Source organism: Podarcis pityusensis (genome assembly GCF_964106645.2).
Source record: "Podarcis pityusensis genome assembly, chromosome: 6".
NCBI lineage: Eukaryota > Metazoa > Chordata > Lepidosauria > Squamata > Lacertidae > Podarcis > Podarcis pityusensis.
The window spans coordinates 47,704,322-47,928,645 of NC_138030.1; the positions used below are offsets into that span (position 1 = coordinate 47,704,322).

The window sequence follows — 224,324 nt, forward strand, 5'->3', positions numbered from 1 at the left end:
CTTTTATAGGTTGACTGTTTCTTACGCCAGAGCAGTCTGCAATGACTTTGCAAGTGACAATTCCATTAAAGGCTCCCTAAATTCCATCATAGTAGAATCTGCATGTGGTCCAGTCTGGAAGGAGTATACTTCAATCATTTAGAAAGGGTATGACTTAAACATTGAAAGGATTATGGCCCAGAGTAGCTGGATTTTCCTCGTCTGTTTGTATAGCGATGACTTATGGAGAAATGCTGTGCAGTCTTGCATCTTGTTTGTTGACCTTTAGTTTTAAAACAATAAGGGAATCATTTATCCCTGTGCTGACTTTCTCCAATACTTGAAAACTCTGATCCTAGGATATTGGGGCAGGGGGTGTTATTTTTTATGTGACTTCAGAATTACCATCCAGGAAAATGTGTGCCTATTGTCCATGCCCCATTAGAACACTTTCCTTTGGAGAAGCAAAAGTATAATACTTTACACAATATCAAGAATCAGGCGGATCTTCCAGCACAATTATCCTGCATGAACACCAAAAGAATTAATACTTACTTCTTTTCAAGTTATATGAATTACAGGTGCTAGATCTGTGGCTGTGATTATCAAGTATGCCATGGCAAATAGAGACCGGAGAATTACAGTCAATCATTTCCCTGTCAGGCCCAAGGATGAGTGGAAAAGCTTTTAGAAAAAAAGCTCTCGACCATGAATTACAGAATTCAGCTTAAAGCAAATCCAGCTCCTCAACTTTCACTGGGGAAATAGGTAACATGTTTATCATTTTATGCCATTTCCTTGCCTGATCTTTATCCAGAAATATCCCTTCCTACCCCTGCACAGCCCTCTGTTGCTGTTTTTTGACAATTCTTCCTCATGTAATTTTGTGCAGGCCTAGGCATGCAGATTTTTTATTTGGCAAATAGTGAAGAAATAATTAGGTTTTGGTTTTAATAGCCAGTGTTATATCCAAACACAGCCACTGAATACATTACAAATGGCTGCTCCTGAATTCAGTCAACATTACTGACAACTGCCAAGCCAATGTTGACTGATTTCATCTCTCTGTTTGTTTTGGCAGGTTAAAATAGCCTTTAGTATAAAGCACTTCAATGAAGAAAAATACAGAAACCCAGCTCCTCCTTTCAGTCATTCAGTTTTAATTCCAATGACATTACTCTTAATTCTGCTTTCAGTAACTTTCTCAATTTCCACACACTCTACTTTTCTATCTATATTGTACAAGTGTTCAACAACAACAACAACAACTTACCTTTAGAGCAGCTGGGAGGAATTCGTACAACTGCAGGTAAGGAGGGCTAACCTTGGCTTAGGTTGACTTTAGTTTATTGGGATTTGTAATTCTGTTGCTGTTCCTTCAGGAGAAGAAATTAAAGATGGCGGTGGGCAGTATTATAGGTTATGGGAAATGGAGTAATTGAGGAGCTGCCATATATGGTGGATGGGCTGCATTTTATTTGGTGAGTTACCCTGCGGAGGCTTGTGGATGTTTTTCCCCTTAGCATAATGCTGCTTACATCAACAGTGAAATGTCACCGTACCATAAACTTTGATATATGTCCATGTAGCTTTTCTACGGTCAGATTTCAGGCTATTCCTTGGAAGAGGAGTAGATTTATTTCTTCACCAGTGAATCCTGTGACTATGAAACCAATCCAGCAGCTAGCTTTTCCTAGTGCTAAATGCCACTGCTACCTGTTTTCAATCAGAAGGAAAATAGATTTATTTTACTTGGAAAGTACTCCAAAGCTATGGCCTAAGGAAGCCTGAGATGCTCATCAGAGGATGAGAAAACTGACCTCAAGAGACACGAAAGAGAAACTGGCCCTTTTTAATATATTGACACATCTGAAAAATCTCTGGGCTCTGGTTCCATCGTTTTACACAAGAAAGATATATTCAGGGACAGCCAGGAATAGTTAAACTACTACTGTGGAAAGTGGCACCCTGTTGTCAAGACCCAGGATAGGGGAGAGGAGCTAGGGTAATAAGCTGTTGATAAATTGCCAGTGGTGAAGAAGGTGTTGATGGATAGCTTCCCCATTGCTTACGACAATTAGGAAGAAAGGTTAAGAGAAACTCAGGGCTGTTTCCAAAATAAGTTCTTATGCAAACAGAACCAGAAGCACAGAGCTAGCACTAGGCAGAAAGAATACCATAAAGAGATGTGTAAACCAAGTCCAGAGTTTATTGCAGAGGTCAGCTTACCTAAGCATCTCACATCAAGCTGAAAAAGCTTATTTTCACCTTCTGCTGTTTATGCTAAAGAGAAGAAACAAAAGCAGCAACAAATCCTTTGGGATGATTCTGCGGCTTTGTTAACACATAGACTTAATGTTTGTATGTCTGTCATTTGTTCAGTAGTGTAAGGGGGGGGGGAGAGAGAGAGAGACAAGGGGGAGGGGCACTTGCACCAGCCACAATCTAGATAGGGTGCAAAGTAGACCTTAAAGATCAGGAAACATTTTCTTAAGAATGTAAGTGGTGCAAAAAACCCCCCACAAAATCTTTGGTTTGGAAAATTAGATGTTTTGTCAGAGTGGTAAAGGCAACAATTCACTTGGTTGGGCATGCAAACATAAGAGCAGCCCTGCTGGGTCAAACCAAAGGCCCATCTCCTCCAGCTTCATGTTCTCATCATGGCCAAACTATAGGCTTCCAGGAAGCCTGCAAGCAGGACCTAAGCACAGCAACAACAGTTGTTTCCCAGCAACACACAGCATCTGACAGTGGAGGTGGGACATGGAGAGCAACTGGGCATCCAGAATACTACATTTGCAACTTTTCCTTGGTTCTGTCCTGCAACATCACCTAGTCAAACACATTCAACCACTTCATACCATTGGGGCTGATGCAACAGGGAGTGGAGAAGAGAATCTTATGGTCAGGCAGTGGGTATTTTGTACCCCAACTTTTGAATAAATTCACGGTTGAGCAGTAAGCAGGAGGTGCAGCGAGGATGTGGAGTTTTAGCAGCAACACCTTTAAAAGATTCAGTGCCATTCTCACCCCAGATTGTATTACTTGCTCCCCAAAGGGGGCTAATCCAAGAGTAATGCTTGTTTTTATTTGTTTAACTCCTATACTTATTATTGAGGGTAGGAAGTATCCAGACTTTCTGACCTGTGCCATTTATATGAGTTTACAGCAGTGGCCCTTCTCTGGACTTGCTCTTAAATTTAATTCAGAGCATCAAGTGAAATCAGAAGGGTACTTTTGACGATTTCATAGAATCACTGCTTCTGTTTTTGTATGAAGTTGTGATTTATTATTCTGGCTTTTTGTCTTTGCTATATTTTGTATATGCTTGAAACTATTTATGGATTAAACCAATATCTGTAAGATTTGATTGACATACCAGATATGTTGTTGTCCTAGCAGCAATCTTCAAGGACTTTCATTGTTTGTGTGGACTAGGTTATAAGTGCTATTCAGGGACTACAATATGATACCTTTCTTACATGGATGACAATGATTTTTTGCAACTCTGTATGTTACAGAATTGATTGGATTATATTTATATAACTGTGTTTTTTCAGCTTTGTGACGATAAACTGCAGGTTAACTTGCTCTGTATGCAAAATGGGCTGGGTTCCTTTTATATATGATTTTAATAGAATTTAATAGTTTCTAGAGGCAAGAATTGCATGTACATTTTTGGGGTTAAAAACAATAACACTTCTGAACTCGTCTGATCTCTCTTGCTTGGAGTGACATAAGGGAGATGAAGTAAAGGTGCAGAACTCTCACTATTGCATCATTTATAACAATTAAACAGCATAAAAATTAAATATGATCTGCTTTACATCAAGATGTATTACCCATCTAGCTCAATTTTAATGGGTCTGCTATTGATTTAAATGGGTCTACAATTGAGTATCTCTGGCTGTGCTAACTGGCAGCATGTTGTGGAATCTTAATTTTTTTCTGGCCCATCTATGTGAGATTGTGTTTAATGGGAAATACTGTAGTGTGTTTTGAAGCTGGGACACTATTCTTATAAACCACATGCTCTGCCACTGTGTTATGGTCCCACCAAAAGATGCATCTATACTGCCAGTCCTTAAATGCCTCCTTTCTCTGTATTGTTAGTTCTGTTGGTCTCACAGAATAAGAAACGTTTAAGTGAAACAAACAAACACAAAAAAGCATGGGGCATGAATTTGCTTAACCATTGCTTTTACAAGTGTGCTGTGTATTAGTATGCACCTTAAAGCTGAAGGGTCTTGAAATATTCTCCTTTTAGACTATTATGAATTTGGTCATGATAATAGGCACTCTGGCAGAACACACAAAAGCAACCAACAGGCCTCTTCTCATTGAAACCCACTCTGAACTTGCAACTTGGTTTTATTAGAAACGTGAGAAGCTGTATTGTACCCAGTCAGGCCAATGTTCAACTGAGTTCAGTACTGTCTACATGGATTGGCAGTGGGCTCAAGCACTGCCCAAAGGAAGTCTTCTGCAGCCCTACTGAAAATACCAGGGATTGATATCTCTCCCCCTTTACATGCCAAGCAACTAACATTTAACCCACTGGTTTATTATGTATACAATACTCAACATCATTATTGGAAATAGCTTTGAAGGTAGGTCTTCTATTTATACAAGTGGAAACAAGACCTTGTAACAGTTAATGGTTTGAGATATGGAAGAGAATTGTTTCATTGTGCACATCCAATAAAACAGTCAGGTCCTCTAGATAAAAAAAAGGGTCAAGAGCAATTAGCTTAAATTCTAGAACTGTTCTTTTTTATTAATGTTTGCCTGTGGCTTGCAGAACCATTAGGCTTCATAAAAGGCTGCTTTTTCAATGCTGTTGTGATTGTGGATGTTGTGCATGCTACCATTTTACCTTTTTAAAAAATTAAACACATGTAGCACTTCTTGCTTTAGCAACAACCAAAGCTGCAAGTTGTACAAATTCAAAACAGTTGCAAGGCATTTGTAGCATCTTGAGACATGTCCTAAATGGAGAGCTGACAACCTGATGACTTTGGGCCCTTTTGGAAGGAAAGGCGGGATCACTGAGCTCCATGAGATTGCAGTAAACCTAGTAATGCTGTCCCTGAAACAGGGAGTGCAAGTATTATTAAAACAACTGTTGTCCATCCAGGCCAGCTATGTGTTGGAAAGCATAGGATCAGATTATCGTTATTTATTTCATAGAATTGTAGAATTGAAAGGGATCCTAAGGGTTATCTAGTTGAATCCCCTCCAATGCAGGATCATACCTGACAAATGGCCACCCAGCATCTGCTTAAAAACCTGAAAGGAAGGAGAGTTTTCCCTTGAGTGCTAGAGACTAACAGTGTCTTTCTAACAGATGTATTTACCCAATAGGGACCGGGACATGGTGGTGCTGTGGTCTAAACCAGTGGTTCTGAATTAGCTAATTACTGATGACCCCTTATTTTTAAAAAGCCAAGTTATGGACCCCCTACTTTTGAAAAATTTGATAACTATGGTAGTTACCTGTGCAAAGCAATTTTTTTGAAGAAAATGTGGGGCAGCCCCTAATAAGCAAATAATTTTAGGTATACTAAAAAAAACAAAACACAGGACCATAAAATTTGTGCTCTTACTACAAATTGCCTATCCCCAGACAGTGGGTAAAACTTGTCTTTATTGCTCCACTACAACTGAATAATGGAATTGTGTCCCTAACTTGCTCGCTGACTCACAGTGCTCAAACCAGCCAGCTAGGGGTTCCCAAGTCCTCACTGGGCTCTTACCTTCACATAGCTGTCAACGTTTCCCTTTTTCAAAGGGAAATTCCCTTATTCCGAATAGGATTCCTCGCAAGAAAAGGGGAAAGTTGACAGCTATGTATCTTCAGCGTTAGCAATTGCTGCTGCAGTACAATGTTACCCAGCCCGCCCTCGAGCTCTCCTTTACTCTCTTTCTCTTCTGCGCTGTACGCTAGTCTTGCTTTGTAACCCTGACGAACCCACACTGAGCACGGAAGCCTGCAAGGCTGCTCCTGTCCGGACCATCCCAGCTCCACACTGCAGAGGACCCGCAGCCCGCCTGAGCATGCGCCACGCTTAGCGCGTGCCCTCCGGGGGGCGCTCTAAACACCCAACGCCCGCCCTGCGCGAGGCTCCTCCTCCTTTACGTGGGAATCTTCTGCGCACGCGCAGCGCCTTTCCCACGCCCCTCCGCGCTCGCAGTGCGCACGCGTGGCCTCGCCGGGCTCTCCTCCTGTCGCTTTGCGCCGGGCGGGCTAGCTGTCTGTCGAGCGTCTTCCTCCGTCCTGAGCCGGCGCCGCTCCTCGGCTTCCAGTCGCTGCCCTCCGGCGCCATGGTGCTCGACCTGGACCTCTTCCGCGCCGACAAAGGCGGAGACCCTGAGCTGGTGCGGGAGACGCAGCGGAAGCGCTTCAAGGACCCGGCGCTGGTGGACGCGCTGGTGGCCGCCGACGGGGCCTGGCGGAGATGTACGTGGGGCGATGGGTGGGGTGTCGGATAAGGCTGTAGGGGTGTCGTTAGGAAAGGGGGAGAAGAGAAGGAGCGACGCCCCAGCAGGCAGCCTAAGGGGGCCTTTGCGACCCCGACACGTGTCTCCCCATCCTCACGTTTCTTCCTTGAACCTCTTTCACGCTGTCTCTGTGAGGAGCCGCGTTTGAACCCCTCGCCTCGGTGGCGTCCGGCGTGGGATGAGGGGTGAGGCCCGTGAGAAGAAAGGGGCTCCTCACGGCCGTCTCTTCCTTCCCCGCCGTCGTGTGAATGGGCACACAGACCTCTCATTCTCACTCCCCGCTCCCCGGCCATGAGATCCAACGGGGGGGGGGGGGTTATTTGCTGCTGCTGCTTTATTTCTAGGCCCCGGTCGAAGGGCAGGTTTGGAGTGGCTCTTTTGAGACATCGGGGGGAAGTCATCCCTTCAGAGGGCTTCAGGGCGCTCCCATCTGTCTTCTGGACACCCCCCCCCCCCAAAAAGTGTAGGGTGTTGTTGTTTTAATTGTATTTCCCAATTAGGGTTTTTCTCTTCGCCGTCTTCTCTGGTGTTTCACAGCTGCATTGCCCTTTAAATGGACGGGCTTGCGATTTGGCAGGACGCTGTTCAGGCATTGGTGCTGCCTAGTCTGATGCAATCCTGCTGTAACCAGCATCATAGAAAGTGACTGGCACGCTAGAGCTCGTATCGGCCGCAGCACTGCTTCATTTTCTGTGGGCATGTTTCCTTGCCAGCGATTTTGATAACTTGTGTTAAATGCCTTTTACATTGTGCTTTACATTGTGACAAAGCGTTGGTAATATTGCCTGCGGTGAAAGATGTGCTTTATTACCTCTAACCAGAAAATGAGTGGGGGAAAATGGAATGGGCCTGTCACGTCAGGTGCCTGAGACCACTGCTACTCATTTAGAATCAGATGGAGGTTCACCATATGATCCTATGCCCCAAATCATCTCTCCTAGACTTCATTTTCAATATCTCCAGTATGCGGGTGGTGAAGAGTCTATGAAATGATATAGAATTCAAATTGTAATACAATAAAATACAAAATGTAATAAGTAAAAGAATCCATCAAAATAGAATTAAAAGTTATACAGCATCTAGCAGAGTGTGTTTTAGTTGCTGTAATGAGCAGAAAAATCATTAAGTGATTTGCCAAGACCTTTAACAATTTTCAAGTAAAGCATTGCCATCAAGTACAGCGTTGCCTGCTGTCTGTATATGGAAATTTTGGAAGTAGGATGAGGAATACTTTGAAATATATATATCCAGCAACAATAACAGCTAAAATAAAAATGAGATATTCAATTTATGCTAAACTTCATTTTACTGTACCATGCAAAAATCATAATGAGTGTTCAGAATCGGAAGCTGCTTCCTTTGGTAGTGGGAGTGTTCTGTATTTGCAGCCTCTGAATTGCATCTTCTTGCTGAGATTAAATGAGAAAAAGCATATGCCATCACTTCCCATAATACTTTACAAACTACTATCCTTTCTCAGAGGTTGCCTGGGTATTGTAACTTTTGCGCAGTATCATGCATAATATAAGATAAAATCTCCAGTTTAACAGAATGAACGTATTTTAATCTGTGCTACACCCATAGTAGCAGCAGCAGCAGCAGCAGCCAGATAGTTCAATAGACTTATGATTTTGTGTAGAAACTTATCCTTTAAATGTAGACGCCTCTTAGCATTTTTTCAAATGTTTTCCTTCCAGGCAGATTCCGTGCAGACAATCTGAACAAACTGAAGAACCTTTGCAGCAAAACTATAGGCGAGAAAATGAAGGTGCGATTTATTGGAATCACAGCTTCTGATTGGTTACCAAAACCGCTATGATGTATGCCATTTTGTTTTGTGATTAACTGTGCTAGAAAACATGTAGAGTTCAATCAGTGGCATGAAAAACGCCATTAGGGAAATAAAAGGATTGACAGATTGGGAGCTGTCCAGAAGAAAAGTGGTATGTCTGAGAGGATGATGATGAGGCAGCATGCTCAACTATACTATTAATTTAATAAAGGTAAAGGGACCCCTGATCATTAGGTCCAGTCATGACCGACTCTGGGGTTGCGGCGTTCATCTCGCTTTATTGGCCGAGGGAGCCGGCATACAGCTTCCGGGTCATGTGGCCAGCATGACTTAAGCCGCTTCTGGCGAACCAGAGCAGCGCACAGAAACACCGTTTCCCTTCCTGCCGGAGCGGTACCTATTTATCTACTTGCACTTTGATGTGCTTTCGAACTGCTAGGTTGGCAGGAGCTGGGACCAAGCAACGGGAGCTCACCCCGTTGCGGGGATTCGAACCGCCGACCTTCTGATCAGCAAGCCCTAGGCTCTGTGGTTTAACCCATAGTGCCACCCACGGCCCATTTTAATATTATGGAACGCTAAAGCACAAAGAAGTTGTCAAGCTGAATTGAGCCCACTATCATCTTAGGATCACAGTCTGATTCCCTCCCACCAAGCAATGAGACAGAATCGCTTAGAACTGGGTGAGGGGAAAGTGAGTTTTAATTATTGACTGGCCTTTCAAACTGCCTTTCATACACAGAATCTGAGGGGAGTGTACAAAATATGTAAAAATACAATAAAATGACAAACCTATGGGCCCTCAGTAGCAGTTGTAAAATACAGATACCAAGACTTTAATCCTTGCAGCTAAATCCCTGAGAAAAGAATTGCATTTTAAGTAAAGAGTGGGATAACATTGCCTCTAATGAGAAGGAGTTCCACAAATGGGCATGTAATGACAGTGAGGGCCCACACGTGTTGGCAGGATCAGGAGACAGGCCTTCTCTTTTGCTTATGAAGTGGATTTAGTATCTCCAAATTATTAATTTAACACTTCTGAAAGAGTACTGTTTCAGATGTTTTTCCAATTGATACTGTGTTGAAAAAATAAAGGGTGATACCAGATTTGTTTGTTTACTGCAGGGGTGGCTACCCTCTTCTGCCCAAAGGCTGCATTACCTTTTGACCATGCCTGCAAGGTCAGCATGGCCAAAGTAAAAGTGGGTGTGGCTAAAATGAACATGTACACCATCATCCTTGCACAGGCATGCAGGGCACACATACGCCACACACAGAGACCAATAACATCCATTGGAACTATTTATTTCCTCCCCCACCCCCAGTTTTACTCCTCAAGCTTGCAGGGCTTTAGAATGGAAATGATGGCATCAGAGACTGCCTCTACACAAAGTCCTTTGCACTGCCATGAAGAGCAGATTGTAATATTCCACCTGTTTCAGAGCACTCTGATGGTGACAAAAGTGGAATTGTGTATATGAAGGGGGGCTTACTTGCACAGAGCCCTTAGTTTAGTCATGACCAAGTGGAACTTTGAAGGGGTCATTCTGTTCTCCTCACCCACATTAGAGCACTCCAGGAATTGCTGAGAGAGAACATGGGGATGATATGTATGATGGATATTTTATAATCTTTACTAGGAAATGGAAACCAGTGATCTAGGCAGGTCTGCATTTGTACAATATTTGTGTAGGTATTTGTACAAATACAAGGTGCATTTGTAGAATATTTTTGTTCTATCGCTTTTTTATTTGCCAATTGATTGCTTTTTTTTATTTCTACATATATAGAAAAAAGAGCCAGTAGGAAATGATGACCACATACCAGAAAATGCACAAAATCTCGATGAACTTACAGCAGACATCTTAGCAGTAAGTTATTTTCAACTAGTTTCTTACTTGACCATTCACTGGTTTACAGTGTATTGTATCTGTGAAATATACTCTGGTGTTTGCTTTTCGCCTCACACATTTCACTTGAGCAGCTTCAGATTGGGTGAGGAGCATGTGTGAACAAGAAAATATGTTAATTGCATTCTGATTCTTTTGTTCCCTTGCGCTATATTAATTGTTCAGTTACCCACTGGTCTCTAATGTTGGAGCTGTGGTAATTCTCTCCCTATGCAGGTTAGCTTGTGGTTTTTAAAGTGTGTTTTTTCACCTCTCTTATACTCTTAGCTGAAATACAATTTTGTGAGGAGGGGTTTGATCTATAATTTGCCCCTCACTCTGCTAGTTCATCCTTTTCTCATGGGCAAGAGAACTGTGAGGCTTACCTGTTGTCCACTGCTCAGTCAAGCGGCTATGGATGCTGGGGTTTAGGAAGCTCCTCATCTCCCCTTCCTGCTGTAGAACAGAGGGGAGTGGCATGGCTGGTTCAGCTCTGTGTGGACCATTTGGCTTGGCAGCATTGGAGCCAAACTATTCCCAGCGTTCCTCCAAGTCTTGGAGCTAAGGAAGGGGTGGATTTGCTGCATAACTGCTGGGATGACCCCCACATGTCAACCTGTGAATAAAACTCGGGTCACTATACTTGCCAACAGTGACAGCTAATTTACCCTAGCATAGTGAGTGAAAATGTAGGAGCCTATGTTAGAGAAAGGACCAAACTAGATAAGATGTCAGGAGATCTGCAGTCGGGTCTCCTGATGCATTTTTTTTTATCAAAGGAGTCTGTGGAAGGAATTTGATTGTGGAAACAATGCTAAAGGAAATTGTTTAACCATTTCCCTCTGCACCCTTTCCTAACTAAATTCTCGCTCTCCTCCCCAAAGCTCCTATTTGCCCCAGGATGCAAAGTATATAGGATCCCTGTATGAGTGTATGCACATACACCAGGAGCTTTGAATCTGTAGGAAAAAAGATAAAGAATTTTGGTTTTATTAATTGGCCCAGAAAAGTTTGTATTAATAGCTATATTGATGAATAACAAATTGTTTATTCAGGACAGTTGTTTGCTATTGTAGTTTAAAGAGAAGTATTGTGTCTTCCTTAAGTCGTCTAGGATTTGGCCCATTAAGGTTTTATTATGTATCAGAATGTTTGTATAGATGATAATTAAGTTGTAATAAATAAGTTTATAATAAAAAAATTAAGGATTTTTGGAACATATTTATTCCTTAACTTTGTTTCTGACTGATTGAGGACTGAATCTGTTGTGTATACTATACTTCTGCTTCCATATATAGCTAGACACATTTTGTTGAACTGTTAACCTGTATTCAGTACAGTTGTTATGCTGGTGGTCCAGAGAAACCTAAAAATGTTTTTCTGGGTGCCTCAAATTAATTCTAAAATTACATTGGGAAGATGTTGGATTATATTCGACTGTCATGTGAAAAGCACTTAAAGTGTGAGCACTGAGCTAAAAACAATAAGTCCTCTTATGCTACTGAAACAATTCATAGTGGGGTGACTTTGGGCCACCACTATCTCACAGTATAACCTATTTCATAGGGTTGTTTTGAATATAAAATGGTGAAGGAGAAACATGTACACCACCTGGTGGTCCTTAGAGAAAAGCTGGATATGTGTAACAATATTTTTTTTAAAGGATGTGTGTTTACTATCGAGCAATAGATCATCACAGAGATTTCATACTTGCAGCTGCTTCTCTGGATATAGAATAAGCCAATGCAGAGATTCAGTAGGAAGCACAGCTTGCACTGTCTGTGCAGCTGTAGTAAAAAAAAGAATAAGAAGCTAAGCCTCCTGCCTTGCACAATCGTTTGTCCAGGCACCAGCTGCTGGGCATACATCTTCTGCCATTTTGATAACTCCACAAGTCACAGAATTTCTCCCTCACACTGCAGCCTTGCAGCTGCTACTACAGATACTATAAAAGCTGTATATCCGAGAGCAGTTAATTTACCATCTATTGTATGTTCAGCTCTACTATACTGTGATAGCGGACCTCTGCCCTAGAACTTGCTTCCTCATTTTATTCCTTTCAGCAACAAGCCAAAGTATTTTATACCTCTGGTTTTTTTTATAGGGTTGTTGTTTTGGATTGTTGTTTTTCTGCTGATATTCGTTGGTTACGTCATTTTAATTATTGCTTTATTTTGTGTTTGACTAGTAAGCCACCCTGACAATAGGAATAAAATGTGTTGGTAGAGGAATTTAATAAGTAAACTATTTGCCATGCTTCTTGTTGCATTACTCATTTTGCCATAAAAGCAGAAAAATGGTGAAGAAGATAGGTAGAGGGCTTCGTATGCCAATTGGCACCTTTTGTTAGCAAGCACACTCTGAAGTGAGAAAGATCCTGTATATACTAATAGCAAACATGCTTTCTGAGTGTAGGTACTTATACAGCCAAAACAGCATTGTCCATGCACAAGAGAGAAGCATCAGCAGGCTTTGGAAAACACCAAGGTTTCCAGATGTCTCAAAAAGTGAGGGCAGGACGGGATGTATGGGAAGGAACCCCAGAGCATCCCAGTGCGGACCAAGCTTGTTCGGTGGGCACAAAATGCTGACAGTTAGCAGGGTGGCAGTGGAATGGAGTATCTTGGAAAAAGACATGGCTGGCTTACTGTGGTCCTGAACAGAAGCCCTCCACCGTATGGTATTTTATTGCGGAGCCCAATCTTCTGTTATGATAATAAAAACTGAGCAGTAGCACAAAGCATTCTTGCACAGGATACTGTGCTGACATGAGTTTTGGATCAGAAACTTCATCAATCAACCATTGTCTTGTCCTTTGGCCCCTAATTTGTGCCACTCTAAGAATTACATGTCTGTAATGTATAATGCAAAGCTAGTCCTTGATGAGGCTTTCTATGTGTGAGCCAAAGATCTTATCTGAGCTTCTGCTGGTAGTAAACCAGGTATTGCCTTTTACCCTGAGTCCCATAGAACCAACATTGGTTCTTGGTGATGCTAGACCACCGGCTGAAATGCGAAACTGTAGTTGATAGAATTACGGTTTCCAAAAAATGGATGTGTCTATTTTCACAAGATATTATTCTTTTCTTATAATTCTTATATTAGGCCCACTTTTGTGTTTCAGGGTCTTCAAGTAAGCCAAATAAAGAAAGTTCGTCTTCTAATTGATGAAGCAATACTGAACTGTGATGAGGAGCGCTTGAAGCTGGAGGCAGAGCGGTTTGAAAACCTCAGAGAAATTGGAAATCTCCTTCATCCCTCTGTGCCAATCAGTAATGATGAGGTAGGAGCAAATTCCACACTTTTATATAAATGTGCATGAAAGACAGTGTGTGGTTTGGTTGTTACAGCCTTGTGCATCACTATTAAACTGTCCTGCTGGTAGAGTGGGGAGACGGCAAGCTGAAGATATAAAGTCCTGAGGGTGTGAGACAGTACATCCTAGGTGAGGAGGTTGAGAAGTTTATGCAATTTGTATTCTAAAACAGTGTTCCCCATAGAAAAGAAAGTCACAAACGGAAAAAAATCCCAAATAAGCACAAAACCCTGATCTTGTTTAGGAAATGTATGGGAAACAGACTTAGGCTGGAATTCAACATCATGGTATTACAAATGTCGCATCTGTGCAAGCATATCAACCTGCCAGGTGGAACAGTCTCCCCTCCCCCGTGTGCTATTCTGGTGGTTCTCCCGACACCCATCCACCCCCTGAGACAATTTCGGGGGGTGCAGGTCTCATGCAACAGGAAGGCCCGTTGTGCAAGTGAAAGTCCCTGCATTGGGCTTCCACTGGCAGGGCCCCTTAGGTGAATCCTACCCATGATGTGTGGCTTGGAACCAACCATTTGTCCAACAAGACAATATTTTGTTTAATAATACTATTAAGTGAGTCTGATACAATACTGGGCTGGTTGGATTTTGCATTGGAATAATTGCCTAAGAGTGTTGCTATGGAGACGTCATACTCATTCCAGTTGTTGGCAAGTAGTAATTTTGAAAGCACTTAAGAGAGTTGCTGGGTGCTTCTGTGACAGCTCTGCAGGAGACTAAAAGACCATCAGATCTATTCCTTGCTTCCTCTGCATCTCAGCCCCTTCTCCAGGGCAGAGCAAACCCACACACCACCTTCTCTTCAGTCAGCCTATAGGATGCAGATGGCAGCATGCCACAAGTAGAGAGCAAATGCAGTGCAGGAAGCTTCTGGCAATTGTAAGTGCTACTGTGCAAGCAAATACTAGCCAGGATTGTGCATGTGAACACATACAATTAAATCATGGATGAGATAATCAGATAATTGGATTGATATTGTTTCTATTGGGATGTTCAAAGGCCTAGAACAAAACTTTCTCCCTTTTTATCACATGGGTAGGATGCAGATAACAAAGTGGAGAGGCTATGGGGAGACTGCACAGTGAGGAAGAAGTATTCTCATGTGGACTTGGTTGTCATGGTGGATGGCTATGAGGGAGAAAAGGGAGCCATTGTTGCAGGAAGCAGAGGATACTTTCTAAAGGTGAGAACTTAACTTCTTAATCATTGCTATTTATAGGACTGGGAGAATTGGGATCCCAGAAGAAAACTTATTTTGAAAATTGTACCTTGCTTTTCAAAGCCAAAACACCACCTTCACAAAGTGGTTTGTTTAATATCTAAGCTGTAGAAGACTGTCAGAATACAACGTTCCTGCCAGTGCCGTTTCAAAATGTGGGTTCTCGGGAGCAGAATATTCACTTACCTACTTTCTTCTTTGTTGTTCTATAGGGTGCCCTGGTTTTTCTAGAGCAAGCTCTCATCCAGTATGCCCTGCAGACACTGCTTAGCAAAGGTTACACCCCTGTTTATACCCCTTTCTTCATGAGAAAAGAGGTGATGCAGGAAGTGGCCCAGCTAAGCCAGTTTGATGAAGAGCTCTACAAGGTAAGGTGGGAAGGGTAAAATTACTGTTTTAGTAGCAAACTATAGAAGCTTCTAGGAAAGTTTTGTGTTGCTTCCCTTAATGTGTAATCACATTGTCCCTGGAGCCATGTGGAATTTTTCAAATACTGCTGGTAAACTTTCAGTCAGATAATTGACTATTTCAATATTTGTCCTTCATTTCAAATTGCTGCACGCTTCTTTAGGAAGCGTTTCTACCATCAGCCACAGTCAGTGCTAATAATTTATGATAATGAAAAGCAATGTTGGGTTGATAGGTTAAAGGTTTTGTTAACATTGTTTCTAATCATCACAGGCATTGTGCCATGTCTTCCCCATTTTCTGATCCACAAGTACTTAACTGTTTGTCATTGGGGGGTCAGAATGGTTAGTGATGTTTCCATATGAAAGGTACCGTATTTTTCGCTCTATAAGATGCACCCCCCCTCCAAAAATTAAGGGGAAATGTGTGTGCGTCTTATGGAGCGAATGCAGGCTCCTTGGCTTCAGCGATAGCAACGCGAAGCCTCCAAAGTGCAGAGGGAGTGCTCCCTCCGCGCACCGGAGGCTTCGGTTTGCTTTCGCTGAAGCCAGGAGAGCAAGACTCTCCTGGCTTCAGCGAAAGGAACCTGAAGCCTCCAGGCTTCAGGGATAGCCACCTGAAACCGGAGGCTTTGGGTTGCTTCGCTGAAACCAGGAGAGCAAGAGGGATTGGTGCGCACCGATCCCTCTTGCTCTCCTGGCTTCGCTTCGCTGGAGAGGCGTTGCATAGCTTTCCCTCCGCGCAGCACCCCTTCAGCGAAGCGGGAGGAGAAATGGAAGGGGCTTCGTTTCCCCTGCCGCTTTGCTGAAGGGGCGCTGAGCAGAGAGGGGGAGATTTTTTTTCTTGTTCTCCCCCTCTGAATCAAGGTGTGTCCTATGGTCAGGTGTGTCCTATAGAGCGAAAAATACGGTAATTAATGTAGCTAAGTTGTAGCTAAGCAACAATTTAGAAAAACAATCATAGAAGAAATTATATGATTCAGTGAACCAGTAATTTAGGCCACAAGGGCTTTCATTGGAATGGTCCACTGAAGCTTTGTCTATGTACATGACATCTTGCTACACTGGTCTAATGGACTAACTTTTTCTACTTCTCAGGTACTTGGCAAAGGCAGTGAGAAGAGCGATGATAACACTATTGATGAGAAATACCTGATTGCTACATCTGAACAGCCAATTGCAGCATTGCACAGGGATGAATGGCTGAAGCCAGAGGACCTGCCCATCAAATACGCTGGGCTGTCTACCTGCTTCCGCCAGGAAGTTGGTTCACATGGCCGTGATACCAGAGGCATTTTCCGTGTTCACCAATTTGAAAAGGTATTGCAGTTGCAAAAGTTATTAATCCAGGGTTGTATTACTCATTTCACAAACGAGACAATTTCTGTTCACACAACAGAACTTCCCCTTCTTCTCTTCCTCCCCCAACCCCCGCTCCCCTCCAGATCAGATTTGAGGGTGGGGAAGGAGAAGGGAGGAAAGTTAAGTTGCCTGAACAGAAGTTGTTGCACTCACTCAATGACTTAGTTTGAGTCAGTCCCCAGATAGTGTGTGTTTTTCAGTGATGTGCCGTTGAAGAAGTTTGCATTGTTGAAATGTATTGGGCAATTGAAATGAAACTGGTGTTCCTCTGTAACAGTTTATGGCAACTGAAAGTGTTGTTTGTATTCAGTAGGAGGCCGATAGCTATTTTTCTCTGTCTCAGTAGTACTTAGAAGCTGGTTTATGTTTGGGAACTGAAAGTTGTGTTTGGTTGCATTAGGCTGTTGAGTTACATTCACCTCCATTTTATGATTGTGTTCAGTTTTATTTCATTGTTTTTTCTTGGTAAGGTTATCTTTAGTAAAATTTGCAGGGTTTCCCTCCCCCTGACTTTTCATGCTGTCAAAAGCTTGGGAATCCAGCATTGTTCCCAAAGGAACTGATTTTAGGGGTTGATGTTAAGTCACAGAAGACACAGAACAGTAAAATTATTATATTCTGGGATTCAAATTCCTCTTCGTGTCTATGCAGGATTGCTACTTTCTTTTGTTTTTTGTTTCTAGCTCTGATGTTTCTGCTTTTGACCCTTTCCAGATTGAGCAATTTGTCTATGCATCACCTCATGATAACAAGTCTTGGGAGATGTTTGATGAGATGATTGCAACTGCTGAAGAGTTCTATCAATCTCTGGGCATCCCTTACCATATTGTGAATATTGTCTCAGGTATGTATTTACCCCCCGAATAATTTGCAGCCTAATCTATGTTTGGTTTCTCAAAGTTAAATCTTTCAGTGTTCAGTGTGGCCTGCACCCTAGAAAGTGTGCAAACAATTGCACCTGGCAGGCGGTAATCTCTGGTCGTTTGTATCAGGATTTATTTGCTTTAATTGTAAGACCTGTAGTATCTCAGCATGCAGCCAGGTACTCATGTTTATTGTCCAGACTAGCACACATTCTAATTGAGGGAAATGACCATAGATCTCCTTGTTACTCTTGGTTTCATTCTGTATCTCCAAAACTATGAGAGGGGTGAGAAAGGCACATCTTTCAATTCCCATTATTAGAACACTGAATCACTACCTAAATGCCACCTCATGTTGTTACAGGTTCCTTGAATCATGCTGCCAGTAAGAAGTTGGACTTGGAGGCGTGGTTCCCAGGTTCAGGAGCTTTCCGTGAACTTGTTTCTTGTTCGAACTGCACTGACTACCAGGCACGTCGGCTGCGGATCCGTTATGGACAAACCAAGAAGATGATGGACAAAGTAGGCTGCTTTGTATATTTTACATATACAATTCTCCCAGTGCATCATTTACAATATACTGGTGTTCTAGTTAAATAATTATTTGGGTTCTTAAGAAGGTGCTGCTGTTTACCCATGTAGCCTTCAGGAAAACATCTGCCTTTTTGCTTTAGTCTGATAAGTTTTTTCTATTCACCATCTGAGTTGATTGTCCCAATAGGTTGCAACTTTGAGTCCTTGCTAGGGAGACAAGTTGGCAGTAATGTTGATTCTGGAGATCTAGCAAAAGTTGGAAAGGCCCTGTTAATTTCCATAATTTCCCATAAAGATCCAGGTTTTCTGCCTGTCATTTTGTCTCACTACTTCTTCTGTGATGCTACCATGGAAGTGACCAGTTTGAGAATGGTCCACTTGCCAGTTGAGAATTAACTGACTGCTACCAAAGAGCCCTAGGATTGCTTTCTTGAAAAAAGTAAAAAATGTAATCCCTTAAAATTATGAAGAGTGTAGAAATGGAAACCTGAAGAATGAATAATCATTGGGCTTTCCTTTTCTTTTTTAGATTTTTTTTTTAATTTGAAAGACAGAGGTTGTATCCAGTGAAGTCAAACAACCCCTAATAGTTACTTGGTGTTCAGATATTGGACATTAGTAAACAAACCAACATTCATACAAACACATTTAAAGGCAAAGCTCAGTTATTTTCATTCTCACAATTATCACAGAAAAGGAGGATGTTATCTAGTTCAACTAACAGTGCAATCTACCTTGCTGCTTCTAAAATGTTTAGATAAGGAAGTCTGTTGCAAAGTGATTGGTTAAGCTAAGCTAGAAAATGTTAGTTGTAGTGTTCCTAAATTGGAACAACTATTTATTAGACTGAAGGCTCTGCCTTTTCAGATGACTGAGTAACAGAATGACAGATTAGGTTTATTGGAATGGTTATTTTGGAGATGGTATTTATCCTCTTCAAAAATGTGTTTTCTTGCTGCTGCTTTTACTTGCTTTTACTTACTGAGAACATGAAATGTTCTGCCCTCAAAGGTGGAGTTTGTGCATATGCTCAATGCCACGATGTGTGCTACAACACGTGCTATATGTGCCATCCTTGAGAATTACCAGACAGAGGAAGGAATCATTGTACCAGAGAAATTAAGGGACTTCATGCCGCCAGGTAATAAAAAGAAAATGCTTGTTGCCCTCCCCATAGCCATCCATAATTATGTATTTTATACCATCTAATCGTCCTTGTTGTCTGAGCCTAATAACTCTTCTCAACTCATAAAACAATTGTGACAATTTCCTCCTGTCTAGAATAAAGGGTTATATCTAAACAAAGAGAATTCATTACAGTTGCTATTTTTACTGACCCATAACATTTCAAAAGGAGCAGTATGTAAGAGGATGCAGGTGGGTCTCTCTGGTCCTTGGCTGGAAAAGGGTGGGCAAGCTCAGATGTGCTGTCCCGAACACTGTCTACTTTACTTTGTTCAAGGACATGGGGTAAATTAATCAAGGTGACTTGGTGTGTAAGATTGGTGTGATGTGTGAGAACAGACGGAGGATTCTTGTTGATACTTCCTTTGTAGAAGTTTGGCCCTGGTGTGTTCACTCTGTTGTCTTGCTCTGCCTTCTTCCTCCTTTTAGGCTTGAAAGAAATGATAAAATTTGTAAAACCTGCTCCTATTGATCAGGAACTTTCCAAGAAGCAGAAGAAACAGCATGAGGGAAGCAAAAAGAAATCGGCTGGTGGGGACTGTGCACTGGAAGGAAAGATGCAGAACATGGATGTGAACAGTCCCTAAAAGGGATCTATGTGTTACTTTTTCTGAGATTGCACAGTTTAGTGCATAAAGTTGCAGGGGGTCCTGGATATGAATTCCTGCTTTGTCTCATCCCTCCTGTCACCATGGGCAAGTTCCTTTTTTCCATCTCGGCTTCCACCCTCTGTAGCCTGGGAAGATGCTCCTTCCCATGCTGGCTCTGAGGATCCACTGGTGTTTGTTTTCACATTGAATGTGGAAAGCACTAGAGGTGCTGACCAGTCCCCCAGAAGTCTGTATGTCTTATATTATGTTAATTATCCATGGAAACAGTTTCTATTCAAACCCCTAGATGCAAATCCAAGCAGAGGGAACAAACTGCTATATCATGTTTATTTGCTGAAAATCTCTGCTGAGCAGAAGCAACACTGGGATAAAGCAAAGATCAAAAGGGAAAATAAGTATAGGCATGTGGCGTTTTACTGTAAAGACAGTCTTTGCTTAGTCATAGGATTTTACCTGATATGGTGGCACTCGGTGAATAAAGCAAGCATTGAAAAACATGATGCTTTTCTCAGTTGTATTTTATGACTTCTGTATTTCTTGGATTCCTTTAACAACATTGCTTGTATCTGCTCACATATGAAGCGGACTGTTTTACACAGATGTGTAAGTGGCCATAGTTTGCAGATATGAAATGCAGGTTAACAGAACCCAACTTTTTGTTTTGTGTTAGTACTGGCCTATTAGCAGTATGCCTTCAAATACATTTGTGCAGTACTTTCATGGCAGCATAATAACTTGGCCTGTATCTTCCATTTACCTCAGTTATCTGTAATTTTCTGGATATTCAATTCATTCAAATTGTAATATTTAATAATATCTGTGGAATTTGCATAGCAAAAAGGAGTCCCATATCAGATGAAAGATAGAAATTGAGAGTGCATGTCACCAAGCTTTTAGCACCCTAAGATGCAATTAATCTGGTTCTGAAGATTTGAAGTCATCTAACATAGATGAGTATTTCCTGGCCAGCTCTTTATCAGTCTGGAATTTCAATCCTACCCTCGTAACTGTTCAGGTTACCTATATGAGATTGCACAGGGTTCCTCTTTGGAGAGAAGACACAAAGGTAAATAGGAGTTGAGCAATTAGCTGACCAAACACTAAGCAGTTATCTGGAGAAGGTGGAATGTCCAGGCATCTTCCATTCATATCAGAGGTGAAGAAACAGCATTTTACAAGCTTCAAACAGCAATTTCCTTGCTGGGAAAATTTCCTACCATCTCCAAACTTCCATTCCTTTTTTATGTATCTTTGGGTTGTGTTGACCTATCCATATCTGACATCACTGGTGACCAACAAAACACTCCTTCCACTCCAGTGCACTTAAAAAAATCATCAAGGATTTTCTTTCCTTTAATGTAGCCTTTTCAATAACCTGAAAGAAGTTATCAGATCAGCAGTAGGAGGGACCTTTTTGAGCTACCCAGGGGAAATTTGGTCCATTAATCCAATTACATCTACTCTTGAGTATCTGAAGAAGTGTGCATGGACACAAAAGCTTAAACCCAGAACAAACTTAGTTGATCTCGTAAGGTGCTACTGGACAATTTTTTTCGACTGCATTAGACCAACACGGCTACCTACCTAAGCAGAACATTGTTGGAGACAACCCATGTCTTTTTAGGGAAGAGGCTGCAAAAGGGCCAGAATTTTCCCCTATAAGTAAGTTTGAGAGGCATGCTTTCGTCTTACCAGCTGGTGGCAATAGAGACACGATTTCTCCATCATTGGTGCTTTCCCTTTCGTACAAAAGGCAAAGAAATCCCTGTTGGTTGATAAGGAGGGGAAGCCTAGAGTCAGACGTCAGATGTTTATCAGGACCAACCAGTATGTCACAATATAGCTAGCTCTCCAATAACACTCTAATAGATGAGCTGTTAAACTCGTGCAGTGGGAGGGGAAAGGGTACCCTGATTGATGTACCCACAAAGTCTGCATTTAGTCATGGTCTTAAGATTAAGGTAAGAGGAAATACCAAAGTTGCAGTTTACTTGCTAAGTCCAACTTAATTCAATAGGATTTCCTCCCAGCTAAATCAGTGTAGGATGCAGCCTGTTCGTGCCTAGTCATGCTGCTGATGAGCAGAAAAAATACAGTTTCTTAAATAGTTTCCTAGATTGAAAAAACAGAAGAGAAATAGTGGAATCATAGAATTTTAGAGTTGGAAGGTGTCCCAAGAGTCATCTAGTCCAACTCCCTGCTATGCAGGAACCTCAACTAAAGCATCCATGACAAATGGCCATCCAGCCTTTGCTTCAAAATCTCCAAGGAAGGAGAGTCCACAACCTCTTGAGGGAGACTGTTCCACTGTCAAACAGCTCTTAACTGTCAGAAAGTTTTTCCTGACGTTTAGTTGGAATCTCCTCTCTTGTAACTTGAATCCATTGGTTTGAGTCCTGTCATTCAAAGCAGGAGAAAACAAACTTGTTCCCTCTTCCATATGACAGCCCTCAAGATGGCTATAGATGTTGGGAAAGATTGAGGGCACAAGGAGAAGGGGATGACGGAGGACGAGATGGTTGGGCAGTGTTCTTGAGGCTACTAACATGAGTTTGACCAAACTGGGAGGCAGTAGAAGACACGAGTGCCTGGCATGCTCTGGTCCATGGGGTCACGAAGAGTCGGACACGACTAAATGATTAAACAACAACAATAGCGAAATATCCCATTTCAGCAAAGAAATTTAGCTGGAGAAGTGCAGCAGTTTTCCAAGCACAGTAGCATGCAGGTATATACCGTATGTTTGTATAATAACGTCTCTAAAGTAAGTGAGAGGTAGAGTGGAGCCTCTCTTGCGTGGGTTTATATAAAAGAATGGATAGTATATTTGACTGCAGTTAGTGAATGGAGTGCTGGAGTGTTGCTTAACAGCAATATGAAATAGTTTGTGGAATTTGCAAAGAACTCTATAGCAGAGATTGTTATATGCATATATGAGAGTGATTATAGTGCCTCATTGCGCCTATATTTATACCCAGTCTTTCTGGTTTTTCACCCTGGCTTATTATTTTGTTTTATGGCATTTCTTACTGTAGTTGCTTCATACTGTTTTATTGTTGGCTTTTATTTTTTTATATACTGCTGTTTCACTACATGCATAAGCTGTCATGAACTATATAAGGAAAGGTGGGGGTGAATATTTTGAATAGCACTCACTATTTCTACTTTCTGGAAACAAATCAAAGATTTTTTTGTTTTGAGAAGCCTTTTCAGCTGGATGAATTTTTCTTTTTCTTTTTTTTTTAAAAAGATACCTGTTAGAGCATTACTCTAGAACTGAATGTCCCCTTCTGCCATAGCTCCTACCCTCTGGGTACTTATAACTCTGCATTTGTTGCCTTACACCACAAGCAAGAAAGCTGAAGTGAATTTGGATTACGGGTTACAATGGTGTGTCATTTTCTCATTATGTAAATATTTCTGGCTCCTCTACCTGGTTAGTATTTACCTGGGAAAGCCTCCTAAACAAATCTGCAAAGTATTACATTTAATTAAAAGAAAGATTCAGCCTGGCCTACAAGAAGGAGAAGCCCGTAGAGGATTTCTTACAAAGTTTCTTAAATGCTCATGTTCCTCAAAGTATTGATCTTATTAAATCTATAGCTGGTTTTGAACCCCTCCCTCTCCCCCCCCCAATGGACTTTTTTTTGCACATGAAAGAGCAGCTGGTACCCAGAGAGGCAGGAGCAGTCTTTCAATGGCCATGGGCCTTCCATCCATCTGACTGGGAGCACTTGCTCCCTGGCTTCCTTTGATCAGCCACACTGGAGAATAATACTAAATAGAAAGAGGAACAAAAGGAGCAGCTTGGAGAGGCTCCAATTTGTAATTCAAAAAAGGGGGTTGGAAATTCACATTCCTGCTTGCTGCAGCCCTGAGGGGGAGGGGAGGGTAGGAGGGGTGGGGGACTTGATTTCATCACCCCTGATGATTGCGTGTTGTTTTCTGGCTGCTGCCACAGTCCTAGTGCAATAAGATGGGGGTTTAGGGGAGAGAGACTCAGACAAAATCTACCCAATCATGGTAGACAAATTCCTTCTGTTTAATTCTGGAAGGTGGGTGGTGGTCTTTTAAACTGGCCCAGCCCAGCAAAACCAAGAATGAAAATCCAGACGGCTTAGGTGGGTTAATCCAACACACTCTGCAGTGGGGTCCCAGTTAATCCAAACTTGGTAAATGTACCAGAGTTAACAGCAGTTTGCAAACAACATACCGCCCGAAAGTGAGAAAAAATAGAGCTGAGTGTGCTAAGATAACCAAGCATGTGTTTCTTGCATAGCGTTTGTTCAGTGCTGGGTGAGTTGCAAGGCACAGAGGCAGGCAGCCCAGAGGTTCCTTTTCTCCTACTATGGAAAGAGCAACCCTGCTGACAGCTTCAGAGTTCTCATCCAAATGTCATGAAGATGCATGTAAAGCCTAAGGTTGGACTGAGAAAGAAGAAGGAACAGAACCATAGTTTCAAACTATTGCTCTCACCACCTGGTCATCGTATACCCATCAGATCTTGGCTTGCCTTTCGTTGGTTCCGTGACCTGCGGCCCTATCAATGGCAGCAAACCCCGTGATCAAAAGTGTCGTGTTTGAAGGATTGATGCAACAAGTCATAATTTTGATCTGACTTGTGAGATTACTCCCAATGGCTGTGCTAAAGGTGAACTTGCCCCCATCTGCAGTTGGTCCACAGTGGGAGAAATTTGTGAAAACTTCGCATGTATCAGCATACAGTTGGGGTGATTCTGAGCCAATTAACTGTTTTGAAATAAGAGCAGCTGCAGTTCACTGTTCCACCCCCATTCTTCTCTAAACATGACAGCACTTGTATAGTTCTGCCTTCCCAGGTGTATGCATGCACACATGTGACCCTATCTTCAGATACGTGGATTGACTTCTGGCACATAACCTCCCCCTCCCCCCCAGAACAGATCAAGGAATGTATCACTACCGCATGCATTTGATAAGTTGGGAAAAGGAACTACAGAGGCTGTCTTGATTGCATCAAGAAGACAGGTGTGATGCAGTAAATGCAGTGTGGGCATTCACTATGTGAGACTTAAATCCCTACCGAAACAAGTCATTTGGACAAGCTGCTTTGGACAAACCTGAACTATCTCAAAGTCCTGGTTTAAGAATAAGCAAGATAAAAAAATATATGTGAGTGGTCCATTGGAATATGCTTTCTAGACCAGAATGCCAACAGGAGTAGAATCCAGAGGTCAATTAAAGATGTCTGCTTTAGACATGAGACTGCTATACTGTACAGGAGGTGGTGAGAAATATCATATTTTTCCATCTATAAGACACCCCCTATTTTGGGGGACTCAGATTTAAGAAAATGGGGGGAGAGGTATCCGTGTATAAGACGCCCCCTAATTTTTGACATTATTTGTTAGGGGAAAAACCTAGTCACAGAAAAACCTAGTCACAGAAAAATATGGTATATGGTGGTTGTCTTTTATAGTGAAACTTGGTAGAGTGATGATCTGACTGGCTCAACCATGCAATCCCCCCCCCCCCGCCACTTGAAATCGGAAGCTCCTCCTCTCCTGTACCTTTTAATGCTCTGGATGCACAGCGCCAGCTCAGCTTCCCTTTAAAAGTCACCAGTAAAATGAAGCTACTCATTAAGTTCAAAGGATGAAGCAAGCACAGGACAGATGTTTCTTTTGGCCCCTGGGTGGGGAGGCAGCCACCTAAACCCTCCAGGTGCCAAGGGTCGATTCACGTAATGCCGTCTCTGCCCACGCAACCATCCCCAGCGGGTACAATGAGAGATAAACAAAGGTGGTGACTTCCCAGCTGCAACAATTACAGGAGCGGTTGCTGGCTCGGTCTGTAATTACTCTGTGCATGCATTGCATTTGTCCGCATGAGCTGTGTGAGTAGAAACCATACAGTGAACCAGCCACAACCCTCTGGGGCCTCTTGCTATATGAAGGCCAGTCACCCCCTGGAGCCTGGAGCGTTGCCCACCAGCTCCATGCCTCCAGTTCAGTGGTGGTTGCTGCCCATTGGGGCAGGTAGGGCCCAACAGTCAGTGACACCACAGAGAATGCCAGGCAGAGCCAACTACTTCTAATGTTGCCCCCATCCTCCTCCCTGCTGACTTGTGCAATGGCAGCGCCTGAGACTAAGGAGTAGGAAACTGATGGTAAGGCCCACCTCCTGGACTGGTTGTAAACGAGGAAGGCAGGCAGGTGGGGGCAGGATGAGGTTGGTGGGGCAGCAAAGGAACATGCCAGCAGGCCACAGGGAAGGAAGGGTGCTTGAGAGTCTGCCTAGCACCCCAGACTCCTGTCTAGGAGGAGGCCAGCTAGTAGCTGGCCAGGGTGCTATCACCATTTCCTTCCTGAGGTTCTCAACCGATCACATCCCCCTTCCTCCCACTAGGCGGTGCCATTTTCCCTTCTTTGTCTTCCCTCCAGAACAGAGTCCACAATACAGCAGGGTTCCCTTTATTGTCAATGTGATGATTTGGCAGTTCCCTGGGGGCCACACCCGGCCACTCTTGACATCGCCTCTTTTCCAATACTTGTTTGACTTGTTCTCTATCTGTGTGCTTCACTTGTTGCCTTAGGGCTATGCTCTGTTCGTTTGTACAAAGTGGGGGGGGGGGGGGGGAGAGAGAGAGGAATCCAGGTCTTTCCCCAAGAAGTCGGAGCTGCTGCTGAGATGTCTTCACGTCAACAGTAAAAGAATATATGAAGAGGCAGGACTGCAAGCTTGGCCTGTGAGCAGCACCAGCTTCCTCAGCTGTGCAGCAGCCGCTTGGACTCCCCCATTAAATCCTGGTCAATATCTTCCTGCCCTGGTGCCTCTGAACCCGTTTCTCAGATCAGTGGCTCAGGCAACAAGCCCAGATGCATGCAGCCGTCTCCTGCATCACCCCCCATAACCAATCAATTGGCAATGCGGAGCTGCTGAATTAACAGTTCCTCATCTCCTCCAGGACTAGCATTCACAGGGACCCAAATTCCCCATTAAATGTGTGTTCTCCTTACTTCCTCTGGATGGCCTGATCCAGGTGGACCAGGCACAGAGCAATCATTTCCATTATCATCACTCTCCAGAGCAGTTTAATTCATGCTGCTCTTTGTGGCTGCAACTGCCAGTTCTTCCAAGTGCTCAAATGCTAAATAATAGACTTCTCAGGAAGATAATAAGCCCTGATTTACAGATCTTCTGAAATTAATCACTTAGCTAGCAGAACCCACACAACTCTTTGGGGTCCTTGCAGCAAGGGTCTTTTGTTCCATGCTTAAAGCACATTGGCAGCATTTGTATGTCACACAGTAAAGCCTAGCTAATGGTTTGCCATGACTGTACAGATGGTTCCCACGCAGCTCCTCTCCTCGTATGTGGGAGCAACAACCCACATTCCCCATCTTAGTGTTACATCCAAACCAGCAATCCCTAATAATTGGTTAGGCAATATTTTCTTAAGTGAAGTGAAGCCTAATCCTTGGGTCAGGAAGAATTCTAAACCAAGAATTATGGTTTGCTGCTCCTGTTCACCAAAATGGGAGCCATCTTTGTGTTCACAGGAAGCCATTAACAATGGTGTGCTGTAATGTACGAACTGGGCCAATTATTTTGTGATTTCTGCCACGTTACCATAATGGTGGTGTTGCCATGAGGATACCTGAGTCTGCAAGAAGGAGATTCTCACCTAGAACAATCTGAAGTGGTTCCATTGCTCACTGAATGTACAGTATTTTCCCAATTGATACCATTCTATTTTACAGGTTCATACAATCTGTAGCTAAAAGCCATTACACAACCTTGACCATCTTTGATAACAGCCATAAAATCCTGTATTCTGCTTTTGCTTTGCAAAAGGCTTTCCCTCAAATCCTGAATGAAAAGTGGTTGAATAAAATATCCCCTAAACTTTTTAGACTGAGGTTATCATAATAGATCTAGTTGTTGCACACAATTGAGAGAATAGGGTATTCTCAACTTGGATTCAAATTGATTTAAAAAGACATTAAAATGATGTAAGCCTTTAATTCCTTGCTGCTATTTTTTAAAGATATATAGCCAGTTTCCAATTCCTAGTAATTTTATTTTTACTGTTTCCATGGCAAAGACCCATCCAAATAGCATGGAGAAATCAGCCCTCTGGGGATCCAGCTCATTGCAGAAGCCTACTTGAGTATTCATGAAATAATGAATGAACAATTACAAATAAGTACAGCTCACCCATTTACTCCCGGTGCCATCCTAGACAGAGTGCTGGAAACTAGCCTCTCCTCACAACTCTTTCTCTACTTCTGAATTCATAGCAGAAACAGCTGGAGTCTAGCAAGCCTGAGTTTTCCTTATGGGCAGAACCTCAGATCTGCCACCAAATCAAGTCAAATGTGCTAGACATCCTGCAGACATCATGTGTGTGTTCAAAAGAGAAAATAACCCGTGTGTGATGGTTGCATGTTACAGTGCGCTTGCTTGTTTCCTATTCCTTCCCACACAGATGTGCCCTTGCACATGGCTTTTGTAACTTGCAGTGCAGTCCTCCCTCACACAGTGGCCATCAGCCAGCACCACACCTCCCTCCCTGCCCCATTTTTCTGCATTCCTTTCTTATCAGAGTGCATGCATCAATAACGCTCATATCCCAAGGTGCTTTTGGAGACTTCACAATGGGTATCTGAGTTCGATTCCAACCTTATTCGGCTCTTGTCCTGGATGGTGTTGGGCTCCTTCGCATGGCTCGCAGGAAGGGTCCTAAATCCAGGGTGTAATTAATTGATGGCCATTCTCCTCCTGAATGGCACTGTCTAACTTGTTTGTTTTCACTCAGTAGGCTAGGAGGAGAGGCAACATTCCTCCCTGTATCCTTGGGAGCCATTGGTCGCTCCAGCCTGTCTGCCTGCCTGCCTGATTGGCTTGCAGCTAGAGAACTGCTTGGCCCTTAGCAGCAGAGACAGGAGTTTAAGAGAAACTTGGCCTAATTTGCCTCCAGTTATGCCATGTCAATGTACAGGGAGCTGTGTGTTCCAGTTTAGCATCTTTGATGCTGGGTTTTCTGCACCTGCTTTGTTCTAGGCTGGTTGGTTGTCTACATCCAGTTCAAAACAAGTTATCTATTGCTAAGGAGTTTGTCTTGGCAGAGCAGAGAGGTTTTCTTTTGTTATTATAAGTCAGGATGCAGATAGTCACCCAAAGGATGATGGGTGCTGTTGAATAGACTTGGGCTGCAGTCCTGTACTGATTAATCTGGAAGTAAGCCCCATTGAACTCAGCAAGCCTTACTTCTGAGTAGGTGTGTATAGGATTTTGTGCTACAAAAAATGATGAAAAGGCATAATTTTTATATTTTATTGGCTCAGCCATTTTGCAAGTTTTCCAGCCACCAGCGATCCATCATCAGCCATAGGTTTACACAGCAGAACATTAAAATAGATTTGGTCATTTGCCCAGGGTGATGGTGCTTGGCTACTCTGCTCTGAGGACAAAAGAAAAACCCTTTGTTCTCAGGGTAAAATGCCCAGGTAGAGAACCATTTTCTTGGAGCTCCTGCCAGTGAATACATTTTAGATCTATTGTTGTTGTTGTTGTGAACAAGCACCTGTACAATATACCTGTGCAGCCCCCTGACGAGTTGAAGAGGCAACAATGTTAACTGTCTTAAAAAAAACAAAATCCTAGTTATTTCAACCATGGCCCACCAGCATGCATTGCTTCTGTTTAACTTCAATTCATTTCAGTTGGGTTTGAATGGAGTCCCCATTCATAATCCAAGGATGTACAGCTGTGGTTTCTGTCAAATTACTTCCTTTATATTCTGAGCTGAGGGAGTAATAGTCTATTCAAGGGATTAGTAGTACGATCCGAGACATCCATCCGTTTTAGATTTTCCTCCAGATGTGAACCCACAAGGTGCATCTCGCTGGCGCTTACCTCTCAGCTCCCGCATCTGCAATAGCAGGGTGGAGACATACATTATGGGCCTATTGTGTAACAAGTATTTGGATAATGTATAGGAAGTGCTTCTAAATTGCTATATCAATGCAAATTATTATTATTGATTCACTTACGGCTGTAGTATTTAAATGCTAATGCTTTCCGTTATGCAACTGTTTAAAAACAGAAATACATAACAGACACGTCCAGTCTCTGAGAGTGCAATCCTAGGCATGTCTGTTAAAAAGTGATTCCCAGTGAGTTCAGTAAGACTAACTCCCAAGTAACTCTGTACAGGATTGCAGCCTGATGTACATAAACTCTTTCTCCCCCCCCCCCTCCAGTTTCCTTTTGTGTATCTAATAGCATAAAAGTGTATTGCTGTTGTTGTTTTCATTGGAAAGAGGATCTGAATTTGTGTATGTGAGTCATAATGAGTTCCAAATCAAAGAACTGAAGTTCTGATTACATAGTGGGCACTACCTAAGTGGGGAATACAGCAGCACCACTAGCAGTTTTATTATTATTATGAATCAGTCCAAAGAAAGGGACGTGTTTGAGGTTCTGTGCACCTGCAGTGAGTGAGGCTGTGAGAAAGCTGGAGGCATTGCCCTTTTAAGAAGCACCATTCCTGGAGCGGCAAGCCTTGCGCAAGCAGGTTCCTTGTACATGCAAAAACGTACACAAGCAAAATGTGCTGCAAAAGTTGGTGTAAAAGGAAAGGAGGTGGAAGGGAAAGAAAGCACCAGGCTCCAGCCTGTGAATGATTGGCACTGGCCCACCCATTGGAGAAGTCAAATGGGGGCGGGGGGGGGGGGAGAGGTTTCAGCCAGGGTATCTGGCCCAGGCTGCTGTCCAGCGTAGCCTAGGCAGTTCTGCTTGTCTGACTAGCACAGGCTTCTTCCTTCAGTTCATCACAACGAAGATTTGCACTGATTGAACAGTCACCCCACCCCACTCCACCCATGGTCGTCTTGTAAACTGGCTCTAAGAAGAGATGGAACCCCAATTTCTTTCTTTTACAAAATATTTCACAGGCTACAGAAGTCCTGAATTCTGCTCTTAGGAACATAGGGAACTGTCTTACACTGAATCTGAACATTGACCCATGTGATCCATAATCGTCTATATCGACTGGCAGCAGCTTATCCCAGGTTGCAGCCCTAACTGGAGATGACAAGAATTGGGAACCTCTGTGTGCAAGGCAAACGCTCCAGTCCTTCCCCATTTTACAAACAAGAGGCTACCTAGTCCAGCATCCTGTCTTACAGTGGCTGACTAGATGCCGGTGGGAAACCCACAAGCAGGATTCAAGCACAGGAGCCCCCTCCCCTCCTGCGGTTTCCAGCAACTAGTATTCAGAAACATACTCTCTCTGAGCATGGAGGCAGAGCATAGCCATCATGGCTAGTGGACCCTGCTTGCCTTATCCTCCACAAATGCATTTAATCCTTTTTTTAAAGCCATCCAAATTGGTGGCCACCACTGCCTCTTGTGGCAGTGCGTTCTACAGTCAAGGATAGGTGAGAAATCTAATAAATAAATAGATTAAGGACGCCTGCCTGAAACCTTGCCAATCATTGCGGACAGCAGTGAGCTAGATGGACTAACGGTCTGACCCGGTACGAGGCAGCCTCTTATCAATTCCTGTCCACACTTGTTATTGAAATTCAACACAGAGTTTGGCTGCTTAATTCCCACTTTGAGTGGGAGTTGAACTGCTTCTGTGCAGAAATCCATCCAGAATGTTTGCCTACACAGTCGGCGTTTTTGTGCATGTTTATACAAGGACAGCATACAAGTAGTATTTCTGTGGTGTCACTTTCTCAATAGACTGCGTAACAGCAAAATGAAAATTATGGGCATTTGAACAGCTGCTGAGAATGAATAGCATGCCATGGCAAAAAAACAGAAGCACTCTTCTTTCAGCTCCCAAAACCTTGGTACTAGCCATTATAGCCACATCAACTTTGTGTTGTAGTTTAAAAATAAAAATAAAAATGCAGAATGGGTCTACGCATCCAAATGCACCAGGCACAGAAGTTGCATTGTGTGTATTTACAATACATTATAAATTGGCTTTTTAAAAGGATTTAACTGTTGGGGTTTTCCCAAATGGAATTTCTCATGTTGCGAGAGAACCCCAGTGTTCAGGACACCAGAAGCCGTTCCTCCAGTCCCAGATATATGGAAGCTGGCTGCAATTCCCCAAGAGAGGTACAGCCAGTGTGGTTTCTTCCTGGTGTTGTTGGATTGCAACTCCCATGGATGCTTGCCAACATGGCCAAGGATGTGTGGGATGAGAGTTGTAGTCCAGCAACATTTGAAGGGCACTATGTGGGCAACTCCTGCTCTAAGATGTGAAGAAAAAGGTACTCTGTGCATGCTCATTACTGGTTCATTTCTTTCAGGGCTAAGCTTTGGCACTGAACATTAAGCCCCAGAGAGCCCTGATCACAGTTTACAAATTCTCTGGGAGGGATGCCTTGCAATAGTAATAATAGTAATAGTAATAGTAATAGTAATGAGAGCCATTGTGGTGCAATGGTTCAGAGAGTTGGGACTAGGACCTGGGAGACCAGGATATGAATCCCTACTCAGCCACGAAGCTCACTGGATGACCTTGGGCCAGCCACCTTCTCTTAGTACCTCACAAGGTTGTTGCAGTGATGAAATGGGGGTGGGCAGGAGAGCCATAGTCAGTAAACTCTTCATCTCAACGCCATGGGTTTGAGCCCCACATTGGACAAACGATATCCGCACTGCAGGGGGCTGGTCTAGATCATGAAATCATAGAGTTGTAGAGTTGTAAGGGACCCCAAGGGTCATCTTGCAATGCAGGAATTTCACTAAAGCATCCACGACCCTTCCTGTTCCCTTCCAATTCTATGCTTCATGTACACCCCTAGAAGAAAAGACGGCATATAAACGTCAGAAATAAATAAATAACAGCCAGTCCAGATGGGCAGAGGCTGCCTGCGGACATGAGCAAGCCGAGGCCCTGCTGCACTCTGTACACGCTCAGTGCCACCACCTGTTATTCCCGGGTTTCTCCTAAGGCCCGGCCATCGGCCAACAGGAGCCCGGCGGACCTCTCTAGCAGCCCTGCCGCCGCCGCCGCTGGGGGAGAAAGTGGCGGTATAACGCCGGGGAGGGCCCCACCGCGCGGCTGCCTCTCCTCTCCAGCAGCCGGGGCTGCCGCGGCTCCTTTAAGAGCCGCAGGTCTATGGAAATGAGCGTCGGCGAGCTGCTGCCGCAGCGGAGCCTTGCCGGGCTGGTTGGCAGGCGGAGAGACCTTCGCGGGCTGCGAGCAAGAGCGCACGCGGCGGCGGCGGCGGACCTGCTGGGGCTGATCGGCGGAGCCGGCGGGCGCCTCGGCCCGGATCCTCCGCTGGGCATGAAGCGCAGCTGCTGAGCGACGCGCGGACGGACGGAGCGAGAGGAAGCCGGAGTGCGGGCGGCGGCGGGAGATGGGCGGCGGCTGCGGCTGCTGCGCCCCCGGCCGGGCTGTGCTGCTGCTGCTGGCGGCGCTGGGGATCCCCCGCTCGGCCGCAGCCCGGAGCCCCCCGGGGCCGCCCTGCGCCCCCTTCAGCGGACCGGCCTGGCCGCCGCCGGAGCCGGAGCTGCTCCCCGCTTGCGCCGCGCCGCCGCTCTCGTGGCGCTGCCCGGCCGCGCGTCCTGCCCGCGGCCTCTGGGCGCACCTGCTCGGGCCGCGCTGCGGCGGCGGCGACGCGGCTGAGGACGGCGACTTGGTGCTGCTGAGCCGGCTCCTGCTGGCCCCGGAGCCGGGCCCGCGGTTCCGCAGGGGGCGCAGGCGGGCGCTGTGCATGGAGCCGGGCGCGCGCGTCCCCCTGCCGCCGGCCAGCTCGCGGGGAGGCTGCCGGCTGCGCTGCCGGTTGCGAGGCGACAGCGGCGGGAGCGAGCCGTCGGACCACCTCCAGGAGGACTTGATGCTGCCCCCTCGGGCCAGGTGCCTCCGCTCCGGGCACCCGCTGCGCCTGGAGCTCCTGTGCAGTCTCTGTGAGGAGGAGGAGGGAGAGACCTTTGTCCTGTGGAGCCTCGGCCTGGGCTCTTCTCAACAGCAGATGGAGAAGCTGTGGCAATCCGAGGGGGCCCCCCGAGGTGGCGCGGGGAGCAGCCGCTCCAAGAGGAACGTCAACGCCAGCCCTCAGTTTCAGATGCCAGCTTACCAGGCTTCAGTGCCGGAGAACAGGCCGGCAGGGACCCCCGTGATCATGCTGCGGGCCCTGGACCCCGATGAGGGCGAGTGGGGCCGCTTGGACTACTCCATGGATGCCCTCTACGACAGCCGCTCCAACAGCTTCTTTGCCATCGATGCCCAGACGGGGGCCGTGACAACGGCTGAGGAGCTGGACCGGGAGACCAAGAGCACCCACGTGTTCCGCGTGACGGCCACGGACCACGGCGTGCCACGCCGCACCGCCCTGGCCACCCTCATGATCACGGTGAGCGACACCAATGACCACGACCCGGTCTTTGAGCAGCAGGAGTACAAGGAGAGCATGCGGGAGAACCTGGAGGTGGGCTACGAAGTGCTGACGGTGAGGGCCACGGATGGGGATGCCAGCCCCAACGCCAACATCCTCTACCGCATCCTGAACGGGAACGGCTCCAACCGGATCTTTGAGATTGACCCCAAGTCCGGCGTCATTCGCACCAACGGCCTGGTGGACCGGGAAGCGGTTGAGGCCTACCAGCTGATGGTGGAGGCCAACGACCAAGGCAAAGACCCGGGCCCACGCAGCACCACAGCCACGATCCACATCACGGTGGAGGATGATAACGACAACTCGCCGCAGTTCAGCGAGAAACGCTACGTGGTGCAGGTGGCCGAGAACGTGGCCTCCAACACTCACATCCTGCGGGTCAATGCGACTGACCGGGACAAAGGTAGCAATGCTCTGGTGCATTACAGCATCATGAGTGGCAACACCCGCGGCCAGTTCTACATCGATGCCCAGACAGGTAACATTGATGTGGTCAGCCAGCTTGACTATGAGATGAACAAGGAATACACCCTCCGCATTAGGGCCCAGGATGGAGGAAGACCCCCTCTTTCCAACATCAGTGGGCTGGTGACCATCCAGGTGTTGGATGTCAATGACAACGCCCCCATATTTGTCAGCACCCCTTTTCAGTCCACGGTGCTGGAGAATGTCCCTGTGGGCTACTCTGTCATCCACATCCAAGCCATTGATGCGGATTCTGGGGAGAACGCTCGGCTGGAGTATGCTCTGGTTGACACGAGCTCTGATTTCCCCTTCACCATCAATAACAACACAGGCTGGATTGTGGTGGCCTCTGAATTGGACCGTGAAGCTGTGGACTTCTACAACTTTGGTGTTGAGGCCCGAGACCACGGTAGCCCCCCCATGACCTCCTCGGCCAGCGTCAGCATCACTGTCCTGGACGTCAATGATAACAATCCTGAGTTTACTCAAAAGGAATATACCATGAGGCTCAATGAAGACGCTGCTGTGGGCACCAGTGTCCTTACAGTCTCTGCCATCGACCGGGATGTCAACAGCGTCATCACCTACCAGATCACTAATGGGAACACCCGCAATCGCTTCTCCATAACCAGCCAGAGTGGTGGGGGTCTCATCACCCTGGCCCTACCCTTGGATTACAAATTAGAGCGTCAGTACCTGCTTACCATTACTGCTTCTGATGGCACACGACTTGACACGGCCCAGGTTTTTGTGAATGTGACAGATGCCAACACACACCGACCAGTCTTCCAAAGCTCCCACTACACCGTGAACATCAATGAGGACAGGCCAGTGGGTACCACTGTAGTTATTATTAGTGCTACGGATGAGGACACGGGGGAGAATGCCCGCATTACTTACTTCATGGAAGACAGTATCCCTCAGTTCAAGATAGATATGGATACTGGTGCTGTCACCACTCAGATGGAGCTGGACTATGAGGATCAGGTGTCCTACACATTGGCAATTACAGCCCGGGACAATGGTATCCCCCAGAAATCAGATACTACCTACCTGGAGATCCTAGTCAACGATGTAAATGACAACGCACCTCAGTTCTTAAGGGATAACTACCAGGGTTCTGTATATGAGGATGTGCCAGCTTTCACGAGTGTCCTGCAGGTTTCCGCCACCGACAGAGACTCTGGGCTGAATGGGAGGGTGTTCTATACCTTCCAGGGTGGGGACGATGGGGATGGAGATTTCATAATTGAATCCACATCGGGCATTGTTAGGACACTGCGCAGGCTGGACAGGGAGAATGTCCCATTGTATGAGCTTAGGGCTTATGCCGTCGATAAGGGCATGCCAGCCATGAGGACCCCTATTGATGTCTATATCACTGTTCTTGACGTCAACGACAACCCCCCTGTCTTTGAACAGGATGAGTTTGACATTTTTGTTGAGGAGAACAGCCCCATTGGTTTAGTGGTGGCCCGGATCACTGCCAGCGACCCAGATGAGGGCACCAATGCCCAGATCATGTATCAGATAGTGGAAGGCAACATTCCCGAGGTCTTTCAACTTGACATCTTCTCCGGAGAGCTGACGGCACTGATGGATTTGGATTATGAGGCCAAGTCTGAGTATGTCATTGTGGTCCAGGCTACTTCAGCCCCACTCGTCAGCCGGGCCACTGTGCACGTCCGTCTGCTGGATAAGAACGACAACATCCCTGTCTTGAAGAATTTTGAGATCCTCTTCAATAACTATATCACCAACAAGTCCAGCAGTTTCCCCACGGGTGTGATTGGCAGAATCCCGGCCTATGACCCGGATGTCTCCGATACGCTTACCTACAGCTTTGAGCAAGGCAACGAACTGAGGCTGGTGCTCCTGAACCACAGCACTGGAGAGCTACGTCTGAGCAGGGCCTTGGATAACAACAGGCCTTTGGAAGCGATCATGAGAGTATCTGTGTCAGGTAAGGTGGCAAATGCATTCCTGTGCATGTTGGTTTGGATCTCAAGTTTTGGGGGAAAGAGAGGCTTTTGGAGCAATCTAGTTGCTCCAAAACTCTGCATTCCTACCTCATGCTCTCCTAACCTTGTGACTAATCTCAAATGGGAAGGGACCCAAGGGTCATCTAGTCCAACCCCCTGCAATGCAGGAATCTCAGCTAAAGCATCCATGACAGATGGCCATCCAACCTCTGCTTAAAAACATCCAAGGAAGCTTTTAAAGAAAGGGCGTCTGATCCCACCCAGAAAACTTTTGCTAAATAACCATTCTGAATATGTGGTATATGGCCACACTGTTTTCCCCCAGCCTGGTGCCCTGGACTGCAACTCCCACCATCCCTGAATTTTGGCCATGCTGGCTTGGGCTTCTGGGAGTTGTAGTCCAAAACATCTTTACACTTGCTTTTGACACTTGAGATGTACGTTTTTAGGACCTACCTCATTTCTACGATTGTTAGTTGTTTTAATCTGTTTTTAATATTGTGTTTGAACTGTTGTAACCCACCCTGGGACCTTAGGGTAATGGGTGGGTAATTAATAATAATAATAATAATAATAATAATAATCTGCAGAGCACCAGGTCAGGGGAGGCTGGCTTAATCTGTTGTTTGCAATTAGGAAGCATTTAGCTGATCATTGCAAAGGTGCAGCAGCAGCAGCAAAGTAGAACTGCTTTTTTGGAATTGGTGGAGGTTGCATAACAGCCAAATGGCGATCCAGGATTCCGTGCGCTGCTCCAGTTGGCTGCCCCAGTCTTTGCTCTGAGACAACAGCCAAAACTGCAGAGTTTCTCTCCCCCATCTCTTCCACAGGCTCCCAGTATCCCAGCCAAAGAATCTTCTTCCTCCTGCCCTTCCTTTCTATTCCCTTTGAATGGAACCAACCACTTGGGGCTAATTCCATATAAAATTGGCTTTCCTTGCATGTGAGCTGAATGCATGATGATTTGATGCCACCAATAATGGCTTTTGGTGTTTGGGGCAGTGCGGATGAGGCAGGAGGAGTGCAAGATGGGTCTGTTCTGTGATCATTCATTCGGAAGATGGAGCTGATCTTCCTCTGAGCTCTGAGATTCTGTTATCAGTGCCTGGAAGACGAGGGAGAATGCTGGGAGATTTTTGGCTGTCCTATAAGGAAACCTTTAGTATGTCAGTGTCATTGCTACCAGACATGGTCCCACAACAAACATGGGCTCTTTTCTCCCAGAGCTTATACTCCTGTATGTTTGTTATTCCTCAAGATGCCACGGTACTTTTTGGGTGGTATGCCGCTAAGTTTTACACAGACCTACTGAAATTGATGACCTCCATTCTTTGCAGTAGGTCTGCTCTCAGTGAAACGTAGTCAAATTCCACCGCTTGTTGCATTTTTGCTGTAACCGAGAAATGAACGCAGCTACTCTTCTGCAACACAGACGTGGAATTTGTGTGCCTGAGATGGGTGCAGCATGTGGGGAAATGTGTCACTGGCATAGAATAGCTGTTTTGTTCCAGGAGAAGGATGCAGTCCCTTTAATTAGCCAGATAGTCTCCTTTTCCTACACTGCCACTTTATTACAATGCCTGGTGTCTGTGCTTTGCAATTACATTAAATTAAATGCCACTGTCCCAGTGCAGAACTTTGCAGGGTAAACAGAGAGGCAAGCATCAGCAGAGACGGTTGTTGTTTGTAGGTTATAAACTGATACAGGGATGGGGAACCTGTGGCCTTGCAAAGGTTGCTGAGCTACAACTCCCATCATTCCTGAACATCAGTCATACTGGCTGGGGGGGATAGGAGTTGATTTATTGATTTATTAAAATTTGTATAGCGACCTTCATCCAAAGAGGGCAGGGTACTCCAGCATCACCTGGAGGGTCACAGGCATCCCATCCCTGAGTTAATGTTAAAGCTACAGCTAACTCATCTTCAGGGTGTCAAGGGCTTACAGAAGGACCAGTGCCAAAATCTCAGCATAGAGGTACCACAGGTACCAAGGCGAAATGGTAACTTATGGCAAGCATAAGAAGAGCCATCAGGCTAAAGCTCGAGCTAGTCCAGCATTCTGTTCTCATATCAGCTAACCAGATGCCTGTGGGAAGCCTGCATGCAGGACCCAAGTTCAACAAGGGTCTCCCAACTCCCTGCTCCCCTCCGAATAGTGGGGGATTTACAAAAAGTTGACTGTGAACTGCATAATTTGAATTTGCTTTAGTCTCTTGGAACAGGGCTGCAGAGCCTGTGGACCTCGTAATGTTGCTGGACTCCAACTCCCATCTGCCTCAGCCTGCATGCCAACAGCCAGGGATGCTGGGAGCTGTAGTTCAACAGCATATGGAAGTCTACAGGTTCCCTTTCCTTTTTCCGGAATTATGGTGACCTCAGGAAGAGAGAGGTCCTGATCAGGAATGGCTTAGTCATCCAAGGCTTACTTACATGTAGCCTCATCCACAAGGCAGTTCCTGATCCCAAAGTGTGTGTTTCTGACCATTTCCAGCAACTTTTAAAAGAGACTATGGCTATGCCATAATGTCAGTGGGTTGTATTCAGTGCTTTGCCAACAGGGTTCCATGGGCACAATGTTTTCTCTCCTACTCCCATTCTAGATGGTCCCCCCCAACCTTCTAGAGCCGATTTTGAGGGCACATGGAAGGGTGGAGGGGGAAAGAAGTTCCATTGAGTACCCAGAAGACCCATCCACCGATGGAGCTGCAGCTATTGCCCTGCTATCTTCAAATATGCTACTGAAAATGGCTGGAGAACACATTTTTCAGATGGGCTCTTGTGTTTCATTGGTGGGCGAGCATCGTCAATATATAATGTTGTAGACTAGTGTGTGCTGAACACATGTCTGAATGGATAGATGAACTAAGGCTGGCAGGGTATATACGGCTTACTAAGGATTTTCCTATGGAGAAGACCCCGCCGCACCTTCACAACTTGTTCCGGGTTCAAGGGGCTCTGGGCAAAGTGTCCTTTAGTGGGCTTCCTCCTCTGTCGACATTCTATGGTGGGCTTACTGAGTCGACCGCGTTCTCAGAGCTGTGTCTGTTTGCAATTTGATTTCCCACAATGTCTCTGGTGTAGCATTGCTTTTGGGCGTTGTGGGAAATACCCACCTATCTGGCACTGCTTAGAGTGCCAGATCAGATTTGTTTAGAAAGGGGCAGAGGTGGGTCCTTCCCAGTTGCCAGGGCTATGGACTCTGGCCAAGAACAGCAGGGGCTGATCCTGGCTCTAATGACTGCCCTTCTCCCCACTCTGGCCGCAAAGGACTGGGCTGTGAGTGAGGAACATGTGGTGGTCGTGGGCGTAGTTGGAGGAAGGGAGAGAAGCCACTTGGGCAAACAGGATAGAGCTTACACGCCTTACATCCCCCCCCCCCCGCATTCATGTTAAATCTCATGAATCAGGATGTTGTTGACTCACTTCTGCAAAGCCTCCCACTCTGTGCTGGAGCGAATTCAACCTGGCAGATGCTCCTTTTCCTAACTTAGATCTGGTGGCTTGATAGCACACATCCCTCTTTTATCCGGAGTTCGAGGCCTGCACCCTATTTGTCCAGCAGCAATTGGAGGCTTTGGAGAGGATGGGCTATGACTACAAAACTTTGGGCTCCTCACTTCTTCGCAACCCAGCCTCTTTGCCTCTATAGGCAGTAATTTCCTCAAGGCAAAATCACGCCAGGTGTGGTTGGTGCCTCGCCTGCACCTGATCCTTAGTGAAACTGAATCATTGCGTGTGCGAATCTGGCAACTTTCATTGGCCCTAGAGTCATCCCTACCAAGGATGGGAAGTATCTACTGCTGGAACTCCTTGGAGTAACGTAGCCTGGCCTAGCCTGGCCAGCATCTACAATTGCTCTCCTCCTTCAAGTAACTAGTTATTACTTGCCTATTACTCTCCTGGGTCTTTGTAGCAGCACCTGTTCGACAAGGTTTTTGTCAGGAATTAGAGCTGAATTTATGGTCCAAATTCTGCTTGTGATGCAGTTGGCATCTGCCTTCAGGGAGGGCTAATAACAGATTGTTACAGCACGCACAAAGTGAAGTGAAACCTGCCAACTGCCATTGGCAATTTGACTAGGCTGCTTTCACAGGGCGACGGGGCAGGAGATTTTTGTGGTGGGGTAGGAATGGGTGGTAGATGCATCTGAGTTCTGGGGAAAGGCCAGATCTTAGTGATAGAGCATCTGTCTTACCTGTGGGGGGTCCTGGGTTCAGCCCCTAGCATCTCCCAGTTGGAACAGGAATACACCAATCTGAAACTCTGGAGAGTTATTTCTAGTCAGTGTAGACAATACTGAACTACATGGACCAAGTCTGATTCAGTATAAGCTATATTTCAAGTTGGCAGGGGCATCAAAGATCATGTAGTCCAAATCCTTACCACAGCTAGTGTTTTCTCTACCTAAACAGCAGAAATAAATGTTAACATGTCCTCTTTAAAACAACAATGACCAAAACTTCAAAGGGGGATGATTTCATGAGATCCTAGGCAAATAATTTTGTTGCTCAGTTGCTGTTGCAGCCAAGTTCTTCCTATTTTGTAGAATGACTGTTGTTTACCTGCAAGTTAAACCCCACAGACTCCTGTCCTCCTTTTAGTGGCAAAAGAAATTGCTTGCTTTCAGTTTGATTTATGGCAAGGCCATATATAAGTTACTTAGCTGTCTTTTCTGTCAGCTGCATAATTCCCTGGTCGTCACTCTTTCTTCACATCATAATCTTGCATTTTAATCCCTGCATTTTCTTTTCTTTTCTTCCTCTGCACCGATGGCATTCTTGGGCTTGTGTATATATTCTCTTTCATGTATGGCGTCCACATTGGGCACGACACATCCTGCTAAAGCCAACCCCAAATCGTTATTGATTAAAAATGGCACCATCATTATCATGTGAGCATTGGGTATCTCCCCATGCAGACTTTAAAAAAAACAACCAACCAAAACCAAAACCTTTTTTTGTGGTGAAGCTGCTGAGGTTGGAGTTCTGGCAAAATACACAGTCTCTGATGCTGTCTGCTGTCAGAGATTTGACACGCCAAGTCAGGACTTGCAAAGTCGTTAATGTTTTTAGTCTATCCCTTCCTAAGAGGGATGGCATACTTTTCTCCCATCCCAGCTCACAAGTTCAGTATTCCGGATGATCACAAACATTGTCAAAAAGCTAAGGGGAGAGATTGTGTTTGTATGTGTAGAAGGTCCCAGGAGCATCGCTGAACATTACCCCCTTATTAATGCTGCCCTCCATAGCATGGAAGACGATGGCAGGCCTTCCTGCCGGAGACCAATTTGGAGATGCCTAAGAGCAGCTGTCCCTGAGTCTCGGCAATTAAACTCTCAGCATGGTGGCTGCCGGTCGCACCTGCTCTGTGGGGATAGGAATACAGGGACTGGGGAATACTGTACAGTGGATAGATTGGAGTGCCGATAATACACAGAGCCCCTGGCTGTCATTGGAGCCCCACTGAATGGTATTCCTGGCTTCTGATGCAGGGGGAATCCAAGCCGCTGGGGTTTATTGGGAAATTGCTGCAGCTGGCACTCCAGAGCTGGGGACTGCAGAATTAGAGGGAGGGTTTTGTCCTGGTGTGGCCAGTCAAAGCAAGAGAACAAATGCCCAGTTGTATTTCCAGCTGGTGGGTAGATGGTAATAATTTATTTCATAAAGAATTAAATTCCGCTTGATTGACAGAAAGAATAGGACAATGAAATTGTCGGTAAAAATAGTAAGAAACAACTATTTAAATATTCAGAAATAATTAAAATCAACAATAAGCTAAAAACCCACTTAAAACACATGTAAACATTCTACATATCTGGGTAGGCTGGCCTAAACAAAAAGTTTTTAGCAGGTACAGTCGTACCTTGGAAGTCAAACGCCTTGCATGTCAAATGTTTTGGCTCCTGAACACCGCAAACCTGGAAGTGAGTGTTCCGGTTTGCAAACATTTTTTGGAACTGAACGTCCAATGCTGCTTCCACGGCTTCCGATTGGCTGCAGGAGCTTCCTGCAGCCAATCGGAAGCTGTGCCTTGGTTTCCAAACATTTTGGAAGTCAAACGGACTTCTGGAATGGATTCCGTTCGACTTCCAAGGTATGACTGTGCAGTGAAGGTGTCTGCCAGTAGTCAGGGGGTTCCAAACTGTGGGTGCTGCTGCACTAAAAGAGTGATTTATTGCAGATGAGGAATGAGTATTATGTGGCACCTGTAACCGTGCCAGTTCTGCAGATTTGCTGTGACTATGTTCTTCTGCAATGAATCCCCCCAAAGGCTTTGAAGTAGAGTCAGGACCTGTGTCACTGGGGGCCATACTACACAATGCATGCAAGTGGACATCATGGTAGTCCAGCAGCTTCTTTTGTAGTCCAGCTCCAGAGGAGGTGGCTGGGAATGGAAGAATGGCAAGAGTCACCATTGCTTGTGCCAAAGCCTTCATGGAAAAAGTGTATGTGAAGAGACTCTTCCTAACTCAGGCAGGGAGATGAGATGCTTATGTAAAATATTTGTACAGTATTGAGTGCAAGAACACTTATATAGTGCCATCCACATACACCCTGCTTAAAAAGAATGAGAGAATATTTTGGGGGAAAGACCCCGGCCCATCTCACGCAGCATTCCCAGTTGGTTAGAGTATGTTGCTGATATTGCCAAGGTTGCAGGTTCAATCCCTGTATGGGACAGCTGCATATTCCAGTATTGCAGGGGGTTGGACTAGATAGTACCCATGGTCCCTTCCAACTCTACAGTTCTATGATTTTAATTGGTTAACCAGATGCCTATGGGAAGTCCGTAAACAGGACATGAGCACAATAGCCCTCTCCCATTCTCAGTGCCCAGCAACTGGCATTTGGAGACATATTGCTAGAAGTACATGGCTGGCTGTGTTTGGACATAATGCCAAATATAACCATGGTGTGGCTTTATGGGAACAAGCCGCAGTGAGCCTTGGGCTTGCACATTCCTCCCTTCCTGCTTCTGGTGCAACTGCGAGGAAATTGGAGCCTTCCACTTCTGTTTTAGGCTACTCATGATTTAGTGTGCCATCGGAACCTTAAACCGTGGTTAAGCTTAACTGTGGTTTGTTGAAACAATCCAGCTTCGAAATCATTTGAAATTGGCTTGTTTGAGCAAGCTGTAGGTAAGATTACTCATAATTTGTCTAGGGTCAGATGTTATGACAAGCTGTGATTAATCTCTAAAATGAAAGTGGAGGAGCGCATGAGCCGATGGCTTGCAGTGGTCCTTTCTCATAACACTAAACCATGATTTAGCTGCACACCTGAATGCAGCCATTGCGTCAGATGTTGAGAATTGCTGCCCTCCCTCCTCGCCTTGGCAAAAAAAGAGACTGTGAGGAGTGCAAAGCGCAACACAGCTGCATAGCAAGATGTGAATCTTTCCTTGCTGGAGATGGCCTGACAGCAGACTTGCTCCTACTGATGGACTCTAGGCCTGCAAAAAGACTAATTACAAATAACACATGACAAAGATGCCCCAGGGGCAGGAAAATTGTTCAGAACATTCGCTTTCCCCAATGACTTATGCTTTTTCAGACCAATAATGTTATTCATCAGAGCTTGCTGTTCACACCTAGAGAAGGGCTTTTATGTAAATGCATTTCTAGATACTGCCAACGGCATGTGTAGATAGCAGGGATGGCAGGGAGAATAACAGGCCATGATTAGAGCAATGTGTTTGTGGTCAAGCACTACCAAAGATATTATTCATTAAGTTTTCTGTTGTCCATTTATACAAGGTTGGTAGGCAAAGATCCCTAAGGAATCTGATTAGCAGCAGCCTTTGGCTATCGGACTCTGAAAAGATGTCCCCTCCCCCCAACACCTTCCATTTAGCCAGATTATGTGTGTTGTATACAACTGCAATGTTTGCAATAGCTTCTGGAAAAAATCCGCAAGCTACATTTTTCCTGCCACTGATTGGAGGATGCAATATTTTCCTGGTGAAACAAGGTCTCACGATTATAGTCATGCTTTTTATTAATTTCAGGAAATGTGTATCTTTTAAAATGTGTACAGATGATACATCTGAAAACATGTATACTACTAGCTGAATTTGGCTACCGTTTGATAATGAATGTCCTCTTGGTGGCAAATAGTGACTTATCTCAAAGGGTCAGTGTAGTATAGTGGTTAGAGTGCTGGACTAGGACCTGGGAGACCAGAGTTTGAATCCCTGCTCACCTATAAAGCTCATTGGATGACCTTGGTCCAGTCACTCTATCTTAGCCTAGTCTACCTCACAGGGTTGTTTTGAGGATTAAATGGGAGGTGGGAAACCATGTATGCCTCAATGAGTTCCTTGGAGGACAGGTAGATGATGATGATAATGATAATGATGTGTGAAATGGCCCCAAGTGTATGGAGTCTGGTGAGGTAGCTGTGGTTTCTCTGCAGTTCTTTCTGGCAGGCCAGAAAGAATTAAGACTTGCTATTAGTAACCTTCCTGCATCTTCCACTACACACAACTTTTGTCCTGATTCCCATTGCGCTTCTTCTGCTTGCATGGGGTTTATATAATTTATTTTCATTTATTTTGTTGATTGAATTCCTACACCACCCTTCACCCAAGGATCACAGGATGGGTTCCATTATAAAAACACAAAGATGTGCAACATAATAACAAACAGAAAGAATACCTCTCCCATTTTTTGCCTGGTGACTAAATGGTGAATGATGAACAACTCAGTATATGGGAGTTTTCTCTTAATTAGCTCTAGATTAGGTCTCCTGATCATGTGAGTTTGGTAGTACAGATTTAAGGGATCCGCTGCGAAAACCCTGGAATCCCACTAAAACCACTTGCATTAGTGACTTGAAGGTAAACCAAGACCCTACGTGGCTTCCCCCAAATTGTGGAGAAAATATGCTGCAGATGCTGAAAAACAACCAGTCCTGAACTATGTTGAACTGGGCTTGTTACATTTTTACTTGGTTTGTTTATAAAAACATTTATATTTCCATTTAAAAGAAAATGCTTAGATTGGCTAACAGCACAGCATCAAAACACAGCACTATTAAATACACAATATATACCTAACAAAAGTAACAGGAAACAAGAAACTAAACAAAGCACATAGACAAATCACGGCAAAACAGTTGATCAACACCTGATATGGCACATGAATTTGCCCATTCCAAGGGATCAGTCATATACTTCCAACTCTGTGGGGTAAAAGCCTGATGAAAAAGGAAGATGTTGAGCAAGCAGTGGACAGGTCATGTCAACGCCATCTCCTTCTGTTTGTGTCCCAGTTCAGTCCGTAACTGCAGCTGCCTTCAGTTGTCTCCCTGCTCATCACTCAAACGCTGATAGGCGTCACGTTCTGAAGGCTGGGGAGAAAGATTTCCAGCTATCATGGGACATAATTCTTTCATTAAATCCCTCACCAGGCAAAAAAAACCCAAAACCAAAAACACCCCTGGCACAAGGCCCATTCATGCTAATCAAGATAGGCCAACCTCCTAACACCCATGGTTAAAGATTGAAAGGTGGAAGAGAGGCTAGGCAGGGACATTTCATCAAGCTTGTTATGGTTATGAGCAGGGGAAGAAAAATGTTTCAAAAGTGTGCAGGGACTCAAGCTTGATAGGAGGTTGAAACCTTGTGTATAACAAACCGTGGTGTGTGGGGCTTCCGCTGGAAGCTAAAGTTGAAGCAGTAGAAATGGTCATTTCTGTTGGCAACCTTTGCACCAATCCTGCTTAATGCCAGCTGATAGCTGCCACATAAGAAGGGTCTGCTGGATCAGGCCAATAGCCTATCTGGTCCAGCATCCTGTTCTTACAGTGGCGCCACCCATATCTGTCTGGGGAAAACATGCAAGCAGAACCTTAGCCCAAGAACACCTTGCCCTCCTGTGGTTTCCTGCAACAGGTATTCCTGCAACTAGCATCCTTTCTCATTCCTGGATGGATCTTCTCATTCACTGGTACATCATCCCCCAGAGGGGTTTTTCTTCCTGTTCTTCCAGTTCCCCACAATCCTGACTTACAGCCTTCTGCTTTGAATTGCCACCCACCTGTGTAAGACAAGGTGTTCTGAGCCGTGAAGCTGAGTCTTCCAGGGTTAACGTCAGGAGGAGTCTAGCTATCTTGGCGGGAGTGAAAATCCCAGAGCAGGCTGGGCAGCTGCTAAGATCCTTCCATTGCAGGGCAACCTAGGATAGTGTGGAGGTGGGGGCTGACTGCAGATAATGCACTCAAGCCATCTGCTCCATCCTTGGACCTTTGAGAGCAGGCTCCCTTTGATCTGGGCTCTGTGGGAGAGCCTACCCTTTTAACATTTCATGCAGCCCCTCAACTGTGTCTGTGATGTTTAGCATGGAGGATGATGCTGATTTAAAGGTACAGAGATGTGATGGATTGGGGGTGGGTTTAGAAGCCAAGGGATTAAGCATTCCTTACTACAAGGGGATTAGGGTGGTGGGATAGCGGAGGCGGATGAGATGAGACACAAAATGGGAAGGAGCAGATCATTGGCAGTAAGCTGTTGGGGAGACATTAACTAGGTCAGAGGCTCCGAGGGCAGCAGGTCCTCTTGAGCTTTATGCTCTAGAATAGGGATGGAGAACCTGTGGCCCTCCAGATGTTGTTGAATTATTATTATCCATTATTAACTTGGTTTCTTACTTGCCCTTCACCACAGGGTCCCAGGGCAGGTTACAGCAATCCAGAAGACTGTATTGAAACCAGTTTAAAACAAATACAATGGAAAAGAACAGGATTGGTCTTAAAAATAAGTATCTCAGGTGTCAAAGGTCAGGGTAAAGAGGTACGGTACATCTTCAGCATATGATCTTGCAGACATGACACCTCTGTGGGGAGGATATTCTGTAACTTAGGTCTGCCGTAGAGAATGTCTTCTTCTGAGCTGCCACACCCTGAATATCTGAGGGTGGTGGAGCTTCCAAGAGGGCCTCCTCTGTTGATCAGAACATAGGAGATCCATGGGAAAGGAGGCAGTCTTTCAGATATTTGGGGCCTAAGTTGTTTAGGGATTTAAATACTAATGTGAGCACCTTGAATCAGACCTGGAAATCAATGGGCAACAAGTGTGACTGTTTTGAAACAGGGGCCTTATGAGCTCTAAACAGAACCCTATCTGCCTGCTGCATTTTGGACAAGTTGAAGTTTCAGAGTCGTCTTCAAGGTTAGCCCCACGTTGGAAAAGTACATTGTAATAATCAAGCCTGGAAGTTACAATAGCATGGAGTACGGTGTCCAAGTCATTTCTGAGAGCCAGTGTGGTGTAGTGATTAAGAGCGATAGACTCGCAATCTGGGGAACCACTCCTCCGCTCCGCTCACACAGCTGCTGTGTGACCTTGGGCTAGTCACACTTCTCTGAAGTCTCTCAGCCCCACTCACCTCACAGAGTGTTTGTTGTGGGGGAGGAAGGGAAAGGAGAATGTCAGCTGCTTTGAGACTCCCTAGGGTAGTGATAAAGCGGGATATCAAATCCAAACTCTTCTTCTTCTTCTGTCCAAAGGTAGCTGTAGCTTCAAAATGCAGCTCTCATCTTGCCTGGGTGTTGGCCAAGCTGGCTGTGGTTGGTGAGAGTTGGAGTCCAACAGCATCTAGAGGACCACAGCTTTCCTGTCCATCGTCTAGGAAAACAGAAGCATTCTCCATGCAGGCGGATTGGAGTGATACATGAAAAACCCCTATGGGTTTTTTTGGGTGCAGATGCCAGAGCACAAGATACACTTACCTCACATCAGTTGTGGGTTGTTCACGTGCACTTAAATGGCTTCATTTCTTGGAAACATACACAGAAGTAGAAAGCTGATGGTTTCCCAGCCAACACTTCGGTGCGTTTTGCCGAGGAAAAGTCTGTATTGTTGAACTTGGATATATGTTCTTGATTGCAAAAAAGCATAGAAGAAATGGCTTCTAGCCAGTCTCTGAGCCATGTTTTGCCCCCTTGCAGAAAAAACTTTTGACCTAAAATTCCAAGGGCACGTTCCAGAAGTGGGATAGTCTGCAGTCCTCCATTCTGTGCTTAGCTCCTTTGCTCTTTTCAGGCACATTTGCATAGCAGGACTATGCTGATGGTCACACATTAAAGGCATGCAGCTCTTATTAAGGGGATTGGATGCGATGCTGGATGTGGTCCCAGTTTAACACATGTGCACCATATTTCAGCCAGCACTTATCCTCCTGCAGCCCACATGGCTGATGAGGACCACTGTGGGCTGTGCACTTTGCACTTTTCAACTTTGGCTGCCTGCTTCTACTCAATATGCCATGTCTTATGTTCCGACATGGTTGCCTAGTAATTAAAAAGTACATTCAGAGTGGTTGATGCCAATGAAGACTCAGATGTCTAACTGGCTGTTGCAGTCAATGAGAAGGGCGTCCCATGGAAAAAGGACCTTTCTTTTCCAGAGACCTGTCACATACTTCTGCTTGGATGACTCTCTGAGAGTGCAGATAAACAGCTTGGTTTCTTGTATCCCAGGTAGATACATGTTTAAACAACTGCTTTAGGGGTAATTTGCGCAAACAAATTGCTAGGCCGAGTGTGTGGCATGGGTGCATTGAGTTCAGCACATGTTGAAATTGGCATGTTACTGTTTTGCCATGCACTCTGCTCACAATTCGATCCATGTTTCCTATGCCACCTACCTCTGCCAAATCTGACATGGCATGACAAATTTGGTTAGGTTGTAAGCTGCGCATGGTGATGACAGCTTTGTCTCATTCTAACGTCTCCATCTATGGTTTGCTCATTTTGTATGTGTCTATTGGCCCTTTGTCCCAAACAGTTCCAAACAGTCTTGCTTATACACCTTAATCAATGGCACTGGCCAAATAATTGATTTTTTTCTATCCTTTAAAAAGAGATTTTGCCCAACTTGAGGTAGATATCGTATCTGCCCTGCCCTTGAAGGTGTGCTGCAAATAAATTTGATATATATATTGTAGTATCTTTAATAGCTCTCTTTATCCCACTGCCTCCGAATGACTCATTTTCCCTAAAGCTTTCTACTGCTAGGCTTTGAGTTACTGGTCAGCTGTCTTTTGCTATTTGTTCTGCTGTTTCTTCATAAGCTCTACATGAACTGTTGTAAGTCATGTTCCCGTCTGCTGATTTCCCATGTCCTGTATTTGACAGTTAGCCATCTCTTGGGGCCAATTCTCACTGTTGCTTCCTCTCTCCTCCCCAGGAGAGTACAATAACTGTGTGGAAAAGAGTACTGTATGCAAAATATAAGGCGAAAATGGTGGCATGAGTACAGTGGTACCTTGGGTTACAGACACTTCAGGTTACAGATGCTTCAGGTTACAGACTCCGCTAACCCAGAAATATTACCTTGGGTTAAGAACTTTGCTTCAGGATGAGAATAGAAATCGTGCGGCGGTGGCGCAGTGGCAGCAGGAGGCCCCATTAACTAAAGTGGTACCTCAGGTTAAGAACAGTTTCAGGTTAAGAATGGACCTCCAGAACGAATTAAGTTCTTAACCCGAGGTACCACTGTAATTCATTTCTTCTTCTTCTCCACACTTGTGCTAGGGAGCTGATACAGTAGATTCCCTAGATCTGAGTCACGCGTACAGAGAGGAGAAAATGGACTTGATGGTGGTCATTCGCCTATTAGGTTTTATTTGCTGCTTCCTCTATTTATACAGATTAATCTGTGTTGGGAAAACTTTAGCTTCCTATTTGGGAAAGTGAAGCAAGCAGAGGGTATCACTTGCAGGTTCTCGTCTTCTGAATCTGAGCAGTTGCTTTTCTCACTTCAGGGCAGTGCAAGCAATGTTGTGACAGGTTCAAAAGGGTCCAAGAGCGGCTGGTTGCCTTTCCCTGCACTTGAGCGCTTTTCTTTATGTCTTTCGGGCAGCTCATAAAACATGGACTGGATTCTTGGATTTCTTTTCTTCTTTTAAGACCCTCCTTTCCAGTAATGACTCCCACTTATTTTGTTGCAAAGCTTCTCTCCTTTGTGGTCCTTTTGATTACAGAGCTGGCTAAGATGCTGTCAAAGGTGCAGGCCCTGTTTCATGAAGAGATTGTGAAAATGCAAATCTCCTTTTCCATCACTGTCCTCATTTACAAGCCCAGTTTTGTATCCAACAAAGTTATACGCAGAGCAGGCTCCTTGGCATTGATGAACCGTACCTTAGTCACGTCCATTAATTTCAGCAAGTCTACTTTGCATCTGACTGACTTGGCTACAACCTCCAGACTCCCCCCAGTTTGAGCCCTTTGGAGATAATCAGAATCTGTGGTTATTTTGTAGACATTCGCTTTGGGACTGGCAAAGAGGACTCAGCCTGGCTCATTGGCTGCCTCATACTGCAAACTCAGACCCTCCAAGTGTCCCTATTTTCCAGGGACGTCCCTGATTTAGAGAAGCTGTCCTTGTTTCTGATTTGATCCAGGAATGTCCCACTTTTCCTTACGATGTCCCTATTTTCATTGGAGAAATGTTGGAGGGTATGGAGTTATCCAACCCCTGAGTGGTCTGAAGGCAATCCTGTACAGTGCTACCTCCGTATAAGTCCGCCCCGTCCAGCGTCCATTTCGGTGGACGTCCGCAGCAAACCCAGAAGTACCGAAATGGGTTACTTCCGGGTTTGCTGCTCATGCATGCGCAGAAGCGCAAACTGCTCCGCATGTGTGCGCAGAGCGGTGCTTTGTTGAGCATTCTTTTTGTCCAGCGTCCGGGGCTCTGGAACAGATCGTGGACTCAAAACAAGGTATCACTGTATAGGGAAGTTTTTTAAAAAGTTTAATGTTTATTATGTATTTATATATGCTGGAAACTTCCCTGAATGGCTGGGGCAACGCAACAGTTAGATGTGTGAAGTATAAATAGTAAAATTATCGTTATGGAATGGGACACCCCTGTTTTCATCACTGAAATGTTGGACGGTATGCAAACTTTTATTGTGCCCTTTATTCAAATAAGAAGCAAATTAACCCTTAGGAATGGGACCTGGAACACATTTGCAAACTCTTAAAGTGCAGTTATAAGGTTTCTGCTGTGCATGGTGTCACATTCTGTGTGGGGAAAAAAATAATTGTGTGAAGATCATCTAGTGTTCTGGGAAGGAGCTCTCAGAGTCAAACTAAACATGAGTTAAGCACAGGTTGGAATTGTTTCTCTTTACAAAAAGCAGCCACAGCAGGGGCCCTGGTCTGGATCAGGACCATGGAGCCATTTTCCTGCTAGAACTCCCCCTTGAAGCTATTTGCCCTTATTTAATTCCCGCCCCACCCCCAGTTGGAGTAAATAGCAGCTGGGGGTGATTTCTCTGCAGGAAAATGGTGCAGGAGGTTAAGTCCCTTTCTCCCATGTCGTGTTACTGATTCCAATGGGTGGGGAGCATTTTAGAGAAAGGAATATGGTCAATTTCAACCACCTACCTTAAAGAGAGGCTTAAAGTCACCTCTAGTGTGAGCCCTAACTGCGTCCATGCCTAAAAGAGAGGAGGTAAACGTTTGAGCTTGCCTACTTGCTTTCTGTTTTCTGCCATATGCACATAAGATGGAGCCATCTATGTTTGCAGACAGAAGATGGCATGCAGGGAAACCGATTCTACCCCTGCCATCCTCTGTCAGCTGGCTGACCCTGTGTGTTGGTTGTTCATCCATCCTGTTGCTCTTGTGCTCCTTTCTTGGTTGGCTCACAATGAAGCTTTCGTGCTTTTTGGGGGGAGGTCAGAGTACCTGCTCTGCCTCCTAGAAGTTCCTGCCCTTTGTGCTGACCTCCTAGAGATAGGAAGCCAGGGAAGAGTCGGAGCCATCTGTGACTTAGAAAGAGAAGCAGTGTGGATGTTCACTCTCTGTGGCAAGCTGCACAGTTGTTCCTTGTAGCTATTTCTCTGCGACAGTTGACCTAGTGCTAAGTCCTTAGCCCTCTTGCCCCCACCCCCAATTCTAATTCAGTCCACTGCTGAAATCTGTCTGGATAGCAGTAAGAAAACTCAATGCCGAAGGGATTTGCACGTTGCGTTGTTTCTACCATATGTTTGTATTCGCTTAATGCGATGTGGGATTGGCCATGCACCCCTTCCCCAGAGCGGGGAGTTAAGCTGCTCAGACAGTACCGTTCCATTGGGGCTGCCCCACTCTTTGTCACCCAGGAGTTGCCAGTGAGGCAGCTTCCCTCTGCCCAGCTTCTTTGCTTCATGGAGTCAAATGATTCCACAGCAAATAAGTTGCTCCAGTTCAATTTGCACAGTGGCAAGATCCTGCCAGTCAATGGTTTGCGCAAATAAAGCCGGCTTCCCATCCATTGCTGTGTTTGCCATGTACCTAATAACTTCCTGCCATTTCACTCTTACCCATTCCATCCCTATAGCTTTCTAGGAACTCCTTAGTTAATGCTCTATTGAAAATTTGTCCCATTTTTTTTAATAAAAAAAATTCTACATCAGTTATTGAGAAAAGGAAATGCGTTTGCAAATTAACAGAAAGGAGAGAAATGTTTGGTGCAACAATATATTAAGCTGAAAACCCTGCAGCCACTGAAATTCTAAAGACATTCTCAAGTGACCTGAGAGAGAGGCAGAACGGAAGCCTCTTAAGCAGGAGAAGAAAACTTTCAAAGAACTGGAGGGCAGGTTTTGGCAAGGGCAAGGGCTGCAGAAGAACGAGGCCAATGGAAAGCAAAGCTCCTCAATTCTCACCAGAAGAAGAACTCTGCCACTGATTTCCTGCGGGTAGTTTTGGCAAGTTTCAGTAGCTTACCTCTCCTCCAACCCTGCTTAAAAATAAAATAAAAAGGGCTTTGAGACAATGTTATCCAAACACTGATGCCTGGAAAGTCACCAAAGACTGACAGTGATGCCAGTTTAGGATTCCAGGCACCTCACGTATGCCTTCAGTGTTGGATGAATGTAGGGAGGGTGTGGGTGTGCATGGGGCCAGAGAGCTGGACTTGCAAGGCAGTAGAATTGTACATGATGGGCCTCCTGCATACTATTAATCGGGGGATTTTTGCAGTGTGTAATTTCTTCCCACCAGCCCTGCACTGTTGGAAGAAGCCCCACCTCTCCAAATGTTTTCCTTTGCAGCAATCACACAGAATTGCTCTTGTGGCACAGAATTGTTGTTGTGTATTGATTATTTCAATCTTCCTAAGTAATCAAAAACTATTCTCCGCCCTCTGAGACATGGCTGTTGTTTTGCCATCTGAAGGATCGCTCAGACAGATTTGTCTCCCCATGTATGTGCTTCTGCCATTTTTGCTTGTACAGACCCCATTTGTGGACTAATCTTAATTGCTTCTGCTGACTCCCTTTGAACCTAGATCCCTAATTAACCCATGTCTGTGCCGGGACGCATCTTGCAAATTCTGCAACCCTCTATCTCCCTGGATTTCATGCTTTGCTCTTCTAATGGGATTCTGCCTCCCCCGCACCCAGTAGCAAATCCCCTTGATTTTCCCACAGTTTCTCCAGACAATTACAGGGTAGCATCTGGGGAAGCTGGCTTATCAACAGTGCCTTAGTGGCATGCAGTTTTCTCGGTGTCGTGGCACGGAAAGAGTCCAGCAGCACACCAGAGTCATGGAACATGAATAGAGAAGGCTCTCAGTCAGTTGTGGCATGGGCTCTAGGGCTCATCTATCTTTGGTCCCGTATGTGAGGCCTATGTTTTCTGGGCAGCTCCAGACCTCCCCCTCAGAGTTATAGGGGTAAGGAAGAAGAGGGTTGCTCTCAGAACATAGTGCATCTCATCAGTGACGCTGATCTGGATTCAGGAGGCCAAATGGCAACTGGGGGAAGGCATTCAGGATTGCCATGGGCTTGATGGAAGGACTGGAATTGGTGCCCTATGTATGCTGTGATGAGGTGATTGATAGATTACAAACATAATAGATAGAATGTCTTGAATGTGTTAGGACAACGTTCTGGGACTTTTGGGCTGGATTCAACTCATGAAGGACTTCTGCTAGCACAGTGGAGTCACTGGGGGAGGAAGGGGTGTGTGGTGGGTGCGGTCCGCCCTGGGTGTCATCCCTGGGGTGTGTGTGTGACATCGCTGCCCTGCCCCCCTGGGACGCTCGCCGTTCACCCTGCCCCCGTGGGTGGCTAGCCCCACCCCTGGGTGCACAGCAGCTAGCTCCTTCTCTATCCTCCCCCAGATCTGCTGTGGAGGGTCAGGAAAACTCTCACAACAGATTGGTGGGAAGAGCTGGGAGTTGGTTCCACCCAGCAAGCAGAAATACTTACAATAGCAGAACTATCGCCTTAGTGTGATGTCGAATTCCACCCTCATTTTTCCACTATCCTGGTATTGACTCCTGTCCACCACAGCCACCCTCCAACCATCTCTCTGATTCTTCCTTTACTTAGCTGTAAGTTTGGCGTGAAAGGCTTTCCTTCTTCCAACAAGGTGCAGCCTTTTGGCAGAAAGGAACCGGAAAAGAGAGAACAAGGTTGCTAGAATCTCAGCTAAGGCCCAAGAGCTGCTGGAGAGCCTCTTCTCCTGGCTTGGAATGTGTTTTAGGTGGGCAGCTGAAGGTCTCTCTCCTGAAGGAAAGCATCGCCCAGGACCTCTGCCAAAGAGCATGGCTTTTCCTTCATGCCTGACAGGCAAGCTGGGCTCCAGCCGTTGCCATGGCAGCTACTACCCTTCACCAAACAATGTGGGGAAACCACATGTAGATTTTCTGCTGGAGCTTTGACTGCAGCCAGGCAGATGGCTGGGGGTCTCTTGGGCGGATGCCACCCAAACCCACATCGCAGCTACATTGACACTTTGGCCTTGGGCTTCCTGTATATATTCCCACCCTCCCTCAGAAGTGCAGCTCCTGAGCTCTCTTCCCTCACACCTCTCACCCCTCTAATCCTCTGTGTTTCGGTTCATTTTCTCCTGGCAGCTTGAACAAGGCAGAGCGTAAGGGGCACAAAAGTTTCCCGTCGAAAGAGAAGGGATTATCAGCCACTCCTGTCTCGAGTATTTGAGGCACGCATTCTCCAGCTCCTCGAGAGCCCTTTAGCTGTTACAAGAACAGCACTCCTGAGCCCGCTGTTTGCAGATATTCATGGTCCTTTGCAGTATCAAGAGGATGGGGAGCAAAAAAGGGGGTCCTGCAGGTTGATTTAAAGGTATAGTGTGTGTGTGTGTGTGTGTGTGTGTGTGTGTGAGAGAGAGAGAGAGAGAGAGAGAGAGAGAGAGAGGTGGCGGCAGTAGTAAGGGAGCTATCAGAGGTGAGCTAAGAGCCGAGTGCCTAAAGGCTCCTTCAGACTGGTGTTTTTTGTGGGTGGGTGAATGTGCCCTAAAAGCTCATCCAAACATACTTCCTTTTTCTGCTCATTTCTAGGCATAGGTCTGTGCTTTGAAGCTCTCGTGGGGGTGTTCATTGATGTAAAAATTGTGCATTAGTGAGGGGATTTATACTGGACTGCCCACACATCACTCTAGTTAGTTCTGTGATGCTTCACCAATACTATTCCATTATTGATGTCTGGGGAAGGGGGCACTCTTGCACTTAGTTGTTGTTGTTTTTAGTCGTGTCCGACTCTTCGTGCCCCATGGACTGGAGCACGCCAGGCAACAAAAGTGGGACAAAAAATATAAAAAGCTTAAGGATTTCAGCGGGAAGTTACAGGATGTCCACTGACCGGTAACAAAGCAGCATGACTGTCCTGAAACTTTTGCAGGTGCAAACAGTATTGAAAGTGAGGCCTTGATACCTTCATGACCATAGATTACAATGACTTCACAGTCAAAAGGACATTGGGAGGGACCCTAAACCAGGAAATCAGAGCTGAGTGGTGTATCAGAGCCAGGAAGATTTTGTGGCTCAGGAAATGCCTCAGTCCAGAGAAGGAAGCTCCTGTCCAGGAGAACCCGTTTACCAGTTTGGATAACTGAGATCTGGCCACAGCCTGCGAATATTTCACTGCCTGTAAAGTTTTCCGATTCCACAGTTCTGATAGCTCACCATGCAGGGCTTCTGCACAAAGAACCAAATGTTCCTGGTTTGACCCCCCCCCCAAACAAATCTCTTCCACACTTCCTCTTGTCCTGCTGCTTTACCCTGGGGAAAATCACTCTTTAGCGCTCAATCAGAGCAAATGGCAATTCGGGTTTCTTGCGGATTACTGTTTGTTTCAGTTTAGAGCTAAAGAGCAAGTTTTTCCTGGGAAAGGCGCAGGGCAGGGGAGAAACCACTTTGACCCATGCTTTCTAAGCACAGGACAATTAGAAGTATGAATGAGCCCTAATGGCTCATAGACACTTACCTTTGCTCCTCATTTGTAGGCACAGGTCTGCATTTTAACACTCCTTGTCTGAGTGCTTTTTTTTTTTTTACCCCCAGCGCTTTCTCCACGAAAACCTGCTCTTTACCTCTAAATCAGAGCAAATGGCAGTCTGCAGGAAACCTGAATTACCGTTTGTTCCGATTCAGTATTAAAGAATAGGTTTTCCTGTGGCATTTTTTATTTTTTAAAAAGTGCCCGGACCCTGACTGGGAAAACGCATACCTGTGCCTAGAAAGCTTGAGTAGGTGTGGATGAGCAGAACCATATTTATGATTCTTTGAAAGTGACTTTCCAAAACACGAGCCAAATGCCATTGAAAAGAATTTTGGCTTGCATTCTCTAATCTTGGCAGAATTTGTATATCACGTACCAGATAAATGGGTATCTGTTCTGGATACTGATTTTCATGCCATACTCTACAATTCTATGATTTCCCCCCCTGCAGATATGGTGCTGAGGCTCTTGTCCTCTTCCTAGCCTAGCTGGCATCCTGCACAGATGGGGAGCTAGCCTGATAAGCATCTAGGATGTCATGAGACAATGGAGGGATGTAGCGGTGGCTCATCATCCTCCACTTTCCTTGGTTGCCCTCACCTTTGTCTCTCGCCCCTGACAGCATCCGATATGCATTTAGGTTCAGCTGCCATGTGATGGCCGGGGTGGGTGGGTTCAACTTAGTGTTGGCAAGGGTGGGGAAACTCAGGCCCAGAGGCTTGACTATTGCCTCCTGCCAGCCTATCTGGCACTTGGGATTCACCATAGGCATCCCAATCCTATATCCTCCTCAAGAGCTTCTGCCTATCCAGAACGTTTCCTTGATTAGTGGCAATGCCTCTTGCTTGTCTGGACAGAGGTGTGGGGAACCGCTGTAGCTCAGTGGTAGGGCATCTGTCTTGCATTCAGAAGGTCCCAAGTTCCATCCCTGACATCCCCAGGTAGGGCTGGGAGAAGACTCCCTGCCTGAAACCCTGGAGAGCCATTGCTAGCAGTGTAGACAGTACTGAGAAAGTTACAGATAGGTAGCCGTGTTGGTCTGCCATAATCAAAATAAAAAAAATCCTTCCAGTAGCACCTTTAAGACCAACTAAGTTAGTTCTTGGTATGAGCTTTCGTGTGCAAGCACACTTCTTCAGATAAGGTATCTGAAGAAGTGTGCTTGCACACGAAAGCTCATACCAAGAACTAACTTAGTTGGTCTTAAAGGTGCTACTGGAAGGATTTTTTTTAGTACTGAGAAAGGTGAACCAATGGTCTCATGTAGCATAAAGCATCTTCCTCTCTCTGTGTGTGTATGTGTGATTTGTTGTATGTCTGGAATGTAAAAAGGTAAAAAAAGAAGAAGGTAAGGGTAGTCTCTGTTGCCCTGCCCACTTTTGCCCTTGGAGCCCCAGAAGGTTGCCCATGAGGGAATGTGACCCTTGGGCTGCAAAATGTGTCCCAGGGTCACCTTTAGAGTTGGAAGGGACCCCAAGGGTCATCTAGTCCAACCCCCTGCAATGCAGGAATATTCCACCCAGTTTGGGGCTCGAACCCACAACCCTGAGATTAGGAGTCCCATGCTCTACCACCTGAGCTATCTATGGTCCTACTTCGGATTTAGGGAAATGGATTGCTTAGATTCATAATCTGTTTTTTTTAAGGGGAGAGCTGTGTCACTGGTGATGTTGGCAACTTCGGAGCTTGTGGTTCTGTCCAATTTTAGTTGTTCTCAGGATACTGAGAGTATTAATTACGGTATTGAAATAAATGCACATGACGAATATAGGCCCATCAATTTCAAAGGGTCTGTGTTGAGTAAGGCATAGTTGGAAACAACCCCATGCCATCACAGGAGCTGGAGTAAACCAAGTGTTTGAAACAAAACCAGGATTTCCCTTTTTAAAGAAAAATATAGCAGAGTGCTTTTAAGAAGGTTCAGTTTCCTTTGAGTAAATGAACTCTGCTGTGAACAACTCTCATGACTCAAATAATTCACAGTTAATCATTCAAGAATCTATAACTCATTAATTTGTTAATGTGCAATTAATTCACCGCGTTTGAATTTGTAATGCAGAACTCCTTTCACTTCAATGCAGCCTTTAATGTCTTTGAGTCCTTTGCATTGGGAAGTCATGAATTACGAACGAGTAGCTTACAAAACGCTCTGCGGGCACCTTTCCCACTGTGTACCTGCCCTTTGCTTGTGACATACTATGTTCTCAATTGCATTGCCCATCTTGCAGATGCAGGTACGTAGGTGGGGGAACTTTACTTTGGGGGCAGGACCTTTGGGGTCTGTGGCCTTTTGGCTCCCGTCATCTCTGTTTCTGTGAAATAAATTTATCAGTTGTATGCTGCTTGACACACCCTATAGAATATGAGCTTGAATATCTCAAAATGTGTGGTGCTTTGATGCTTATGTTGTGGAGGGAACATATGCCCTAGTGAGTCAGGACATTGTGTTGTTTACTCATGAACAGAGCTACCTCCATCCATGTATTTTTAGCTCAGTACACAAGGGGATTCAGATCTTTAAGGGCTCTGCTCCCTTCTAGTAACCAAGTACCTTAGGTGTGAGCAGCCAGCCCACAGGGGAGACTGTGCGCAGGCAAAGCTCTTTCATCCATTTCAGGTTTGGAATTCAAGATATTTATTAATTGATTCAAGGCAGATCAGCAATTGCATAAAAATAAATTAAATGGCAATTTTTAGCTAGTTCTAACTCTGATACATTTCCGAGGTTTGTTGCAGCAACTTACCGGTAAATAGTGAGGAGTATCATGGAACATAAAGTATGAATGCATGGGACCCATCACCTTGAACAGGGATGGGGAACTACAACTGCCATCATCTCTGATCATTGGCCATTTGGTTGAGGCTGATGGAAGTTGTGTTTCAGCACCATGTTTGCTACCCTTCCTCTGGGCAAGTGAAGTTTTAGAAAAAGACTGAGCAAGGAGGGACATGATAGAGGTGTTTAAAATTATACCTGATGTAAAGAAAATAGATCTCTCTCTCTCTCTCTCTCTCTCTCTCTCTCTCTCTCTCTCTCTGTGTCATAATACTAGGACCCAGGGGCATCTAGTGATACTGAAAGTTGGAAAATCCAGGGCAAACAAAAGGAAACTCCCCCCCCCCCAGCACAGAATTAAACTATGCTATTTGCTCCAGAAGATGGAGTGATGGCCCCCAACTTGGACAGCTTTAAAAGAGGATTAGACACATTCATATCAATGGCTACTAGTCATGAGATACTTTCAGTGGCTCATACTTGTCAGATGGGCTCAGAAAATACTTCTGGTGCATCTGAATAGCACTAAGATAAACGCTGGTGTGAATTAAGAGCTCCCAGTAAGTTCTAAATGCATTAATTCCATCAAACACATTGCTGTCTTCTGTTTTGCATCAAGGTTTTAAGGAGCCAATTGCCTTTGACTTGCTGTCATCACTTTGCCTCTCTTCATTTTCTCCCATTTGTCTCTGATCTCATGGATATGTTTTTGAATTGGATTCCTTGCATTTATCAAATAGGAAATGTTCCTTAAGTTTGTAGTGGAGAGCCAGTGACCCTCCATATATTGTTGGACTCCAAATCTCATCAGCCCCAGCCAGCATTGCCAGTTGTCAGGAATGATGGGAATTGGAGTCCAACAATAGCTCTGTGTCTGATAGAGTAGTCACCCCTCATTTATAGAGCTGAAGCGTTCACAGTCCTAGGCAGGGTGTAATGACTTGAGACAAAGTAGTTAAGAGTGGCAATTCAATGATCCTCATTAGTCTTCAGAGCGACATCACTGAGTTAGAATAAGTCCCATTAAACACAGCTAGCCTTGCTTTCAAGATAACATACATAGGATTGCACTCTTAGACACATAATACTGTGCATTGGATCTGAAGTGTTAAATAACTTGTGACTAGGCTGCTGTGTTTTTGTAGCTTAAATATTTGATGTGTTATTTTACTTAAGCTGAGGACCAGCAACCTGTTCATTCCGCTTGATAGCAAAGAAAGTTTGCTGCCAGAAGTCAGTCTGGCGAAAGACATCACCTTGTCTCTCCCCCCCCCCTCTTATTCTTGAAGATGACAACTAGCTTCTTAAAACAATGCTTATAATCATAGCTGTCAACGTTTCCCCTTTTTTAAGGGAAATTCCCTTATTCTGAATAGGATTCCTTGCAAGAAAAGGGAAAAGTTGACCGCTATGCTTATAATGGAAGAGAAGTAATAGTTCATGGTGTAGTGTAGTGGGAATGCAGGCAAGAGACGGGCAAGAATGTGCAGCTCTGAGACTTTTCTCAGAGCAGGAGTGATGCTGCCATCTGCCAGGGTGATTCATAGGTCCTCCTGGCTCTGGGAAGCAACTGAGGTGATAATGAGGCTTTCAAGTTTTGCTGTTGTTTGTGACAGTTTAGCATAGGCTCTGTCATAGAGGAAGTTGGAGAATGATGAAAATAATCAGACAGATGCTGCCTACTTCTTTCCTACTTCATGCTAGCAGTTAAATTTTTTCTCTGAAAGCTTGTTTGCATTTCTAATTGAAAGCCGAAGGCTGTATTTGAGCCAGCTGCAGACCTTTTGTTACAGCTCAGTGTACAAATTTAACTTGTGCAACTAGAAGTGTTCAGTGGTGCTTATTCCAGGTTCACTGTGCATAGGATTGCAGACATGCCACATGGCTGATTGGAGGTATGAAACCAGGTCTCCCAGCCAAATTCCAACACACTAAATCACAACACCACCCTTTGCTAGGTCACTATTCTATACACTTCAACCCCCAGCTTCCCAGGACTGACCCATTCTCCTCAATGGAAGCAGCAGCATGAGAATAGTCAAATAACTGGACTAACAAGCATACTGCAAAGAAGAAAGAACATTGGGTATTGCAGTAACTGATACAAATAACGTATGTTGTTTTGTATTTTCAGTACAGTATTGTTTCTAGAGGGGTAGCTGTGTTGGTCTCTTGCAGCAAAAACAACAAATATATTATGTCAGCAGCTTTTGTGGACTACAGTTCACTTCTTCAGATGCATGGAGTGAGATCCTTTTGTATTATCCAGTGCAGCTTTAAGTAACGGTTCTGTTGGTCCAATGATTTCCATTTGTGCCACGGGACTTTTTCTCCTCTCGCTATGCATGCCTTTTGCCTTCTTCAAGTTGGCTCTGGAGGATTTTGGGAACCCCTGGAACAAATTTAAGGGGTGTGCAAGAGGAAGGGGCTGGGAATCTCGTTGCACAAGTGGACACCCTTGCACTGATGGGACGGTTATTTAGTGTTGCGTTAGACAAAAGCCTTAGTTGTCAGATATATAATGTGAAAGGGCTGAATTGCAATACATGAAGAGGTTCAGTGTGAGCACTTGTGGACTGAACTGAGACAAATGCTCTTTCTTTGCACATTATATGTGTTAATTGGCTTACCAGTTCCAGGATGCCTGTTTTTTTGGGAATTATGTAATTATCACAGTCTGTACTTTCCTGTCTTTTATTTCCCCCTGACCTCAGTGTTTACATCCCGCCCCCTCCAGCCCAGCTGAACCATGTATATACCTGAACTGAGGACCTCACTACATGCATCTGATGATGTATTCCATGAAAATTTAAGCCATAATAAAATCACTAGTCCTTAAGGTGTCACAAGAGCCTTTGCTGTTTTCATTATTACTGTCACCGTGTTTGGTGTTTATTTGTTTGTTCAGTCACAAAATGCAATTTTAAAAAGAAGAGGAAGCTCTTACGTAGCCCTGTTGTCAGCTGACAGGTAAGCTACAGTGTCCCTTGCCCTCTCTGAGCTGGGAACATCATCTTTGTCAGGGGAGGTGCTGAGTGTAGCATTGCCAAGTCTGCCTCTTTCCCTTTCTGTGTCTCAAGGAAAAAGTCCAGCCCCTCTAGATGCTTTGTTTAGTAGTTGTTGCCATGGAGACCCTGAAGCTATGGTGAAGCAGCCATCTTTTCCTGGAAGGTGGGCGGGCTGCGGGGCTGCAGGAAGAAGCGTAGTGGGAGAGAATTCAACTTCACCTTTGTTCTCTGACAGGAGGGTCTCAGTTTACATGACAATTCAGCAAAGGCGAATATTGTGGACTGTCAGCAGAAGAGTCCTCCCATGTTCGGACAACTGTGAGGGGACAGTGGCTCAGAGTGGTTTGCCGTGAGGCTGTTTTGAGATATTCCTAGGGTGAGGAAAGCAGAAAGCTCATTTTTGCATCCAAGTGGAAATCTGTCCTTGGAGGTCATAGATGCCTTATGCTAGGTAGTTTGATTAGCTGTCATGTAGATCTTAGGAAGTATCATGGGACTGTCTCTCTGGATGGCCTGCCTGCAGTTGAAGGAATTGAAGCACAAAAACTCCAGGAAATGGATAGTGTCGTATTAATTCTTGTCTGCCTAACAATTCTTAAGTCTTGTTTAGATGAGATATGAGCCAAGAAGAAATCTCTGGACAGTTTAAGAACTACCATAAATCATCCATGGTTGATCAGGCCACACATAGGATAGGTAAAGCCACCCCACACATCAGTAGGGAGGGTATTATAGAGCCTCCTGTGTATCAAGGAAGGGGGTGTCTGTGAGGCAGGGAGCTCCCAGGAGCACTCAAGTGTATAGTTAGCATTAAGCAATCACAAAAACCATTCTTCCTGAGGATCTAGGGCAGGGGTAGGGAACCTATGGACTGCCCCATGTTGCTGAACTACAACTCCCATCATCCCTGACCATCGGCCATGCAGGCTAGGGCTGATGGAAGTTGGATGCTAAGACCATTTGGAGTGCCATAGGTTCTGGACCCCAATCCAAACTACTGCTTTTTTGCATGTCCCAGGAGGCCAAGGGAATCACCCATTTCACTGAAAGGATGCAATCTGGCTTTCCAGTGTAGGTTGTGAAATAGGCAATCTAGGAGTTGCTGGAGAATGAGGGGAGTTTCTCATTTCCGCCCAGTTTTACATTTTCTGAACTGGATGGGAAATAGACTCCTTATCTGCTTAGCAGGACTATTCACTAAACACCACAAGGAGGCTGTTTTCAGAGGGAAATAGAGCTTAATTACTGTTGGTGTTGTAGTTATTATTATAATTAACTCCAGTTGACTCAGCATAGTCATTACACTGTTAAGTATTTATGCACCAACCAAAATTCCCTGGTGGTGGTCTCTTATTACTGGGGTGTTGGTCATATGTCTACAGTTGCAAGGTGAGGGGAGCAGAGATTCAGGTGCTGCCTGCACAAGGCATTGCTTCCAGAGAGGAAGGCTGAGGCCCTATGCATGGAGCAAACAGAACCAAAGTACAGAACAGCCATGCACCAGGTCTAGGATGAGGCAGTTTGAGGGTTGGTCATTGAAAATGACTATATTCCAGTGTGATCTAAGGGTGGGTTAGAGGGATTAATCTTGCTTTAGAGCAGGAGTGGGCAACCTGTGGCTTTCCAGATGTTCTTGAATGACAACCCCCATCATTCCTGACCATTGGCCATGTTGGCCGGGGCTGATGGAGTTCTGCAAGCTGTGGAGGGGCACAGATCCCACGTCTGCCGCGGGTTCTATTCCTTTTATCGGTTTCAAGGAAAGACTCCTGAATCAATCAGAGATGTGTTCATAGATAGAAAGAACACAGCAGTCCTTTACTCTTGTGGGGTGTGCCACCTCATTTGAATTGATCAGTGCTCACTTTCCAATGGGGTGTCCTAGACAAACTATTTAATTCCTCTTTCCTCCATACACCCTGACCTGTAGGTCCTTGCCATGGCTTGTCATTTGCGCCAAGTGAGTTCCTTCACTTTGCTGGCTATCAGGCTGTGGCTTTCTGCCGGAGAGCCTTTGCTCCCTCCCTCGCCCGTCCCTCAGCATTTCTGTGAATTCCAAGTTGTGATCCCCCCCCCCCCGATGCAAATGTATTTCTTTGTATATAATGTATGACTTACTGAGCGCTGTCCCTGCAAAGTGCTGCCCCAGGCAGCTGTTCAGATGCATCTTATCATAATGCTGAATCTAGACTAGACTCTTAACAGCCCAGGGCCCTCTCAGCATTGGGCTTGTTAATCCTAGTGACCCACAGTTCTAGCCCATTCTGACATCTTATCCCACCCCACTCCTACAAATATATCTTTTCATTTTTGTCATGGAAGCTTGTTAGCTTCTTTTAATTTTCCTTTTCCTTTTGACATTTTGAAGTGCCTTCAACTGTCATGATGATGACAAATATCCTTTAAAAAACAACAGCACCCATCCCTGATAGTCTCATCTCCAGAAGCCTAAAATCAGGAAGGAAACATTACAGAATTGGCAGTTAACTAGAGTGCAGTACCAACATTAGGAGAGGTTTGGGGTGGAAGAGAGCAAGCAGTACATAGTCATTCCAATTTTCTTGGAAGTGCCTTGATATCATTCCAGTAGCTGACTCAAGAGAAGTAATATTAGTGTAAGAAAGGCATACATAGATGGATAGATATCCTAAGGTCCAGGGCAGTAGCCATGTTGTCTGTCTCAGTGAAAACAACAAAGAGTCTTGTGACACCTTTAAGACTAACAGATTTATTGTATTATAAACTTTCATGGGCTAGAGCCCATTTCTTCAGATGCAGGAAGGTATTGTGCAACAGATAGAAACTTGGACCTTTCCTGGATTATAAAGCTTTACAGAACTGTTTGGAACTGCCTTACCAGCCAGTTACTGTCTCCCTTGCCAAGTAGCAGCTCTCCGTGGTTTCAAGGAGTCAGTGTGGCATAGTTCTTGGAGACCAGAGTTCAAATCCCCACTCAGCCATGAAGCCCACTGGATGATTTTGGGCCAGTCACTACCTCTCAGCTTAACGTGTGGGTGAACTGGATTTCTAATGCCCTTCCTCTGTAGAGAACCCCATGCTTAAGGAGGCTTGTGCGACATCCTTTGTTGTCTTCCAAAACAGATTTTAAAAGTTTCTAAACTCCAAATCCCCTAACTCCCCTCCCCAGATTGCAGTGCTACAAGCAGCAACCATCTGGAGGTTAGTTCCCACAGAGGAAATTGAATCAGTTTTGAGACAGACAGGAACACATGAATTTCAGCAGGAAATCAGAGATGAGAGACGATGCCACTTCTGAAATGCACGAAAGCATTCAAGAAGGACAGCCTTGTCAGTTGGCACTTTGCAACACATATGGGTGTGTAACGAAAAACAGGCTTATCTCTCGTAGATGGTTCTTCCTGAGTTCTGCAGCTTCAGTGGCAGAGCTCTGTGTTTAAACCTTGATTTGCCACAAGGAGAAGCCGGGATGTCTGTGTGCCCCCCGTCCCCAGCGAAAAGGGCACACGAATGAGTGCAGAACCCTCTGCAGCTTGCTTCTGCTTCTGACAGCTGGGGTCATTTCCAGTATCAGAGCCTGGCTATCAAGACACGGCCTGGGGGAGTTTGATGCCCCTCACCCCACCCACTTCCGTATTAAAATGAGACCCTTTAACCTTCATTCTATGCAATTGTGGCAGACCTTGGTTTATACACACGTGTCTGCTTCTGCCACATATTGTTTGGCCCTCCACCCCCTTCCCTCCTGGAATTTTGTTAGCAGCATGTAGCTAAATAATTGCAGGGTTTCATCCACATTCAGTTTGTAAGGCAGAAGCTGGTGGAATGGGCCTCAGCATCCTTAAGATTCATTTGATGGATGGCATTAAGCAGTTGCCAGGTAGAGGCTGCCAGCCGGCAGGATTCTGAAGCTTCTGCCTTGACAGATTCTTCCATCTTTTCTCTTGGACTAAATACCGTATTTTTTGCACCATAACACTCACTTTTTTCCTCCTAGAAAGTAAGGGGAAATGTCTGTGCGTGTTATGGAGGGAATGCCTATGGGTGGCATGCCTACGGATTTTCCTCCTCTAAAAACTAGGTGCATGTTATGGTCGGGGGCGTGTTATAGAACGAAAAATACGGTAGCTGGATTCTTTTCGTTCTGCGGATCTTCATTTCCTTGTTGGAAACATTTTTTAACAGAAAAAGTTATCTTTCTCCTCCTTTCCAGAAGTTCTGGCTCCAAGACCCTTGGTCTTCCTCCCCCAAAGGTAAAGCAGTAGTATTATTTTCATCTGTGGATCAGTAGTTTAGGCAAGAGGTGGGCAAACCTCAGGCTCGCCTGCTTTTCCTATAACCCAAAGATCTACCAACTAGAGCCAGGTGCAGCACTTAAAATTAGAAAACCCCCAAAATAGAAATTAGAAAAAACGAAACGAGGTGCTAGGAAATGGTTTCCAATACCAGAACTGGACTGATCCCATAGTCCTTTCGCACAAAAGCCCACCCCTGATTCTCTTTCTTCATTTCAGCAGTGTAATTAAGATGGGGAAAGTCATTTTGTTATTCCTCCCGAGAGCTGGAAGTCCTTGTTGATCCACTGCAAATCGCCCAGACATCTACCAGTAGATCCCAATCTACCTTCTGACCACCCTACTGGAAATGGGATCAGCATCTTAACCCCAGGCTACAGTGCTGTAGTGAGACACTTGGGAGCAAGTCTTATTGAGCTCAGTGGGACTTCTGAGTAAACATGTATGGAATTGTGCTGCAAAAGTGCCTCAGGTGTGGATATTTTCCTGGATCTAAAAAGCCCACATCATGAGCACTCGCTGCAAAGAATGCTCAGTGCAGAGACTGTTTCCCTTCCCACAGCACAGTTCTGCCGCAGCTTCGCTATATCTCTAGCCCAGGCTTTGAGAGCTGCTGCTCTGGGCTCCTCTTCACTTTGTGCCATGCACAGTAAAATCTGAAATACAACTGAAGTGTCTCTAATCGAAACCGAATGGGGGTTGAGACACTTTCCCAAGGGAATTCTTCAGTGTGTGTGCAGGGGAGGCAGGTTTCCAGGGATAGTTATAGCTCCTGGCATCTACTCAACCAGTGGATTCCTGCCATAGCTGAGATTAAAGCAGTTAATTATTGACAGTATTTGATTAAACTGGAGGGCTGGACAGACCAACTGCATCCTGCTTTGAAAGCGAGAAGGGAGGGAGAAGCCTTTCTACTAGGGTCTAGGCCAATATCCTGATTTTTCTCTCACCTGCTGCAGGGCAGGAAGCAGTGGTAGCTACCTGGTTTTACCTGGGCATTTCCTCTCCTTGTTTCTGGCAGGCAGCTGGTCTCCAGCGATCTTTGCTTTTGGTTTCATATGCTAGGAGGTGGAATGGATTGAACAGATGAGATGGGAGACATCCCCCCCACACACCCGTGGCATCTGTATGTGTGAGAGAGGGGAGACATTGCATTCATTACTGCTTAATTGGGCATGGGAATTGATAGTCCTGAAATTGTGTGTCTTCTGGAGAAACAGCTTTATGCCATCTTGTACTCACCATGTCTTTGATTTGATAGTGGGTAGTCATTGCTATTGTTGTTATAATTATTTTGTGTTTTATTTCCCCCCCAACGTCATCTATGTGCTTAGCACTTTACAAAATTGCATAAGCGAAAAAAGAGAAAGGCCCCAGCTATATGTGTGTGGTTAGGGTGGTGTTGTACCTAAGTGTGTGGAATGTTGTTACCTGGTGACTTGCCAGTTCAGTGCAGTATCACAGAACACCTTCAGTTCCCAGTTGTGGTTGCCAGGTGGCTCCAGCCCTTTGGCTAACAACAGGATGGCCTGAGTTTCCTCCCCTGCTTCCTGACCAGGCAGCTCATTTGTTTTTCCTCCCCTCCCTTTGTTTCCCTTTGCTTGAGCCAAGCACTGGAGGGACAGAAACAAGGATCATCCTTCCTGCTGTTTTGTTTGCTCTGGGCTACCTGTTCCACTCTTATGAAGGATGCATCATTTTCCCAGATACAAGCCCACTTTTTCCGCTGTAGAACAGCAAACTCCCTTCTATTTAGACACACTGGAGGGATATGGACTTCATTCATACTAGAGATGGATCTGGAACACAGAAGGACAAAACATTAGTAGAGGGATGATATAGCCATGTCCCTCTCAGAGAAGGATAAGAAAACTTTCACTATATTTTACTGTAGTATTTTGTCTCTACAGGCAGAGCTTGCTGTGATTATCTTACAATGGTCATCCATTTATATCTTTTTGTATTCCTAAGAGTTTGTGCATCTTTTTATTAGTATCCTGTTCGATACACCTAGTATTAGAGATTCAAATATGCAAACCCAGTCCTATAAGAAGAGAATGTGAACCTGTTCAGAATAGGTTGAATAGGTTCCTAGACTGGACCACCAACCAACCGCTCTGTCTTGTTGGGAGTGAGTTTCAGTTTAGCTTCCTGCATCCAGCCCCCTGTTGCTTCTGAGCACCATTCCATAGTTGAGTCCAGTGCTTTTTTTCCTTAAAAAATGTTTAGGGGTACTCTCATTTTGACTCAAGAAAATCACCATTTTATAGTTCAAATTGGGAAAAATAAATACAGTAAATGGACAAAAGTACAAAGATTCACAAAATGTTTAGGGGTATGCGTCCCCTTGCGTCCCCCCAGAAAAAAAGCACTGGCTGAGTCAGTATCATCAGCATTCCTTCCCCAAACCCTTGAAATAATCTCCTCTATGGATCTTATGCACACAAAAAGTATGGGGGATGAGATGGCACCATGTGGCACTCCACAGGCATCTCCTGCAAGGTGGGGCAGTAAACCCCCAGCACTGTTTTGTGCCGTCTCACTACTGGGCAGGCCAAGCAGTGGCCCCAATACCCATCACTGACAGGAGACTATGATTGATAGATGTAAATGCAGCCAATAGGTTCAGGAGAAAGATTCGGGGCTCGTCCATACTTCCACTCACCCTGTGGCTAGAAAGCATGGGGCCAAGTGATTTCCCCCTTGCCCCTCTCCCTTCGCAGGGAGAACCATTCTTTAGCTCTAAATCGGAACAAACAGCAATCCACGGAAAACCCGATTGCTGTTTGCTCCAATTGAATGCTAAAGAGTGGTTTTCCCCAGGGAAAAGAGGAAGTGTGGATAAACCCTCACTCTATCCACCCAGTAAAAATTTATGCAGATGCATGACCAAGGCCATTTCTGATCCTCAGGTGGGTCTGTAACTTGACTTGACTTTAAAAGCAGATCTTTCAGGACAAGTTAAGAAGGTTCTAGCCATGAATGGAGAAACCATGCCTAGATCTTTCCTCTCGGCAGAGAAGCTCTGAGAGAAAACCTCTGCTCCTAACCTCAGTGCCCTGTTAATGACTCTGACCTCTTGCAGAGGGTAGGGGGCCCTCTGCTCCTCTAGCAGGAGGAGTTTCATTAATGAGATGGCAGTTGGATAATGGAAGCAGGTCACAACATCAGGAATTGTGGAGCGAGGAGGGTCTTTAAAGGGATGGGAGGAGTGGGAGACGATATCTGCTTGCAGACATAATTTACTGCAATGTCACATCTAGCCCAGTGTGGTTGTAAATAGTAAATACTGACTGCAATAATTAGAAAGGACTTCTTGGATAATTTGGTGTATTTTGATTTTTTTATGCTGGTTTTCTGAGAGTTGCTTCATGCTGCGTTACGACTAAAGGTGGGCCCCCACATTTCTGCCTATCGGCATTTCTCGAGTGTTCCTCTCAGAAAGATGGCGCCACATGTTTAATAATTTTAGACAAGTATTCATTTGTGTAAAAATATGTCGCACCATGCTCCTGAGAGGAATGGCTGCCTGGGGCTTCTGGGAACTCGCTTCAAAATAAACTCTGCTCTGATTTTTGGGCAAAGCCCTGTTTCCTGGATGTTTTCGGATATTTGGTGCCCTTCCAGTGCCTACAGAAGAATCCCAGGGTAGAAGCTTGTTTGTCACCTTCCCTGTTTGGAACAGGTGAAGTGCCTCTGAGGGTAGAAGCGGATGCGAAATGTGTCTTGCTCCCTTGTAAGATCAGGTACAACATTATGTGTGACATTACATCATTGCTTTCTCTCTTTCCACTACCAGCAGCTGACGATGAAGCACAAAAGTGTGATGGGATCACATCACACATCATATTTGGTCCTGGTCTGCACATGCAGCCAAATGAGGTGATAATGAGCTGGAGGAGTCCTGAGGTGGTGGAACAGACTTGAGGGAGTCCTGACATTTTTTAGTGCTTCCCTTTAAAAAAATAAAATAACTTATCAGGGATGGTATAGTAGTGGTTTTCCTCTATTGGCAGGGGATTGGAAGGTTTGGTTTTTATTTGCAAGAAACTTGGTACATGGGAAACAATTCAATATTACAAGGTCTCTCCCCCCCCCCCATGGCAATCTGAAGTAGAACAGTTGATTTTGTTACCTCAGGAAAAACCATCTGATTCTGCTGCATTCTCTCGCAAAAAGAGAGCTTTTTTGGTGGTGGTTCTCCCACAGATGGGATGCTTTTTGGGGGGAAGCTTGGCTGGCACCCACATTGTTGTCTTTTTGGCACAAGGTTAAGGCTTTTCTGTTCTCCTAGGTCTTTTAAGATCTGGATTTACATCCTTACAGTATGGATGGTGGTTTTAGTGTATTTATTTGATGGCTGTTTTAGTTCTGTCTTGTATAGTATATCCTATCATGCAGGTTTTGTATATTTATATACAGTACATACTGGCTGGTTTTATATTTGTATTTCCCCCCCTCTGGTTGTGTCTGTGGTTTTATTGTAGTATGTTTTTATCGTGTTTCCTTTTTATGCTATATGACACCTAGATAATTTATTTTATGAGGCACCTCATAAACGTAAGAAATAAATGAAACAGACAGTGGCATTGTAACTGGACATCCTCTGTAAGAGGGGAGAAAGTAATATGCAAACTCCGTGAGCTCGAGGTTTCTTTGAAATGTTGTTTCTGCCTTAAGAATCTAGATTGTTTTTTATTTTATTTACATTCTGCTTTTTTTCCATGATGAAATCCAAGATGGCATACATGCGATTTGGCCATGCCTGAAATGCCCCTGAATGTAGCTAATGGGTGTCTGATCTGACACTGGTAGTTATCAGGTAGTGATAGCTAGAAAGGAAAATGCAGGCACTCCTGGAATTCCATAAGGGACTGAAAATATTCCTTCAGGCCGCTGTTCAGGTGAATGTAATGGACAGCTGAAAGGAGGCGGTTTTTCAAATATCCTGAACTTGATCTCTTTAAGGCTTTACTGGTGTATTTTTTTAAACAAACAAACAAACAAACAAACAAACAAACAAACAAACACAACAACCCGTAGCGCATTAAGTTGCACCCAGAAATAAACAGACTATAAGCCAGTGTAGAAAAAACAAAATTGGATCGTAGAAACATAAATTGGATCATAAAAACATAAAGTTGGGAGGGACCTCAAAGCCTCCCCCAATGCAGCACCCCATGGCCTCCAGGGGGTTGGGAGACACCCCCCCCCCAAACAGTGTGCTGTGGAAGGAGAAATTGTTTCATAAGACAAGCAAAAATGCTTTCATTGAGAACAGAGCAGTCTCCTTAGCGCTATGTTGAAGTCCACCCTTGGTCTCCAGTGGCCATCCAGACATTGGTCTCTTCCTCTTCCTCTTCCTTGCTGATGAGGGTAGAGCCAATTCCTTGATGGACCAGAGTAGCCAGGTTGAAGCCATGAGACTTATCCTATACAGAAGGAGCAGAGCAGTCTGCGTTGTGCTCTTTGTTATGGCAATGGTGAGTGCCAGAACTCCTCTGTCTCCACTCCTGTCACACGACGCGAACTGGTTTCTCTGCTTGAACCCTCTGCACCTTCCTCTGTGCTGAACAAGCAGCATTAACTCTTTCCTCTTCTCGCTTTCCTACAGATGGGATCCACAGTGTGGCAGCCCAGTGCACTCTCCAGGTGACCATCATCACCGACGAGATGCTGACCAACAGCATCACTCTGCGGTTGGAAAACATGTCCCAGGAGCGCTTCCTCTCCCCGCTGCTGGCCCTCTTCCTGGAAGGGGTGGCGGCCGTGCTGTCTGCTTCCCGCGACCACGTCGTCCTTTTCAACATCCAGAACGACACGGATGTGCAGGCCACCCAAATCCTTAACGTCAGCCTCTCCGTGCTGCTGCCGGACGGGGCCCACGGCGGGCGCTACATCCCCTCCGAGGACCTGCAGGAGCGGCTGTACCTCAACCGCACACTCCTGGCCGCCATCTCGGAGCAACGAGTCCTGCCCTTTGACGACAACATTTGCCTGCGGGAGCCCTGCGAGAATTACATGCGCTGCGTCTCGGTGCTAAAGTTTGACAGCTCGGCGCCCTTCATTGCCTCTGACACCATTCTTTTCCGTCCCATCCACCCAGTCAACGGCCTTCGCTGCCGCTGCCCGCTTGGCTTTACCGGCGACTACTGTGAGACCGAGATTGACCTCTGCTATTCCAACCCCTGTGGTAGCAACGGGCACTGCCGGAGCCGCGAGGGAGGATATACCTGCGAGTGCCAAGAGGGCTACACAGGTGAGTGTTGGCTGTGCTTTTCTCATGCAGTATAAACAATCTGTCCCATTGCACAATTTATTGCTTCCTTCGCTCTTTCATCTTCTGGTTTTTCCTTCTGTTCTCTGCTTATTTATTTATTTTCTTTCTTTTTTGTGTATGCAATCACTGTTCGAATTAGGGAAAAAAGAGAAAAAGAAAGATCAGTACCACAGTACAGTGGTACCTCTGGATGCGAACGGGATCCATTCCGGAGCCCCGTTCGCATCCTGAAGCGAACGCAACCTGCGTCCGTGCGTCTGAGTGTGCACGGGTCACGATTCGCTGCTTCCGCGCATCCGCGTGACATCATTTTGAGCGTCTGCGCATGCATGAGTGGCGAAACCTGGAAATAACACGCTCCATTACTTCCGGGTCGCCACGGAGCACAACCCAAAAATATTCATCCCGAAGCTACTTCAACCCGAAGTATGACTGTAACTTAAATTCTGCTCTTAGAAAACCTGGATTTTCCAGACTGTGTCAGTTTAGTAAATTGAGCCCTGCTGCTCCTCTTTAATAGCATTGCGTAGCTTATTCTATTCCTCTTAAGTGCTAGGAGCTGGGTTCACACTCCTGTTTACTGAGCACTCACTGCTTTTCAGGTTTTTAATGTGTGTTCATACGACCCGTGTTATTCAAAATGCTTTATTATCCCGCACTTTGTTATAAATTATTCCTGTTTGATGCCAGCTTCACACTGATAGGAGTCCTTGAGATGCTTTAATTAGACTTTAGGCAAGGTGAGAAAACGTTTGCATAGGGAAAAGACATCCCTGGCCTGTTGATGGTGTGCCTGTTGATGTGTGTAGCGACACCTGTGTAGCGTACACAAACAGGAACGAATTTAAGCTGTGCTCATGTGAACAGCTGGCAGGAAAGAGCTGTGTGAAACATACCAGAAAATGAAACAGAAACCCAACTTCTAAGGCAGTAATGGGAGCGCTCCCTTCATCTCCTGGCCACTATTGATGCCACTCAACCTTACCTCACCTGACTTCTAAGATCTCACCAGGTATTCGACCTAAGTTTTCAAACCTGCCTTTGCAGCTCTAACACCCCAGTAGAGATGCTGACTTCTGCCCCTGCCGAACTGTGTGTGCTTATGTGGAATGGTAGAACTCAAAGAAATCTCCCTTTGCTTTTCTCTCTTCATATGCCTTGATTCTTGCGGAGTCCATTGCCTTACTGCACTTTGCTTGGGAGCAGCTATTTGTTGTCTGGAGCTGGGCTATATTAGGAACACATTTTGGGGGTGGGGAGGGCAGCAAAGTTTCCCTGAGATGGTTCTCTGCTTTAGATCACAGGAAGATGACCTCACCGTGATGGCGTAATGGTAGCTGGGATGGACCTTTTCCTTTCTGGGGCCGGCCTGCTTAACATAGTGGGGGCCTGCCTTGGCCCCGGGGTGTCGCTCCTATTTGCATTCCTGCTGCTCTGTTGTGTTTGTGATACAACAGATGCAGCGGCTGGGATATGAATGGCCCCTTGTTTGTGCCCCAGTTCAGCCGGATTTCTTTGCACAAAGGGCTGGACAATGGCAGGCTGGCTACAGATTCCCCGATAGCTTTCCCAGTATGGACAATGAGCAGTTCTCCTCTCCTGACCCCTTGCATATTGCTGAGAGATAAAAGCAATAGGAAACGAGTCTTGTGTGGGTGTGCATGTGTTTGCCTGTCTGTGTGTGCCTCTCGATCACTTGGCCGGCATGCTTGGTATGCTCAGAACTTGTGATTCCCATTACCTATCGGTATTGCAGCTTCTCCCAGTTAAATAGTCTGTTTAAGAAATGGGCCTGCCTGCCTCCAGTCTATAATGTATCTCAGTCTATAATACAGTGGTACCTCGGGTTAAGTACTTAATTCGTTCCGGAGGTCCATTCTTAACCTGAAATTGTTCTTAACCTGAAACACCACTTTAGCTAATGGGGCCTCCTGCTGCCGCTGCTGCATGATTTCTGTTCTCATCCTGAAACAAAGTTCTTAACCTGAAGCACTATTTCTGGGTTAGTGGAGTCTGTAACCTGAAGCGTATGTAACCCGAGGTACCACTGTATATACAAAATTAACTTCATGCCGCATCAGGGAATTATCCAAATTTAATCCATTCCCCCCCCCTTTCTGTTGGGGCTACAGCACATGGGGAAATTTAACCAACCCCTCTCCAGCTAGGACTTCGATTGCCATCTGGCGTTTCCCCCCAAAGTGCAGCGTGTGGGTGCTGGGGGTGGGGGTGTTGGCAGGTCTGGGGAGGCTCATAGGTTCACAAGAGATGCATCGCCTCTCTTCCTACCTGCAGTTGCAGTGGCCCTATTCTGCTTCCATGCCCTCAGAGGCGGATTTAGGGGAGTGTGACTAGTTCGGTCTCACTGGGTGCCAAGCCTCAAGGGCGCTGCAGGGCACACTACAACTATGATTTAGAATGGAGCGTGAGAAGCGGTGGGTGGGCATCTAAATTTGGCATTGCACAGGGTTCCGCTGAAATTGGAGACTCCAAGGTCTGCCACTGAAGGCAGAAAGGGGGAAGAGAGCATCTTTTTACATGGCTCCGCATAGCAGGAGCCTTAGAGGTCTGAGGGCAAAGCCTAGCTGAAAATATTGGAGACAGGGAGGTGCATTGTTTTGGATCTGTTGCTGCAAGCGGTGATCCAGGAAAGGGGTTTCTGGTACTACAGGTGCCCCCTCCCATGCCACAAAGAGGACGTCTGTGTGACTTTGGTGGCCTGCTGCCTGCCATTGGGTTAGCCCAAGGATATGAACACAGCCTGAATTCTCAAGTACCAATGTCAAGTGATCAGCTTGGTTCTGTGCTGTGGTATGTTTATTTTGCAAGTCAAATGGGAAGGGCTTGGTTCACAACTTGCAGTGTGTGTGTGTGGTTGTTGCACCCACAACTATGAAGAATGCAGCAGAAAGGGAAGGAGAGTTACTGCTGCGAGTTTGGCTAGGTCCCCAGCACCAATAGAAGCCCCAGCTTTGGCGCTAATCCTCTGCATGATGTGTGTCTAAAAATCCCAAGTCCACCCCCTTGTCTGTGCTAATTGCCTAGAGTGAAATCTTCTCCCACGCCTGCTCCTACAGATCATCTGGCCCACCCACTCAAATTGCTTGGCCTTCCCTGGGATCCTTGCAGGCTTCTTCTCAGAGTCTCTGTCCAGTCATCTCAGGTCTTGCATCATTTCTCTGGGATGATCTGATCCGCTTTTTTTGAAAGGCCTCCAAATTCTGTGCCACCCTTTGCCTTGACTGGGATTTGGGCCTGACCATCTGCTTAGCGGTTCTCACCACTGGGGGAAGTGAAGCTTGCCTGCTGTCCATTACTTTTTCCATCTTCACGTTCCAGGCCACAAGGAAACATGTGTTTTGTTTACTGTTGATTATTAACTTGTTCTGTTTATTTAAACCACCTCTAGGAATTGGAATCCTTCAATTAAATAAATGCACTATCCCACCCTAACAGCAAGGTAGATGGGCTGGTTGGGGTGGGGTCAGGGGCTGATTTGGAATGTTGACTTTGAATAACAAGGCTGAGAAACTTATATGGGAAGGATTCACCTAAAGAGCCACTGCAGCAGAAACACCGCACAAGCACTCCCGCTTGCACAATGCCCCCTGTCCCGTTTGCACCCCCAAAATTGGCTTGAGGGGAGGGGTCAGGAGAAACCCCAGAGCAGCATTCAGGGAGGAGAGGGGGGTGATTCTGTCTAGAAAGCATAGGTTCTTGTGCAGACGGAACATTAATCATAGTGTGATGCTGAATTCCATCCTTAATCTCGATTATGGAAATAAATCTTAGATGCATATTTAGTAATACCACTACATTAATTCAACAAAGCATAAATAAAATAAATACAGATGATATATATATCATTTCCTCACATTCAAAGACGGACGTAGCTTTTGCATCTGGCATAAGGATGAGCAGCTTAAACGCTTTTGTTCTGAATGCAGCCGAGTCCACTTGCCTCCCAGCTATGATACAGAGTTGGAAAAATCTTTCTTTTATTATTGTTGTTGCTTTGTATACCTGCACGTGGTGAAATGTTTGCATTTCTTTTTCAACAGTTATAGTTGATGCATTAAAGTATGCCCTCTGGATCACATCTTTATCTCTTGTTCTCTTGACACCTACACAGCAGCAGTTGTCTGCGTAAAACTAGGAACGGTACGCTGTCGTCAACTTCCCCCAATCTTGGTTCCAAAACCCAAAACCAACCAGAGAAGCTGAAAACAGTAGTGGTGGTGGCATGTTTGACCCTTTCCTTTCTGTCCATTCTCTTGTTTGAAATCTCACCCTGGCTGCTTTTCTCCCCATAAGCGAAAAGTTATAAGCACCTGTATACTATCCCCCATGGGATGAAAAGTATCAGATAAGTTAACCAGGAGTTATTAGTAGCACGAAAGGATAGTAGCTGGTGTGACTAGAGGACTGAGTTCCTGTTAACATCCCACTGAGCAATATATTCCACAGAATGCCATTGCAACTAATGTTAACCAGAACTCACTTTTAGGTCCCCAGGGTTTTAATAGCAGCCAGCTGCTGCCCTCATTCTATTTGAGTCTTCCCCAAACTGGTGTCATCCAGATGTTTCTGACTACAACCCACCTCCAGCCCCAGCCAACATGGCTGGCTGGCAGCATCTGCAGGGTACCAGGTTGGGGCAGGTTTCTCTATTTATTGTGGAGAATCATTATGCAAAAATAGTTGTAGTATTAGCCACACTGAAAATGCATGTAATGTAATGGAATCCAGTGTTATTGCCCATGCTGATCAGAGCAACAGGGCATGACCCCTGCTTCCTGTGTTACAAACCAAAGCTCCTCAACCCATTTCCTTTTGTCCCTGAGCAGTGGTGGCTGGTAGTCCCTGGACCTGGTTAGGGAGCCTATGGCCAAAGGGGCTAATAAGGTCACATGGTCAGGGCCAAGTTGTTCTGGTTTTCTTTCCAATCTCCCTTGCATAAGCATTGCAGTTTTGTAAGTGCTCAGTGGTTAACTAAACTGAAAAGTGTCTCACCTTGGTTTAGAAGGGGTCTCTGCCATCACAATTGCTAGCGTGGATTAATGTCACAATAACCATGCGTTACTTAGAAGTAATCCCCAATAATTTACATGGCGATAGCTTCCAGCTTGGTTTGGAGCCGGAATTGTTTATGTAGTCTTAAATGCCACACAGTTAACAAGGTCTCCCCTCCCCCCCAACTTTCAGCCCTATGGAAAAAGATTCGCCCCACCCCACCTTTTCCCACTTCTTTTCCTTCTTTCCAGAATGTGGAGGGATATTGAACGGACTAGGATGCAGGAGACCAGGGTTAAAATTGGCGCTCCTCTGTGAAGCTCCCTGGGTGACCTTGGGCTATTCACTGTCATCCCATGTCTGAAGTTTGTGAGGATAAAAATGTGGAAGAGGAGAATCATGAAGGCCACCATAGGTGGGACAGAACCAAAGTGTTCTATTCAGAGGAGATATGTACCCAAATAATTTAGAAGAAATTACAAGCTGGACACCAACAATTAAAGCGTTGCCTTGTCATAAACCATTGGTCCGTCTAACTCAGTGTTGTCTGCACTGACTGGCAGGGGCTCTTCAGGACTCAGGCAGGGTTCTCTCCCAGCCCTACCTGGACAGCCTGGGACCTTCTGCATGCACAGCAGACGCCCCACCACTGAGCCTTTCCTCTAAAAGCCAGCATGACATCAAGGGCCCAGGGAGATGGGCTCTCCATAGAGAGGCTAGTTAAATTCTTTCCCAAAAGAATCTCTTGTTCCTGAAGGGTCTCCAGGAAAGGCAAATTCCCTTGTCCATGCAAACGCCCAGTAGGGGTGATGTTTCTCTGCCCAATGTGTATGAAGGACCCTGAATAGATTGGCCGGGCAGAGAGGGAACTGGGATTCTCATTGGATGGCTGCATGCCCCCAACCACCATTCCCTGATGTTGCTCTTTATTTCTGCTGTGGTTGTTCCTTGCATTGATGCTGACTCTCCCTCTGCAGGTGGAGGGGGGAGAGGGAGGCAGACAGCGGTGGGGGGGGAGGGGGAACAGGGGCTTTGTCTGCTCAAGATTGGGAAGGGGCGCTGTGGGAGAAGGTTGGTTTCCTTGGCAACCAAAGCTGGTCACTAGGGTGAGGGAACCAGAAAGAGGCTGGGAATAAATCTTCTATTCAGAAAACCCTTACAGGGTTGGAGATGGGGGGGGGGAGAGGAGATGCTTGTCAAGGGTGTGAGGAAGGGGCTGGGGGAGTAGGGGGAGGGGCAGAGCAGAGAAAGGAAAAGCTTTGATTAGAGAATGGGATGCGACAGAAGAATGAACCCTATGAAAGGGAAGGAAGTGTAGTCATGCCTTTACTCTGGAGGCTTTTGGAGTGGGTGGGGTTTGGGGGAGGTACAGTGAAGTTAAAATGTCCTGTACCAATTGTACCTCGGACAGTCCCAGCACTTTCTATGACAAGCAGTGATGCAACACAGAGTTTCCAAAACCTTGTAGTAATATTATTATTATTTTACTTGTACCCTGCCCATCTGGCTGGTCTGCCCCAGCCACTCTGGGAGGCTTCCAGCAGAGTATAAAAAACAACACACAACGAAACACCAGACATTTTAAAGCTTCCCTTCAGATGTTCTGCAGCCAAGGGCAATGGTAATCTTATTAACCTGCTTATTGCATTTATGTACCGCCTTTTTTGCCAAGGCATCTCACCAAAAGCTTGTGAGTGACCCTGAAGTGATCCACCCTGTTAGTAAAAATTGCTTGTTGCCAGTCACAGCTTCCGTTCCTAGGCTGAGTGGCAGCTTTGCCAGATGATTTTCAGTGGGGCCATGGTGCAGGCTAAGTGTATGTGAGAGAAAAGATCAACTCCTTTCCTATGTACTGCAGTTTTGCTTCTGATCAGGCTCTCCCGGGGCTAGAACAAAGTACGTGAATTACAATCATGCATTTTGTGCTTCGTCAAAGTTTGGCTGGGGTGGGTATGCATCTCAAAAAAAAAAAAAAAAAATGCATTATCCCATCCCAAAGCCAAAAGAGGGTGCATGCCTGCATATAATTTGTATAGATGCAAATATAGAAAAATTTACTACAATTTAATAGAAATGCAGGATATCTCATCATAGTGAAGATTAGGTCCTGGTGACCTTTGTGCCTTCCCCAGTCTGCTGTCCAGGTGCTGAGTTTTGATGGGCATCTTAAAAGCTCTTGCTCTCTCTAATTATGTTTATTTTTATTTTTAAAAAAATGTTTAAATTGCTTTGGAGAAGAGAAGACTTCAAACTGAATCAGGGCACATGGCCACCTTCACTTTGGCCCTTACTCTGTTGCCAAAGTGTATATTTGGCTCAAGTCCTGTGGCTTCTATGATTCCAACAAGCGTCTGCTTCTTGCTTTGGCTGGAGTGTATTAATAGCAGGGAGATCTCTGTGCCCATGCTCTGTCTCTTTTCCATGCTTTGGTTTCCTGTATTTAACATGAAGAAAAGGGCACAGAATATCATCTCAGAAGCACGTACATTGCATGAGAAATCTTTTAACTAATGCTTCAAAAAAGGGGGGCTTCTAAATTATTGCTGCAGGTAAGCGGCAGGAAAAGGTGTGAACAACTTGGATGGGCTTTTTCAGCCTCACTTCATGGGTAACTATCCACCATGGACAAGGTAATGTCAGAGGTTGTCCTCTCTGGTAGTCACCATGACTCCTGAATCCCTATGCACAAGTCTTTGATGCCTGGCATTGGAGAGGTTTGTAGCACTGCTGCCTTTAGCCACGCACTACTGGGGGGAACTTTCCCAGCTTAGCTCCTTTTGCAGCAAATGCTTCTTTTGATAAAAAGTCATGTTTATTACTTGCAAAAACAGCATTCAGGAGGGAGGGTGGAGAGCAGATCTACAAGTAATGTTGTAAACCCTGTCCTCCACACACTTTCTTTGCATCTCAGGTAGCAACAAGGGGGCCAGTTAATATACCTTGTAGGACTGGATTTGGCCAGGAGGCCTCCAGTTGCTGATCCCTCTCCTTTAACATGACTGGAAGCTGTTGCTCCGCTTAGTGTAGATTTTTGTAGCAACTCCTTTTCTTTTTCCTAGGCAGCAATTTGACCCCTTCCTTTCTTGCAAAATGCCCATGCAGCTTAACAATGTGCCTTTGGGATGGAACAGCAGGATCTCCAAGTTTCTATTAAATTATCCCCGCAAGCCAGCCTGGGGTTTTGCAGACCAGCAACAAGATGCTGCGTCTGCAGTCTGCCAGTCTGTTGCGTCACATAACCAGAAACCTTCAGAAGAGCTCCTAGAATCTCCCTTTAAGGCTTGCTTCCACTTCAGGTGCTTCCTGTTCATTTTGCACTTCAAGGAGATTTCATAACTTTTATCTGGAGGCCTGAGCGCATGTACGCATGAGTATGTTCCAGTGATTTCATCAGGACCAAGTGATGATACTGCATTTTCTAGATCTCAGCCAAAATTATTCATTATGTACATGCTGTGCGTCTCTGGACGTACTGCAGCCATAGAAGATACATTTGCAGGTCTCCCAGTGTTTGGGTGGAACATTTGCTCTCTTTGCCCAACCCAGGTGAGGTGTGTAGCTTCTTCAACAAAGGCATGGAACTTGCCAATCTCTGAAACAATGCAATGAATTTTGAAAGCTCTGCTCCATAGTGTGTGCATAATGAAGCTGGGTTCCTGTGACCTCTCCCAAATTGGTAATTCATCACTAACTGTAGATAGCACTGCACTCACCCTCAGCAATGTTTGGATGATCTTATCTCAGTTTATTAAGCTCAGATGTGCACAAGATCCTTGCTTATGCAAGCAGCATCTTTGATCCTCCCTTTGGCAGGAGGGCAGATTAAACCTGGAAGTCTTTAATTAACCACAGTTTCCTATTTCATCCAAACAGGGATACTGTGGTTTACCAGCTTCACAGCAAATCTGGATATTATACCACGGTGTAAAGTTATTTTAATATAATAGCTTGATACTCTAACCCTAGTTCTCCACTTTGAACAAAATGGGAAACTATGATTAATTAAAGGCTTCCTGTATTAATTGTAATGCACAAACAAGCAAAAGGCTCATGCATGCTTTGACTTAATAAGCCAAGATAAGATTGAAGCAGTTCATTGTAGTCCACAGATCATGCTGATTTACTCATATATTCTCTTAGGGGCATTGGCTATTACCTACAGTGGGTTGCACCCTGATGTAAGGTGGGTTGCACCAGTAGCATCATCACTGGGGTTTTTTTGTGTGTGTGTATGCAAGTTTTCTTTTTAAAAGAGAAAGTTGATAAGGAGAGATCAGAGGCCAATGGGGAGAGAGCTCATTTCACTTTAACAGGCATTGAGGAAAAGGAATACCGGTAGTTGTTTGCTACAGCTTGCAATATAGCAATGAGAGAAGCTGCAACACTCAAAATCCTCTCTTCTATGCATCAGTTAAAGATGCAAGAGCTCTGTCCTTCTTTGGATCTGATCACAAATAGAGGGGAAATTTGGACATATAAATTAAAAAAACAAACGATGGTCCCAGGTTGGTCCGATGACATCTGATAGAGGATTTTGGAGTGTGACAGAAGCCTAGTGACAAAAGGTGGGATGTTGGCATGGGGATTCCCTTACCACTGCAGTATTACAATGTCTCTTGGGAATCTTGCCTAAATTGCAAACCCGTATTAAAGCATGTAATCCTAGGCACACTGATTTGGGAATATATCCCAAGTCCCCATTCAGCTGAGTGGAACTTAAAGCCAAGTATATATGCATAGGCTCAGACTAAAACACAGGACTTTAAGACCTGTGCAAACATGTCCTTCTTGATGGGAGTCAGTGGGAAACCTCCATTCAGAAGAACCCAGCTTCTCGTCATTCCTCCCTCACTTGTTGGAGTCATCTTCTCTGGTCTGAACACAGCAGTAAAAGAGAGGGAAAGGGAGATGTTGACAAACTGGAAGGGATTTAAAAGAAAGCTTTGAAGATTACAGAGAGTCTTAACAGGCAAATCATATTTAAAGAGACGGCTGAAGGGAAGGGTGTACCCTCAGGAGAAACAAATGATTAGCAGAAAGCATGTTGGAATTTTCAGATATTGTAAAAAAAGGATCCAAGAAGGAAGAGTGGGAGAACAAATGCTCTCTAGACTTGCTGTGGATGTGACAAAGAACAATGGGTGCGGATGATAGGAAATGATAATTAAGTTATCATTTAGGAAGTGGTGGAGCTGAGTCTATTTTGCGATGCCACACTATTCAGCATTCGGGGTGGGGTGGGGGACGACTTAACCTTACTTAGAAGAAAAAGTGGGGGGAGAGTTTCAGCCCTTATGGCTACATAGCTAGGCTTGACAGTGTGTGGGCAATGCCTAATGAAATCCCAGAAGCTGGAGGAGGGGGCTCAATTTCAGATTTTGTCTACAGGCTTTGGTGCCAGGCTCAGCTGCCTGTTCCCCCACCTCCGCTTGTAGAAGCAGAATGAACTATGCAAATTAAACAAAGATATGCAAAGTGGCTTAATCTATACAGACTAATCTGAATTGTGGTTACTGTTATGGCTTATGTGGCAGTGGCAAATCAATGAATACAAAAGTATGAATGCCTGCTATCTATGTGCAGAATCTTCTGATTCCTCCTCCTCTTCCACACACTCTTGGGAAAAACCTTTTTAAGATTTGTGGTTTGCAAATTATAAGTTTGGCTTGCTTGGCACTATACCATGAAAGTCTGTCCCCTTCTAATTTCAGCTTTTGCCCTCTTCTGCTGCCAGGCCTTGCTTTTTAACCCCATGGTCTCCTGCAGTATCCCTTGCCCTGGGAACCTGGAAATGAGTGTAAACCACATTAAAATAAGAAGCTGCCTAATATATCAGTCCTCTTTATTGCCAGCAACACAGGGGAAGAGGGTTTTCTTTCCAATAACACATGATTTGGAAGTGAGCATTGTGTCTTTGAAGATGTGATCCCACTGTTAAGCAGTTTCCATGATTATCAAAGCAGGCTGCATGCGTGCTTGTGGGGCATCTTTGTTCTTTTCAATCAGAGCCTGCTACATTTGCAAACCTTTTGACTAGTCAACTTTTTCACCAAAGCAGGCGGGATTTTCCAGAACTCTGGGAAATTAGACTGAGCGGTGCTAACTCAGCTTGCTGTCCAAGGCTTACACTCTTAAAATTCAGCCCCAAACCTGAATTTGTGGACAAAGTGAGGTCAGAAAAGGACAGTTTCGTTTATAAAATTATTTTTATAACCCCTTTCATTCCTAAGAATGGCTCCCAAGAAAGGAGGTGAAGAAAATAAAACATTTAAAAATACTTCCTATAATATGTATGCATGTGAATATATGTGTGTTTGCACACAGAACACTTTGTCAAAAGGCAGGGACTATATATTTCTGTCCAGAAGCAGTACCTGAGATTATGCTATGGTGTTAAGATGAGCTTCTAATTAGTATGCTAATTTTTCATTTTGCTTTAGTGATAAGTTCCAGCCACAACCAAACTCAGGTTAGCCTCTGGGATAAAGTATAAACTGATATCAAAACTGTTAACTTCAAGAATCATAGAGTTGTAGAGTTGGAAGGGAATGTGAGGGTCGTCTAGTCCAACTCCCTGCAATGCAGGAATCTTTTGCCCAACAGGGCACTCGAACCCACAACCCTGAGATTAAGAGTTCCAAGCTCTACTGACTGAGCTAGTTCTTAAGATCTTTGATACTGTCCTAAAGAACTCCAGCCCTTGGGCTCACAAGCCCTTGTATGATTTTAGCCATTCTGGCTATAGAGAAGAGTTAAATAATGCAAAAGAGTATAGTGTTGTGGTTTGAGTGTTGAATTATTTCCTGGGAGACCAGAGTTCAAATCCCCCTCAGCTGTGAAGCTCTTTGGGTGTAGAGACCCAGTGTGGTGTAGTGATTAAGAGCGGTAGTCTCGTAATCTGGGGAACCGGGTTCGCGTCTCTGCTCCTCCACATTCTTTGAAGTCTCTCAGCCCCACTCACCTCACAGAGTGTTTGTTGTGGGGGAGGAAGGGAAAGAAGAATGTTAGCCGCTTTGAGACTCCTTCAGGCAGTGATAAAGCGGGATATCGAATCCAAACTCTTCTTCTTCTTCTTCTTTGGGTGACCTCTCTCTCTCTCTTTTTATAAGATATTTATTAAGATTTTCAAAATATTACAAAATAAAAATAAAAAAGAAGAAAATACAGAATAAAAATGGTTAAAAGCAACTCAATCTTTCCATTACTTATTTTTCATTAGCTTGTTTCCCGGACCTCCTCACGCCTCCCTTTTTTGTATTCCAGTTCGGTTTGTTGGTTCAGCAAATCCTTACCCTCTTTGTTTATCCTAGTCTTTAATCTTAAAATATTGTAACGTTAAATTTTTACCTATTAATAATCCATTTTTCATATTCCCTTATAGTATTACAGCTGAATTTCTATCCAACATCATTCTAACATTCATTAATTTTACAATATTTCTGTAGATAGTCTTTAAATTTCTTCCAATCTTCTTCCACCGACTCTTCTCCCTGGTCTCGGATTCTGCCAGTCATTTCCGCCAGTTCCATATAGTCCATCACCTTCATCTGCCATTCTTCCAGAGTGGGTAGGTCTTGTGTCTTCCAATACTTCGCGATGAGTATTCTTGCTGCTGTTGTTGCATACATAAAAAAGGTTCTATCCTTCTTTGGCACCAATTGGCCGACTATACCCAGGAGGAAGGCCTCTGGTTTCTTCAAGAAGGTATATTTAAATACCTTTTTCAATTCATTATAGATCATCTCCCAGAAAGCCTTAATCCTTGGGCACGTTCACCAAAGGTGAAAGAATGTACCTTCAGTTTCTTTACATTTCCAACATTTATTATCGGGCAAATGATAGATTTTTGCAAGCTTGACTGGTGTCGTGTACCACCTGTATATCATTTTCATAATATTCTCTCTTAAGGCATTGCATGCCGTAAACTTCATACCTGTGGTCCATAACTGTTCCCAGTCAGCCATCATTATGTTATGTCCAACATCTTGTGCCCACTTAATCATAGCAGATTTCACCGTTTCATCCTGAGTATTCCATTTCAACAGCAAGTTATACATTCTTGACAAATTCTTAGTTTTGGGTTCTAACAGTTCTGTTTCCAATTTTGATTTTTCCACCTGGAAGCCAATTTTCCTGTCCAAATTATATGCCTCCATTATCTGATCAGCCAAGTCTCTCTCAGCTTGACCTACCTCACAGGGCTGTTGTGTTAAAATTGGAGTGTGGGAAGAGCCATGTATGTTGCTTTTGCTAACTTGGAGAAAAGTTGGGACATCCATGCAATAGTAAAACAAAATAGCAAAATAAATATGTCAGCACTGGATAGCTCTGTAGGTTAGAGAATGGTGATGATAATGCCAAGGTTGCAAGTTTGATCCCCATATGGGACAGCTGCATATTCCTGCATTGCTGGGGGTTTGACTGGATGATACAATTCTATGATTTCATGTTAACATTTGTCATTAGAGTAACCAACTTCACTAACAACACAGAGAAGGTGGGAGAAGGAGATGGGGGTGCTAGCATTGCCCTGTCTCCCTCCTTGAGTTCAGGTGGGAAGCACCTGCAGTGGGGAGCCTGCTCCATTTGTTTCATGTTCCTGTGCATTGCCCCACCCCCAACTTGTGAAGGGCAGTGGGGGGCAGAGCTAGCACACTTCTCTCAAACTTTCCCATTGTGTGCTGCTTTAACCAGGAAGATAGATGCCTCAATAGGGCTATGAATGATGTACACATCCACATTTTGTGATGGCTTCATCCTGAGGCCAATACCTATTGTTTTGCTGATTTGAACCACAGATCTGAGGACAGGACCATGGCCTTGAGCTTTTGGGGGGCCTCCTTGCATAATTGCTGTATTAAAAGCTTTGGCAGGTGAATTAATTAAAAAGAAAGAATACACCAGCTGAGCGTCTGGCTGTCATCTCCCATCAGCCCATGAGCATCTTTGTTGCAACACCAAAGCTGTTGCATCTCAGATTATTTTTTATTGCCAGCAGTTGAAAGGTTTGATCTGGTTCTTGGCAATTGCTCCTTATAGGGACAAACCCCTCAACTTACCATATTTCTTTCCCTATCTCCAAAGGAACGGTTAAACACCCAGTTGCCTGTATTAGACAACCCCAGTGATACCAGAAGCTTATTGTATTGAAGGTTTCAAAATCATACATACCGTGATTCAGTGATATGTGTCCTATTTCACAGTTACTTTCTAGCAAATCCCTACTCCTGGTTTTCTCTTTCTCTTCAACCTTCTCTTATGTAAAAAATGCTGCCTCCTGCAGTGTCTGGGGAAACTTTTCCTCCCTCCCAAAGCTTTATTAACTATGAACCCCCAAAATTTGGGATCCCTCCCATTTAGCAGACATGACATCAGGAAACCCATGACCGTTTCCTTCTGGAATAGGACTGGGCGATATCTGGTTTTCAACATTGTGATATATCACCAGCTAAACATTGCAATTTACGATATATCACAATGTCTGAAATAAGGATGGAGCCATGTAGAGGCATTGGCTGGCTTCATGGTTTTCCTGCATCGTGATTTTTGCTCTTATGATTCGCTGTCCCTGCAGGAGGCAGGGAAGAGCAGAGCTGGCAGAATTAACAGGGGCTGCAGGAATCGAGAGAAGCATTGGACGTATTCACGGTTTTCTTAATTGTGATTTTTGCATCGCTCACCCGCACCCACATCATGATTTGTGATATATTGCCAGGGCAAAAATTATGAAACCGATATCATGATATGGACTTCAAAACGGTTTTGGGTGATATATCAATATTTTGGCCAGCCCTGTTCTGGGGCAAACAGTGGCTGGAGAGGTGGTGGCGAGGAGGGATAATGTATTTCCCAGTGATGCACTCGGATGCAGAGCATAATCCTGAGCATCTTGACTGAGAAATGAGCCCCAGCAAGTTCAGTGGGATTTGCTTCATAGCAAGTCCAGTTAAGAGTGCAGCTCTAGAAGGCAACCCTAAGCATTCTTACTTAGAAGTCAGTCCCCCTGCTTTCAGTGCTGCGTAGGATAACACCATTAAACACTTCCTGGTCATGCTCTCGCTGAGTCTCTTCCCTGCTGCTCCTTATTTCTGTCTGGATGCTTCTGCTGCCCCCTTTGTCCAGCTCTGCCTGCTGCCTCTGCTGCTCATCTTGCAAGTTGGTGGAGCATTTGGTGGACTGGCCCTCTGGAGACGGCCGGCTTCAAATCCCTGCTCAGCCATGAAATGCATTGATTGGCCTTTGGGAACTTATCCTCTTAGTCTCTTAGTTCCCAGTATGTGAAATGGGAATATTAATGATCCATCCCACAGGGCTCTGGTGACGATGAATAAAGATAAGGTTTTAAAGCACTTTGCACTTCAGCAGTTTTTTATGAGTTACCTAGCAAGGGTCTGTCCGTAGGCAGCCTGCGAGTGTCAACGCACATCCTTCTAGAAGGCCCTGCACTGCATCCCTCAATTTTGGTTGGCCTGGAGCTGCTTTGAACTGTTTCCCTTCCTGACCAATGAGAAGGTTGGGGCTTGCGTGGTGAAGCTCCTGTATATTTGTGTTGAAGCTACTAATGGCTGCTCTCTGCTTCTGCTGCAGGGGAGAACTGTGAGGTGAACTCCCGCCTGGGTCGCTGCACCCCGGGGGTCTGCAAGAACGGCGGCACCTGTGTCAATCTCCTGGTGGGCGGGTTCAAGTGTGACTGCCTGTCAGGAGACTATGAGAAGCCCTACTGCCAGATGAGCACCCGCAGCTTCCCAGCCCACTCCTTCCTCACCTTCAAGGGACTGCGGCAGCGATTCCATTTCACCATCGCCCTCACGTAAGTAGCACTTGGCTTTGGGCCCGGGGGGGGGGGCGGCGGAGTCCAGGGCAGAAGCTGCCATGTACCCAAACATCATTTTGCTCTTTGTAGCATTCTGGATTAGGAGGCATTGGGACACCTCTGCTGCATTTATTGCTACCATTTTATTTTTTTAAAATCTATTTTATTTTGACATTTAGAAACCCACACATGTCACATAGTGTAGGCATAACTACACAGGGAGTAACTTGACTCACATCACCTACTGAGTGAGATCGTGGCAGAGGCAAGATTCAAATGGGATTTCCTGATTTGCGTCTCTGTTTGCCACTATTCTATGCAAGTTTCTTTTTCTTCTTCTTTAAAAAAGCAAAACTAAAATAAATGTATTCAGGAAAATCCCAGGGAACAGACTGGGGGCTCAACTACACTTTTACTTGACCTGTATTTTGATTGAACCATGTACCGATTAATTCCTCCGGGTCTGAGAGCTTTTCTTATTGTTCTGTGGCTGCGCCTTGCAAAAATCTTATCCTACCCCCTGAATCAGCTCTTATCAGATGCACAGAAAATCTGAAGAGGGATTTTGCTTAACTGAACTTCAGTTCAGTGGGTAAGATTAGATTTTTACAAGGAATACCACAGAACAAAGAAAAAAGCTCGCAGACCTGGGGAACAAATCAGTACACAGTATGATCAAAATACAGATTAAGTGAAAGTGTGGATGCTCGTTAAGGCTGTGTGTACATTAGCAGCTTAAAACACTTCTAGCTTGTTCACCACCGCGCTGCATTTGAAATCTCATTTGGACATCATTGTACATAGCAATATGGCTGGATGTGTCCCCAAGTCTGCAGCTGTCTGTCCACGCCAGTGGGAAGAGGAGGCATGGATGTCTTCATATGGCTTATGTTTTCAGATGGGATTGAAGCCGGTTGATTGACTGATTATTGATTATTTAATTTCCATGCCGCTTAAAATATAAGACATACCTCTAATCAGGGTACAAAAAAACTGAAACAGACAACTTAAACATAATATTTCAAAAATGCAGAGTTACATATAAAAGGGTTACATTAATACAAAGTTACTAATATATAAAAATCAATAACAATTCATTTCCCTTCTGATGTACCCTTCCCTCTCTGCCTCCGGGTTCTCACCCAGGGTCCAACAAACTCCCAGGTCACCCACAAAAGTCCCACAATGGGAAGAGCCCCTGGACATCAACCCAGGCCCCCACCCCAGGCATGCCCCTCATGGGCAAGCCCAAAACGGATGACATTTCCTCAGGCTGCCCACAGCTGTGTCCCACCCAGCCACAACCTCCACACCCATCTCCAGGCACAATAGGTTTGTTGAGTTTCCCAGGGGGCCCAAAGAATGGGGAAAGGGCTCCTCTCCACTCGCAGCTCCTTCTTCACCCTCTGCCCTCTCCTCCTCCAGCTCCAGAGTATGGATGGTTTAGGGCAAAATGCATCAAACAGCAGCATTTCTCAAGAAACTACAGGATAGGTCTGGAATGTGGCTGACACTGCTTCACAAACCAGTGGTGGGAGTGCACTAGATTCAGAGTAAAGGGGAGTGTGTGTGCACAGCCTAAGAGTAAGAAGACCCACTGCCACTGCCAGGTATCTTCAGAGCTCCTAATCATTGTAGGAAGAGGATTGCTTCCTCTTGGGTGTGCATGCAAACAGTTTCCCTTTTCTGGGAAATTGATAATTTAAAAGGCTCCCACCCTACCTGTAATTCATATTTCTCTGCTGAAGCCGAAAAGTACCTTTAATTAATATTTATCTGCTGAAGCTGGAAAGTAATCTCAAGGGTCTGTTTTCTGGCGACAAGTCAGACAAAAATCTGACAAGGCAAGCCATCCATCACCAAGTCTGAATTCTGCCAAACAGTTCTTTGAATAAATAGCCTGTGGTGAAACAGGTTGTATGTTTCAGTTTTGCCCGGTGAGGGCAATTCCAGTCAGGTTCAAATTTCAAGTTGCTAGGTCTCAATGAGAAAAACATTCCCACTCCTTCTCTCATCTGACAACTAAAAATACCAGTATTCTCACTGCTGCCAGCATGGAACAATTAACCTGCTCTCTATGGAGACAGCAGAATCTCCTCTGGCCCCAGGCTTCTCCCTCAGAAAAAAACTTCCCCATTTGATTATGAACCAGATGTTCTGACTCCTCTAAGCTGAAAATAATAACACAGAAGGTTTTTCCCTCCATCCTTTTTACTGTACAGCAGTGCAGTATGTGGGTATTACTGAATGAAGAAAAATTAAATCGCACAAGCTGGATTTTTCTTTAAAAAGAATAATTGATGCTTCCAAATCTACAAAAAACAAGCAGGCAAGAGTTCTCTTTTGCATACCATGAACAAGGGTGGAAAAGGAGATTTTTCAATAACGCTCCATCTGTCCCTTTGCTATATGTATCCCAGATCATGGGGAGGATAGGCTTCCATAGAATTGTAAAGTTGGAAGTGACCGTGAGTTGGTCATCTAGTCCAACCCTCTGCAGTGCTCAGTAATCTTTTGCCCAATGTTGGACACAAACTCACAGTCCTTAGTCTCATGCTTTACCAACTGAACTATCCCAGCTTTGGGTTAAGGTAAAGAACTATGTAATCAGGCAAGCCATCATGAACCCTAGTCCAACCCCCTGCAATGCAGGGATATGCAGCTGTCTCGAACCTGCAACCTTGGCGTGGTCAGTACCACATGCTAACCAACTGAGCTATCCAGCTCTTCCTTAAAGTTGCAGTTAGAGCCCTTATGAAGGCATCTCTTGGACAGAGGCTGAAGGGGCTGAAGAGAGGCCTCCTTGTTCACCTCCATGCTCTTGCTTCTCTTCAGTGTCTCAGGAGGTGACGTGGGTAGAGCCAGAAGCAAGAGAGGCAAAGAGATAGATAGATAGATAGATAGATAGATAGATAGATAGATTGAAAACCCAAGGATTTAGGTGAGGTAGCCATTGCTTATGTGACGTCTGTTGTGTAAGCAGGGAAAGATAGTAACCAAGACTGCTATTATTATTATTATTATTATTATTATTATTTGAAGAGGTACACTGATTGTGTTCAGACTATGTGTTGACCTCACTGAAACTGACCTTGGAATGTCCTTTCAGATAAGCTAGCTCCAGAGTGTAGACAGAATGCAAATCCAAGGCTTGTGAGCAGCAGAATGAAAGTGTCTCACATTTGTTTATGGGGTGTGACATTAAATCCCTCCCAATAAGTACAGTGGTACCTCGGGTCAAGAACTTAATTCGTTCTGGAGGTCCGTTCTTAACCTGAAACTGTTCTTAAACTGAGGTACCACTTTAGCTAATGGGGCCTCCTGCTGCCGCTGCTGCACGATTTCTGTTCTCACCCTGAAGCAAAGTTCTTAACCCGAGGTACTATTTCTGGGTTAGCGGAGTCTGTAACCTGAAGCGTTTGTAACCTGAAGCGTCTGTAACCCAAGGTACCACTGTAATTAAAATCAACAAAGGACTCATCCTTGCAGTGCTTATTCTCCAACTCTTCACCTTGCTCAGAAATTTTAATAATGGTTTACTCTTAACTTTAATTTTTTGTCCTAAACATACACCTTCCCCACTATTCTGATTCTTTTCAACATTGGATGTTGGCCTTGTTCTGTTGCATCCAGTGCTTTTTTTCTGGGGGGGACGCAGGGGGATGCATACCCCTAAACATTTTGTGAATCTAAGATTGGCTTCATTGAGGGGCAGTATTTCAATATGAGTAGGAAAATGAGAGTACCCCTAAACATATTTTTTAGGGGGGGAAAAGCACTGGTTGCATCTATTTTAGATTCAGTATTGGTCACATGATCTTTTGATTTATTTTTTTAATCAGAAACTTCTAATTTCTGCTTAGTACTTTGCTCCAGAGGTTTAATCTCAGGAAGAAAAATATCTTTCCATTTTGCGAGAGACAAAGATGGAATATCCTCCGCCTGATTGTTATTATCACCTCCTACAGCCAAATTATTTGTGGCTTCTGTGAGACATGGTATGGTGCTGCTCCTTCTTATTTTCTTTTCCCCCTCCCATGCTATTATGCAATTAGTGCTAATTGTTAATTAGAATGGGAGGAAAAAGAAGATGAAGAAGCTGTATTGTACAATATTATAGAGAGTATAAAGCAAAAATAATTCCAGTGATTACAAAATAATTACACAACAAATAACTTACCTACATTGAACGGAGAACCAAACCTATTCCATAGGAAGTCACTGGGAGCAGCATTAGGTGATTTGAGGCATAGTGTCATCAGGATGCTGTTGACATCCAGCTGTACTTCCTTCTTGCTTCTGAAGCAGGAGAGCCTGTGACTTTTTTCAACCAGTGCCTGGATGCATTGGTGATCTGGACAAGAGTAAGATAGAGACTGTGGGTGAGTGGTTCTCAGTTCCAGGAGTTGGGGAATTCATCAGTTCTTGAGAGGAGTGCACTCCTTCTGAAGGAACAGACACATACTGTACTTGGGGGCCATTCCTAGATCCATCTTTGTCACTTGAGGCTCAGGTAACCTCTGTGGTGAGGAACAGCTGTTGTCAGCTGAGGTTGGTACACCAACGGCATCCTTTTCCTGGCCACTGAGATTCATGAATTGGTTACCTCACAATTGGACTACAGCCATGTGCTCTGTATGGAGCTTTTTTGGGGAATGATCTAGATCAAGCTTCCTCAACCTCAGCCCTCCAGATGTTTTGAGACTACAGTTCCCACCATCCCTGACCACTGGTCCTGCTAGCTAGGGATCATGGGTGTTGTAGGCCAAAAACATCTGGAGGGCTGAGGTTGAGGAAGCCTGATCTAGAATGCTGCATCATATTATACCTGTGCAGAAGGCACTGCTCTGGCTGCTGATCAGCTACGATTGTTCCAGATCATGTTTAACATATAATGACCTGAATAACCCAGGACCAGGTTCCTTGAAAAACCACGTGGCCCTGTATAGACCTGTAGGACCACTTAGATCACCTGGGATAATTCTGCCTGTGGCACTGCACCCTACAGAATACCATAGGGCAGAGAACAGAGACCCCTGCCTACCCTTGATCCCACCCTGGGATGCCTGCAGTCTGCCCCCTTTTTGCCTTTACCACCGCTGGAGCTCTGACATTGGTCGGGGTCAGGAGAACTCAAGAACCGTGTGCAGGGGAAGGAGAGGGATGGCTTGTTCTGTCTGGCAAGTGGAAGTGCTTGTGCTGTGACAGAACAATTGCTCTAGCTCCATGTTGAATTCCTCCCACCATCTTTAACAATGGAGAGTCAAATTAAAAGTTTCTTTCCATTGTTCATGCAGAGAGCAGATTTAAAAAGAAACAGGTTGAAGTTCCAATTCAAACATGGAGCTAGCAATAATAATCTGGAATACCTCTGGGCACAAGGTGTGCAAAACCTGTCACTTTATTTCTGTAGAGTTTTCCATTATGCTTCTCCATGAAAAGTCCGTAGAGTTTCTTTGATCTTGTTTTTCCAAATAACTGCTGATCACGTGGGGTTCCTGTCCCTCTGCTCCTGCAGTGGAAACACTTGCAACAAACTGATGTGAACTATGGCTGGCTGTATCACAATTTTGATTTTATATTGCCTAGCTCTTTTTTCAGTTTTGTTTAGTTTCATATTTCTGTGCTGCTTTTCTGCTAAGATTATCAAAGTGGCGTATGGCGCAAAACGAAGTGCACCAGAGTACAAATCAATTATATCAGTAAAACAGCGGCAGTGAAAATATGGTAAAGACAGCAGTACAAAACTCCAGCAGTTTGCATTAAAAGTTTTTTAAATTCATTTAAAGTTGGCTGGAATTTTTAAAAAGTCTTTTAAACTTTTAACACCAGTGGCAATGCATGCGCAACTGTACATCAGAGTGCTCATTCCATTGAGACTATGCATCATGCTAGCAGATGCCCCCACACTGAGAGGTATGTTCCTGCATGCAATGCAGCCCCTGCTTCCCCTCCACATCCGCCACCCAACTTGTACAAGGATTTGCACACCTAGTTGCCATTCCCCGCCCTCCGATGGAATGTAAATTTGACAATCTAACAAAAGCCAGGAGGAGATAATTGTCTGCACCAGCTAAACAACTGTATCTGTGTCAAGAGCTGAACCTGGCAGATTGCCATGGCATCCCTTCTTCCTGGGAAGCATGTGCCCTTGAATGGAAGAGCAGGGAGAAGAGTTGTTTCCCAGTATTATTTGAGGGAGGGCATGCATGTTTGGCGCTGTGGGTTAAACCACAGAGCCTAGGACCTGCCGATCAGAAGGTCGGCGGTTCGAATCCCCGCAACGGGGTGAGCTCCTGTTGCTTGGTCCCTGCTGCCAACCTAGCAGTTCAAAAGCACGTCAAGTGCAAGTAGATAAATAGGTACCGCTCTGGCGGGAAGGTAAACAGTGTTTCTGTGCGCTGCTCTGGTTCGCCAGAAGCGGCTTAGTCATGCTGGCCACATGACCCGGAAGCTGTACGCCGGCTCCCTCGGCCAGTAAAGCGAGATGAGCACCGCAACCCCAGAGCCGGCCACGACTGGACCTAATGGTCAGGGGTCCCTTTACCTTTACTATGCATGTTAACACACGTGTGCCTGCCTCACTGTGAAAGCGTATCAAAGGGACTAGGATGAAAGAATGGAAGAGAGGAGACCTGTTCCTCAGGGACATCTCATACATACAAGAGTCATTTCCTGATGTTAAATTTCTTGATGTTACATTACGTAGGGCATATATGGGATGCATGGCACCTTACCTTAGGCTCTTACCTATCCACACGAAAGTGGTTATATTGCCCATAGTTGTGGAACTGTTTGCACAGCCAGCCTCAGAATGACAGTGAAGGGCAGGTCTGGCCTCTGTAAAAAGGTAGCTACTTTCCCCAGGATTAGTCTAGCTTTGTGATAAAGTGCTGACCTGGGGAGCTGCCACACATCTTTTATTTGCTGCCAGGGGTTGTGGGGATCCCACCGCTCACTTTCCAGCACCTGATCACTTTAGAACTTTTCCAGACCTCTAGTTCAGGCTGGAAACAAGGGACATAGCAGTCAATGCCCAGTGTTTTCCTCTCCTATCATCAACATATCTCTGCTAACAACACCCGGAAAGGAACCTCCTCCAGGGGGAAGCCCAGCAAAGGTTTTATCATTGGTAAGCCTCATTTCCCATTCTTTTTTCCATAGATAGGATGTTTCTTGGCAAAGGGTGTTATCCAGACAGCATGCACTTGGGTTATGCTGATGGTAACACAGAGCGTTCCCTCCTTTTTCACAGCTTTGCCCAGTCCATAATCCCCGCAGCTCCATCCCTATTGTTAGCCAAGCACAAAAGAGCCAGCCAGCCAAGGCCTCTTTGTCCCTGGACAAGGGTTAGTTGGAGCTCCCCGATTTGCTCTGCATACTTGTCACACTACTGTGATGGGGGACGGGGGGGGGGGGGGGAGCTGCCAAGTGCTGACAGCCTATAATGAAATCAGCCCACAAGAGCAACACAGAGTATAGTCACCAGGGAGGGGAAGGCCTGCCGTGCTCAGACAAGAAGCCAATTTTGCGACCCTGATAAGGAGCAGTGGCCAATGGCCCTATCATTTAAGAGAAAAGAGGCGGCGTAGTAGAAATTTATAAAATTATTCATGGCATAGAGAATGTGGATAGAGAAGAAAGTTTTTCTCCTTCTCTCGTAACATTAGAACTCATGGAAATCCTATGAAACTGAATGTCAGAAGATTCAGGACAGATAAAAGAAAATGCTTCGTCACACAGTTAATGTATAGAACTTGCTCTCCCAGGAGGTAGTGAAGTCCCCAACTTTGATAGCTTCAAAAGAGAATTGGGCAAATTCATGGACGACAGGGCTGTCAATGGCTGATAGCCACGGTGGCCATGCTCTGCCTCACACAGTTGGCGGCAGAAATGCTTCCGAATACCAGAGGCTGGAAACCACAGGAGGGGAGAGGGCTTGTGACTGAATCCTGCTTGCGGATTCCCACAGGCATCTAGTCTTGTTACTGTGAGAACAGGGTGCTGGACTAGGTGGGCCATTGGTCTGATCCAGTGGGCTATTCTTGGGTTCTTATTCCCCACCTAGTTTCTTGACTTGCACCGAATTCAGTTATGTTCAAATATAGATTATTGGCAAGATGGAGGTAAGCATATAAGAAGATGCTTGCTGGGTTGGGCCTGCTCCCACAGTGGCCCCTCTTTCCTCACAGCTGCTGCCACAGGAGCATCTGAAGTGCCGCCATCTTGCCCTGAATGGGAAGAAGTGAGAAGAAACTGTGGCAGCTTTTTCTAAACAAACAAGTTGTCTTTTCCGTACTGTAGTAACTTAAAAAAACCCTACAATTATGCCTTTTGCTATAATAATCTTATGTAAACTGCTTTGTGAGGTCTGCCTGAAAAATGGTGTACAGGAAAAAGAAAAAAAAATGGCACAAAAATAATGAATGAATAAATAAATAAATAAATAAATAAATAAATCTAGGTTAGGTAAGGTTCATTGAATGTGTGAATCACTTCCTACAACAAAAAGTCCCGGAGCAATTTCAAGAACAAGACTAAAATACAGCAATAAAAATACATAAAAACAACATCTAATTATTGGTGCTGCCCAAATGCCCGGGAAAACATCCATTTCTTGCTGCCTTTCCTCCTAGGGGAGCTGCTCCATCATTTTAGTTGCCTCTTTCTGACCCTTTTCCAGGAAGCACCAGAGTTCCCAAAATATGAGGGAAGATGACACAATTTCCCTTTAGCAATTTGGCAGCAGAAAGAGGATGGAGCTGTGTGGCACCTACGAATGGGATCAGGCTTGTTTATCAAGACCTTTTAATTCTCCCATTCCATTTTCCCATCGCTCTCCATTCCTGACCTGAAGACATGAAGCTATATAGCACAATACCAGCAACCGCATTACTTTTTCTCCACCAGGAAGGATGGCAGGAAGCTAGAAGGAAAGGAAGCTCTGGCTGCAGAGAATCAGTATGTCAGGTTGTAGTCCTTCAGTTAAAGGAACGTAGGACTGAGCTTAGCTCTGCTGCAACTGAAAATAAATTTCTGAGTTGAGCATGTGCTCAGAGGTGCCCTGTTCCTTAGTTCTGTGTTCCACCAGCCTTGTTTTGGTTGGTGGAACTCGGGTTCTAGGGGGGAGGGAACAAAGCAGACCCTGCAAGTCCAAAGTCTGCCCACCCCTGCGCTACAACTTGTGAGTCTTGAATTTGTGTTTTGGGAGGCGTTGATGGAGTCCTTGTAATTATGTGCAGCCTCCCATCATCTGACAACAGCGGCTATTTGAAATTCCACACGGGCATCTTCCTGATGGGTCTATAGAGCCTGCACGGTGGAAGAACTGCTTTTGTATGCTCAGCCTCCACACTTAGCCCCTTGCTCTCGTCCCTGGCTCTGTTTACTCACAGAGCCACATGCAGCCAAAAGGAATGAATGGAGGGTTGAGGAGGGGGAAGGGTGCCAGGATGAATCACGGTTGAGCCAGCCTACTTGGGCGCTCCTTTGTGTGAGGGAGCCGCACACCTAATCACAAAGGAATGCCTTTGTTAGGCTAGGCTTACTTGCTTGGGGAAATCATTGGCAACCTAGCAACACACAGCTCAGGGTCAGGGTGACTTCACACATGGCAGATTCCTTCACCAGGTATTCCATGTGCAATTCCCGCATGTTGCTTGTCACACTCAGGTCTGTTTACAGCAGCACGCACACATGCAGGAAGAGCTCCCAGCTGCTTGGTGCCTATGACCTGCCTCTGTGTGTGAATGCATGCAGAGGATAAAAGTTTAGGGTCCCAAGATCCAGTTCCTCATGTCATATATACAGCTGTGCTGTGTGCGAGTCTGAAGGAATCAAAAGGTCTTTGCTTTCCTAAACTCTCCCCCTCACAATCCATAAAGAATCTTGTGTTACCTTAAAGATTGACAGATTTATCAAGGCATACACTTTCATGGGGACTTCATCAGATGCAGGATGTATTACTCTGAATTGGCATGCATGGTTACAGATAAGGTGGTTGAGAATGCAAACAATAAAGTCAGAAGGCAATGAAATACAAAAAGTACTGAGACAGTGATCATTACATGATTAACAGTGGCCATTGACAAAGCACTTGATGTTAGCACAGACACCCTACCAGTGGCAAGTCAATAGTGTGATAAAAATCCATTGTCCTGATTCAGTCCATGACTGCTAACATTGAACATCTTGATGAATTGTAATCCAGCAGTTTCACATTGCAGTCTCCCTCTGAAGTTCCTTTGTTCAAATATAGACACACTAAAGTCAATTGCAGAGTGTCCGGGAGGTTGAAAACTCCCCCCCCCTAGGTTTTTCCCCCCCAGTTTATGATGTTAGATTTGCATCCATTAATTTTAGAGAGACTGGACAGTTAGTCCTATGTAGAATGCAGAAGGCCATCACAGACTAGATGATGGCATATGCCAGGGGTGGAAGGACATCTGGCCTGTGTGCTAAACTTGGCTCGCTGGGGGTTCAGAGTTGACCCACAAGGCCGTTTATCCCAAACCACACCATATGTAGCTTCAGGTGTGGGGCAGATAGAGACATGGCTTCCAGCGCACAATTGGGAGCCTTGATTGTTCATTCGCAAGGGAAAGCAGGCCTTGCTTAGCTCTACTGCCCATCCACTGATGTGTGGTAGAGCTGAAGCCTTCTGGATTGGGTGTGTGTGGTGGCACCTGATGTCATTGTAGTGTCAGGTGAATGACAGATAGGCAACCCCACCCACTTGCCAAATTCAGCCTGCAAGGCTAGATCCCGATAAGGAACTGGCCTGCTGAGCCAAAAACATATCCTCCAAAATGTTGGGTCCCAAAGCTGGGATGTGCATCTTCCCGTCTGTGCTCCCGCACAAGATCACAGAGCCTAAAAGATGTACTGGGGGGTGGGGTGGGGCTGTGCACCGGAAAAAAATGTGTTTGTGCTGCTGAAAATTGGATGTCCAGTTTTTCTGGGACACTATGCAAAAAAGTTCTCCACCCATGGCCTATAGATTCTGTCCAGACAGGCATTATATTTGTTGCCATCCTGTCAATCACCTGAGCTCTGTCTACTGCCTTGTCTTGAGATGCTGGATCCTGGGTACAGGGGCTCACCATTCTCTTCTGTTTGGCAGGTTTGCCACTAAGGAACGGGATGGGCTGCTCCTCTACAACGGGCGCTTCAATGAACGACATGATTTCGTCGCCCTGGAGATTGTACAGGAGCAAGTTCAGCTGACTTTTTCAGCAGGTATGGTTTCTCTCCAACCCCCTTGGCTTTTCTGCTTCTGCTCATCCCACCTCACATCCTAGCAGTGTTGAAATTCCCTTGCCAGGCCTTGTTTTCCTAACCCATCAGCCTCTGCCTCTTACCCCATTATCTCCAAGCCTTCCTATCTCTTCCCCACCTCTGCTGCAGGATTTTACCTGCCCCAGTGCCGCCACTGTTAGCTTAGGTGCTCCTCCTTCAGAGCCTCTTATGGGAAATGATGGCAAGGAGAGGCATTCTCTTCTCAAGAGTCTTTCCTCCCTCTCTGAGTTGTGTTTCATCTCTCCCTCAGGAGAGTCAACAAGCACGGTAGCCCCGTTCATCCCTGGGGGCGTGAGTGATGGGCAGTGGCACACCGTCCACCTGCACTACTACAACAAGGTAAGTCTCACTGGATAGCTCAGTCGGTAGAGCATGAGACTCTTAATCTCAGGGCTGTGGGTTCGAGCACCATGTTGGGCAAAAGATTCCTGCATTTGCAAGGGGTTGAACTAGAGGACCCTCGTAGTTCCTTCCAACTCTACAATTCTATGATTATAAAACTCTTTCATCCTGAACAGGCCTGCTGGAGCTGTGCCCAGCTCATCTGCCCCCTCATTTTTAATTCAGGGTCATCTGCATACATGGCGCTTTACAGAGAAGAGGGTTGACAGGTCCCTGCCCCAAGGCACTTACAACCAAACATGGGCGCACTGGAGGAAGCATGTGGCAGGCAGTGGAATCATGAGCAGGCAGAGAGGAATATGTGATTATTTCAAGCCCATGTACTTTGATTATTACAATAAGGAGCAGGGACCAGGCCAAGCATGGGGAGCCTTTGGCCCTCCAGATGTTGCCAAACTGCAATGCTCATCAGCCCTAGCAAGTGTAGCCAATGGCCAGGAATGATGGGAGCTACATCTGGAGGGCCAAAGGGTCCCCATGCCTGTACTAGGGAAATGATCCAATGGCTTCCTGAAAAAGGTGAGGTTTGAGGAGGGAGATGGTTTCATGGAGGCATTCCAAGAAGCAGTTTCAGGGACAACAAGGGGAAATGAGCAGAGTCATTTTAAGGTTCAGGGGACCTTTGGATGGTGAGGGTGGTGGAGCTGATCGAGCAAAGGTCACAGGAAGGGATGTGCCGGGAAATAAGCACAGAGAGAGGATGGAAGGGCAGGGTCTCTGGGTACCAGAAGCTTGTGAGGGATCTGAGAGTAGGCATGAAGCCAAGGTAGGGGTTTAAAGATGGAAGTCACATGGTCAGAGCAGCAACAGAAGTGAATATTTTTGGCAGCAGAGGTCTGGATGCATGTGAGTGGGAGAAGGTGAGACAATGGAACACCAGTGAGATGATTCCTAGTGTTGTGCCAAAAATGTCTTCTGCTTCTTTTTACTGTTTTTCAGCAATGAATCAGAAAATAAGTTGCATTTGAAAATTATCACAGGGGAGGGAAAATATCAGCAAAATATGCAGGGTTGTTTTTTTTACACTTCTTGTTTTCAAGGTGGCCCATGGATGTGTGTGAGTGTCCTTTTTTTTCATTCTACAAATCATCTCTTTGATGGGCTGCCTTCTGCAGCCTTCTTGGGTACCCAGTGTGGTGTAGTGGTTAAGAGCGGTAGTCTCGTAATCTGGGGAACCGGGTTCGCGTCTCCGCTCCTCCACATGCAGCTGCTGGATGACCTTGGGCCAGTCACACTTCTTTGAAGTCTCTCAGCCCCACTCACCTCACAGAGTGTTTGTTGTGGGGGAGGAAGGGAAAGGAGAATGTTAGCCGCTTTGAGACTCCTGAAGGGGAGTGAAAGGCGGGATATCAAATCCAAACTCTTCTGAAAGCCCCATAATATCCTCAGCTGGACTTTCTAGCAACCACAGGAACATAGGGAAGCTGCCTGTTGATGACAGCTGTTCATCTTTTCCAAGTTTAAAGAAATTGGCATGGAAATGTTTTTAAAAGCTAACTGAAAGAACTTCCCTTAAAAACAAAACAAGCAAATATGCCAATCTCAGGCTCTTGGTGGTTAGCCTCCCCAGCTCAGGGGAAGCAGTGACTTATCCTTCAGGGCTTTTTCAGATCAGAAAGTGCAGGCAGCCGGAGAGGCTGGGAAATGCTGGAAAAATGTTGAATGGAGCTAAAACAGGTTTTCACTGAAGGGACAGACAGCCGGGTCTGTATTTTTGTAATATTGTATTACAATATTACAAAATTGTAATATTGAAGTGACATGCAGTGGAGGATGATCCACTAGGTCAAATGGGGTGCTTCAGTAGTAACCTAATTCTGGCCTCCGCCAGCCTCTGCCAGCCTGCTTTATATCTCACAGCCAGTCCAGGGTGTGGCACTGCCTGTCCCCTTCCTCCTCCTTAATCCCACTATTGCTCTTTTAAAACTCAGCAGGGGATAAAACCAGAATTAGCTGCCTCTGGCTCCCCCTACTGTTGGCCTCCTTGCCATCTGCCCTACCAGGCCCGACTGATGTTGTGACTTAAAGGCATTCAGTTTGTCCTGAACAACAGGGCAGATGGTGACATTGTCAGCACCAGCCCATGACAGCCTGTAGAGGATTCCTGCCAGCTTTCCCCACTGGCACCCCATGTCTAGAGAGATGGGCAATTTCTGTTGTTCCCTGCAGTAAGAGACCTTCCCTGCTTTATAGGGTGAGGGTGGCTTCTGGGGCCATGAAATATTCAAAGACCAGCAGGAGCTTTTGGTAACGGGGTTGCTGCCACCAATTCCTGGCTCCTTTGGGCTCGAGAAGATCCCCGCCATTAGCATTCATAGTGCCCTCAGCGCAGGGACTTTTGTGTGGGGTGAGGAGGAGGACGGAGTGTTGGTGGTCCCAGCATGATGAAGTCCCAAAAAGCTAGTCTCTAATGAGGAGGCTGCTGACAGGGGGCAGGAGGAAGTGAGCAGCTGGCGCAATTGTCGCAAAGCAGCTGCTTGCTTCAGTTAATAAGCTTGGGGCAGCCCAGGGGACTGGAACGGCGCAGGGGTCAGGAGTTGCTGTCTCACCGATTTGGAGGTGGGGAACAAGGCGGTGGCCAGAAATTGCCATGCAACCTCTCACGAGAAGCCCTTTCCTGCCGTGCCCACTTGCTGTGCCCTTGTGTGCTTGCCTAGTCTTCCGTTCCGGGGGGGGGGGGGGGAATTATGGCTCATTTGGTTTCCCGTTCCATTTTCTTCCTCCCAAACTCTGAAGGAGCTTAGCCTGACAAAGAGCCTCCCGGCCTGGATCCACAGTCAGTCCTCTGAACAGCTAGCCTAGACCACCAGCAGCCCCACTTGATATAAGGAATCACTTCATAGGCACCAAAGTGCAGTACTGCTGGGTTTATCATTGTCTCCTGGGCAGAGAAACTTAACCAAAGTTGTACATAGAAAGATGGTGAACTGAGGTCCCACCTTTCTGGGACTCAAACAGGGCCCCAGTCTTCCAATCCTTCCCTGAGAACTCTGTCAGGCCAATCAGTGGGTCATCTGGTTACCACATGATTAAAATTTTGGGTACTGTACTAGTGTCCTTCTTTGAGGTACGCAGTAATGACCACACAAGGCTGGGCTGCCCAGGAACTGGATGTACACACAAGGGAATCAGATAACTAGAGCTTAACACATTTAGCACCAGCACTGTGTTACACTCAGAGGTGAGGAACCACAGGAATGCAAGCCAAATTTGGCCTGGCTCAGGTGCTTCTACTTACCACACCCACTGGCCCCACGCCTGACAACCTTGTGACAAAATGTGGAGCATGTAGAGATGCAGCTGGGTTGGCTTGTGAGGAACTTGATTATGCAGCTGATTTCCTCAGAAAGCCAGTTTGAAGTCACTTCCCAGCTGCTGAGGGATGGTGAGTTCAGGCCTGCTGGATTGGTGACACGGTTGAGTTGCCTATCGAGAACCCTGTTGTGCAGCCAATCCCTGCAGAAATCAGCTTTACCAGCCTTGTCCTCAATGTTTTGCAGAGCACAGGACTGGCAAAGCCCCCCACACTACAGTTGCCATGAGCTATAGTTCCCATGAGCTACAGTTCCCAAGCACTTGGCACCCAGGGCTTGGAAAGCACTGCGCTGGAGACTTTGACAGGTGGGCAGGACGACCCATCTGCCAATCACTCACCGTGGGGTGAGGACAGATAAGGATCTGGCCCGCTGGGCCCAAAAGGTTCCCCACCCCTGTATTAGACAGATGATAAATGTGAGGCTGCACAATTAGTCTCCTGTTCCTTCAAGTTGCCAACTCCTTTCCCCCACTAATTAGAGGGAGTTAATGAGTGGGAGGGAGAGAGAGAGAGAGAGAGCCCTGTGCTGGGGGTGTGCATCCCTGAGCAGCTGGGCCAGAGCCCCCTGCAGGAGTCCAGGGGAGTCCAGCTGCTTGCTCCCGCTTGACAGCCCTTTAGGTGGGACAGGGTGTTGGCCCTCCCACTCCTGGGAATGTTCCTGGAGACTGGCGTCAGTACCGATGAGTTGGATTGCCTGCAGCAGCTTCACCCAGTCACTCTGCCTCTGTGCCAGCAGACAGTTTACCTCCTGCTAGCTCACGTGGCGGGGGGCCAGATTCCTGGTGCCTCCAGCCAGTGCTGCACATAGACAGCTCCTGACCCCAGAGCTCTTCATCCTGCTGCTTTCAATGGGGTAGGCGCCCCACAAGCAACCAAGGGACAAATGTGGGTATCAGGCCTCTCACATAGCTTGCACGTGCATAGAGTGCCAAGGAAGAATAAGTTAAACGCAACAGAATCGGTGGCCGGTGATCACAGGAAAGGAAATAAGAAGAAAAGACTGTAAACTCTTTCAATATGAGTTACGGCAGCTAGAATCTTGTTGGCCCAGAAATGGAAACAAGAGGAAATACCAACGATAGAAGAATGGAGAATGAAACTGACAGACTATGCGGAATTGGACAAACTGACTGGGAAAATTAGATACATCAGAGACCAAAAGTTCATCGAAGACTGGGGAAAGTTTGTAGATTATCTGAAAAATGTGTGTGATGTGAAAACAACGCTAGTGGGATTTCAGGAGGCACTGTAAAAACAAAGAAGTATTGTTAATATGAAATAAAAGGAGAAGGGAAGCTTAATGGCAATACGAATGAAGGGAATGCGTATTAAGGATATAAATATGGATGATCAAAAAGAGATGATTTGTTAACATTCGGTTAAAAATGTATAATTGTATGGAAAACTAATAAAAATTTATTGGCAAAAAAAAAAGAAATGCTGTGGCCGGTTTGGTGGCCTGGAGGGCAGGATCCTGAGCTGGAACTCCAGGGCAAGAAGGAAGATGTGGCACCACCATGCCACACACAGAACTGTGTCCCTCCAAGTTGCACCCACACTAGCCCTCACCTGAGTTCATTATTCCCACAGACTTTCTTTCCCTGCTGAACAGAGGCTATCCTGGTAATTAAGACTAGCTAAGTTTTACTCCAAATACACCCATTGAAGCTAACGGGCCTATTTATTTATTTAAATTGTAGACCACCTTGCCTCTGAGGATCGCAGGGCGGTTTACAATATGGTTCCGGCATGCGAGCTACAGCCCATCCACTCCTAGGTCAGGCAGGGACGGAGAGGAGGACAGGCGGAGGCAGTGTTGCTGCGCCTCTCCTCCACTGGGCTGTGGCACACAAGGGCCTGAGTGTGCCCTTGAAGCAGTGGCTGGGCACCTCCCTGCACTGCCCATCCCCAGATGCTCCACTGCTGTTTATGCCCCTTTAGGTTCTAGGTAAGGCAAGCAGTCTCTGGGTTTCGTTCCCTCTCTGTTGTTCATATCGGAGAAATAAGCGCAGCACATAAAAACCAACGTGAATCCCTGTCGAGGCATGTGAGGGCCTGCCTAGCCCCTGAGGGTGCCTTGCCTCCTCCGCTGAACTGCAGGAGCTGGGATGCCTGGGAAGTGAGGTCTTTCTTTCCACAAATGGGCTGCTTCTTCATGGAGGAAGAGCAGCGTGCTGCTTCCTCCAACTGTCCCCATTAAATGATGGTAGGGGAGCACATGGTTTGCCTGAGGCCAGCTCAGTTCCCTTGATCCCACTTGGGGAATTTCCAGGCGTTCTAGCACATCTCATTCCATGCAGCCAGTTGGATGGAACTGAGCACATGTACATGGGAGGTAAAAGTTGCAGAGGCCGCTGTGGTGGAAAGACACAGTGGGGTTGGGGGTGGTGAGCGGAAGCAGAACGATTCACATCCTGCCCTTCAAAAGCAGGATAGCCATGTGTAGAATAGTGGGTAGACATAGCAGACGACGCAGCGATTTCTCCAAAGCAGCTCTTTATTTGTAAGCTGGAACAGAACTGAACTGAACAACAAACAGCTCAGCCGGCCTGCTTTTATAGGCAGCCGGCTGTCAACATTGTAGCAACAACAACCCAGGGTTTCCCACCTAAAGTAACTGATGTGGACCTGAGTGAAAACTACATACACGATACTCCTTTTGGCCAGGGTGAGAACTTCAATACATAATACCATGAGATTCACCAGGAACTGGCAAGGGGATTATTCAAGCTGGGGCTGCATTGTTGGAGTGAGAAACAGAAAGGCAGAGGCAGCCAAGCCCATTGGCTGCACTGTGGTCAGAAGTGCTGGCCAACACAGCGGCTAGTAATATTGGGCTTGAAATGGGGAAATCCAGGTCCAAATGTCCGCTCAGCTGTGAATTTCTCAACCCAAAGGTTCATCCTCCCTCAGTGATGCTAACCTGAGAGTACAGAAGGGCAAGGTACAGATGTAGCAGACATTGCAGCTATGGTTCCATGACAGGCATGTGCTTTGAGATGGGGTGTGGAGTCTCTCTGAGCAGGGCTGTGGCTAGGAGCCTGTGTAGTGTGGGATCTGTTTAGGCACTGGAAGGAGTTGCTGCAGCAGCCTGGACCGAGGGCACAGCGAAGGATGGCCCTGGTGAACAGGAGCATTTCTCTAAATTAAATGTGACGTTAAATGCATTTAATGGGCATGGTGCTTTAAAATGCAAATAACCACAGCAGTGGGACTTGAATAGGATTAGGACTGTTGCAGGCAGGGAGGGAGAGTTTAGCTCTTTCTCCCCCCACTCCTGCCTTGATCCTGATGAAAATCGCCAGCTCTTCCAGTGCTGTTATTTTGCATTAGGTGGAAAATTCCACTTAGCTCTTCCCAAAGATGGAGAGTATTAATCAGGATCTAAGCATGTGGGGAAGGGTTAAGCTCCACATCGTCACCTTATGCAAAATGCATAAGACAATGCAAAAAGCACATTTAAAGTCACATTTCATTTGGCCCTTAGCTGCCCAGTGGGAGTAGGGGAGATGAACTGATATTTGAAGCCAGTTTTTATCCCTGGCTAAAGTTCCACAGTATGCCCATTGATTCATCTTGAAGTTTGTCCTGTTTCACCCAACCAAACATGAGCTTTGTGCAGTCATGGTTCACACAAACAAGGGCAAAACTGCCCTTCTGCAATCCTGGATCTTCGCCGTTAACTTTGTGTTGTTGAATTTTCCTGGGGTCTGAGCTGCGCTCTGATTACAAGTAGCGATGGAAAGTGAGGCTTCTTCCAGACTGGTGTTTCTGCGGGCTTGTTTTGTGGGTGTGGGTATACTCTGTAACATGTCATTGATGCAATAACAGTGCATTAGTGGGTGGTTTATATTGGATCATCCACACTTCATAAGTCATTCTACATTGCTTCTGCAATGTTGCCACATTATTGCCAACCGGAAGGGCTCTGTTGCACTATAGCAATGAAAATTTACAGGATTTTATGGGGCATGCCCCTATTGTGAGTGAAGCAGTATGACACCCCAAAAACATTTGAATGCTCAAGAGGTATTGAAGGCTTGATTGCATATAACTTCCCTGGTTATATTATGGCCACAAATAATGATGAATGCTCAATAAAATGAATGCTCAATAAAAAGAAGAATAGTTTTGGAGGGATCCTAAGAGCAGCATTTCTCTGTCCTGCTTGGCTTCAAAGAAAAAAGAGAAAGGGTGTGTCTTGTGACTTCTTTGGTGGTGAGTTTACCTGAGGACATGTCACTCTGCTACAAAACTGGCTGTCTGGCTAGAAGGGGGAAGTTCATTTCCACGGCTTGTAAGTCCTTAGATTTCAGGCCATTTCTGGCATAAACTTATTCCAGGCTTGTAAATAACTGAGGATCAATGGGCTGGCTGCGAAGTTGATGGAAAAAAGAAAAACGCACCTCAGAAGCCTTTCGACTTCCGAGGTGCGTTGGAAAACAAAAGCAATTACTTCTGGGTTTTCGGCATTCGGCTTCCAAATTGTCCAGCTTCCCGGACACTCAAAAACTGAGGTACCACAGTATTTTGCATGGTGCTTGCAGTTTTTGTGCAAAAGAGAGAGACCTTAATCCTTTCTCAGGCCACCCTCGCCACTCACCCTGTACCAAGTTCCGTGCAGTAACATGAAAAGTATTCCAGCTCTGGGGAACTTTCCTGACTGATCCTGGTGCTGAGGCAAGGGCTGTGTTTTGAGCTGTTTCCTCCCCCCCCCCATTTGTTTTACATGTTCTGAGAAAGGAGTGGCACAAAAGCTGAGGGAAGGCTTGGGCTGCCTGCCAGTCCCTTGGTGCTGTGCTGTGACCTGTTGCCATGGCCACACCCTCCCCTTCTTCTCCCCCAGCTGCATTTCCTTTTGTTTGGAGCTGTCATGTTTCCTTGCCACAGCCTTTGAATCACTCTCGAGATTCTACGGTCCAGCCCCGCACGCCAAAAAAGAGAGTCACCAATGACCTGTGATTTTCTCCCGCCAGGCGTGGGGTTGGGGGGCTTAGGCTGAACGCCAGCCCAGTGGGCAAACACAAAAGAGGTCCAGGACAGAAGCTCACACTCTCTGTCACTTGCTGGCTAAAGTGACATGCAGTTATCTTCGTAGAGAGTTTCACAAAATTCACAGAGGTATATAATCACGTTATTTCAAAAAGCTCCCCACAAATAAATATTCCAACCACTGCCACCAGTGAAAAGCCAGTGGAACATAGACGTGCTTATTTAAATAAGCACTCATATACCTTTTGTGCCTGATGAAATGGAAAAGAAACAGCAGTAGGAGAATCACAAAAGGGAACAACATGTGGCCAAATGTGAGGTTAATTTTGGGATTATCCTTTAATAGGCACCTGCACACAGATATAATCTCCAGTGGAACATATTTTTTCATCTGATTGTGCACACTCTTCACCAGTTCCCACCCCCCAAGAGAGACCCCTCTTAAGCTTTGATTACTTTCTCGCCTGATTTTGCACATGCTTGCTTATTTCACACTAGCAGTTTCTTTCGTGATATGGCTTGGGATTTCTATGAAATCAAGAAATCAATGCCGTTTTGAACTCTGCGGTTAAAACCAGTGCAGTTTTGAAAGGTTCAGTCTACCACTACCTTGCTTCAAAATGGTGTCCCGTTGTATCCAAACATAGACAGAAACCTGCTCCTTGATATCGGGGACCATCATGCAAAAGTTGTTTACAATATCTTAAGAAGTGTCAAAACTCGTAGCCATCAGACAAACAACTTTCCAAAATTTATGGTAGATTCTCCTCCAGTTTTCCCCTTGCTCAATTTTTGTGTATAAAAGGGGAGAAGCTATTGACAGATATTTGCACTTTGTTCCTCATTTAGCAAAATACGTTAAGTCAATACGAATGAATGTGTCATCTGTACAACGCTCTCTGCACATTGGCAGCTCTGTGGAAATCTGTAAAATCTAATGCTGTTAATTGCTTTGGGGACTCTTTCCTGCAATGGTTGGGGAACCTGTGGCCCTCCAGATGCTGCTGGACTACAACTCCCTTCATCCCTGATCATTGGCTAGGCTGACTAAGGACTAATAGGAGCAGGAGTCCAACAACATCCTTTGGGGCACATGTTCCCCAACTCTTGCCTTACTATAACTAATATGATGTGGTGTACATTTTCTGCTGTATTTATTTCCTTAATCTCTTCAGTGGGGCTGGGAAATTATGAAAGTGTGAACTATGGTCAAACTATTCAGTAGGTCAATAAATTGATTTTTTTTAAAAAGGAATCTGACTTTGGTTGCCTATGCATTTGGCGTAAGTCAAAAAGATTAAAACAACACTGCCCTCGGAATGCAACAAGTGACCTCGTTCACGTGGGAGAGAGTGAAGTAGGTGTGCACTAAATGTGTGCTTGTGTGTGTGCGCGCGCGCAAGCACGCACGCACAAACATTACATATATGCAAACTGCTTGGGAACAGTAAGAACAATATACAAGAAAAGAAAGTGTTGCATTTAAAATGCACTGGTACAGATAGAGGCACTGCCTAAGATCAAAGGTCCATCACTCCTCTGTAGTCTTTTGCAAGATAATTCCTCTCCTTTGTGTTGTGATTACATAGTGCTTTTTAAAACAGGGATCACGTGTGTGTTTCTGTGTGTTCTGTGGCAGAATTAGGCATCACAAGAATCTCAGGTCTCCCTTTCTTCACAGTTAGCCTTTTCATCCTTCTTGCTGCTGAGAGATACTTATTGGAAGCAGCTGGGCATTGTCTGCTGCTAGATCAATATGGGACACTGTATTTGTGTCCTGGATCTGTACCTATAGATCAGATTGTTCAGCTCTCCTCAGGGGAGCATACACACAGAGAAGCGTCTTTTATGGTAGATTCATTAATCTAGAGCAAATTCTGGCCCCCGGTTCTCTCCCTACAACTGTTAAATGCCGGGTGATAATAGGGTGGAATTTTGCCCTGTGAAGTTTTACGGCATGTTTACATGTGAAACAATGAGTCTAATATGCTATGTTAGAATCACTCCTTCACACATAAACATGAGGTGAAACTGCAAGGGGAAGAATTCCACTCACTTGTTGAGTGCTCAGCATCCCAGATGCGTGGAGGGCTTTGCAAGTGTCTGCCCCAGACATTCAGCTCCTTGAAGATCCTTCCAGAACTGCTGCCCACATGGCTGCTTTTCCATTGGCCTGCCTTGGTCTAAGGCAGCTTCCTCTCCTCCTACGTTTAGTTCAAGAGATACTGGGAGAGAGCTTTTACCTGCTCTGGCATCTCTTAGACTAGAGATGGGGAACCTGTGGCCCTCCAGGTGTTGTTGGAGTCCAGTTCCCATCAGCCCCAGCCAGCACAGCCAATAGATGATGGGAGTTACAGTCCCACAGCACGTGTCTAGACAATACCTTGCTCTTCCTGGCTTGCCCTTTGATTGTGCTGCCATGGCCATTACTTGGCTGCATCAGGATTCTGCTTTTTCTCCACAGCCCATCGTGGGGATGTCTGGAGTTCCTCAGGGGCCCTCTGACCAGAAGGTAGCTGTGGTGACAGTGGATGACTGTGACACTTCCGTGGCCTTGAAGTTTGGTTCCATGCTGGGAAACTATTCTTGCTCAGCTCAAGGGACACAGTCAGGCACCAAGAAGTAAGAATTTTATGTGCGCTATAAACACAACTAATGAGCCTGGAGAAATGAAGAACGAGCAGACATAGCTAGAGCCAGGCTGGCTCCACTGTGCTTATTGTTCCCTGGGGAAATTCCTATTAGGATCATGCCCTGTGGGATAGCGTTCACCTGTTCTAGCTTTCACAATCCAGCTTCATCCTGCAGTTGGAGGTCTCAGTAGAGCAATTGGGGAAGTTTGACCTCTGCACTTAATGACCTTTCAGCTGATGGAGTGGAGATTGAAGATTGGGGACTAAAAGTGAAGGATGGGGAGACTAGTGAAGGCTAGTCAGCCATGTGATATTGACTGATCAGTGGTCCTGCCCAGCTTATACATTTGGCCCTAGAGGCTGATCTTGATAAGGATCCTGGTCCTGGAGCCAAAAAGGTTCACCACTCTGATCTCAAGGGTCAAATAATTGCTGTACAGTCGTACCTTGGAAGTCAAATGGAATCCATTCCAGAAGTCCGTTCGACTTCCAAAATGTTCAGAAACCAAGGCGTGGTTTCCGATTGGCTGCAGGAAGGTCCCACGGAACCTGCATTGGATGTTCGGGTTCCAAAGAACGTTCACAAACCAGAACATTCACTTCTGGGTTTGCGGTGTTTGGGAGCCAAAACGTTCAACTTGCAAGGTGTTCGAGTTCCCAGGTACTACTGTATTCTGGGCAGCACTATTTTTCACTGTTGAGCTATTGGACATCTTAGTCTTCACCAGCTACCTTCTGCTACTACAACTTTACACAGAGACAAGTCTAGGCTAAAAGCTTTGCTACCCCATTGTGGGACTCTTCAAAGCTCCTGGCATATCCAGGTACCTATAGCTCTGATGATGTCAATAGCTTGACCTGAAAGACCACAATGATGCCAGCCATGATTGGGTCAGAAGATGTATTTTAATCTGCCATTCCCTCGGTTGAGCTTGACCTCCTGAGTTACTCCTGTCTTGGCTTCCCAGGTCCCTGGATTTGACAGGTCCACTGTTGTTAGGTGGCGTTCCTGACCTGCCCGAGAGCTTCCCAGTACGGAACCGGCACTTTGTAGGCTGTATTCGGGACTTCCTGATTGATAACCGAGAGGTGGACATGGCTGACTTCATTGCCAACAATGGGACGGTGCCAGGTATGGCTTATGTTATATCTAGTGGATGGATCCAATTGATACAAGGGATGCAAAACTGGCAAGAAAAGTACAGTACTGACTGTTTTAAAAATATTGCTGGGTGTGCCATTGTGCGCGCGTGTGTGTGTTGTGGTGTAGTGATGGGTCTTTGTAAAAGGGCTTCAGTCCTGTCCCTGATTACTCTCAACAGTTGCCTCCTCTCTTGCCTGCCTTGACACTCCATTCCTAACCCCTGGAGCATCTTCTGCTGCCTATATCCTTTCCAATGCCGTCTCACTTTTCTCCTCTAGGCTGTTCAGCCAAGAAGAACGTTTGTGACAGCAACACTTGCCACAATGGCGGCACGTGTGTCAACCAGTGGAACACCTTCAGCTGCGAATGTCCCCTGGGTTTTGGAGGCAAGGACTGCAAGCAAGGTAAAGAAGGGAGGCTATGGGGACATGGTAGCTCTGATAAGGCAGCTTGAATGGTCCCTGGGAGATGGAAGGCCAAATTACATATATAATTGATCACGTATTTTGAGCGCAGAATTTCCCCTTGCAGAAATAGTGAGTGGGGTTGGCCATGATCCAGATTGGGACCCCAGTGTAGGGGTGGGGCGGGCAGGGGGCTTCTTATTCTCCTCAGTGGTGGTCCCAATCCAGAGCCATCCCCATCTCCAGTGCCTGTAATTTGCATGGGGGGAAGTTTCTGAACAACTGGGCTGCGCTCAAGAGTAAACCACATGATTCATGTTGCATATAGTTGGGCAGCAAGGATGTTGGGGCTTTTTGCTGCCTTTTTCTTCTGAGGATAAGGGGTGGAATGTTAACAGACTATCTCTGTCCAGTCTCAATCCCTGTGTGTGGGGCTGGGGTAGCAGGGAGGACATAACACCCATTTAAGTTAATGAGCTTCAGAAGATTTTGCTGCCACTGTCAACATAATCCAACAGTAGTCCAGAAAATGTTGGATGCTGGGTTGTAGTGATAATAACTTCTGGGTGTCAGAGTGAGAGGTAGCTCACACGCTCCTGTTAAGGCCTGGGAGTGTAAGTAAACAGGAGCTGTTTACTCAGCTGCGTAGGACACGGTTGCCTCAAATGCCATTGTGCTGAAGGTGGTGTCTAGTCCTACAGTATAAGCAGGCAAAGATCAAGGGGGTGGTGTCTAGGCCAGTGATGGGGAACCTCTAACTCAGCCTTTCTCAACCTGTGGGTCCCCAGATGTTGTTGAACTACAACTCCCATCACCCCTACCTAGCAAGGCCAGAGCTCAGGAATGATGGGAGTTGTAGTCCAACAACATCTGGGGACCCACAGGTTGAGAAGCACTTCACCTGTCAGATATTGTAGAGCTTCAACTCCCAACAGTTCCAGCCAGCCATCCTGGCCAATGGTCAGGGGTGAAGGGAGCAGAAGTCCAATAGCCTCTGCAGGGCCACAGGTTCCCCATGCCTGGGACAGGCCCTGCTTTAGGGATGGAGGCAAACCAGGCATAGGCAAACTCGGCCCTCCAGATGTTTTGGGATTAGCTAGCAGGACCAATGGTCAGGGATGATGGGAGCTGTAGTCCCAAAACATCTGGAGGGCCGAGTTTGCCTTTGCCTGTCCCAAACCCATAGAATGCCTGGCAATAAGATGGGGGGGGGGTTCAGACCCCACCTGCTAGCATTCCCCTCATCCCCTCCCCTTCCTATACTGTTTATCCCACAGTGTTCCACTGGAAGGGTCAGGAGATGGATTAATACAACTCTAGTATGTTTGTCCTTACACTTGTGGCAGTCTAGTGACCGCTTCCACTGGTTCCATCATTCACTAAGGGTTGAGCATATCACCTTTTCTCTCATTCCCTCTCATTTACACACACACACATACACACACACACACACAGAGAGAGAGAGAGAGAGAGAGAGAGAGAGAGAGGATTAACAAAGGCCTTCTGCTGTACCCATAAGTTTCATCCCTGCCTCAGATGCACTCATTTGACATGCATTTGACATGCCAGTCAGATGATGCACTGCTTAAGCTGTGTAGACATTGTTTACTCCTATGGCCACCTCCTTGGAAGGAAAAAAGCACTCTGTGTTTGGTGCCAATGCAGAGTTTCTCCTCCACATTGCTCCCCGCCCCCCAATTTCTCCTCTGCTTCTGAATTGTCACCAGAACATTATTCTAGGCCCAGGAGGGGAGCTACAGCATAAATGCACATTTAGTACTCCATTGTGGCCCGGAGAGAAAAGTAATAGGATCTTATAACTTGCTGTCTTACTCCATGAGAATGATTTCAAAAGGCCGTAATAATATGTCTGCATCAAGAGGAAAGTTCACCCTGCAATGATTGTTCTGAGTTGCATAAAAAGAAAAGAAGGTTGTATGTATCAGCCTGCCATATTTCCAAGCCTTTCTGTAACCCTGAAGGCTAGAACCTTATTTTATTACTGTTTTTTTTTAAGCAAAAGTGGAGCTGGGAGTTCCAGAGTTGCACAAGTATGCCTCAGGAGGCGCAGACAGCCTTTCAGACTTGTTGTAGGGTGTGACTGGAAATCTGTGGCTTACATGCATGCAGGACCCATATTCCGGCGACTGCTCTGCTGTATAGCAATGCCTGCTTTTGCTGACTTGTGTCTCCCACCATGCAGAAATGGCAAACCCCCAGCGCTTCCTGGGCAACAGCATGGTCATCTGGAACAACTTGGCCTTGGTCATCACCCTTCCATGGCACATTGGACTCATGTTCCGTACTCGGCAGAGCAACGGCGTCCTCCTGCATGCGGCAGCCGGGCAGCATTCTACCATCACCTTGTGGGTAAGTCTCCAAGCCAGGGCAGGAGCACCCTGTGGATCGGTGGCCTGGAGAAGACCGCCTTCACCTACAAGCAAGAAGTAGAGAGGTTGGAGGGGATGCGGGTTCTTTGCTCCACAAGGTTATCAGGAGCAGGCGCAATTGATGCACTGCTCTCAACAGTGAGAATGCCAGCTCACCCGCTTCTTACCTCTTTCTCAGCTGAGCGAAGGGAACGTGCTGATGACTGTGTACCGTGCCAACAGCCGGGTCTCCGCCCTGCGGCTGCACCAGGTGAAGGTGAACGATGGGGACTGGCATCACATGCAACTGGAGCTGCGCAGCAGCAGGGACAACCCAGAAGCCCAGTGCTTAGCCACAATGGCCTTTGACTACGGCTTGCATCAGGTATGGGGAGTGAGTTGACTTCACCCTCAGAAGTGCACTCCGTTCTTTCTCGACAACAGCTGCCGGCTTTGTGACTTCTCTCCCAAGCTGTTCTATAACACTGGACTCGCTTTCCCATAAGCTCTGCTCATGTCCCTCCCTGCTCCAAATCAACCAACATGCACTGTTGTTTTAGTTCCAGCCCCTTCCTACCTTCCAACGGCCTGCACCCCTGACTTCTACCCAATGCTGTTTTTCTAGAAAAAGAGGTGCTGCCACCCACCACTCCCTTGTTCTTTTAGAATGGCAATGGCACCCACCTGAGAGGTGCCTGAACCCACCTGAGAGGTGCTGGAACTGAATTCCCCTGAGTTCCTGCTGAAAAAAAGCCCTGCCTCTATTCCCTTTCCCCCTCAAGTGTTGTGGCCTCTTCAAAATATTAGGGGAAAGCAATGCCAGATGGCTGCTTTGTCTCTTACCTGTCCTCCAGGTGGCAATCAACATCAGCAGCGAGCTGCACGGACTCAAAATGCGGAACCTGAGCGTTGGCGGCATTCCTGGGGAGCAGGGTGAAGTGCAGCAAGGCTTCCGTGGCTGCATGCAGGTAAGCAGGGCGAGGAGCCAGCATCAGTGGCCCCATTCTGGGCTGCAGGTAATGCCCAGGTCCACGTTGAGCCAGGTGCAGGCACTGCCTCTTCTCCCATTAACTTTTCTCCCAGGGCCATATTTCTCAGGGCTAATTAGCCCAAGCAGATTTTTGTGTGTCATGTGTTCTCTGTGTATCTGTGTGTCTGGTGGTGCATGCCTGTCTGTCTGGCTGCATCTCTCTCTCTCTCTCCGTGTGTGTGTGTGTGAGTGTGTGTGTGTGTGTGTGTGTGTGTATGCACAAAGTTCGAAGCTGCCACATATCCCCACCTGGAAAATTGCAGTCAGGACAACCATCATTGCAGGGGGTTGGAATAGATGACCTGTTGGGTATCTTCCAGCTGTACAATTCAATAATCATTTGATTATATGCTCTCACCCTCCAACCCTATGTGGTTGGAACTGTGTGGCTGAAGCAGTCCTGCTGATTGGTTGTAGATTGCATTTGTATAATACATTTGTCACTCTCTTTTTGTTGTCAGGAGGAAAGGAGGGTGTAACTGACGGTCCCTTTTAAAATAAGATCACCAGCAATCTCAGAGCAGCACTATTTTTTATTGCTCCCCACTTTTTTGGACGCCCACATTTGGTTTTGCCTGCCATGCAGATGGATATGGGTCGAGTGTGTGGTACCTCAGATAAGATGCATGTTGGAACAAATCGAATCGCTATCAGATTTGTGCAACTCTCCCAAGTGCAAACTCTGACCTTACTCATTCTGTGCACCTTTATTGCAGGGAGCACAGTGCCATCTAGGGGCTGCAGTTCTCCAGTGGTTCATGCCTAACTTACTTATTTCTGTTACAGATAGGTAGCCGTGTTGGTCTGCCATAGTCAAAATAAAAAAAATCCTTCCAGTAGCACCTTTAAGACCAACTAAGTTAGTTCTTGGTATGAGCTTTCGTGTGCAAGCACACTTCTTCAGATACAGATAGGTGTATCTGAAGAAGTGTGCTTGCACACGAAAGCTCATACCAAGAACTAACTTAGTTGGTCTTAAAGGTGCTACTGGAAGGATTTTTTTTATTTTTACTTATTTCTGGGGTGTGTTTTTTTTGCTCCCAGTAAGGGGGCAATTTAGGCTGCTTCCAGACAACCTGTTTATAACGTGCATTTGGACCAATTTGTCTGCAGAGAGATTAGGTGCCACCAACTATTTAATGAGTATTTGTAGACAATGTTGCGCCAAGTCAATGTTATCCATTACTTTCCTGTTTGCAAAAAGTCTGATATTTTGGAGAAGTCAATTTGCTTTGCAGGAGCTTATCCAACTCAGCTTTAATTGCACAGCCTGATTTTGCTGGGATGCGATCGAATCCCACTCAGAAATAGTGCCAGTCTGAAAGTGCCCTTAGTTTGCACACAACAGCCAGCAAATTCTGAGCAGGAAATGCAAGTGTGTAGGTGTCTGCCCTTCTAAGAGCTGGATCTCTGTGGTGCTGCAACCTGACCCCCCCCCCGTGTTCTCTTTATTCCCAGGGTGTAAGGATGGGTGAGACATCAGCCAGTGCTGTGGCTCTGAATGTGAACCAGGCTGAGAAGGTGAACGTGGAACGTGGCTGCAGTATCCCGGATCCCTGTGACTCCAACCCCTGCCCTGTCAACAGTTACTGCAATGACGATTGGGACAGCTACTCCTGCAGCTGTGACCCAGGTCAGTTGGGGGGTGGGCAGAGACGGGGCGACGGAAGAGCTGTTGCTGCTGCTCTTCCCCAAGAAGTACTGGAGAGATTCCACACTGGTACCCTCCAAAGTTTAGCCCTGTGTAATACAGGATGAGCTAAGCCATTAGGGTTAACTAGGTACACAGGGTGCCTGTACAAAACAAAATAAAAAAATTCCTTCCAGTAGCACCTTAGAGACCAACTAAGTTTGTTATTGGTATGAGCTTTTGTGTGCATGCACACTTCTTCAGATACTGCAGAGATGGAGCCTCGTTTTCATTGTATCAGAGCTAGCTGTGATTCCACCTGAACTTCTGAACAACAACACCCTGGCCATTGGCTATACATGCTGGAGATGATGGGAGTTGTACTTCAGGCATATCTGGAGGTCCGCATGTTCCCCACCTCTAATGACCTCAGAGACCGTGCAATCCAGGCTTAGGGATGAATCCCAGCCTGCTTCCCCTCTCTCCAGCCATCCCTCTCATCTGCAGCTGTTACTCTTTGCTGCACCTTGATGGGTGGTGTCAGGCATCAGGGAATCCGCCCTCTGCCCCCACAGCAGGCTGCCAGGAATAGATAGACAAGGAAGCTCTTACCATTGTCTTTTGTTCAATATCCACACAGAGAGGCTTAGAAATGTTGCCTCTTGGAGTAATGGCATTGCTCTGAGTAATCTCCACCCCCTTTCTCTCCTCAATCGTCAACACACCACCCACCTTACGGTGGCTGCTTAAGGCCATTTGCTTCCTAGCTCTTTGCTCTCCTACTTTCAATGCTTGCCGGGTTATGGGAGAAGGGGGGTCTGGAATGCTTTCTAGTGATGACGTGTCAGCCAGCTGCTCCGGCTCTGCTTCCCCCTCCTCTTCTTCTTCCATTATTTCCCAACTTTGTCCCTTATCTACCTCTGAGCCGTGACCTTCTGCAAACCACTGTTGTAAAACTATACTGTCTTCCTCTTCTCTGGAAGGTTCAGGAGGAGGGGAAGGAGGTCTCCACCATCCCTCCTCAGTCCAGTCCCTGACAGGTGGTTCCCTTCCTTCTGTGTCCAGCCGCAAACTCTTGTTTGGGGTGTCCTCCATTCAACCTTATGCTGGAGTTTCTGGCCAGAGTTACACGGGTGAGGATGACATAGGGCTCAAGGTTTTCCCCTTGCTGCTTCAGGCTACTACGGTGACAGTTGTGCCAATGTCTGCTCGCTCAACCCTTGTGAGCATCAAGCCGTATGCGCCCGCAAGCCCAGCTCCTCCCATGGCTACACCTGCGAGTGTCCGGACAACTACTTTGGGCCATACTGCGAGAACAAGTGAGTTGCCTCCTGCTGCTCTGCGAAAGGGCATCTGGTGGGTGTGCATGGGTGGGTGTGCGACTGTTTTGATAGGTGTGTACAACTCCCAGCGTGCATGTAGAAATGGATCCTTGAAGAGCTGCAGGTGTGTGGGGGAGGATATTGATACATGTCTCTGTACCTGAAAGTGCTGTGAATAAGCAGTTGTAGTGGGAGGGGACATATTTCTAAATTAGTCTGTGCCAACGGGTTTCCCTGAAAGATCAACCCAATGGGGAGTCTTTTTAAAAGAACTGTTTTTGTTGAATTTTTGAGAAATCAACAAACACATTTAACAAAATGCAACTAGATGGTTGTTCCATTGACAGGGAAAAGTCATAAAGCATAACAAATCAATGATTTCACTCTCGTTAAGTCTCTCCAAAGATTGTGATTGCAGTGGTCTTCGAGTTTGGTTGTCCTTATGTATGTACAAGATAAAAGGTTGCCAGGTTACAAAGAACGATAATGGGTCCAGTTTCCCTTTGGCACCACGAAGTTGACACATCAATTTTTCCCACTAACCCAACAATCCATACACACATATACCAGGAGTCAAGTGTCAGCCCCACACCTAATTTCCAACATTTTGCTATTTCCATTGGTGCTGCTACCGGTAGAGAGTGCACCCACGGTTATTGTGTATATTTGCTTCTATGTTCTCAGTCTGGGAAGGTAGTAGATGCAGTAAGGGCTTTGTGGGTATGAAAGGAGGAGACCGTCTTGCCATGCGTTTAGGTGGTGAGTGCAGAAGGTACGCATAGCTGACAGTGCAATTTGTGCGTCTATGCAAGACAGGGAGGTTGCTTTGCATAGTATGATGCAACAACAAAACACTCTATATAAGCAAATATGTTGAAATCCTACATACGTTGAGCCATAAACTCTTCATCAACGGCTTGAAAAGCACAACTGTCGTCATCCACATGGGAGCAGAAGATTTAAAGAACTGTGCCTGAAAGAGGCAACACTACGCATTGTAACCCCCTGAAGTCTGTCCCTCAAAGCACAATTAGTATCCAAAACTTTTCTCAAAGTAGGCTTTTCAGTAGAAGAAGAAGAAGAAGAAGAGTTTGGATTTGATATCCCACCTTTCACTCCCTTTAAGGAGTCTCAAAGCGGCTCACATTCTCCTTTCCCTTCCTCCCCCACAACAAACACTCTGTGAGGTGAGTGGGGCTGAGAGACTTCAAAGAAGTGTGACTGGCCCAAGGTCACCCAGCAGCTGCATGTGGAGGAGCGGAGACGTGAACCCGGTTCACCAGATTACGAGTCTACCACTCTTAACCACTACACCACACTGGCTCTATTGGATGCATATTGTTTTTTGTTGTTGTCATCTCTCTCTCTCTCTCTCTCTCTCTCTCTCTCTCTCGTCTGTTCTCCCCCACATATATGGTGCTGCTGCCTGGACTTGTTCTTATTTTTGTTGTGTGATTGTAACAGGCCCTGTGCTCTCTCTGTGACAGGCTTGCTCAGCCCTGCCCACGGGGGTGGTGGGGGCACCCTATATGCGGACCCTGCAATTGTGATGTCGGCAAAGGATTTGACCCTGACTGCAACAAAACCAATGGAGAGTGTCGCTGCAAGGTGGGCCTTGCCTAATTTGATGGTCCCAGTTGGGGTTAGAGCTGCAAGCAGGGGTTTAAGGAGGACTGAAGAGGGATCTTAGCTGTTGGCAGGGCAGTTGTTCCACCCATGGGCAGATAATGACTATTTAGTTAGGAAAGTGGCTTTTCAATATTCTTCCTTCAGAAATCTTTCCAAATAAACTTGTCTGCTGAGGAACTCCAGCATATTGCACAAGATTCTGGCACACAATATGTGGGCTTCAGGCAATGTTTTTTGGGCCTCAGGTATTAGCATTCTTGAATTGAGAGAGTTTGACTTAGAAGACACCCAACTTCCCCCTACAATTGCACGCTGTAGGACAGAAGGGATGAGGAACCTGTGGCTCTCCAGGTGTTGTTGAACTACAACTCCCTTCACCATTGGCCATACTGGTTGGAGCTGATGGAAGTTAGATTTCAACAACATATGGAGACCACAGGTTCCCCATCTCTGCTGAAGGGGATGAGCAGTTGTGGTGACCCAGTTGTCTTGCATGGATCATTGCCCAGCACGACTGGCAATTCTAACTGAGAAATCCTGATAATCTTCCAAGCTCCTCTGGAGTTCCCTTGAATGTGGTATGAAAACCACTAAATTAAGAGATAGGGCACAGGCGCTGGTTCCTGCTTCAAGAAGCTCATTCTGTGGTCTTAGGTAAATCACTCCCCCCCCCTTTTTTTTCTCTCTCGTTCCCTGTCAGACTAACATAATTTTTTTTAAAAAAAAAAAGATATTTATTGAGATTTTCAAAATGTTACAAAAAATAAAAAAATAAAATAGAAGCAGAAGAGAGTACAGAGAATAAAAATAATTAACAAAGTAGATGAAAAAGAAAGAAAGAAAAAAAAACCAACCCCTTCCCACCATATAAGAAAAAATTCCAAATGAGAAAAAAATGACAGAAAAAAAGAAAAAAAGAAGAATGCAAAAATCACAAAACTTTAAAAACATTTAAAAACAAATTCATTATTTTCAAATCCTTAACTGTCATTACCTTCTTTCTCAGACCTCCTCCTCCTCCCTTTCTTTGTATCCTAGTTATTAATTATCCCAGCAAATCCTTGACCTTATCTTTCTATAATAAAATAAACCTTAACACTTAAAACTTAAATCTTATCCTTACCAACTTCTCATAATCATAATATTCTTTCATAATTCTTTAAACATCTTTGCTAAAGCCAAGTAATTTCATTCCAACATTTTCCTATCATTCATCGATTTTATAAAACAGTTCTAATAGTAGAAAAAAGAGGTATAAACAGATCCAATCTTCATCCAGCATCCCTTCCTCCTGGTTCCGGGTTTTGTCAGTCCTTATTCCCGTCAATCTAGCCCATTAACCTGGCAACCTTATGTCCGAGGCCCTCAAGTCTCTTCCATGACCCTTCCGCGGCTCTTCTTCATATTTGTAACTGTATTTTCCCTTGTCTCTTGCTCGTGGTAACTCCAGCTTGACAATGTTTTTAACCCTTCTCAACAGACAGCCCCTTTTCCATGTTCAACAATTAATTCCATGTAGTATTTAAAAGCATGTTTCAAAAGCCCTCCACAATTGAGAGCCCCCACAGTCCCAAGCATCTCACGGCCCGTTGCCATATTTGAAAAGTCCAAACATCCCAGCATAGGGGGGTCAATCCAGCCCCCCATTTCCAAACCAAGCCAAACTTTTCCTTTCCAGATATGGCTTTTTCCAAGTTCATTTGTCAAATCCAAAAAATCATATTCCTGTTGGGCCTGTTCTGTCAAAACACACTCCTGATTTAATGTCAAAAACTCCTGTTCTGTCAAGACACACTCCTGATTTAAATCCTGAGTGGGCTCCACATATTTTCCCACTGTCTGTTCAAAGTTTCCCACTGCCTGTTCAAAATTTCTAGTTGAAGTCGCCATCCAGTTCACCTTCTTGTGTAATTGTTCCAGTAGATCGTTTGTTTTATAGAGAGCATACAACAAGGCTTCTGAATACATTGTCCCACAAGGTCAGATACTTGTTCCCACGGTTGTAATCTGTAACAGCTGTCGACTCCCTGGAGTTAGTTACAGTTTCACAGTTACAATTTCACAGACTCCCCCTAGGGGGAAGACTTCTATTTATTCTTGCAACAAATTTTCCTTTTTTAAGATACTTTGTCCATATATAATCCTTTAAAATGCGAAAGGGAACAGTGGAATCACTAGGTTTCTCTTCTTTTAGCCATCTGTCAAAAACACTTGTCTTTGGTTAATGAACTTCACACGTCAGTCCTGACAGCCCGCTCCAGGATCAGGACGGAGGAAAGTTACTTCACTTTAAAGTCACTTTAAACAGTCCAAAAAGATCCCCCCCTTCTCCTGCTGTCGAAGGGGGGTTCCACAATTTTAAATGGTGAAATCCAATCTTTTAAAAGCGATTTTCTGAGCTCTAGTTTAAGTTGCCTTTGCTTTATTCTGTTTACAAAAGAACGGAAGGATGACTTCCTGTTTAGACCTTACCGTTCCGTACCAAATTCAAGTAAATTTTTAAAGTCTGATTCTTTCCTACTCGCAAGTCCTTATTTGATGTCCAATTGTTCAATGTCTAAGTACTCACGGGTGCTTATTTTAAAGTCCAAATTGTCCCAGGGAAAAGGCAGCGCTCTCCGGCAACAGCTATGCGGCTTCGCTCCACGGAAATAGCAGTTGACTCACAGCACCGCGCCACTTCCCCCTCTTCACTTCGGAGCCCGTTAGTGGGTTCCTTAGCGGGTTGGGGGGGCGCTAAAGGTGCCCGCCGAGTCCCATGGTCACAGGCTTCATCCGCCTGTGATTTTTAAGTGGGGCTCCGCTTCGCCGTAGCGGAGAAGACCCGTTTTCTGCGGAGCTAGTCCCTCCAGTTCAGAGGGAGTCCGCCATTGCCGGTGGTGCCACCCCGGAAGTCCTCCAGACTAACATAGCTCACAGAATTGTTAGGAGGGTGAGTTAGATTAGAAATGACTGGTAGCAGTGCTTTATTCTAAAAAAAATGTTTAGGGATACTCTCATTTTGACTCAAGAAAATCACCATTTTATAGTTCAAATCGGGGAAAATAAATACAGTAAATGGACAAAGTACAAAGATTCACAAAATGTTTAGGGGTATGCATCCCCCTGCACCCCCCCCCAAAAGTGCTGACTAGTAGTAATCATAATAGTACCTTGGGAATTTCCATCCTTGGTGAGTGTATGTGAATTGTGTTACTGAACTGTGCTTTAATGGAAAGCAACATTTATTACAGGAAGTACTTGGAGAATAATTAACTTCAGCTTATATGTTTTCAAAAAAGAAGAAGTGGTTACCTTTGTTTTTAAAGTTTTATTGGGCTTATCTTCATTTGCTTTTTAATTGGTTTGTAGATTTTAGCTGTATTCTGTCTGCAGTTTTATTTGTACACTGCTTTGATCCAGTGGTTTATAAATCTCTTAAATAAAATAAAATAAACTGCTGTTGACTTTAAAGAGGTTTTGGGAGAGGGATTAGGTGCTGGGTTAGCCAGGAGATTTGTAGACTGCTCTTGAGCTACAGAGAATCTTCCATCCTGCTCCTTGGGACTTACATGCCTTCCTGTTGTTCCGTAGGAGAACCACTATCGACCAGGGGACAGTGGCATGTGCTTGCTCTGTGAATGCTATGCCACAGGCTCTCTCTCTCGCACTTGTGACGCTGAGACTGGGCAGTGCTCCTGCAAACCGGGCGTGATTGGGCGCCGATGTGACCGCTGCGACAACCCCTTTGCAGAAGTCTCCACCAATGGCTGTGAAGGTAAGCAGTAACTCCTTGGGCATGGGCTGAGTAGAACGGAATTCTGTTGCTGAGCTGAAGCAGGGAAGAGGTTGCTAAGTCAAATCTCTGGCCATGTTGTGGGACTGGATAAGTGATGTTACTGATCAGTCTGCCTTCCGTGAAAGGTGTTCCCTGGCTGGTGTTCACTGAGTGACTGGGGCAATGAGGGGAACCTGTGATCATCCACTCCTAAATGTTATTGGACTCCAGCTTCCATCAGCCCCAGGCAGCACTGCCAGTGGTCAGCAATGGTGGAAGATGCAATCCAAGAATACCTGGAGGGCTACAGGTTAGCCACCCCTTCAGCTAAGGGCTGCCTGGATGAAGTAAGGAGATGGATTCAGCTCTAGTTCTACAAGGTCATTGTCATTTTTCATTGCCTCCAGTTTTCATCATCATCATCACATTCTGTCCTAATCTTCTCTTGATGCACTCAGATTCAATACAAACAAACAATTAGCTCTAAACATGACAATTCATTGATACAGTAAAGAATCGCAGCACAATCAATTATCTCAGAAGCAGGTTGTTATTTCCTTGATGACCCAGGATTCCTCGTTGCTCATGCTTCTCTGCCCCAAACATATGAGCACACCAAACATTTGCAAGAGTATGACGTCCAGACTATCTCCTACATGCTTCATTGAAGAGCCACAGTGAGTTTGCATGGAAAGGAAATCCCTGCTCACAAATTATCGCTTTCCCCCTTTGCAGTGAATTATGATAGCTGCCCACGTGCCATCGAAGCAAACATTTGGTGGCCACGCACCCGCTTTGGCTTGCCTGCAGCTGCACCTTGCCCCAGAGGATCTGTCGGTAATGAAGCACCTTTGATACGTATATTGTGTGGATGTGGGGTGGGCAATTTGAGTTCCGCATAAGCCTTGCATGAACCAAGCACCCTTTGGCACCAAGGAGGTCTGTGTTGCTTCTGGTCAAGGGTTCCCCATGTGCCACATGCTTAGCTTAAAAAAGAAAGAAAGAAAGAACCAGCCTGTCTGCTTAGATACAAAGTAGTGTTTGCAAATTTCAGAGGTGTAGCTGCGTTTGTCTATAGTAACAAAGCAACAGCAAAGAGTTGATGGCCCCTTAGATGCAAACAAATGTATTGTGACATGTGGGCCAAAGTTCTCTGTGTCGGATGCGCACAACTCACCCTTTCCTCCTGCTGCCCCATAGGCACGGCTGTGCGCCACTGCGATGAACACAAGGGCTGGCTGGCACCCAACCTCTTCAACTGCACCTCGCTGACTTTTGCAGCTCTCAAGGGTTTTGTAAGTGCTCTTTCCTCACTCTACATTTTCTTTGCTTTCGCAACCACCAGAATTGCATATGCTCTGCAGGCAAATGCACCCACCCACTATCTAAACTGTACCAAGCTAACCCATATCTGAGGCCTGAGCAAATTAAGCAAGGTAACCCACTGTAACATGTTTTCCCACAGTGCAAAAAGCTATAGCAAAATTTACATCTTTGGCATAACTGTTTCTAATTTTCTTCGATTTTGTGAAGGATTAGGACCTATGTAGAGCAGTGATGCTCCAACTCCTGACCACAGCAAGCCCCTTCTAGCTTTGGAGGTTTCACCCTGCATCACCCTCTAATTTCCATGCTTATCTTACAGCCAAAAGAGCTAAAATCTTGAAAGCACAGGTTTCTGGGATGCTGAATGGTGTGACAAGCACTTCATTCAGTGCTTGGAGTGACACAGTGTCAGCCCAGCCTGGACAACCACCCTGCAGGGTTATGGTTCTCACTATCTCTTGCAGTTAGGAGCTGAGATTGAAGTAGCCTGGGAACTGCATTTGGTCTGTGATCTGGTTTCCGAGTGCCTTTCTCTTCCTTGCTGAGTAGGCTGAGAGGTTGTGGCGGAACGAGTCCATCTTGGACACGGAGCAGTCTCAGCGGGTGGCTCTCCAGCTTCGCAACGCCACGCAGAACACGGCCAGCTTCTTTGGCAGTGACATCAAGGTGGCCTATCAACTCTCAGCTCAGCTCCTGAAGCATGAAAGCACCCAAGAAGGCTTTGGCTTGGCTGCAACACAGGACGTGCACTTCACAGAGGTAAGCCCATAGGCTCAAGTTCCCACTAGGCTATAACTGTGAAAGTCACAGCAAAGGGACACGCAAGATCGGAAAGGACAGGCAAAACACGGAATAGGTTTTGTTGTAGTTGCTGCAGTGCCAGAAAGGTGCTGTGATGGTGCCTGCCTGGTCTATCAAGGGCATCTAGGCAGGATGGCTGTGCCCTGCCTTCATGGCTGGAGTCAGTGATGCTTCTAAGTACCAGTTTCTGCAATCTGCAGGAGGGGAAAGTGCTCTTGTGCTCATGTCCTGCTCGCAGGCTTCCCACAGGCCTCTGGGTGGCCACTGTGAATGAACAGGACGCTGGACTAGATGGGCCATTGGCCTGATCCAGCAGGCTCTTCTTGAGAAGGGGCTCCCAAACAAGCGGGCAGCAGATGACGAGCATCCTGCTGCACCTTTGGGAGAACCAAGTTGCTCAGTGTTGCACTTGGGAAATGCTGGAGAAGGTCAGTTCAGCTCGCATCATTCGGGTTTAGAGCAACCTGCTCTGACCCATGGCCCCCTTGGCTTTCATATCTCATAATCAAGACCGAGAATTACACTGGCCTGGATCTCATCTGGCAAGGGGTACAATATGGGGCAATCCCAAACAGATCCAGTTGCAAAGCCAAATCCTCAGGTGAGCAGGGGAGGCTGATGCTTTAGGGCAATTGAGGTACCGTTCCACCAAACTCACTAGCACCCACCCACCTACCTGCCTTCTTATTTTTTACCAGTCCATGGGATGACACTGGCTGTCCTCCTCGGTCTTTGTGTTGCCTTTATAGAACTCAGCAGGATAAAGGTTGAGGACAAAGCTGGAATCATTTGACTCTGCTTGCCATTGGCTCTGTCTGTCATTAGCTTCTGGCTTCACTGAGTGTTGACTTCCCTGTTTTATGCCCTACCAGTCCCAGTGGGCATCAGCTGCCACTGCGGGTGAAGATCACTTTCATGGTTCCACTAGGCTCTCAAAGGCCACAAACATTGTGAGCACCAAGACAGCTGCTTGTCCCTTTGCATAGGAATCCCAGGAACGGGCAAGCTGTCCTGTGATTGTGCTCTTGCAGCTGCTTGGCCGCAGTCAGTCCTCCGTTCTGCCCTCTGAAGGAACTACATGCCACTTTTGCAGCTCTCATTGTGCTTTCCTTTGGCCCTGCAGAACCTGCTCAAGGTGGGCAGCACCCTGCTGGACAATGGCAACAAGCGCCACTGGGAGCTGATCCAGCAGTCAGAGGGTGGCACGGCACAGCTGCTCAAGAATTTTGAAGATTACGCCAGCACTCTGGCCCAGAACATGCGCAAGACGTACCTGAACCCCTTCACCATAATCACACCCAACATCGGTGAGAGCATAATAGCCATTAGGGCTGTTTCCCAATGAAAGGAATCTTTGCGAATCGACTAATTGTGTGCATTTCAGTTGATGAGGCCATCCGTTAAGTATACATACATTTGCAGGTGAATAAGGAAGTGCTATTGAAGGAGAAATAATTGTAAAGTACTTGTGATGATGTTTGCATGTGGCAGGCAGACTTTTAGAAGAGGCATTTCCCTCTGTGTGAGAGAGGGAATGCTTACTTTAAGACAGAGATGTGGCACCTGTGCCATCGACCAACAACTCCCACCATCCCTAACCATTGGGCATGCTGTTTGGGGCGGATGAGTTGTTGCTGTCCATCACCAGCAGAAAGGCCACAAGCTCCCCATCTCTCTTGTAAGAAGATACTTGCTTGTCACCATTTCTGTGCATTCTTCTATTGAAAAAGCCGATCATTATTATTATTTTTAAGATGTTTCCTGGTGAATCAAGGATACCTTTTTTTTTTAATCAATTCACCTAATCAGTGAATCAACTAAATATTGTGACCCTAACAACAATGCAAATATGCAACAGACTTTGAGCCAAACAGGTTTTTGTAAACATTAATTCAAAATGAGGTCACAGTAAGTAAAACAACGTAACTGTAACAGCTCTAATCTCCACCTGTTCCAGCTGCCAGCTACACAGCTTGGCCTCCTAGCTCCCTTATACATTCATTTAACATGTGAGGTGGTTTCAGAGAGAGCCCTGTTGTTAGCCACTGTTACTATGAACAGACACTCTGATTATGTGCTTTACTTCTTGTCTTGTGGTTTGAAATCTTATGATTTTTTTGGCCCAAAGTCATGGGAAAATTTGTTGGGGCTCATGGGAAATGTTGGGAGTAATAGGTCAGTAGTCATCAATTTAGGGTTGCACCTCCAGACCAAGCTGCAAATTGACATTCAGTTGGCTTGCCTAATGATAAGAAGCTTTTGCATTTATTTATTTTTTGGCCAGTTATTTCTGTGGTGAGGCTGGAGAAAATGAACTTTGCTGGTGCCAAGCTGCCTCACTATGAGGCACTCCGAGGTGAGAAGCCTGCAGACCTAGAGACTACCGTCATCCTGCCTGAAAGTGTCTTCAAAGCTCCAGAGAGCAAACGTAAGTCTTGGCTTTCTAGAAAGGGTTGGGGACAGTGGGCCATTTGTAGGGCTTTCTTTAACAGGACATCCCTTTTCGACAGGCGGTGGTGAGTCCAGTAAGTCCATGGAAGATTCCCCTCAAGATAACTAGAGCTCTGCTTTGGGGGATTTTGTGCAGAAAAGCAGTCTATAAATTCTGGAAATAAAATATAGAGGATCCAGCCTGACTTGGCCTGCTTCTGAGGCAAAGTAATATCTCACTCAATGTCTCATGCTCACTTTCCAGAACCTTCTGTGGCCAATGCCAAGCATCTCCCTGGTGAGGAAGAAGAACCTGCCCTGATGACAAGACAGAAAAGGCACCCAGATCTGAACGAGGGACAGGCCATTGCCAGTGTGATCATCTATCGCACACTGGCTGGTCTGCTTCCAGAGCAGTATGACACAGATAAACGGAGCCTGAGGTAACATATACCTGCCCCCACCCCAAATATACACACATACTCAGAAGTAGAGGGTGTAGGGACTCCTCAGATACTGGAGATTATACACAATGCCGGCAGAATCCGAGACCAGGGAGAAGAGTCGGTGGAAGAAGATTGGAAGAAATTTAAAGACTATCTACAGAAATATTGTAAAATTAATGAATGTTAGAATGATGTTGGATAGAAATTAAGTGGCTTTCAGCTGTAATATTTTAAGGGAATATGAAAAATGGATTATTTATAGGTAAAAATTTAACGTTATAATATTTTAAGATTAAAGACTAGGATAAATAAAGAGGGTAAGGATTTGCTGAACCAACAAACTGAACTGGAATACAAAAAAGGGAGGCGTGAGGAGGTCCGGGAAACAAGCTAATGAAAAATAAGTAATGGAAAGATTGTGCTGTTTTTAACCATTTTTATTTTGTATTTTTTTCTTTTTTCTTTTTATTTTGTAATATTTTGAAAATCTTAATAAATATCTTATAAAAAAAAAGAGATTATACACAATGCCCATACTTAGGGGAGGTCAGTTCAGAGACCTCAAAAATCCATTGCAAAGGGGTCCGTTCATGTCATTCTCACCCCCCCCCCCCATATGCTGGAGGATTTGGGCTCCATTCTCTGTTGTTAAAGCGTCATCAGCTTCTATATGGCTTCCTGGTCCCCTGCCAACTAAGCACGAAGGTGGGAAACCTCAGTCCCAGGGGTCAAATGTGGCCCTCCAGGCCACTCTCTTGGGCCCTTGGGACTCTCTTCAGGGCACACCTTCTCCTCAACCATGCCCACTCTTGCTAGGCCAGACGCCCTCGCTGGCCCTGCATCACACTCTCTCTGAGTGTTTTTGCCTGACTGAAATGTGTCACTGAACTCTGATAATGCCTCTTACTTGCATGGATGGAGGGTAGATGGATTTCTGTGATTTTTCTCTCTCTCCGGCCCCCAGAAGGTTGTCTGGATGAGAATGCAACCCTCAGTCTGACAAAGGTCTCACACCTCTGACCAAGCAGATGATTTCCAGTGCCCCATGGTTTAAATAGGGAGCAGGGCTCTCACATTGTTTTTGTTGTTATTTTGTATTAGTGTGTGGTGCTAGCAGTTGTCAGGAAGCAGCGTGATGGGCCACTTCACAGGCCCATGTAGGAAACGGGGATGTGGTTCAATGTGTGCCATGTGTCCTCACAGAGTCCCCAAGCGGCCCATCATCAACACCCCAGTGGTGAGCATCAGCATCCATGACAACGATGCCCTGATGCAGCGAGCGCTTGAGAAGCCCATCACGGTGCAGTTCCGGCTGCTGGAAACTGAGGAGCGGACCAAACCTATCTGCGTCTTCTGGAACCACTCCATTCTGTGAGTCCCACTGCCCAGACAACAAGGCCTGGGTGATGAAGGATGTCGGGCTGGGGGTGGGGGTTGAGGGAGAGGCACTCAGTGACACCCTAAGGCTGTTGGCTTGACCCTGACTTTGCTGTTTTCCCAGGGTCAGTGGGACTGGTGGCTGGTCAGCCAAAGGCTGTGAGGTTGTCTTCAGGAACGAGACCCATGTCAGCTGCCAGTGTAACCACATGACCAGCTTTGCTGTGCTGATGGACATTTCTCGCAGAGAGGTGAGAGAGACAATCATGGGCTCATCTCCAGGAGATGACCTGAAGGGAGAGGGGTGGGATTGTGATGGGGATAAGGCTCCTGCCTCACAAGGGTGGTAGAACATGATCTCATTGCTAAATCATCTTTCTTATGTGTCCATTGATACTCTCTCCCTCTCTCTCTTCCCCCCAGAATGGTGAGATCCTGCCCCTGAAGACCATAACCTATGCCTCCATTGCTGTGACGTTGGGCAGCCTCTTGCTCACGTTCCTCTTCCTGGCTGGCCTGCGGTCCCTGCGATCCAACCAGCAAAGCATTCGCAAGAACCTTGTGGTGGCCCTGTTCCTCTCTGAGCTCATCTTCCTGCTGGGCATCAATCAGGCTGACCTGCCAGTGAGCTCCCGGGGTGGGGTGGGGTGGGAAGCTGTGGGGGCAAGAAGAAGCTCAGCTCAATAGGCCAGAGCCATGATTCCGGTCACTGCCATAGGTGTGATCTCCGTCATGGGTGGGGAGCCCACTTTTAATGGCTGCTGGTGCCAACCTGGTGTCTCCTAACCGCTTCCCCTTCTCTCGTTCCTTGCCAGTTTGCCTGCACAGTCATTGCCATCCTGCTGCACTTCTTGTACATGTGCACCTTTGCCTGGGCGCTGCTGGAAGCGCTGCACATCTACCGCATGCTGAGCGAGGTGCGCGATATCAACTATGGCCCCATGCGCTTCTACTACATGGTCGGATGGGGTGTGCCAGCATTCATCACAGGTGGGGCCCAAACCAGACACAACATCTCCTAGCTCAGGGCCATCCTGACCACTCCAAGGCCTCAGCATCCCTTTGTGAAGCCTTAGTTTGGAAAGCAGGAGGTGGGGGCAAGTGGCTCTGCCCTGCCTGCTCTGCGGTGAGCATCTGAGGCCAGACCATAGCCAGAGAAGCCTGGCCTAAAACAAGGATAGGGCTGAGATGGACTGGCTGCAGGCCTAGCTGTATTGGTGCATTTCAGTTCTAGTTCCTGCTATTTTGGCCGTGAGCTACTTATCTGACTGTGATTAAATGCTTCCTCTTACTCTTCTGGTGGTTCTGCATGTCATCCTTGCTTAGGACTTGCTGTGGGCCTGGACCCTGAAGGCTATGGGAACCCAGACTTCTGCTGGCTCTCCATCTATGATACACTGATTTGGAGCTTCGCTGGACCCATTGTTTTTGCTGTTGCGGTGAGTAGAGATACAAGGGGCTGGTGGAGGGAAAAGCAAATGTAAATATACCATCAAAGAGAAGTTGCCTGACCTTATGGGGGCAAGTATAGGACCATGTTGATGCTCTGGGAAAAGCACTAAATCACCGTTGCAGAACCTGTGGACCCTAACTTGGCTAATTAGGGAGGGTTGTAAATTGGCCCACTTTTCCCAAGCCTCTCCCACCCAATGCCCCACACCTAATGTCAGATGTGGCGTCAAATGTGGGGGCAGTTATAGACCTGGCTGCACAGGAATGGTTTTGAGTGTGTTCCTGGTTGCTCCTTGACCAGCTTGCATTTGGTGCTTTGTAAATGTGGAATTGAATGCAAGCCCCTACTGGGATTGGTTCCACTCAGGGACTCCCAGCTGAGTTCCACACTGGAGCTGATCCCTGCCCATAGCTAAGTTTTGCAGGCACCTCCAATCAGCTGACCAGCAGTACCTGCTTCAAACTCTGTTTGGGAAGGGCACTTCCTTTGCTGTCTAGCTTCGTAACAGCAGGTGACTGACAGGTGGACGGTGCTCAGCTGTCAGTGTCTGGCTTGCCAGCCACATACTGTTCCCCACACCTCCTGTAAATAGAGAAAAAGAGGAGCCGGAGAAGGTGGGATCCAGATCCTCCAATCTGTGCTTAGTTTTGCCCCAACCATGGGTAGAGAGGCTGTCTAGTTTTATAATCCTCTTTCCCCATTGGAGATGTCTGGGAGATGCTTGGGAAAGAAAAGCATCCCGTTGCATCACCTGCAGCAGTGGAACTGGAAAGAAGCACCTTCCTCAATCACAGCTCCCCCCTCTCCCTTGTGGCAGGGGCCTCCAGGTTCCCCCCACCCCACCCCCAGCACCGCCATACAGGGAGAGAGCTAATCTTTGCAAAACGGGGAAGCCCAGAGCATTCTAAAGAAATGGAGCTGATCCTGATTCTAATGGCATGGGAATAGTCCGGGTTTGAGGGAGGACCTTGGATTGGCTGGAAAGAGAGCTGGTGCTAACCTTTCCCCTCTCTCTCCTCACAGATGAGTGTCTTCCTCTACATTCTGGCCACCAAGGCCACTTGTGCTGCTCAGCGACAGGGTTTTGAGAAGAAGGGGACAGTGTGAGTCTTAGCACTGCTCTTGCTCCACCACAATAAAGGCACATCACCATCTTCCTGTGTGTCTCCTGCGCTGCCTTGCCACTTGATTCCATTGCTTGGTCATCTCTGCTGCTTCTGCTGCCATGTGCTTTCCCCCCCACTGCTGTGCCATGTACGCTGCTGCCTTCGCCCACTTCTTTCTCCCAGCTGCAAAATCCCGTTCCCCCTTCCTCATCCTCTGCTCTTTTCTGCGTACAGAACTTTGTGCCGCCCTTTCACTTCCTGCCAAACTTTGGCCAAGTCGTTTTCCCCTTTGTTGACAGCCACCTAGTGTCACACCCAACCCAGCCTTGATACTTCCAGTATTCTTGAGAGCACTGCATAATCCTTCTCCATAAAGCCTAGAACTGATATGGCAAAGCCAAGAGTGCCCCACAACTTTTGGCACATGGGATCCCTGTGGAGAGCATGTTGCTGGGGACCAGGGATGGCATGTGCCCGTGGACATAGTCCCATGGGGGCTGTGTGGGAGAGACCCCACTGACTGTGCTCCTTCTTCATTGCAGCTCCGGCCTGCGCTCAGGCTTTGTCTCCCTGCTGCTGATCAGCATCACCTGGCTGCTGGCCCTGCTGTCTGTCAACAGCGATGCCATCCTTTTCCACTACCTCTTTGCTGGCTTCAACTGCCTCCAGGTATGGTGGGCACCAGGCAGAGGCTCGGGGGGTGGGGAGGAGCTGGTGGGAAATCTCCCAAGATCAGTCATGTTGGTCCAGTGGTATTACTAGATTCCACGCACACACTAGAAATCACTTCTGTTGTGCTTAAGTCATGAGGAAGATGCTAGTTTGGAATATGTACTTTCACCCAAAGGACTGATCTCTAGCTTTGCTTAAAGTAGAATTATTATTTTTTCGCATTTCCCCCTCCAAGCTAACACATGAATTATATAAATGAGGTGCTATTTAAGAAAAACAGCAATAATTATCCGTATAGAAATTGTTTACATCTGTATTGATTCATCCATATCGGCCTAATGAAACCCTGACTGGATTTTGTGGCGTCCAGTGCAAACTTTGGATATCATGCTTTTGAGCATGTTTTTGAAGGAAAGTGCTACTCTTTGCTTTTGTGAGTCAGAAGAAACAGGTGGGAAGAGAACAGCGATGCCATTTGGGATGGAAGGTGGGAATAAGTGACGGGCTTCCCTTTGATGCTGTTGATGTTTGCCTGAATGCAGGCTGGGATATTCCAGGATAAGACAGTCAAGACTTGTGATCTGTTTGGTTTCTTCCACAGGGGCCCTTAATCTTCATCCTCTGTGTCCTCTTGTGCAAAGAAGTGAGGAAGGCTCTCAAATCTAGTTGTGGCAAGAAGCATGGCACAGACCCCACATTCACCACCAAATCTACCTTGACAGCGGTGAGTGTTTGAGGAAGTGGCAACCCAGTAGCTGTTTAAGCAAGGAACAGTGAAAGTCAGTATGTATGACCAGGCAGTGGTCTATAGCATGCATTTGGACATCATAATAAACTGTGGTTTAGCTTGATGGGAGGAATCCTAGGCAAACCTCAGGCTTACACACTTATCCCCTCTTCTCCTCTAGTACATCCACAAGGAGCAAATTTGAAGCTTTCATTTACAGTTTGAATTAATCATTGACTAACCCTAAATTTTGACTAATCTTAGTTCATGGCTGATTTGTTTTAAACAAACCAAAGTTAAGATAGCTGGTTTGTTGGGTTTGGAAGAAGCCACAAACTACAGAAGTAAACACTTTGTCATTCCTCATTGTGGCTGTACTGAAGAAGGAGAGGGCAGAATGCATAGGCCCAGGGTGGGAGGGCACTAGGCTTATTATTCCTATCATGATCAAACCACGGTTTATCATACCAGGCAAATGCAGCCATGCTAGTTTTGTGTTCTGTTATTAAAAGAAAAAGTGAATCAGATTCCAATTCTATGCCAAGAAAAGAAGCTGGATTTGGCAACCTGCATGAATCAATGCAATTAAGCAAATGTGAAGGTATTTGCTTGCTTTGCCGGATTTATTCTGCTATTGTTAGCCATGTAGAAGAAGTGTGAGTGATATACGGCACTGCCACTGGAAATTGTATGCAACCTCCAGTCCACAGACTTCTGAGGTTTTCACCAGGCATCACCTATACCCTTTCATCCCTGTCTTCACAGTTTTAAGGGTTGGCCCTTTTAAGAGCTGACACCTGAAGCAGAAATCCTCACATGGGCCTCTTCCCTTCCCTGGCAGCAAGCATACTATTCAAAAGCAACAATGTGCTGGCCTTTCAGCTGCCTGCGGTGGCCACCTCACTCTGCCCAATGATAGGGGCAGCACAGGTGGGGGGAAAGACTCCCAGCTCTGGAATGCATTTGCTGAGAAGAAAGGAGAATATATACAAGGGGAGGCAGTTCCTGCCTCTCTGCTGCTCTTAGGGTTTTCTCTCCTCTGATCACACTGTTCTCTCACCAGGCTTATAACTGCAACAACACCTATGTTGATGGGCAGCTGTACCACACACCCTTTGGAGACTCCACTGGTTCCTTGCACAGCACTGTCCGCTCCGGCAAGAGTCAGCACAGCTACATCCCTTTTGTGCTCAGGTAATTCCAGTTCCAGGGCCCTTCATTGCACAATGGATATGTGAAAATAGGGTGGGAAGAATTAATATTGGGCAGAGGCAGTAGGTAGTATGCCTGTTGCCATTTCAGAGCAACAGTTCATGAGATGTTACCTTCCTAGAACTACTCACTCAACTGAATTCTTATGACCTCAAGGAGAGTTTCTGCTGAGGCTTGCCTCTTCCTTTGTCTTTTGAGGCTTGCCTCTCTGTCTCTCTTTTTGCTGTACTAAGGATTTTAGTTTGAGGCTGTTTCTTGATGTTGATCACTCAGGGGAGAACAGAGCAAATAGTGTTCCTTCTGGATTGCTGAAGTCAGAATAAGGGACAGCCACTTGAGAACTCCTTTTCTGAACCGCTTGTCACTGACATGAGCAAAGGCATGCCTCGAGGGCCTTTTGCTTTTTTATAATGTTGATGATGCAAGTCTTTCTTGCCCTCAAGGTGAATATGCTCAACACTCACAGGAACATGGTGTACAGAGAATTTATAACAACTTTCCTGCCTGGCATAAGGCTTGCCCCTCTGCACTCTAGGAGCTCCGAGCAGCTATAATCTCTCCTGCATTATGCTTACAGGGAGGAATCTGGCTTGAACAACAGCCAGGTGCACATTGGGCCTCCAGATCCCAGTTCACTTTTCCTGGAAGCTAAGGATCCGAGCAACGGTAAGGAAATGAGAACTGGGCAACTTCTAAGCAAAACTGCAGAACTGTATGAATCTGTATTCAAAAATAGCCTTTAAAACTATGGCATGTGCTGTGATACAGTTCTTAATGTCACAGGAGATTTTCAAGATGAAGGGGAAGGGAGGGTGAGGGAGATGACTGGAATTGTTGTTGTGTCTCAGTGCTTTTTTCACAGTGTGGATATCTTGCTGAGGATCTGTGTCATTCATGGATAGACAAAGATTTTAAATGTTTTGTTTCCAATAAGGCTTTTAAACTAAAACTGACTGGGGAAGTTGGCTACTTAATAATGGACAATTGGTAATAGTCACAGTACTCTGTAAATAGTGAAAAATGTAGGAATATAATTATATCTGTTATGTAAGAGGTGATCATGCCATTTTCAGGAGGACTGAACACAGTAGTGTTGTTTCCATAAATCGCCATACTGGGCTGAGAGAAAACAAATTTAATGAAAGGCAAATTGCGATGGACAGAATTTGAGCAATGATAACATGATCAAAGACAAACAGGTACAAAACAGTGAGCTTCATTTCTCGTGCTTGGTGGTCCCTGGACTAAACAACATTGGACAATCCAAGATGCATGTGTTTAGACCCTTTACATCAAGTCACACATAACTTGGATGTCCAATATTGTTTAGTTTCTGTAGAAGTAATGTGGGGGCTGTTTTTACTTTTAAAACAGGCACAAGAAGCTCATGCTTTGATGATTATAGCAGTGTTGTGGAAGGGGGTGCTTAACCCTTTCTGCTCACACAGTTTCCCTGATCTCTCCCCCTCCCCCACTTTCTCCTGGATGCTGATAAGAACTTGGGGGAGGGGTGGCATAGGAGGGAGAGGTTAAAACCACCTCTCCTAGTTCTGCTGATATCAAATTTTGTGCCTGTTTGATGGTTTATTAAAAAGTCATGTGATCCATTTACAGATCTCCTGCATTGCATGTAGTTTGGACCCCCAAAACACAGACACCACTAGAATTTGTTTTTCTTCCTATAAAATTATCCAAATATTTATCAGAGGTATTTCACACAATCAAACTGACAGAGACTGTGAGAGAGGAATAGATTCTGAGCTAAGACGGGCACTTGCTGAAGCAGTTGTGTGATTGCCAAGAGGAATGCCACATACATGCACAGCTCAAAACTCCTCGTTTATGCTGTCACCAGAATGTCGCTTTGATGGAAGCGTAATAAATGTAGGTCACTGTGAACTGAGCCTTCAGGGAAGTGAATGCACAAAAGAATTGCTTCCACACATGTCGAAAATCAGCTGATTTGGTTCGTAAGGACTGCTCCAATTCACCATCAGGACCCTTGCAAATTTGAGATTAAAACCAACTTGAGTTAGGAATACCAGGCGTTTGTGTGTGGCACCAGTTGGGAGAAGACTGGATGCAACAGGGATGGTTCTTAGACTGAAAGCCCCCTCCACCTAGGTACAGTGATGAACACACTCTCTCTAACCACCCTCCTCCTTTGGACACAGAGCGTGACACTGACTCAGACAGCGACCTCTCCCTGGAGGATGACCAGAGTGGCTCGTACGCTTCCACCCATTCCTCTGACAGTGAGGAGGATGAAGAATTTCCTAGGGAGCCCTGCTGGGAAAACTTGCTGTGCCCCAACAATGAGAAGCTGCCAGCACACAGCACTCCAAAGGGTAATGCTGGGGACGGCTTATTATCATTATTTATTTATTTTATTCATTTATATAGACCCTGACCCACCTGCCAACCATAAGCTCTTTGGGTTCTCTACAACATAAAAACAATAGAAACTATTGGGGGGGAAAGCAGATTTAAAACACAGCTTCTGGCAGCTCCAGGGATATCTGAGCCCTCCTACCTGTGGACTGGTGGGATGGGGTCAGAATTTGCAGACCTTGATTTGTTTTGTTTTTTAAATGATATTTATTAAAATTTCAAAAACAAAAAATTACATAGTTAAAGAGAGAAGAAACAAGGGAAAATATATTAAAAAAGAGAGAAAACATACAAAATACAAAGTACAGAGAAAAAACAAAAAAAAAAACACTTAAAAACAAATTAATCCTTCCGTATCTTACATTTCATTTCCTTGCTTCCCTGACCTCCTCTCACTTCCCTTTTTTGTATTCCAGTTCAATTGGTTAATTCAGCAATTCCTTTCCCTCTTTGTTTATGTCTTAGTCCTTTAACTTAATATATTATAACTTTAGATTCTCACCTATTAACCATCCATTTTTACATACACCTTTATGACATTGCTACTAGAACCACTTAATTTCATTCTAACATCATTCTAACATTCATTAATTTTACAATATTTCTGTAAATAGTCTTTAAATTTCTTCCAATCTTCTTCCACCGACTCTTCTCCCTGGTCTCGGATCCTGCCAGTCATTTCCGCCAATTCCATGTAGTCCATCACCTTCATCTGCCAGAATTTGCAGACCTTGTGTTCAAACCTAGGTTTATTTTCTCTCTTTCCCCCAGTGGACAACCTCACTGGCCCTGGGAAACCTTACTGGCCAGGTGACTTTGTGACCACCGCTAGCGAGAGCGATGGGCATGTTGGCTCAGAGAAGCTGCGCGTGGAGCCCATGGGAAAGAACGACCGGCTGGGGCCCACAGAGGAGATGCCCAGAGAGAATGGAGAGACACAGACCAGGGACAGCATCTTGGGCTCGCTGCCTCACCCCACAGCCCAGCCCCAGAAAGGTAAGGTTTGACTGTGGGAGACCCCAACGCCCACTCACCTGCTCACCCATGAAATCTTAGAAGGGACCCCCTCCATCTGAGGTACCTTGCAGAATTGCGTCCTGGAATCCCAGTCCTATTCATCATATCAGTTGCAGAATTCAGCATCCTAAAGCCTCAGCCCAGAAACAGGATTCAAAGCAGTTAGTTACCTGGTGAAATTTCATGGGGGTGAATATGATTTGTGGGGCTCAGGGTGTGGTCAGTACACTGCATAGCTCCTTGCCCCTTGGCGTGACTGGAAGCTGCTCACATCCTTCTTCTTGATTGACATCATAAATGTGGGTGGCAGAAGCACTTTTTTATGTGGTGCAGAATAGGGACCCTGTGTCTGGAGTGCTGAGCATACTGAACCCTCATGCCAGGACTGTGGAACCTGTGGCCCTCCAGATATTGTTTGACAGCTAATGGTGCAGCAATAAAACTGCTAGCACATTTGCAAAGCTAAGCAGCGTCTGGTTTGGTTTCAAATTGGATGGGGGACCACGTGCTGAGATTCCTGCATTGCAGGGGGTTGGACTAGATGCCCCTTGGGATCCCTTCAATTCTGTGATTCTACAACTCCAACTTCCACCAGCCCCCGTTGATGTGGCCAATGGTCAGGAATGATGGGGAATGTTCTCCCGCAACATCGATTCCCCGCCCCTCCATTGCCCATACCCGGCTCCAGAAAGCCAGGATTGGCCAATTCCCCGTTCCATATTGGCAACCTTGCTACCTGGTGAGAACATTTCCCTTGACCCCAGAACCTTGTGCCCTCCTCAGGCATCCTCAAGAAGAAGTGCTTGCCGCCCATCAGTGAGAAGAACAGCATCCAGCGGATCCACAACAAGCTCTCCAGCTGCCGCTCAGGGATGGTGTCATCGCACGGCTCTTCGGGGAGCGACGGCAGCCGTGGGGGAGGGCCCCCGCGCCCCCGCCAGACGCTACAGGAGCAGCTCAATGGCCTTACGCCCATCACCATGAGCATAAAGACTGGCACAGTGGATGAGGACTCTTCGGGCTCCGAGTGAGTATGGCTGAGCCTTCTCCCTGGGGGGCGATGCCCTCCACAGCCCACTCGCCTGAGCCCGCCGCCTCTGTGGAGCCCCCTCGCCCACACCATGCCTGGTGCATCGGATCCTCCGGGCTGCGACTCTGCTGTGTCTCACCTGTCCCCAGGCTGTGCCTCTCTCAAAACGTCTCCCTGTCTGCTGCCTTGTAGCTCCTTAGATCCTTTGTAGCTTTCGCTAAACGTTCTTGCCGTTCCACTGGACCTTATTTTCACACGGGCTTGCTAAGAATCTCTACTTCTATTTCCTTTGCCTTTTCCACTCATGGGCTAGATCCTGACCTGGCACATGGCCAGGAGTGTACCTGTTTCTTCAGGAGCCACCCCATGCCCCACATCCCAATTTGGAAAAGGTGTCAAGGCAGCCTTAAAAAACAGGCTGTGTCAGCCGTCCCTTTGCCGCCCCTTGTAGGCTGGGAGGGGGGAGATTTATTGGAATGTGTGGGGAGCATGGGAACCAGTTTGCCCAGTGGGATATTGGGAGAAGATAGCATCCCGGGGCTGAGGCTAGAAGCTATAGATGAGGCATCCTTTCCTCTGGGCAATGGGCTCTGATCCTCTCAAATGCCATATCTTTTCCTGTGTTCTTGTAAGATGCTCAGGGACTGGGCACAAGCCTGCCTTGCAGATCCTGACTTGAGCAAGTGGGTTGGGCTAGGAGCCATCCTGACCCTCGGCAAGGCTGGGTGGATGTGGGGGGGACGGGGACGCTGTCCTATTCTAACTACTTCCTCAGCTCTCTGGCACTAACCCAGCCTCTCCTCCCTTCTCTGTCTTTCTCTCGTTCTCTCCCCTCTCGCTTCAATCTCGCCCAGATTTCTGTTTTTTAATTTCCTCCATTAACACGCGAGCCCCAGGGGGGGTGCTTTGCTCAAACCTGCTCACGACCATGCTCATGTGTTTGTGTTTCCCCCCCCCCGTCCCCCCGTCTCGCTTTGTGTTTGATCACTGAGCAGGAGCGATGAAACCTCAATCTGACGCCAACGCCTGCACCAGGCTCTGTTTCCCTTGTGCTTTGGCCAGTCCGGGAGCCAGGATTGCTCTCAAACCGCAGCGAGGAATGTTGTCTCCTTCAGCCCAGCCCGGCCCAGGGAGCCGGACCCACCATACCTAGTGCCAAATGAAAACCGAGCTGCCGCCCCGGCACCTGGGGGGGGGAGGGGAACAGCAGGTCCCAGGAGGCGGACCTGCTTGAACCGATGCACTTTGGATCATTGTGAAAACAGACAAACAAGAAACACAAACTCAACCACCTCCACGTCTTCAGGGATTTTCATGCTTTGTTGCCCAGTCTGGAACTGCTGTGTGTCTGGAATATTTTTCTCTCTTTCTTATCTATCAGAATTGGGCTGGGGGAGCCTCAGCGGTAACCACGTGCCCAGGCTTCTTGGAAATGCATTACCTGTGAAGATGCTTGCATATCTGACAATGGGGATGAGCTAGGAGCCTGTGCACTTGAAGATGGCTGCCGCCAGGGGGCACTGAAAACCGTAGGTTTTAGCATGAGAGGCAAATGTAGATGGCATCTTCCTCCTCAAATGGTAACTTGGAATTAAAGCCTGAGGGCGTGACAGACTTGGCCATGCGGGAGGGACCTGCATGAGACCTATGCTACCTGCCGCTTGGAGAAAGTAGGCAAGCTTTGCATTGAAGCTGACTCCTTCGGAGGCTCTAAGACCTCAGTTGCATATAAACAAAACCAGGAGAGAGCCCTCATCCCCCTGCTCTGCAGTGTGTGTGTGTATCATAATCATGCTTTTTATGACCCAGTAGCATGGGCTTAAGCACACCTCCCAAGGTGCAACTAAGGCATGGTAAAACAATGTGCAGGTCAGTCTCTGGCTATTTGGCACATAGGAAAGTTTGGAGCCCGAGATCTTGGTTGTGCCGTGCCAATCAACCATAGAACTGAGAAGGAAAAGATCGTCCAAATAGCTTTCCCTGGACTCTGTAGACATACACTAGCGCTCCCTGCAGGTGCGCAGTACCACCTCATCTCAAGGAAAATAAAAGGCTTTTCCTGATCTTACAGTTTTAACAGAGTGGTTGGATTGTTACAGAAACCCAGAGCCATTGTCGCAGGACGCGAATCGCCATGATGCTACCTACAGCCGTGGACTGGACAGACTTGCTGGGTCTGCTGTGGATCTAGCCCCTTCCCTGGGCCAGCCTCAGTGCCCCAGACTGCGCAGTGGGACCAGGGGCTTAGGACCTCCCCAGTGGGCCACTGTTGGCATCCGTGGAAATGCTCCATCCTGGACCAGGGCTAACATCCTTTTCAACCGTTTTTTGGTTGCGACAGCCACTCCTCTCCAAGCTCAGCCTGCCAATCCAGTGACTCGGCCCCGTGGGGATGCTCTGAGAGGCAGCCCACCAAGGTGCTGAGCGCCGTGGGTGTGGCCTGCTGAGCCGTCAGCCCATGCTGCAATTATTTTCGTAGACAATGACAAAAAGAAAAAAGTCCCACCTCCCTGCTCCTCTCAGCCAATCAGCACCTGGTCCACGTGCTGCCAGGCTGGAGCCGGGATGCTGCCTTGATGTCTCTCAATAGCGCCTGGCTCTCATGCCAACAGGGTGCTGCCTTTCTGCCTCAGAAGCCTTCATTTTTCTACACTCAGCCAAGCCTGATGCCTGCTCATAATGGGGATTTTCATGCTGGGTCCTTTTGGAAAGTACTTTTTTATAACGTTCCTTGGGGTGGGGGTGGGGGGAGAAGAGAGATTTTTCTGATAAGGGAGTTGGGGGAAGAGGGGGAGGGCGGCCGGGGGAAGAGGGGTGAAGGCACTGTTTATTTTGATGTTGTGGGTTTTTTTTAAAAAAAAAAATTGACCACTGCTGAAGGATGTTCTAATTTAAAAGAGATGGAAAGCCCCTTAGGGGGCTACATCTTTAGATTCGTAGCAATGTTAAGTCTCATTAGCCGGGGCGCAAGATATGATGCGCTTGAACTGACTTGGTCGAGGTTTGCACAATGAGGAGTTAATTGAGACTTGACCATTGCTATGGTCTGGCTTGTCAAAGGATATGGTTCCAAAAAACACCCCCCAAGGCTTCTGTGTTTGTCGCCTCTAGGAATCTTGGCCATTGCCGTCAGGCCTTTTTAGTGGCCTCTGTCCTTGCCAATTCCTATCCTTTTCTTGGAATGTTTTAACATGGATGTGATTCTCATGAACCTGTGTAATGTCAGCCTGGCACTTTAGCAGCAGCCGCCCACAGCGCTAAGCAGACAAGGGGCTCAGTTCCAGCCTCTTTAATACATGGATTAGCCAGAGAGAGTCTTGCTTCCAACTAGTGTCCCCGGTAAGCCCATTTAAGTGAAAGGAGAAACTGGTGTTTCCCTCGCTTCTCTATCCAAAACAATAGTATCTGACTAATTTCCACCTGCAAGTCTATGCTGTCTTTGACATCCAGCCCCACTTGGGACAATTTATTCTCATATCTAAAGCAAAGTGGAGACCTATATTGAAATAAGGGTGGTCCAGACAGGCAAGGGCCCACAATTCCCCTTGTGTGATGCTATCTGATGGGTATTCCAGCACTAAACACAGATCAAGCAATCTCTGGACTTCCTGTCTCCTCCCGTAGGTGACCGAGGCTTCTGAGCACAGGGAACTGGGTGCAGCCCTTGGTCCTTGCTGGTCTACCAAATCATCTAGAACAAAAGCTGCATGTGCTGATCAACTTTAGACACACGGAATTATCAGAACCAATTCAGAAGTGGACTAGGAGAGGCAACAAGAGGCGCTTACCCTCTCAGACTTTGCATTGCTAACTCCAAGCGAGAGCAAGCAACGTCCCGGATCTCTAGACTCCAGTGAAGTATCTGCAGAAGTCGAGGAATACCTTCTGTGGTGCTGAATTATGGCTTGGAGGGAAGACCAACAGTTACTGTTACCATGTCTTCCATAACACCGCCCCCTCCCACAGGAAAAGCTGGATGCATCTCTTCCTGCCAGCATTTGCCAAATATTTTCTCTTTCAAGGTTACATGACAAGCAGCTAGCTAGCAGGTGCAGCCATTCCTATTACTGAAGCTGCATGCTAGGAAAAGCTTCACCTGCTACCTTTTTCGCTTGCCACGAGACCAGGAAAGACACAGGAGTTGTACTAGGGGGGAGATTTCAACCTGCTCCCCACCCCAATCCCTACAGTACCTCTAACCTAAGGTTTTAGTCTGCAACCCCCGTGCACAGAATAGTCTACCGTACCTTCCTATGCAAGCTCTTTCTCACGTGGAGAAAGCGCTAACTGAACAGATCTGAAAAGCAGTATTGAGGAAAGAATTATTCAGCACAAGCTCTCTCGAAGCAGCTGTTAACTTCTAGAACAAACTGTCTTCTGCCCCATTACTCTGTCCAAGACGGGGCAGAATTGGAGCGGCGAGGGCATGTCCCTCCATTTGTGACCAAGTGTTAATGAAACCTTTAAAAGCACCAGAGATTGAGGAGGCAGCAGCTCCTAGACGAAGCACCATGCAAGAACTCAGCTTCTGCTCCATTACTGCAATTTGCAAAATCTTAAACCTGCCGTCCGCAGAGAACCTGTTTCGCCCATCTATAGAATTTATGTGTTTGGCGTGTCTGCATTTTAATTTATTTTTTTTTTACTGTTATCTTTTTGATGTGTATTCTTATATTTACTGGCAACTATCTGCCTGCTGCTGTGCCATCCTAGGGGAAGGGCTGGGACAAATTAGAGAGTCAAGGGGGTGAGAGGGGGTGGAGAGAATACCACCACCTTCCTTCGAACCAGAAGTGTTAAGTTAAAAGGTATGTGAAGTCGGGAAACGTCTAGGGAAGTGCATGGAGAAGCAGCAGCCTACTCCTGGTTAATCATCTTAAGCTGCATCCTATAGAAGGCACAGCCCGCCACATGGATCTTCCACCTGGGAGGTTAGGTAGATTGGCTGACCCTGTGGCACTCAGTCGGGGGGGATGGGGAACCAGTGACTCTACAGATGCCACTGGACTCTGCCTCATCCCTTACCATTGGCCATGCTGGCTGGGGCTGGTGGGAGCTGGAGCCCAGCAACATCCCTGTTCCTGCACTAAATGGACCATATAATAGGAGTCGAGAGTCTGAATGAACTGGCACCTGCAGTGAAGTTGCATTTGCTGCAGACTTTGGCTCTGCTCCTTTGCACAGCTCACCACATCCTTCACTTCACAGCCACCACCGTCCCCACCTGAGCACATGTCCTTGTGGACTCAGTGTGTCAGTATTAGCTCCAAAGCAGCCGACTTGTCAATCCACCACCTTCCTCTGCAATAGCCAATGGGGTCATTTTCAGCAGAGCTCAACCAGAGCCAGATACAGTTGCCTCCTTTTGCTGGTAGGGCACCAGTGCCTTGGATTGCTGCACGACAGACAGCAATTCAACAGACGTCTTTTCTGTTATTGTATCTTCAGGCTGGAAGAAGGGAATGCTACACCTGTTGGATTTCTGCCTGCCAGGTAGCTATTGAAGGTGCTGAAGCGTTACCAGGAAAGAATGGCAACTCTACTTTTCCCTAAGAAGCCTAGCTCTTCTCCCTTTTAGCAAGCCAGGGTGTAGGGGGGAGATCAGAGGGGGGAAATGTGGTGGTTTCATGGTTTCACCTTTTGGAGGAACAAAATGTTTTAACGACTGCTGTGATACTGGCTCTTCCCTGGAAACAAAATAGTTGAAGTGTACAGGTAGGGTTGTTAATGTAAATACTGTAGGGTTCATTCCCCTTACCTACTAAACAATAAAACCATAGTTCTGTGCAGGTGACTTCATTTCAGTTCCACACCCACACCTTGTGCTAGAGACCAATAAGCAAGATTTGGCAGAGCTGAAGCTCTTGAGTTTTCTCACTGCTTGGGTGGATGGGGAGGAGGCAGACCAATACTGGTCTAATCTTCCAGGAGGAAACGCTGCAACACACTTTAAATATTGGGAGGCCATTGCCAAGCTCTGATGCTAGCATGACCACTGGTAACTCACAAGAAATTCTTCAGCTCCTTGGCAACACGGCAGGTTCCTTAACTGAGCCAGTTTGTCCAGTAGGCTCCATCTGCAAAACCCACCAGTTCCAGGAAAGGCTGTATGGAGGTTCATCCATACACTCACACCCAGAGGAAGGAGGCAGCTGTTGTTACCTAGACAACAATAATATACATTCTCACCTCCCAGCACATTGCTTGACTAAGGCGGTAATAGATTTTCTGTTCCATTACTTGTGTCTCAGATCCACACATTAGTCTGATAGCTATTCACATTACAGTATTCCATGTTCAGACTAGGTTTCCTCATTGGTTTTATTTTTAAAAAGCTTATTTTGTTTTATTAGAAAAGTATATATTTTAACAAACATAAGCACAGTACAGACAGACATACCTAATCATATAGCAGAGGTTCTACAAGGCTGACCTGTAGTCCCTCCAGGTAATCGTTTTGACTCCCAATTCCCACCAGCCCTCAGCCAGTGATCATGGAGGTGTGGTTCTCTCTGTCAGCAAAGCCTTGGCCAAGTCTCCCAGGCCGCAGCTCCTCCTTCACCATGCAAGTTTGGGCCATACGTTAACAGCACCCAGGAATGTCGTTAAAAGGGAAAGAGCAGGCAATGCTCCGTGGTTTCACACTCATCCAGCCCCAGATCTGTTCACCGCAAGGCTGAAACATAACAAAAAACAAAAACATGAACCCAGGCCCTGACAGTGATGGAGGAGATCTATGGTAGAAGCCCAGCAGGTATAAGCAGCCTCTGAAAAGAGCCTCACCTCGACTTGCCAGAGGTTGCCTTCTTGGGCAGTCGCAGCCTGCTGTTCTGGGAAGTGCCAGAAGGGACTGTCTGTTGAAATGCAGGCGCTTTAAGGGGGGAGAGAAATTCAAGAGATCGGCATGTAGGAGGTCAGAACAACTGTGATGCTTTGGAAAAGGCCCATGTCCCAATAGTAGAACTACTGCATGCAAAAGGTCCCAGGTTGAATCTCCAGCATCTACAGGTAGGACTGGGAAGGACCTCTGTCTGAAACTCATCCCCAGTGCAGGCGGTTCTGAGTTAAATGGGCCAATAGGCAGTTCCTAAAAGAAGTGGGACGCGGGTGGCACTGTGGGTTAAACCACAGAGCCTAGGACTTGCCAATCAGAAGGTCGGCGGTTCAAATCCCCGTGACGGGGTGAGCTCCCGTTGTTTGGTCCCTGCTCCTGCCAACCTACCAGTTCGAAAGCACGTCAAAGTGCAAGTAGATAAATAGGTACCGCTCTGGCGGGAAAGTAAATGGCGTTTCCGTGCGCTGCTCTGGTTCGCCAGAAGCGGCTTAGTCATGCTGGCCACATGACCCGGAAGCTGTACGCCGGCTCCCTCGGCCAATAAAGCGAGATGAGCGCTGCAACCCCAGAGTCGGCCACAACTGGACCTAATGGTCAGGGGTCCCTTTACCTTTACCTTTTGAAAGAAGTGTGCACTTGCCAGGACAATTTTAGTTCAGCCATTTCACTCTGTGTTTCCCGGCTTGGTTTGGGGGTTTGTTCATGGTTTCCAGGGATGGAAACAGCTTGGAACAAAGTTGGAAATTGCAGCTGAAGTTGTTTAGTTGAAACCTGAATGATCTGAAGGTGTGTACACACCCACACACCAAGTGATGGCACCTTGAGAGCCAGTCGTAAATAAATATGCAAATAATGGGAGGAAGGGAACACAGTCCAGAGGCAGAGCAGTGTACTGATGCAGGTCATGCTAATGGACCTATATCCGATTGAGCACCAGCATTTGCTCCACAGGAGTCCAGCCATATCATTCACAGCTGAGGGACGCTTGGGTGTCCTGCCTTCCTAGAAGCACCTTTGCAAACAGGACCACTAGGAAAGGGCCACAGCAGAGCATCTACCTTGCATGCAGGTTGCCCCAGGTTCAATCCCTGTCACATCCAGGTAGCCTTGGGAAAGATGCCTGGAATCCTAGAGAGCTGCTTCTAGGCTGTACTGAGCTAGAAGGACCAGCAGTCTGACTACATGAGGCAGGTTCCTATGTTCCCACCAGCTTCCTTCAAAACCCTCTCAGTGTTTTCTTCCCTTTCCTCCCAGAAGATCCTTCCTGCCAGATCCCACTCCCAAACCCAGTGACTTAAGCTGCCTGGGTCATTCTGGAACTGCATGCTTACTGTTAGAGTTTAACACCGGCAGTCTGCTTGCCAGCCCAGACTTGGCCGTGTTCCTGGTTCGAATCTCACAACAACTGCTGTGAGGCTTGTAGCTGGCCTGCAATTGTGGGGCGCTGCCACCCATACTTGTCACCTGACCTGCAGAGAAAAAGAGAAAGCAGGCATAAACAGATATGTTGATAAGGAGCGACCAGCAGAGGTTGGGCACTTAGCAGTTGTGGGAGAAGAGACAGAAGCTGTCTTACGGCACACATGGACTTTCTGAACAAGCATGAAACAAAAGTCAGACAGTTTTCACAGCAGGGGCAAACAAGCTATGGGAGCCCTCTAAGAATCTGCACAGGGACCAAATCACACATTTCCAAATAAGTTAAATAGTATCTTCTGCTGCAGACACAAAGCCTTCAAGACCAGACGTTTAAGTACTAAGCACCTGGTAAATAATGGGTGTGCCAGGTTAAGAACTGAATTTTATAATTTTACCGCACGTTCCTATACATATATACTCAGAAGTCAGTCCTATTGGGCCTCATTTAAGTGACGAAGTTCCACTAGGAGAAGCTAAAACAACAGGGTTCCCCCCTGTGCCTCCCAAAATTGGCTGGCAGCTTTGGGGAAACCCCAGAACAGCACATGGTGGGGGCGGACCATTCTGCCCAGCAAGCTGAAAAGCTTGCACTGGCAGAATTATTGCCATAGCACTACTTTGAATCGAATTCCTCCCAATGGGTTCAATGGGACTTACTGCCAGGTAAGGGTGAATAGGATTGCAAGCTCAGTCTGCATCAGCAAGGCAACTCTTACGCCCAATTCTGTGCTCTGGTGTCTTCATACTGGGCACTGACCTTTCATGGGAGTGGGAGGGAGAAGAAGACTAAATCCAAATGATGCACCGTCTACCACAACTTACTTGCATTTGCCTTTGGGAGATGCGCCACCTTTTCTGGAGCAACAGAGGCCTTCTTCACAGGACCAGTCTTCAGCGGATCCAGCCTGGGGCCCAGCCTTGCTTTTGCATATGGTACTGGTTTTTTACCTTTGCTAGGTGGATCCTGAAGGCCAAGCTAATGCAGCAAGATTTTTAAAAGAAGAGCAAGCTATGTCAAAAGCAGCCACCACTATGGTTATTTCTCCCTAGTCAAGTGGGGAGAATGCAAAAAAGCAACTATCTCTTGGGAATGGCTGCTTAACATTAATAGCAGTTGCACTGGAGTACATCAGGCCTCGCTGCAATGGCTGCATGTGTGTGGACAAACTGAGTTGCACAAGTAACATGCAGGAGTTCCATCTCCAGAATGTACATTCACATTAACAAAGGTAAACAGTGCTAGGCACGCCTGTAGAGGTTAGTTTAGGGAACCTATATTCTGCATACTGTTAAAGAACATAAGAACCCTCCTAGATGAGGCCAATGGCCCACCTAGTCCAGCATCCTGCTCTCATCACAGCCAACTTGTGGGAAGACACAAAGCAGGACCTGAGCACAACAGCGCCCTCCCTGCCTGCGATTCCCAACCACTGACATGCAGAGACCAGTGTTTGAAACTCCCATTGTTCCAGGCGCATTTTGCAACAGGGAATTTCATTAGCATGAGCAGTTTCTGAGCTCTGGGTGCAGTACTGAGCCTAAGATTTCAGATTAAAACTGCAAAGTAGAAGGAAAGGAGGACCTTTTTCTACCTCCCCACTTCCAGGTAGTCTCTGAAGACTGGAGAAGAGACCCTCTCAAGAATATTAGGGGGGTGGACAGGGGAAGGACTAGAGCATGTGAAAAATGAACTCTGGCTGCAGTTCATTCATTTTCAGCTTTGTATTCTTGTTATAAAAAAGCACGCCTAGACATTCCGTTGTTGCGCCCCTAACCTAGATATAAGGAGCCATTTTGCTCCTAGCTTTCATATCTCGGTTTCATTGGAGGTGGAATCCTAGCCATTGTGGTTAGCAGCCATTAACAGTCCCACCCCTCCACTAATTTGTTAAAGACATCCAAGCAGGTGGTGACCACTACCTCGTGTGGGAGTGAATAGTTCAACTATGCACAGTGTGAAGAAGTGCTCTGTCCTGAATATTTTTGCACTCAAAGATATGCCTAATTCTACCCTGCCCGCTGTGTGTGCCCCTCCTTGGTACCACCCATCAGAAATACCTGGGATCCCTCCGAAGAAGAGGCCTTGCCAGAAGATTTCTCTGTTTCCCTCCAAGGTCCCTGCCTGTTGGTTTGAAGGGGAGGCCTCAGACTTGGCAGGGGCTTCTTATTTTGCGTGGGAAGGGTGGGTGGAGTTGATCTTTCCTTCCTGCTGGACCTGGTAATTGTCTGCGACAAAAGACACAAGAAACAGGCTGGAGCTTTGGAAAAGAAGTGGGAACAAGCTATACACCTCTGAGAGGGACAACTTGGAACCCTGGAGCCTTCTGCGTGAAGGTGCACTTTTACATTCCTCTGGGCCCAGGCTGTTTCTCAGCCCTGGGAAATTACTCAACAGAACGTGGGTTGGAGATCAGATTCAAGAGAAGATCCCTCATCAAATGCAAGTGTAAACAGCATGATTCATAGGGCATTTGCAGCTACAGAAACTGACTGTGTGTCTTATTAGAAACAAGTCCCATTTAGTTCAGTAGGATTATGCCAAGCTAAGTGGGCACAGAGTTGCAGACTGAGTCACAGCTAAGAGTAATTGGCACATGCAAGCTCAGGAAGAGAATCGGGATCAAAGCCAGGGATTCCCTGAGCACATACTTTGTGCTCCAAATGAAATTTGCATAGATCCCGCTCCTGCCACTGTACCTTTTTAATGTCCAGAGATTTTGTTGCTGCCAGTGACTTGAGTGGCTGATTGGGCCGGGATTTCTTGGGGAGCTGGGTGTTGGGGATGCAGGCATTTGATTTATTCTGGCGTCTTTTGGGAACAGGTGGGTCTGCAACACATGAAGTAGGACTTCCCATGTCTGGAAGCGGAGCTTTGGGGGAACCTACAGAACAGCAGCTTTCGGGTCCCACGGTTGGCAGCAGGGCTTGCAGAGGGCTGTTGCTCACGTTGAATGTCCTTCGTCTGGGGGCCCTTGAGTCCTTCCTCACCGCATGCAAAGATTCAATGGAGGGCAAAGGTTCAAAATCTGGAACCATCTCAAGCCTCGTCTCAGAGCTGCCGTTCTCCTTCTCCAGCAGCTCACACCCCTCCATCAGTGCAGCCAGCCTGTTGGCTTCGCTCATCATCTCCTCTAGCTTTTCGGGACTCAGAGGGCTCCACAACAAGGCCTTGCCTTCACTCTCCCCCCCAAAAAAGTTCGTGTCAATTGACCTTTCACTGGATTCTGTGGGGCAAATGCCAGAGACGACCTCCTCCTCCTCTTGTCTGAAGCAAGAAAGTCAAAAATCAACAGGGAACCGCATTGGGCAAAATATACAAGCACTGTGCAAAAAGGAATGCAATGAGAGAGGCTTCCCATCCCACAGAAGAATTCAAAGTATTGGTTTTGGGATAAAATCTGAATAAAGCTTGTGAACGCTAGTGCTTTTTCTTTCTTTCTTTTTATCCATTTTTATTAAATTTTCCACTTTAACAATCCAATCAAATCACATTAAATATTCCAGATTATACATATACATATCAAATAATCTGAATATTCTGTCAAATTACACATTTTTAATAGGACTTCCCATGCTTCAAGTTCGGAGGGTTCTGATCATCTCATACTTCTGAACGCTAGTGCTTCAAATGACTAGTCTTTGATTTCTGATTAGAAATGTATTATTTTATTAACACAGCAATCTGCAGGGGGTTGGACTAGATGACCCTCGGGTCCCTTCCAACTCTACAATTCTATGATTCTATGGCATTGGAAGGTTTGGATGGGGCCGGGGTGTCCTTCTGCCTAGCCTCAGCCTCTGCTGCTGGGAGAAGCCCCATCCAAGTGGGGAAGAGAAGCTGCCACCAGCTGCACCCCCAAAGCCAGCACAAATCCCCAAAGCAGGGAGTTTCTGGAGAGGGCTGGGCTGGCACAGGGTCTGCTGGTACCTGTTGGCAATGGACCTGATCCAGCCTCTTTGCTGAGTCAGCTGGCACAGCAAGAAGGCATTCTCTCCCCTCCCTTGCACCCTGGCTGGCGTTAGCAGCAGGGCTGTGGAAGTGGCAATGACTGAGTCACTCCATCAAGCCCCACCGCTGTGGGCCAGGATCTTGGAGTGGCCCCTTATTGAGAAACAAAACTTATAGACTGCCCTTCACTTCGAAGTAATCACAGGGTGGTTTCCAACCAGGGTGGATAAAAATCAATGATTTTTAAAAAATAAAAAAATAAAAATCAGATTTTTAAAATATTTAAATCAGATTTTTTTAAAAAATCAGATTTTAAAAATAAAATGCTTTTGGGCGAAAAATCTTTCTAAAGATAGTTTTCTATTTAAGTTACATTATAGTCCAAAAGCTATTCATCAGGAAATAAGGATTTGTTTTAAGTTTTTCATGTGTGCTAAAACTCAGTCTAAGTTTTTATATATATAAAAAAAATGTTTAAATACATCAGTTAACAAACATCGATACATATCCTATAATGTTATTGCTTTAGTTAAATAAATTGTTTAAATTGTTATTAAGGAAATGATTATTTTTCTCCTTCCAATAAAGTACAGCAAACAAGTTGTCCAAATATAAACAGTTAACTTATTAAACCTCACAATAATTTCATAATTATCTGTCTATGTATTTCTAATAGTATAACCAAATCAGTAATTTATGATATAACTGTAAAAACTACTCTGGAAATTTATTATTCCAAAAATGAAACCTTCCTCTTGTTGTAAATATTAAGATTATACCAGCAAGAATGAGTCTTTCTGTAAAAAGAAAAGAAAAGATTTAAATCAAGTCTTAGTGACTAGTGATTTAAATCAAGTCTTACTGACTAGTGATTTAAATCGATTTGATTTAAATCAAATCCACTCTGTTTCCAACATAGTGGGAAAGATTCAGCGACATGCTATTCAAAGCTTCCCCGCATTCCTCCCCATGATCTGGGGGTTCTCCCAATCTGGAGGAGTGGATTTGGGCGAGTTGTGGGGCCGTGGGGAGAAAGGCCTCACTGTGCTGGTGGGAGCCATTGGAGTTGCTTCTGCAAGCACATTGGGTGGATCTGGCCCAGTAACTAAAATCATAATACCAATAAATTAACCCATACTAAAATACCCTTATATTACAGATAAAACAGCAGCATATCAAACAGACTAAGACTTTAGGTACCAGCTAGTACCAGAGTGACTTAAGTATCTCTAAAACCTTGCAGGAATAAGTATCTTTCAACCAGGCATTGCAAGCTTCTCCAGGGAGAAGAGTGTTCTAAAGCAGGAAAGTGACTACAGTGATACCATGGTTCCCAAACAGCTTGGCTCCTGAACAAATCAGCTCCCGAACGCCACAAACCCAGAAGTGTTGTTCTGGCTTGCGAACGTTTTTGGGAAGCCAAACATCTGTTTTGGCTATCAGGATTGTTTCCAGGGCCAATCAGAAGCAACACCTTGGTTTGCAAACGTTTTGGAAGTCGAACGGAGTTCCAGAACGGATTGAGTTCGGGAACCAAGGTACCACTGCACAGCAAAAGGATGCTGCACATTACATTTGGACCTGCAGAAATTGTTTCCATCAGAACCTGCTTACAGCTGCGACACGTCATTCTGTTCCAGTGTCTCTCTACAAAAGGAAAGGGGCAGGTCTTTCTACGCAGGCGATTGATCCATTGATACATACTAGCAGTGCAGACACACTTTAGGCAAGCACTGCAGCCTTGCTACAGATTCTGACAGACCTGCTTAATGAAGCCTTACAGTAGCTATTTACAGATTTGGGGGTGGGACAGGAGAAGTCGCCTGTGTACTGCCACATACCCCAATTTATATCACCAGGGATTAGATTTGTCAATGAACCTTACCCGTCAAAAGAAGAAGACTGACTAAAATCCAGTCTCTCATCAATAATAAATTTTATATCTGGAGAAAAAGAATAAATCATTATTATTACAAGTACTCACTGAGCCCTGACTACCTACCTGCTCATATTACCAACTTTATGCAGGAATCACCACAATTGCCACCTCCATACAAGCCGGAATCCTCCCAGAGAAAGGTAATTCCTGGCTTGCAGTAGAACTGAGATTTTCTCAGTTAAAATGCTTGGGTATTGAAGATGCCATTCCCAAAACTGTGTGGGGAATATTTTGCAGAACAGGAAATTAAAACACGTGTATATTCTTGATCCACTTCCCATGAATATGTACTGAGAATGGTAGAAAGTCACAATACCGATGCTAAGGGACGCTGAACTTGTACAACTAACAGCCTGGCCCTATGCAGAATTAGATGCACCCAAGTTAACTGAAATCACTGGATTAGGTGCACCTAGTTCTATAGAAGATCTGGCAGCAAGATGTGCTCTAAATATCGCATGACATAAAAATAATAAAACTCCACTTCCTCAAAATATTTCAGTTTACATGCAGCCCCTGTGTGCATAATATATATATATATATATATATATATATATATATTCTGAATTTTATATCAACAATCTTCTCCCTACCCCAATATATATATATATTGGGGTAGGGAGAAGATTGTTGATATAAAATTCAGAAATGAGTTGCTTTGGACCTAAGTAGTATACACTGAACTAGTCAGAAACCAAAATCAATGCATCCAGTTAGAAAGTTGTGAGTAGCAATTCACACACACACACACACACACACACACACACACACAAACAAACACTAGGCCAAACCATGACTTAGCATGAATGAGCAAACATGAGCTGTTCCTTCAGTTCTGCTGCTCTGGGCTAAACCATACTTTGGCTTAGCATTACATTCAAACCTTGAACAAAAGTTATAGCTCATGCTTTGTCTGGAGTGATACAAACTATGAGCTTGGATTCATACCTAGTGTTAAGCCAAACCATAGCTTAGCCCTAAATTGGTGGCAGCAGCAGGACCAGGGAAGAGGTGAAGCAGCTGTGATCTTTGCTACAGGAACCCACACATTTGCTTGTTTGTAGTAAGTCATGGTTTGCCTTAATGTTACATATGAATCATGTCATAGAGTGCAACGGATATTCCAGTGCTCACCTTCGTTTGGCCACTCCATGTTTTTCAGGAACCATCCTACATGAAAATAGCATGAATTTGGGTTTGGTTTGATAAGTTTTGGGTTTGATTTGGTTTGTGAAATTTATGCTGCGAATTGGTTACCAGAAAGTGTTGACAAACAGTGAAAGAAAGACAAATACAACATTTTGCTGTAGTTCATTACTAGAAACCTAATTTGGTACATTTTTTTAGTAGAAGCTGCAGATTTGTATTTTTCTCTCTGCATTTTCTCACCTGCTGTTCCTCTCCCTCCACTCCCCCTACTTCCCATATCCTATTTCCATTTGTAACCTACTTAGAAACAGCTTTCTGAATTGTAGCTAGGCTAGCCGGCTTAGCAGCAATAACGGTCCTTATGGGATATAAGGTAGCTGTACCTCCGATACGCCTCTCTCCTCCGTCTCGAATCACCAGTGGCTTTTCTGGTTTTAAAGGGAGAGCAATCACCGGGCGTTCACTCCAACATTAAGTATGCAAAAGCACCTCCCATTGCCGCTGCAAATAAAGCCTTTTCCGGTCCTCTCTCCCCGCGGGTTTGCTTTTTTGTGAGAAGTCTTAAAAAGATGAATTCCAAAGCATGCTCACTGTATGGTGGCTTTGAAGCTGGTCGTAATTAAAGGTATCCTGGATCCTTCCCGCCCCAACTGAATAAAATGCAGATAGCAGTGTTGACATGAGGCCGGACGGGGCAACCAGCAATATCCGCTCATTTTTCCTTCTCCATTAATTCTGCAATGCAGCCCCATTGCCCGTGAGTCTAAGGTAGACGCCAGCATCCAGACTAACCAGACTTGTTTTAGAAGTGCATTCCTCACTTATCTGCCCTAAGTTTCGTAGCGAGGGATGTTTGGGGCTTCTCCCGCTCATTGCCATAATGTTTATAAACACTGGCAAATGCTTCTGTGTCGGGACCGATGTCTCTGATCTTCTCTCTTGCCTTAGTCAAACCACTGACGGGAGTTTGCTTTCTCCAAGGCACGCTTCATGGAAAGGTGCAAGGCGCTGCTGGCATTGCGCCGATGACTAAAGATGTTTTTCTTTGCTCAGAGGATTTAGGAGCCTCTGCTATTTGAATACCCGGTTTTACTGCTTCGTGAATGTTAGCATGACATTTGGGTTGCTTTATTCTGTCGTGCACAGCATTCCTATCGTTTTAAGTAAAGGAGTCGAACGTTTTCTCTAAATAAGCCCCTCTGCGTTCAGTGAGGACTTCAGCTCCCAGATAAACGTGCACCGGATAGCAGCCCTAACTCCTGAGTAAAGTAAACATGCTTTTAGGACTGGGCTGTTAGGGGGGAAAGAAAAACGACGCAGCTGCTGATGGGCGTGTTAGTTTTGCCCGAAACCGGTTACAGGCAAGAATTCCGAATTGCGAGTCCTCCCCGCCCCCCTCCACGCTCCGGCCCCAGGGAAATCCAGAACCCATTCACGTGCGGGCCCAGCCACCATGCGACATGCAACCCCTTCCCGCAGGCGCGGGCATTTCCTCCCGCTCGCTCTCACCGCGAAGCTCCGGCGCTTTGGCAAGCGTACAGAAGAGGAGAAGCATAAACAAATTCGAATTTCCCCTCCCGCTTCGACGTCACAAAGACCCGCTTCGTTCCTGCGCGGTGATTGGCCCAAGGCTTGCGGGAACTTGTCCGCCGCGCCTCGGCCTTCGTTTCCCCGAGAGCGAGGGGACGGCATACGCAGCTGCACCGGAAGTGTGCTCTGCCAGCTTGGTTCCCCCGGCGGGAAGGTGTGTCCGGCGTGGGGGAAGCATGGCTGCGGTGCCCCCCGATACGTGGCAGCCGCCCACTGTTTCTTTGGAGACTACGTGAGTGAGGGAAGGGCCCGGCCCAGTGGTAAAGTAACGTCGCCCGGTAGGGCTGGGGAAGAGTCTGGGACCCCGGAAGGCCAGTTAGCACAGATGACGCTGAGTCGGAGGGACCAATGGTCTGACCCGGCACGAGGCAAGGCTGGTGTTTACATCAGCTGTCAAAAAGCTCATTTGCCTTCAGTTGATTTTTTTCCCCGGCCCGCCACTGAGAACTGATTTCCACATTGGCTAATTATATACTAGCTACAAAATTCTGTTTAATTTCTGCTTTCTCTCTCTCCATAAACCTGTGTGTGTTTCAACAAAGGGAAAATCAATTACAAATATGTATTTAAAAAGGGATGGCGGCAAAGCTGGGTGAACAGCCAGTTCTTGTGCTTGGAGAGATACAGAAACATATTGTTATGCTTCTTATTCCCCGCATATGTACAAATCTCATCATCTCTCATCACTGGCCAGGTAGCCATGGGGCCGATAGGAGTTGGAATCCAGTGTCTGGAGACTTATAGGCTCCCTATTCCTCCTTTTTATGCTCCTCTGCCTTTAGTATCTTTATGATGGGCAGAAGCTCAACATATGCAGATTTGCCTATTATGAAGATGCAGTAATATAATATGTTGTGAAACACACAAGGATGGAGGTGAGATGGGATAGGTAGGATGTCAGTTCACACAGAGGAGGAGGAACAGGACTACATGGATTGTTTCTGCCAGAGGGCCCTACTGTCCCTATCAAAAGTGCAGTTCCTGTGTCATCTAGGGTGTGGCTGGTGGATACCAATAGTGGCAGCTGACCTGTATTTTTTTCTCCTGAATAGGGTGATCTTAGTGCCCTCCTTGATATCATTTCAGTACTATGCAAAGACCTCCCACTTTCACAGTTTTTAAAAAATCTAAGCTGTTTATCTTCATCAGGTTTTAAAGCTGCTATTCTTAATGTTTTGCATCTTGATTTGAAAACAAACCTGATAAAATTGATAGATTGTAATATGAAGTGGTTTTTCACCTCGATGTCACTGAATCAATGTGATGTAACAAATGTGTTTGGAATCCTCCTCTGCCTGTGTTTTGCAGAATGGGCGTCATTGTTGTGGAGCTATACTGGAAACATGCACCAAAAACTTGTAAAAATTTTGCTGAACTGGCCAGACGAGGTTACTACAATGGCACAAAGTTTCATCGGATAATCAAGGACTTCATGATTCAAGGGGGTGATCCAACAGGAACTGGTAAGAATATATTCAAAGTACCTGCTTCAGATACTGTGTTAATCAGTGCTGATGCAAACTAATGTGAATAGTAAAGGTGATGTTAGGATAGTAGATCTTGCAATCATCACCATCATCATCATCCCCCCAAATCCTGCATAGTGCTCTTGTTATGTTCTGCAAGAATGGGAGAACACATTTATCACACTTGGTGAGGCCAAATGACCCCCTGCTGTAAGATTACATAAAGATTTCTGACTTAACCGATGGCTACTCTCCCTTTACTCAGAAGCATTATGATGATATCCATTGATAGTCAGCACTTCCTCTCTTACCAGTAAAATAAAAGGAGATCTTGGTGGTCTGGTACTGCACATTCACAAGGAACTTTCAGTATACCTTTGTCCCAACTGTGACTTTGCAAATTGATTTACCTAGTCTTGTTCTGTGACAGGAAGAGGAGGAGCATCCATTTATGGCAAGCAGTTCGAAGATGAACTCCATCCAGAACTAAAGTTTACAGGTAGGTAATCTTTTGAGAGGTGCTTCGAGTTCTTCAGGCCAAGTCTGTCACCACCTGAATATGGCAGTTTCCAAGCTTACAGATGTAAAGTTGCTTTCTGTGCAAGAGCTTCAGGGTCATGGTGGTTGGCAGAATGAATCATAGAATCATAGAGTTGGAAGAGACCACAAGGGCCATTGAGTCCAACCCCCTATTCTCTAGCCCCCTTCCTACACTCCCATAATCTGCTCTGGAAGATTGGGGGAGTGCAGGAGACTTGAGTGGGGAGGAGAGGAATAGAGAGTGCTCTTGTGCAAGCAGAAATCTACTTGCAGTGTTAGATATTGCCCTCTGGAGCCATAAGCCTGGCTTGAATCTTAAGTCAGTAAAACTTGGCATCTAAATTTGTTAACTGCTTATGCTATATAATCATGTATCATTAGGTTTCCACTTTGCATATGAAAAATCATTTTTCAAAAAAAAATCATTTAGTTATTGGTTAGTTTGCAGGAGCAGGAAGGAGATTAAACTGTCCTCATCACAGAGTATAGCTTACATTCTTTTCCCATATTGTTGTTGTAAGAAATGGGCTTCTATGTTCAAGTTTATACACCTTACACACACACCACATACATTTCCTAGCAGCCTTAGTTTAGAAGTGAAAACTTCATCCAAATGGATTTTCCAAAGAAAGTGAATAGGTGGACAGCGGTGTGTATGTTGGGGCAGGGGAGACAGGAACCATCTGAGCCAGCTGGGATGCATGAGCAGTCTTGCATTCACTATAGAGAAGTTCCATTGATCTCATAGAGTAGAGGTGGCTAACCTATGGCACTCCAGATGTTGTTGGATCATCTTCCATTAGTCCTAGCCAGCATGGCCAGTGCTCAGGCATGCTAGAAGTTGCAGTACAGCAATACCAGGAGGTGTGGAGGTTAGGCACCTCTGTCACAAAGTCCTGATCACTTCTAAGGACTGGTGTAGCATTTAAAAAACCAAGGTTTTCCCTTTTACTTTGTCTGTATTTAGGTACCTTTAGACTCCCAAGCCAATTTTAACATAAGATTTTCTTCTCTAGGTGCAGGAATTCTTGCTATGGCAAATGCAGGCCCTGACACCAACGGAAGCCAATTCTTTATCACGTTAGCACCAACTCAATGGCTTGATGGGAAGCACACTATATTTGGACGTATTTGCCAAGGAATTGGCATAGTCAACAGAGTGGGCATGGTGGAAACCAATGCACAAGATCGTCCAGTAGATGATGTCAAGCTCTTGAAGGTTTTCCCATCAGGCTAAACAAGATTTGAGAAATTTGTGTTGAATCTAATGGTGTTCCATTGTGTTTGGTCTCTTAAGATGATAATTGTTTTGTTCTGAAAGATACTTGCTAGTTTTTTAGGTGCAGGATACTCCTGTATTAAAATGTGTCTTCTAAAATTACCGTTAACATTTCTTTAAAAATGTGAAGCTAAATTTATCAAGAAATGATTTGACAGGGCCTGTACCACCAAATTACAGTGCTGTTGCTTTCTAAGCTTTATTCTGTCTTTCTCCGCCCCCCCCCCCCCACGTCCACTTGGAGTGCAGCAAGCCATCTGTATTGTAAACAAACCACCTTAAATGCACCAGAAATAAGACAATATCTAGTATTTTGTAAGTCATCAGAATTGCATATTGGGTCATGGGTGTCTGTGTGGGTCTCAAGGCAGTGCTGCCATATACTTCCAAGTATACCTTTTACAAGTTGCATAATTGAAAATCTGTACCTAAACAAATAACCCCCCTCATCCGCATGACAATTAAAGTATAAGCACTCTAATCTTGAAAAGCCACCTTTTCCTATTATAGTGTTTGAACTTCATTAACTACAAATCCCAAAATTTGGGATCCCCTCCAAACCGGTGCCAAAGTTTTGCAGTCATGTTGCATCACAAACCCCATTTGTGGAAGCGCCTCCCAAACTGAGTAATTGATACATCAAACTGGGGTTCCTTGCAAAACAACTGCACCAGTTTGGAGGGAACCCAACACTTCAGGGTTAGTGTTTGTTCTCAAGATAATACTGAGGGCAGAATCCAGCACTGCTTGTGTGGACTTTCACGGGTGTAGATGGACTTCAGCTTTTCTTCCTGCCATGCAACCCCAAAATCTGCTCTTTCCAGAGCCAAATTTGAGGGTGTAGGGAACTGCAGGGGGAGAAGAGTAAGGTGGAGTCCTGCTGTATGAGTAGAAGTCTCTTCCATTTGTGCACGGACAACATTAGATACAACCTAACCAAATCTTTCAATTTATTCTGGCAAAAGGTAGCTCCAAGTAGTGCATTTTCTAGCATAGATTTGCGGCAGTGAAGTTCCGACTTCAAATCATACTTGGCACCGTCAGTTTCCACAGGCACAAAATTGTTTTTCCAAAGTTATAACAGCTATGTAGAGGGCAATGCTAACTGATTCTAAAGTATTGCTCTATATAATGATGATACTTTAGGAAACCTTACTCTCCTTTCTCAGCACCTAGCAATTGTATGCAGCTCCCTGAATATGCTCTCAATTCCTCAAGAGCTCCACGGTTGGTGTCTTCTCTCATTTCTGCAGAAAACTTTTATTTAGAAGCTTCACATAGGGAATCTTTCGCATGGGCCTGTTGATCCAGGAATTCTGTTCAGCATGGAAGAATCCCAGCTTGGGGGTGAGATTGATGGTTGCGGCTCTCCCATATCCAGTCAGTTGCCAGGAGAGAAAACAGATACATTCCCTTTACATTCCGAATGAAGGCGATTTTTTTCCCCTTCAGGCTAGGAAGATCAAAGTAATCCATGGAGCTCAGTTCCTCCCTGGAGCTGGATTAGCCCATGTCAGCACACAGTTTCTGTGGCACCCTGTTGCCTTCAAAGGCAGAAGGTTCTGGGTTACATCTGCCTGTGTTTCTTTAATGAGAGCTTGGGAGTATGATTTAGCATTTTATGATCTGCACACAAATTAACTCTGTTCAAGGGCAGCAACATGAACTTAGGGTAGGACAAAAGGATGCAAACAGCCCCACCAATATAACTTCCATGATTCCAGCTGCTCTGGCATTATGAGTAGGGCGCATTCCTTTGGCTGCTAGCAGCCCTTTTTCTGGAGCCCATGGCTTCCTACTTAATTGGCACTGTCAGAGCTGCTTTTGAACATAACCTTGTTTTCAGGCATTGGGTTTCTTTGGCCCAGTTCTAGGTGGCTAGATGCAGTTGTATGCCCTTGATCTTGGCATGTGAGCAATTTTCACACGGTAGACAACATCAATCAACTTCAAGAGCCAGAGTCGCTATGTGATTGGAATAGTAGTGTAATGAGGCATATAGCTTACTTAGTTTTCTGAGAATGGGGCATAACAGAACACTTAACCCATGGCTGTTGCGGCTGCTCAGGGCACAAAGAGTCGGCTAGTGAGGGGGTGGGATTTTGTCTATGAAAGCCCCATAATATATGCAAGAATGCCATGCCAAACACTATCACGTGTTAGGCAACTGAGTTGCTGTTGTTCTGTTACATGGCCCCTCCCAAAATAATTTCAGCAGATCACATAACCATTATATACCCATGTTCAAAACACAGAAGGCTGTAAATGGTCATTCTTTTCCTAGTAATCAGATTCCCAGGAATCAGATTCACATCGCTGGCAATCATTTATGGTTTGAAAAATACCATAAAATTGTTTCTCAAAAAGGGCAAGATTTCATGCCTTATGGAAGAGTGCAGTGGTTATGTTTCATCGTTGATCTGGGAAGCAGACTTTCATGAGCAATATTAATGAACTGATTAATACTGCCTTCAGTGCATCTCTTGATCTAAACAAGGTATGCCTTGTTTAAATGTTTTGTGTCCTACACAATAAATTTGATCCCTGCCAGTTCTTTAGGGGCTGCTTCTGGCAACTCAAGTGTTACTTGAATGCATTTTTATAACCAAATAAAATATTTTGTAAGTATTTATACATCCATCTCAGTTCTGTTTTTTTTATTATCATTATTTTAAAGTGCAATTGTTAATCTATATTTGAGTGGGGATTTGAACCCTGGTCTCCCAGGTCCTAGCCCAACTCTCTAACCACTACACCACACAGGCTCTCTGTAGCACCCCCTTTCCCAGAGGTTTCATGCTCCCCAGCTCCCCATGTACCTTGGTTACATTTTCTAGAATTCTACTTCCTCTCCTCTCTCTACATGTATATAATAAATGCTAATTATTAGTAATTGGTGGGACATTATGTATAATCTCTGCAGCTTTCTTCTCAATCATCTCCGGTATTCTTCTGAAGATTATGAGAATCTTCTTACGGCTTCTGCCTGAGAAGGCTAAACATTTCACGATGCTGGTTGAACTTTTCCCACCCGGCAGCAACATGAGCTTGGTGGCTCATGAACTTCACTGTCAGATTAAGCAGACCAGTTGGCACAATTTCAGGCAAGCCAGCTTGGGTGCCCTGCGCTCAGTTTCCAAGTCAGTATCGGAGTTAGGCTGTATTAAGTTTGCTTGCTGCTGCTAGGTGCTGTTAACTTCCCTGAGGCCCTGGGATTGATATCCTTCAATAGAAAAAATAATTGGGTTTCATGGTAGTGCCTGTGGTGGCAAGCAGCAGGGGTCAGGGGGAACACTCTGGGCAAAGATCCCCTACCCCACATCAGGTTCCCAGAGAAAGAGGGGACCTTCCACCCCACTAAGCACTTTCATCTGTTACTCAGCTACAATCTCTGCTTCGAAACACACATACGTTTGTTCACCTACCTTACATCACTTAGGTTGGGATGGGAGAAGTCACCATCAGTGCTCTTCCAGCCTACCTATGAGATAATCTCTGTAGGGGAAACCTATTGCTGAAGAATGTTGCCTGTTGAGCAGACGGGTCAATTGGTTTGTATGATTCTTCCTCCTTGCTTATTGGCACATCCTCAAGGGTATTGCATTCTCAAGGGCTTTTGGTTTGCTTTCATGTCTTGATTTGCTGTTTGTGCTTCAGGGATGAATGCTAGCAGGCTGTGGGAGGATCTGCTTTTGGGCTGGCTGAAAGCTGAGTGCTTGCCAGCAGTAGGACAGCAAGATTAATTAACTATACTAGCCCCGTCTGTCAGCTTAAGGTCACCTGGCAGGTGATGTACCATCCCTCACACTACCACAGCAATTGCTTCTAGAACAGGTGTGAGACATTTGGATACCAGGCCAGTCAGGACTAAGGGTCTAAGGTACATAAATCTCTCTGATGGATCTGACTTTTGAGCTTCAACAGCAACCCAGACCAGGAGCCTGCTCTCATTCCCTGGAGCTCCTGATAACTGAAGGGGCGAGTATTTTATCTTGTTTATACTATGTTATTCTGCTTAAAGACAGCTTTTCATTCTGCGTTCAAGCCTGATACTTATAAAAGTACTGAACTTCTCTCCACTAGGGTTATTAATGCAACAGAATCCAAAAGAACTATTGCATTTTGCAAAAAAATCTCTAGCTATTTCCCAACCATTAGCTTCCATTAATGAAATGTATACCAGTCTTGGCTATTAACAATCTTGCTTTAGAAGGGGCGGGTTGCCCAATAACTGCAATAGTATTTTGTGCTTATTTTAACAGTATGTTGTGTTTAGTTCCCGTCGTTCTGCATTGGTGATATGTAGAAGAAACTCCCCACCATACCTATCCTGGTGTTGCGACATCTTTAGCCGGCCCCTAGGCGGCAGTGTTATTCCACAGCTATTCTTCCAAATGGACTGGCAAGATAATGCTGGATATTTTACTAGTGGCCGTCATGTGGAGCTAGAACTATGCAAGCAGGTGCTCAGGAAGGAGGAAATGCAAGCAGATTCACTGAATTGTTCAGGGCTGAAGCGGTTAAAGGTTTAAATTGGACTGCCTTGGCATTGCAAAATGTATATAGGCAGGGCCGACCCAAGACATGGTGGCACTTGAGGTGAACCACAAAATGGCACACGCCCTCCCCACCAGGGAAGGAGGAATGAGTGAAGATCTGCATCAGGCATAAGATCTGCATTGGCATCTGATGCCCCTGTGGAATCTGCTGCCCAAGCTGGTCGCCTCACCTTGCCTCCTGTGTGAGCTGGCCCTGGGTATAGGCAGAACCTCTCCAGAATTTAATTTACAGTACTTTTAAAAAAACTGATGTGAGGTGTATCAGCACTGCCTGGTAATCAAAGGCTTTTCACATTATGTCTTCACATTATGCACCTGAAAATCTCCAATTACTCCCCCCCCCCAAAAAAAATTTAATCTCAGATTTAAAGGTTAAAATCTTCATAATTCATTACACAGAAGTGCAGCATCTCTTTCAGGTCATTCCTGGGTTTCACATATGCATCAGTGGACTGATTCAAAATGCTCTAATTTCCCAGATCATACACCTACACCCATGACTAGGGACGACGGAGAAATTCCATTTTGTTTGCATTTTAATGAGAAACTATCTAATTCACGCTTCTTGAAACAGTATGCCAACCGAAACTCAATTATCCTTAGGAATGTGCACTTCTCCGAATTTTGTGATGCAGTTTTCCAACCAACCAGGGATCGTTCCATCAGGGAAAGGGTCTTGGCTTGTCAGATGAAGCCAACCCTCCCCTCTTTCCCCCACATTCTGTTCTGGAGGTTCCCATGGGCCTCCAATGCAGAAGAGAAAATCCTTCTGAAGGGCTTCCGCTGACAGGACTCATTAGTTGGATCATACGCAATGTGTGTGGAAATAATATATGAGGGGAAATGTGTGTACAAAAATGCATGTTAGTGAAAATATTAAAATCTGCATCATATTAGGAAGAAAAGCTTGCAGATATTGGGAGAAATTTGCACTAAAATGATATTCTTGTCTTAAAAAAAGCTTCACAAAATGCAGAAAAACAAATGTGGAAAAATGAGAAATGGAAAGAAACCAAAATTGGCAGACTGAATTTGATGACAGTATATTATTATTTTATTATATTTAATTATCACATTTATATCCCACTTTTTTCTCCAAGGAGCTTGGGGGTGGTATAAAACGTTCTCCCTCTCCTTATTTAATCCCTATAGCACTGCTGTGAGGTAGGTTAGACTGACTGCTCCAAAGTCACCCAGTGACTTCATAGCCGAGAGGATTTGAACCCTCATCTACCAAGTCCTGCTCCTGCCACTATATCACATTGGCTTGGTTCTTTGGGATGAATTGTGAAGTCAGGGTGGGGGGGGGGGGAGAGCTTAATAGAGAGAACAAGAGGGAAAATAAAGCTTTCTGAAAATCGTGTTTCATTTTTCTCAAGTTACCCCTTCACTCTCCCAGATGTTTTATTACATTCTTCAGTGTGATGAGCTGGGAGGAAACGTTATTTTTTATCACGGTTTGTTTTCTCCTTCCCTAAGAAAAGCTTTTGAGGGGCTGCACTGATCTTTTCAGATAATCAATCTGCAATCGGTTTAAAAGAAAAAAGCAATCTTAAAGTTTACCTGAAAGCAGCTTGGTTAGTGTATGGATGGAGCTGGCTGCCTAGTAACTGTGGGGTTACTGTGGCTTTGTTTTCCTGGTGCATAAGGCATACTGTAACTTAAGAGAACTCAAGGGAGCTGCCTCTTTTGACTACTTAAGTTTTCCAGGATTGACTGATCACAAACGGGCAACTTCTCCACCCTTATTCGCTGTGGGATGAAATAAGGTTCACCTCATTTTGCCACCTGAAGCAAAACAGGAAGGTGTCCCCACCCCACCCCCCGTGAAGGAAAGGAAATAAACATCTATCTGACTTTTAGTCATCTGTACAGGGAGTTTTTAATGTTTGAGGTTTTATTGTGTTTTTCATATTTTGTTGGGAACCACCCAGAGTGGCTGGGGCAACCCAGTCAGGTGGGCAGCAATAATAAAATTGTTGTTGTTGAGATCTCACTGGACCCCAGAACCCGCTACTCCTTCTACTAGTTTCTCTGATAGGGCTGGGTGGGGGCACAAGGGGCACCTGTGGGGCACCACCCTATGGATTCCCACCGCCCCAGGAGGCTGTCTCAGTCTACCTTATAGGTAGGCTGTCCCTGCTTTGCTTCAGCAGGTTTGGTGGAAGACAGTTTAAGATTCCTCAGGGACTCTGGGAAATGTAGCACTGATCTAAGCAACAGGAGGGGATATATAATGCCAGCTCCTGGACTGATATAGCCATAGGCCTGTTTGGAAGCTGTGGGGTGGGTGATGCTCATCAAAGAAAGAACATAAGATTTAGGGGATCGCAACTGGTTCATTCGCACTGGGCGTGGAGGGGGGGGACTATTATTTACAATGGAGCATGAGAGGCGGAGGGTTGCTGAATTTTGGCGTCGCATTGGGGCACCACTGAAATTTGAGACCCCAAGATCCTTCTCTGAGGAGAGAGAAGGCTTAGGGTCTTGTGCATGCGTTAGCATTCCTGGAATACCAACTGTTTTTGTTTGTTTTTGGCCCACTGCTGGCGGAGCCCCTCTGCACCAGGAAAGCCTCCAGGGACAGATCTTTTGCTCCACTGGCAGAGAGAGAGGTCTTCCGTATCAAATGCCCCTTCAGCTTCTCCCTTACTGATATCTTCAGATGGTCCATGTTGTTCTTAAGGCAATTGATTGAGGAACCTTTAAAGATCAATTTGATTGTTGGACCTTTTTTTTAAGGATTAGATTTTAGTGTATTTTCTTAACACACTGCTGCATTCCATGCAAACAGGACTTAATTGCTGTTTTTACTTCGACTGAGAGCAAATAATATATATGCACACCATCTGAAAATAGTTTTGCTTAGACATTTCCTGCCTTATTTTCCAAATCAGTTGCTTGCTGAATGCATTTGTCGTGTCATCCCTTGCACCATATAATAGTAACTCGTTTCGGAAACGATTGTGTATCCCCTCACAATAAATCCCAGTGCTAAAATCACCTTATCCTGGTCTTATCAAGCTGACTCAAATTAAATGCAAAAGAATTCCAGAAGCCCACTTCTACCGCCACACAATAGTTATTAATTTATTTTTTTATTTTTAAACTGTCTCCGTCTCCAGTGCTGATTCCTCTCACTCCCCATGGCTGCTTCTTGTTACAAAGGTCTTCATCATGTTTACTTAATGTAATGTGCAGTTTGGTCCATACTGCTAAACCCCATTTAACTCGGTGGGTCCTACTTTTGAATTAATGAGCCCACAATCAGACTGTGAATCTCGGACGAGTAATATAATATTTTCCTTGCATGCTGGATGCGCTATAATCAGTGTCCTTATAATGTAACACAGGAGCTTACCAATAGCTTTTGAACTGAGTGCAAATTACACTATAATTATAATTGCCTCTTATTGGCTTCACAGTGACAATGTCTTACAGGAAATGTAATCAGCATCTAATTGCCAATTAACCAGAGAAACGCAGCGTCCCCAGCCCAGCAAACACTTACTAGCCATACAGCTCCAGAAAGCAGCTAACATGTTACGAACAAGGACTTCTTGATGGGGGCTGGGGAGAACCCTGCAATTCCGATATTCATTCCTCAAGACTATCAGTAGAGCTTATATTTCATTATCTTACATTTATCAACTTCCCCCGAGGGTTTTCAGCTACTCTGTACAGAAGTGAGATTGCTGTTGTTAATGGGAGGGTGGTAAGATTTATGGCTGAAATGACACAATTCGAGTGTCAGCATCTCAAAGATGTTTCCTGACACTTGTCAGCTTGTACAGAGGTATATATAGGAGTGGGCATGTGTGGCGACAAGATGGGCATTGATTGGCATTGTGGGCGGTTGTTACTGCCCATGCAGATATTTCTGAGGAAAGAAGGCACTTTGAAGGAGGAAAGAGGAGGAAGGGAAAAGTGTGCAAAGGAATATGGAAGATTGTGTGCGGCGGTGGCTCTGGGTTGGATCCAGACTAAGACATTTGCAGTTTAAAATACAGCAATGTCACTTTTCTCTGCTGCATTGCAAGTCACATGTTTACATTGTTGTACACCATAGAGAGGGGACAGAGATATCTTCAGCTGATCTGCATTGCAGGATTTGTTTCTCTGCGCCGGCAACATCCACAAACTCCTCTTCACTGAAGTTGTCGTCTGCACATGTGCAACAGCTATCTCAAAGGTACACACCTCAGCTTAACTGGTGCTGAGGCTGGTTTGAGGGAAAGCACCTTGAACAGCAGTATTTCTCGGGAAGCGACAGGGTGTGCAGGGACTGTGGTCAATGTCATGTGTGCTTGACTTTGTACACTAAAGGTGGGAGTGCCCTGGAGGCAGAGTAAACAGTAATATGTACACAGCCCGAATTAGTTGAACTTGGGTCCACATGAAATCGGTGGGATTAAAGTCAATTTATGCTTAACTTGTCAGATAACTTGGGATACAACCTGATACGTTCTGAGGTGTTCCTAGGCCAAAAATGGAGAACCTGTGCCCCGGCAGATGTTTCTGGACTCCCACCAGCCCCAGCCAGCATGGGCAGTAGTCAGGGATGGGGGGGGTATTACTCCAGTACCATCTGAGTCAGGAGGGTAGGCACAGATTTTACAAACCTATCCTAGAAACAAGGGTGCATTAAGGGTGCCTCTAAAGACTGCCATTGCCATTGTTGGGGCTGCCCAACAATGTGGGCAGTGTGGTGTAGTGGTTAAGAGCAGTAGTCTCGTAATCTGGGGAACCGGGTTCACTTCTCCGCCCCTCCACATGCAGCTGCTGGGTGACCTTGGGCTAGTCACACTTCTCTGAAGTCTCTCAGCCCCATTCACCCCACAGAGTGTTTGTTGTGGGGGAGGAAGGGAAAGGAGATTGTTAGCCGCTTTGAGACTCCTTCGGGTAGTGATAAAGCGGGATAGCAAATCCAAACTCCTCCTCCTCCTCCTACTCTTCTTCTTCTTCTTCTTCTTCTTCTTCTTCTTCTTCTTCTTCTTCTTCTTCTTCTTCTGTTCTCAAATGGCCACACTCTGGGGTAGTGTATCAATTTGCAGTGAGCTTTTATTTTCAGAAGAAACCCTTTTCAGGGGCAAAAAATATGCAATGAATCTTGATTTCGTGTGGATGACATAGACAAAGATATTAATTGTTAGTCTCCATTGATTCTACGATAAAATGCCACGTGTATGCAATCAATGACATCTTACTACACAATTCCACATTCTCTTCCCATATGTTGTTTGAAGAGATTATGCAAGTCAGGTGTATATAACAGATGCTTCAAATCAGCACTTGTGGTAAACAGCAAACACAGATGTGCCCTTACAATGTCCCTGTGCCTAAATCCTCATATACACATGCAATTATATAAATTTATAAGCCAGGTAATTTCAGGTCTGCTGTGCAGATTGGAGCTCTGGGGAACAGTTTTATAGAGCCACCTCTGCCCTGCGTCTCTTGGGATATCGAAGTTAAGCTTTGTTGCCTTTCAATATGCAAAAGTTACATCTTGGCTCCATCCAAGTCAGCGGCAAAGCTCTCATTAAGTGTGATGGAAGCAAGACTATTTTTGCAAAGATAGCAAAGGGCTGTGATTTAATTTTTTTAGGATTTTTTGCCACCTTAGAAAGCCAGAATTATTCCATTCTTGCTTTGCTATCTTGTGCTCACTGCCTGCTTTTGAACTGTTTGGGTTTGAAGAGACTGTCAGATTGTCACTTGGCTCACTGGCAACAGACCAAGGCTCAGTTCAGAATAATATATCGCCAGAACTATCAATGAGTGTGTGCATTTTGGCTCAGCTTTGATAAGCCAATGAAGATGAACAAAAGCGTGTTCCGTTGGAGCGGCTGTATGTCTGAGTGTGAACAGAAAAGGAACAGAACACACAATTTGCCTTGAAACATCATTTTCCATCAATGCCGCAACACTGGCCATCGTGCAAAATGCAGGGGCAACAGCAGCACAGGGCTGCCTCCGCTCCCTAACCCCAATTTAATCATCATTTTGCTGGCAGAATATGTCAGGCGCAATAGGCAGGCAGTGACAGGGAGTGATGCCCTGCATAGAAATGAATCAGGCCTTGCTTATTCAGCAGCGCTGGCTGGCTGGCTGGCTTGGGGGGGGGGGAGAGAGCGCTTCTACCTGTAAGGTAATTAGGACTGAGAGGGAAACTCAGAATTGGAAAGAGGCAAAAAAAGGACACCTTTGAAAGGGATGCAGCGCAAGCCAATATTTCGTATCTAACTTGAGCAGCCGAAGAAACCTGTCTTGACGTGAGTTATTTAGGGAGGCAGATGTGAGGTGTTGTTACTTTGAAAAATGGGGCATTTGTGGCCATTTGGAAGCCTTGAGACTGCCTAGGCTAAACATAAAGAAACAGTGCATTGCTAATGAAGAACAGTGAATTGGGGTGTAGAAGAAGAAGAAGAAGAGTTTGCATTTGATATCCCACCTTTCACTCCCCTTCAGGAGTCTCAAAGCGGCTAACATTCTCCTTTCCCTTCCTCCCCCACAACAAACACTCTGTGAGGTGAGTGGGGCTGAGAGACTTCAAAGAAGTGTGACTGGCCCAAGGTCACCCAGCAGCTGCATGTGGAGGAGCGGAGACGCGAACCCGGTTCCCCAGATTACGAGACTACCGCTCTTAACCACTACACCACACTGGCTCCCACAGTCTGGCTTTAACTCTTTTGTAAAGAAGGGAGAGCGGGGAACCCCTTCTAAATAGCCACAGTTCTCATTGGTGTTGTCAGGGGTTCAGGGACAGAGGCACAGGGTAGGCAGGAGATGGAGAGCGATGGGGATGAATCCCAGGACAGCGAGGAAGAGGATGACAATGACTCTAGAGATTCCATGAGTCTTTCCAGCGAATCAGAGGATTCCCAGAAGGGGGCGCCGGTGGTCAAGGCCAGGGGAGCCCCAGGGGGGACGTGTCAGGAGCAGGGGGCCAGCGGGGGATCCCAAAGTGGCAGCTGGGCGTCAGGACCAGCCTCCCCGCCAGAGTGCAGCGAAGGGGGTGGAGGTTCCAGTGTATCAGGGGAGGCGGCTCCGGCAGTAGAGAAAGGAGGGAGGTCGGAGCAAGCCACCCTCCCGGAAGGGGAGGGGAGTAGTGAAGGGAGTAGCATAGCTGTCAAAAGGAAAGTTAGAGGTTGGGCGCGCGCGCCAAGTTCAAATGTAGAGGCGCGCGGAAGTACAGGGAGCCCGGAGGAGGGGCCAGGTCCCAAAGCCCGCAGGAGGGGGCAAGAGCAGTCTGATTCCGCGTCGGAGGAATCCAGGAGGGGCGAAACCCCAGCGGGCAGAAAGACCCTGCGGAAAAGGAAAGAGAGAAAGAGGTGGAGCAGCGCAAGCCTCTTAAACTGGTGCAGGGGAGGGACGGATTCAGAAGGGACTTCAGCGGTCTAAGCCTAGCAGACGTAGGGCTGCGCGCCTCGGATCTGAAGCAAACAATGAACTGCAATAAACACTTTTGTATATAAGAAAAGATAGGCGTTGGTCTTTTGTGAGCTGAGACTTGAGGCAGCCCTGACAGGTGTGCTCTTGGTTCTGAAGGCATGGTTCATTGGAGCCAATGGAAGTGTCATTCTGGTGTCTTATAGTAGGGATGTGTTGAGAGATTTTCATCAGGACTGCAGATCCTCCAAGTTTTCCTATTTTCCAGGGAAATTCCTGGATTTACAGAAGTCTTCCTGTTTTCTGGTTTGATCCCAGAATACCCTGCTTTTCCTTAGGGCATCCCTCTTTTCACTGGAGAAATGTTGCAGGGTAGACAGTTATCTGACACCCAAACCATCTGATGGCAGCCCTGTATAGGGAAGTCTTTAAATGTTTAATATTTTATTATGTTTTTATATATGTTGGAAGCTTCCCAGAGTAGCTAGGGCAACCCAGTCAGATGGGCAGGGTATTATTATTATTATTATTTATTATTATTATTGAATAGGCTGTCCCTATTTTCATCGGAGAAATGTTGGAGGGTATGGGATTGCAGTGAGGGGAAAGGGTTAACATCACCTCCCTGGACACCATGAGCTAGGTACTCAAAGGGGACCCCTGCAGTGGTGGCATTCACACCATTAACATAATGTGGGGCTTGACCCTTAGACTTGATGCTCCTAATGTAAAATGCTCTTAATGTAAAAGACCCCCCCCCCATCTTCTTCCCAGCAGCAAAAAATGCCCACATTGACACCTACTGATTTAGATAGCTGCTGATGCACCTGCTGCATGTCACTCAAACACATTCAGATTGTTTGATATTCAGTGCAGGTTTTTGGGGAAATAAAACATAATAACCATCATCTGTAATTGACCGTTGCTCTTGCAGGCTTTGCAAACACACTGAGTCCTCTGCACAGCTCTCTTTGGTATATAGCTCTTGTATTGTGCTCTGTCTTTGTGAATGTTGATAAGGCAGCATGTTAATTTCAAGCCCCGCTACAAACAGGGGATAGGGACACCAGCAGCCATCCGTATTTGCCCAGCTGAAAATGGCCAGGAATTTCAGGTGCTTGAAAGGCGTACCCCACACCTCCAATTAGTTAGATTTAGTATCTGGCACATGATGAGCTTCTTCATGGCCAATGGCAATAATGATGATTTCAGAAGCTTGCACAGGATAGAGAAAGTGGGCCAGGATTTTTGAACCAGCTGGATTGTTAAAGCAGAAATCATCTATGTAAGCTAAATATAACAGCTAGTACCTCTTTGTAAATAATAAATTGAGCAGTCTCATCCACCTCTTTCTGCTCCACCACAGCAACCATGCTGGGAATCTCCACTCTGATCAAATGGTAAGTGCAAGCAGTGCTGAATTTCTAAAAAGGAAAAGAGAGGGAGCTGAGGACTCTATGCTGGGCCAGTCCTACCGTTAGATAGGATAAGGCAGCCTGCTTCAGGTGGCAAATCTGGGATGGAAGAGACGACCTATTATTGAAGGCAGAACCCAGTGTTGCCTTCCATTCACGCAGAGGGCCTTTACCTTCCTCTCTTCCCCTTATACCCCTTCACAATCCCCCCCCCCACTCTGGAACATATTTTTAAGGGCATATGGGAAGCTGGCGGAGAAGCAAAAAACCAGACTATTTGCGGTAAGGAAAGTGATGGGGAAAACACACTTCCCCACAAACAAATCAGAGTGAATGTTCATTAAATAGCCAGCATCATCTAATCTCCTCACAAACAAAACAGGCTGAATTCTCAATAAACAGGTTGTCTGGAAGTGCCTTGATTCTCAAGTTGCCCGGTCCTAACTGCAATTCACTTGAATGCTATCTATGTATATGATGAGAGCAATGTTAAACATAATGCCTTCATGTTAAACATAATGGCATTTATCATTTGCTTTAGCTTCTTTCTGGTTTAAAATTAGCCTTTAGCATCTTTGATTCCAGGGATGCTTCTCTTCTGCTCTGCAATTCCACTCCAGGTCCTCCAAGGACATGTGCTTTTCTCTTGCTTTGCATTTTTATTGGATGCCATATATGACAAATGTAAATAATCAAGTATATAAAGAGAGAGAAGGGAGGCCTTTTCTATGGAACAGCCAGCTCTTTTTAAATTTTAATGTAGGCACAACCAAGAAGATAAGAAGGATTTCCAAAATCTGTCTTGTGGCCGGCAGTCTCATCAATAGGCTATGCTCCTAGTGAGGAAATAAGTCCCATTGACTTCAAAATGAATTCCAAGCGCGCACACACTTAGGATCAGGCTGTAAAAAAATCTCAGCACTAATTTAAAATGCTAACCTTTCTTTTATACACACACACACTTTAGTTTGTCTGTGCATGCTGAGTGCTTTTTAGTTTTTAATGCATCCAGAGTCATGAAGATGAAATCACCCCAAACTTTTAATGCACGCTCATAAAGTGGGTTTTCAAATCCATGTTAGTTTAGGGTGGTTGCAGCTATTCTGCATTGACTAAAACAGGGTCATGACTGTATTTCAGGAACAGCAAGAATGTGGAGCCTTTCCCCTTATTACCAGAGTACTGGAGGGCTTGTGTATTGCTTGTTGGCAGCATAGGCGTAGCCAGGGTTTATGTTGGGAGGGGAGGTGCAGAGCCTCAGTTACAATATAATCTGTTCCTACTGATTACAAAAAAAAAATCAGTGGCCAAAGGTGCCACGAACCCCCACCCTTAGTGGCTGGATGAAAGAATTGACCCCTTCAGCAAGTCATGGCAAGGTTGAGAAGGTTCCAGCTTTTGGTTCCTTGTGAACTGTTTCTGGGGAGAAGGCATTTTTAGATAAACTAGCCTGGGTTTAAAACATGCTTCCTGCTCCTGAATAATTGACTGAAATTATCAAGACAAAAATATTCTGCTCCGAGTGAGCTTGACTTTCTGCAGCTCCACGCCAAATGCTCTTTACTTTGCTGGGAAGGTGCAGAGATGCTGCAGAATTAGATAACGTGCCCTACTTTTAACATCTTTGCCATGGAAGAGAATAATTGCCCTATTAATAAACACACTGTATGTATCATTAACAGTTCATTATTATGTAATATTTTATATTTGTTTTAAGCCCCCATTGCTTTTTAAACTGTGTGGAGCTTTTAAGGGTAACTACTGTTTGGTGTTCTTCACTGCAGATCCTGACTAATAAGGCACTTGGAGAAAAGGAGAAAGAGACTAGCTGTGTATGTAACTTGGATGCATGCTCTCCCTGCAGCATCCTGCTGTATTAAATTTACTGAAGCTATTATTTTCATTGAGGGAAAGGGGTGGTGGTACCACCACCACCACCCCCTTTTAAATTAGGGACTAATTGAGGTGAGACAGTTTCACAGGTGCTCTGGAGACCAGCAGACTCCTTTGTTTCCCTGAAACGTCATCCTTCCCTGTAGAAGAGATAAGCAAAGAGGGTTGTAAAATATGGTTACCAGATTTTGTCAATGAATCAGGGGACATTTTTTATTTTTATTTTTGAAGCTGAGTAGCAACAGTGAGCTAGTAGTGGGCACGGTGAGGCAAAAGACCCTGGGCCCAAGCACACATGCATATTGTATAAAGGTGCAAAGCCCTTCTTTCACACCCTGTGAAACATAAATGCGCAGAGTTTTTAAAAAACTGGGCAACGGCACGCCACCCACCTGTGACTCCCAAGCCTCCCCCAATCAGTCAAAACAAAAGGGGGAAGGGGGCAGGAGATTGGGGAAGGCTTGGGAGCCACGGGCAGGAGGCACGACATTGCCCAGGAGGGGTGCAAGGTGCACTGTTTCTCTGCTGGGCTAGGTGCAAAGTCCTTCCTTTGGACCCTATGAAACATAAATGTGCAAAGTTTTTAAAAAATGGCAATGGCGCACCACCCGCCTGTGATTCCCAAGCCTCCCCTGATCTCCTTCCCCCTTCCCCCTTTGTTTTGACTGATTGGCGGAGGCTCAGGAGTCGCAGCCGGTCAGCCGTTGCCCAGTTTTTCAAAACTCTGCGCATTTATGTTTCACAGGGTGCAAAAGAAGGGCTTTGCACCTTACGTAGCAGAGAAACCATGCGCCTTGCGCCCTCCTGGACAATGGCCACCCACCCGCAACTCCCGAGCCTCCCCTGATCTGTCAAAACAAAGGGGGAAGGAGGCAGGAGATCTGTACCGCCGGACGTCCCCGATTCCCCTTCGGCAGTGGCAGCGAGCAACTCCGGAAGCCAGCCAGAGCCAACTGCGCTACCAGGCTGGCTCTGGGCTGCTGAGGCTGCCACTGCCACATTTCCCGGGAACAGATTTGCAAATCCGGGGACTGTCCCTGGGTACCGGGGACGTCTGGTAACCCTGTTGTAAAAAGAATCAAATGTTGTCTGGATGCCAGTCCACCTGAGATGGACATCAGGTCTACCCACAGGAAAAGAAAAAAGAAAACAGTGGAGGGGTAGACCTGGCATACAAGTTTCTCAGGCCAGGTCTACCCAGGTCTTGCTATCATTCAGGAACCAGAATCTAGTAAAGGCATGTACTTTGTTGAAATTTCAGCCTTCACGACATAGGAAAACGGCCAAGTAAACAGCTATCTTTGTGGAGGAGGGTCAATATATTAACTGATATGCATGAAATTTCATATGTACAGTAGCTATATAATCCCTAGTGTAGTAAGATAAGACCTTTGGAGCAGGCATTTTTCAAAAAAAAAAAGTTTTTTATGAACCGCCCTAGTAGGGCAGTAATTGTTCCTTGATAATTTGTACCCCCCCCCCATGATGGCACCTGGGACAGACCGCCCCCGCCCCCCCTTTCCTACGCCCCTGGACAGAGCAACGGCAGCTCACCCTGTTGTGTGGATTTGAACCGCCGACCTTCTGATCAGCAAGCCCAAGAGGCTCAGTGGTTTAGACCACAGCGCCACCAGCCAATAAGATGTGTAATGACATCAGTCTAAGCATTAAAGTACTGGGGGACCTCCTCCTTTGTTGTTTTAAACTGTCTCCAAGGAAATGATCCCAGGGCTTTGATGTCACTGAATAGGCAGTTGTGTATTATGACTGTATATGGAAAGAAAATTAGGAAGTTCATCTGAATGTGACTCAGTGGGCTATTTTTAGGAAGTCATATTAAAAGACATTATAATCCATACTTAAACAGATCATTTTAATTAGTGTGCATTTGTTCATTTCTGGGGGTGGGGTGGGGGAAAAGCACCTTAATGATAGTGAACATATTCATGTACATAATAAATGATAATGTAAAATGAAAAGGCAGAGCATATTGTCATTATGCAGAAACATTGGTGGAGACTACAATGCAGCACTTCATTAAAAGAATCCTGTCCTATTTTCTAAACCCAGTAGCATAAAAAGTATTTTAAAAAAGAAAAGAAAAATGTCACAAGTTTCAAAATGTCTTTATATTATAAAAAACGAGGAAAGGTTAAAATGAAAGTTTACTTTCCTTGGCGTTCCACACCCCCCACCTCCACAACCCCGCATTGCACAACTTTCTCCAAGCTTACAGGCAACGCTGTTGGCTTCCTGGGTGCAAGACCAGGACCAAGCCCACAATGATCTATGTCAGTGCCAGGTAATTGGGGGGAAAAATGTATAGGTTGCTGGTTAAAAAATAGTTGCCAATTAGGAGCTGACTGTTTTAGTGACAGGAGATTGAGTGGAATTGAACTGACTGACTTGGTTTGGTTAGAGATCCTGGCTGGGACAGCCAGCCTACCTGAGAGCATTCTGATTCTCACACAACTATCTCAGAGTTTATACACACAACGCTTCAGTGCATTTTCACCACTGTTCTTTGAATCTGTGTACACATGACATTGCACACAATTACCCACAATCCCCTGGTTTCTTCTGAAATATTCTGCATTTTGACTTCCAGGGTGGCGCCATCGGTAATGGCGGACTCCCTCTGATCCGGAGGGACTGGTTCCACGGAAAACGGGTCTGTTCCACTACGGTGAAGCGGGGACCCTTCAAATAATCACAGGCGGAGGAAGCCTGTGACCATGGGACTCGGCGGGCACCTTTTGCGCCCCCCCCAATCTGTAAAGGAACCCAACTACCGGTTCCGGAGCGAAGAGGGGTTAGTGGCGTGGTGCTGAGAGTCAACTGCTTCTTCCGTGGAGCGAAGCCGCACAGCCGTTGCTGAAGAGCGCTACCTTTTTCCTGGGACAATTTGGTTACAAAAACAACTACCCGTGAGCAGATCAAACTTGGACAATTGGACTTTAAACAACGATCTGTGAGCAGAAGGGAAAATTGGATTAGAAATTCTTCTTAATTTGGCACTGAAGTGGGAAGGTTTAAACAGGAAGTCAGCCTTCCGTTTCTTGTAGATAGATTAAAGCAAAGACATGGCAAACTAGAGTTCAGAAAATCATTTGTAAAGGATCAACTTTCATCATCTAAAACTACTGAACCCCCTTCGGAAGCAGGAGAAGAGGGGGGATTTTTTCCGGATGGTTTAAACTTGCAGGAGAGAGTGTAAAGAAAAGTAATTTCCCACCGTCTTGAACCTGGGAGCGGGATGTCAGGACAGACGTTTTTAGGAAGTTCATTGACTATAGACAAATGTTTTTGACAGATAGTTAAAAGAAGAGAAACATAGTGATTCCATTGTTTTCTTTCGCATTTTAAAGGAACAAATACTGACAAAATATCTGAAAAAGGAAACTTTGCTGTTAGATCTGCTGTTAAAAAAAAAAAAAAGAAAAGAAAAGAGATTGATACAAATAGAAATTCTTCCCCTAGAGGGAGCTTGTGAAACTGTTACTAAACTTGAACTGGGGAGCTTCGCAGCTGCAAATAGATTAAGATTGTGGGAACAGACTTCTGACCTTGCATAACAATGTATTCAGAGGCTCTGGTGCGTGCTTTCTGTAAGACAAGTGCTTTATTGGAACAGTTACATGAGAAGACGGATTTGATGACTGTGGCGATTAGAAATTTTGGACAGGTAGTGGGTATCTATATAGAACCCACCCAGGAATCAACTCAGGAGTGTGCTCTGACAGATCAGATGAGGGAGGAGATCGTTGTTGGACCTCGGGTGGCAGAGATGGAGGGAGCTGTGGCCCAGCAGGAACATGAGTTGTTGGATTTGACAAATGAACTTGGAAAAAGCCAGATTTGGAGAGACAGAGTTTTGTTGGGCTTGGAGATGGGGGGCTGGATAGACCCCCCTATGCAGGGATGTCTTGACTTTCCAAGTCTGGCAATGGGCCGTGAGGAGTTTGGGGTTGTGGGGGTCCCCAACTTTGGAGGGACTTTGAAACATGCTTTTAAATACCACATGGAGTTCAGTGTGGATTATGGAAAAGGGGCTGATCTGTCGAGAAGGGACAAAAATACTGTCAAGTTGGAGTTTCCACGAGTGAAAGGACCAGGAGACAAAGTAAAGTACAGGTATAAATATGAAGAAGATCTGCGGAAGGGACATGGAAGAGACTTAAGGGCCTCGGACATAAGATTACCAGGTTAATGAACTAAATGGATGAGACAGAAAGGACTGACAAAACCTGGGACCAGGAGGAAGAGACGTTGGAGGAAGATTGGAAGAAAGTTTTTTTAAAAAATTCTATTTAGGATTGTTTTGTAAAATTAATGAGTATTAGAAAAATGTTGGAACGAAACTATTTGGCTTTAGCAGAAATGTTAAAAAGAACTATGCAAGAATATGCTATGGTTATGAGAAATTGGTATAAATAAGATTTGAGTTTTAAGTTTTAGGGTCTTTTAAAGTAAGATAAGGTTAAAATAGATTAAGGTAATTTAATGACAGAATATTATGAAAAATGGGAAGGATTTGCTGTTATAATTAATAACTGGAATACAAAAAAGGGAGGTTTGAGGAGGTCGATGAAATAAGGCAATGACAGTTAAGGATTTGGGAATATTGGATCTGTTTTTAATTGTTTGTGGTTTACTTTTGTTTTTTGGATTTTGATGTGTTTTGTTTTTGTTTTTTTTATTTTTATTGATTTGTATGGTTTGACTGCTGTTTGCTTTTCCTTTTCTTCTTCTTCTTTGTTTCTTTGTTTTTTTTGTAACTTTAAAATGCTTAATAAATATTATTTTTTTAAAAAAAATTAAAAAATGAAATATTCTGCATTTTGATGGGCTTTGTCCAAAGTCAGTGTCACTCTGACTTCACAACTGAGTGATGAATCCTAGGTGTATACCATGGAACTATATCCTGGGAGTGATCCTACATGTCTGAAATCAGTGTTTTATGTTCATAAACGAAACAAACACATTTTTTTTAAATAAAAAAAAGGGTTTGTTCTGGTCTATACGATGTTCATACATAATTTTTTTCATGCTCTTCAAAAATCAATCTCCACATCTTGCAATATGGCTTACCTACTACTGCCACTTTGATGGAAGCTTCATTTATAATCCTATTTATTGCTTCCTATAAAATATCCTGACGTGATTTCGCAATAAAAAAAAACTGCAATAAAAACAATTCTGCAACTTCATCTATAAAAGCAATTATACATATTTTTATTTTAAACCAAACATTTTCTTATGGAAAAACAACTTCATAAGTTAAAAACAGTTTAAAATTCAAAAAATGACTGACCCATTTGCCCTAGGTTTTCTGGAATGGGTGCTTTTGGGAAATTGCCCTTATGGAAAAACTAGCCCAGCAATCTGGGCAGGCAGTGGGGGTCTAGGTGGACAACTAGCCTGACTTGGTACAAAATAGCATCCTGTGTCCCTCTGTTATATAGAGATTTTATAAACCAGAATGCTTCTTACTGAACTGCTTCAATAGAGCACCTTTTGTTATGTGACCTCCTTTGCGACAGAAGACTTTTGGGATGGATTTAATCACCTTATATAATAGAAATGCAACACAGGTGATCTTTGTAACTGGTAGAACCATAAGCCCTTTACTTTATGAAGATATTCTCATGCTTAGGTAATAGATGATTCTTATAGTCCGTTATTGTTTTCCTTCTTTCCCCTCTCGTTATAATGTTGCTAATATCCCAAAAGGATAGCTTTGAAGCTATGTTTTCCCTGCAGCAAAAATGGCAACTGGCAGCTGATAACATGCACCCTTTGAACACAGCTATTCACAGGAAGAGATCAGCATTTGTCCTGATTAAAATAACCAGGCTTCTACGATCTGTCATTTTTTAAAAATTAAAAAAAATTCTGGCCACATTATCCACACTCACAACTTCTTTAAAAATAATTAGGGTGAACATTAGGGTGAACATTAGGGTGAACATTAAGGTGAACAGATATTCTTGGGTTATTTCTGCAAATGCCCAGTTCATCCCAGTGTAAATATCAGTTATTAGTATCACTTACCGTAGTTTTTTTAATTCTGCCTTTTCTTCCAAAAGAACCCACTTCAATCTATTATTCTTGTGACCCACTAACTTTAATACATTGACTAGGAATAATGAGTACAGAGGAATCTTGATGTGCAGAGGGCCACTGCTGAAAAGACCCTCTCCCTGGTGGTTACCTGCCTCATCATTTGGTGTGGGCTTCTAGAGCAGGACTTCTGAAGAGAATCTTAAGGTTCAAATGGGTAAATAGGGAAGGAGGAGACTCTTAGGTAAGTCAAGTCCCAAATAACCAACATGCTTAAGTCTAATTAATGCATGAAGGGGTTAATACCATGGAGTAAGCTGTCCTGCTAGGCTTAGCTATGTCCACTTCACTTATGTTGGGATCAAACGGACAATCAAGCCTATCGAGGAGCTCAGTGTGTGAGGTCTGAGCTGGCTGCTGCAGTTCAGATCACAGGGGTCTTACAAGCCTCTCTCAAGTCTCTACACCAAAAATTTAGGAGCTTTCACCACTGTGACTAAGCCAAGTTTTATTGCATGTGCAACTTTTCTGAATGCTGCATGGAAAAGCAGAGTTTGTAAGTAAACCATTTTTAACTTACCGAACTTTTTCTGAGCTAGGGGAAGAGGGAAACTTTAGAACTCAAAAGGGCATATTTCAAAGATATAACAACCTATATTTACATGCTTTACTTTGCTGCATATTTTGTGATTTTTAATCTCTGGTGTTGTCTTGCCAAAGAATTCTTGCCCCAAACTTGCATGTTCCTTGCCACCAACAAAAGCCAGTCCAGAAACCAAATGGGAGACAATGCATCTGACAAGCACATATATAATGGTCAGGACCAACTGTAGTTTCTAGACCATTTTAAAAGGTATTACAAGAATCTATGTGACTGTGGCCATCCAATCTCCATTCAGGTAAGGTCACAACTGGCATATCTGCTGAAGATAAAAGGCTCTTCATGTCGTATAAGTCACTTGAGCATCTAATAACAATGTTTTATCCAGAAGGATCACCAAACTGTGAACCTGGCGCCTTAGGAGAAAGGCAGCCCCATCTGGAACGAGTTGAATATCATTCACCAGAGTGGGTGAACCACCAGTCCACAGTACTGCCATCTTGTCTGGATGTTGTCTGGATGTCAATCTGAAGTCTCAGATTGTTCCCCTTCACCCAGTTCCATTACCTAAGCAGTGCTTTCGGACAGCCACAGCCTTAGCATTCCTTATATGCGAGCTTATTTTCAAGTGTTTTTTTAAAAAACTCTGTGCTTATCCAAAGCTAAAATAAAGTGAGCAGTGCTCTTTTTCTCAAAAAAGAGGTGCTGGGACTTGCCATGAATGCTTCTCTTATAATGGCAACGGTGCCCACCTGAGAGGGGCCAGAGCTGAGTTCCAGCGGGTTCCTGATGGGGGGGGGGGAGTCCTGAAGGTGAAGCAGTTCAGTGTAAACAAGTGTAAAGTGATGCATATCAGGGCAAAAAAAATTATCTCACATATACAGTTAAGTACTTAATTTGTTCCGGAGGTCCGTTCTTAACCTGAAACTGTTCTTAACCTGAAGCACCACTTTAGCTAATGGTGCCTCCCGATGCTGCTGCCGCCGCGCCGCCGGAGCACGATTTCTGTTCTCATCCTGAAGCAAAGTTCTTAACCTGAAGCACTATTTCTGGGTTAGCGGAGTCTGTAACCTGAAGCGTATGTAACATGAAGCCTATGTAACCTGACGTACCACTGTACACTCATAGGGTGTGAACTGGTGGTGATGTACCAGGAATGAGACCTTGGGGTTTGTAGTGGATAGCTTGATGAGGATGTCGACCCAGTATGCAGAAGCTGTGAAAAAGGTGAATGGCATGCTTTAGAAGATCATTAGGAAAGGAACTGACAAATTTCTGGAGGAGAAGGCAACTGTAGACTACTAGCCATGATGACTGTGCTCTGGCTCCACAGTTGAAGGCAGTGATACTTCTGAATACCAGTTACTGGAAACCACAGGAGGGGAGAAGGCTCTTTTGCTCAGGTCCCGGTTGAAGTTTTCCCAGAAGCATCTGTGTCAGGGAACTGCCATCAGCTCAGAGGCGAGAGGTGGAAGGGCAGTTGTGTTACAGGGAGCCTCCGAAGATCTTGCAAAGCAGTTCTTCCTCTGGCGAGGAGGGAAGCCCTGCCTCCAGTGGGGAAGGGGCGCAGGGATCAGAAGATGCTAGGGAGAGCCTCAACACTGAGCCTGAGCAAAGCAGAGGGGAGGCAAGTCCCAATTTGCCAACGCCACTCTGGGCAGTAAGTTTGCGGTCAGAGAGGGGAGGAGAAGGATGGGGGTCACACAACTGTTATGCTGGGGTAGGTATAAGGACCACCCACTCCCAGATTCTGATAACGACTGAGCAGACATGGACTTGCGATGCTCTGCACTGTAAATAGTTGAACAGATAATAAAGCCTGGAAAAGACAGGTGGGAGTTTGCCTGTTTGCTTTCGAGCAACCACACCAGTACTTGACAATCTGGGTGGCCACTGTGAGAATGCTGGACTAGGTGAACTATTGGCCTGATCCAGTAGGCCCTTATGTTCTTAAAACAACATTAATGCTAGTAGAATAATAAAAAACTTAAAATAATTACAAATTAAATAATAGAGATCTATTGGTTGTAGTGACACCTAGTGATATGAGGAGGAAGTCCCTTTCTAGACTGCCACTTTCTTTCTTTTTCTTTTTTGTTAAACGTGAGGAGATTTGTTCTCAGTCATTACGAAGAGCAAATGCCAGTGAACTGCAAGCAAGACAACAAAAGGGTCTTTGTTGGATAAGAAGCCCGAGGCCTCAACTGAATCTGAAGAGCTAATCTTGGACAACTCCTGAAAGATGAATAAAATGCCCCCCTAGAGGCATCTAAGAAGATACGTCCATTCCTAGTTCAAGTGGTTCCCCATGTTATCATGGTCACAAAAGCTTACCCACTGGAAGAGAGTAACTCCACATAATAAGGTGCCTGGGATATGATGCCAAGGGAGCCATGGCCAGCCTTCTATGCTCAGTGGCAAAATGATGACTTCAGGCTCTGCTTCAGATGGTCCATCAGCAAGTCATGCGGCAACCACTTTATTCAGATTAACAGGCTGCTAACACAACATACATTTATACTGTTGTGGATTCCCCTAAAGAATCTTGGGAACTGTTGTTTACCCCTCACAGAGCTACAATTCCCAGCACTCTTAAATTACACTTCCCAGAATTCTTACCAGGGTGTGTGTGTGTGTGTGCGCGCGTGTTTTAAATACATGGCATGTGTGCAGCCTTTGTTGTACAGTTTATATGTAAACATGGAAGTGTGCATGCATATATGAGTGTGCAGAGGAGAGAGAGTGAGTGAGTTAAGGGCTTCTCCTTCTCCCAGAGGATAAACCATGTTATTTGAGACTGTATGCTCTTCAAGGCTGTCATCTTGCATTCTGCAAAGCACACTGATGGTAATAATAATATTATTATTATTTATACCCCGCCCATCTGGCTGGGTTTCCCCAGCCACTCTGGGCAGTTCCCAACATAATTTTAAAAACGCAGTAACACATCAAACATTAAAAACTTCCCTAAACATATTACTAGTATTACTGTTATTACAGATATTATTTCCAGAGGAGTGGTCACATTATGCTGTGTAATATTGTTGGAGACAGATTCTAATAACTGCCAGATTTTATATTTTCAAAATATGCGGGGACAGATATTGTTAGTTCTTTGTCCCAGCAACCCCAGGTGCAACCTCAAACCTGTTTTGCACCCAGTAGAAAGAAATATAATCAAGGCTGCCTAACTGTAGGGTTACCAGATTTTTTTCAATGAATCCGGGGACACTTTTCCTTTTTTTTTTTTTTTTTTTGAAGCTGAGTAGCAACAGGGAGTCAGTAATGGGGATGGTGAAGCAAAAGACCCTGGGCCCAAGCATACATGCATATTCTATAAAGGTGCAAAGCCCTTCTTTTACACCCTGTGAAACATAAATGCACAGAGTTTTTTTAAAAAACTGGGCAACGGCTGCCTGCCTGCGACTCCCGAGCCTCCCCGATCAGTCAAAACAAAAGGGAAAGGGGGCAGGAGATTGCACAAAACACATCATATGTGCACAAGACCCATCCTATGGGGACTTCCGGTGAGGAAAAATGGTGGGCGTCACGGCAGCGAGCAGCTCCTGAAGCCAGCCAGAGCCAACTGCGCTACCAGGCTGGCTCTGGGCTGCTGAGGCTACTGCCGCCACGTTTCCCAGGGATAGATTTGCAAATCCGGGGACTGTCCCCGGGAACTGGGGATGTCTGGTAACCCTAGGGCCTAACACCGCCTACATGTCATCTTGGCTGTTAGAAATGGCAGATTTTGGCATTCCATGATCATGTCCAGCTTTTTCCTTCCGTCCCTCCCTCCCCCCACCCCGGCTCCCACAGCCCTCATTTAGCTTAGCATCCAAACTGAAGAGGAACTGCTTGTGCATTATTTTGCAATGTACTTGTTGGTTCTAATAAAAGTATTGCCTGGTTTTTGGATTCCTGCCTTTCAGACTCTAAAATGGTTCGTTACAAGACAATAACAACGCCCACATTCTGCTGCCATGAAAGTAAGTGTGTGTGTGTGTGTGTGTGTGTGTGTGTGTAACATATATCCCAAGGGGGTAATTTCGTTGTCCCCGAAGGGGGCAATGACAATAAAGATATTATTATTATTATTATTATTTAGACTATTTTTTGCATTTAGCCCTTTTCAGGGAGAAAAATGTCCCCCACTTTACTTGTTCTAAAAAGCCACACAGCAAATCCAAGCTGAAGCACAACTTCATTACTTTTGAAAACATGCCACCATTATCTATCTATCTATCTATCTAAGTGTACTCTCTGCCCAGGGGCACCAGAGGCAACATTTGTACGTTGAAGCTGCCAATATAACTCATAAAAGTAAAACTCAGCAAACAGAATCAATGTATATTTATTTAATTAAAAGTCCACATTAAAGGAATGTACTGTCATGTTATTTAATTCTCATCTCTAATTTGGTTTTTAAAAAGTTGAATTTGGATAAGCATATATTTAGCTTGCATATATTTTTGCTGACGCATGTAGCATGAACATCATGTGATGAAGGGCAGTATATAAATTTAATACATAATCATAATCACAATAATTTCTTTGTGGACTGCAGATTTTCAAAGGTAGAATAACAGTTAACTAACATATTCAGTGTGCAGCACAATATTATCCATATCTATTAGGAGTATGCCCTGCTGGGTTAAGTAGCTTTACTCTCAGGTAAGCAAGTTTAGGATTGCAGCCAAAATCAGGAAAGCTGGAAATTAAACTTCTTGGGTTATATGTGAGACACACCAACATGCCAGATTTTCATTTCTTGTTTGCGCAGCAAAACAAAACACAAATACACATCACAAATTACCCTTCAAAGCTACAATTGATTAGCTGGCTACAAAATTTCAAAATTGCTCCCCACCTCTCTCACTCTCTCGATCTTTTCCAAAAACTCTTCTGCACAGAATTGCATTCAATTATTTAGTACAAATATTTGCTCTGGGGCTGTTTTGTGTGGGTGGTGGTTGGAGGGTGGGCGGGGAGAGAGAAGGCAGAATTACTTGCATTATTCACAGTTTGTCCTTGTTTCTTCATAGCCTAGTGCTTGGGCTCTGCCTAGTAGCATTAGGGCATGTAGTGAATGGGGCATGAAGAACATTGCACTGTATAATAAATGAATGGAAAAGGTGGAGTTAGAGATCTGGACAAAGCTGATTCGGGGGGCAAGATTCAGGCTCTGGGGCCAAACCTGGTCCCCAGACCTCTCCATTTGTCCCTTGGGAATCTCCCGAGGCCACACTGCCTCCCACAGATCAGAGGCCCCTTGAATGCTCCTGGAAGGAAGATTGGGTGATATGTCTGTGTGCAGAAACCTCTGATTTTGGCATGGCTTGAATGTCACCTTAAGAGTCCTATCCATTGCCCTATTGCCACTATTGCATCTGGCAGCACCCACATCTGGTTGGTGGCCCCTAGAAGTTTGCTCACAGGTGGATGTGGCCCTCGGGCTGCAAATGTTTCCCCATCCTTGGGCCTCAATCCTCCAACCATCTTTTCCTAGCATTGCAAGGTTGTACATCTGGAGCCTGAATAGTTCCAGAAACTCTTCGCCAACTCTCCAAATCAGGGCACAGCTCCTTCCTCTGACTATCCTGGAAACTTTTGATAGGCCATTTGCAAGAGGGCATTGACTTGTTCAAAACAACAACAACAAAAGTGACTGGAGACTTTTAATATGGTTTGGATTAGGCAGTGGTGATGCTATCTGAGAAATCTGCCCTGCATCTTAGTACAACCGTCGCTGCACATGTTGGGAGCAAGTAGCAGGGTTTGCCTTGGTCATGGGCCAGGATTTGTTTGGTTTTTTGGGGGGGGGCAGGCTTTATGTTAGGGGGCGCAGAACAGAGTTATCTGTGATGCAATCAGTTAAGTATTTTTATTTATTTGGGGGCAGGGGAAGCTAGAGCCTGGCCTTGCCACTGCACCTCTGGCCCCCTCGCTGAATGGCTGCCTGGCTGGGCTCCCCCCTGCACAGGCAGGCAGGCAGGCAGCATGGGGTGGGGTGGGGTGGGGCGGCCCTGTGGGCCTCCCATGCCCTGCCCCTGAGGTGGTGAGGGTTGGGTTGGCATAGCAGGTTTAGTGTATTCTCTGTGCCCAGCTCCTGGGCCCCCCTGGTGCATGTGTGCACACCCTGGGTGCCAGCAAAGGATGCAGTGCTGCTGGATGGGACCACACCCCTTCTACTTTGGGGAGGCACTGGCTGCTACAGAAAGTTGGCTGTTCTCTATGGTTTTGATCTCCATCACAACCACGTAGATTTCTAGAGTCCTCGCATATGAGAGTGTTTGCACGCTTGTCCACTCAGCCTATATGAATGCCTGCATTGGCTTATTTGAGTTGTTCATATTTTGTATATTGTTACTGTATATGGAGTTACCCATAAATGTTTATCATGTGACATATATGTGCGTGTATGAGCTTGTCATGGTCCTATGTGTCACATGCATGGTTCCTTGGAGTAGAGCAGTGGTGCAGCAGAATGTGACATGTTTCATTTATGGGAAGGGCCATCTCAGTGGTAGAGCATCTGCTTTTGAGGCCCCAGATTCAATCCTCGCATTTCCAGGCAGGGCTGGGGAAGACCCTTGTCTGAAACCCCAGAGAACCTTCTCCCAGCCACCATAGACATTACTGAGCTGGATGGGCCAATAGTCTTACTCAGTACAAGGCAGCTTCCTATATTTGTGCCAGAAGCCAGAGTCCCTGTGGGAAAGCCCCCCCCACCCAATTGCTCAGTCAGTAGAGCATGGGTAGGCACACTAAGGCCCGAGGGCCGGATCTGGCCCAATCGCCTTCTAAATCTGGCCCGCGGACTCATGTTTTTACATGAGTAAAATGTGTCCTTTTATTTAAAATTCATCTCTGGGTTATTTGTGGGGCATAGGAATTCGTTCATTATGTTTTTTCAAAATATAGTCCGGCCCCCCACAAGGTCTGAGGGACAGTGGACCGGCCCCCTGCTGAAAAAGTTTGCTGACTCCTGCAGCAGAGCATGTGCCTCAGTCTCTGGGTGGTGGGTTCGAGCCTCACGCTGGGCAAAAGATTTCTGCTTTGCAGGGGGTAGGACTAGATGACCCTCGGGATCCCGTCTAACTCTACGATTCTAGGATCCCATCAGCCTCAGCCCCATGCGCATCCTTTCCCACATGCCTGAACGTAGACAAACCCTCTCACTCGCAAACGCCGGCGGCAGCTCCCTCGAGACTGCGCCACTGGGTGACGGAGAAGAAACAGAAACCCCTGCTAGACCCCGCGCAACGAAGCGACCGCCCCGTCTGGCAAACTCTCCCCGCGCGGAGTCTGGATTCCGGAGCCTTCCTACTAGTCCCAGCCTCCCTCCCCTGTGCTGGGCGCAGGAAACTGGGGAAGCGGCTCCTTCTCCCTCCCGCCGAAGCGCGGCTGGGCTGGGCTGCTGCTCCCCCGTGATTTTGTTTTTGCGAGGGGGCGGAGCTCCTTCGAAATCCCACTCCGCGGACTCCAGGAAAGAGAGAGAGAACGGGATCGCCGGGGAGAGGGAGGGTCGGTGTATTTGTGTGTGCGTCTTGGTGTTGCGGGGAGAGCGCGCTCGGATTCTCTCTCCAAGCCCCGGGGTTGTTTCTCTCGCACACCGCCCACCCTCGCCTCCAGCGCCGAGGCAAAGCGAGGAGGGCGAGCCTGCTGAGCCGACGAGAGCTCCCTGCGAGCAAGATCGGACTCTCCACGCCCCGCAAGCCGGCGCCCGGGAGCCTCGTCGAGCCCCGACAGCTGCCCTCTCCGGCGTGGCCCCCATGGAGGAGGACGTTCTGGACAAACTCGAGGACATGGCGTCGGTGCGGGACTTCGACCCTCTCACCGGCAGCATCCCCGCCACCAAAGTGGAGGTCACCGTCTCCTGCAGGTAAATGGGAGGCCGCGTGGGCTCGTGTGCAAGGTGTACGCGTGTGTCGGGGTGGTGTTGCCTTTGGGGGCGCGCACAGCTCCAAGTCGAGGAAGGCGGCAAGTTTCTCCTGGCGCAGCTAGCAGCTGCTGGCAAAGATTTTCAGCGAGGGGCGGGGGGGAGATGTGCGATTTGCCGCTTGCTTGCTCAAAGTTTCTACTTCTCCCCATCATTCGGCTGGGATTCTGAAAGGCGGATTGGAAAGCGTTTGGAAACTTGAGAGAAAAGGCGCGGTTGAGTTAAGGGGGAAGCACAGTCACAGAAGATAGAAATAATCCACGCATCAGTTGCCTTGTCTGAGAACTTGAGATGGTAGATGTTATTGGGGGTCTCTGTTGCACATTACCTGTTCTTGAGTAGACAGCCCATGGTCCGGATCCCAATAGCAAGGCTATTGGTGAAGGAGGAAAGGATGCCTCAAGAATCGCTGGATCAACTTTTGTAGGTGAGGCACTGCATATATCTCAAGAAGTATACTGAGCTCAGAACTCTTCACAAAAGGAGGCAGATTGTGATGGAGGTGTTTGGGCTGTTTCTTCTTGCTCTCTAGACCTGTGATAGCTGACTTTCATCCTGCTGGAAGTGTGTGAAGCTGTACCTTGAGAACTGACCCACATCTCCGTGGCGGAGCCTCTGCTCATCATTGAGAGCAGAGGCTCAGTTCTTGGCATCGCTGGTGGTGAGGCTAGGCAAGACCACCTGCACTCTATATTGAAAGCAGTATCAAAGCACCTTAAACAGTCTAGGCTTCCCCCAAAGAATCCTGGGAACTGTAGTTTGTTTAAGGGGCTGAGAGTTGTTAGGAGACTCCTATTCCCCTCCATAAGCTACAATCCTCAAGATGGTATAATATTCAGTTCTTCTTTCCAGGGAACTGTAGCTCCGGGAGGGGATTAGGAGCCTCCTAATGACTCTCGGGATCCTTAACGGACTACACTTCCCAGGATTCCTTGGGGGAAGCCATGACTGCTTAAAGTGCTATGATACAGCTTTCAATGTATACTGTGGATGAGGTCTGGGAGAGCAGCTTCCAGGTGGAGAAGATGAGGGGTGGGGCCTCTGTGGTCCCCCAACAGTTGTTGGACTTCCAACTCCCATCAGTTTCAGCCAGTGTGGCAAGTACAGTGGTGCCCCGCAAGACGAATGCCTCGCAAGACGGAAAACCCGCTAGACGAAAGGGTTTTCCGTTTTTGAGTTGCTTCGCAGGACGAATTCCCCTATGGGCTTGCTTCGCAAGACGAAAATGTCTTGCGAGTCTAGAGATTTTTTTTTTGCTTTCCCCCCCCTTTATCTAATCTGCTAAGCCTTTAATAGCCTTTAATAGCCTTTTAGCAGCTAATCCCCTAAGCCTTTAAGCCTTTAATAGCCGCTAAACCGCTAATAGCGCTAATCCGTTAAGCCGCTAATAGGGTTGCTTCGCAAGACGAAAAAACCGCTAGACGAAGACTCTCGCGGAACGGATTAATTTCGTCTTGCGAGGCACCACTGTAGTGAGTGATGACAGGAGTGGTAGTCCATCAACATCTGGAAAGCCACATGTTACCCAAGCCTGCTGTAAATCAACATCTGGAGTGATGCTAGATGGACCAGGGGCTTAACTTAGTCTCTAAGGAACCTTTTTATCAAACTGTAGCTTCCACACTGCTGCAACTGCAACACATTAATTTAAGGAAATATCTTACCTATGTTATTTTTGTAAACCCTGGGAGAAAATTTCTCTTATTTGATAATGAAATGAACATGTATCCAGTGAGGAATAAATTCCTCTTCTGCTAAGCTCCACAAATACAACATTTATATAGAACATCAAAACATGAGTGGTTTTACAATATGTAAATCTTACTGCTATATAAATATAGACAGCACCTTTAAGATTTCACACATTATTTTTGTTGTTGTTGGCAAGCTCATGCTGATCAAGGGCTGCAGGGAATTGTTCTGCACAGATGTCTAAAGCTGAACTACTTTTACACAAAACGTTTCTCAAACTATAGAATAGGGGGACTCTCCCAGGTCCTATCAATCCCAGCCAGCATGGCTAATGGTCACAGATGATGAGCATTATAGTTCAATAACATCTGGAGGACTGCATTTTATCCACCCCTGCCATAGATCCACCCTTTTAACGTTTAATGTTGCAAAATGCTGCTAGATCACTTAATATGAGACTGAAAAAGTATAGGAAGCCATTTTTGTCCATAAGCGAAAAATAACTACCACCAAAGTCAACAGCTGGGCAATATATTTATTAGGGCGAACTGAAATGGTCCTGGTTATGAACAAGCTTTTGAGTTCTGTAGCCTTCATCAGGTTGCTTGCTTTATGTGCAGGCTGATGAAAAGTTCCGCTCAATTTGAAAAGCTTGCTCGCTATTTTGAGACATTTTGCTTGGACTTAATAAGGGTATTGCCCAGCTGTGGATTTTGGAATTAATGCAAGATAGTTATGCTGTACGTACAATTGGTAGGGAGAAGGAGGTGAGCAGTTGGGGGCAGAAGGTGGGAAAGAGAAGTCACTCTGCTTTACTTAACAGATACAAGAATGCGGTCTTGTGATGTGCTCCAGGTTAGCAGGGATGGGGGACCTGTGGTAATTAATAATAATAAGTTTATTATTTATACCCCATGTTGCTGGACTACAACTCCCATCAGTGCCTTCGTGATTTCCCAGAAAGCAGAGCTTTTCCCTTGTACGCTGATATCCTTTGAGCAGTGTATCATTTTGGATCTTCATTTCAGCCTGGAGAAGATACGGGGTTTTCTGTGTGTTTTGTAGCTGCATATAATTAGCAGGCCTATTACGAAGGAAGCATCAGACTGAATCACATGCCGTCATGCTTTCTTAACAGTGCAATCCAAGCCAAGTGGAGTGAATGGGTTCAGTACTGAATCGGAATGGAACTTTGCATGCAGCATTCCTTCAGCCATCCATGCCCCACTTTGAGGGAGAACACGCGTTTGCGCAAGGCAGCAAGGCCCCCTTAGTGTTAAACATGTTCAGATGGAAGCAGAGAGTGAGAGGAGGCCCTTTCAGATGCTTTGCAGGTTTCAGGTTGTAGTCAGGCCTCCTGGGAAGGAGAAAATGCAGATGCTGTGAGGGCTTAAAAAACAAAAACAAAAACAAAATAACTGGTATATAAATTTGATGACATGAATAAAAAACAAATAAACTTTTCCAGCTGTAATTCTTGTTTGTAACGCATCATTGATGGAAACAAATCTCTGCATGCAGAATTAAGGAGAACTATCTGTAGCTCTGGTTGTTTCTTTCATATATAAAATAGCCTTGCTTAGGACATAATTTGTGATTAGATTGCTTTCTTAAAGGAGGATGAAAAGAGGCTTGTAAGTTGTAAATAACCACTCACCTGGTTACCTGTGGTGAATAGGAATTGCCTCCAGGTGACCAAGCAGGGAAACAGGCAAAGCTCTCTCTCCTTTCCTTTCCTTTCCTTTCCTTTCCTTTCCTTTCCTTTCCTTTCCTTTCCTTTCCAATAGACACAGTTATCTGTTTGTACGTTAACTAGTAAAATTGTTTCTGGTTAATTAAATTGCAAGAACAAATGAAAAGTATACCTGATTATAGTGGTTTATTTGGAAATGTCTGTAATTCACTTGTGGAATGATGCATAGAGAGTACCGGAAATTTGCTGTTTGGTGGAATGCTTCCAGGAAAATAATAGATCTAAATACCATCAGTAATGTTTAATGTCTGCACCTGAAAAGTGCCAAGTTGTGATTGGATATTAGAAAGTGCCTTATTGGGAGGCTTTACTGATATGCTCCCACTGTAACGCATCTCCTTTTATTCATCAGATGGCTTGCAGATAACTCAATTTGCAGATCAGCCTTTGGACAGTGTGAATTCATTCCAGTGAATCAGATGTGTTGGTTTCAGAGTGGTCTTGATGAAAGCTCACCGGTTTCTCAGTGGAACAAAAGATGTGGGTCGTGACATGAATCTTACTCTACTTTTCCTGCTAGAGCTAGGGGCACAACTTCCAGTGAAGTTTGTTCTTTGTATACCGCAGGGAATTTGGTTCATAAGGATAGATTCTTCCCTTTTTTTAATGATGAGGGAATGAAGAGCTTTTCAATGTGCAGTTGGGGAGAAAACCTAGCTGGTGGGTCCACTCAGCCATCGACTGACTCTTCTAGTTGGAAACACACGTGGTCTATACGTATGCTCACAATGGAATTGTGATATTTTGCTGCATGCATTTGCATTCAATTTCACAGTGTGGAATTCAGGCTATAGCAGCAAGGATTAGAGCAATCTTTTGGCAAATTAACAGCAATTACATGATGCTAGAAATTCATCCAAACCCCAGCTGTTTCGCATTGCTCCTGTTTTCTGAGATTCTCATTGTGCACTCAACATCTGGAATAACAGCCCAACAGGTGAAACCAAGGCTCCTTTATCTTTTTGCTTGTAGTGCTCAGGCCCAGAAAAAACGCTAGGCAAAGAGGGTTATACGTATATCTATAACTCCCATAGGGAAGAATCTCTTCCTCCACAATTTCCAGCAGCCTGGCGTCCTGCTGGGCTATAGCTTAGAGTTCCAGGCACTGGGATTAGGTGCCTGAAGATCTAACTACAGCCCACTGTGAAGGAGGATTGCTGGATCTTTCAAAGCAGTGTGTTCTTTTCATAAGAGTTCTGTAACCACAAAGCGGTTTCTTAGTGGGCTCCTGACTAGTTGAGATCTGGTCCTTGCACTGCCAGCCACACAAAAACCCAGCAGGAGGGAGGCCAATCTGCTTCTGGGTCTATCTGGGTCAAACTATGTGAATGCAATAGACTTGCATATGTTTTAAACATGTAAAATAGCAGCCATGAGGGGGCCTGTGTAGCAGTGGGAGCATAGGAGTTGTGGAGGGGAAGTTTGATTCTCTCCCCCTTCCCATGTGGTCCCAACAACTGAAGCTGCATTAGGAGGGAAGCCTCTCGACTATTGATGGGACAAAGCCCACTAAGTCAAAGGCATGCAGGAAAGAGTTAATAGTCTGGATTGTACATTTAAACTAAGGAACCTCAGTGCTTCCTAACCCAAGGAAGCTAGAGCACAAGGATCATTAACCTTTCAGCATTGATTGTGCAAAAGAGGGAAGTGGCAGCAGGGTTCTGCCCACCCCTCCAAACAACTGAAGCTATGTGATATGATGAGCACCAACCACAGACATTCTCTCTTCCACACAACCATTAAATGGAACCCTTTTACTGAAAGATAGGCCAGCTGTAATACGTTTGTGAACCATGATCATTGCGGCAATGCATTACTCTGAGTTAACCCATCTATCTCTCTATCTGGTATTGTCGTCTTCTGACTGACACTTGCTCTCCAAAGCGTCAGCTAGAAATCTTTCCTAGCACCTAAAATTATGGAATTCACTACCACACAGGCCCTTTGCAAGCATTTGGCCTGAACACACAAGGGTAAAATGCATAGAGTGGGGCAGGAATGCCACCCCTGCCCCCAATATCCCATGCATGCTGGCCCCACCCGACTTCATTCCTGTCCTTTGCATGTTTAGCACAAAGGTTTGAAGCGGGTATGTACACAGGTTGAGTTGAACGTGCTTGGAAACCTGCCCACAATGTGTTTCCAGTTGCAAGGAGGCTTCAAAGTCCATTTGTTGATCCTGTGGAGGAGCCCAGGGGACAAAGGAGATCAGTTGCCTTAGCACCGTGGAGAGCTCTTAGTGGGCAACTTGCTTTGACAAGGGTTGGAAGGAAACTGAGGCCTTCAAGCTTCTGCCTCCACTCCTAGGCTCTGCTCCCTTTTGGAGAACTAGGGACTGCAATAGTGCCAACCTTTTGTCCTGGAGAAGGGCACATTTTCTGCATCACATGGTCTCCTGCTGGTGTGCTCCCTGTGCTGTTGGACTGGTGAAGTACTGTGGGAGACACTCAGTTACCCAGGCCCAAGAGAAAGTGTTTGTGATGGTCCTGGCCCTGCTTCTAAAGACCCTGGTGATGTTATCTAACTGGGCTCCTTCTAGCCTCGAGTTTCTGGTCTTCTAATCACCAGCATCAGGCTCAGAGCCAGGAACCTGAGCTGGCTACATAGCCAGCAGCACCATAGCCTCTAACCTAGTATCTGAAGTAATGACAAATTCACCCAACATGCTTGGAAGCCCCCTTCAGACCATCCCATGCAGTGTACAAAGTTCAAGGTGGATCTGATACACCCAATGTTCATGGGCCTGTTGAGGTCAGGGCTGGCACATGTATGGCTTCCCCCTAGAGGTTCCCTGCCCCCCCCGCCCAAATGCTGGGAGAGGGCTAAAATCTGGTAATAGCTGCTAGCCTAAATGGCTTTAAAGTGAGGTGGTTGTTGTTGTTTAGTCGTGGCCGATGACCCCATGGACTAGAGCACGCCAGGCACTCCTTTCTTCCACTGCCTCCCACAGTTTGGTCAAGCTCATGTTTGTAGCTTCGAGAACACTGTCCAACCATCTCATCCTCTGTCGTCCCCTTCTCCTTGTGTCCTCAATCTTTCCCAACATCAGGGTCTTTTCCAGGGAGTCTTCTCTTCTCATGAGGTGGCCAAAGTATTGGAGCCTCAGCTTCACAATCTGTCATTCCAGTGAGCCCTCAGGGCTGATTTCCTTAAGAATGCATAGGTTTGATCTTCTTTCAGTCCATGGGACTCTTCATGGATCACTGCTTTGCTGTGGCTTGAATAACTCAGAGAAGCTATGAGCTATGCCGTGCAGGGCCACCCAAGATGGGCAGGTCATAGTGGAGAGTTTTGACCAAACGTGATCCACCTGGAGCAGGAACCGGCAAGCCACTCCAGTATCCCTGCCAAGAAAACTCCATGGACAAAGACAACAGGCATATAAAAGTGAGGTAAGGCAAATGCATGTAGGAAAGGGCTATTGGTCACCACTAGCTATGATGGCTATATACCACCTCCAGAATCGGAAGCATCATGCCTCAATACTGGTTGGCTATAACAACAGGAGAAGGCCATTGTACTCATGTCCTGTTTGTGTGCTTCCTATAAGCATCTGGTCAACCATTCTGGAAAACAGAATGCTGGACAAGATAGGCCTTTGGTCTGATGCAGCAAGTCTCCTCTGATGTGCTCGGCCACTGAGTTATGGGGCCTTCCCCATGTTGAGTTTTCTTCAACATGTCGCTTCTATTCAAGAATTTCATCTCTTCTTCTTCTTCGTCGTCGTCGTCGTCTTCTTCAATATGCCACTTTTGTTCAAGAATTTCATCTCTTTGCTTCTAGTGATCATTACTGCTATCCTCCCTGCCCTGCATTTACATCAGATGTTACTTAAGAAGATTTGTGTGGCATTGTCTGCCTTCCAGTTCTTTGATACCAAGATAGATGCTGTCTTGCGTTACAAACTGGAATGAGCAGTTCAACGATTTTTCGTATCTGAACTCTCTCAGAGCCCCTGGGTGAATATTGTCTGGAACGGGTCTCTTATTACTGTTTAACCTATCAATTTGCTCTGAAACCTTTTCTGTTGGCACTTCCATTTGTGATGAGATTTTTTCTTTCTTTCTAGATTTTCTTTTCTTTTCTTTCTAACACCTGGGGGGGGGGGGAGAAAAAAATCAGGTGTTGGTATTTCCTTGGCGACATCCTTCATTCAGATATCTGTCATTTGTGCTGTGTAGTTTTGTGACCCTTCTTTTCTGCAATAGGTTGCATATTTTTAATGCATTATTTTAACCATTTCCTTTTTTGTACATTTCAATAGATTTTTTTTAAAAAAGAATTCTCTTGTTTAAGCAGTTTATTATTCAGTGTGTCAAATTGGTGATCTTTTGGTTTTCCATGTTTAGAACTCGACATCTTGGTAAACTTTTTTTTTCTTGCTACTTCCACCTTTCCTCCCATATTAATAGCTCTAACACATTTCTCTTCTACAACAGCAATGGCAAGAGTATAAAACATTGATAAGGGAGAAAAAAATGTGCATTATGAAAATCTTTGGAAATCTTTGTTTCTCACTCTTATTGAGTCACTCTTATTGAGGGGAATAGATCGAAATTTTGGAACTTAATTCAAGGAGGTTTTGGAGACAAACCTTTTGAGTCTGTACCTCTCATAATACCTGAAATATGAGTTGCCAATTTTAGTGCCATCTTTGGAAGAAAAATAAACCCCTCTGTAATGGAGAACCCTTTGAATCTCCCTAATTGGCCACCTGTTTGCACCACTTTTAAAATGTGGTTTTTTGGGGGGGGGGGTTATTGGGTTGCTGTTTTTATTTTGATTATGTATTTTGTGGTTTTATATTTTGATTTTATTCTGTGAACCTCCCCGAGACATCCGGATATAGGATAGCATATAAATTCAATAAATCATAATCATAATAAATAATAATTCTGACACTTTGGCCTGGGAAAGCACTGGGAGAAGATATGATTCCTCCTGTGATTTACCCTTTTCTCCCCTAATCATAGTTCTAACAAATGTATCGATAAAAATGCACAATGGGATTGATTAAATAATGCGCCTTCTTTATCACAAGAAATCAGACCAACCATGCCTTCGCTCTTGCAATGATATCCCGTGGAGTTTGAGCTGGAAAACAAACACACAAACAAATTAAACCACAAAAGGAACGGCTGGCCAAGATCAGTTTGGACAAAAAAAGAGAACTCCTCTTACTGTTATCAACCCAAGCTGTCAGTGTTGAAGAAGATATTTCATATAAGTGATTCCTGGTGTTAATTTATATATAATACAGCCACTTTGTGCACCTGAGGAGGAGGAGGATATATATTACACAGTCATCTGTGTATGTATATTGGCTGTTATAGTTGAATCAGCCCCAACCGGAGCTAGTGTGCATAGAGTGTTCTGAGGAGAGTCCTGTAGTTTATAAGTTTATATGTTTGTTCCGTTATGAGACAGCTTGAGTTCTTTTGGGGCACGTCACTCTCGTAGAGTCATTTAACTCATACCAGTAGTGGCTGGTGAAGCCATTCAATGAGAGAAACCCTTGACTGCTATAGCTGGTCATTCTGAGGTGGAGGAAGATTCCTGCCTACATTGGTAGCAGACAGCAGGTGGCAGAAGCAGTGGGGGTTCTTTAAGCATGGCGCAGACACATGGTTGCTCACTGTCTAGTTGCCCTGGCATAAGCTGTTGTTGTCCGTGAGGGAAACTAGCCAGGAAACAACCATGGGAGGCATTCAGCTAGGTTTTCCTCAGAGTAGATCCACTGAAATTAATGAACATAACTATGTTAGGGCCACTGATTTCAATAGGTCTACTCTGAGTAGACCTAGTTGAAAACTGCCCAGAGGGTGGATTTCAACTAATGAGCCCTCCCTGTGCAAGGACTCAGTGGCGGAAGAAAGCCTCTTGGGTATCTGGGGCAGCGCGCCCAGGGGCAGGGCAAACCGCCCATAGGGAGGGACGGGACGGGGGTGCGGCACCCATTCCCATCCCCCTTTGTTATTTGCTTGCCTGCCTCCTTCCTGCCCTCTCCCCTGCCTGCCTGCCTGCCTGCCTCCCTCAGTTGGGAGCGCAGGGTAATGGTTCGCTGCCCGCCTGTTACTCCCAACTCAGGGGGCAGGGTGATCCAGCGTGACGGCCAGGCCAGGGGGATGTGATCCGGCATGGCGGCTAGTCTGGGGGTGCAATCTGGCACACCGGCCAGGCTGGGGGGTGCAATCTGGCCCGGCCACGATTGGGCCCGGCCGGGATTTTGTCACCCCTCCCTCAGGGACGACACCTGGGGTGGACCGCCCTCACCTTGCTCTGCCTCTGCAAGGACTTAGAATTGTAGAGTTATAAGGCAGCTCCAAGTGTCATCTGCTCCAACCTCCTTCAAAGCAGGAATCAAAACTAAAGAATTCTGAGAGATGGCCATCCAACCTCTGTCTAAAAACCTCTGTTGAAGGAAAATTCACCACCTTCCACTCATGTAATGGGGCTTTCTCCCCTCCTCCTACATGTCCCCTGCACCCCCTCAGTTGTCTTGAGGACAGATTGGGAGTACAGCCTGCAGGGGGAGGAGAGGGCAGCTCACTCCATCAGGGCAAACATTTCTGCTTGCCCAATCGAAAGAGCTGCCCGGCTCTCTGTTTAATTCCTTCCGATGTGCTTGCCCTGTGCTACCTGAACTGCCACTCAGCGACTGTGTGCATGCATGGTGCTGTCTGAGACATATCCTGCCTCTGCGGCCGCTTCTGACTGCTACTGGTAAGCAAGGGAAATCCAGGCGCCCCCCTCCATCACGCCACTGTGGCAGTCAGCAACTCCTATTAGCTACTGGCTTCTCAGTCACAGAGGTGGTGACTGAGCTTTGGAGGAGAAATAATGTGTAAATGTAGCTGCTATCAGGTCTGGACTTGCCAGAGGCATTGTCTCCTCCTCCGTGTTTCCCCAAAGAGTGAATGCAGAAAGATGGTGGGGTTTTCTGTTTTTGTTAGCAACTCTAAGGTTTACCCAACCAACAAAGTACAGGGGAACCCCAAACTAGGTCAACACCGTCAGCTCTTCGTCTACCCCACTTTTAGTCTGAGTTTCATCTTTCCTAAAAGTCATTTGTGCCACCAGCCCCACAAAAACTCGTTGGCAGGACTGGTGGGGGTGGGGAGAGGAATGGGATGATAGTGCCAGGAAGGAAAATACGAAGAACCTGCTGGATTGGATCAGGCCAATGGCCCATCTGGTCCAGCACTCTGTTCTCACAGTGGCCAAAGAGATGCCATTGATGAGGGAGACACGAAGGAACCAGCCCCTGCTCTGGCTCCTGCTAGGAGATCTTCATGGCAACTAGGGAGGGGCTTGCACCTGTGAACCAGCTGAGTGGACCCCACCTCTGTCCCCTAAGAGGCACCGTCACATGGACAGGCACGAGCAGACCCAGCCTACTCACAAGAGTGCCCACTTACTTGCCCAATCCCATTGCACAGAGGGGGTGGAGAAAACAGACAGAGAAATGTTTTAGTCCCCCTCTCCCAACACAAGAACGCATAGGCATCCAGTGAAGCTGAAAATTGGAAGACTCAGAAGAGATGAAAGAAAGTGCCTCTTCAGACAGTGCATAATTAAACTAGGGAACTCGCTCAAATTGGAGGCAGTGATGGCCTCCAGCTTGCTTGGCTTGAATGAATTCATGGAGGAGAAGGCTATCCATCGCTGCGAGCCAGAATGGCTATGCTGTGCCTCTAGGGTTGGAGGCAGCGATGCTTCTGAATGCCAGTTGCTGGAAGCCAGCCAAGGGGTGGCAGTGGAGAGGGCTCTTGTCCTCAGGTCCTGCTTGCTGGTTTCCCAGAGGTATCTGGGTGACCCACATGACAACAGGATGCCTGGTCTGGCGCAGCAGACGCTCCTCATGTTCTTATGTACAAGAACTACAACTCCCATCAGCCCTGGCCATTGGCCTTGCTGGGCGTTGGTGTCTACCTCTTCTGGTGATTAAACCCATTCCAGAGGCCAGCACCACTTAGATTCTCTCTTTCTTTTTTAAAAAGATATTTATTAGAGTTTAAGAATTACAAAAAAGAAAGAAATACAAGCAGTGAACAGTTACAAAACCTCAAAAACAAAAGAAAATACAATAAGACAAAACATCAACAATACATCAAAACATTAAAAAAGAAAAAAACCAGAAACATTTAAAAAACACAAACCTTTTAAAAAAATAGAAGGAAAAAAAGAAAAAAACCAAAAAAAAGACCCCATATTTTCATGTCCTTATTTTTCATTTGCTTATTTCCTCGACTTCCTCACACCTCCTTTTTTGTATTCTAGTTCAATTAATTGTTCCAGCAAATCCTTTCCCTCTTTCTCAAATTTAATTCCATAATTTATCTTAACGCAATTTAGCCTTAAGTTTTGCACCTTTACCCATTGTCAATCTATTCATACTTAATTCTTTATAACATTTCTGCTAAAGTCATATAACTTCTTTCCAGCATCCTTCTAACATTCATTAATTTTACAATATTTCTGTAAATATACTTTAAATTTTTTCCAATCTTCTTCCACCGACTCTTCTCCCTGGTCTCAGATTCTGCCAGTCATTTCTGCCAGTTCCATGTAGTCCATCAGCTTCATCTGCCATTCTTCCCTGGTAGGTAGATCTTGTGTCTTCCAGTGCTTTGCGATAAGTATTCTTGCTGCTGTTGTGGCATACATGAAAAAAATTCTATCCTTCTTTGGCACCAATTGGCCTACCATGCCCAGGAGAAAGGCCTCTGGTTTCTTTAGAAAGGTATATTTAAATACCTTTTTCATTTCATTATAGATCATCTCCCAGAATGCCTTAATCTTTGGGCATGTCCACCAAAGGTGAAAGAATGTACCTTCAGTTTCATTACATTTCCAACATTTATTATCGGGCAAATGGTAAATTTTTGCAAGCTTGACTGGTGTTATGTACCACCTGTAAATCATTTTCATTAAATTCTCTTTTAAGGCATTACATGCCGTAAACTTCATACCAATGGTCCATAACTGTTCCCAGTCAGCCATCATAATATTAAGTCCAACATCTTGTGCCCATTTAATCATAGCAGATTTCACCATTTCATCTTGAGTATTCCATTTCAGCAGCAAGTTATACATTCTTGACAAATTCTTAACTTTAGGGTCTAACAATTTTGTTTCCAATTTTGATTTTTCCACCTGGAAGCCTAATTTTTTGTCCAAATTATATGCCTCCATTATTTGATAGTAATGGAGCCAATCTCGTACTCTGTTTTTTAATTTTTCAAAGCTCTGCAATTTTAGTCTGTCTCCCTCTTGTTCCAAGATTTCCCAATACTTCGGCCTTTTAGCCTCCATATTGAGTTTTTTCTGAGCCTTTGCTTCCATTGGTGACAGCCATCTTGGGGTTTTGCTTTCTAGCAAATCCTTATATCTTATCCAAACATTAAACAGTGCTTTTCTAACAATATGGTTTTTAAACGCTTTGTGTGCTTTAACCTTGTCATACCACAAATATGCATGCCAACCAAATACATTATTGAAACCTTCCAAATCCAACACATCCATATTTTCAAGAAGCATCCATTCTCTCAGCCAACAAAATGCAGCTGATTCATAGTAAAGTTTAAGGTCTGGCAGGGCAAATCCACCTCTTTCTTTAGCATCTGTTAATATTTTAAATTTTATACGAGGCTTCTTGCCCTGCCAGACAAATCTAGAGATATCTCTCTGCCACTTCTTGAAACAGTCCATCTTGTCCAAAATTTGCAATGTTTGAAACAAAAATAATATTCTTGGCAATACATTCATTTTAATCACAGCAATTCGACCTAGCAATGATAGCTTCAAATTTGACCATATTTCTAAATCCTTTTTCACTTCCGTCCAACATTTTTCATAGTTATCCTTAAATAAATTCACATTCTTAGCAGTCATGTTTACCCCTAAATATTTCACTTTCTTAACCAATGTCAATCCTGTCTCCTTCTGGAACTTTTCTCTCTCTATCTCATTTAGATTTTTCTCCAAAACTTTAGTTTTCGTCTTATTCAACTTAAAACCTGCTACCTGACCAAATTCTTGAATCAATTCTAATACTCTTTTAGTGCTTGATTCTGGCTCCTGTAAAGTCAATACCAAATCATCGGCAAATGCTTTCAACTTATACTGTTTGGTTCCCACTTGGATACCTTTTACCAATTGGTCCCTTCTAATCATGTTTAGTAAAACCTACAGGACTGATATAAAAAGCAATGGAGAGATTGGGCAACCTTGTCGTCTTCCTTTCTCAATCTTAAATTCTTCCGTCACTACATTATTCACAATTAATTTAGCCTTTTGTTCTGAGTAGATTGCACCTATACCATTTCCAAAACCTTTACCAACCCCCATCCCCAGTAGGTTCTTCTTCATAAGACTCCAAGAAATATTGTCAAAGGCTTTCTCCACATCCACAAAAATCAGAACTGCTTTAGTATTAATCTTCACTTGTAACTTTTCTAAAATATTAATTATATTCCTCGTATTATCAGACAAATGTCTGCCCGGGAGAAAACCCGCTTGGTCTTTATGAATTTCTTCTGCTAACACCTTTTTTAATCTTTTAGCCAAAATATCTGCAAAAATTTTATAATCCACGTTAAGCAGTGATATGGGACGGTAGTTCTTAAGTTGCGTCTTTTCAGACTCTGATTTTGGTATAAGTGTGATGTATGCTTCCTTCCGCGACTCAGGCAGCACCACTTAGATTCTCTCCCTGCAACCATCCCTATGCACAAGGGAAGGAAAAGAGCAGAGCAGATTGTAAAAGGAGTCAGGATGATTGCATGCAGCTGCGAAAGAAAGAATATTCCAATATTTCAGTAATACAATAAGAGCAAGGAACCCAGCAGAGCTACGCTGTGAATGTAAATTCAAATCTATAATATATAATGCACAAGGATAATAGATTACAATGATAAATCACATTTGATTTGGGGAGCCAGCTGGAAGCCCAAAGTAACAACTCACTCCTGTAGCAGCCTGTGATCTCAGTGCTTGACCTTTGGCATATGCAAATGAAGAAGCCAGCTGTTTGGGGGGGAAATCTCATTTTTCTCCTCAAAGCTTTTGTAGCTATTTCATTGCTTTCAGCTCCATATTTTAGTAAATTTGACCTTCTGTTTTCTCCTTGCAAATGGAAAGGCTCACTCCAGAGTGTCGGGGGAAGGGCTCTAATGTTTCAACAGAGCTTTCATGAGGGATCAGATTCACCAAATCAGTGTATTTCATCCCCACAAGTCGCAGAAGGATTCCAAGGTCAGCATGGCTGACCCTCCACCCATCTACAGATGTGGACCATAAGTTCACCCTCTGTGCGATTAGAGTTGGGCAAGGGGAGAGTGGAGATGAGCCCTTTAACCCTGCAGGTCATGGCCTGGGGATTTTGCAGTGTGCAAGAAGATGAGGTTCAATCTGTTTCCGAGGCTAGGGCTTCTCCAGGTCAAGAAAGCACAACCCTATCACCATCCTCTAAATTGTTGTTGGATTGGCAGCAGTGGCTCAGCTGCAGTGTCTGTAAAGCCCTGACTTTGCCACCACCTTGCCCTGCCTTGGCCCCATCCAAGTGAGCAAAGGTGACACCGTCCCAACACACATGTTGCTAGCGTGTTAGGGGCCGCTGACCTAGTGAGGAACCTTCTCACATAGACTCCCTGCCGATTTAGAGCCCTGGAAACTCCAGCTTCCAAGTCCTGTGGGGATCCTGTGTGAGTGCAACAGGTTGCATAATTAAATGATGTCACTATGTGACTATGGCCACAACTTTAGATGCCTTCGAAGTGGATTAGAAACATTCAAGGGAGATGCAGGTCGCTGACAATTTAATTCTGGGCATGTTTACTGCACTTACTGTGGATGAGGTCAAACAAGCGGCGACTGAATCCAGTCAAGATAGAGGTAAGGGGGGGGGGGTAGATGGTCCTAATGCTCTAGATGGGGGCTGTCTTACCTGTGATAGACAGAGTAGCAATTGCTCCATCAGACCAGGCCCAGAGCCTATGGTTGCTCTCAGTCTCCTTTGCTTTTTGGCAGGCAAGTGTCAAGGGTTATCAGGAGCTACTTTCCCACCATGCCTGCTACTACACAGCTTTAAGTTAAGAAATGGCAATATTGGATATATCTATTTACGAAGGCTGTGCCTCTTGATGGGGTAGTGAAAGAGAGATATCTGCGTTCATCCAAATTGGCATAACTTCTGAGATCAACTGCTGTAATGCGTTCTATACGAGACCTGCCTCCTGTCAGATTTAGGGATGCAGAAACATATTCAAATTGATTGTCTGCAGCTGCACTGGCTGCCAGTTAGGTTCTGAGCCCAAATCATGGTTCTGGTTCTTAACTTTTCAAGTCCTTTGTGGCCTGGCCTGAAATGCACATCTTAGAAACCTATGACCCCTACAGCTCTTTAGGATCTGCAGGACCTTTATGACAAATTGCCCCAAGGCTGTGGAATAACCTCCCAGAAGAGGGTCACCAGTTGTTTCTTAGTTGTTTCTCCCTGTTGGCTTTTCAGAAAAGATGAAGAGTTATCTTTTCCAAAAAGCCTTTGGGTCTAAAGCTTTGTATTGCTGCTGTTGCAGTTTTCTGGCTTAAAAGAAAGAATGAATGGGAAGTTTTGGTTTATGTTTTCACTGCGTTTCTATGGTTTGGGTTATTATTGTACATCTCTTCAGGCCTGGGAAAGGTAATGAGAGGCAGTATGGTGTAATGGTTAGAGTGTTGGACTCGGTAAGATAAAAACGGTAAAGGACCACTGGATGGTTAAGTCCAGTCAAAGGTGACTATGGGGTGTGGTGCTCATCTTGCTTTCAGGCTGAGGGAGTCAGTGTTTGTCCACAGACAACTTTCCGGGTCATGTGGCCAGCATGACTAAACCACTTCTGGTGCAATGGAACACTGTGACAGAAACCAGAGCACACAGAAATGGCGTTTACATTCCCGCCACAGTGGTACCTATTTATCTACTTGTACTGGCATGTTTTCGAACTGCTAAGTTGGCAGGAGCTGGGACAGAGCAATGGGAGCTCACCCCGTCGCTGGGATTCGAACCGCCGACCTTCTGATCAGCCAGCCCAAAAGCATCAGTGGTTTAGACCACAGCACCACCTGCATCTATGGCCCGGCACACCAGGATTCAAATCCCTACTCAACCAGACATTGATGGGATGGCTGCAGAAATGTCAAGAAGATTCTACTAGATCTTGGTGAATCCCAGGGGTGCACTGCAGGCATGAGGAAGGACCACAGACCCAATAATTTTAGCCTCTAATGTAAAGGAGGAATGCTATTGTAGTATTTTTGTGTTGCTTAATTCAAGTCTGCAACATGCCCTGCCCATTTCTGCAGTCAGCACATGCTACCAGCTTCAGCACACAGCAAGAGACTCCCTGCTTGTCTATGCAGCCATCAGGATGACTGATGGAAGAGCAACTGGCTTCCTGCTGTCAGCACAGGACCATCGATCCCAAAGGGGGAAAGTACTTGGCTTTTCCACAGGCGCTTCCCGCCCTTAAATTCCAGCATGATTCCCTTCTGCCTCTCTCTACTTTACTCGCTTCATCCTCCTTAATTAATCTTCCTTCCCAGGACTCGTTTCAGTGAGGCACAGCAGAGCATCCCTGCCACCTCTATTTACGGCGACACCACAGCTGTGTCTGCAGCTGCAATTGGGATGGTAGCTCTGTCATGGGATAAGCTGGGTAATGGCAGAACATCTCCATCATTTCGAGAGGGGCAAAGTGGCCCAGAGTAACCCACACCTTGTAGCCTCGCTGGCAGACAAGACTGGTGCTGCGTCCTTGCAGACCCCACGAGTCAGCTCTGTGTGAGATGTGCAACCACTCTCTCCTTACAAGAGTTATTGCTTGGTTTCATTTCATAACTCCTCCTTAGGAAGCGGTTTCAACCGGCATATAGTTGGGAGACAATTAACTTGAGAGTGAGACTCTTGCGCGATTGAAAATGCAACTTCAGAAAGTGCCCTTTGTAGCGAGCCGAGGTCTTCCTTGAAACGGTACCAGAGTAAAGAGCTTGGGCCGAGGGGAGGCAGCCTCATTAACTGGAAAATCCTTGAGGGAGTAATAAGCACAGCCTCCGTCATCTTTCAAGTTGTTTGGTCTCTCTCACTACAAGGGAAGGGAGGGGGAGGCTGAGATCCCAGTGAGCCCACAGTAGGACTGACAAATCTCCCTATCTAGGCTTCTTTCTCTCCGACTCTGGATGAAAGCAGATGGGTTTTTCACTCGATGGCGTTCTGGGTTGTGCGTTTGTGAGGGTGATTAAGGAGGAGATAGAGAGCCGTGGGTGCCGTGCCTTCGAAGTTGCGCTCTTCCAACAGCTGTAAACCAGACACCCGGATTCTGATTGATTTTCTTCTAATGCAAAGCAAATATGAAAGGGGGCAAAAGCCTAATTTCAGTGCCAGTTTTGAGCATCAGCCTTAACAAGCCTTTAAATAGGATTAAAGCATTTCTCTGATGACTCTCAGGTTTCCCTCTTGGATCTTCTTCAAGGAATATTAATCCCCCTCCATTGCACAGGGCAGCTTGTGCTGCTAAGGCAGAAAATGCAGCATAACATTTCTTCCTTAATGCTTTATTGCCATGGCTACCCCCAAGCCCCATAGAACTCCACAGCATCATGGAGGGGGTTAACAGTGAGGTTAAACTATGCATATTTCATTTCTAAAAGTCAATGGATTTGAATGACTCGTGTGGCTTCCAATTAATAGATGCAGAGATAAGACTGCCTCACTTTCTAGAAGAATATTTTTGGTGCTCTGAATGTATTTGGTGATCCCGATGGATCACCGGATTCTGACTCTCCCGGAAGAGTCGATACACTTCTTGAAAGGTGTGCAAGATAAAATGAGAGAATTGGTGTGATGTAGTAGAGGGTGTGCTGGACTTTGGCTGGGAAGAACTGAGTTCACATTCCTGCTGAGAAGCCTGGGGTAGCCTTGGGCCAGTCACACTGGGCCAGTCAGGCTAATCTCCTTCACATGGTTGTTGTGAAGATAGAATATTCCATGTTTTCATGGATAGAGTTCACTTAGGTACAGGTGGCATGAATAGAATGGCCATTAATTTATTAAATAAGGAAACAATCTCAACCCCCCACCCACCCAGCCCAGCAGAAGGTGAGGGGCAAGCAGATCGCTGCCCTAGCCTAGAGGTGTTGAAATAATCAGGCCTGGATTAAGCGCAATTCTATCATATGGTGGCCGTGGGATGGCTCAGCCCCACCCCAGAAAGTCCCTTTGATGGGTTACTGGCAGGATTTTCACTGGCAGCACTTCTGTTTCGTAGGCAGAAGTGGGGCTCAGTGCCGAAAGAGTGACCCTGGCATCCCTTCCTAGGGGGCCACTGGGAGGCTGATGGAGGCCAGCTCTTTCAGTCTGCAGACCTCATCAAGAAAGAGCAAAATAAAACAGATTGAAAGCTCCATGTAGGAGTAAACATAAAACTCAAGCTAAAACAGAGTTTTGTATTAAGTTTTTACCAAAATCCAAAGTAAAAACAGGGGAGATAACATGTTAGAATGAATTTGTATTGTCAAAACTCAGAACCTCCTTCACAATCACTTGAAATGGATCCCAAATATGGCATGAGCAAATAATGGTATTTATGAAGGGCAATATTCAACTAAATAATTGCATGAGTAGAATGACTTCCCATCCCCCTGTGTGCACCCAGTGCCATCCTCAGATCTGCTCCAGAAGTTTGGGGGAACCCCAAGAATGGCTTTTAAAGTAATGGGGAGGGGAGGGGAGGGGAGGGGAGGAGAAGGAGAACATTACAGTACATTGCACAAGAAGAAATCCTTGCACTGATGTAACCAGTGACTTAGTCCTACATTGTATTCCTCCCAAAGCCAGAGTGTGCCAAGAAACTGCTTTTGCTCTTGTTTATTATGATTGTATATTAATAGTAATAGAACTGGCCTATATACCGTGTGAGCAATTGCAAAATCTGGGTCGTATGTCATATATTTGTCTGATATATTTTAGGGGAAACACAGTTTGCTACAACATAGGTTCCCTGTTTTGTACCAGCTGAGGAGCAGTCTCATAATTCTTCCTCCTCCCATCTGTGTCTTTGAATTCCCAGCTGCTGATGGATGGCCACTTTGCTTTAGTAAGTGGCAAATACAGTGGTACCTTGGCTTACAGACTCTTCAGGTTACAGACTCCGCTAACCCAGAAATAGTACCTTGGGTTAAGAACTTTGCTTCAGGATGAGAACAGAAATCATGCTCCGGCAGCGCAGCGGGAGGCCCCATTAGCTAAAGTGGTGCTTCAGGTTAAGAACTGTTTCAGGTTAAGAACGGACCTCCAGAACGAATTAAGTTCTTAACCCGAGGTACCACTGTAAATTAATACTACATTTTGCTGCTGCTGCTGTTACTGGATCAGGTGAAATTGGGAGCTCTGTCTGGATCTGTTTAGCCTGGCTTCACTTTTCAAAGAGAAAAGAAGACCTGTGATTCTAAGGACTTCCCCCCTTCCCCTCCTGTTGGCTGAAGATTGCTTTTATTTTGCTTAGATGTACAAGACTGGTGTTCCTTCCTCCTTAGTCATATATAGATTACTTTACCCTCAAAACCCTCCCTCCCTCAAGTTATATGCATATACACTCTAGTAGATCTTGTAGAAGTGTTAACTTCTGCAGGACTAAATCAAGCACTAATTAATGTTCAGTGTGTGGTATTAACCGTCTCTCCTCTCGTTAGACTACAGTTCTTACCTTGTAGAACTTCATTTATCTCTTGCAATTTGCATAGCTAGCTGCCCTTTATCAAGTTAACACATTGATCCTTCTGGCTCTCTATGTCTACATAGACATTGACTGGTAGCAGCTCTTCACTGTTGCAGACAGAAGGTTTCCACAGGGCTGGAAGCAGAGGCAAAGCATGTGATTTTACCACTGAGCTCTAGCCCATTTCCAATTACTTCTTGCTGCCTTTCCCAGATGCCTTTTGCAGCTTCAACACAGGGAGAAAGCCAGCAGCTCCTTGGTGCAGTAATGAAGGGACATGTAGAAGCCTACAAAATCCTTTTTTTCCACTTGAAATTCTGACTTAGCACAGCAATAAACCTGGCATTGCTATCACCTCTGTTTCCATCTGAAGCTGGCATTTCCACACTGTTTCTTTACTCCCTGTGGGACTAAATGGCAAGACTCGGTTGCAGTTATGAGAGCACCCCTAGCCAAGTGGAGACATGGAGTTCTGTCACATGTGGGACACATGACACATGCACAGGCAGAGAACAATTGACTTTGGCTTCCCAGCAACACATCAGCAGCAGCATCAAAATTTCTATACCACCCTTCATCCTAGGACTAATCCAAAACTAATATAAAGTTGGTGCCTGGTGGTCCTCACTGGGGAGAGTGTCCACAGATGGCAGAGCTGCCACTACTGAAAATGCCCTCTCTTTTGTCACAATCCTCGGAATCTCCCTCAGAGCGGGTACCCCAAGGCACTGGTTCCATCTCCAGGGGGGCCCTGGGTGTCTGGGCACCCACAAAATTTTCACTGTGGTTGCCTGGCCTCCGCCTGCCACCACCACTGCCTTCCCTCCCTCTCTCTGGGGCTGTGGCAGTGACTGGACCAGGGCCTCTGCCTCCACCATCTCCATGGGACGTGGGCACCCATGTTCTACTGCCCCACCCCCACTGCCGCTGCAGAAGCATGTTCCCAACAGAGGCCCCTTGGTGGAGGGCCCTGGCTCAGTCTCCACTATGGCACTGGAGAGTGGCAGCAGCGGACAGAGGTCAAGCAGTGTGTGCCACTGGGCACCCACAATCTCCTCTACCTGGAGAAGGGTCTCAGATGTTGATCTAAGGGTATGGACAGGTTCCTGTCGACAGAGGCATTCCATTAAGTATTGGGATATTAATTTGAGATTAGGCACGCATTAGGCACTACTGTAAGACAAATATTATTTCCCAAGTATAAATGTTAAATGAGACTGGCATCAAATGGATTGACCAGCTGTAGTGCTTTTGCCCAATGCATTTTGTACCAGATTTTACAAAAGAAGGCAACTCTGGTAGCTTTGTCTTAGCTTATTTTCTAACTTTACACATGGAACCATGGAGTTGTTGTTTGGAGGAAAAAAATGACAGGGAGAGGATATCTAGAGTGAATAATGAAGCAATTAAAAAGTCTAGCAAAGTTTAAGCCCTTTGGAAATGTGGAAAGTAACTGGAGAGAATTAAAACAGCCTTTCTCCTGCAGTTGGTGACAGAGAACAGAAGATCATCACAAGGTACTTTGTTTATGACAAAAGCTGATGCCTTTGATGGGCTTAATTGTCTGGAGTTAACCCAAGAGAAGGAGGCAATTATGCACCTTGTATTACAGAGGGTTGAACAGAACTGCATGGAACGTGGAAACAAATTATATTGGAGAGACATTTTCAGCCATGTCATCATATTTAGGGTGACTTTCTCACCCTTTATAAAGTGCAAAGGCAAGAGGGAAGCGGAGGAAAAAGTTTTGCAGCAGGAAGTGCTGATAGCGTAGGGGGATGCAAACAGAGTTATGAGTCTGAGAAAATTAAAGAGCTCATTAGAGGCCCTCATGTTATTGCATAGTTCTTATGAGAAGTGCATAGCAAAAGTTCCTCTGATGCAGTGCTTCCAAGGCAGGCGTTAATGCAACATTATTGTACCTACAACAGGAGATTGGAAGTTGGGCAATGTCCAGCACCTTGAGTGTGTGTGCAGCCCCCTCAAATATTTTATTGGGGGGGTGTGAAGGAGTTGCCCTGGGCCCCTGTGAGTTGAGGGTGATATATGCGTTGAGCAGTTCTATGCACACTTACAGAGGAGGCAAGCCCCATGGAAGTAAGAGAGATTTATGTTGAGTAAATTTGCAAAGGATTGGGTTGTAAATCAATCACCAGCACATTATAGTGATGAATTATGTTCTGCTGAAATGGATTTAGGCTTTCTTTTGCAAATAGCCTTCTACATATTGAAATGCACTGGCAGTCAGAATGACCACAAACCGCAACACAAAGAGAAAATGGGCTGGCTCTCCCTTGCAGTAGAGTTTATTTTTTACCTCATCACATTATATAGTTTGCTGATAGTGGTTATGATTCCTCCCTGACAAAAGCTCGGTCTCTTTGGCAGTTGCATGGCATAATTTCCTTATTCTGTTTTCTCCATGATGGGAAAGAATCTTGAATTTCAACCTAGCCTGCAGGTTTCAAGGGGCACAGGAGCCCTGCCAGTGAAAAGATGGCAAGCCCATTTGCAGCATGCCAGTGCTTTGAAGAGGAATCATTTTGTTTATATTCAACCCCCTGAGAAGTTGAGAGCGGGCACTTTAGTTTCACAACATGCTTGCATGAAGTAGTTTGTGCTGGTAAATGTTGCAGTGTGGAGTGCTTCTCTTCAGGATCCTAGCCAGCTATGCCCTTTCCCATGATAATCCATTCCGCTCCCTGCTCCCTTTTCCATTCCTCCCTTCCAGCAGTCAATCAGTGTTCTGTTCCCACTGAGCTGCCTTTACTGAGCTGCCTTTATCTCAGCCCCGCACTCAATGTTTTTCTAAAGGTTTTGTTTCGGTGGGGGGTAGTTCTGCAAAGCAGAGACATCACCTTGCTAACAAAGGTCTGTATAGTTAAAGCTATGGTTTTCCCAGTAGTGATGTATGGAAGTGAGAGCTGGACCATAAAGAAGGCTGATCGCCGAAGAATTGATGCTTTTGAATTATGGTGCTGGAGGAGACTCTTGAGAGTCCCATGGACTGCAAGAAGATCAAACCTATCCATTCTTAAGGAAATCAGCCCTGAGGGCTCACTGGAAGGACAGATTGTGAAGCTGAGGCTCCAATACTTTGGCCACCTCATGAGAAGAGAAGACTCCCTGGAAAAGACCCTGATGTTGGGAAAGATTGAGGGCACAAGGAGAAGGGGACGAGAGAGGACGAGATGGTTGGACAGTGTTCTCGAAGCTATCAGCATGAGTTTGACCAAACTGCGGGAGGCAGTGGAAGACAGAAGTGCCTGGCGTGCTCTGGTCCATGGGGTCACGAAGAGTCGGACATGACTAAATGACTAAACAACAACAACAGTTCTGCAAACCTTAAGTTTCCTCTGGTCTGCCAAGCATCCACACTCTGAGAACATATCTGTGACATCTGGTAACTTGCTCAACACCACCCACCTCCAAATTTCAAGCCACTCCACACCACACCACAAAGCATAGCATCGTATTGCTCTTGCGGCATCGTTGTGAACAGGACATGTATTTGTCTGGGAGGAAAAGCAGGAACAGAAAGGCAGAAGTGGGAGGAGATGCAGTGGAAAAGAGAGAAGGATGGTGACAGACAGGTGACTTACTTCCAAGATAGAGATATACAGAAGAGAGCATGGGAGAGAGAAAAGAGGCAATGTGGAGAGTGTGCATCAGAGAGGGAGGGGCATTCACAAGAAAGATTCTTCCACTGTCCAGCGTTTAGGTAGCCAGTACGAGGAGTGTTTGGATGCTGGAATTTACCAGCCAAAACATTGGCTTCAGGCTCCCAGTCTGTTTCACAAACACAGAGTGAGATTCCCCTACATGCTGCAACTTCCTTACAGATAGCTTTCAGATATTTTCCAATAATAAAAAAGACTTGCCTCACCTTGTTTTGAGTTTTCTTCCATGTGTTGAAGAGCTGCTTCCTTTGTTGGAAGATTCAGGATAGCTGTTCACAGTTTCAGACCACAAGTTTGCCATGAATCAACAATGTGACTATATGTAATAGTCCTGCTCTAGTCTGTCTTGGTCAGACCACACCTGGAATACTGTGTCTAATTCTGGGTGCCACAATTTAAGAAGGATATTGACAAGCTGGAATGTTGGTAGAGGAGGGTGACCAGGATGATCAAGGGTCTGGAAACCAAGTCTTATGGTTGAGGGAGTTGGATATGTTTAGCCTGGAAAAGAGATTGAGAGGAATCGTCTTCAAATATCTAAAGGGCTGTCACATGGGAGATGGCGCAAGCTTGTTTTCTCCTGCTCTGGAGGATGGGACCTGAGCCAATGGATTTAAGAAAACAGATTCCAAATAAACTTCAAGAATAACTTTCTGATGGTAAGAGCTGTGTGACAGTGGACTGGATTCCCTCAGAAGGTGGTGGACTCTCCTTCCTTGGAGCTTGTTAAGCAGAGGTTGGACGGCCATCTGTCATGGATGCCTTAGTTGAGATTCCTGCATTGCAAGGGGTTGGACCAGATGATCCCTGGGATCCCTTCCAAGTCTACAATTTTATGATTCTAATGGAATATAAAAGCATAATGCATAATGAACAGAAACATTAAAATAATTATGATAAATTACATCATTAACAGTGTCACAAAAATGACATACCCGCGAGCCTCTAAAACCCTAACAAAAATGTGTTTCTTTCAAAGTGAATATTGAAATTAGGGAACATCCAGTACAGACATGCACATTATTGTTTAAAGAGTGAAAATTGTTATGCACTAGTGCCTTTTTGAAATGTTGCCTTCCCAGCCCCCAGATATAACTCAGCTGTGTTCTCTGTGTGCTTATTAAATGAATTTATAAATTTAAGGTTGGATATCTACAAAATCCATGGGGTATGTGTTGGCTTACATATGTGGCAGCGTCATAGCCTGTATTTGCTATTGGGATTGTTTTGGGTGAACAAAAGGTGTTTCCTAGTAGTGTCAAGAGGGGACATCCAGGCTCCAGTAGCGGACAGCGCAGTGGGGCAAGGGCTCTTACCTGACCTCCCAGCAGACTAATTGCTGCTTCTGGGAGGAGAGAGGCAGTGGTGAGGGCAGTGCAGTGCAGTGCAAATGCACCAGTGCAGTCAATCTATTTCTGCTTGCGTGTTTGCACCGCACCATTCCAGTCACTGTCTAATCCTGGTAAGCAGCAGTGACTCACCTGTCAGGTTAGGAGGCCAGGTTAGCATCTCTGTTGCACTACACTGTACATTATTGCCAGGCTCCTTAGCCTTAACCATCTAAATTTTCTTCCTCCAGTGACTTCAGCAATGAGGCTTTGTGGATGGCTGTACTTCTGTGGACTTTAAATCCTTGGAAAGCTGATGTCCCCAAAACTCATAACTTCTTTTTCTCATTGTTTCTCCCATGAGTAATTTTGGGTTACATACACAAATAGCTGATTGAAAGATAATTCCATAATCATAAAGTTCTAAAAACTAGGCTCTGTTGCCTTTTCAGCAACCCAGATCTATAGTCTCTAGCTGAGAAGGAAATTGACATCCTTTGGTTTGCATTTCTGTCTGTCTATATGAGAAGCTGTCAGCATACAGCTTTTGTCAGAGTGCTAGAACCACCCAGGAGAGAAATGTGGGTGGCTTGGGCTGTTGTTCACAAATGACACTTTGATTGGTGTCTCATTTCTCCTATTTGTTGATACAGTGAAGAGACTACATTGACATTCAGTTTCACTCTCTTTCATTTTCCATATCCCATTAACAACATTCACCAACGATGCACTCCTGGCAGAAAGGCATTCTGAACATTAGTTGTAGCCACCACTACCCAACAAAGATTACCTGTTCTCTTATTTTCTAGTGGCCACTGTGAGAACAGGATGCTGGACTAGATGGGCCAATGTAGGGCAATGTAGGGCAACTTGGGGAGAGTTCCCTCTGACCCTTATGGAAGCAGATTTCAAAGCATTATTCCGGAGATTGTCTTCAGTCACCAGTTGTAACTCCTGTTCCCAGAGTGCTTTGAAACCTTCCTTAGTCCTCACAATCTCCTCTGATAAACTAGGTAAAGGGACCCCTGACTGTTAGGTCCAGTGGTGGACGACTCTGGGGTTGCAGTGCTCATCTCGCTTTACTGGCCGAGGGAGCTGGCATACAGCTTCCGAACCAGAGCAGCACACGGAAATGCCATTTACCTTCCCGCCGGAGCGGTACCTATTTATCTACTTGCACTTTGACGTGCTTTCGAACTGCTAGATTGGCAGGAGCAGGGACTGAACAACAGGAGCACACCCCTTCGCAGGGATTCGAACCGCCGACCTTCTGATAGGCAAGCCCTAGGCTCTGTGGTTTAGACCACAGTGCCACCCGTGTAATCTAGCTGGGTCTTAATTTGGTTTCCTGATTTGGGCCTGATGCTTTAGAAAATAGAGGTGTTTAGTTTCCCTTTATTTCTCGCCATCCCCTTCAAAACCCTCAAGGCCCTTGCCCCCTTATCTCTCCACTCTTAGATCCCAATGCACCCACACTCATGACCTTTTACATCTCTAGCTCCACCCACTCTTCACAGGTCACCTGTTCTCTCAAAAGACATTATTATTTATAAAGTGCCTAATGTTGACCAGGGGGTGCCTGGCTTTGTTGTTGTTTTAATATACACTTCTGTGAGTGTGGGGCCAGTGAACCAGGAAGTTCCACTAAGGCTTTGAGGACTGAATACTCAGACCTTCAACATGCTATTATTGTCTTTACTGATGTATGCCACAAAATAGCTGGGTAGACAGGACTGAGAGCCTTCAATAGACATTTTAAGTCTTCCCTTTGGGACTGGAAGCTTCACTGTCTGACCCTTTCTGCTGCCTCCCCGTGGACCTGTCTCATACTCTCCTTGCTTCCTCTTCCTGCTTTTCTTCATCAGCTCTGAACTAGCTCCCCTTCCCATCCTTCAAGTGTGATGCAGCTGCAATCTGCTTAGTTCATGTGCAGTGAATCTTTTTGTATTTTTTGGCAGCCCTTGTATGACTTACCCTGCCAATAGAGTATTATTTTATTTTGTGGGGGAGCTGGGGGCGGGATCGTTATCCAAGCCCTGTCCTCCAGCAGAAAGTCATAGCTGCTCAATGAATGGAGAAACTGGAGGAGGTTTTGTTCTATCCCAATGGGCTGTTTATTATTGCAGGAATGAGAGACACTATGGAGGGAGGGAAGAGGGTGATGTATCAAGAACTCCTTGAGGAAACCAATGCTGAGAGGAGAGTGGTATTTTAGGTAGCATCAAAAGGCCAGCAGTACTGTCTGAAGGACAAATGGTCCCCATTTGATTGGAATTATTATATTTCTAATTTCTGGTCTTTTGGTTTCCTTCTCTTTTCAGTTCCTTCTCTTGCTCTCACACTGTTCTGTTTTCAGTTCTTCTTCACTTCTTGTTCTTCTGCTTCAGGGTGAGCTGCATGTAAGGCAGCCAATTCCCTGCATGTTATTCTGTCTCATTTGGGACAAGAGGGGGTTTCTTTTTCTCTGTATGCTTCTCACGCTTAATGGGTCATTCAGGTAATTTGCTGTGGCCACCCACACAAATTCTACCATCTCTGCACATCGTTGTCAAGCAATTGCAGCTTGTCACTGCAGGGCAGGACATTCTACTCAACCAAAGAATTCCTGCAGCATTACAGCTAGAGGCTCAGGGATGCCACATTTTTCAGTCTTGTCAAAAAGAAGACTCTACTTTTCTTATTTATAAATCACTTCTAAAGTACTATGTGCTTCAACACCAGTTGCTGCAAACCAGAGCCCATGCGTGGAAACAAGTCTGGCAGGGCGTTACTTGAGACTGCATATTCCATCTTTGGAGATTTACATACTTCACATCCATATTTTTGTGAGAGGACAAGTGTACAAAGTGTGCAAGGTAGGACCAGCTGTCTGCATCGGACGTCAAAAAGTGCCAGGAAAGTGTCACACCAAAAAATAAAACAAAAAAAAGGCTAGTGCAGTTGTGACCTCCAGTCCCACCCTCCTTTTACGCTCCTGCAACCCAAGGAATTACAATAACTGACAGCTTCCCCAGAATTTCTCTGCCCCTCTGATTTCATTATCCATGGGTGTTAACAGGCCAAGTAGAGTTTTTCTGCTTTCTTAATCACTGGTTGTCACTTCCTAAGACAAGGGGATAGATTATCCTTCTCAAGATGCCCCTAAATCTTCCGAGTGTTTAGAAAGAATTACAGTGGATGAATCACTCAGTAATTAGTACTCTCTGTAACTTCCTGTACTGCAGCTTTCGGTTCTCCATGTTTTACTGTAGTCAGGGACTGGTATTCAGTGACCTCTGCAATCCCACCAACACACCTTACCTGCTCACTGACAGCAATTGAGAGAAAACAATACTATGGCTTCTTTATATCTCCCTTGTTACTGAACCACATGGTTGTGCTGACTCAAAGCAACTTTCTTCATTGCCCAGATGCAACAGCCTGACCTGCTGCAATCGCTGAAGTTGAGCCTGTCTCTAAAGCAATGAAATATCGTTTCCTGGAATGAGTATGCCAGTGAGTTAAAGCAAGCTCCCTCTGCACTCAGTCTGCATATCTCCTTACATTTAATTGGTGCTCTTGCGTGCTTTGAAGATAAGCTATTGAAAGAAACATTCAGAGAAGTTCTGGCTCTGAAACTGGAATGCTATTAAGCCCTTTCTAATCCTTCTATTCTCTGCTATTCTCTGCTATTCATTGCCGACACTCTCTGCCATTAGGGCCCAATCCAAAGTTCATCCAAATCAGCAAAAGATCCCACTAACTTTTATGGTAGCAGCTCATCTGAGATAGCTCAGCTGGTAGAGCAGGAGATGCTTAGTCATGGGTTCGAGTCCCACATTGGGCAAAAAGAGTCCTACATCGCAGGGCATTGGGCTAGATGGTCCTTGTAGTCTCTTCCAACCCTACAGTTCTGTGATCTTAAGTGCAGAATTTTCTGAGTGCATTCAGCACGACAAGTGGTGGACAGCTCCCAGAATCTTGTCATCTTGAGGACTGTGGATTAATCAAATGGGCAAAGGGAGGGAAGGGATCTTGAAGGAACTGAAGCTATAAACTTTCAGACACATTGGGTGCTGGTATCAGAAACCCTGAGACAAATTCCTGTTATAGTAAAATGTATGACAAACTTTCCTATTCATAGAACACACAAAGATGTCTAAGTGTAACCCACCACCTGGCATGGAACAAATGTTTCATCTAAATTTAATTTAAATTTCTTAAATTATTTTTGCAGCCTTTTTCCCCTCCCCTCTGTTCATATTACAAGAGTCCATTTGTAGATAGGGCATTATTTACATGTAGCGATGATGCATTTATTTACTGTATTTTTTGCACCATAACACTCACTTTTTTCCTCCTAGAAGGTAAGGGGAAATGTCTGTGCGTGTTATGGAGCGAATGCCTGCGGGTGGCGGGGGGGATCTGCTGCAGTCGTGAGCAGAGGATCCATGGTTCCCCTTCCTTCCCTCCTCCGTGGTTACAAAGCATGGATCCACATGGATCCTCAGGATTTTTGCATTGGGCTATTCCAAACTCACTGTCAGATCACATGTCTGTGGCCACAGCATGAACCACAAAAATCATATATCCACTATTTCGTTTAGAATATTTTTTCCCTTGTTTTCCTCCTCTAAAAACTACGTGCGTGTTATGGTCTGGTGCGTGTTATAGAGCGAAAAATACGGTACATGTAGCGATGATGCATTCAGTATGGTCCAAATTGCACACATCATCTACACAGAAGACCACTCAGCCAGCACCAACCTCAGTTGCACATAAGTCAGCATGGCAAGTGCAGTCTGTGTAGGGCAGTAATAGTTTCAGTACAGAATTATTCTGTGATACATCATTATTGCTCATAAAGAGAAAACACCATGTTGTTGTTTAGTCGTTTAGTCATGTCCGACTCTTCGTGACCCCATGGACCAGAGCATGCCAGGCACTCCTGTCTTCCACTGCCTCCTGCAGTTTGGTCAGACTCATGTTTGTAGCTTCGAGAACACTGTCCAACCATCTCATCCTCTGTCGTCCCGTTCTTCTTGTGTCCTCAATCTTTCCCAACATCAGGGTCTTTTCCAGGGAGTCTTCTCTTCTCACGAGGTGGTCAAGTATTGGAGCTTCAGCTTCACAAGTGCTCCAGTGAGCGCTCAGGGCTGATTTCCTTAAGAATGGATAGGTTTGATCTTCTTGCAGTCCATGGGACTCTCAAGAGACTCCTCCAGCACCATAATTCAAAAGCATCAATTCTTCGGCAATCAGCCTTCTTTATGGTCCAGCTCTCACTACTTTATTTACAAAATGAAGTCAGCAGAACATAAAATTGTTGTTTGCATTGTCTTCATGCCATAACATTCCCAGATGGAGGCAATTTAAGAATGGACTCAATAATGCAGAACAAACACTTTCGCAGGTGATTCCAATATATGAGCCCTTATTTAGTTCCTTTGTGCTATCAACCATTCATTTCCCCTAATATCTTTAGAAAAAGTCCTAAAATCTCCATAATCTCTCAGGATGCAGGAGGTGGCTGCTCTTCAATGGGGAAGATAATTGAGATAAATAAATCAATACCTTGGAGGACAAGGTGTTTGCATGCCAACATTCTGGTCTACATTAAGAATAAATCAACATTCTGTCTACATTCAGAATAAATGGTTTTGTGAAACCTTTTTTTGGATTCAAGGTGAATACGTGTAGGCTTAAAGTGGGGAGGGAGAGAGGGCACACATGGAGCCTCACTCCAATTCTCCTGTGTATGCTGGCTCCACTTCAGACATTTCTACATGCAATATGATGGCATGAAGGGGGATTCTAAAGTGCATTTGAGTAAACGTGCTTAGAATTTGCCCTTTGATCAGGAACCCTGATAACACAAGATTCCCAACCGCTGGGAGGATTCTAAGCACATTTACCTGAATGTGCTTAGCATGTCCCTATCATATATTTGTGCTGGATGTGCGAAGTGGATCTGGAATGTGCAGGAATGTCGAGACGGGCTTGTGTGTGTGTCCCTCCCCGCATCAAGACCAGATGCATTCTTCACAAATGGGGCTTAGATCTCCATAAAGTTGGGAACAACTTAGCCGAGCAAGAAACTCTTCATTGAATGTGCCTACGGACTTGGTTGCTACTACAAGAGAGTCGTTTTGAAGCTGTTTGTCAGTTTGACATGCCATTTTTCACAATGAGATCAAGGAGATGGTTTTCATCTAAGCTTGGATGTAGTTGGATACCATCTTGAATCATGATGGTGGACTGAACCTTTCAAAACTGCACTGGTTTTTGAGTTTATTAGAATTCCTGAGAAGTGCCAAGTAGAAGACTTCTGTTCTACTATTGTATATTGGAACGTTGTTGTTTACCGTGCATTTGGACACTTATTAAGATATTGTAACTCAGTTTTCTGTGATCAAGGAGTGGGTTTTTGTCTGTGTGTGGATACCATTGGACACAATTTTGAATAATGATAGCAAACTATACTCTAATTTTAACCATTGGGTTTGTTTGTTTGTTTGTTAGATGTCTTGAATGACTAGTTATGTATATTTTGAGGTTTGCTGAAGCCCCTCCAGTTCCATTCTTTCATATTTGCACGGACATAACTTGCCATGTACATAGCTCAAGGATAACCAATGTGGAGCCCTCCAACTATTGTGGACGATCTCTCTCATCAATCACAACCAGCTCTACCAGTAGTCAAAGATGATGGGAATTGGGGTCTACCATATCTAGAAGGTGCTACATTGACTACCCTGATGTAGATCATCATCTTTATACCAAGAGATAATATGGGCCACTGCCTGCATTGGAAAGGTTGAGTTCTGTGGAAAGGAAACACACACTTGGGTGCTGTTGATTTAGAATATAGTTGAAGCATTATCATCCAAAGCGTCAACAAAGAAAGGAATATGGCCAACATACAGAGATCTATTAAGTGAGCAAGAAGGAAAACTAAAACTTAAAGACTATGATGAGATAAAGGAATATCTTCAGAGTTGGTTGCATCACAGGCAACTAAACAATCTTTAAAGAGGACAATAAGAGAGGATTTACTTACACAGCTTCCAAATTCCAAAGGGATATTATAGACGATAATTCCAAACTATCGAAGAAGGCCTATAATATACTTTTGGAATGGGAAACTAAAGACAAAGAAGTTAAATCGGTAATGATTAAGTGGGCAGACAACATAGGTCATAATATACAATTTGAAGATTGGATAAGGCTTTGGAAAGTGATTTTGAAATTTTACAGACTGTATATTGCTGAAAGAGAATTATATGAAGATGATGTATAGGAGGTAAAGGTAAAGGTAAAGGGACCCCTGACCATTAGATCCAGTTGTGACCGACTCTGGGGTTGCGGCGCTCATCTCGCTTTATTGTCCAAGGGAGCCGGCATACAGCTTCTAGGTCATATGGCCAGCATGACTAAGCCGCTTCTGGCGAACCAGAGCAGCGCACAGAAACGCCATTTACCTTCCTGCCGGAGTAGTACCTATTTATCTACTCGCACTTTGATGTGCTTTCAAACTGCTAGGTTGGCAGGAGCAGGGACTGAGCAACGGGAGCTCACCCCGTCGCGGGGATTTGAACCGCCGATCTTCTGATCGGCAAGTCCTAGGCTCTGTGGTTTAACCCACAGCGCCACCCGCGTCCCTGTATAGGTGGTATGTCACACCAAATAAATTGGCAAAAATGTATAAAACAGAACAAAAGAATTGTTGGAGATGCAAAGAAGGGGAAGGTACATTTTTATTATATGTGGTGGGATTGTAAGATTATTAAGAAATTTTGGGAAATGATTTATAATGAATTGAAAAAAAATGTTTAAAGTAACGTCTGTTAAAAAAACCAGAAGCTTTTTTGTTAGGTATTCTAGGACAAGATATTCCGAAAGAAAAACAGACATTGTTCATGTATGCTACAACAGCAGCAAGAATTCTAATAGTGCAAAATTGGAAGACCGGACAAATTACTTTTAAAGAACAATGGCAAGAAAAACTGATGAATTATGCAGAGTTACGGACAAATTGCGTGAAAAGGACAACAGTGACTTTGGAAAAGAATAGGAACCTTTTACAACATATTTACAGAAACAAAAAAAAAAAACATGGACTCATTGGCAGGATTTAAATAAATATTCACAACTTTAATTACAAAGAACAAGAAGATTATACAAGTTGATAAAACATTATTGTATATACACAGCAGAACGTAACATTTTATGTAACAAACCAGAAAATGGAAGCTGAGGG

The 224,324-nt window shown here is 45.5% G+C and overlaps 4 protein-coding genes and 1 long non-coding RNA gene across 13 annotated transcripts; 3 read left to right on the forward strand and 2 right to left on the reverse strand.

Annotated features, from left to right (window-relative positions):
- The first annotated feature begins 6,177 nt into the window (after positions 1–6,177).
- SARS1 (seryl-tRNA synthetase 1) lies at positions 6,178–20,169 on the forward strand. Its single transcript, XM_081012435.1, has 11 exons — positions 6,178–6,439; positions 8,178–8,248; positions 10,063–10,143; positions 13,286–13,444; positions 14,531–14,674; positions 14,923–15,078; positions 16,216–16,437; positions 17,194–17,323; positions 17,707–17,864; positions 18,888–19,017; positions 19,491–20,169. Exons 1-11 carry the CDS (start codon positions 6,304–6,306, stop codon positions 19,646–19,648), a joined length of 1,545 nt encoding a protein of 514 aa, XP_080868561.1. The 5' UTR covers positions 6,178–6,303; the 3' UTR covers positions 19,649–20,169.
- Positions 19,844–28,208, reverse strand: LOC308480719. The gene is made up of 2 exons (XR_013988255.1): positions 27,872–28,208; positions 19,844–21,437 (listed from the first exon to the last, which is right to left on the reverse strand). It is a non-coding gene; the product is annotated as an uncharacterized lncRNA (long non-coding RNA).
- Positions 28,209–32,892: 4,684 nt separating this feature from the next.
- On the forward strand, positions 32,893–146,637 carry CELSR2 (cadherin EGF LAG seven-pass G-type receptor 2). Of its 4 annotated transcripts, none has more exons than XM_081010504.1 (35): positions 32,893–36,511; positions 72,445–73,089; positions 88,711–88,933; positions 100,059–100,174; positions 100,485–100,573; positions 111,409–111,566; positions 112,546–112,709; positions 113,000–113,125; positions 115,329–115,495; positions 115,694–115,879; positions 116,349–116,462; positions 117,983–118,157; positions 119,332–119,473; positions 120,964–121,084; positions 124,679–124,862; positions 125,598–125,699; positions 126,063–126,157; positions 126,738–126,947; positions 128,113–128,296; positions 129,274–129,417; positions 129,685–129,862; positions 131,069–131,236; positions 131,367–131,493; positions 131,666–131,866; positions 132,058–132,232; positions 132,569–132,681; positions 133,719–133,798; positions 134,344–134,470; positions 135,075–135,197; positions 136,264–136,394; positions 136,990–137,078; positions 138,587–138,760; positions 139,575–139,799; positions 140,604–140,847; positions 141,705–146,637. In XM_081010504.1, the coding sequence occupies exons 1-35, from the start codon at positions 33,046–33,048 to the stop codon at positions 141,730–141,732; spliced, it is 8,994 nt and encodes a 2,997-aa protein (XP_080866630.1). In that variant the 5' UTR covers positions 32,893–33,045; the 3' UTR covers positions 141,733–146,637. The 4 variants fall into 4 exon arrangements, with proteins under 4 accessions (XP_080866630.1, XP_080866632.1, XP_080866631.1 ...); XM_081010506.1 differs by having other exon boundaries at positions 141,846–146,637; XM_081010505.1 differs by having other exon boundaries at positions 142,232–146,637.
- A 532-nt stretch (positions 146,638–147,169) lies between these two features.
- PSRC1 (proline and serine rich coiled-coil 1) lies at positions 147,170–157,773 on the reverse strand. Of its 6 annotated transcripts, none has more exons than XM_081010545.1 (9): positions 157,651–157,773; positions 156,127–156,162; positions 154,939–154,996; positions 151,802–152,369; positions 151,163–151,330; positions 149,927–150,080; positions 149,017–149,154; positions 147,634–147,721; positions 147,170–147,526 (listed from the first exon to the last, which is right to left on the reverse strand). In XM_081010545.1, exons 1-9 carry the CDS (start codon positions 157,694–157,696, stop codon positions 147,496–147,498), a joined length of 1,287 nt encoding a protein of 428 aa, XP_080866671.1. In that variant the 5' UTR covers positions 157,697–157,773; the 3' UTR covers positions 147,170–147,495. The 6 variants fall into 6 exon arrangements, with proteins under 6 accessions (XP_080866671.1, XP_080866674.1, XP_080866673.1 ...); XM_081010548.1 differs by lacking the exon at positions 157,651–157,773 and adding an exon at positions 156,525–157,619; XM_081010547.1 differs by lacking the exon at positions 157,651–157,773 and adding an exon at positions 156,525–157,619 and having other exon boundaries at positions 156,127–156,234.
- Positions 157,774–157,804: 31 nt separating this feature from the next.
- On the forward strand, positions 157,805–163,650 carry PPIL1 (peptidylprolyl isomerase like 1). The gene is made up of 4 exons (XM_081010564.1): positions 157,805–157,963; positions 159,040–159,194; positions 159,628–159,696; positions 160,754–163,650. The coding sequence occupies exons 1-4, from the start codon at positions 157,908–157,910 to the stop codon at positions 160,972–160,974; spliced, it is 501 nt and encodes a 166-aa protein (XP_080866690.1). The 5' UTR covers positions 157,805–157,907; the 3' UTR covers positions 160,975–163,650.
- The last annotated feature ends 60,674 nt before the right edge of the window (positions 163,651–224,324 follow it).

Excerpts from the sequence above, each read along its gene's own strand:
- PSRC1 (XM_081010545.1), bottom strand. The coding sequence starts at position 157,696 with ATGCTTCTCCTCTTCTGTACGCTTGCCAAAGCGCCGGAGCTTCGCG. Across the intron at positions 149,155-149,926 it reads TCTCCCAAAGGCAAATGCAA|GTCAGGTGACAAGTATGGGT; the intron begins GTAAGTTGTGGT and ends TTTTCTCTGCAG. Across the intron at positions 147,722-149,016 it reads GCCGGTGTTAAACTCTAACA|CGCCTGCATTTCAACAGACA; the intron begins GTAAGCATGCAG and ends CCCCCCTTAAAG.
- SARS1 (XM_081012435.1), top strand. The coding sequence starts at position 6,304 with ATGGTGCTCGACCTGGACCTCTTCCGCGCCGACAAAGGCGGAGACCCT. Across the intron at positions 13,445-14,530 it reads TGCCAATCAGTAATGATGAG|GATGCAGATAACAAAGTGGA; the intron begins GTAGGAGCAAAT and ends TCACATGGGTAG. Across the intron at positions 15,079-16,215 it reads TTGATGAAGAGCTCTACAAG|GTACTTGGCAAAGGCAGTGA; the intron begins GTAAGGTGGGAA and ends TCTACTTCTCAG.
- PPIL1 (XM_081010564.1), top strand. The coding sequence starts at position 157,908 with ATGGCTGCGGTGCCCCCCGATACGTGGCAGCCGCCCACTGTTTCTTTG. Across the intron at positions 159,195-159,627 it reads GGGTGATCCAACAGGAACTG|GAAGAGGAGGAGCATCCATT; the intron begins GTAAGAATATAT and ends GTTCTGTGACAG. Across the intron at positions 159,697-160,753 it reads TCCAGAACTAAAGTTTACAG|GTGCAGGAATTCTTGCTATG; the intron begins GTAGGTAATCTT and ends TTTCTTCTCTAG.
- CELSR2 (XM_081010504.1), top strand. The coding sequence starts at position 33,046 with ATGGGCGGCGGCTGCGGCTGCTGCGCCCCCGGCCGGGCTGTGCTGCTG. Across the intron at positions 119,474-120,963 it reads GGGCCATACTGCGAGAACAA|GCTTGCTCAGCCCTGCCCAC; the intron begins GTGAGTTGCCTC and ends TCTCTGTGACAG. Across the intron at positions 138,761-139,574 it reads AGCACACAGCACTCCAAAGG|TGGACAACCTCACTGGCCCT; the intron begins GTAATGCTGGGG and ends TCTTTCCCCCAG.